At 42.5% G+C, this 248617-nt stretch overlaps 1 protein-coding gene across 1 annotated transcript; it reads right to left on the minus strand.

Moving 5' to 3' along the window:
- Positions 1-13867: 13867 nt before the first annotated feature.
- LOC124775338 (sodium-independent sulfate anion transporter-like) lies at positions 13868-229197 on the minus strand. Its single transcript, XM_047250170.1, has 12 exons — positions 228299-229197; positions 39130-39482; positions 35744-35939; positions 30109-30329; positions 28167-28344; positions 27817-27981; positions 25959-26120; positions 22666-22806; positions 22257-22402; positions 21921-22094; positions 21646-21799; positions 13868-14591 (listed from the first exon to the last, which is right to left on the minus strand). Exons 1-12 carry the CDS (start codon positions 228609-228611, stop codon positions 14539-14541), a joined length of 2256 nt encoding a protein of 751 aa, XP_047106126.1. The 5' UTR covers positions 228612-229197; the 3' UTR covers positions 13868-14538.
- Positions 229198-248617: the final 19420 nt, after the last annotated feature.

The following is a 248617-nucleotide window of genomic DNA, read 5'->3' on the forward strand; positions in this document are numbered from 1 at the left end:
CAAGACAGAAAGTGCATTGTATGTGGTAGGAGCACTGGTTGGGAAAAACAGACAGGTCAGAAAATGAAAAATGTGCAAAACAAAGAAAGTGAGAAAAGGAATAGCTGCTGTGAAGAAGTGCTGAGACCGAAGAAATTAATGTAAATGCTGTTGTTAGTATATTTAATGTGAACAGAAGTGTGTAGCTGACCAGTGAGTGTAGAGCAGCATCAAGCAAATTGGCATGAAATTTGGAATAGGACCATGTGAAATTTAATCAGGAGAATATATTTAGAGATTCCAAGATTTTTAACAGGTCAGCCACACTGAAGGTCAGCCGCATGCTTCAGTTCACATTAAACCTACTAACAAACAATAGAACTTACATTTTTACAGTTTCCGTCCTTGTTGAATTTTCCCTCCCATACAGGCTTGACATTTGAGGTAACTGTATTTGTTAAGATGCGGACTCTCTACATCAGTACACCATCATTTCACCTCAGCCTTCAATGGATGTAACTATTCCCAGCCTAGATCAAAAGCAGATCTCCCAGGCCATCACGTCCAGTCCTGGTACTACTGATCCATCCATAAAACAACTAAGGAGTACACCTCTTGTCACTGAGTGTTATCCAGATCTTTAATGTGTTAATCAGCTACTTCAACAAGGCTATGAATTCCTAAAATCATGCTCTAAAATGAGATTTATTTTGTCCAACATTTTCCCCATCACACCTAGAATAGCTTTCCGTTGCCCTCCCAATCTCTGCAATATCCTAGTCAGACCCTACGCTCCTTCTGCACCCATCTCCCTACCCTATGGCTCCTACTCCTGTGGCCATCCTCACTGTAAGACTGGCCCTATGCACCCCTCCTAGCACCATCTATACAAGTCCTGTAACTGAGAAAGCATATAAAAGCAAAGGAAGAGCCACCTGTGAAGCAACACATATCATATACCAGGTGCTACGTAAACAGTGTTTGGCCTTTTGCATCGGCATGACTACCACCAAGTTATCAGCTAGGATGAATGGGCATAGGCAGAGATTGTATACTGGCAACATACAACATCTTCTTGCAGAGCACACTATAACATGACAGTTGTGGCCTTGATGTCTGTTTTATCACATGTACCATCTGTGTTCTTACCACAGACATGTGTCTCAGAAATCCACCGGTGGGAATTGACATTACAATATGTCCTTGGTTTTCACCACCCACCTGACCTTAATTTATGTTAATTTCTTCAGTCTCAGCATTTCTTCATCGTAACTATTCCTTTCTTCACTCTCTTTTGTTTTTCTATATCTTTCATTTTCCGACCTGTCTATTTTGCCAACTCCCCATCCCACCTCTGTCACATACAATGTACTTTCTGTCTTATGTATTACCCTATCTTCCATCTCTAAGCTCTCATGTCTTCATATCTCATCTGGTGCACTCCCCAATAATCAGTCTTTCTTTCTCATCCTGTCCAGTAAATCTTCCCTGACCAAGGGTTCTGTGCACTTTTCCAAACTCTACCCTTTTGTCTATAACTCACCTGTCCTTTTCCCTATCTCTCTCCCTTCCTTTTCAACCCTTCTGCCAGAAGAAGCACCTATTGTCCCTGTACACTTGCAAGCTTTAACATCTTTATATGTGTGTTTTCCTGCCACTGCTTGGTGGGTGGATTTTTCATCCATCCTATTACTTTATAGAGCACATTTAGTCAGTTAAGTCTAGACCACACACTGTTCTTCATCTTATGTTCCTCTGCTTTGCCTGAAGGATGTATGATACCTTGAAGATTAATAATGGCTGAGTTCCATATTTAGCATCATTGTCCTTTGGTATTAAGATTAATCTGTTTACCTTGTATTTTTACTAGGTACTGGACTTTGCCAATTTGGAGGTTAGTTCCACGGATTACTTGTACGATTAACTGAAATAATGTGACACTAGTCATTTGTGGCTACAAGCTGACCATTTACATGATTTGATTTTTTTTTTTAATGGATGTAAATCAACAATTTCTTCTCATCACCTTTTACACATAAATAGAAATTCTCCTATGAAAAAGAACGAGTTGTCAAGGAGAATCTTTTTCTCTTTGTATTCACGTTTAACTTGCTGTCTGTCGGAAACTGGGTCAGTGATCAAAAATTTTGTTAGCAGCATGGTACATCCTTTTTTTGGGCTCAAGTCAACAGCAATATGGAGAAAATAATGTCATTTTTTCTGGTATTGTAATTACATAGATCACTATTCATTGTGAACTTAAGTGGGTTATTTACAATAAACTTCATGAGAGAATACATATATTGTGAAACAGTAGTCAAAATGCCTAATTCTTTAAACAGATTTCTGCAACACGATCATAGGTGAGCACAACACGCTTTCACAGTACAGTTCTCAGCAGTGAAAACTATCTTTCCCAAAGTTAAGTTACTCATAATTGTTATCCATAGTCATTCTTCAATGAAAATATGCAGAATTTATAACTTGCGGAATTGTCTCGCCGCAAGATTTGCAATGATCCAAAGTTCAGTAGTGCCTGAACTGAGTTCTTTTATGAGTTCATGAATGTGTTTTTTTTTTGTTTTTTTTTTTTCATTTTAAGTTCTCATCAATTTAGACACCTAACATTTTCAAGTTTCCATCCTAGTTATTGTCAGTACACCACAATCCCCGATTAAAAATTTAAGCTCCCAATGTGAAACAGCTTCAAACCTCTGATTACTTTTCAAATGAGTTAATCCATTAAATATTTGATGTTAGGCATTTAAGAAACACAAATTTTAGAAAAGGACTGAAATTTTGCTGAAAATTTGTTGGAGGTCACTAAAAGCTCTCCACCAAATGAGTATAGTTAGGGTAATTTGCACTCCATTTTAAGCGAAAGCTCACATCTAAGATACCATATTTCATGAACTGTGTGTCTTACAGTGATAACATGAATCATGCCTGCAAATTTCACTGTGGGTAGAGTTCGTAGTTAATAAGAAATACATTAAAACATCATGCCTGTGCTGAAGTTTCACTGCATGAACAGCAAAAATGTAGTACGTGATAAACATTTTTCCTCTCGTCATTTCGCATAGTGCAACAGCAAGAAAACTTTTTGTAAGTTTTGAAAGTATGTGCAAAGTTAGTTGGAAATCACTAATTGCTTTCATTATCAAATGTAGGAATGTAGTAGAACTAATTCTCTCTTTTGTGTATTAGGTGGATGGTCATTTATATGCACTGCCTTACAAAAAGAGTAAGGCACCCAGAAGGGGGAGAAGAAATAAAATGAAAAGTCATGGATAGAGAGGTTATTTGCTGTTACTTCAGTGATTATAAAATGTAATCAGTTTTTCAACGGACTTGGAAGTATTAGCCTATTTATCAGTATGACATTGCACCCACTCTGGCCTGGATGCACACACTGCTTCAGTTGGAAAGGGTGTCATAAGGCCACTGTTTCCCCTCCTGAGGCAAGCTGGCCCACAAATGTTTTAATTGGCGATTGATACCCAGCATACTGGCAATGGGACGGAGTTTATGTCCAAGTTAGTCCCACACTTGTTCTCTCGGGGACAGATCTAGGGATCCTGCTGGCCACAGGAGTACTTCAACATTACATATACATTTCACAGAGACACGTGCAATGGGTGGACAAGCAACATCCTGTCAAAAAATTGCACCTCAATACTGTTCCTTAAAAGGTAACACACGAGGACACAGGATGTCCACAATGTATGTACAGTTGTGGCATCAGAATTCCCTCAGTCACTACCAGCCATGACATGAAGGCACACGCAGGGGCTTCCCGCACCATGATACTGGGAGTAACACCACTGTGCCTTTCTAAAACACTGGAGGAATGTGGTCTGTTCTCTGGTCGCTGCCCTACTCACAGGCGATGGTCATACAGGGTAGTGCAGAACTACAGTTCATCAAAGAACAAAGTGCGAGATCATTATCACTAGTCCATGCTTCTCAGCCACAATACCAGTCCTAAATAAAGCTGTTTGTGTTATGGTGTTACTGGCATTCTACACAATGTACAATAATTTCCTATTTCAGCACTGGTAGTCTCCAACCAATGGTGCACACTGACACAGAAATGATGCAGGCAGCCCATTAGGTGGCTCTCAGATGGCAGGCACAGAAGTGAAGCAGTCACAATGTGCTTGGTCCACAGTGCAGCACAATGTGCTTCATCCACAGGTGTTGACGATACACACTAGGTCTACTTTGAGTCTTCAGGTCCGTTTCACAATGCGAAGTCTTGTAGGCGATGACATCTCGATCGGTGAAGGATTCAAGTCCAGGAAGGGAGGCATTTTCAAAACGAACAATGGCTAGATTAAACCAACCACTACCAGAATTTCCAGTAGCGACATCCAGAGTAAAATTAACCCTACAGCCTCGGAAGAATATAGGTCCATTTAAGATTACTGCTTGAGCTGTTCCATTGCCTCGAAGTTTATTTTCAAGGCTTATAATATGTATGTAGACAAGCCTATATTCTATGTTATGTTTGTAGACAGACCTATATTCTTCCAAGGCTGTAGGGTTAATTTTACTCTGGATGTCGCTACTGGAAATTCTGGTAGTGGTTGATTTACCCTAGCCATTGTTCGTTGTGAAAACGCCTCCCTTCCTGGACTGGAATCCTTCGCCTTGTAGAAAAGTTAGTAATGATGAAAAATACATGTATGGATGAAAGGACTTGGTGTACTTGCTGACAATGTAACAGTAACTGGAGATATTACTTTGTACTACAATTATTAATAAAGTGTGATCCTTGACCTCTGTAACCGCTAGATGTACATCGTGAACCAGGGGCTCAAGGATGTAACAGTTTGAAAAAATTCAAAAACATAGCGCCGCACTGCCCACTGAGTGCCTTGTGGTGGTCAAATGTGGTTGATCAGTACCTTGATGTAGAGTATGCCTGCCTTCACCTTCCTGTGCATTCCAACATCAAATCATTGTCGCATCTGAATGCCCCACAGATCTGGGTATTGCACGATTCGACCGGCTGTTAAAGCTGAAACCCACAAGGACCCACTCTGTCCGGTGCTGATCGAGCTTTCTCACATCAGAACGTGGCAGCTCCTTGTACCTCACACTGATTACTTAACACTTTTGGCTGATCGAGAAATTTACCTATATTACTAAATCGTACCAGTTGCAGGCTGTCTACGTGACAGCTTCCAGGGCAATAAAAATTTGATTTTCAATATTTTGTATAGTTATTGACTGAGTTACAAAATTTAAATTCTGTGAGAACCTACTCATCAAGAGGTATAAACTTATGATAAAAATTTAACCCAATAAGAGAAGCATTAGAGTTAGAAACTGTGTACTTGTCTTGAGGCAGTGTAACTAACTTCATTCATCCATTATTTGAAGATAAGAGCATTTAGAGACTTCCAACAAACTTAACACAAAATTTCAAAGCTTTATGAAACTTTTTCTCACTGACAGCCACCACAAAATGATTAGAGGAGAAAAGTTTACTGCTTACTAAATTTTTGCTGTTCATGCAGAAATACTTCAACATGAGACATGATGTTTTAATTTATTGCTTCTTTACTACTAACTCTATTTGCAACACATCTATACACTGAATGTTCCTGCCAAATTATATCATTGTATGACACATAGTTCAGGAGATGCAACATCATAGACATTTAGATGCATGAAAAACTAGCTTCTGCTTAAAATGGCTCACAGTAAAAGTTCAGCATCAGGCATGACATTTCAATTTCTTATTTCTTTACCACTAACTCTATTTGCAAGACAATGAATGACCTGCAAAATTGTGTCATTGTACGATACATAGTTCAGGAGATACGATGTCATTAACATTGAGATGCAAGAAAAACTTGATTTTGCTTAAAAAAGAATACATAGTACCCCTACTATTTTCATCCAGTATTTCATAATGAGAGTACTTAATGACTTCTAAAAACATTTTTCTTACCTACATATATCACATCAGATGTTTAATGCATTAACTCATTTGTAATCAGATGATTGTAGTTATTTTATACGTGGAAGTTTGATCACTGAAAATCAGGGGTTTACTGGTGTGCTCTACCAGGCCTAGTGAGAAGACTAAACATGAACAACTTTAACACACTTTGGTGGTCATTCTATCTTTCACAGAAAATTCCAGCCATAACCATTTCCATTCCAGCTTATGGTCTGTACATGTACAGTGTTACATTGACATCTGACTATGTCTTCTGTGTGTTTCACTTTAATAATCAGGCAGAGTATATGAGAAGCAATAGTGCACCTAAGACTGAGGCTTGTGGAATCCCCATAAATAATCTCTCCCCACTCAGAAGCATCTCCCATGCTTACCTTGATTGAATTATTAAGTACAACTTTCTGCATTCCTTCAGTTAGATAACAAATTTTCCATTGATGGCTCTATCACTGATTCCATAAAAATCTCAGTTTATTTGGGAGGATATTATGAGTTGCACAGCCAAAGGCCTTAGGTATGCTGTTTTGTTATTTAATGTGTGTAAAATTTGCTGAGTGAAGATGTAAATAGCAATCTCAGTTGCATAACTCTTCTGAAATCCTAACTGATTTACTAAGGATATTGTTCCTCATATAGAAAACTATTCTAGAATACATCTCATCCTGGAAAAAAAAAATTTGAAAAATGTTGTTATTGACATATCTTCTGTCACCAGTACCATAAAATGAGGTGAATCCAATCAAGTGGTGACAATCCGATCATTTACCGATTTTTACACTTTTGAATAACTGAGTGTAGCATTTTAACAATTACATTGCAGCTGATCATTGTCATGCATTCTTGACTAATCTACCAACAACAGTGGCGTGTTGGAATGCACATAACCAGCAAATTGCATTGTCAGTAGGTGTGTGATACTTGTGCTACACTTGTGTAGTCAACACAACAGTGTGAAAACTTCTGCTGGCGCCTGTTAGTTCCGAAGTGTAACTGGTAAGTTACAATATTATTGCTTGCATGTGAACATCTTAAGTGATACAGTTTCGTTGTTTTGGCCATTTCTAATACTGCTTAGTCACTATACAGGCCTAATTACAAAATTGCATTTTTGTAGACTGAATCCGATCATGGAAATCTAACTACAAACCAGAATGTCTTCTAAAGGTGGTGAAAGCTGTCAAATCAGGAAAATTAAGCATCCAGAAAGCTTCAGAGCAATACACAGTTCCATATACCACATTAAACGACAAACTCAAGGAAAGGTACAAGGTGTACAACTTTGCTTCCGCCATTTTTTCCCCAACATTTGAGGCTTTAATGAAACAAATTAGTTACACATGTATCATTCAAAGTATTTTCTGTCACTGACCACTACTTTCTCACATCTTTTGGGCAGTGTACAAATCCCGTGTCGAAAAAATGGTTCATCTTTGGAAGTGATCCATGAATCGATCCAATTTGTGACTTCTTCATGAGATAGGAAGTGTTGGTCAGCCAGGCCATGCGCCATTGATCTAAACAGGTGATAGAGGGAGCAATGGCTGGAGAACATGGCGGGTGGGGTAGGACCTCCAATTTTAACATTTACAAGTACGTTTTGACTTCTTTTGCAATGTGGGGCCGAGCGTTGTTGTACTGCAAAATCACTTTATCATGCCTCTCGCTGTATTGTGGCCATTTGTCTTTTAATGCTCTGCTCAAAGACATTAATTGTGTTCAATAACAAGCACCTGTGATTGTTTCACTTGGTTTTAACACCTCATAGTACACGACGTCAAACTGGTCTCACCGAATGCAGAGCATGATCTTGGAGCCGTGAATATTCGGTTTGGCCATCGATATGGAAGCATGGCCGGGAGCACTGAAACCACTCACGACATGTTCTTTCACTAATAACGTCCTTATCATACATACTTGAGAGCATTTGATGAGACTCAGCCTCTGTTTTCTTCATATTGAAACAAAACAGTAACACCTACCGCAAATAATGAGAATTAGGCTCATAAACTGACATTTTCAGTCAAGAACAGCTTTATGGTGCTGACACAAATCAACTAATGGTTGAATGAGGTTATGTTGACCAAGGTTCAAGCTAACTGCCTGACATCTGCGATCTGTTTCTTTCTTACCGTTGTCGCCACCTATCGGCAAACAGCGGATGCCAAGTTGTACACCTTTTACTAATGCAAAATAGGCAGCCAACCAGCGTTAACCAATAGTGAGAAGAAAAGCCTGGTTGAAGGATTATTGTGTTGTGTGAAATCGGGGTTTCCTTTGAGAAATAATGGTGTTAGGGACAATGTACAGGCATATATCAATTGAGCAGGGAGGAATGAAAAAATATTTCATGATAATTGACCTGATCATGAGTTGGTAAACTCTTTTCTGAAAAGAAATAAAGAACTAATGGTTAGAGTAAGTGAAAATGTGAAGAGGGTAAAGGCGCAGGTACACAGGAAACAATGACTGATTATTTTAAAACCCTTGAAGTGACGTTGAGTGGTGTCCCTTCATCCAACATTATAAACTACAGCGAGACAAGCATTTATGATGATCCTGTACAAGTGAAAGTAATAGTGAAGCAAGGCACAAGACGTCCTGAAAGGGCAGTGTAGGTCAAGTATCAGTGTAATGATAGCAGCAGCTGCCAACAGCTCATTCCTCTCAATGTACATTGTTTATAGGGCAAACTAACAGCAATTAGAGGGACCTATAGTGATCATAGGTGACAATCTCTCGAGTCATCTGTTATATAGCATGGTTAAACTGTGTCAGGAATAGGACATTAAATTTGTGCTTCTACCATCTAATTCTACTCATTTGTGTCAGCCACTTCATGTGGCCTTTTTTAGACCTTTAAAACTTGCTTGGAGAATGTGTTAGATGATTGGAAAAGGAAGAATAGAGGAGTGGTACCAAAATCTGAATTTCCTAGGTTGTTGAAGAAAAAACTTTGAAAATATAGCTATCACGTCCAAATCAAATGTAATATCCGGGTTCAGAAAGCAGGAATTTTTCCTTTCTGTCCCAATAACGTCATTTCATAGACTCCAGAAGCAACCGATAACAATGCACATGGCACCTTCTCATCAAAAGCTTCTTGAGCAGCAGCCTTCGAAATGCAATTGAAACAGGTTCGCTCTAGTGAAGCAAAAGGAAAGCAGTGCCAAGCAAAGCATTTAGCATTAACTCCAGGAAAAAGGACTGTTATCGGTGACTTCAATGAAAATGAAAGTGATGGGGCTGCAAGCAGGGAGTCCCTATCTGGAACAGCACAAGTCAAATGAAAATGAAGTAATGCACAAGGAGAAGGATAAAGATTGGCATGAATTTAAAGAAAATTATTTCACCATAGCTAAATTTCCTGCGAAAAAAAGGTTCGGGGTTCAGGTATTTTATTGGTAAAATTGAAAGCATCTCTAATGACACCTATGAAATGACATTTATGAGAAAGGAAGTTCTTGGTGGTAATGTGTATTTTGTCCTTCAAGAAACTGATGATGCAATTGAAGTAGAAAGAGCCCAAATTATTAAAAAAATTGTTCCAGAACATAGAGAATGAGGTAAATTAATTTTGAATGGATAGATGATTATGACAGTGAGTAAATACTTTTTATTTTGAATATGACATACAATAACTAAAAATTAATATCTGTTTGTGTGATTTCATGAATGCAAGTGTTTTATAGCAAAATCTCAAGTTTAATGCACTTGTAAAAATTTGTCTAGTCTAGAAATTGTAAAATTTTGTTGCAAATACTGCAGTATATTTTTTAAAAATCAAAATAGTGGTCAGATTCACTCCACTGGAAGTCTGATTCTGTTCCTGGATACAAAATACAATGGTGATCAGATTTGCCCCAATTGAGGAGGTGAAACACATCAACAATTAACTTAAAATAAGAACTGCAATTATAAACTAAAAATAACGTAACACATGAATATATAATTATCAAGGTTGTGAAATTAACATACTGAATTTTTATTCAGATATCACAACAGTAACTGGACAAAATTTTAAAAAAAACTGCTGTTTTTGATCAGATTCACCCCATTTTATGGTACTTATTTATGTGGAAACAGTTCTTTAGTGTGCTGTTGGAAACAATCAAATTCAACTGAGTGTTTATATTTGAGAAAATATATACTTTTCTTTATTGCAGAAGGAGAAATGGATGAGACACCCATATGACTGAATTCAATGAGAGTGGCTTTTTCAACATACTGCTTTGATTTTTCTATTGAACTAATTGTCTCTACTTTTTTCTACTACTTTTAAGAAATGGTTATTAAACTTGGCTGTTACCTGTGACTGATCATTTACAGCCCTTTCATTTTAATCAATAGTGGTTTTGTTCTGTTCATTGGGCTGTTTTCCTGTCTCTCATTCCACATATTTTATATAGACTTGAATCTGTTGTTAGAATTACCAGTTTTTAGTATACTGTGCATTATTAGTAATTTTGGGTATTTCTGTAGTGTGCAACTACTTGAGGACTTGTTCTTGCCAAAGATACAGTTCCCTTTTCCTTTCACAAGATACTTTAATCCCTGTAGTGATCCACAGTTTTTACATGACTGTTTACTTTCCATTCGGATTACTTTATGAAGAGATCTATTTTCAAATAATCATATGAATTTAATATGGAACAGATTAAATTTAATGTCAGCACTTGACCACTGCAAAATTTGTCCCAGACCATCTCTTGTGAACTGTTCTTAAAAAATTTTGTCTTGGATTCTTTAACTATTCTGATTTCCACTGAGGAAAAGTTATAATCTAAGATATTGGCTAATCTGCACTAACTAAATGTGAACAATGATCAGAGTTACCATTTGTTGCTGGGTATACTGGTATAGTGTTACTCTGAGATTCACCAAAGAAAACATCAACAGTCAGTGTTCTACTATCTTTATTTATGATTGTTGGAAATTTAATTACTGGTATCAAATTTTACGAGCCAAATAAAGTTACCAAATCATTTTCTATATTGTTCAATAAGTAATGCAAGACTTTTTTTCTGAAAGCAGAATGGTTTTATTGAGGTTTCCAATATACCGTATTATTCCCCTCTCTTTTGGTAACAAAACCCTATTTTTTATATAATCTCCTTTCAATGCAGTAGCCATATGCCACCTTACTGGGAGGTTATGCACATCCACATGGTTCCTCTCTACTGGTTGACACTGGAGCCAACATCTTGCTGTATCACTAACCTCACCATCATCCATGTACTGCTTCCCATGAATGTGTCCTCCATTAGGCTAAACAGATGGAAGTCAGAAGGTGTGAGATACGAACTGTTGGGTAGGTGGATGAGGAAGGACAATCCAATGAAGTTTTGCGAGCTCCTCTTTGGTTTGAAGATTTGTTTGAGGTCTTGCATTATGCACAAAGAGAATGTTGTTTGCATTTTTGTGGCGATGGACATGCTAAAGTTGTTTCTTCAGTTTCCTGAGGTTGTGTGCTGGTGACTGGCACACAGAAGATCAGACAGATTTGTACATATGGCATCACCATCTATCGGAACTTCATGAAACTGTAGGGGATGAAGTGGGAATATTTCCTGATGTCCTACAGAAAATTCTGCATTTTATCAACCAAAATTGGACAAGAAAAATATGTGCTGCATTACTTATTGAATGTTCCTCATGCAATTAAAAGTGAATTATTTTTATTGTTAATTCACACACTTCTGTATCCTGATCACTACAAATCTATTTATTTCAGTGTTTTCTATTTGTCTTCTGTCTTTATACACTACCTGACAAAAAAGTATATAACTTTGTACACAGATCATTGGGTAGTATATAAATGATTAGAGCTGCAATTCTCTGGAGCAGGTTCAATGGTCACCAGAGTGCATTAGGGTCATTCATGTTGACTGATGTTATCAGGCTTGATAGGGTACATAAGGAGCTTGACCAGGGTCAGATATTGACTGATCACTGAGAATGACACAGAGATGGCATGTTCTCTTGTGAGACAGCATTATCAGCATCTGACAGAGTTTGACAGGGGCCTCACTGTTGGTCCCCATTTGAGCAGGTGATCACATCATACAATATACAAAATTGTCAGTATGCAGATGCAACAGTTGCCTGATGTTGGACTCATGAGAATGTGAAGCAGACATACTTTTCATCAGAGTTCTGATTGACCATGTCTGACTGCCACAAGGTAGGAGTGCTGTATTGTTCACCAAGCACATGGTAACCATTCACATCTGTGCCTGCCATTCAAAAAAAAGTAGTGAGCTCCCTGCAACATTCTGTGCCATCCTGCACCACAGGTCAAAGATTAGCAGCAGCCAGCATAGGGAATTGCTGTTCCATGTGCAGGATGCCATTAACACCACAAAACAAACAGCTGAGTTTGGAGTGATACCACGGCTAGGAAGTGTGGGCTGCTGATGAATAGCATCACATTGTGTTTAGCGATGAATTGCAGTTCTGTCCTGCCCTGAATACCATTATCAGCATGTGGAGAGGTTCCGTTCTTTGAATATTTTGGAAAGTTATAACTGTGTTACTCCTGTCGTCATGGAGTGGGGAGTCATTGGGTATGACTTCAGGTCATGCCTGGTAGTGATTGAGAGAACTCTGGCAGCATAATCATATGTTGGTTGGTTGGTTTAAGAGGGAGGTGGAAAGGGACCAAACTGCATGGTCATCAGTCCCATAACTATGTGTCACAGACATCCTGTGACCTATTGTGTTACCTCTTACATTACAGTATTGTGGTTCCATTTTGCAACACAATAATGCTTGTTTACACGTGGCACCTGTCTGTATGGACTGTCTATGTGATGTTGAGAAAACTTCCATATCCAGCAAGATCCTCAGATCTGTATGTGGTAGAGCATGTTTGAGACCAGTGTTGTTGTCAACTCCATCCCAGTGACATTGTCCACTATATCAAGCACTAGTTATGACATTTGTGGCTAGCTCACCTCAGGAAAGGGACAATGGCTTTGTGACACTCTTCTCAAATGAGTTAGTGCATCCATCCATGCCGGAGTGAGTGCAACATCATACCACTAAGTGGTCTCATACTGCCAAGTTTTTTGTAAATTTGACTTCAGTTAGTAATCACTGATGTCATCGCATACCCTCTCAAACCTTGAAGTTCATCTCATTTCCTCCTTCCCTCATGGATGCTTAACTTTTTTATTGGGCACTATATATATGTAGCAACTTCTGCTATTCCCTTATTACTGATACATGATTAGTATTGTGGAGACATGTACAGTTCTGTTGTTGTTGTTGATCATTAGTTATAACACAGTGAACTCCCAATCCCACTCTACATTGGCAGCTCAGTTGGATGATATTTTGATCTTATAACTACTAGAAAAAGCATGTTTAGTATTTCAGCTTTATGCGTGTCATCCTGTGTTTCAATGCCATCATCATCCCGGAGTGTCTGGATATGCTGTTTCGAGCCACTTACTGATTTAACGTAAGACCAGAACTTCCTAGGATTTTCTGTCAAGTCGGTACATAGAATTTTGCAATGAAAAAGAATGTCAGAAATATTTCAGCATCTGGCCAAAGTCCTTCTTCCCTGTTTGAGTTTATTTACTGATTGAATATGACATTTTGTGGGCATTCAAGCAGTCTGCTTTTCTTTTTTAAACTTTGTTATAAATTAAATATAGTGTAGCATAAAGATGTATGTAAATGTTTAGTAAGTGAAGAGTAGTATAAGTATGTCATATTTTAATTCAATCCAGTCTACTTGATTCTCTCATGTAGCAACTTGTCATGGGCTAATGGTTAAAAGTCTTCTCCTTTAATTTATATTTGTTTCATATATGCTATGTTTCTCATCATTTTGCAAATTAATAATTTCATAATAATTCAGTCTGTGTATGTGCTTTATTAATGTCTGTACATTTGGCTTTTGTAATTGCAAAACAGAGTGATTATAACAAACAGTTATATCTGATACTTTGAAGCATCTGAGCTTCAGTTGGTGTGAAAATGGGACAGGAGACAAAAGGAATATAGGAATGGAAAGTTAAGTATAATAATGGCATCAACACAAAATGAAAATCTCGAATTTAATCTATATCTTTTCTCCAACTCTCTATAAAAAAGGAAAAAAGTTTCTTTGGTTGATGAGAGACATTTATAAATATGCTTATCTATATACACAATAGTGCAATATTGTTCTTTGTTTGACTTTTTATAAATTAATATTACACATTGATTGTACAACAATATTTTTACAATTATTACATCTCCATTTACAGGAATGCAGGAGATGTGTAGTATAAATTGTATGTATAATACTACAAATGGTCATGCACGCACACTTAGGTGCTCACACACACACACACACACACACACACAAATAGGAATTCAATACTGTTTTGTTGCATGAATATTCAAGCCAATCTGAAGCCACAGTTCATTCTTCAATAATAACGCTTATGTGTAGTTCACAGAACACACCAGCTTTAGCATCACTGAACCTTATGTTTCTGTAATTAATTCAAATATTTCTAGTTCTAGGACACTGAAGAAACATTGGGTTGATCACAAAATCCCAACTCTGACAAATGGTGAATACTGCGATTTCAAATCCTGAGAGTCATCTGCTGTTGGTGTCCTTGTGTTTGGTTTGCATATGCTGAAAGAAAAAAATGGTGTGATTTAAAAGCATACCATGGTTAATGAGAAGATGCTATTTGACTTCCACAAGCCATGCATCATTAGCATCCATAGTTAAGGCAAATAATGTCCCCTAACATAATATTCATTATTGAAGTATTTCACAGTGGCACTGCTGAACAAAATTTTCTCAGTATTCAAGCCACATCAAATAAGATATAATTCTTCAACAGCTGTCACCACAATAGGGTTTACCAGTTAGCAAATCTGACCCACCTGCAGAAGATTCTGGACTATGCTGCTTCATGCATATAACAAGGAAAGCAGTTCTTACCCCCTAAAGATGATGGCAGTGACAGTTGTGAGAAAATTATATCACTTAACTAACATGACTTGGAAACTGAGAGACATTATTCATAAAGTAAATTTGTTTTTCTTGACAAAATAAACAATTACCAAAATAGTGTGTGTGTGTGTTTCAGTAAGAGAGAGAGCTACTACCTTATCACTGTACCCATGTACTGTCACAGTACTAGTGCCAAACATGGGATTTATAATGCCTGTCAGGAGGTCAAGCATGGAGGAAAATTCTTACAGATACAAAAGGAAGTGATTTTCAAGGTTTCAGTGATGATGAACTAACAACTGCACAGATAATGAACTTGGCAATGGGTTTAAATGGTTTTGAAACTATTGATGAAGAAAACTTGAATGAGTGGCTGAAAAACGATGCATGTGAACCCAGCTCACAGTACACGAGTGACACAGAAATTGTGACCATCACTAACAACAAAATAAAAAGGACAGTGAATGTGAAAATGAAGACAGTGACCTTTCAGTCACTGTACCATGCTGCAATGTGTTGATACTCTTCTAGATTATATGGACCAGAGTTCGTTTCAGTACATTATCACTGCAAGAAAAATTTGAAATGCCATGTGTAAAAATATCAACTCATCAACTCCTTTTAGAATCAGACCAGCATCACAGACTATTTTTAGAAATAAACAGGCCTACAGTACCTATGCACAGAACTTGGATAAGCTTTTGAACAAAGAATACATGTTTGAAAATATCTTGATTATGCATGTTTTTCTATTATTCATGCACTTTCTCTTCCACATTACACAAAATAATCAGGAGTATTTTAAATTCAAATATATTATTTAGAAACTTTATTTCATTACAAAGACAATTATCACACATTCCAAAGAGAACAATTTGTATTGAAACTTCCTTTCACTCAGTACATTTCAAATGTCATTTGTTTTCAAAGAAAATGAAGTCAACACAATGATGAACTATTTACAGAATTGTAGGTTATGAATATAAACATAACCCTACATCATCGCCCCTTAGCATGTAAGTCAGTGACTTGTACTTTTAGGGGAATTCCACAACTCAGTCAAATCAGGATATCTTCCTTTGGCGAGACTCCTAGAGTAACTCATTCACAAGTGAAGTGCTCTATATATCATGTTGACAACTGGTGTGTGAGTTTATAAGGATGTCTGCTGGTTTTCGGCTGTTAAACAAGATGTTAGTTGCCACATCATTAACTTCATACAGGTCTTTGTAGGGAGGCACTAGTGTGACTTAATTTTATCATCCCTCAAAGATTCATGAGTCATATTATGCAGATCTTTACAAATGAATGATGTTTTATTTACCTTGTAGGAACAATTTGAAGGGCTTAGTTTATCCATATGATGGCGTAACTGAGAAGTAAATGCTGGCAGATCTACTTCTTGTTTCTTTTCCAACCTTACAATGAAAGCACCAGGCAATGTTAAAGTTTAGCCATACAGCATTTCACCAACTGTTCAGTTACTTCCTTTTCTCATATGGCAACAGAGTTCTAGGAAAATTGTAGACACGATGTCACTCTGTTTACTTTCACTATATGCTCTGATGGCTGCCTTCTATGTTTGACAGAATCTCTCTATTTTCCCATTTGGTTGTGAATAATATGCCATAGTTAGTGTTTATTTAGAACCACATATCTGAGCTAACACGTAGATCAGCTCTGATTGGAACTGTGCTCTTTCATCAGTCACTTTTTGGTTATGTGCTCCAAATCTAGTGATCAAGAAGTTATAAAATGCTTGTGCCACTGTTTCTGCTCAAACATCATATAGTTGGATGACTTCTGTTCAGTTATGGAACTGATTGATGGGCATTTAACAGCAAATGAATTCATTTGGGTTGATCAGATAAATATGTACCACCTTAAAGTGTCCATCTGTGCTTGGAAACTGGCCAATAGAAGATTTAGTATGTCAAGTCACTTTGTTCTTTTGGCTTGCTATGCATGATTTCACTCATTCTTGGATATCTTGTTGATGTTTAACCAAATAAATCTACACACAAGTAATTTCACAGAAGGCTTAATACCAGGTCATGTCATACTGTTGTAATGTTGAAAAACTGAATATCTGAATTCCTAAGGAATATAAGGATGAATTTTACTTATTGATACACTGTACCATAATAATCTCCCATAAGGTGTTTTATGCTGTTTAAACTTCAATGTGGTACAAGGACCAGACCAAAGTTTCTCAAGTTCTTCATCACTCCCTTGAGCATCTGTTACCTTCTCATAATCAGTTGGTACTATTTATTCCAATCTGGATAGGTTGTCAGCAACAGTATTGTCTTTTCCATAAATGTGTCCAATATCTGTCATAAATTGTAATATGAGTTGTAGGTGATGCTACTGCATAGGTGTTGCTTTATTGTTTTGTTGTTAAAAAGCATGTGTCAAAGGAGCAGTTTCAGTATGCACTGGAAATGAACATATTTCTTCAAGGAGGTATTTAAAATACCTTATTGCCATGTACATGCTGAGAAGGTCCCTATCATATGTTCAATATTTCTTCTGGGATTGCAATAACTTTTTGGAGCAGAAACCCATTGGTTTCCATATTCCTTCATCCATCTGTTGCAGCACTGCACTGGATGCCAAATTTGAAGAGTGCACAAATAATGCAAATTCATTGTTTACACTTGGGAATGTTAGAAGGGCTGCATTTGCAAGGTCCATTTCACACATCTTGTCCTGCCTTATTGAATCTTCTGTCCACTGAATGCTTCTTTTGTAATTTTTCTTTGAAATCCTCAAGTAATAATTTAGGATAGCTTTCTTTTTTGACATGTTCCAAATGCCTTCAGTGAAAATTCAGTATGCTTGGAAAAGGACATAATTCCAATGTTTTAAATTAGTTATCGCTTGTACTCATTTTGGGTCTGGTTTGGTATCTTCTGGAGTAATCACAAAACCTACAAAGTTAATTTCTTGAACTCTAAACGTAGATTTTTCAACACAAATTCTTGAACTAAAATCGTTCAACTGTTCAAATACGATAGTTAAATATTGAATGTGTTTTTCCGGAGAGCTAGAAGCTATTAGTATGTCATCTAAAGGTGCAAGCCAAAATTTAATCTCTCAAAACTTCATTAATTCTCTGTAAGGTACTGTGTGCATTCCTGAGGCCAAACGGTGTGAAACTGAATTCATAAAGTCAGAAGTGTGTGATCAGTGCACTCTTTTCTGTATCACTTTCAGCTATTGGGATTTGGCAATATGCTTTGAGGAGACTGGTTTAGAGAATATTTTCTTGCCAACAAGGATGGAATTTACATCATTTGTGTATGGGCCTGGATAGCAGCCGAGAAGGTCTAGCCATTAAGAAGTTGATAGTCTCCACAAAGAACCAGCCCACAGGTATTTAGAGCGGTGAATTATACAGAGTGTTTATAAATTAATATCGAGGTTTTAACACTTTATAATATTTACTACTTTAAACTTACATTTGTCACATTGGTTGAACTTCACTGTACCCAAAGCTGGGTAGCCCGCAAGCGGCCTAATGACAGGGCTTGCTTTGCATGACTTCCATGTTCTCCTGACCTAACACCATGCGATTTTTTCCTTTGGGGTTTCATCAAGGATCGTTTGTACATGCCTCTGCTACCAGCAGACCTTCCTGAATTAAGAAACTGGATTGACCCAGCTGTTGCTACACTTATCAATGTTTGGGAAGAACTCGGCTATAGACTTGATGTGTGCTGTGTGACAAATGGTGCTCACATTGACCATTTATAAGATTCTTCTTGGTAAAACTGTTTGGGTTGCTCTTTCATTTGACATATCATTTATAACTGTAAGTTACATATAATAAATATTATAAAGCGTTAAAACCCCGATATTCATTTATAAACTCACTGTATTATGATTCATTTGGAACTAGATTTTTTTGTTTAGACAGATTTAATTTATGTTGACCAGCCTGGTGGGCCACTGCTGACTGCACTATAATATTTAACATCATGCTTAATTTCTCCTTGCATAATGTGAGATTTGTTGTTTAGGACATTTCTTAAGTAGTCCAGAGTATTTACAGTTAGTGTGGAGTGAACTAACATAACTGCACAAATCAACTGTACTCTGGAGTGCAGCTACATGTAACCGAGTATGGCTGTCAACTAATAATTTTCTTTTCACTTCTGTTAATAAGTGAATTGATGAAGGAAGTCTGCACTGATCACATCTTATGCTGTGTTAGTTACAATGAAAGACCACTGAAAAGTTTTAAAAGTATTTGTATCTCAGATCAATTCACAGCACAAAGTTTGTAATCTGCCTCTTTAACCTTATCCTTGGGTCACACTGGTATAATGGAAATTTCAACATCGTTGTCAACCCCAAGTTTTATCCCTAATGAACAATCAATATTGGCAGCCTGATATGACTGCTGTAGCAGAACACTCAGCTGCTAGTGCATATGTCAGTTGGAGTTTCTCTCCCTTTTCCACTGGCAAGGCTGGACACACTTCTTATGTCTGCGATTCGAGCTATAACAAAAATGAAAGTAGCAGTACTTTCCCAAACTATTATATCACAGCTTGCTGCAGTCTGTGCTGTGAGTATGTCATCATGATTGATACTGTTGCTCCCTAGAACTGGATTTATGCACTCCACTTTCAATCTCTTTGATCCTTACCAGAATATCTTTCACATATACAGAAAAATCACATGTCACAGAGGACACTTCCTTTGAAACTGATTGAGGTTCATGATTGCTTTGCATTTCCATCATCTGATCATCAATTTGTGCTAGTATGACCACATTTTCTTTGGAAATTATTAATATATTTCAGATGCTACCAGGAAGTTATTTTAGCCAGAGAGTCTCCAAAATTTTATCTGAAATATTCATTTCTCTATAAACTTTCATTTCCCAAAGCAACAGACTGGGCTTCACATCACCAATTTCTAATTTTCTAACTAGTTTCTTAATCTGATGTCTTTCACTTTCCTTAAAAAGTTACTAACAGTCTTTCTTTAGCTAATTAATATTTGTTGTTTTCTTCACTCTTCATGAGATTCCATATATTTTTGATAAATCAGCACTCTAACTCCACTAACAAGTAACTCAATTTAGTTTCTTCAGCCTGTATTCCCACAGTTGTGAATTGTGCTTTGGCCTGACAAGCCATATATCAGCAGAACACACAGAACACATGCATAAAGACAGTTATAAGTAAGCAGGCTTTCGGAGCCAGAGGCTGCTGCTTCAGGAAGAAAAGTTGAAGGGGAAGGAAGAGCAGTGAAGGAAAAGCACTGGAGAGGTCTAGGAAAAGGGATGATTTTGGGAAAGTCACCTAGAACTGCGGGTCAGTGGAGACTTACCGGGTGGGATGAGAAGATGGGTGAGTAGATTTTTTATTTATCCAATTAAATTATTTTGTCAAAAATTAAATGTTTCCATTGTGATATTAAATCTTTTTTTTTCCAACCAGTCTTCTGACTGGTGTGATGTGGCCCACCACAAATTCCTCTCCTGTGCCAGTCTCTTCATCTCCAAGCAGCACTTGCAACCTACATCCTCAATTATTTGCTGGATGTATTCCAATCTCTGTCTTCCTCTACAGTTTTTGCCCTCTACTGCTTCCTCTAGTACCATGGAAGTCATTCCCTGATGTCTTAACAGATGTCCTATCATCCTGTACCTTCTCCTTGTCAGTGTTTGCCACATATTCCTTTCTCCTCCAATTCTGAGCAGAACCTCTTCATTTCTTGCCTTATCAGTCTACTTAATTTTCAGCATTCATCTGTAACACCACATCTCAAATGCTTTGATTCTCTTCTTTTCCCATTTTCCCACAGTCCATGTTTCACTACCATACAGTGCTGTACCACAATGTACATTATCAGAAATTTCTTCCTCATTGAAGGCCTATGTTTGATAATAATAGACTTCTCTTGGCCAGGAATGCCCTTTCTGCCAGGGCTAGTCTGCTTTTGATGTCCTCCTTCCTCCATCCATCACCAGTTACTTTACTGCAAAAGTAGTAGATTCCTTAACTCCATCTACTTCATGACCATCAATCCTGATGTTAAGTTTCTCACTGTTCTCATTTCTGCTACTTCTCATTACTTTCATCTTTCTTCGATTTACTGTCGATCCATAGCCTGTATTCATTCAGCAGATCATGTAATTCTTCTTCACTTTCACTCAGCATAGCAATGTCATTATTTAATCATATCTTTGGTATCCTTTCACCTTGAATTTTGATTCGACTCTTGAACCTGTCATTTATTCTGTAACTGCTTCTTCAATGTACAGGTTGAACAGTAGGAGTGAAAGACTACCTCCCTATTGTATACCCTTTTTAATCTGAGCACTTCATCTTAAGTCAACCACTCTTATTATTACCTCCTGGTTCTGTATGTTACCCATTTCTCCTTACAGCTCACTTCTATTTTTCTTGCACCATTTTATGTTTTTGAATGCTTTTTCCATCTATGTACTTCAGACTTTCATATCCTTTACAATCACGTGTTATTTGAAGGAACTTCATTATGTGTGCACGCGCGCACACACACATACACACACACACACACACACACACACACACACACACACACACACACACACACACACACACACAAACGGAGAGAGAGAGAGAGAGAGAGAGAAAAGTTGTGATAGTTACTTTCATATTGCCGCATAATTTATTCCAATAGTAAACTACATTTATAAGAAATATAAATATAAAAATTAAGATACCTTTCAGCATTTCATTCAACTCTGCTTCATTGCTACAATGCTTAAGATCTTTGGGTTGCACTCCCTGGAAAATTTCTACCACACTTGGTTTTAGGTTGTAAAAGAGTATTGGTTGATTTCGTTTGTAGAAGTCTTCAATCAAAGACTTGATACCCTGCAAGATATATGCACAGTATTACAATATTTGTAGGCTTCTGTGAATTATTAAAGTTTATTAAGTACACATGAAATACACATATGTCAAAATATATTTACTGCTCAAAAACTGCACATACCTTAGCTGCCGTAAAGTCAACAGCTTGAATATGTCGACTGTCAATAACAACTGGAATTGAGCTTGATCCCTGTTTAATGCCTGCTTTTGAAACCACATTTCGTACATATTCAACAGATGGGAATACTAAGCTTCTGTCAGGAGTAATTAGTAGATATTCACATCCTGATGAACTCTGGAAAATAGGAAGATAAGCATATGAGCAAACATTATTGTTACAAAGTGGAATAGTAGATGGAACAGGGCAAAAGGAAGGAAAAAATTCCCAGTTCTACATCACTGACCAAACTCAATGATTAATAACTACAAAGAAAGTTAGAGAAATTGAATTACTCACCACAAATTTTTCCACCTTGACTGATGGCCTTGCAGAGGCATATAATAGGAAAACAACATTAATTCCAATGCCAACTACAATGCCCAGTTCCAAGCGGTAGAAAAGGCATGACAAAAATGTTGCACATGCAGGGATCAGGTCTATTTCTGAAATAAAGTACTGACATGTTAAAATTGAAATTGGCAAAGATAATCTTAAAGTAATAACAAAAAATATGTATGTACCGGTACATGAAAAGCTATTTGGCTAGACAGTTAAACACCATATGATGATAATGTTAAGCAGTCTGATGATCAGTAAGGAAGAATTAGCTTTTAACATGAATTATGGCTGTAGTAGACATAGCAATGTTATTTCATGATCAAATAATATTATCTTCAAAAACAAAGTAATCTCATGTAATACTTACTTTTTGTTCTCCACATAGGCTTCACCACATGGAATTCTACCATGAACACAACAGCAGCAATAATAACTGCCGCAAGAGATGCTTTTGGGATGTACGCAAAGTATGGTGTGAATAAATGAAGAGAGAGTATCACAATAATTCCTGAAAAAAAGTGATGTTATTTATCACTGTTTATAATTAATTTAATGATTACAGACAAAATAAGTGTATCATGCTACTGCAAATAGTGCATAGATAAACAGGTTAAATGACAACACTTTTCTTTTGTGTTCAACAGATGTAAAGTAATTAATGAATGCTATTGACAAACTACAGTCAACATTTCCATTCAACTCTGATGTTATTTCTGAATCAATTTTCTGATATGTGTGGCAACATCAGTCAAGATATTTGCTTCCTTAATTTTCTACTGGCGTACATCTAGCCTGTGCCAGGTTGGGACTGGTGTGAGACTTCAATTTTATGAAGAACCAGCCATACCTGTATATAGGCTATTATTATGATGGCGTTGCCAGTCTCAAATGTGTTTTAAAGCTATTGCCCCCCCCCCCCTCTCTCTTCGCATTGTCCATCCATTTGTATGAGAAATTTGTGTACCCCTTCTGTAAAATCTAGTGTGCATTACACGATGAAATGTGACCAAGTTTTTCAAAGTATTTGCAGGCTGTGGGAACCAGGCTAGTATTTATCCGAAGGAAGTGGAAAACGGCTTAAAAACCATATCCAGAATGGAGAGCACTCTGTATCTCATTGTTAATCCATGAGACAGATTCAATCTGGGGCCAGTGCATCTCCCAGTGTCTGAGAAGAGTGGGCTTTAACCAGTTTGGCTATCCAGATGGATTCAGTACTTTTGCTAATTTGTAATTCTGTCTACTGGTGTATTTCCTACACACTGGAAAGTGGTAAATGTGAAGGCTTTATTCAAGGAAAAAGGTAAGACAGAGTCAACATTCACAGATAAATCTCTGAAATATTAGAAAAAGAAAGTATTTTACATACAACTGATAAATAAAAAAATGTTTTCAAGCACAATGTATGGTTTGTGAACATATAAGCACACAGAAAGTGTCGTCTTTGCACTGTTAAAGAATGTCAAGGTCTCAGTACTGGTAAAAAATAAAGATTACATTTCTGCCACATTTTTGGACCTCACAAAGACATTTCATTTCAGAAGTTGTACATTGCTACTCTGAGCACTGGAACAGGAAAGCAGACATAAGATAGGGCACCAATATATGCAGTCTTACCTAAAGAAAATACAGAGAATAAACTATCTAGAGAGAAGTATGCATCTATACCAATAAAAACAGAAAATAAAAGAGGAAATAAACAAAATAACACACATATAGTGGCTCATTGTTTAATTTTAGGCCCAGTCTTATTCCTGATATTCATTAACAGTTCAGAATCATGCATGCAATCTTAATAATGTATTAAATATCCAGATGATACTACTGTGTAAGGGTGGAATTGCTGTTGAATTGAAGCAAAATTTTTTCATGGGCAGGGATCGGGGGTCCTCTCACATACCATCAGGTGCTGCTTTATAGTCCAAAGATGAATAACAACACCAGTAGAAAAGGAAGCTTCCAAGAGGTAATGCATAGCATTTTTCAAGGTGGTTCAAGTTTTTCCTCTACCTTGTTTGGACATTTTGCAGGTTACATCTTTCATAAAGAAAATTACAGGAGTGTTTATTTATTTTTGTCCCAAGATCTTTGAGGTATGTATATTATACCCTAGCTGCTGGACAAAATTTTACATTGAATATTATTTGCTAGGGTCGTTTTTATTATGTAAGTGGAGGAGTACTTGTATGATGACATGACTGAGGAAGAAATGGGAGTCAACAGAGAAGATGTAGGGGGATCCAGCAATAAAGACAGTGTTTAATAGAGCTTTGGAAGACATGTGATCAAATCAAGCAGAAGGGATAGATAACAGTTCTTTGGAATTTCTGAAACCATTGTGGGAAATGGCAACTAAATGGCTCTTCAAATTGGTGTGTAGAATCTATGCATCTGGAGACACAGTATCCATATTTCTGACAAGAATAATTTGCAAAAGAATTGAAAAGAAAATTGAGGACCTGTTAGTTGATCATTTCCTTTGCTTTCAGAAAGATAAGGGCACCAGAGAAACAATTCTGGCACTGCAGTTTATAATGGAAGCACGACTTAAGAAAAATCAAGTCCACTACTAGGATTTGTTGACCTGAAAAAAAGTTTGACAATGTAAAATGACGCAAGATGTTCAAAATTCTGAGTCAAATAAGAGCAAGATGTAGGAAAACATGGATAACATAGAATATGTACAAAAAGCAAGAGGGAACAATAAGAATGGAACACCAAGAAAGATGTGTTTGGATTAAAAACAGTGAGAGACAAGGATGTAATTTTCCACATTTACTGTTCAATCTATGCATCAACTAAGCAACAATGAAAATAACAGAAAGTCCCAAGAATGATATTAAAATTCAGGGTGAAAGAATCTCAATTATAAGATTTGCTGATAACATTTTTACCCTCAGTGAAAGTGAAGCATTACAGGCCATGTTGAATGGAATGAACAGTCCAATGAGTACAGAATATGAATTAAGAGGAAACCACAGAAAGACAAAAGTAATGAGGAGTAGCAGAAATGATAACAGTGAAAGGCTAAACATCAAAACTGAGGAACACAAACTAGATGTAGTTAAGGAATTCTGCTGTCTTGAGAGCAAAATAACACATGAGTGATGAAGCTGAGAGGACACAAAAAGCAGGTTAGCACAAGCAAAGAGGGAATTACTGGCCAAGAGAAGTATCAAACATTGGCCTTAACCTGGGAAAGGAATTTCTGAGAATGTACATTCATAGAACAGCATTGTATGGTGAGGGAAAACCAGAAAAGAAGAGGAGTGAATCATTTACACTGTGGTACTTTAGAAGGACACTGAAAATTAGGTGGAATGATAAGATAAGGAATGAGAATGTTCTTCACAGAGGTGGTGAAGAAAGTAACATATGGAAAATACAGAGAAGAAGAAGAAGGGGCAGTATGATAAGACATGTGTCAGGAGATCAGGGAATAATTTCCATGGTACTATATGGAGCTGTAGAAGGTAAAAACTGTAGTGGAAGATCCAGATCAGAATACATCCAACAAATAATTGAGGACATATGGTGCAAGTGCTCTTCTGAGATTAAGAGGTTGGCTCAAGAGAAGAATTCCTGGCAGGCTGCTTTGAAGATGACTAAAAAAATTGTTAATTATGGTTGCTAGCTGGTAATATGTGTCACAGTAATTACCTGTGTAAATGCCACCAAACGTAGTGGCGACTCCACTTGCATGATTTACAGCTCCACGAGACAATGCTCCAGATACAGGCATAGAACCCACAAATGAAGACATGATGTTGCACACGCCCAGAGCAATCATTTCTTGTGTAGCATCTACTGGTTTACCTTCAGCTGCAAGTATTAAAATGTCATTTTTTAAATCTACACCAAAATTTATTTACTAAAAAGTCAAACAAGCAATTAAACAATGGTTATCAATATTAAAGCTATGATTAAATAAATCACTTCCATCTTTGGTGTAAATTACTATTTTTTCCTTTCATGTCAATGCTAGAATGATTTTATTGCTTTGTTGTAGACATTCATTTCCTTTATCATTCAACTAGTTATTCCTCCAGTATATCAATCTTACTGCATTCCATAGAATACACCATGAAAGTTCTTTTATTATGACCTATAATCTCTCACAATCAAATGCATGAACTTAATAAAAAGCTTTCTGTTGTTTGCATTTGATCACTTCAGTTGAGTATTTTTCCTTTCTTTACAGTATCAGATTTTTAGTTGTCTACAAACCCAATGAATATGTAAAGTGCAGGCAGTACCTTTAATTAACAATATATAGAAAATTGGGAAAAGCAACCACTCACTTGTGGCAGATTGATGCCTGGAGCACAGTAACATACAACAGAAAACAGCATTCACACTAGCTTTTGAGCACTAGCTCTTTTCCCAACATTAGTACACCCATTCACATACATAACCACACAGACATCCAAACGCACACTTCCAAGGCCAGGGCATGAATGCTGCCTTTGCAATGGGAGAGTGCACTCGGATATCTGTGTGGTTGAGTGCATAAATTTTTATTCTATAGCTGGAAAAAGAGCCACTACTCAAAAGCTAGTGTGGATGCTGTTTACTGTTATGTGTTATTGTGCTCCACAAATTGATCAACTATATGTGAAGGAGTCACCTTTCCCTAATATTATCTATTCCTCCATCCAGCAGTTTTCATTATTATTTAACAGTACACAGAAACTGACATAATTATAGCGGCTTACTGACACAGTTTTCAGGAACTGTTGCTGTCTGTTATTGTAATCCTTATTGTATTTTGTACTGTTGTGAAGGTTGTTCTTTATAATGGATCAACAGACCATGAAGTGGAGTGAATATATGACCATTACTACACTACAGTTCCTGGTATATATTATGTTCAAAACAGAATTTACTTTGGAGTTGAGAAATTAACTCTGATTCATTCCCCACAGCATAAATATTTGACTGTAGCTGTCATATAACTCTATTACCAACTATATTGTTATCATTGGTAATATAAGACTTCAAATACAATTCCTACTGCATGCGAAGCAAGTCACTCGTTGACAGCTGTGTCCTGCAGTATGTCAGTAGTTGCTAGACAATAACATTAAACTGATTCATAATCCCTCATAAAGTTCACATATTGAATGTGAGATACAAACAAGAAACAGTTTCATAAATGAACTATAAATGATATTGTGGCTTATGTGAATGAACATCCTCAGTGAAAGGATCCTAACCACATTTATGAATGAAAGTAACAAATGACGATGGGATGAGAACCTCCTTTACAATTAAAACTATGTGCTACACTGGTCACTCAAACCCAGACATTTACTTTTTACAGAAAATGTGATTAGCAAATTGATGGTCTAAGCTGCTTCCTGGTTGAACTCAGTGCTTCATACTTTCGATATATGTCTACTACTCTTCCAAAATGTGCATAAGCTCTCTTCAGTATATTACTGGACTACTGGGAGATGGATAGAGACAGGTTTTTGTGTTAATAAGTTTTCAAATTAATATACTAATTGAAACTCACAAAATACTTTAGCCAGAGCTATGTTTTCCAGAATGGCCAGCAATGGAACAACAAATGTAGCAGAACTTAGGTTAGAAACCATGTTCAAAAATGTGTATGTCTGGTTGTTCACTTCAGCAGAAAATGGTGGAAAAGTGAATTCTGGGAGGCCACCTTTGATTTCTCCTGGAAAAAAGAAAAATATTATATGAGAAAGATTTTTATTCCCCAAAAGAAAGTATAACATACTAAGAGATATAGTGAGAAATATTTTTCTACTGGATGATGCTTTCAGTTTATTCACTTAATTATGCCTAAAAGAATGATTTAAGTTCAAGATAAAATGCAATGCCACAAATCAAGTTATTTACCTGTAAGAATAAATGGCTCCTCCCCATGCTCTTTGAACATGTATGCCATTACAGCACATACGACAACAACAATAATATTTCTTGTAGTTGAAACAAACCAAAGGAGTTGACCAAGAATTTTCTGAATTTTTGTTTTTTCCTTTGGATCAGCAGGACCAACAGGAATGTCTTTCACTTTCTATAAAGAGTAAAGAAAAGAAATCATCAGTGGAGCCATTTAACTGCACAAAACCTACAGCAGATGTTGCAAAAGAAGATCCCTGACACTTGCAGTTCGTATGTGCAGCTGCTTCATGCATCTCCCTCAACCAATCACATAATGTGATTTTGTATAGGTTTCCATCACAACATCTCAATGCTGACACCGATCTATAGACAACTAATGTTTTCGCCTGCAGGCATTTGCAGTTCACAGTTGAAAACTGGCAACAGCAGTGACAGCAGGGATCTTCTTTTGCTGAGCTTGCTATAGAAAATAGAAAAGATGCAGATGATTAATGTTTAGTATGCTACAATTTCACTGCCATTTAACTAATAAAGCAAGTAAGAGCACTAAATAATTAATGTTGATCATGCAGCAATTGGACACAAATAATTTGCTTTTCCATGGTTTTCATGTGGCGCAAAATGCCACCACTATTTTTTTCTCTGGTTTAAAGTTCAGTTCTTTATTGGATACCTACAATACATAAAATTTCATTGGTTATTCTAATATGGACTCTATATGTATAAGATTAGGCATAGTTTATGTTTTAACATATTACTTTTTGCTATCATGACTGTAAGCAATTCAGCTGGATAAGTCGAAACCTGTCTTGGTGGTGATTTGAGCCCTGCTTTCTCACTGGATTTTGTTGCTCCTTCTTCACTAGGTTCTCACATTTAACAAAAGCTACATACATGTTTAAAAAACTCTATTTCACAGTGGCCCAACTAACTTTTGCATTGATGTTTGGTTTAGTTGCATTAGACGATCAAAAATTTTGACATGCATCGATGTCCTTTTAAAAACAGAAACCATGAAGGCCAAAGCATTTAGGGTCTCATTTTGCCACTATCACAGCATTTAATCTTTTGGAAAGTCTTCAACAAAGTTCTGATGATGGTGGAATTTTCTGAAGCAAAGTAATTATTTAATGCCAGATCTCTGAGTTTACTGAACTGCCAGATCTGTTCATATCTATGTATTGTGACCTATTAATGCCTAAAACTTCCTTAAAGTCCTTCACAAATGAGCAACAACAACATTTGCAGTATTTTCGCCAATATTACCCATTTGTGATGAAGGACTTCTAAGGGCAATACAGCTATTTAAGTTGTATCACGTCTTGATATATCACTTTGTCACTACCTTCTGTATCAAGACTGGAACACGTGTCCCCTACAATATTTGGCATAGAAGATTGATGATTGGTTTGTGAAGTACATCCAGTACATTCTTTGGTGTATCAAAGTGATTGTTGGTTTTATTGTTTCCCTGAGATTTACACTTCAAAACAGAGATGCTAACACTAGTCCTGGGATTTCTAGCATGACAACACAAAAAGTGCATTTTGTAAGGTTATCTAAACTTCTGATGTGCAGAGTACAATAGGTGCACAAAAAGATGCATAAAACTTTTCTAACAGCTATCATTCTATGTGTTTTCTCTTTCAGTTCTATCCATCTCTATTGTGAGCTTCAGGGCAACATAACTGTCACAGTGGTTGGTCCATTTATTTTGTCTTTTGTTACTTATCATTATGTGCAGCAAACTGTAAGAAATATAACTAAAACTAGTACTAGATACTGGGTTCTGATCTGCTGTCTGATATTGAGCCTCCACAGAATCTAATGAAATACAATCTAAATGAATGGGGAAAAAAACAGGATCAATTTAAAACAATATTAAAAATTTAGCCAATTTTTTCTATAACTGATCTTATATTTTACATCTACTTACTCGAAGAAGCAACAGGACAGCCATACAAGCAAATCCAAGTATAGCATCCCACTTTCTTGTTTCTGTTATATGCTCAAATAATTTGCGCCACACTTCAAGGAACTCACTTCCAGAGAACTTCAGGCCAAGTACATCCTTTACTTGTGTTGTAGCAATTATGATGGCCGCAGCTGATGTGAATCCAACTGACACAGGTCCAGATATGAAGTCAATAAGGAAACCTAAAAAGAGCAATGAAATTTTAATTTTTTGGTTGTATCATCCAGTACAGTACATACAGACACAAAACAAAACCTAAAGGATACAACAGAAGGACACAGGCACTACCCTTCTACTAATCTGTTAGCTACAAGCCAATGCTTAAAATGCATAGAGGGAATGCTTAAAATGCATAGAGGGCTACAAAACAATAATGTACTCCAGAGAAATATATATCAACCAATTACACAAAACAGCTTTTTAATAAAGAAGACTAATCAAAATATATTCATGTGTTCTTCATTCCAAAACATTTGAGTGGGCAACAGAGATATTTATCATCAAAACTTACTGGAAAGTTACTCACAAGCTGTAAGTTCCTGAGAGCATGAAAAATAAGGAATAGTATCACTTTATTAAATTTACAACTGAAATTTTATTATTATTAGTATCATCATAACTGTTACTACCAACGGTAGCTGTAAGACTGCAAATAACTGCACTGAAGATGTGAACTTGATGGTTACATAGTATTTTCAGTTATCTTTTGAAGTATTTCATCACTTCTGTTTCGTGTAAGGCTTGTGCAGTTTGGTGAAACACTAAGAGGATTAATTAATTTATTTAGAATTTTTATAGCTTTCCCTTTATCTTATAGCACACTATCATAACAGATAAGTTATGGAAATGTAAAACTGCATTAGGTATGAGAAAGAAAGGATGAATGCAAGCACTTTGATGGGAAAAGCAGCAAGCAAACATATAAACTTTTCTTCTTAATAGTAGGATTCTTCTATACTGACATGTTCTGGTGTCTGGAATTGTTTCCAGGTTCTAAGACTAGAGATTATCTTCTTATATTTTTATCTGCTTCTTGCCATTTTCATAGTGCAACTTTTTCTATCTTTCTGTCATACTTCATGTTCCATATCTCTACTTTCTGCTTGATTTTCTTTCATACTGTTTTTAACAGGCTTCATACAGTGCATTTAAAGCAGGATTCTGTTGTTATAGATGTGGCTTTTGTTGGAATAACTCTGGACTTTCAATACTAAGATTGTTACAATAACTGAAATTCTGTGATGGAAATAACAAACAAGACTGTGACTGGTTGTACTGAATGCATAGGACGCTATGTACTATCATTTATTTATTTTTTTTTCTGTGATGTGCGCAGTTTTAAATTTATGAAGATTTAAAGCAAGTTAACAATCCGTGCGACCCTTTTGAAATCTTATCAAAATCTGACTGAAGACTTTTGCAGCTACTTTTGAACTGTACTTCATTGTAAGTAATTGCACATCTACAAAAAGTAAGAAGTTGCTACTAATATTGTCTGCAACATATATACAACATGAACAGCAAAGGACCCAACACATGACTGCTGTGGTCCACGTTTTTCAGTACGTTATGTGAGAAAAGTGTGAGTTGGCTTTCACATGATTGCTTTTTTTGAAATCTGTGTTGGTTGTCATGGAAGGAGTCATTCTATTTGAGATTCTCATTATGCCTGAGCTCAGAATGTGTTCTCAGATACCACAGCAAATGGATGTCGAGGATAATGGATGGTAGTTTTGTGGCTATAAAAAGAGAGATGCTGAATGAAATGCATATAGCTGTCAAGAGAAAAATGCAAGAAGCCTTCAGTGTCTATCATAGCAGAATACTATCTGGAAATATTTCACAGAACCCAAATAAAATCTGGTAGTGTGTAAAAGTAGTGGCACTACAGTTCTCATCCAGTCACTCATGAATGAAACAGGAACTGAAATTTAGGACAGCAAAAGCAGAAATGCTAACTCTATTTTCAAAAGTTCCCTTAGAAAGGAAAATCCAATTAAATTCTCATAGATATTAGTGTCAGTGGCATTGAGAAAGAGCTGAATTTTTTAAAACTGAACAAAGCACAAAGTTTCAATGGTATCCCTACTGGATTCTATACTGAATTTGAGATTGAGTTAATCTCTCTTAAAAATAATGTACCACAGATCCCTTGAACAAAAAACCGTGCCCAGTAGTTGGAAGAAAGCACAGGTCACGCTATTTATAAGAAGGGCAGCAGAAGTGATCCACAAAACTACCACCCAATATCCTTAACATCCATTCATTGTAGAATCTTAGATCATAGTCTGAGCCCAAACACAATAAGGTATCTCAAACAGAAAGAGCTCCTCCATGTCAACCAGCACATATTTCAAAAACATCAGTCTGTGAAACCCCACTCTCATTTTTCACATGACACACTGGAAGCCACAGATCAAGCCTGAGCACTAGATGTAGTATTCCTTGAGTTCCAAAAGGCAACTGATGCAGTAACACACTTATGCTTATTACAAAAATTAGGATCATTTGGGATAATGGGATATCACGTAAAATTTGTGACTGGACTGAAGATTTACTGGTAGGAAGGATGCAGAAGGTTAGATGGAAAGTCATTGACAAATGTAGATGTAACAGCAGGTGTACCCCAACAAAGTGTGTTGGGTCCCTTGCTGTTCACTATGTATATTAATGACCTTGCAGGCAATATTAAAGTAACCTAATACTTTTCACAGATGGTGCAATTATTTACAATGAAGTAAAGCTACACAAATATTCAATGAGATCTTTTCAAGATTTCAAAGCAGTTTCCAGATTAGCAACTTGCTTCAAATATTCAGAAATGTAAAATTATGCACTTCACAGAACAAAAAAGTGTAATATCCGACATTACAGTATCACAGTTGGTATCAGTATGCTTATACAAATACCTGGGTGTAACACTCTGTAGGAATGTGAAATAGAATGACGACATGGGCTCAGTTGTGGGTAAAGCATAAAGCAAACTTCAGTTTATTGGTAGAATACTAGGAAAATGCAGTAAGTTTACAAAGGAGATTGCTTAAAAATCACTTGCATGATCCATCACAGAATATTGCTTAAATGTGTGAGGCACCTACCAAATAGGACTAACAGGGGATATTCAATGTATATAGAGAATAGCAGCACAAATGGTCATTGATTTGTTTGACTCGTGGAGGAGACTCACAGAAATGTTGATAAAACTGGCACTCTTTCCAAAATAGACAAATTATCCTCAGAAAGTCAATTTACAAAGTTTCAAGAAACAGATGTGGATGATGGCTCTAGGAATATAATACAACCCCCTACATATCACTCCTGTGATTAGATTAATTACAGCATGCACAGAGGCCTTTAAATAGTAATTCTCCCCACACTCCATACATAAAAGGAATGGGAAAAAGCCCTTGTAAATGGTACAATGGGACTTTACTGGGGGTTCCAAATTATAGATGTAGATGTAAATATGAATATAGAATGAAGAGCCACAACCTTTCACCTGCAGGCAGTGGGTGGCAAATACAAGAACATCTGAAAATATCCTAAAATATTACTAATATTTTGGGCTTTTGATCTTTATCTAGTAAGGAAATTGGTAAGCAAGGGTTTGGTAGAGCAGGGATGGACACAGAAATGAGAGGAGAAGAAATAATGATGGCAAGTAAATGGAAAGAGGGATCTGATGAAGAGGGCTAATTGTAAGTGAAGGTTTAGGCCAGAGGGATTTACAAGAATATATGCCAAAAGCACAGTTCCACATGTGTAATTCACAGGATCTGGTGTTTAGTGCCTGGGGGAGAGGAGGAAACTCAGAATGGCATGAGTCACTGAAGACATTGCTGCTGTGGTGTGCATCTGTTCAGCAACTTGTTGACCTGGTTTACAGTTAGCCACAGTCTAGTAGTGCTCATTAATTACCATTTACTTTTAAATTTAATAAGCTGAGTTGTCATGCCAACATAGAAGATTTCAGTGCAATTCTGACATTGGTGTAGCTCCTTTAACACATTGTTCTGTCTTTTAATAACTTAGTCAGATGTATTTGGGCTTCCTGCAGAAGGATGACCTGGGGGTTGTAGAAATGGGAGCAGGATTGACATAGGATAGACTAAGACACTCTGTGTTTGTGTAAATTATGTGGATCACAGAATACAACCTTGAGTTTTGGAGTAAGTATTCTGTGTAGGATCTCTCTCCTCACAGGGTGTAAAGAAAGTTATTGAAAGCCAGGGTAAAGAATATGATTACAAATTTGAAGACCTGGCTGATATTGGGGAAGTATTGGTCCGTGTTTGGTTCACAGTAGTAGTTGTTGCTGTCAAAATACCATAGGACATTTTGTGGTAAATTATTAAAGAGAACATTCTGCTCGAGGTAGTTATTTTGCCTGATAAAAGTGCAGGAAGCTCTCAGCATGGCTGTTTAACAATAGAGTTAATGCTTCCTGGCATTGAAATTATAACATTTTCTACACAATTACAAATTTTGTAACTGACTTATTTGCTTTGTGAAAGTCTTAGAGGCTATGTATCCACAGGAAAATATACAGTATATCCCAAAAGTAGGCCATATCTGAAATTGTTACACAGTTGCCTGCTCCTGTGTTACAACTATTACTCAGAAGTTTCTAACACATGACCTCATGAGTCCACAAATATGGCCACTTACCATTCTTCAATCTTTTCAGCCAACATAAAGAGATAGCAGTTCCGCTGACCATAGTACAGTTTCTATGGTGCACACTGTACTGGATATTAAAATCAGCCTACCATTTAATGTAACTTACCTACCAAAAACCCTACAATGTCCCACTTATTCAATCCACCCACATCTGAGGAGTTACATTCAAGCAGAGGAATACAAAGAGTATCAGTAGCTATTGTAATTTGTGTACATAGTTAATAATTTAAGTGTATTGTGAGCACATTTATTTTAACAGATTATACATATGGTAACACAAAACATATCTTTATCTGACACTCGATTATTGGGGGAGGGGAGGGGTTAAGAGAAGAACATGAATAGTAGGAGACCAAACTTCTACATCTTTAACTAAAGCATTTGACATGATGGAACTACTGTAAGTAGCTCCCTAACTATGCATTTCTCTCAAACATTTTTCTATACTGGGCAGTCAAATGAAAGTGAGTCAGAGAAAAAATATATGTAAACTGTTTATTATTTCAAAAGTATTTCCCATAACTGTCAATACATTTATTCCACTGTGAGACAAAAAGATGGTCAATGCTGTCATTGAAAAATGTTTATGATTGCCTATGGAACCATGACTGTACCCAGGCACACGTTTTCGTTCAAAGCAAATTGACAGCCATGAGTGTCTTTCTTCAGGCCACTAAAAATATAGAAATTGCATGAGAATTTATCAAGAATGCATGGAGGTTGTGTAAGTGCATCCCAGTGAAACTTTTGCAGTGTACTTGAAACAACCTTGGCAACATGTGGGCCCACCAACATTACTTTAGAAATAACTTACTATTTTCAATCTGCCTTGTTTTCATTTGACTGCTCCTCATACATGATTTGATGTTGAAGGTATGTTATTGCTGAAATCATCTCTGGAACATCCTGCACTTACCTAATTGCAGTATACCCATGAGTAACTCAACACAGCCACTGAGGAAACATAGGAGCACTGCAAATGGTGGTCCCAGGCCTTGCAGGTTTTCCCTGGTCAAGATAGCAGCTATTGCAGTAGGTCCAACAGGGCTGTCTTTGCAGCTACCAAAGATTGTGTAGATAAAGCATGCCATGAATGAAGAATACAGCCCATACTGTAAAAGGAAAGTAAGTAATTTTATCTCAGGTTTTGATGCAATGACTAAATATCTTAAAATGGGACACATATGCTGTTTCATCTGTTTCATAGTGACATAAAGTGTAAAACAGTCAACTGTATGCATCCTGTGCAGATTTACATGTACACAATACCAGTTGTATAAAATAATAATGGAACAAAATTTGAGGATATTATGAATCACGTGGGAGAGTATTCATCAATTAACAAGACCAACTTCCCCTTTAAAGAATGCAGTGTGGAATGAAATGTTAAAGTAATAATTACACGAATATTGTAAACAATGTACTGCACTGTAAACACACTGTAGATTAATTCTTATCAAGAGTGCTTTTGACATCCCACTTTAAGAATATGTGACTGACCTAGCTGGATGTTTTACATCATTCAATGTGGTTTTGTTAAGTGTCAGCCAAATGCTTTTGCAATAAATTTAGCACTGAAAAAGCTATAAGCACAAATATATTTCAAAGATCGTGTTTCAGTTAACACTACAAAAGCTTTCTCTAAATCTACAAGTGCTACAAATGTATGAAGAGTATTCAATATGTAATGCAACATTTTTGGTTTTTTGGCCAATTTTTGCTGAAAAAATTGGATTCATGGAATATTTCCACTTCAGTTGCCATAGTTTCATGAAGTTCTGATAGGTGGTGGTGCTATACATAGCCTTCAAAATGGTGTCTGTAACAGAGAGCCATTCCAAGCTGTCATTGAGTTTCTTTTGCCAGACAACCAGAGCATCACAGGTATTCATACGTGCTTTCAGGATGTCTACAGAGACCTGGCAGTGAACAAAAGCATGATCAGCCATTGGGAGAGGCTTCTGTCATCATTGCAACAAGGTCGCGCAAACCTGTCTGATCTCCCATGTGCTGGCTGGCCACACACAGCTGTGACTCCTGGAATGTTGAAACATGCAGACACTAATTCGCAGTGATCAATGGATCACAATCCAACACCTTGCTGCACAACTTGATGTCTCTGTTGGCAGTGCTGACACACTCGTCCAACAGCTGGTGTACTCAAAGGTGCGTGCCAGCTGGAATCCTTGCTATCTAACAGAAAGTGCAACAAAGGATCATCTGTGCAGAATTGCTTGTGCTTTATAAGGCTCTTCGTGACACTCTTTTATCGAACATTGTTACAGGTCATGAAACATGAGTTTATCACTTCAAACCAGAAACAAAATTGCAATCCATGGAGTGGTGCAACACAACCTCTCCTACGAAGAAAAAGATCAGAGTCACACCATGAGCTCGTAGAGTCATGGAACTCTAAATGGGTTATTGATGCAATACAACGTTGGCTCCAACATTGAGCAGTAGAGAGGTACAATGTGAGCATACAAGTCCTCCCTGTAAGGTGGCATAAGACCATTGCACTGAATGAAGATTATGGTGAAAAACATGGTTTTGTAGCCAAAAGTATGAGGAATAATACATGAGGTGACAAAAGTCATGGATAGCGATATGCACGTATGCAGATGGTGGTAGTATTGGTACATAAGTTAACAAAGGGCAGTGTATTGGCAGAGCCATCATTTGTACTCATATAATCCACGCAAAAAGGTTTCCTACATAATTAGGATGGCACTAAAGGAATTAACAGAATCTGAACATGGAATAGTAGTTGGAGCTAGACGCTTGAGACACTCCATTTCGAAAACAGTTGGAGAATTCAGTATTCCAAGGTCTACAGTGTCAAGAGTGAGCCGAGACCACCAAATTTCGGGCATTATCTCAGCAGTGGCTGATGGCCTTTGCTTAATGACTGAGAGCAGTGTCATTTGCGCAGAGTTGTCAATGCTAACAGACAAGCAACACTGCATGAAGTAACCACAGACATCAATGTGGGATGTACGATGAATGTATATTTAAGACAGTGTGAGGAAATTTGGCATTAATGGGCTAAGCAGCAGTGCCTTCCTGGGCTCGTGAAAATATCGGTTTGGCTCTAGATGACTGGAAAACCGTGCCAGGTCAGATGAGTTCTGATTTCGCACGAAGCCATGGGCCCAAGTTGTCAACAATGCACTGTACAAGTTAATGGTGGCTCCATAATGGCGTGGACTGTGTTTACATGGAATGAACTGGGTCCTCTGATCAAACTGAGCCGATCATTGACTGGAAATGGTTATGTCTGGCTTCTTGGAGATCATTTGCATTAATAGATTTCATGTACCCAAACAACAGTGTCGCTGGGGCGCAATTGCTTGCGAGTGGTTTGAATAACATTCTGGACAATTCGAGTAAATGATTTGGCCACCCAGATTGCCACCGAGCGAGGTGGCGCAGTGGTTAGCACACTGGACTCGCATTCGGAAGGGCGGTGGTTCAATCCTGCATCCAGCCATCCTGATTTAGGTTTTCCGTGATTTCCTTAAATCACCCCAGGCAAATGCCGGGATGGTTCCTTTCAAAGGGCACAGCCGACTTCCTTCCCCATCCTTCCCTAATCCGATGAGACCGATGACCTTGCTGTCTGGTCTCCTTCCCCCCAAAACAACCAACCAATCACCCAGATTGCCCGACATAAATCCCATAGAAGATTTATGGGACATAATCAAGAGGTCAGTACATGTAAAAACTCCTGCACCGGCAACACTTTCGCAGTTATGGACGTCTATAGAGGCAGCATGGGTGAATGTTTCTGCAGGGGACTTCAAATGACTAGTTGATTCCATGACACGTCGAATTGCTGCTCACTGTCAGGCAACAGGAGGTCCAGCAGGATATTAGCAGGTATCCAGTGACTTTTGTTATCTCAGGGTATGGCGTATTGGAATCTTGAATAAAACCACCATGCTTTAAGAAGAAGAACGTGTTGCATTACTTATTGAAGCTCCTTGTAGGTTGGCCTTCCTTCAGTCTATCTTCAGTTAAGTCCTATGGTCATTATGGCAAATTCGTACATTTCTCTGGAATGCAAAACGGAACTGAGGTCAGTTTCTACCATTTCTTTCCATTCTTCTGTAAACAATTCGCGTCAGTATTTTGCAATAAACCGCAGCAGTAGGATGTGTAAATAGCTATTGTAGTTATAAATTCAAAGCGAAGAAAATTTTCTCATAAGCTCAAGTTGAAGAAAATTTTCAAAGTCAGCTGCGAATATGGAATGAAACGTAAAGTGGCGAAGCTTTGGGCTTCGCGGGCGGCAGACGCTACCTGCGGCGGCAGGCCGGCGACGCTGGCGTAGGCGATGGCCTGCGGGATGACGGTGAGGCCGACGGTGAAGCCGGCCACCAGGTCGGCCACGCCCTTGGCCAGCGTGTACTGCGGCAGCCACGCCAGGATGGGCACCCGCCGCAGCAGCAGCTTGCGGGTGCAGCCGCGGCGCGCGCGCTGCGCCGCCCACCGCAGCACGGCGCGGCCTCGCCGCCTCCCACTGCCACCGCTGCCACCCCCGGGGGCAGCGCCGCCCCCGCCCGGGCCGGCCGGCGACGGAGGCCCTGCGGCGCCCTGCTTCGGAGGGAGCGTTTCATCCGCGATGGCCACGGACACGCTGCCGCCGTTGCTCACTGCAATACACATCACAGTATCGCATTTGTCACTTCGGTCGAAAAATAAATAAATAAATATGTGGAGCAATAGCGGAGCGCAGAATAATTTGAGAACACACTGCATGTCGAACACGGGAAAGTATTAATCCAGCGACGTCCTTCTTTTGCTTTATGCACCTTTTACAGAGCGGAAAATTACCATTTCGTGTAGGGATATGAGTTGTGTTCAAAAGTAACGAAATTATAGTTTTTTGGGAAAATTTTTATTTGATCGTGGGATGTTCAACCCGCGGCCCGCATGCGGCCCAAAGTATCAATGCGGCGCAAGTAGCGAGCATTCATCACACAATCGGTATATGAAGGGCTTATTTCAATAGTGGTACAAGTCCATTACCTCCAATTCTCTGTCTATAATACTTCTGAAATTAATGAGCCAAACAAACAGAAAGAAAGGTTCATCTCTAGCAAGAAGCCATATGCTTTAATATTTCTGGTATCTCAACTGCAGATTTTTCTGCGCTCATTTAACTTCAGGACTGTGTATCTCAATATGAACAAAAGTGGACTTGTACCACTATTGAAATAAGCCCTCCCTATGTTCCTTTTATGTAAGGTTATGATAAACTGAATTTTTTCAATTTGAAACTCCCATCAAACAATGATGCTATTTTCTCATTGGGCCATCAAGTTCCTAACACTGCTGTCGTTGGTATACCTGAAGTCCCAGAGTCTCGTTCTTATAACCGGCCAATCCGTCAGACGCGCTGGTCTGCTATCTTACGTTACTTCAGTTGCAAGTGCGAAACTATGGATAGACAGACGTATAATGACATTAATTTATAGAAATGCACATAAATTTTGTGTTATTTCTGAACATTTGTGATAAAGACCCTTTTTCAGCGTAGTTACGATCACTACAAGTCGGTGAAAGTTAGAAATCTTCATGCAGATTGCAGTTACTCTAATTTCTGCTATTAACAATACAGCAATTCTATTATAACAGGTTTAATGTGATACCACATCCATCGCTCCAAATAAGAACCATATTCGGACACGAACATCTCTGATAAGTAATGTAAACTGTACCAGTTATATGATGAACGTCTCTGTAATGGGCTTTCGCGAAATCTTTTTATTGTCGTGTGCAATTTTTACCACACAGATGCTCGGTGTAAAGAGAAGAGCTTTAATTCAATTTATTCATTGGGCAGTCCACGGACTAGCTTCATATGCCACTGATTATCATCAGTGCCAGGAATTCCTCAGAAGTTTGCATGCTGAGTATCGGTAGGGTTGTATATTTCACAGAAGTAAGGTGACTCAGTAGAGGGCAGATGTTAAAAAGATTTTATAGCACAGTTAATGAAACAAAATCGTTCATGACACCAAAAGCATAATCCGTGTCAGAACTTGACGATGCCAACTAGGTGGCAGATTTAGCATTTTTAGATTTGACTACTCATTTAGGTGACTTCAACATAGGCGTCTTGATGGTAGAAACCTGCTTATCAGAACACTGTTTGAAACAATAAACTGTTCCCAATGAAACTGAAATTACGGCAATCGCAAGTAAATGCAAACAATTTTTTTTTTCGTTTCAGCGCCTTGACAGAACAAAATCCTAAAGACGGTATGAAATGCGCAGGCATAGTTTTCAATTATCCAAGTATCTCATAATCGGTTTCAGGATTTCCGAAAAAAATAATCAAAATGTTCATATTTGCGCGACGCCCTCTACAAACAATGTAGATACGTTGCCAGAACATTTCCAGACCAAATGCATTGTGCTGCAGTGTGACAGCCAATTGACGGGAAAATCTGATTATGTATCTTTGCTGGACTTCAACAAATCATACCCGCCCAGAGACAAAGATCCCTTGCTACAGTCATGAATTACGTATGTGATCTTTGTTTGGAAGCGCGTAGGTTTGTGAACAGTTCTTTTCAAGAGTAAATCACACAATGAGCAAAAATAGAACCAAAATCTCAGATTAATACCTGGAGAACACCCTGAGAATTGCAACCACTTCGATCGAATGTGATACTGATAGATTAGTTTCCCTAATTCAAAGTCAAATGTCGCATGAAGTTTATGATTTGTAATTACTTACACATAAAATTATCAAATCTCACATCCGTCTTGCTTCTTTGTTATGAAAAATCATAAATTAATAAATTGTAAATTACTTAAATGTGTTAACTATATACCTCCGACAGTCCCTAATTTATTTTTTTCAATGGTTATTGTTAGTGTAAGCATGTTATGTGCGGCTCAAAAATACTCTTCTTCCAATGTGTCCAGGTAAGCTAAGAGGTTGAACACCCCTCCCCAAATAAGTGTTATTGGAGTTCCGGCTTCTGGCCAGCCGGGCCTGACCAACTGCCGTGTCATCCTCTGCCAACGTCGTCATCCGATGCAGCGTGCAGAGGCATGCGGTCGTTGTCGTTTTTCTTAACCTTGGAGCCGCTATCTAATCGCTAGAGTAACTTTTCAGTTGCCCTCACGAGTCCGAGTACACCCCGTCCCAGTCCTTCCTGGCAGTATCAGAAATGGAATCCCCGCACAGCAGCCAGGCGCGCTAACAATTTCAGCTACAGGCGGATCTGCATCAATATTACCCCTTTCAAAATAGTTCCCATTAGATGACATATGAGGTTTGTGCAAAAAATTCCGGAATTTTGTCCACAAAATTTTTCTACGCTTACCTTTTAGTTATTGTGCATGGTCTCCTTCGAAATACTCTCTTCCACAATTGATACACCGCTCCCAACGCCGTTTCCGCTTCTGAAAGCTGTGTTGGCACCTCTCTTGCTGGATCGCGCGAAGCGCCGTCTGCGAATTTTCTTTTATCTCGTCTGTCGTTGCAAATCTTCGTTTTTTCAATGGGTTTTTCATCTTCGGAAAAAAAAGTCCGCAGGGGCGAGGTCTGGAGAGTAGCCCACGTAGGATGAGGCAGCACAGTGATTTAGTTTTTTGTGCAATAGTCACGCACCAACAGGGTGCTGAGGGTGCGTTATCGTGATGCAAGAGCCATGAATTGTCTCACCACATTATAGACCGTTTCCTTCTCACATTTTCTCGCAGGCGTCGCAACACGTCCCAACAGTACCATCGATTAAGTTTGTCTCTGTCCCACAAATTCGTGATGAACTAATCCTTCAAAGTCAAAGAAAACTATCAGCGTGGCATAGACATTTGACCTGACCTGACGAGCTTTTTCCGTCTTGGTGAACCTTTCTCGAACCATTGTGAAGATTGAACCTTGGTCTCAACATCATAAACGCAGATCCAGGTCTCATCACCAGTTACGATTCTCTTCAAGAGCATCTCGTCCTCTTCATACATTGCGACGCGAAGTTCTTTCCTTTCTTGGGTAATGAGCCATGGGACGAAATTGGCGGCAACACGATGGAGTCCAAGATGATGTGTCAGGATTTTATGACATGATCAAGCTGAAATGTTACTGTCAGTCTTCGATTGGTAAGCATAATTTCGTTGACGTTCCTGACATGAGCGTAGTCGATAGAAGTCGGAGGGCGTCTTGGAACGAGGGTCATCTTTAACTTCCGTCCGACCATTTTTAAACCGTGTGAACCATTCGCAACACCGAGTACGGCTTAAGCACTCATCGTCGTACGCTTCCTGCATCATTTAGTGTGTCTCTTTAAGGATTTTCTTGAGCTCCTCGCAAAATTTAATGCAGACGCATTGTTCCTTTAAGTCTTCCATCTCAAAATTCGCAAACGGTGCGACACAATGTTCTACTCACTACAACACTGATCAAACAACAGACATACAACAATGAAACTTTCGGCAGTTACACTTTAAACACAGGCATGTGCAGGGATGCCAACTGCATTTCGCTTCAACACACCACTGGCGCGAAATTACGGATGTTCCGGAATTTTTTTAACAGACCTCAAACTATTAAGCCAGTATCTTTTCCAGTTGCCAAAGCATTTCCGGAACTCAGCTTAAATATCTATCATCTGTGCTTGTAGAACGACGACTCTTTACAATTTGCCTTTAATTTACGCAGCATAAAAAAGTCATTTGGGATCCTGTCGTGAATATGGAGACGATGACATCATTACTTCCTTACTTTTGACCAAAAATTCACGAACAAGCAACCTGTAAGTAGTACTTTCTATTGACTGTTTGACCTTGTAACAAGGACTCGTGGTGCACTAGGCCGTTCAAATCGAAGAACAAATCAGAACATAATCTTCAGGCGTGCCGCACATGACGAGCCATTTTAGGTCTTGGCGATCCGGAATGATTCCACTGTGACGACTGAACCTCAGCTTTGATGTCATATCCGTAAACAGACGTTTAATCACCTGTTATGACATGTTCAGTAGTTCTGCATCGTTATTGACAATCTAGCAATGCCTCAGCAACTGCTTTTGTTCAAAATTCTGCAATTTTGTAACAAATTTTTCTGCCACACGGAATGAGGCAGTTAATATGCAATTTCTCTGTGATTCGGCGATCGTCCATAACCATTTCTTTCGCTTTTTCCACGATTTTGGCGGCTGATGTTTTTCTGGGGCATCCATGGCGCTCGTCGTTATCAAAGTGTCACAGTTTTCTTCGAAAAGCGTACAGCACTCGTAAAATCTTGTTTTACTTGCAGCAGACTCGCCAAAAACAATATTTAACGTTTCTAAAACTTCGCTGCACTTTATTCCGTTCTTGTAGCAAACTTTAATACAAACTGATTCATCCATTTTTATAACAAATAAATAGTCGCCGATGCTACCAAAACACACGTAATCTTTTTGACAACAGACTAAATATCCAATAACACGCGGGTGCTTTTCAGACATGTTTACCAACACAAAAACGAAAAAAACTCACTCAGATCGTGCTAATACAACATTCGACATCACGGAATTCCCGTTGCATTTGGAACACAACTTCTACAGTGTGTCTCTCAAGTCTCCATCTACATCTAAATCTGTACCTACATACCTTTCTGCAAACACTGCGTAGTTACGGTTTGTTTCCGTTCGTACTGTAGAGCAGTGGGGGTAGAAAGACTGCGTAGATGCCTCTTAGTGCGCTGTAGTTAACCTAATCTTGTATTCGCGGTCCCTAGAGAGCCTGACCTAGGAAGATGAAGTTATGTCTCTAGGTTCTTCACTTAACGTTGGTTCCTGAAAAAATTGTTAAGTAGGTTTTCGTGGGAGAATCTACGTCTATCTTCAAGCGCCTGCCAATTCAGATTTTTCAACGTTTACGTGACGCTCCACCGTGAATCAAACAAACCTCTGACCATTCGTGCTGTCCTTCTTTGAATACGTTAGATATCCCGTTCGTCCTTTTTGGTGTGTATCCCCCACACTTGTACAATATTCTAAGGTGAGACTCACAAGTGTTTGTAAGTTGTCTCCTTTCCAGACTGACTGTATTTTCTCACTATCCCACCAATGAACTGACGTCTCCCACCCGCTTTACCTACAACTGAGCCTGTCTGGTCATTCTATTTCATATCTGCACGAATTTTAACACGCTGATAATTGTGTAAGTTCACTGATTCGGACTCATTGATACTGTAGTCGCAGGATGTTCCTTTCCTGGTTTTGTGGAGTGCACAATTTTGTACTTCTGTACATTTAAAGCAAATTACCAATCTCTCCATTACTTTTAACTCTTATCAACGTGTGACTGGATATTTGTGCATGTTTTTCTGATATTACTTCATCATAAATAACTGCATCAAAAATGTGTGAAGTTATTGAGTAACATCATCTGTGAGCGCCTGGGATAGATTGTTGAGAAGACAAGCCGTGTAAAAAATATTCTTCTGAACTTCATGTCCTATTGTGCCCTATCCGATTCTTCCGAGGCTTTTACACACCTACCCATCTAAAAATACTATCTTAACGCACACAAAATGGCCCCCACTACACAGTAAAAGGTGGTTAGCGCATTACGGATGTAGACGTAGAACGAAGCACTGTTCTTAAAGGCGATGTACTATAGTTTGCTAAGGTCAGGGAAGTCTGTGTCTTTGGTGGTTGTGATAACCAGTAGTGTCACCAATATAGAGAGATCTCGACGCAGGAGGCAGAACGTGTGTGTTTTAGGAAAGCTCGATCAAACATAATCCTAGGAAGAGAGTTCTTGTAAGATATAGTGGAGGCGACCGTCAAAGGGAGAGCTCTAGTAGAAGACGAACTGTCCAGAAGGCAACCCCGTTATACGAATAATCGTGGCTACCGGTTCCGTAACCGAAATCTAAGATTTGTGTTACTCTGATTCTTCACAAATTACGCCCGGACTGAAAATTACGAAACATATTTAAAAAAAACATTAAATATTTCTTGACAATGCCAAATAATTGAAGTTACATTGTTCGCTATGGAATGGTCGCTAACGGCCAGTGGAGTCTCCTGTAGCCATGCGGTTGACGTCAACCCTTAGTGGAAACCGCAGCTGGAATGTATATCTGTATATCAGTAGAAATAGAACTGTCGTTATATTAAGTAGCGATTTATGGGACTTTACCGCCAGCATACTAGCGTTTACAGTCGGTGGCATAGAATGGAAATATGAAAGCAGGAAAGGCATGTCTCTCTCCAAATCCATTACATATGTTTCATTCGACGTTGGTAACTGGAGGCAAAAATGCAATTCTGTGGTGTTATAAACGACACTCTACTGTTTGCAGATGATCAGATGGTAATTATCGTCAATGCTGAAGACGAGAAAGTTAGAATATAAGAACCGGGTCTTGAAATAAGCTATGCAAAGGAGAGGTAACTGGATATAGGATTTGATGGAGAAAACTTGGATGTTGATGAGAGGATTGTTAATGCTTCTGAAGAATTCAAATATCTTGGATCTTTGCTTGAATAACATCCAGACTATGTAAAGTACACTCCTGGAAATTGAAATAAGAACACCGTGAATTCATTGTCCCAGGAAGGGGAAACTTTATTGACACATTCCTGGGGTCAGATACATCACATGATCACACTGACAGAACCACAGGCACATAGACACAGGCAACAGAGCATGCACAATGTCGGCACTAGTACAGTGTATATCCACCTTTCGCAGCAATGCAGGCTGCTATTCTCCCATGGAGACGATCGTAGAGATGCTGGATGTAGTCCTGTGGAACGGCTTGCCATGCCATTTCCACCTGGCGCCTCAGTTGGACCAGCGTTCGTGCTGGACGTGCAGACCGCGTGAGACGACGCTTCATCCAGTCCCAAACATGCTCAATGGGGGACAGATCCGGAGATCTTGCTGGCCAGGGTAGTTGACTTACACCTTCTAGAGCACGTTGGGTGGCACGGGATACATGCGGACGTGCATTGTCCTGTTGGAACAGCAAGTTCCCTTGCCGGTCTAGGAATGGTAGAACGATGGGTTCGATGACGGTTTGGATGTACCGTGCACTATTCAGTGTCCCCTCGGCGATCACCAGTGGTGTACGGCCAGTGTAGGAGATCGCTCCCCACACCATGATGCCGGGTGTTGGCCCTGTGTGCCTCGGTCGTATGCAGTCCTGATTGTGGCGCTCACCTGCACGGCGCCAAACACGCATACGACCATCATTGGCACCAAGGCAGAAGCGACTCTCATCGCTGAAGACGACACGTCTCCATTCGTCCCTCCATTCACGCCTGTCGCGACACCACTGGAGGCGGGCTGCACGATGTTGGGGCGTGAGCGGAAGACGGCCTAACGGTGTGCGGGACCGTAGCCCAGCTTCATGGAGACGGTTGCGAATGGTCCTCGCCGATACCCCAGGAGCAACAGTGTCCCTAATTTGCTGGGAAGTGGCGGTGCGGTCCCCTACGGCACTGCGTAGGATCCTACGGTCTTGGCGTGCATCCGTGCGTCGCTGCGGTCCGGTCCCAGGTCGACGGGCACGTGCACCTTCCGCCGACCACTGGCGACAACATCGATGTACTGTGGAGACCTCACGCCCCACGTGTTGAGCAATTCGGCGGTATGTGCACCCGGCCTCCCGCATGCCCACTATACGCCCTCGCTCAAAGTCCGTCAACTGCACATACGGTTCACGTCCACGCTGTCGCGGCATGCTACCAGTGTTAAAGACTGCGATGGAGCTCCGTATGCCACGGCAAACTGGCTGACACTGACGGCGGCGGTGCACAAATGCTGCGCAGCTAGCGCCATTCGACGGCCAACACCGCGGTTCCTGGTGTGTCCGCTGTGCCGTGCGTGTGATCATTGCTTGTACAGCCCTCTCGCAGTGTCCGGAGCAAGTATGGTGGGTCTGACACACCGGTGTCAATGTGTTCTTTTTTCCATTTCCAGGAGTGTATATGACCATATAACAACCAAATGGTGTATCGTGGAGCAAAGCCACACGAAATGACATTAAGAAACGAACGTATTAGATAATTATTGAGGCGTGATTGTATATAACTCAAAATATTTGACTTTAATAATAACATCTACAACAAAATAGAGGAAATGACGAAGTCTAGAAGTGGGTGTAGTCAGAAGAAGCTACGGAATGTCGCGGTTGGAGCACTACTAATTATAACCATAAAAGGAAGAATAAAGATGACCGAAAATATTATAAACAGGCCATAAAGGAGTAGACTGCGGCGGCAGAGATAATTTAGAATGGAAGGCAAAGGCGACCTGTACAAATATGATATCCGATTGATTCTGAAAGGTGAAGACACTTTTAGGGTTTGAATATAGGAAAAGGTGGATGCTGTAAAACATGTGTAGAAAATTAATGTACCGGAATTCCAATAAAGGACAAGAGGAGCAGAGGACGGGCAAGGGCATCGCGAGGAGGTTTGGTTTCAGAAGTAACACCACACGCGCACACCAGCAGAAACCTCCAAGCTGGGAAGGCGGTTAATAACAGTTATTTCATGGACTTCCGGCGCAACTTTGAGAAAGCTGTGTAGAATCACAGTTCTCGCTGTGACGCATTTGCTTTGCGAAGCACTCGTCAAGTCTCCAAATGCTCTGACTCAGGAAGTGCTCGCTTCGCAGTAGTTGCTGTGAACATCTGGCTGTCAGCTTTTCACTAACGAGAACAAGGAACTTGAACAAGAGCGCCCACAGGCAATCAGAGCAACATCAGTTACGGACAGCGGTACCTACACCGATCTGACCAAGGGATCATTTAAATGTGGGGTAGAGGTTTCTTTTAGTTATTATCGCAACAAGATAACGACAGAGAAGACCAAATCGAGCCTGAACACTTTTATCGTCAATAGATTCAAAACGGAGGGATAAAAGAAGTGTGGGGCACGTAAAGTTTGCGGGCTAAAACACCCAATCACTCTGAAAAAAAGCTGATACAAAAGAAGTAAGTCAAGTGAGCGCTACAATTTCGACTACGGAAAAAAACCCGACCGGGAGATGTAGATGTGTTTCTTCCTGCCGTAAATAAAACATTTTGCGAACACACTCTGAAATCCAACAAGAAAGCGAAAAAAATAATATCTGCCAAATACGTGAACAATCTAAGGCCAAGTTCTGGTCTGAACAGCATCAGTTAAACTTGCGGCGAAGTCTATATAGGGGCAACTAAAACATTTAAGGAGATGTACTTCGATTTATATCCGCAAGTCACTCGTGACAGAACAGGCTTTTGAACAACGAGAACGCAGTGTTAGCCGTTACAACTTGTGTTGATTCTGGTTGGCTCAAAGAAGCCACAGAAATACAAAATTATAATTGCAATTTCTATAGAAACAAGAAAAGGATAGCGATGAAAACATAGACTCCAATATTGTGAAATAAGTTTTCGTAAGCAGCAGGGTAAAAACTACAGCCCATAGGAGGAAACAGAAAAGAAAAATTAAGGCGTATCCAAAAACTGGAGCAGTTACCAGTGTTCTACGAAGCGGAGACAAAATAGTGTGCTACAAAATAGAAATATTTTCCAAAGAAAAGTACGAAATGCAAGGAACAGTATATTTTTCTTGACTTGAGCCACAAAACTAGGCGAATATATATCATCTTCTTCAGAAATGTAACAGGAAGAAGTATATCTGTGTTAGACATTGTCTTTTTCATCCTTCAGGGCGATCTAAAAGCGTTGTGCTAAATAAAAAAGGAAGAGTGCTGACTGAGGAAGTATCTGAAATAAAAACCTCATTTCTGATAGTAATAAAGAACCTCGTCACATACACTGATGACTTGGAGTTTTGTACGAAACAGTTCTCGACATAAAACATAATGAAACTTCCTGACAAATTAAGTCTATGTCGGACGGGGGCTCGAACCAGAGACCTTTGCCATTCACAGGCAAGTGCTGTTGAAGCATGACACGCGACCTACTCTCTCAGCTTCACTTCCGCCAGTAGCCCTCTCACCTTCCAAACCCCATGGAAGTTCTGCATACCTTGTGAGACTAGGGCTCCTGGAAGAAAGGACATTGCGGAGAAATGGCTTAGCCATAACGTGAATATTAATTCTGGAAACAACCATTAGTCTCTCTCTCTCTCTCTCTCTTTCTCTCTCTCTCTCTCTCTCTCTCTCTCTCTCTCTTTCTCTCTCTACATGAGGTACGATTAGAAATTCGTAAGCATCTATGTGAAGGTTAGTGGTAGTCCTTGTCTGCACGCGTGTTCACATTAATAACAGTAATAATAAAATGATAGAAACGTGCATACGCCGAAGATTACTACCGTCCGGATAGCTATAAATTTAACGTTTCATGCAAAGTTCCTACATAACAGAAAGAAAAATAAAGGAGGTATACAGCTGCTTGCAAAAATTACAGTACCGAGAAGAAGCAACATTATTTAAAGAGGGGATTCATGTATGCACTAACGAATTAGTAGTAGTAATATGTTTCTGCCCGGAGGGGTAACTGAAACCGTGTTAGTACTATACAGTTTGGAAGCATCCGCTCAGAAACCATTATTTTCTACAGAGCACCGTAAAGTTGTGTGACAACAATTCGTATACCGGGCTCATTATTTCAGAACATTTGAGTCTTCACGAATATAGAAGGGTGTACAAACATTTATGAAACATGAATTAGTTCTGTCTGAGATTGAATAATGTTAACAAAATGGCTCTGAGCCCTATGGGACTTAACCTCTAAGGTCATCAGTCCCCCAGAACTAAGATCTACTTAAACCTAACTAACCTAAGGACATCACACACATCCATGCCCGAGGCAGGTTCGAAACTGCGACCGTAGAGGTCGCGCGGTTCCAGACTAAAGCGCATAGAACCGCTCGGCCACTTCTGCCGGCTTATAATTTAACAACTAAAGCGTGCTTTGCCTGGTGAGCTTCTATACGACTGCAAAGAGTGACTTGAGACAACAATAGTGTTTTATAAATGAAAATAGGTCTTTTTTTTTGTAATTCCTACGGCATAAGCCTTCGAAAGCGTTCTGCCATGACGGCTGCTGGTCAGCTGACGCGGTCCGAGTCGCTACGTGCTGGCCAGTGAGGACACGGAGCACTCGGCTTACCTTGCTGCAGCCTCGGAGTGTTCCCTAGCGAGGTGAACGTGCTGCTCTGTCGCACTTGTCTCCACCTGCCGTGTGCGTGTGTGAGAGTCAGTCCCTCCAGACGATACAAACGTGAAATACTGATATCTAATCTCAATGTCTCCCTTCTCCTAGCGACACGCTTGGTGTCCAGTACACTGTTAACTGTTTCTCATGTTTACAGGAACAGCGATGTTTAGGAAGAACTCAGTGTCAGCCAGTGGAAAGTCTGAGCACCACAGCCTGTAATCAGGGTTGCCAGGTGTCCTGGTTTCGGGGGGATTGTCCCAATTTCCTCGCTGGAAACCTGACGCTTAAACCTTGCCGGGACACGTACGAGTGCGTGATAAAAAGTAATTCCTCCGATTTTTCATGTGGAAACTTTAAAGCTATTTAGATGAAACAAACGATGTTAATGTTCTACATCTGTGTTATCCATGTCTGAATGTTTATTTCCCAACACAGCCAAACTATCTTCGAACAAATTTCTCCCAACAAGAGACCAGTTGGCTGATGCTGACACTGTACAATTTTTGGCTTTGTTGACGGAGCCATAAGCCCCTCACACCTGCTTCACCACCTCGTCACTGTTGAAGTAAAGTCCTGGAAGATATTCTTTAAGTTCTGGAAATAAATGAAAATCGTGTGCGGCCAACTTGGGACTGTACGGAGGATGGTCGATGACAGTGAACCCAGGGCATCGAAATGTCGCAGCGCTCTTGTGTGGTCTGGTATTGTCATGCTGAAAGAGAGGGTGCTCCATGTTTGCTCTAACCCTTCCAGTTCGAAATTTGATAACAGTGCGCTGTTTCTCACGCACCGAGATAGTGATTAAAAGTATCCGGACAAGCCTTAAAAAATATATTTTTCATATTAGGTGCATTGTGCTGCCACCTACTGCCAGGTACTCCATATCAGCGACCTCAGTAGTCATTAGACCTCATGAGAGAGCAGAGTGGGGCGCTCCGCGGAACTCATGGACTTCGAACGTGGTCAGGTGATTGGTTGTCACTTGTGTCATACCATTCCCACACTCCTAAACATCCTTAGGTCCACTGTTTCCGACGTGATTGTGAAGTGAAGGGACACGTGCAGCACAAAAGCGTACAGGCCGACCTCGTCTGTTGACTGACAGAGACCGCCGACAGTTGAAGAGGGTCGTAATGTGTAATAGGCAGACATCTATTAAGACCATCATACAGGAATTCCAAACTGCATCAGGATCCACTGCAAGTACTAAGACAGTTAGGCGGGAGGTGAGAAAACTTGGATTTCATGGTCGGGCGGCTGCTCTTAAGCCACACATCACGCCGGTAAATGCCGAACGACGCCTCGCTTGGTTTAAGGAGCGTAAACACTGGACGACTGAACAGTGGAAAAACGTTGTGTGGAGTGACGAAACACGGTACACAATGTAGCGAACCGATGGCAGGGTGTGGGTATGGCGAATGCCCGGTGAACGTCATCTGCCAGTGTGTATAGTGCCAACAGTAAAATTCAGAAGCGGTGGTGTTATGGTGTGGTAGTGTTTCTCAAGGAGGGGCTTTCACCCCTTGTTGTATTGCGTGGCACTATCACAGCAGAGGCCTACATTGATGTTTTAAGCACCTTCTTGCTTCCCACAGTTGAACAGCAATTCGGGGATGTAGATTGCATCTTTCAACATGATCGAGGACCTGCTCATAATGCACGGCCTATGGCGGAGTGGTTACACGACAATAACATCGCTGTAATGGACTGGCCTGCACAATGTCCTGACCTAAATCCTATAGAACACCTTTGGGATGTTTTGAAACGCCGACTTCGTGCCAGGCATGACCGACCGACATCAATAGCTCTCCTCAGTGCAGCACTCCGTGATGAATGGGCTGCCATTCCCCATGAAAACTTCCAGCACCTGACTGAACGTATACCTCAGAGAAGATGTAAGGCGCCATTACCTTGTATGTAATTGTTAGCCAGGTGTCCGGATAGTTTTGATCACATAGTGTATGTTCCACACCGCCACGTTACACGCTACGATTCAGAGCCCTCTAGCGGCAGAGGGCAGCAAATATGCAGATATGAAGAACAAAGAAGCAGAATGTTAACGTTTGCTTTGTTAGAAAAGCGTAAAGAGTTTTCTCATACAAAATTCGGAGGCATTACTTTTCAGCACACCCTCATAAATATCCTGTTACACTAGACAGGATACTATTTCATATAATATATTGAGTGTTTAAATTAAGAGGTAGTCTTACAAACATAATCGAAATTTAAAAAATTCAGCTTTTAGAGAGCTACGTTCGCAAACCTGTACTAAACAGCACTTACATCGAACTTACTCGCTTTCAGTTTTGATTCATAAGTCGATCGAAACAAGTGATTGATGGTGCTGTGTATTTTAGAATTGATGGGCACTGCTGGAAATCTATTCGTCGTCAGATAGAGGAGCTAGTGCCGAAAAAGAGACAAAAATTGAAACTGAAAGTCGAGGTCATTCACTATTAAACGAATGGTGCAAGAACCACTCCTAACTTGACAAAGGTAAAGATGATTATAATGCTCACAATACTGTGTGTCCCTCATGTTTTAGTACACCTCGCGGAGCAGAGAGTGACATTAAATAACGCGCAAGAATGACACAGAAGAAGGGAAGCTACTAAGGAAGTTAATTTCTTCAATTTACACTTTCTTCTAATGTGTCATTCGTGTCGTTGTTACACTTTAAGGACTGAAAATATTAAACCAATAACTGTAGGACACCTGTAGGTGTTAAATTAGCGAGCGAGATGGCAAACTACTTAGCACACAATGGACTCGCATTCGGGAGGTGACGATTCAAATCCGCGTCCGGTCATCCAGATTCAGTTTTCTATGATTTCCCCCCGCCGCTCCAGCAAATGCCGGGACTGTTCCTTTGAAACGGTGCGACCAATTTCCTCTCCCATCCTTGAAACAAACGGAGTTTGCGCTCCGTCTCTAATGACCTCGATGTCGACGGCCCGTTAAGCACCAATATTGTTCCCTTGTGTCAAATTAGCTTTAAAGTTATATGTTTCTGAACAGTCTCGAGTTTGTGCTATTTATGTGTCAGACTCGTAAAAACTGGCGACTTTATATACAAAAATTATGGCCACCTCTCCTGTAAACCTCCAATATGTTAATTGTATCGGAGCCAGTTGCAAGATGAAGAGTCTGAGTCGCTGTGATGAATAAAGTTCAATTATGCGAACTGCTAAAGCTGAGAAAGTAGAATTTTGAGCCAAACGAAGTCCACCATCTCAACACTTGCATGTGGTGCGTTGATCCTGATCTATTCGCCAATTCACATATACAGCGTGAATTCAACACATGAATTAATAAAAGATGGTGGAAGCATTCAGACGCAACTGAACTCTAACACAGAACAACTCGCACAGGATTCGATGCTATACTTTCACGAAGAGAGTGCGTCGCGTAATTATTTCACGACTGCACAGTAGCTGGGAGAAAGTGATGAATTAACGATTGGCTGGACTACTGTGAAAGTAAATGGCTTTAAAACTAGCTGTATGCCGAAGAATTTATATTAACTTCCTGACCACGCCATTCTGAAAGAAACAACATGTAATCAGATTATCATAACAGCAAACATTCGTGTTTTATGACAAGTATCACGGATACAACCACAGCTTAACGGAATAAAAATTGTGTGCGTTATTGAAGGGTTCCAAATAAATAATGTAAGGCGAGCTAATGTGTAAAAAAACATGGCGTTTATCTGTCCAAGTCTGTAATTCCGTGGTGTTAATGTAAGACGAACGAACTGGAAAGTGAACGACCGACGAAACCTGACACACAAACGATCAACAGGGCTGCACACACTGAGGCAGCGCGTTCACTCGTTGCTCACTGTGTTACTTGGGAGAAGGAGACAAAAACACGGAAAACGATTCTGCCAAAATTCGCGGTATCAGATTCGACCACCATCGATGAACCCATCTGGCTTGCCAGGAAATGATGAGGAATGACAAACTGAATATTTGGAAGGAGATCGACTTAACAGTAAAGAGAACAAATTGATTCTCCTATAACTTGTCACACATGAAATACATGAATTTATTGAGGTAAGAGTTAAAAAGAGAAAAACGTTAGCAAAATGGGGCACTCTTTAAAACCAGTCGGCGCTAACATCAAACATAATGCAACCTATACACAGATTACTCAATAAATAGGTTGTATATCTTTATCAGCAGCTTTAGCGTTCCTCCTTCGTCCAGGCATCTTGTTCTGTCGATAAGCGCAACCAAAGAGACCAATATTTGCGTGACAGCTTTTCTGACTTCAGACGAACAAAGCAAACTCCACAAACGAAAGGAACTTTTTTGTACAACAGCACAACTGAAATGATTGGAATAAGTGCGAAACTGAGAATTCCGTTTGGTTTAAGCAGCCTACAGAGAAGAAAATAAGAGAGGAGACTGTTATTAACAAGAAAACACTGAACGTAAGATAATGCTGAATGTTACATTTATCGGTGATTTATTTTCTTCCGAAAGACTAAACTATCACAGCTGATTCTGTCACAAATCTGGTGCAGTTACTTGCAGAATTTCCACTTCGTAAAACATAGTATTTGACAGGAATTAATGGTTTGTGAATAAATGATAATTAATGATATACAGTACCCAACGAAAAATGCTCCCGAGCGATTTTAAACAAAATAAGCCTGTCACGGTTTAATGGGAGCGTCAAAATATTTGCACTGCAATAGATAAGTTCCAAAATTATTTCAAGCCCCTGTCTCGATATGGCAGAATTTTAAGTCCGAATTCATTTCTGTCTCTCTCTCTCTCTCTCTCTCTCTCTCTCTCTCTCTCTCTCATGTGTGTGTGTTTGTCTGTCTGTCTGTCTTTCTTTCTGTCTGTCCGGGTGGGGACGGGGCAGACACAGGGCTATTGACCCTTTGTGAATAGCAGCTAAGCCGGTCTTTATTGTTTAAATGTAGATATGAAAATCAGGTGTTCTACTTTGTTACTAATAAATCTCGATATTTGCTTGAATTATGATCACACAGAGAGTTTGGGAAAAAGACTTCTTAATGTCACAGAGAGAGTATATGTCTCACTGCTCGTCCAGGGATCAAGTGTCACACGCACGAACGTAAGTCACGCTTTTATTTGTACAATAACGTTGCTAAAATCTGTGTGGTAGTGTCAATCGCCTCAGTAAGAATTCAAAATATTTGAGAACTGAACCCCGAAAAAAAAACACCCGTCTATGCTCCCTGTGACTAGTAAGAAACTACGATTCGCCGATATTGAGGATAAACATTACTGTTTTTACATTTAATTTATTTCGTTTTACATTGACGCTCCCCACAGGAAACTATCTGCTTAACAAATCTCTTAATAACAGTGTCGCGTATGGATGAATCCATTAGCTTCCAGTGTTGTGACGGATTAAAGTGATGAGTCTTAGGTAGCGTGTTAACAAACAAACACAGAGCCACGCGGTACTGCAATGTTCCGATTAACACGGTGCATTAAGTTAGTTTGCGTACACTGTGGGAAAGGTACTTGCAAATCTCACTGTAAGTGTACTGACAGGTACAACAGGTGTGTGTGTCTGCTGAGGAGCCAGCTCCCTGCCACACGCGTACGCAGAATCAGACTAAATGCTGCCAGCCTTGTCCCTGTAGCTTTCACCTTGGGACGTACGATTTCGGATGTTCCGCGAAACACTGAAAGTTCGCCACTACTGCCAATCGATTTCGTTTTGCTAATTATTTCGCTTTGATCTACTGGTGTTCACTCCGTTACACGAACAACGGAGGCCGTATTCAATTATTGCGAAATCCTGTTATTATTCTTCTCCTGTCTGATAGAAGAAGCTTAGCTTCTCTTGTCACGGGAAGAAATTGATATCCCTTCCAGCCATAACTGTTTCATTGTCCGTTAGCCACAAGGTCACTTGACTGTGTTCGAGACGTAGTACATTTCACATTTTCTTTCCCTGTGACGAAACTACACAGATGCACACAGTAGTTTTCCGATGCTTCCACTGAAATCTGTAGCGCTGGTAAACATTTATGTACGGCAAAATGATTACATGTGTATAACGAAGACGAGTCAAAAGAACCAGTTTCCGGCCGGGTTGGGGATTTTCTCTGCCCGGGGACTGGGTGTTTGTGTTGTCCTCATAATTTCATCATCATCCTCATCATTCGTGAAAGTGGCTAGATTGGACTGTGAAAAAAATTGGACTGTGAAAATATTGGGACTTTGCACGGGCGCTGATGACCACGCAGCTGAGCGCCCACAAACCTAACGTCATAAAAAAAAATATAAAACAACCACAGAAAATGCTTTATATCGTTAACAGGTATCGGCCACCACTGGCAATCATCGGAACAATTGAAATCTGCATCAGATGGCCACCTAGTATCGATTTGTCTGACAAGCATTAATTAGTATCCACGTGATGCTGCTTTTAACTGTTCTAACGATTAACTTTAAATGAGAACATTTTTAGGTTAGGCTTTACCGTGACTGTTACTGACATCAAATGAAAAACAAGTTTACTGTTAAAAAAAAAAAAAACGGTGACTGGTAACAGTAAACTTGTTGTTTCATTTGATGTTCTAACGATTGCCAATGGTGGCCGGTACCGTTTAACGATATAAAACATTTTCTGCGATTGCGTAGAATTAAATGTTAGGAATACAGTTAAAAAAGTCTCGCTATCTCCACGACAAAATGCCATTTTTTTCTGTAAAAGATTCCTGGATTTCCTAGTACATATAATTATCAGAGTGTCTACGATGTTTCGAAAAGGAAATTTCTTTGTAAGGGGTAGGTAATAAACGAGTGGTTTCATGAAATAAGAGTTAAACTGAATCGTGTAGCCAGCTCAGATATGTCAGCCCGGCACAGCCGAAGGTAGTAGTCGTAGTAGTAGTAGTAGTGGAAGTAGTAGCTTTATTCGTCCGTGGACCTCTTGTTACAAGGATATAGGACATGTCACAGTTTTTACAACTTTAGATCAATTTAAAATAAGCTAATTCGTATACACATATATTTACAGACTGTAGTTGCGGACAATCATTAGATTTACTCCTGGTATACAATACTTTTTTTTACAAATAACTTATTAAATAATGTAATGCCACACTGTTCACTCATATCTCACTATCAGTCACTACACACACTAAACACACATTGATTCATAACACTTCACTCACTCACTACACACACACACACACACACACACACAAACACACACACACACCGTAATGAACTGACAGCCGATATGAATTTCTTAGCGGAACCAATGTACTGAAACAATATCACATAAAGCGACCTCTGTGTAATACCTACACATCTTCAGCGCAACAATGAGATCTGTTTAACTAAATATTGTATTTCTTACCGTTATATATACATTCGCATGTTTATTACAGGATTCATATAGATTTGTAAATGAAAATTTGTTCTGTTCCTTTCTTTCGGATCTTTCAGCACTTAGTCTGTGTAGAAAGAACGTTAATATGTTAGTTACCTCGTAAATTTTCGTAATGTCTTTTGTTTTTCACTGTTTCACGTCCTCGAGGATCTCCTCGCTACGGATCTATGCAACGAAGAGTGTATGTAATCTAATTTATATCAACGCGGATTAAAATCTCCGAAGAACTGATCACAATCCCCATGATTGCACGCAGAAATTTATTCTTTAATGGGCTAGATTCTTAAGTTTTCATTTCTTATGCAATTGATTCAGTGAGGCTGAAGATGTCTCGTGAACTCAAAACTAAATTTGAGATAAAGTAAACAAACTTATTGCATCTCATAAATTTTTGGAAATTTGTGGTAAGGTCTTATGGGACTAAGCTGCTGAGGTCATCGGTCCCTAAGCCTACACACTACTTAATCTAACTTAATCTAACTTACGCTATGGACAACACACACACCCATGCCCGAGGGAGGATTCGAACCTCCGACGGGGGGAACCGCACGGACCGAGGCAAGGCGCTTACCGCGAGCCTAACACGCGTGGCTGCATCTCAGAAGATTGACAGGTATTTGTTCAACATATTTCTAAAGGTAGATTATTTTGAAGCTTAAAAAGTAGGCATATTTCATTAGCATGTGCACAATATATCATTTTGTGCTTGGGGATGGCAACGCTTTCGAGGTAATATTTTCTTGTCTTCTTTTCTTACCTTGACTCACAATTAAAGTTGAGGAAACGTGGCTTTAAGGCCAAATTTTTGGAGCTGCTTGCGTAAAGCGTCACGCATGCATGGCATTTGACTAGATGGACGTACGGAAAAAAGGCCAGGTGGAAGTAGGACTGGCGCACTGAGGTTTCTGTAGAAACTTTAATAGACAGTTCGTCCATTCCGGAAGCCGAGAACCTAGACGAGGTTTGCCCGTTATCGACTTTGATTCCGGCAAGATATCGTTCACAGGTATTACAAGACTTTGAGAATGTTTTAATTTCAAGTCTGAGGTCGAGTAACGAATGATTAAAAAATTTTTTTGTGTGATATAATTCCAAATTTACAATATTTTCTCCTATGATATAATTCCAAATTTATAATTTTCCGATATTTTTTCTTTACTTGCATTGTGAAACTTTGATTCTTGCCAAGTGTCATGATTCTATACTAATGGCAAGTTCCCTATACACTTTGATGAGTGAGTTTGCGAGCATCAAAATACGTCACATAAACTGCCACATCTTTTGATTGCATTGACGCAGAAGCTACAGCTTTTTACACCGTCGAGGGAATGTAGATCTTAATATGTGACACAAATTTCAATTTTATACGTCTTCCCGTCACTGAGAAAAAGGGCGCTTAAGAGACAGACAAAACAGACAGTCAAATATCAAATGACAAAAAAAAAAAAAAAAAAAAAAAAAAAAAAAAAAAAAAAAAAATAATTCGTGTGGTGTAATTAGAGATTAACAATTTTTAGATTTTTTCCTGTACTTGTACTGCGAAACCTTGCTACATGCGAAATGTCATGATTCTAGACCAACCGGAAATACGCTATACGTTTTCATGAGTGAGCTTGAGAGTATCAAAATCTATGTCACAAATTTTCGTATCTTTTGACTACATTGACGTAGAAGCTTCAATTTTGTATATCGGCAAGGGACTGTAGACCTTAGTATGTGACATGAATTTCAACTTGATACGACTACTCGTTCCCGTGAAAAAATGATTTTTAACAGGCACACGGACAACAAAGTCATACCTACAAGGTTTCCGTTTCTTACGGCTGAAATACAGAATCCTAAAAAAGGACCAAAATCAAGACGGTTCTGTCTCCCCATTATGACACGTTATTGTGCAGGTATGCTAACTGAACTGCAGAAGTTGTAACTTTATGACTGCACGCTGTGCTGTGTTGTACCCCGGAGAGATCAGGTATGGACTGTAGGAAGAAGCGACGTTTGGAACCGCAGGCGTGAGCAAGAGAAGTAGTGTGACAACGAAACAAACTTAAGTTACGTAGCAATTGTTGTAGCCACAGTACTTTTCGTTGCAGCAGTGCGAAATTAGTAGAACAGCAGGTGGTCATTTCTGGACAAGCGTAATGAATTTAAAGTCTGTGCGTCAGATTCCAAGCCCACCTTGCGGACGCCTGCAGGTGGACGTATGGACGTATCTACAGACATTCACTGCTAGTTCTAAAAGAGATGAGACAGCGGTGAAGAGCATAACTGCAGCTCTTGGTGGCAGTGCTGTGAACGACTCTAAACGCGCACAGGACAACTGCGCCGTCAGACATTACGTGATGCAGAAGCGGTGAGCTCGCAGCACCTGTTGCGGCCTGTGAGCAAGAGGAACCGAGTGACGGAGCCTCGCGAGACGCTTTTCCCCCCACACAGCTGGCCGCTCGGCCGCTTTCACCGGCGGCGCTGCCACAGCCGTCGCTCCTACCTCAGTAGCCCATCTCGTGTCAACTCGCCTCGCCTTTCGGCACGCTCTCGTCCACTGTTAGCGGTCGCCCTGGGCGACACACGATGGTCACATATTCGTGAGCGATTTAGGTATACGAAACAGCAGTGCCTGTGTTATTCAAAAGTACACTACAGGCCATTAAAATTGCTACACCAAGAAGAAATGCAGATGATAAACGGGTATTCATTGGACAGATATATTATACTAGAACTAACATGTGATTAAATTTTCACGCAATTTGGGTGCATAGATCGTGAGAAATCAGTACCCAGAACAACCACCTCTGGCCGAAATAACGGCCTTGACACGCCTAGGCATTGTGCCAAACAGAGCTTGGATGGCGTGTACAGGTACAGCTCCCCATGCAGCTTCAACACGATACCACAGTTCATCAAGAGTAGTGACTGGCGTATTGTGACGAGTCAGTTGCTAGGCCACTATTGACCAGACGCTTTCAATTGGTGAGAAATCTGGAGAATGTGCTGGCCAGGGCAGCAGTCGAACATTTTCTGTATCTAGAAAGGCCCGTACAGGACCTGCAACATTCGGTCGTGCATTGTCCTGCTGAAATGTAGGGTTTCGCAGGAATCGAATGAAGGGTAGACTCACGGGTTGGAACACATATGAAATGTTCAAAGTGACGTCAATGCGAACAAGAGGTGGCCGAGATGTGTAACCAGTGGCACCCCATACCATCACGCTGGGTAATACGCCAATATGGCGATGACGAATACACGCTTCCAACATGCATTCACCGCGATGTCGCCAAACACGGATGCGACCATCATGATGCTGTAAACAGAACCTGGATTCATACGAAAAAATGACGTTTTGCCATTCGTGCACCCAGGTTCGCCGTTGAGTACACCATCGCAGGAGCTCCTGTCTGCGATGCAGCGTCAAGGGTAACCGCAGCCACGGTCTCCGAGCCGATAGTCCATGCTGCTGCAAACGTCGTCGAACTGTTCGCGCAGATGGTTGTTGTCTTTCAAACGTCCCCATCTGTTGACTTATGGATCGAGACGTGGCTGCACGATCCGTTACAGCCATGCGGATAAGATGCCTGTCATCTCGACTGCTAGTGATACGAGGCCATTGGGATCCAGCACGGCGTTTCGTATTACCCTCCTGAACCTACCGATTCCATATTCTGCTAACAGTCATTGGATCTCGACTAACGCGAGCAGCAATGTCGCGATACGATAAACCGCAATCGCGATAGGCTACAATCCGACCTTTATCAAAGTCGGAAACGTTATGGTACCCATTTCTCCTCCTTACACGAGGCAGCACAGCAACGTTTCAGCAGGAAACGCTGGTCAAGTGCTGTTTGTGTATGAGAAATCGGTTGGAAACTTTCCTCGTGTCAGCACGTTTTAGGTTTCGCCACCGGCGCCAACCTTGTGTGAATGCTCTGAAAGCTAATCATTTGCATATCATAGCATCTTCTTCCTGTCGGTTAAATTTCGCGTCTGTAGCACGTCATCTTCGTGATGGCCCGCATCTCGTGGTCGTGCGGTAGCGTTCTCGCTTCGCACGCCCGGGTTCCCGGATTCGATTCCCGGCGGGGTCAGAGATTTTCTCTGCCTCGTGATGGCTGGGTGTTGTGTGCTGTCCTTAGGTTAGTTAGGTTTAAGTAGTTCTAAGTTCTAGGGGACTGATGACCATAGATGTTAAGTCCCATAGTGCTCAGAGCCATTTTTTTTTCTTCGTGATGTGCCAATTTTAATGGCCAGTAGTGTACAACGTAATATCCCTTCGCACATGCATGCATGTATTAGGTTGGTGCACAGCTTCGTAGCGTTCTTGTTTTGCATGTTGGTATTCCGGTTGCTATGTGTTTACTTATTTTATATGTAGTTCACAGTAGCTATTTGAGGTTATATATTGTCATTTTGTCATTTGTAGATAGTGACTGGAGCTGTGGACGGTAGAAAATGGACTGTCAAGTGGAAGCGTCGCAACATTTCCGATACGTTCTTCTGTTTGAGTTCGGTAGAGCGGTGACAGCAGCGGAGGCAGCCGGAAACATTTGGGCCGCGTATGACGATAATGCCTTCGGACACAGCAAGTAAAGAAAATGGTTTCCTTGTTTTAAGGAGGATTATTTTGACATTGGTGACTCCCCACGTTCAGGAAGACCTTCGGGATTTGATGAAGATCGTTTAAACGCATTAATCCACAGTGACCCAAGTCAGTATACTGGCAAATGTAAGGAAGTGTGATCATTCCACCATCGCCCGTCATTTGCATGCAATGGGAAAGGTTCAAAACTTTGGTGTATGAGTACCGCTTGCTCTAAGCGGAAACCACAAATATCAGTGGATGGCAGTATGTACACCTCTGCTGGCTCGTCGTCAACTGGCTCGTGAACAACATCGACCATTCCTATGCTGTTCGTTACTGGTGACGAGAAATGGAAAATTTGTAAATTTGTGGTAAGTTCTTGTGAGACAGAACTACTGAGGTCATCGGTCCCTAAGTTTACACACTACTTAATCTAACTTAAACTAACTTACGCTAAGGACAACAAACACAGCCATGCCCGAGGGAAGACTCGAACCTCCGACGCGGGGAGCCGCGCGGACAGTGACGAGAATTAGAGTCTTTATGCTAACGTAAAGAAAAGAATAGTTGAGTGCAAACAAAACAGCAGCTCCTCATACAAAAACCTGCGCATATCCACAAAAGATGTTATGCATCTGGTGGAACAGCGACGGTGTGGTATACTACGAATTGCTTCCCCGAGTCTGACCATCACTGCTGACATTTGTTGTCAGCAACTGAAATGTCTTGCAGACTCTGTCCAAGAACAACGACTAGGAAGACTGCGTGAAGTGAGGCTACTCCACGATAATGCCCGCTCGCATTCTGCTAGACTGATGATCTGAGGACGCAAGACAAGGCGAATAAGATAGGTGCGGAATGACTTCCCAACCCAGCTCTTGTACGAGGGTCACTCCAAAAGAAATGCACGCTATTATTTTTTTAAAATCCATCTTTTATTCTACATGTTTGAAAGTTTTAGATTGTGTAGATACATCCTTTAGGAAGCACGTTGCTTCTGACGAACGTCAAGTGTAGCAGCCATCTTGAAGACATACTGTGACGGCGCCACTCACGGCAACAGCTTGAACTAAGTTTAAAAACAAGCGGGAAGGATGTATCTACACACTGTAAAATTTTCACACGTGCAGACTGAAAATTGTATTTTTACAAAAATAGTATGCATTTCTTCTGGAGTGACTCTCGTACAAGAGCTGGGTTGGGAAGTCATTCCGCACCTACCTTATTCGCCTTGTCTTGCGTCCTCAGATTTTCACCTTTTCAGCTTTCTATCGAACAACCTACAAGGAAGTTCCTTTCCGGATGAGGATGCGCTCCGATCATGGTTCAACGAGTTCTTCGCTTCTAAACCACCTGATTTCTACAGTCCCGGACTCGAAAAGTTACCCCAACATTGGCAGACTTGTAAATAGTGAAGGAGGATATATTACGAATCACTAAATTCTCTGTTATGTATTTCTATTGTGTTTATCAAACGTACGGAAAAACGCTACGAACTTATGCACCAATCCGATATATGTCCTCGTAGGACGGGAATATACGTAACGTACCAGTGCAGGTTGTGACACGTGGATGACGACACACAGAAGTCTGGCCGCAACTTATGCACGGATAGCCGAAGCGGTTAAGGTGACGGCTCGCGTAAAGCGGAAACCCAGTTCGAGTCCCGGTACGGCACTTATTTTAACTGTCGTCATTCTAATATACAGCCGATGGTGGTTCACATCGTCAACTGCTAATAAATGTCCCGTAATTAGATATAGGTGCACTCCAATCGCTACGGTGAACAGATTAGTTCGGCGTGCCACGTACCGGAAATGTCCTCGGGCCTTTGTACTGTTCGTTGGCGCGACAGTCGAGCGCAAGAAGGGTAAGGTGCATGATATCATCGCGTTTTATCGCGGCCAGATCGTGGGAGAGCAACGTATGGGACGTTCCATCTCTGAGGTCGTGTCGGCACAGGGCTTTTCACGAGCCGTAGAGCCAAGAGCTTACACTGACAAGTGAGTTCTCCGATTCGGGAAAACCACCTGACGCCACCAACATTCCGTGATCTACATCCTCTTCACGGTAAAGGTCGCCATCGATTACCGCGGATTGCGACAGCGGCTAGGCTGACCACAGTGAAGCAAACCATTCACTACTCAACTGTTCGTGCTGTAAGGAACACTCTCGAAGTGTGGGAAAAGCCTGCCTGGTCTCAACAGGAGTACTGCACAGTTGCTGTATTGGTCACTAAATAGGAAACCAGCAGCTGATAACTAGTGAACTTATTTGACGCGTTTCGGGTAGACTCCATCCTCAGATAGTCATGATCTTGATGAGCATATATATAAAAAGCTGCGTGGCAGCTTTGTTTGCTACATATTATTTTTATATATCTGATCACCAAGATGTTCATGACAATCCGAGGAAAGGTTCTATCCGAAACGTGTCAAATGAAGACACTGTTTTATCAGCTGGTGGCTTCTTATTTGGTGACCAATACAGCAGTACTCCTACTGATTTACAATATGGTGGCATTCTTCCTGCGCAACTGTATGTCACAATTAACGACTCTCCTGGTATGACATGTCGCTCCAGTCTGTGCCGGATTAAGCCGCGAAGAGGCCCTTGGTTTGCTTTAACCCTCGAAAGTTTATGATATAAAATAAAACACCATTCTACTTTGGTCCCAAAATGATATGTATATTTTCTTGGATGGCTATTATCATATAAAAATTTGTAACATAAATTCTGTCCCACCACGAGAAAATATAAACAATCACACTTCTTAAACCAATTCACTTAATTAAATCTGTGCAAAATAATAAAGTTAATGCAGTGATTGAACAGAGGCACTCGAGAGTTAGAAATTACATTTAAGAAATGGTATTTAAATGGAAATTAAACGAATAACAACAAAGACCACAATCATTTCGATAAGAATTAAAAAACATTTATCGTTCTGGAAGAAGTGAATAGCGATTTTATCCACTATGCTACGGAGCTAATGGATCAGCTCACGTTATTTTTAATGGTTTAGTGTCTCACGAGAAATTATTTTCGTCACATTTTTACAAACGATGGGGCACCAGGGTGGACGGTTACATGGTGCGAGACCTGGCGCGCAATGGGTGCATGGGTGGATTCAAAAAGTCAGTCACCACCCCTGGTGTCTCAGTGGCATCTAATCTTTAGTATATTCGGATGTAAACGAGTTATAACGGCAACACTTTATCATCAGATTAAAGGCCTTGCGGAGTGGCCGCCCGTTTTTAGGCGCCATGTCACGGATTGACCCCCCCCCCCTCCCCCCCCGCCGGAGGTTTGAGTCCTCCGTCGGGGACCGAGCGAGGTGGCGCAGTGGTTAGATACTGGACTCGCATTCGGGAGGACGACGGTTCAATCCCGCGTCCGGCCATCCTGATTTAGGTTTTCCGTGATTTCCCTAAATCGCTCCAGGCAAATGCCGGGATGGTTCCTTTCAAAAGGGCACGGCCGACTTCCTTCCCCGTCCTTCCCTAATCCGATGAGACCGATGACCTCGCTGTCTGGTCTTCTTCCCCACAACAACCCCCGACCTCCCTCGGGCATGGGTGTGTGTTTTGTCCCTAGCGGAAGTTGGTTTAAGTAGTAAGTCTAGGGACCGATGACCACTGCAGTTTGGTCCCTTAGGAATTCACACACACAAACACTAATAACTAAAATCTATATCGTTACATGCGTTGCACATAGAACCTACTTGGCATTTTTTTTTAACTTGATAGCACATGTGAACAAAACAATAAGTTTACTTTATTCTTCAGTGCTTCTCGTTTTCCTGTCGGCAAATTTTGCAGTCACTAGATAAAATTTTATTGCATTCTCTTAATGTTTTCTACTGTTTTTAAAATCTAGTATAGTATCGTATTGGTCCACGGCGAACGGCAAGAAAACGAGACAAATGAAACTCAGGAACCGTGCAACTGCAACACATTATATAACAACAGTACGTCAATAAGAGAACGAAATTCACTCCAGAGAATCGTATCAAAGTATTGGAAGAACAGTAACTCCACTGTATTAATTACTTGCTTACTGGTAATCTATAAAACAGCATTCTAATTGATCGGGTTATTACTACTGCGGACAACATTAGGGAAGTCCCCCGTAATGTTCGCGGTGTTGTCAATGTACGACTCATAATGCATGATGTGGCCTGCGCGCATATTTAAAAATGAGCTAAAATTGTTACTACTCACCGTAGCTCTGACTGCCGCCGTCTTTCCATTCGACAATAGGTAAAATACCGTTCATATCTAACTTGGTAGTTTCTTTTACACTCAGGCGCGCGCACCAATAGCTCAGAGTCCGTAGCACTTGCTAACTCTTGCTACGTGGCTAACCCAGCACTGACTGAAGGACGCGATAGTACACGCCGATGCGATAGTATGAGTGAGTAGAGAACCAAGCGTGATAATGGGTTTCACTTGTAAAAAGGGCAGCATTCAGACACGTGGTGCACGTATTCTCGTGTGGGGGACATTTACCTAGGGAGATCAGCGTCCCTGATGTATCTGCTATTGTATAACAATTTATTACGTTACTGATCGCTTAGACACATAAAAAGTATTCGCACTGCCCGTTCCGGAAAATACTTGCTGTCTTCAGATATGCTTCACCCACAAAAAGCTTCCTACAGACAAACAAATATAGTTAGGCATTTTGAACATCATGGATCTATTTAACATTTTAATCAATGTACACATCGTCACATGAAATAAGACTGTCGTTTTATCTGTCATTTAACATTCTTGAAATGGACTGACCTACCAAGAGACCCGATCTGAACCCAATGAGACACCTTTGAGATAAATTGGAATGCCGACTTGGTTCCAGACCTCCGGTCCAATATCACTACTGTGTCTCGTATCGGCCCTTCAGAAAGAATGGGCTGCCATTTCTCCACAGATATTCAGACCCTTTATTGAACGTGTCTCCAGAAGACTTAAACCGTCAAGAAGGCGAAGGGTGGACACGCCATATTAACGTCCAGCAATAGCTGTCCGGAAACTTTTGATCAGCTAGTGTACTTTTGCAGTATTCAAAAAACGAAGAAGAAAATAGTTCACAGCCCCCAATTTCTTTCAGTTTTGGCGCCTGATTTACTACGTTTAAACTCATGTAAATGTTTAGCAGGTGTTTCTGTCCCTTTGTTGTCAGATACAGTGCGTGCATGTGTATTTAAGAGCAGACGGGAGTTATTTTCGGACTTAAATTAATTGTATCGCACGAATAATTGGAACAGTCAGGGGCCGTGGGGAAGGGGGGTGGGGGGAATCATGGGGATCATAACCTTACACTCCCAAAACAATTTCGTACAAGCATTCGTATTTTTACTTATATCACTTTCCATATTTCATTGGTACCCCCCGTAGAATGAAGTAGCATGACAGAATAAGAGTCGGGAAAATGGCAGGGAATTCTAGAACTTACAAGATATGTTTACGGAGGTAGTCCTCTTCGAAAATTTCAAAAAATTGATTTTTTTTGGTTAAAATGTGCTCTCTGATGTCTGCTTTATTGTACTATTCATCCCAAGTTCTCCAGAAACTCAGTTATCCAGTTATCAAGGCGATTTGTGAATAAGAGTCTGCGAATACTACTCACAGCGGAAGAAAATAATCTACATCACGGCCAATGTGACAGCATGTCATTTCAATGACGGCATAACAGGTAGAATGGAAATTATGAACTTGCTAAAACCTGAGATCGTCCAGGCTGTTAACACCTTCTGCACAAAAGCGAACAAAAAGCTTATCGAACGAACAGAGCTGTGCAGCGAATGACGGAAGTTGCCAAAAAGGTACGTAGGACCACCGTGATCACGAAAAAGTTGGAAGAGGACCACGTTTTGGATGTGGAAGGAGTGCTAACCACAGACATGTTTAATTTAACTACAAAGAATGTAACCTAAAACTTTAAACGCGTTACTCTCGAAACTGTAGTTTTCCAGTTGGCGGGAAACATAACCTGAGAACAGCTCATACGATTTCATCAGAATTTGATGCTGCCATTCTGAATTGAATTCTTTATTAGCTTACGTAGCCGTTTCGCGATGATTTTCGGTGCACGCTCTTATTTCGATTTTATAGGCGAAGAAATTGACATTTGTTTCAAGACGTTACCATTTTGTTATAACTTCATATTTTTCAACTATCCTATGTACGTGATAGAAAGTATATCGAAAATTACTTATACAGAACTATTTTGTTACAGGTTAACAACAGGGCGTTGGGGATTCCCGATGACGACCAATGTTTCGGCTGTAAGGTGCCTTTTGACCTGGTGAAGCGGTTGCAAGGAGTGTTCGATCTGGATACAAACGTGATTTCTTAAGGAGAAAGGTGTAAGGAATAAACCTATATCACCAATTTTAGCATTACTTTTTGTTTTATTTGAAAAAGTGTCACGAAAATCACCTATTTTTCATGCGTTCAAAGAGGGCTACACATGTAACAAGCGACGTTTTTCAGTTACCTGGGTGAGAGCCTGGTCACTGGGATGGGCTTGCAGTCCAACTGTTAACATTCCAGCCAGGTAAAGGCGCCACTTGACAGTTGACCGTACTTGTCAACGACCACCCCAGAGTGCTTCGTGATGAGGCCAGCGAGATATACCGGCCCCGAAACGAACTTGTGACGTCACACTAGTTGCCTCGGGGCCAGCGAGACATACGTGTTCTGTGGCATCACAGCATGTGACAATGAATCGCACGACCGTCTCCGACATGGAGAGAGATTCTGTTTCAGGTCAGTTTAATAATTCCGAATTGTGCGTTTAAATTCAAGCTCTCGATACCACAGGACAAAGTGAAGACCTTTTTTAGTAAGTACGTTTTTACTGGCACTTTGGAGCCCAGATGGAGTCGAGCGTTCGCGATATCTTCGAAAGTCTAGTGTGAGGTCACAAGTTCGTTGCGGAGTCCGCATTTCTCGTGGGCCTTGCACGATATACCTTGCGAACAGGGTGCACAGGAAACCGGTGTGTCGATAAAAAGGTACTCAGTAAGAGTCTTAACGTGGTCTTGTGTTATCAGAGGTTGCAGGAATTTAAATGCGCACTTAAGAATTATTAAGCTCGGAGACGGTCGTTGGAACTTTTAAGACCTCTACTTTCACGTGCTGTGAGGCACGCCACTGGGTCCGTAGAAATTGTTGTTGGCCTCAGTTTGTGAATTTCCAGATGAAACCGGCAAACCACGTAAGATGAGCAAGGGGGGACAGGAGGGGAAAGACTCTACACTAAGAAAGAATGAGTAACAGAAAGGTTACCTCCCCCAACATAGGTAGACAGTGCCGAAAGAATTAACGTTAGCCTCATTTATGCAATCTTATAACCATACTTTTGCAGGCGAACGTTCACAATCGTAGTGCTTAGTGAAATATTGATTATCGTGAGTGCACACTTCAATATTATGTTGCGTAAGTTATTGTGGTGTCACCGCCAGACACCACGCTTGCTAGGTGGTAGCGTTTAAATCGGCCGCGGTCCGTTAGTATACGTCGGACCCGCGTGTCGCCACTATCAGTGATTGCAGACCGAGCGCCGCCACACGACAGGTCTAGAGAGACTTCCTAGCACTCGCCCCAGTTGTACAATCGACTTTGCTAGCGATGGTTCACTGACAAAATACGCTCTCATTTGCCGAGACGATAGTTTAGAATAGCCTTCAGCTACGTCATTTGCTGCGACCTAGCAAGGCGCCATTATCAGTTACTATTGATATTGATTCATGTACCGTCAAGACCGACGTTCTTCATTAACGGATTAAAGTTCAGTATTCCACCAGCTACGTCCGTTTTTCTAAATTCTAATTTCCTTGCCCTGTTCCAGACCTCACGCCAGCCTGCGTGAGCTAAAACGCGTGCCTTTCGGCCTCCTTCTAGTAACACGGTGTTGGCTCTCCTGCCAACCACAACAGTTAAGACATTATCAAAGCTGTGAGAGTATTGCTACTGTAGATCTTAACTCAATTGCATGAGACAAGTACGTCTCAAATTTTCAGACATATGCTCTTCAAAGGCTATTTTTTTCTGAATTACTATTTCTTGAACGTTGTGCTAAAGCAGTATACTATTCACTGATGTAAACAAATTATTATTATTATTATTGCAGTAAACTATTTGATACACTTTAATCATTATTATATTAAAACATTGTACATGTTTTATTGTTGTTATTATTAAATTCGTACACATCTGTGGACGTTAAAAGTGTAGTGACGCAAGTTACGTTTGGTAGGGAGAAAATGACAGTAACCCCCCACCCTCCTCCCTCCCCAGAACCGCTCTCCAGTCCAGATCCGCGTCTGGAAACCGTTAGCTATAGTACGAGTGGTGTCCAATAAGTAATGTAACGTATTATTTTCTGAAGTCGTGTTGGATTTATTCAGGAGTCCAATACACTTCAATATTCCTCACTCTTTGGGCCACAAACTCCTACTTTTCAATATAATCTCCATTAAATGCGACGGCCTTACCTCACCTTATTGGTAGTCCTGTATGGCGCATGGTACCACTCTACTGCTCGACGTCGCAACCAACGTACTACTGCATCATCCACGTACTGCTTCTTGCGGAGTGCATTGGGCCAAGTAAGGAAGTCGGAAGTTGTGAGATCTGAGCTGTAGGATGGATGGGGAAGAACAGTTTTGTGAGTACCTCTTGGGTGCGCAGACTTCTGTCAGTCCTTCGGTTGTCATGAAGAAGGAGAATTTTTTTTCCATGTCTGTGGCGACGAACACGCTGAAATCCAACTTTGCAGGAATCATAGCTGTGTGCGACCGATCAGTACGCGGCGGATCGGCCAAGCCTGTGCGACCTTGCGAAGATGACAGACAGCTCGCCCAACGACTCACCGTGTTTTTGTTCACTATCAAGCCTCCGTAGACTTTCTGCAAGCGCCTGTAAATATCTACAATGCTCTGGTTTTCCGTCAAAGATACTCACTGACAGTTCTCTGTTCGGAACGCACCTTCATTACACACACCATTTTGAAGGGTACATATGGCGCCGCCACTAGTAGGAACTTCATGAAACTATAGGGGCTGAAGCGGGAATATTCCACGATGTCCCACAACAAACTGCGCATTTTTCAACCGATACTGGCCGAGAAAAATATATGTTGCACTGAACGCCTCTCGCATATTCTTTTGCAACGGTCGAGCGAAGTGAACATGCTGCGTTCTGTTGAACATTTCTTGTGGGTGGGAGGTGGGTTACAGCAACAGGATAAGTCGCAGTGTCGGTACTTCATACGGAAAACAATCAATGATGCGCAACGAACAGACGTATTGGAATACTCGTAACGTAGCGCTTAACGAAATAAAAATTCTGGTACGTCCATCCTCATTCGGTGTAGACGATGAATAAGGCATAAGCCGCCGAGAGAGCGCCATACCTAAGCGGGGCCACGTCAAGGGGTTACTGTCACAGCAGCATTGAAGACGACGAGACATGCTGCCGACCAATGTCTGCACTGCGAACAAAAGTACGTCATCATTCGTAATACTGACTCACTGTGCGTCGGCGTGTCCTCCAACTCAAACGACTACACTACGGGTTTTGGTTACCACAAAGCCCTTAACACGATCGGTTTTCTGGCCAAAATCGACTACTCATTGTGGGTGTGCTTAATATGTTTGTATTTAAATCAACCGCCAACGACGTCGCGAGTGTGTAAGCGAAATCAGCGCTCAGCTTGCTGTGCCGAGTGTGGAGTTCCAAAATCTTGAGTAAGTTGCAGACGGCTAAGATATTAAGCTAACCTACACCTCCGAATTCACTACTGTAGTAATGGATTTAGTGTGATATTAATCTGTATTTTGTTGCTTGCTTTATTTTTTTTGTGACAAAATTGTTCAAATGGCTCTGAGCACTATGGGACTTAACATCTATGGTCATCAGTCCCCTAGAACTTAGAACTACTCAAACCTAACTAACCTAAGGACATCACACAACACCCAGGCATCACGAGGCAGAGAAAATCCCTGACCCCGCCGGGAATCGAACGCGGGAACCCGGGCGCGGGAAGCGAGAACGCTACCGCACGACCACGAGCTGCGGACTTTTCGTGACACATTGCGAAGTTTGCTCAATGGCCTGGTAGTGGCCTGGTGTTTGTCTTCCTAATGTTCCTCCAGAAGAGAGACGAAATACCTAAATGTAAGAAGATATTTGCGTTTTACGTCACCAGGACAAAAAATGCTTACTCTTTGCGTAAATAAGAACGTAAATGGACAAACATTTCAATGAAAATTGCTTTATCAGTGAAAAAGTTAGATCTATTTAACTAGAAAAATAATTTTCGATTTTATTTGACGCTCACAAAAGAAAACAAGATACAAACGCTAAAGTAATAAGACGCTATTTTCGTTTGATGTCGACCAGAATATGACTGCACCTGAGAGTCGGGGCGCTTCCGAAGGTTTATCGTCAGTCAGAGCGGAAACAGCGTTGCGGAGGGAAGAAACGATGGTACAACTACAGGGACCCGGTGAAAACTGATTACAGTCATGAAGCGGATGATCCATCACACAGAGGGCAGACGCGAGGTTCTTCATCTGCTATATCTGATACGGCGGATGAAATTCGAACAGATTCAAGTGAACCAGTTTCCGTATCCTGTCGTCGTTATACGCGGTTGGTTTGGTAAGTCTGGTAAATTTCCGTGATAAAACGGAACATATTTGTTGGCCTTCATGGTTGGTAAGCTTGATTGTTCCAAGGAATGCATAAAGAATTTCAACGTACAGCGTGCAGTTCATTCATTGTTGACAGTCGTCTGAATTGGAGATTGTGTCGACTGCGATTGAAAATGGAGAAAACCGAGTTTCGTGGTGTTATTAAACATTTCCATGCGAATGGTTGGACTGCCTCACAAATCAAAATAGAACTGAATGAATTACACGCGGACTCTGCGCTATCACTGAAGACCAATTACTGTTGTGTTAATTAATTTAAACGTTTTCGGACAATCACCGAGGACAAAGCTCGCTCCAGCCGTCCAATTGAGGGCACCGCAAACTGACGAAATCCATGACATGGTAATGCAAGACCGCCGTATAAAAATTGCTGAGACTGTAGGCATTTCAGTTCAGCAAGTTCATAATACGCAGCACGGAGAATTGACTATGAAGAAACCGTGTGCGAGGTAAGTGCCGCGGTTGCTCACATTCGACCAAAAGCGCATACGGCAGAACTTTTCAACACAATGTCTGGCAATGTTTAATCACGATCAGTACGACTTTTTGCGCCGATTCGTGACTGTTGGTGAAACGAGGATCCATCATTACACACCAGAGTCAAAACGGCGGTCAAAGCAATGGACGAGGTTTGGTGTAAGTGTGCCGATGAAGCCTACGAACATTTTGTCATGTGGTAAAATGAGTCCACCGTTTTTTGGGGTTCCCAAGGAATAACCCTTATAGATTACTTGCAAAAATGCAGAAAAATAACTCTATCCTATTGTGCTTTATTGTTGGATCGTCTGAAACATGTGATGCCTGATAAAAGACGCACGCAAAGTGTGCTCTTTCACCAGGATAACACACCATGGCGAAGCTGTTGGAACTGGGCTTTGAATTGATTCCTCATCCATCATGTTCATCAGACTAAGCCCCAAGTGACTTCCTCCCGTTCCGTGTGTTTTAAGTTAACTTTGGCTTCTGGGGAGGAAATTTTCATAAAATGAGGAAGCGATAGTAGTAGTCAACGAGTATTTTGAAGAGTTTGACAGAACCTATATTTCTGATGAGATGAAAAAGCTGGAAGATCGCTGGACCAAGCTTATATCCCTCTAAGGAGATTGCGTCGAGAACTAAGTTGAATTGTTTACGAAACAAATATTTTTTCTTTCTTTTTTACCAGTCTTATCAAACTACCCACCTGTGCTGCGTATTGATCTTTACTTTCCAGACCAACACTGATGATTATATTCTCTACTGCTTCTTCCGTTAACCCGTCTCCAGTTTGGAATTCCTGTGCGATGATCTTGATAGATGTCTGCCTATTACACATCAGGATCCTCTTCAATTGTCGGCGGTCTGTGTCAGTCAACAAACGAGGTCGGCCTGAAGTCTTTCGTGCTGTACGTGTCCCTTCACGTTTCCACTTCACTATCACATCGGAAACAGTGGACCTAGGGATGTTTAGGAGTGTGGAAATCTTGCGTACAGACGTATGACATGAGTGACACCCAATCACCTGACCACCATTTCTTGGAAAAATTCAAAGGCGATTTTGCCGGGTATTTTTGAGAGTTGCTTTGGGGGCTCATGTTTGAGTTCTGAACTTCACGTACCGTAAATATACGAGGGGCTCTCAGGAAGTAATGAAACACGTTTTTTCCCGAAAGTAGATTAGTTTTATTCAGAATTCCAGTACACCGTATCATTCCTCACTCTTTTGGCTACAAAACACTTATTTTCAATATAATCACGATCAGCCTCGTAACGCGCAAGCAATTCCGCAGATAGTCCTTCGTTGCTCTTTATGGTGTTCTGTTAGGCGGTGAGGAATCCAGCGGGCACACGCCTTCCAGTACCCCAACAGGTGAACGAGTGTGTCAGTACCGCCAACAGAGACGTTCAGTTGAGCGGGGAGGTGACTGATTGTGATTTGCCGATCACCTCGAAAAAGAGTGTCAGCAGGTTCCAACATTGCAGAAGTCACAGATGTGAGCGACCTTGTTGCGATGATGACAGACGCTTCGCCCAACGACTCACCGTGCTTTTGTTCACTGCCAGGTCTCCGTGAAATTCTGCGCGCAATTACGAATATGTACGATGCTCTGTCTTTACGCCAAATGGGACTTAATGATGGCTTGGAACGCGCCGCCGTTACGGACGCCATTCTGTAGGCAACATACAGCGCTGCCACCTATGGCAACTTTATGAAATTATAGGGACTGGAACGGGAATATTCCACGATGTCCCACAACAAACTCCGCATTTTTTCAACCGAAATCGGCCGAGTAAAAATGTGTTGGATTGCTTATTAAACAGCTCTCGTAAAACAAATAACAAAAATCCGAGTGCCCGGGGGTCTCCTTGTGAGATAAGGCGGCTTTACGAGATGTCGTCAAGTTGGCGAACAGACAGACAGAGGCAGCCGGCGTGGCGCTGGCGCTGACGCTGATCGGCCCGAATGTGCCACGCCGCGGCTTTCACCGCTTCCTGGCAGTCCACCAGCGGCGCGGCGCGCGGGGCAGGTCACGACTGCAGCAGCAGCCAGCAGGCGTTATCCTTGAGACGGCGCAGTCAGCTGAGCGGCGGGCCGCCGCCAAAGCCGCCGTCACCGCTCGCGCGTCCACTGCTCCACAGTGCGCACACCCGTGCCATTCGGCATTCAGAGTCTCACCCGTCACCGACAGGTTAATGGGTCACTTCGGACAAGGGCGCGACGACTTTATCAAAAAGTCAATTTGACATTTCGATGAAGACCGATCGGTATTATACGATTGTCCACTGTACATTTTATGGTGAAAGGTTGGCACGTTCCGTAACGCATCGGTCAAACATATCTAAAGATGGCCAGCATAGGTTCAAACTACTCGTACTGTCAACAGTTCAGGGTTGTACAGAAATCTATAGTAACACCTACCTAATATAGTGCCGGATGATTTCACTTTCGAACCGTGTGGTTACAATTAAAGTGCAGCTACTCACAGAGGTCCGCTTTGGGCTGTAACTATCGTATGGCAGGGAAACTTGGTAGATATTCTTTGCATTAATGCGAAACCGATTTACTCTCCCAAAAAAAAAAAAAAAAAAAAAAAAAAAAGTTCCAGTTTTTGTCATCAGTTACAAAACTGGCGCTGTACAGCGTTCCGGCGATGTCTCCCGAGCTCGTAAGTAGCGGTTAATAATAAAATAGCAACATTATATCTTTCTCACTTGTCTGAGCTTTTCTGTTCTTGTACCATTACTAACTTATTATATATGGAAACATTTCTTCAGGTCTTTCTTGCATTCACAGCGCCATATTTGCGCCTAGTGGCCAAAATTGGAACTATTTTTTTTCCAGCGTACATCGCTTCCGTATTAAAGCATTAGACAATCTATCAAGTTTTGCTGCCATATGATAATTACATCCCACACTGGAACTCTATCAGTAGCTGCACTTTAATTGTAGCCACCCAGTATTTTACATCATACAGTGCATTGAAGAGGATTCGTAAATATTTACATTCGTCTACTTACTCAAATGGTTCAGTTTGGACATTCAAGTTATCATTATTTGAGAAATTTTTCTTTTTCAAGGACCGATCGCTGGCGAAATTAAGGCACGGCCGGCCGGTGTGACCGTGCGGTTCTAGGCGCTTCAGTCCGGAACCGCGTCACCGCTACGGTCGCAGGTTCGAATCCTGCCTCGGGCATGGATGTGTGTGATGTCCTTAGGTTATTTAGGTTTAAGTAGTTCTAAGTTCTAGGGGACTGATGAAAAAAATGGCTCTGAGCACTATGCGACTTAACTTCTGAGGTCATCAGTCGCCTAGAACTTAGAACTAATTAAACCTAACTAACCTAAGGACATCACACACATCCATGCCCGAGGCAGTATTCGAATCTGCGACCGTAGCGGTCACTAGGTTCCAGACTGTAGCGCCTAGAACCGCACGCCACTAAGCCGGCGGGACTGATGACTTAAGATGTTAAGTCCCGTAATGCTCAGAGCCATTTGAACCATTTTTGAAGCCACGCCATGTCGCATTTTCCGTGTATGAGCGCACAGTGAGCATTTGAGGATGCCTAGAACAACGAAGTCTCGTATCAAGTGTGAACTGCGTGCTGTCACCCGTTTTTTCACGCTCGGGGTTTCCGACTGATTTCACGCACCTCATACAACGTAAATGACACGTGTGACAGCAAGGTGCAGCAGTGGTGCAGGAACTTTGAAGCAGGACAGAGATGTTAAGATGCAGGCGGTCAGAGGAGGAAGCGAGATTCAACATATAATCTTGTTCACCGAGTGGATCAGACGATCCGAGAAAATAGTCTACGAAGGCCAATCCAGAACAAGCGAAGAGCAATGTTGTCATCAGCTATTGTCTTTATTTGTAACAGCCCCACAGTGCCAATGCTACAAAGACTGTCCTACAAAGTTTTCGATGATAAGTATTTCATCATCCACCACACAGCCGGTCTTCACTCCCTCTCTTTTTCATCATTTTGCTCAAATGAAACGCTAGCTATATTACGTGATCAAAAGTATTCGGACACCTGGCTGAAAATTACTGACAACTTCTTGGTGCCCTCCATCGGTAATGCTGGAATTCAATATGGTGTTGGCCCACCCTTAGCCTTGATGACAGCTTCCACTCTCTCAAGCATACGTTCAATCAGGTGGTGGATGTTTTCTTGGGGAATGGCAGCCCATTGCTGCACTGAGGAGAGGTATCGATGTCAGTCGGTGAGGGCATGGCACGAAGTCGGCAATCCAAATCATCCGCCGGCCGCGGTGGCCGTGCGGTTCTAGGCGCCCCAGTTCGGAACCGCGCTGCTGCTACGGTCGCAGGTTCGAATCCTGCCTCGGGCATGGATGTGTGTGATGTCCTTAGGTTTAAGTAGTTATAAGTCTAGGGGACTAATGACCTCAGATGTTGAGTCCCATAGTGCTCGGGGCCATTTGAACCATTTGAACCAAAACATCCAAAAGGTGTTCTATACGACTCAGGTCAGGACTCTGTACTGGCCACGCCATTACAGGGATGTTATTGTCGTGTAACCACTCCGCCACAGGCCGTGCATTATGAACAGGTGCTCGATCGTGTTGAAAGGTGCAATCGCCATCCCCGAATAGCTCTTCAACAGTGGGAAACAAGAAGGTGCTTAAAACATCAGTATAGACCTGTGCTGTGATAGTGCCACGCAAAACAACAAGGGGTGCACGCCCCTCCCTGAAAATCACAACCACACCGTAACACCACCGCCTCCGAATTTTACTTTTGGCACTACACTTGCTGGCAGATGACGTTCACCGGGCATTTGCCATACCCACAAACTGCCATCGGATTGCCACATTGTGTACCGTGATTCGTCTCTCCACACAACGTTTTCCCACTATTCAGTCGTCCATTGTTTACGCTCCTTATACCACGCGAGGCGTCGTTTGGCATTTACTCGCGTGATGTGTGGCTTAAGAGCAGCCGCTCGACCATGAAATCCAAGTTTTCTCACCTCCCGCCTAACTGTCATAGTACTTGCAGTGGATCCTGATGCAGTTTGGAAGTCCTGTGCGATGATCTTGATAGATGTCTGCCTATTACACATCAGGATCCTCTTCAACTGTCGGCGGTCTGTGTCAGTCAACAAACGAGGTCGGCCTGAAGTCTTTCGTGCTGTACGTGTCCCTTCACGTTTCCACTTCACTATCACATCGGAAACAGTGGACCTAGGGATGTTTAGAAGTGTGGAAATCTTGCGTACAGACGTATGACATGAGTGACACCCAGTCACCTGACCACGTTCGAGGTCCGTGAGTTCCGCGGAGCGCGCCATTCGGCTCTCTCACGATGTCTAATGACTACTGAGGTTGCTGATATGAAGTACCTGGCAGTACGTGGCAGCACAACGCACCTACTATGAAATACGTATGTTTTTTGGGGTGTTCGGATACTTTCGATCACATAGTGTATGAGGACAGCGTTTTGACACAAACAACGAGCTGCATAAGAGCATAGAGAATTGACGGAAACCACAGACGGCTGAGGGTACTGGAAAGTTGGTACAATGCTACGACAAATGTCTGAGTCACAGCGGCCATTATGTAGGGAAGTAGTTGGAAGTTGTAGCTAAATGCGGCTAATTCCGGAGGAGGTTCGAGTCCTCCCTCGGTCATGGGCGTGTGTTTGTCCTTAGGATAATTTAGGTTAAGTCGTGTGTACGCTTAGGGACTGATGACCTTGGCAGTTAAGTCTCATAAGATTTCACACACATTTGAACATTTTCGCAGCTAAATGCTGCAAATATAACATTTTTTATTTTCACTGTGGCTTACATTTCGCTATGTACTGGACCTCGGGAAAAAAACCTCATATTACGGAGTACGGATGAACACAAATTATTTCATTTTGTTGATTTTTTTATTGTAAATGATTTCCTCTAGGTTTTAATAGAATAACTATAATTTCTTGTTCATTGACTCCTAAAATAACTATATCATCAGTCTAACGTAATAATCGAAATTTATCTTTTAATTTTGTGCCCTCGCTTAGGTATCTGATGTGATGTATCACCTTTTATATTTCAAGGTTGCAGAGAACTTGTAACGGTGTGTCTATCTGTTTGACACCGAAGCCACCTATAGTGATATTTTTAATTCTTGTACTGAATGTGGCATATTTTAGTTAGGTGTATTAGATTTTGTGGGATGCTGAATTTCTCAAAGTCTGCCACAAAATGGTTAACATTAATATTGTCAAAGCTGTGCAACTATGCACAAAACTTCTCGCTCAGGATATGTTTCATGCTGATATCATTTAATCATGTATGGAGACCATTGTATCTTTCATTGGTTTATGTCCCCATCTCATATTTACCATGTAGTGTTGAAAGTCGTTTCCACGAATGCGAAGTGACTGAAATTAGATCTAGTGAATAGTAGTAAACTTTCTCATTATGCTGAAATAATCAAATCTTTTGACTGAACAATACACAGTGATTAACTAAGTCCGTGTAAATAGTGTGTTCCGTGACAAGTGTGTACGTAAGTGTTATGTATTCTGGAAAAAAAAGAAACAATTTAAAGATTAAGAAACTTCTTCCGAGTCTTATGTGAGACATGACGTAAATCATATGGACATTTATGCCCAATGGTGTAAGGCTAAGAAACAAGTTTTCTGCAGCACAAGTCTTGTTATCTTATCACATTTTACGTATTTCATCAGAGGTAAAAGGAACTTTAAGTTAATGAATGTCCCTTGAAACAGCCAGCACGATAAGTGTAGTTACGTTTACGTAATAAGTTCAGGTGGACAGATACAGGCATACTGCGATGAATGTTAAAGCACGTTCTGTGAAAATCACCTACTTTTACAGTGTTTATTGCTATATTTTCACGTTTGAAAAAGTAGTGTCTTCAGTAGACCGCATGTATATCATCATTAAAATTTTAAAAAAAGTAAGGGGCAGAAGGGAATTCAAACCATGCGAGTTTTTGCCGAATCCACTGTTATATCATTATTATCCGAACAACATAACGGAGAGGTAAGAACGTTTGTCTTTTAGAATCACATTGTTATTTTCACTTCGAGTCCCTGTCTGGTTTATCTCCAATTATCTCTTCATTCGCATTTTACAGATGACAATAATTTTATTTGCACTTTTATTGCAAAGTTTACTCCAGAGTGAGGATATTTAAATTATTTTAACTTAAAAGTGACTGTCATTTGTGAAAATTACATAAATTTTCGTAATTTATACTGGGAATTTAATAAAAATGTCAAGTTTGATCGGTACCTCTTGCTCAAACTTTGTCTTCTATTGATAAATCACATTTGCAACACCAGACTGACATGGTAGATAAATAACGTTAAGAGGTAAATAGAAAGCGTAAGAACTGGCCCCGCGAGATTACCAATCTTTCAGAAATGACATTTATTCAACGAAATCCTTCAGTTGAGTCGATATTTACCGTAACAGTAACGAAAATATATTGTAAATTTAGGTTTTAGTGATGTATCACACGTGGAGGTACTATCAGTAAACATACATAATTGCTTGACAATTCATAAGTACAACCAATGCTTAAGTACTGGTATTAAAATATAAAACTGAATAAAAGTCAAATACTCCGCTGCAGCTGGATTTATTTAGGTCCATTAGAGACCCACACAACAGGTTTCGCACTTTTTAAGTTGCATCTTCCGGTGTACATAAAGGCTAGGCGTCGTTCTGTAGCAACCCCTTATACCATACGACACAACATTTGGATACATCAGAAGATGCAACGTACAAGTTGCGAAACCGTTTGCGTGGGTCACTAATCGACTTAAATAAACACAGCTACAGCTAAGTATTACACTTTCTTTCAGTTTTATATTTAATAGTTTTAACACCTGCATTTAACCATCTCTTGTACTGTATGAACTGTTAAGCAATAATGTATAACTATTTTAGCTGAGGTTGTACGAGTTTTAAAAGTAACTATCAGTAAGCCGGCCGATGTGACCGAGCGGTTCTAGGCACTTCAGTCCGGAACCGCGCTGCTGCTACGGTCGCAGGTTCGAATCCTGCCTCGGGCATGGATGTGTGTGATGTCCTTAGGTTAGTTAGGTTTAAGCAGTTCTAGGTCTAGGGGACTGATGACCTCAGATGTTAAGTCCCATAGTGCTTAGAGCCAGCTATCAGTAAACATTTTGATATTCGAAAAGCTGTGCTGAATATTTATGTTTAGAGATTAGCAGAGTCAGGACTGAACGTCATTCAAACGGCTCTCAATGTAGGTATCTTCTGGAAATCTGACCTCCGCACTGGAATGTTACGCAGAGCTGGTGGAGAACAGATTGTTCAGTCCGCAAAACAGAGGAGAAGGGGAGTTAAAGGCAAACAGAAGGCCGAAGGAAGTGCAGAAGGTTGTAGATGATAGCAGTGTTCATATCAATTACAGGAAAGCAGATTACAGAGGCTCTGGAGTAAGCAAAATATATTGTTGGTGATATTCGTATGCAGTGAGGGTCTGTTGCTCTACAGATTATCGGGGACAAATATAAGGCAAGTGTGCCTCAGAGAAACACTGTGAGCCGTTATTACTGACAATATACATAGAAGTTTAATATGAGCAGCGCTATGAGACTGCCGGGTAAAAAGAGACGTTAGCATTTAAAGACACTTCGAGTACGTGGTAATTAGAGAGAGTACCGGCCCAGGCGGACAAGGATAGTGACAAAAGTAGGTCACGGCCTTTGCCAAGAACCCATCTCAGAGCAGTTTAAGAAAACCACGGGAAATCTAAATTAGGATGGGTGTACGATAAATTGAAACTCCCTCCTTTCGGATATGAGTCCATTCTCTAATCCAAAGCGCTACCTTGTTTGATATTTGCCAAGTATTTGTCGCTTATAAAACATAGATCCCGAGAAAATCGCTACAAAATTCAGAAAAATCTGAAGACCAAATAAGCGTTGCAGCGTCGAATGTCACCCAAAATGCAGTGTACACAAATTAAATATGGTAGAAACAAAGATTGTGCAACGTTTCACACCGATATTGGTGACGGTTACGACACTAAAAAATATCTAAAATTAACTTTTCCGTGCAGCCCAGCGAATATTTTGACGTGAAAAGTTTAATGCGAGGTTGCAGTTCGCTAGCTTCTTTTGGGAATATGTCGATTACAAATCACTCGTCCCAGGATTTCTTTGCTTGTCTGGCATTCCGAGACCTATGTGCCACTATCATTATCATCATCCATTCTTCCTCCTCTGCTGAATAACGGCTTCCTGTAGATTTCTCATACGTTGCGGTTTTCAACTATGCTCGATTCTGAAAGTTTTCTAATTTAGTCTACCCTCCTTCCACTACGGTGTCATCTCCAACTTTTCGTATTTCTTGTAAATCAGCAAAGAATTTGCTTGGTCCACCTATCATCCATTCGCCTTGTTATAGGTCAGCCCCAACTAAATTCATAGCTGTCGTAATTTCGTCTTTAGCCTCAGGCCATTCCGCGATCCACTTGCTTATTTTCCTGTCTGTCCCAGTAATTTCCAGCAGCTATGTACATTCTCCACATCGTCCTTTACGGACTCTCTTCCTACCCCCTAAGAGACATACGTTCAGCATCATGGAAATATGCAGATTGAAGTGATAGCACGGGATACCTTAGGACACGACTTTCCTCAATCCCTCACTGACGCCTCAGTCCACTTGGTTTTCCCCAAAACTCGAACAGCATCGCAGAGGCTCTCCAATTGTATTGGAATAGTACCTCAGCATCATTTAACCACTTGATTAAAGCATCTATGCCTGGGTTTCAGGCAGGATCCTCCGTTATATTCGATGCTCAGGCGCTATTACAGTACAGCTAGGTAACCTGTGCAGTGCTGTTCGGGATTAGAGGAAATACCAGGTGGACTGCGGCATGAATGGGAATCTGAATTGGGGACAGAGGCGTGCTAGGGTATTTAGTGCAGTTGTGCGAAGCCACTGTGCTAGGATGGTGAAGTTGCAAAACGACTTAGAAAAAATATCTGAATGGTGCGAAAAGTGACAGTTGACCCTAAATAACGAAAAGAGTGAGGTCATCCACATGAGTGCTAAAAGGAACTCAAACTTCGGTTACACGATAAATCAGTCTAATTTAAAAGCTGTAAATTCGACTAAATACCTAGGTATTACAATTACGGACAACTTAAATTGGAAAGAACACATAGAAAATGTTGTGGGGAAGGCTAACCAAAGGCTGCTTTTTATTGGCAGGACACTTAGAAAATGTAACAGACGTACTAAGGAGACTGCTTACAGTATGCTTGTCCGTCCTCTTTTAGAATACTGCTGCGCGGTGTGGGATCCTCACCAGGTAGGACTGACGGAGTACATCGAAAAATATCAAAGAAAGGCAGCACGTTCTGTATAATGGCGAAATATGGGAGAGAGTGTCATAGAAATGATACAGGATTTGGGCTGGAAATCATTAAAAGAAAGGAGTTTTTCGTTGGGACGGAATCTTCTCACGAAGCTCCAATCACCAACTTTCTCCTCCGAATGCGAAAATATTTTGTTGACACCGACCTACATAGGGCGGAACGATCACCACGATAAAATAAGGCACTTAAATGTGATTTGCAGAGTAAAAAAAAAAATTAAAAAAAATATAAAAAAAGTTGATAAAAAAATCTGCCTAGTGAGCAGAAGACCAGTTTTCGAGTCACGGCTTTGGTACAAATTTTCATTAGCTGCTTCAGTCTGCACATATACATCACAGATGTATGACACTTCAAGAGGACTCTGCTCCCATATATAGTTTCGTTTGACGTTCAGTATCACTCTGAAGAAATAAGAACATGTAGCGGATAGTGGCTAGAATCAAGTTTATCCAGAGCCATTTGTCATGAAATGTCAAACGTTTTTTCGTCATTCACTGCTAAAGTAACTTGAGTTCGAGAGTTTTTTTTCAGTTATTGGCTTTCGGGCAGTGCTCATTGAGCCATCTCAATACTAATGTCAATTATGACGATACGAAAGTAAGGACAACACAACGCCCTGTCCCTGGGCAGAGAAAATCCGAGACCCGGCCCGGAATCGAAAATGGGACCCTTCACTAAGCAATTCGCTGCGCTCACCGCGCAGCTACCGATGTGGATCAAAGAGTCCCAGAGTTCGAAACCTATCGTAGGAACATTCGGTGAATGACAATGAGGACAATGGAAGCTATGCAAAAAAATGTTCAAATGTGTGTGAAATCTTATGGGACAACTGCTAAAGTAATCAGTCCCTAAGCTTACACACTACTTAATCTAAATTATCCTAAGGACAAACATACACATCCATGCCCGAGGGAGGACTCGAACCTCCGCCGGGAGGAAACTTTGCAAAAAAAAAAAAAAAAAAAAAAAAAAAAAATGGTTCAAATGGCTCTAAGCACTATGGGGCTTAACTTCTAAGGTCATCAGTCCCCTAGAACTTAGAACTACGTAAACCTAACTAACCTAAGGACATTACACACATCCCTGCCCGAGGCAGGATTCGAACCTGCGACCGTAGCGGTCGCGCGGTTCCAGACTGTAGCGCCTAGAACCGCTCGGCCACCCAGGCCTGCGAAACTTTGCGGGAATGAATTGAAACAAGATAGAAAATCATAGCAAACGCTGAAGGTAAAAGTAGTGAGTGGTACGCAAATTAGGAACACAAAAACTGTGTTATCGCTGATCTTAATCCAAAAGAGCAGTTGTCAGATTTTCGCAGAATTCTGTTTCGCTTAGCGGTCGACGTCTTAAATATAAAGCAAAGATTTTTCTCTGAGCAACTTTCTGCTCCAATTTCGTAACAATGAGTAGTGTACCAGAGTTGAACAGAACATGTAAACGAAGATCATGTACCAATTCGTTATCCGTGAAAAGTAATGTAATAAAGTATCGGTAGCAAAGTGACGAATGTATTTTAGAAGGGCATGACCAAAGTATTTTTTAAAGCACTGGGAATAATAGGTCACTGTCGTAAGATTTCCAGCTTTTAAGCCATGGGCTTGTTACCCTAAATTTTCAATTTCAGCTGCTAGCGGTTAATTTTTTTCCCTCGAAAGATGAACTGTGGCTACGGGGCCTCAGCTAGCGAGGAGTCCGTAGTTTGTGATAATATGGATAAACCGCCCCTATAAGATTCTGCAGTCCAAGGTAACAGGTGGGAAGCAGAAAAATCCTTGCAGGCGCCAAACGGTGCCTGGCCGGGAGACACGACGTGCAGCACCAGCTGGAGGCGCTGCTGACGTCACGGTCAGCTGGCCGGCGCGGCGCGGCGAGGTGAAGGCCGGACGGCGATGCGTGCGCTCGGCGCCGGTGCGTGCCTCGCCACGCTGCGTGGCGTTGCGTAAGGCAGCGCCCTTCCCGACCCATCTGGTCCCGCGTCCCGCGCACTGCGACGTGCGTTGAGCGCGCGCGGGCGTCCTACGGCGCATGCGCGACTCGTTGTCTGCCGCCGCAGCCAGCGGGTCGCCACTCGCCAGCTGCCGGCTGCTGCGGCGCTAACGCGATGGCGCAATGTTTCAACAGGTACTGTGCAGCACCACTTAACGCTTCACTTGCCTTAAACTTTCTGCAATCGCGTAACGTACGCGTTCTGTGACTGTGAGCACGCTTAAATCAATCTAAAGGAACAGTGGCAATTTGTACGTCATTATGGCTAGAGATCGACGTGTGTCCGGACCGCTCCAAATACCGGGTGATAACAGTTTGAATACAGCTACTCACGGAGGCTCAGTGTGGGCTGTAATTGTTGTATGCAGCGAGTAAAATATGCCAATGAGTTAGTACGGTACCGATTTATAGTGAAAAAAAAAAGTTCCAATTCAAGTCACCACGTGCAAATTTGGGGCTGTGAGTGCAAGAGAGACGTACAGAAATATTTTAAAAAATGGTTCGAATGGCTCTGAGCACTGTGGGACTTAAATTCTGAGGTAGCCCGCCTGGTTGGCCGTGCGGTCTAACACACGGCTTTCCGGGAGGGAAGGAGCGCCTGGACCTCGACACTAATCCGCTTCTTGAAGACTGGGACTACCTGTGCTCTTTTCCAATCATTTGGAACCTTCCGTTTACCTAGAGACTTGCGGTACACGGCTGTTGAAAGGGGGCAAGTTCTTTCGTGTACTCTGTGTAGAATATTAGTATTATGGTTAGTTAAGGTAAAGTATCACGTTCTGACTCTAGACGGGCCTACTAGGCCCGACTGATCGCCGTGTCAACCTCTGTCAATGGCGTCATTGGATGCGGTATGGAGTGGCGCGTGGTCAGCACACTGTTTTTACAGTCGTTGTTAGGTTACTTGAGCTTGGAACCGCTACTAAGCTCCTCCACCGGTCAGCTACGGAGGTGGCCATAAATGTTACTATTTTCGTAGTTGCTTCACATGCTACCTAGAGTAAAATTTATTCGTATTATTGTTGTAAGTCACTATTACGAACCATTTTGTTCGTCGAGCCATTATAGTGGATTCGATGCGCAGCCTCCTTGGAAGGCTACATGCATGGCTAGCATCTGCAAGATCCTTCTTCCTGGCTCTCCGTGCAATTACAAGGCTACCCGGTTTCCGCTGTACCAATAGCTACCTTACGTCAGAATCATTCTGGTTTCGTTAACAGTAACAGAGGTCGCTTATGCAATTGCCAAGAGCTGTCATAAAGCGAAATGAAGGCTCGTCTAGAATACTTATTACATTGGAATATTCACTTTATTGTAAAGTCCTGTTTGTGAAGCACACAATGTCAAAAATAATGTGCGGTACAAAATAAGTAAATCTATCAACTTTACGTAGATATACAGGGTGTTTCAAATTACGTCGACAAGTTTCGAGGGCATGTAGAAGGTTTCTTGAGGAACGAAATGAGGGTAGGGACCCGTGTCCGGAAATGTCATCCAACGACGGTACAGAGTGTCGAAGTTACAGGCACCGGCGCCTGTATTTGTGTGTACATACAGTCTGATTCCATTATGATGTTACAAATTTTCAGGGATGATGGAGGAGGCTAAATGTATCAATTTGAGCTGCATTTGAGGTACATTAGGTTAGCTGAGGCCGAGCGGTTCTTGCCATACAAGCCGGCCGCTGTGGTCGAGCGGTTCTAGGTGCTTCAGTCCGGAACCACGCGGCTGCTACGGTCGCAGGTTCGAATCCTGCCTCGAGCATGGATGTGTATGATGTCCTTAGGTTAGTAAGGTTTAAGTCGTTATAAGTCTAGGGGACTGATGACCTCAGCCCATAGTGCTTAGAGCCGTTTCTTGTCATATATAAAACTGACAAAACAAGAATTATCCCAAGCCATGGCTTTAGATAGCAGCCACATTACATTTAGCGTGCTTCAGAATCGGTGCTCACAGTTAAATTCCAACAGGTAAAGGCTGTTATCAACAAACTGTAATAGGAGTCACAGTTGGCTTTAGTCTCTGGCATGACGTACACGTGACTTATGTAAATATTTTATCCTATGTCTCCTGTTCCAATTTTCTGTTGACAAGAGCCTGTACCTGTACACATTTACTACTGAGCATTCACTCTGAAGTAAGCTAAATGTAATCGGGCTGATATCTAAATCCATGGCACGGGATAATTGTTGTTTTGTCAATTTTATATATAACAAGAGCCGCTTGGCCTCAGTTAACCTAATGTACCATCATGCGATGTAACAAGGCCCACTCCTTCTGAAGAAGATATTTTTAGAAATACGAAACCTAGGTCAAGGGCTAATAAACCTCCGTTTTACAACTGGTCGGCTGATTTTTTCAACCTCTTCAGATTTACGCAGTTGCTGTTTCGCAGCCATGTTTAAGATTTTCTTTTATCAGATGATTGGAACGTCAACTCGACGTAATTTGACCAAAATGACAATAACTGAGAAAGTCGTCGAAAGCTTGACTCTCTGTTTAAACGTAATGTGCCAATAAAACATGTGAATTTTATCCAAGAACGTTGTCGCAAAAACCTACGTTCTCATAAATCAAATGATTTGTTAAAGAGTGGCTCGGTGATCATGAAAAATATATAAGTAAATAAATGGCTGATGTGAGTAGACTCGACCACTGAAGCTTCCGTACAAACTAATTATGTGTACAGACAGTTCATCCATTCCGGGTCGAGGATCTTGACGATTTTCGCCTGCTATCGACATTGATACTAGCAAAATATCAGTCCCAGGGATACCAAGACTTCCTACAAAGTTTTAAATACAAGTTAGAAGTTGGATAACAAATAACCAAACAAATATTTTTTCGTGCGATATAATCAAAAATTAAGAACTGTCTGATTCTTTTCATTTACTTGTACTCCGAAATGTTTCTTCTTGCAAAATTTCGTGTTTTATAGAAACGGTAAATACCCTTTAGATTTTTATGAGTTTGCGAGTATCAAAATATGTAACATAAATGGCCGTGTCGTTTGACTGCATTGACTTGTAGCTAATGTTTACTATGTGAGGTAACGGGCGACTTGTGGCGCTCTGAAAATATACTAAGTTGAGAGATGGCGGGCCGTAGGGCAAGCCGCGGCTCGTTAGAAACCGCGTGATGACGCACAATGGCCGTACCACATGGTCCAGCCGACCGTGTGGCTCGGAATTCCATTGTGATGATGTATCGACGAAGGAGACATGCAGGGAGTGCCAAAGATGGCGGACTTTGTGAGACGTTAATGGCGGACATTTCACAGTTGATATAGAAATTGATAGTAGCCAGAGAAATCATGATACCTCAAAAAGAAACATGTACATTACCATTATTTGCACGACGATTCTGATGGTGTAAACAGATTTTCAATATCTTTATTAGTTTAAGGTTTAGTATCTGACGATAAATTATACAAGTAACACCCAGAAACGAATTTCCAAAATCTAAACGGTTCATCCGATTTTGTCGATCGACGTGTCTTTCGAAAGCTATTACTGTAAAACTAAATTGGTGCAAATTACAGGCATGTAACTTGTACAGTACATGAGTTATTGCAGGTCAAAGTGGCCGATTACTATCGATCGTGTCAGGCCGGAAGTACTCCACAGTTACACGAAAAAACGGTAGCAGCACGCTTATAAATATATTTATTCATCTATATCTTTGTTTATATCCGATATATACTATTCAAGAAGAAATTTGTTAAATATTTACTGTGTTTTAGAAAGCACAGACACATTAGGCTACAGATCTACCTTTTGTGTCTATTCCTTTGAGATATGTTTATTCGATTTGTTTAAGCATTTAATAATGTGTGTTGGAGCGTATTTATGGTCCATCCATAGGGATATTTATTCAATTTCAAGTTATTTAAATGTAAATTTACTATTTCGTATGTGTTTCGATACGCTTGTTAGCGTGCGTTTGCTTGAAAAAAAAAATGGTTCTAAACACTATAGGACTTAACATCTGAGGTCATCAGTCCCCTAGACTTAGAACTACCTAAACCTAACTAACCTAAGCACATCACACACATCCATGCCCAAGACAGGATTCGAACCTGCGATCGTAGCGGTCGCGCGGTTACGGACTAAAGCGCCTAGACCCGTTCGGCCACAGCAGCTGGCCCTTGACTTGAAGACACGGCGGGAGCACTACAGCCAATCACAGCGTTCGTTACTACAGCAGGCGACTACCGAAGAGGGGGAGGAGCATCGGGTTGCAGAGGAGTACGGGAGAGGACATGAGAGAGTCCTGGACAGTACGGCGCGACGGACGCACAGTCGCGGGAAAGACTTGAGAGTGGAGCAGTTTGCGCGTGGTCGCGGGAGGGAAATATTTCGTAGTGCCGACATTTGCACTTGTGAGACTTCCTTGACTTCTGCAGTGAAGACAAAGTATGCGTTTAGAAGTGAATATCTCGCGAGCTATGTTGTTGTTCATAACTAATTACGTGAAGTAGGAATCTATTGTTTCCTAGTTATTCAACTTATATTTTATTTAATTGCTGGATCACCGACACCAATAAGTGTTTTACAATACTAAAGGGCATTCTTAAAGGTACTTCTGCTATCGTACTCATCATTTAAAGTCGTTAAGATAGTACCTGCAGAATTTATTTAATTGCAATCTTTCATTTATAAATGTCTATATTACGTTCAAGCCGGCCGGAGTGGCCGAGAGGTTCTAGGCGCTACAGTCCGGAACCGCGCGACCGCTACGGTCGCAGGTTCGAATCCTGCCTCAAACATGGATGTGTGTGATGTCCTTAGGTTAGTTAGGTTTAAGTAGTTCTAAGTTCTAGGGGACTGATGACCTCAGAAGTTAAGTCCCATAGTGCTCAGAGCCATTTGAACCATTACGTTCAAAATTAGCAATTGCCGAGTGATAGGAACCTTTGACCATTCGATTCATCTGTATATTCAAATTGTATACTGTAGACTCAGCAGTATTTGGCATGTAATCCGGTAACTACGTATCCCAGCCCCTAGACAACGAAACCAGCCAATACTTATAATATTTCAACTCTGAGTCTGAGGGTACGTGGTTGAGGGCCGCACCACATCATTTTATGTGAAATCCCGCAATTACACCTCCAAGGGCCTATAGACCTTAGTGTGTGACATAACTTTCAACTTGATACATCTACCCGTTCGTGAGACAAAAGGGTCGTAGCAGACGGACTGACAGTCAGTCAACACGATAACAAATTTTTTTTCGTGTAATATAATTACAGACTAACAATTTTAGGAATTTTTTCCTTTGGTTGTAGTGTGACACCTTGCTTGTTGTCAAATTTCATGATTATAGGTGAACGGGAAGTGCCCTGTAGGTTTTGATGAGTGAGTTTGATAGTATCAAAATATGTGCCTTATAAAACCGAATCTTTTGATTGCATTGTTTTAGAAGCTATACGTTTTCACATCTCCAAGGAACCGTAACCTAGACATGCGATGTAAATTTGAAGTTGATACGTCTGTCCGTTCCAAAGAAAACGGGTTCTGAACAGTCGGACAGACAGACAGGCGAACAACAGACTGATTCTGTTCTTACCGACTGAGGTGCGGAACACTACAGGATTGAACTGTACGGTATATCTTACTGTTACTCTGTACTCTTGGTCGACAGAACGTACCTAAACGTGCGCACTACAGCGCACAGCTATCGACAGATCCGTACGTGACTGGTATGAATCAAGGCGTGACACTTATATTCAAACATTGTGAAAAGCCTGTAGAGCATTTCTAGCTACCAGTATTAAACCGCCGCGCAAAATAGTATCCGACAAAGTGAGATTTCTGATTTGCATTAAAGAGAGAGTTAGTTGCATGCGTGGACACAAGCCAGCTTTTCGAAGCGAACAACGAACTCACTTCATCTTGCTCTCTCACGTACAGGAGAACGCACAGAGGTAGCACGTGTGTAGGTTAACATATGACTGTAGTTTACAGTGTGGTGGAAAATATAAGATATTCGAATAAACTCTTCTGTGGTAATACGCTACAGCGCAACTGTACGGCTGCTTATGAAGTTCACTGATGAGATACCATGTCTCGTGAACCATACAACACGTTTACGGACGCCATATGTTCCTCAAATCCCCACGAAGCCTTCCTATAGACCGTCGAAGTTGCTGCCAACACACGAAGTACCCTCGTCGCCGTTAAATGATATTTTTATTGGCAACTGAATAGCCTTCATGTCACGTTGCTATAGAGTTTCAGCTTAGTACAGTCCGCATCTGTGATTCAGAAACACAGTCTGAAAGTTTACGTAACGTTCAGGTCGTCGTAGAACTACTCTGAACCCGAGCCGCTTCCTGGCCAATTATCTGACACCGTCACAGTGTTTGTACCGTCCGAGACGCTGTCGTAAGGCGAATTGCATAAACGTGTATAACCAAGCTTTCCTTGTGCAAGCGATGTACGAACCTATCGAAGAGCAAAAATATTTCGTAGCAGAAGCGTAATATGTGCTGTATATGCGCTCGGTTTTCTTTACCGGCGAAAATGTTTACTACCGAATTACATTCTACGAATAAAAAAAGAAAAATATTGCACCATGGAGGAATTATCCAAATGGAACGGAAATCGGTAGATGTGATGTATAGACAAACAGATGTTTACAATTTCAGCGAAGTTGCATGATTTACTGAAAAGAAACAGCTTCAGAAATTGGGCAAGTCAATAACGCGATGGTCCATCTATGGCGCTTATGTAAGCAGTTATTCGGCTTAGCATTGGTTGATGTAGTTGTTAGACGTCCTTCTGAGGCATGTAGTGCCACTTTGCGTCCGACTGGCGAGTTAGTGCAACAAATTCTGCGCTGCTTGGAGGGCCCTGTCTTTAAAGCTCCAAACGTTCTCAACTGGAGATATGTCCGGTGACCTTGTTGGTCAAGGTAGGTGTTGACAAGCAGGAAGACAAGCAGTACAAACTTCGCTGTGTGCATTTGGGCATTATCTTGCTGAAATGTAAGCTCAAGATGTCTTCCCACGAAGGGTAACAAAACGGGGCGTAGCATATCGTCGACGTACCGATATGCTCCAAGGATGCCGAGGATGTCAACAAGAGAAGTCCTGCTATGAAAATACATGGCACCCCATACCACCTGATTCTCAGGTCGTATGAAGGGCGACAGTGAGGTTTACATTCCGTCGCTGTCCAGGGCTTCTCCAGTCACGTCTTCACTGTCCATCGGGGCTCAGTTCGAAGCGGGACTCATCACTGAAGAGAATTCTTTTCCAGTCAATGAGATTCCAGGTCGAAGGCGTGTCTGGCGACGACCTGGACAGCGCTGAGGTACCAACCTGGCTGTTGCCCGCCATACGCTCCGTTTGGTTTGGAGTGCCGTTCTTTTTCGTCGCAGGAGCCCTTTGGTTGTAATCCGTGACACTCTCACAGCACAGAGATATGTCTGTGACATTCTACGCTGCGTTTTTTTGTCTTTCATGGCAAGCCATCCTGGGTTTACATTTCAGCAAGATAACATCCGTCTGCACACAGCAAGAGTTTCTACTGGTTGTCTTCCTACTTGCCGACACCTGCCTTGGCCAGCAAGGCCACCGATATTTTTCCAGTTGGTAATGTTTGGAGCATTAAGGGCAGGGCTCTCAAAGCAGCCCAGAATTTGACGATCTGACGCTCCAATTGGAATTTGGCACGACATCCCTCAGGAGGACATCCAACAACTCTATCAACCGATGCCAAGCTGAATAACTGCTTGAATAAGGCCCAGAGGTGGACCAACGCGTTATCGACTTGCTCGATTTGTGAAGCTCTTTCTCCTGAGCAAATCATCTAATTTTTCTGAAATTGTAGTCATTTATTTGTAATCATTTATTTGGCCGTACATGTACATCATATCTACCGATTCCCGTGCCATTGGGATAGTTCCTTCGTGTTGCGTCGATCTTTTTTCTTTTTTTGGATTAGAGTGTATTTTTTCCTATGATAAAGAAGAGGGAAAGTTTGTTCTTCATGTCCCCTCGGCGACGAGATGATACGAAACTGAGTATAAGGGATTGACAACGAAATCGGCGGTATCGTTTGCAAAGGGTGTATTCTGGCATTGGTCTCTGATTTGTAGAAAGACGAATAAAACCTCAGCGAAAACGGGTTTGAAACCCATTCGAATGTTACCAGTGCCGTGACCACTGATCCTTAAGGGCATTGCACTTGATTACATTTGATAAAGTTAGAAGAGAGACATCACACAGCTCGTCATCCAAAGAAGTGCACTGTCCGGAGTTATACCAACATTTTGTTCTTCTGAACTAGGTGCTGTTGGAGCAAACGGGGGAGGGCTATTTGTCTCATCGCCAGACGCTGTCTGAAATGTCTTCAGCAATCTGGGTTTCTTCGTACATCCATATTTAAACTGGATGATCGTGGGACACAGCTAGTATAATTTTTATTAAAAATGAAACTCCTCCAGCTGTACTTAAGATTTTATATTTATTTGGCTACTAGTTCCGACGTTGCGTCAACGCCATCTTCAGGCCCTATATAATAAAACCATACATAAAACAAACAATGTGTGACGTCAGTAGTCTGTGAGCCAGTGTACAAAATAAATATATTATAAACATATTACATAAAGGATGAATTCATTGAAAGTAGTTACATTTAGTTGATTTTCACTAAGATGCAATTTACCTTGACATTTATAATTTATAAGGTGGAAACAAGTACAAATGATGTTAAATATACACGGTTATTTCCGATATAGATCAATACCAGACGTTTGAATAAAAATGGGGGTATATATAAGTCTAGGTGACATGATATTACCCTCAGAGATAATAATATCGGCATAAAACAGTACTAAAATTGTGTTGAAAGCAAATAATAATACCCTAAACCCTTCTTTGTTTGCGCAGTTTAACTAACAGGACGGAAAATGTGCATTGCCAATCAGACATATGTAAGGTATGATTCCATTGTTTATAAATAGCGAAAGGTGGGAAAGGTGGAAAGGAGTTACGCTTGCACAACACTGTATCGTCATCACTATAAAGTAACAAAGTGAAATAGGTTACTGAAAGAACATCATTCATAACGATACGAAACACAAATGAGGAGTAACTGGAAGAATGGAGGAGGAGATTAGTGTTTAACGTCCCGTCGACAACGAGGTCATTAGAGACGGAGCGCAAGCTCGGGTGAGGGAAGGATGGGGAAGGAAATCGGCCGTGCCCTTTCAAAGGAACCATCCCGGCATTTGCCTGAAGCGATTTAGGGAAATCACGGAAAACCTAAATCAGGATGGCCGGAGACGGGATTGAACCGTCGTCCTCCCGAATGCGAGTCCAGTGTGCTAACCACTGCGCCACCTCGCTCGGTAACTGGAAGAATGGTATGGAACCTAGTTAATATATTAAAAGGTAGTCAGCGGTGTAAAATAAATACATATGTGTCAATTCATTAATCTACTCATTCCAACAAGAGAACTGGGTTTCTTGTGAAGTTCTTGCTATGAGCCTGAATTTCAAAGCGCCTTACATCACTCAAAAAAGAAAGAGGGAAAATAGGAGGCGTTCTCAATACTAGAAACAAAGTTAGTCACAAAATTCAGTTTCTTGAATCACCATGAGTCACTATATTACTGAATAATATTACGCGTGTGATTTATTGTAAATATACGTATATGTAAAATGCAATGCTGCATGTGGTTCGGGCCAATTGAAACTGTAAGTCTCCTATAACTGTTTTCCCAGTCAGTTTAAAGGTCGGAGACGGACAAGGGCGTACCATCTCCAGTAAGACGAAGCCTAATAAAGTCCTGCCGGAAGTCAAACCAGCCTTCGGGTTGAGGATTGCTTTAGTTAGCGAAAAAGAACACGTGGAAAAAATAAATGGCATTTATCTGCAGCACCTAAATATAAGGAGTGTTCAAATTAAAAGGTACGGAACGTCGTAACAACCAAGTCGGTTGAAATTTGCATATGCCGCTTTGGAATAACGTAATGAGGTATGTAGGCAATGGAAGCATGCGTCCGTCACTTCTTAAAATATTCAAATCTGTGCCCTCATGAGGCACGTCCGAGCTCCCATACTAATCGAATTTCTCGAGCACGGAAAAACGAGTTAGACTGTATGCAAGCAACAAACCAAAATGAAAAAAAAAGAACAACAGTCGCAAAAGTACATCCTGATAGAAGCATAACTGGAGATCTCTGTATCACGTGTGGCTGCTTTTGTAAGTCACTGTACTTCTGATTCCTGAGATATGTTTGTATAACACTAACACTGAAATCATAGACTCAGAACGGGTCGGATGTGTTCCGTGCAGAAAAGAAATGGAAAATTTGATACTTTTCTGGACTATCACTTCTTTTCCAGGAATGATATTTTCGCGAGATATGCAGGAACGTGGAGAAGAAATAAAAACTTTGAGGTTCGCCGATGACATTGTAATTCTGTCAGAGACAGCAAAGGACTTGGAAGAGCAGTTGAATGGAATGGACAGTGTCTTGAAAGGAGGATATAAGATGAACATCAACAAAAGCAAAACAAGGATAATGGAATGTAGTCTAATTAAGTCGGGTGATGCTGAGGGAATTAGATTAGGAAATGAGGCACTTAAAGTAGTAAAGGAGTTTTGCTATTTGGGGAGCAAAATAACTGATGATGGTCGAAGTAGAGAGGATATAAAATGTAGGCTGGCAATGGCAAGGAAAGCGTTTCTGAAGAAGAGAAATTTGTTAACATCCAGTATTGATTTAAGTGTCAGGAAGTCATTTCTGAAAGTATTCGTATGGAGTGTAGCCATGTATGGAAGTGAAACATGGACGGTAAATAGTTTGGACAAGAAGAGAATAGAAGCTTTCGAAATGTGGTGCTACAGAAGAATGCTGAAGATTAGATGGGTAGATCACATAACTAATGAGGAAGTATTGAATAGGATTGGGGAGAAGAGAAGTTTGTGGCACAACTTGACCAGAAGAAGGGATCGGTTGGTAGGACATGTTCTGAGGCATCAAGGGATCACCAATTTAGTATTGGAGGGCAGCGTGGAGGGTAAAAATCGTAGAGGGAGACCAAGAGATGAATACACTAAGCAGATTCAAAAGGATGTAGGTTGCAGTAGGTACTGGGAGATGAAAAAGCTTGCACAGGATAGAGTAGCATGGAGAGCTGCATCAAACCAGTCTCAGGACTGAAGACCACAACAACAACAACAACAACATGCAGGAACGCTTCTTAGAAGATTACGAGACCATGGATGCGATTAAGTGAACGCTTTTGACAGGTTATAACCGCTAACTACTGGGAAGCTATGGCATCTGCAGATAAGATGGTCGCCTAGTCATTTACCCGAAACCGAATTTTGCGATCTCGTTTCATAGAAATTCTTGGGAGCAACGTAATACCGATGTATAATAGCCCCCGCCCCCCCCCCCCCCCCCACTTCTTGTCAAGCTGACGTGTATATGGTGTTGCTGAACGTGATTATCGCTTATGTGGTATGTTGCTTTTCTGTCGATAGGGGTTATAAGAAGAGAACGAAGGGAGACGGTGCCAGTCCAATGCTGGCTGGATGGAGGAGTGCATCGAAGGTGCTACATACCTACTGAGAACCCCAAGTACTGGGCGGATCACCATCAATAGTATCACAAGTTTTCAATCCACAAGGCGCTGCAGTGTGATTCCAAATTTAAATGAAGAACAGTAGCAAACAGTATAGTGACTGCAAGGTGTACGTCACCACTTTTCAATTACTACTACGTATGAACCCCGTAAGCCAGCTGATGATGTCTCGTGGATGGAAATTTGTGTACCACTTTTCCTGTTCCAATCGCGAACGGTGCGATGAAAGACGATAGTTGGTAAGCCTCTGTGTGAGCTCGAAGCAGTCTGGTTTGACCTTCATGGTCATTTCGTGAGGTACACCTGTAGGTATCAATAGGGAGGTTGACTCTTTTGTCGACGTACACTCTCGAAATTTAATCTCCGTTATGCACCATCTGCCACTGGAGTTGGATGAAGATCCCTGTGACGGGTTCGCTCGTACCAAACGGACCTGATACGAAAGACGCTGATGTTCCTTTAGACCTTTTCTACTTCATCTGTCAGTTCTCGGATGGACAATTAGTCATGAACATGTCTTCAAGCACCAAGATTCGAAGATGAAACTTCCACTGCGGGAGACGGTGCACTTGTGTGCGTCAGCGACCTCGACTTCGGATGTGGGTTGAGGTAGGTTAATCGTCGATAATGCAGGGGCTGGCGTTGCGAGGGGGAGCAAAGAATGGAAGATTCCTGCGCGCGTGCGCAGTCCGCTAGTCACGTCGGGTAACGGTCTGTGAGCGGCGGGCGGTTTGCGCGCCAGCACACGTCCCTATTCCTCGTCACCCGCGGGCACCAACCGCCTCGCACGTGTTTTTCCTGCTGTACGTGTCGACAAAACAAGCCCACCAACAGCCCTCTGCCCTGTTATTCCTCTCCGTGGTCGAAGCTACCGATTCACAATAATATGGTGGGGCCCATTTACAGAATCGTCCTGGTAAGAGAAAAGCCAGTGCTGGTGTATAGCACACCAAACCCGCCTGTGTAGCCGAGTAGGGCATGATGGTACAGTGGCGCCCGACTCGGAGGTAATCCGGTTTGAATTCTGATGTGGATGAAATTTTCACTGTGGGTATTTGGCTGGCAAGTAGAGGAGAGGTGGCGGCGTAAGATTTCTGATTACCACGTGTTGAGCAGAGGTCCTGTGCTAATTTCCAAACTTGCCCGCAGTGTCTCATGAAGTGAGAACACGTGACGCTGTTGATGGTAATCCGTCAGTCGGATGGGGACGTTGAGCTCGGCGGCGCCCTTGGTGCTTTTGGAGAGGGGAGGAGGAGACTATGAGCCGGCATCGGGTTGCACCCTCTCCCTTCTCCCATCATCTCCAACGAGGACATACGCACACATACACGTTACAGTCGCCTACACTTAACAGATACTAGGCGGCTGAAACTGCCCTTTGGCGTCTTCCAGCCATTCATGCCATACGACACCTCGACGGTACTACATGGGACTGTACAGGGCAATAGCTGTACGGAAAGTCAGAGATTGGAATTCGTCCAACAAATAATCCAATAAGTTTGGGGTAAGTGATATTCTGATATGAATAGGATGATAGAGGGGACGAAGTTGTGGCGAGACACATCAAACCATTCAAAAGGAAAACAGTATCCAATGATCTGATTTCAAATCCAGGCTTCTCTGTAGAGTTTTATCGAACAAGAGAGTAAACCGTTGGTTCCTACGTCAGTCGAAGACGTCCATTTTAACGACTATCAGGGTCTTCTTCGCGAATAGTAACGTGTTCACTTGGTTTCGCTTGGTTCACAGGTTAATTACATGCCTTCGTAACAGGAGTCGCTGCTGTTCACCAGTGTAAGAGGCGTCCAGCTGGAGGTAGTTGGATTTTTAATCCAAGGGTGAAAGAAACTTTCACCCCCAGAATTTGGAAGCATGTAACTAGTGATCAGCATGCTCTGCGACAAACACTCAGTTTATATTGTAAGTCTGTCCGTTGTTCTTCATAGCATGAAACATGCAAAACATTCGATGGTGATCCGTCGGCTGGATATGGCTGTCGTTATTCAGTTTCAGCCCCATCGTGGCTTTCATTACATACTCATCCACACCATCACACCACAACAATACGGCAAACATTCACCACGACTATCCACATGAGACACATATTAGCTTGACACAGAATAATAGAAAGAGGGCGGCAGTGGCATTAGTCAACGGCATTCGGATATTGTTCTGAATATAAGAGCGCCCATGTTCTTATCCTATTTCACTGACTACTATTATCTTCTCATTAGAAATTAGTATTATTGTGTTATCGTTAGAGTGTACAACTTCAGTCATTCACACAATACAGCTACACATTTGCACATAATTCTGGTTGAATGAAGGCAATGATAACAGCCAAAATCCCAGAAGCCAAACGGGGTTACTGGGTCTTCTCAGTCTTAGGACCTTCTCGCCTCTCTCTGTAACAATATGTTGGAATACTTTACGAAAAATAGTAGCAGGCGACAGAAAAACAATAAAATATGAAATTTTTTTTCAGCGTGATAGTGCACCAAGTGGTACCATGAAATGAGAACGTGTGAAAACAATTACGTTTTGCTCACTTTCAAGCGACTGAAATCTCATCGGCTGCAAGGCGACTAGAGCAATACCGACAGCTCAGATAAATCACTTTAGGGATCAGCAGAAGAAATTTTGAAAGTACCACGATAGCTGCTTAGGGACTAATTGACACTCTCCCCAAATAGGACTCCCTTGTCTTTCATGTTGGCCCTGCTTTATAGCACGGGGGGAGAGCATGGGGGGGGGGGGGGGCAGGAGGGGGGGTTAATTTCCTCCATCATGTGTCTTACCTCATCCTTTTGGCACACAGGCGAAATTTACATTGAAGGAAGCAGAATTACTTTATAGCGTATCTGAAACAGCAAGGGGTGTTCCACGAGACCAACAGCTCCCTTACTTTCGAGATTAACATTTTGCTTGTCTATGCATCCACGTGGCACTTTCATGTGGGTAAAAACTGATCGGGATGTGAAACCCCATCAACAGGCAATAAGTGAAACGAAATGAACTTCTTAAAGTATGTGTACAGCCTGAATAACAATACACTAAAGCGTCCCAAAAATATCTCCACCGATGGAAATCTGATGGTTTACATGCAATAACAGCCCATCTCACGTAAGATTTGATCAGAATCAGCAGCACGATAACTTGTATTGCTGCCCATCGCGAGACACCTTGGGGGTCTGACGAGGTTCCTTATTAATTTTTGACAAGTGTCTCAATTTCCAACAGCTGTATGGTGACAATAGAAAAGTCTAAGCCACGACCTTTCCTGTTCCACCCAGTCACCCCTCTCTCCCTCAGTGAATATGTATGTATGTATGTGTGTGTGTGTGTGTCTGTGAGAGAGAGAGAGAGAAGGGGGGGGGGGAGGGAGGGAGAGAGAGAGAGAGAGAGAGAGAGAGAGAGAGAGAGAGAGAGATATCATTTAAGTGTTCTCCGTGGCAGATTCCATTATACACGCGGCCGGAACCTTGACATACTGCAGCGGGCGGCCGATGAGTCAGGTATTACGCAGAAGGGGTCTGCCACCTGTTCCCCATTCAGGACTGCCGCAATACGTATAGCGTTACACAGATCGTTTTAACCTCTTATACAATACGCGATATGATCTGTCGAATTCACGGTCCCCGCGATTTCACTCTCTGGTCGGCGTGTGGAAGCAGAATTACACTCACTTGTTTCGAATGTCACATCGGAACTTGCGCTGCATCTTTAATGACCTCGTCTTCTATGGCAGGTAGAGCCCTCATCTTTCTTTCCTCTTTGTTTCCCTGTTCTAGATATCATTATCGACAGAAAAAGTCAAGGTCTTTACGCAGATGCCGCAAGATTCCTACACGAAGAAAGGTAACTTTAGGCTATTCGAGGGTGGTGTTGGTGCCCTTGTTGACCATGTTGTATAAAAACTACTTGATAGACCATTTTAATAGTGATCTACAACTTTTCACAGATGTAGGATGTAACAAAAAGGTGTGACCAAACTTTCGGAAAACATACCTTACATCTAGACGAAGAAAACACGCCGGTCAAAATAAATGTTGCATATTGCATTATTGTTAATACTGCACATAATAGGAACCAAATATGATTTTGTTCTGTTAGGTAAAGCCATAAGAAAACAAAAATAAAGAAGAGAAACACATTTATACTTGAAAACCAAACAAAAAAAACATACAAAGATACCACTACAAACACTATAGTTTCTACTCACTGTCACCGAATGAACCAATTGACCCTCCTCGTAACTGAAGGCATATTCCGTAGCAAACTGTCCAGATAGCCTGTGGGATACTGTCCCATTCCTCCACGGCGGCCTATATGGTGCCCTATAAGGTCTCCATTGGCTCAGGATGATTACAAACCACTCTTTTTACCATGGCCCCTGCATTCTCAGTATTGTTGAGATCTGGATAATATGGAGGTCATTCCATCCTACTGATTGTATGCTCCACTAGGAAGGTGTTCACAAGATGGCGCCGTACATAGTCGTACATCAGCGTGAATCCCGCTCCAATATGATCACCAAATGGAGCCACAAGGCGTATTCCATCCGAAAACATGCATGAACCGCCTTGAAAAGGTTGGCGATCTACTATACAGTAAGGGTGTAAACATTGAAACATTGTCCTCATTACCTCCACACACGAATATCAGTATTGTCAATGTGGGGACCGAGACGTGTCACATCATAAAATACCGTTGTGTCCCACTGCTGCCTTATCCACAAAGAGTGGTTTCGTGTTCTTGTGCCGCTGACTCCCCCTCTGGAACCGATTTAGAGAAGGAGCTTTAACAGGTCTTCTGGCACATTATTCGTTCTAAATGGTTCAAATGGCTCAAAGCACTATGGGACTTAACATCTGAGGTCATCACTCGCCTAGACTTAGAACTACGTAAACCTAACTAACCTAAGAACATCACACACATCCATGCCCGACGCAGGATTCGAACCTGCGACCGTAGCAGCCGCGTGGTTTCGGACTGAAGCGCGTAGAACCGTTCGGTCACATCGGCCGGCAATTCGTGCTCCGTATGGTTGGTATGATGAGATAATACAAATTATTCAGGTACTGAAGGGAGACGAAAATTTAACAGTCATGGGTGACTGAATTCGAGAATAGGAAAAGGGAGAGAAGGAAACATAGTGAATATGGATTGGGGCTAAGAAATGAAAGAGGAAGCCACCTGGTAGAATTTTGCGCAGAGCATAACTTAATCATAGCTAACACATGGTTCAAGAATCATGAAAAAAGGTTGTATACATGGAAGAACCCTGGAAGGTATCAGATAGATTATATAATGGTAAGACAGAGATTTAGGAACCAAGTTTTAAATTGTAAGACATTTCCAGGGGCAGATGTGGACTCTGACCACAATCTATTGGTTATGAACTGTAGATTAAAACTGAAGAAATTGCGAAAAGGTGGGAATTTAAGGAGATGGGACCTGGATAAACTGAAAGAACCAGAGGTTGTACAGAGTTTCAGGGAGAGAATAAGGGAATAATTGACAGGAATGGGGGAAAGAAATACAGTAGAAGAAGAATGGGTAGCTCTGAGGGATGAAATAGTGAAGGCAGCAGAGGATCAAATAGGTAAAAAGACGAGAGCTAGTTGAAACTCCTGGGTAACAGAAGAAATATTGAATTTAACTGATGAAAGGGGAAAATATAAAAATGCAGTAAATGAAGCAGGCAAAAAGGAATACAAACGTCTCAAAAATGAGATCGACAGGAAGTGGAAAATGGTTAAGCAGGGATGGCTATAGGACAAATGTAAGGATGTAGAGGCTTATCTCACTAGGGGTAAGATAGATACCGCCTACAAGAAAGTTAAAGAGACCTTTGGAGAGACGAGAGCCACTTGTATGAATATCAAGAGCTCCGATGGAAACCCAGTTCTAAGCAAAGAAGGGAAAGCAGAAAGGTGGAAGGAGTGTATAGACGGTCTATACAAGGGCGATGTACTTAAGGACAATATTATGGAAATGGAAGAGGATGTAGATGAAGATGAAATGGGAGATATGATACCGCGTGAAGAGTTTGACAGAGCACTGAAAGACCTGAGTCGAAACAAGGCCCCGCGAGTGGACAACATCCCATTAGAACTACTGACTGCCTTGGGAGAGCCAGTCCTGACAAAACTCTACCAGCTGGTGAGCAAGATGTATGAGACTTCAAGAAGAATATAATAATTCCCATCCCAAAGAAAGCAGGTGTTGACAGATGTGAAAATTACCGAACTATCAGTTTAATAAGTCACAGCTGCAAAATACTAACGCGAATTCTTTACAGACGAACGGAAAAACTGATAGAAGCCGACCTCGGGGAAGATCAGTTTGGATTCCGTAGAAATGTTGGCACACGTGAGGCAATACTGACCCTACGACTTATCTTAGAAGAAAGATTAAGGAAAGGCAAACCTACGTTTCTAGCATTTGTAGACTTAGAGAAAGCTTTTGACAATGTTGACTGGAATACCCTCTTTCAAATTCTGAAGGTGGCACGGGTAAAATACAGGGAGCGAAAAGCTATTTATAATTTGTACAGAAAGCAGGTGGCAGTTATAAGAGTCGAGGGGCATGAAAGGGAAGCAGTGGATGAGAATGGAGTGAGACAGGGTTGTAGCCTCTCCCCGATGTTATTCAATCTGTATATTGAGCAAGCAATAAAGGAAACAAAAGAAAAGTTCGGAGTAGGTATTAAAATCCATGGAGAATAAATAAAAACTTTGAGGTTCGCCAATGACATTGTAATTCTGTCAGAGACAGCAAAGGACTTGGAAGAGCAGTTGAACGGAATTGACAGTATCTTGAAAGGAGGATATAAGATGAACATAAACAAAAGCAAAACGAGGATAATGAAATGTGGTCAAATTAAGTCGGGTGATGCTGAGGGAATTAGATTAGGAAATGAGGCACTTAAAGTAGTAAAGGAGTTTTGCTATTTGGGGAGCAAAATAACAGATGATGGTCGAAGTCGAGGGGATATAAAATGTAGACTGGCAATAGCAAGGAAAGCGTTTCTGAAGAAGAAAAATTTGTTAACACCGAGTATAGATTTAAATGTCAGGAAGTCGTTTCTGAAAGTATTTGTATGGAGTGTAGCCATGTACGGAAGTGAAACGTGGACGATAAATAGTTTAGACAAAAAGAGAATAGAAGTTTTCGAAATGTGGTGCTACAGAAGAATGCTGAAGATTAGATGGGTAGATCACATAACTAATGAGGAGGTATTGAATAGAATTGGGGAGAAGAGGAGCTTGTGGCACAACTTCACTAGAAGAAGGGATCAGTTGGTAGGACATGTTCTGAGACATCGAGGGATCACCAATTTAGTATTGGAGGGCAGCGTGTAGGTTAAAAATCGTAGAGGGAGACCAAGAGATGAATACACTAAGCAGATTCAGAAGGATGTGGGTTGCAGTAGGTACTGGGAGATGATGAAGTTTGCACAGGATAGAGTAGCATGGAGAGCTGCATCAAACCAGTCTCAAGACTGAAGACCACAACAACAACAACATGGTTGGTATTGATACCTGCACTCCTGCAGCTGTTTGGAACTGCCTCCGTAGACGTGTAGTATTGTGTTGAGGGTTTCTTCTTGCTGTTACACACAGATGTCGGTGTTGCACACTTCTTCTTTTTCTTCCGCGGCAACTTCTGAGACGATCCTCAGCTGATCGTGTCGGTAGAAACTCGTTCCAGAGTCCAGAGCCGACTCATTGCACATTCGCTGCGACGTCCACCTGTATTTAATGTATAGTGACTTCATTAGAGTCACTATACGAGCCTCTGATCGTACGCTATTGTAGTCCGAACCGTCCTGAAGCAAAACGACACTCGTAATGACAAAGCGCCAGCAGTGCAATGTTTACAAATGACACGGTCGCCATCGACTGCTCATACTGCCTCTCACGTAGTACAAAGATGGACTGTTTCTGCTAGAATTACGTCACAACCAAACCAATGTATTGATATCATAACGTATTTCCGGCTCACAACATTTAGTATTAAAGTTTCCGCTATGTGCAACATTTATTTTGACCACTGTATGTTACATGTACAAAGGTCCGGAAATGTTTTATTTCCATGTGTGAGTTCATATTCTACTTCAGTTAATGGAAACACTAGACAATGAACGTATCAGCACAGCATGAAACACTTTCTTAAATTATATATTCAAATGCCCTTCACTAGCAAGGATACACGCATGAACCCGCCGTCGCATTGAATCCCGGATGAGCTGATGTATCGCTGGAAAAGAGCGTATTGTTTCACAGCTTTCCAGAATACGACACAAGGCCTTTGTACATCCTGTATCGCAGTTCAGTATACAAGAGTGGTTCAAATGGCTCTGAGCACTATGGGACTTAACATCTGAGGTCATCAGTCCCCTAGAACTTAGAACTACTTAAACCTAACTAACCTAAGGACATCACACACATCCGTGCCCGAGGCAGAATTCGAAGCTGCGACGGTAGCGGTCGCACGTTTCGAGAGTGACGCGCCTAGAACCGCTCAGCGACACCGGCCGGCTTTTTCTAAACGCTTGGCCATATGAAACTCCCAATTCTCTCTCTTTCATTTGTGGTCAAGTTCTGGATTTACCTTAAATCTGGACGAAATCGGTTGTGACGAGTATGCGTGGCTCCCTCGTAAGTGGGGATATTGATTGAATAGAAAGAACGGTCACAAGGTTGCCCGACCCATGGGAGAGCACCACGGAGATGCTGAAAAACTTGAACTAACAGACCGAGCGAGGTGGCGCAGTGGTTAGCACACTGGACTCGCATTCGAGAGGGCGACGGTTCAATCCCGTCTCAGGCCATCCTGCCGGCGGGGTCAGGGATTTTCTCTGCCTCGTGATGGCTGGGTGTTGTGTGATGTCCTTAGGTTAGTTAGGTTTAAGTAGTTCTAAGTTCTAGGGGACTGATGACCATAGATGTTAAGTCCCGTAGTGCTCAGAGCCATTTGACCCAGCCAAGCCATCCTGATTTAGGTTTTCCGTGATTTCCCTAAATCGCTTCAGGCAAATGTCGGGATGGTTCCTTTGAAAGGGCACGGCCGATTTCCTTCCCCATCCTTCCCTCACCCGAGCTTGCGCTCCGTCTCTAATGACCTCGTTGTCGACGGGACGTTAAACACTAATCTCCTTCTCCTCCTCTTTGAACTAACAGGCGCCTGAGGATAGACACCAGCTATCCCGCGTACGCCTCCTTGAAAAGTTTCGAGAAACACCACAGGAGAATCTAGGGATGTATTACAACCACTTACTTAACGCTTCCGTAGGGACCGCAAAGGCAAGATTACTTCAGCTGCAGCGGGAACAGTGGCATTTTAGCAGCCGTTCTTCCCGCGCTCGAAACGCGGATGGATCAGAAAGAAGCCGTAATAAGTGCTAGGATGGAAAGTACCCTCTGCCGTGCACCCCACAGTGGTTTGATAGCACAGATGTAGATGATTCGCAGTACCAATGGTGATCCTCACTATGTAAAGTTACTTTATTAGACGAAAGGGACTGACGGAGTGAGAGCTCAACAGAAAGAAGAGATAGTCATGCAACAACCTTGACCACATGCGTCTATCGACCACGGCGTGGTGGTATAACACCTGTTTTCTGCAAACAAGTGCTACATATTGGGTTCCGAGTGCATCAGAGTATTGCAGTATTCGCGTGTTTGGTAAGGGGTGCCTGCATATGCGAGTCACACCCCGCGGCGGCTGGTAGTTCTGCAAAGCCTTGCACCGGACAGCTGACGCCGTTTGACCCAAATCGCGATCACATTGTACGGTAGTGGGTCGAGTGTGAGCGGGGCCCAGCGCCCACTGACTGACGACATGGCCGAGTGACTGGTAGTGGGGGCTTCCTCCACTTGCATAACTCCGCAATTAACGGGCGTTAGAGATTATGCAAGGCGGCGGCGCCGGCCGGCTCCATGCTCGCGGGCGCCCGGACAACAAGGCCCCCGCGGGCCGCGACAAAGGGGTACCTGTCGCGCCAGCACAGCGGATCAGTAGGCAGCGCCCCGCGGCCGGAGAAATCGACCCGTGCCTCGCATAGATCAACGACCAAAGATTGGCGCTTTGTTGGCTTTGCTCTGTTCCCCGAGAGCGTATTCAATTAACTGCTTTGCAAATGTCAATACTTGCACCAGCTCTCGTGGTCGAGAAGGAGTGAACTTGCAAAAAAGCAAAGCAAGCGCTGTTTTTTACGCCATTTTCGACCTCGTTCGGACTCCGTCAGTCTGATGTTTTCTACCGCGTACATGACGACACTCCTCGCATTCGAGAAGTGCCGATCTCGATTTACGTTTTCCCTAAATAACTTCAAATCCAGTTCCTTACCTAAGTGGTCAGCGTGTCTGCTACGTGGAGAGCCCAGGCTCCATTCCCGATACTCCTTGGTAGGAGTAATGTTAACTGAGGAGCTACTGAATGAGTAGAAGCGGCTAAAAGTTCTGGAAAGCTGACGACGGCCACCATGCCTCTCGATACTGCATTCGAATGACGCATTGCCAGAGTACCATACGGCGGCCGGTCGGTACTGAATGGTACGGGAAGACAAATGGATGGAGCTTCAGCTGTAGCAAAATAATTTCAGGCGAATGACTGGATGTTTTCTTCAAGAAGACTGTAGCAAAATCCTTCACAAGTCCTCTAACACACCTAGTAACGACCAACGGGTCATCAAAATGTAATCTGCTTTCCCTCCTGCTTTCCTCACAACGTGTTAGCCCAAAATTGTAATATACTGCCAATAATTATCGGGAAAAGCTTGTAAATTGTAATCCGGAACTATTAATCCTTCAGAATTGGACAGATCTGTCCTTGGACGCCACTTTGGGCTGTATGCCAAAGGAAACACTTTCTACCAACGTGTGGTAGACGGCAGTACAATGGGTATTGTCTACCACGCCTCCTACGACGCAGCGACAGTTCTTTTAGTCGTCTTGCGGCGATTTTATCCGGCTATTAACAGCATTTGTAACTCACGTCGCGGATGGTCAACTGGCTTGAGATAAGAGCGCTTAGTAGGATATACGGTGACGTTAACTGCTGTTACCTCAAACGTCTCCTTTATGCGTTTTTTTTAATGTTCTATTATACTGGGAATTACAAAGGACTCTTTTCCATAATTTTAAAGCTAATATTGTGACTGGCATCGATATACTGAATTACATAACTTAATTTAGCTCTGCAATGGTTTCAGTTGGCTTCAGGTGAAAGCCAGCGCAATCCCCTTCTCTACGGTGTTCTTATGCAGTTGAAATAATCTTTTCTCGATGAGTTCCATGAGCCAGCAAACGACGAGATACGAAGCAATTACTCAGGGTGATTCAGCTGCCCCTGCTACTGGGTTTTATGCAAGCTGCAACGCCTTCAAAAACTATATTTTTATATTCCCTCGCGCAAATTGTTAGTCCTAGAGAAAAAATTAACAGGATCTATTTGTTTGAAATTTAATGTGGTTAAATTTTGTACTGGGACACGTTTTCGATGAAGCCCATGGTTTTCGAGTTTTCCAAGAAAAAAACCCACTTAAAGCTCATTTTTGTATGTTTTTCTTCAATAATTCGAAAACTATAACCTCTTGCAAAAATGTATCCCAGCACAAAATTTAGTTACGATACATTTCCTACAAAAAGGCCCTGTTCACGTTCTCTGAAGGACTAATACAGGGTGTACATAATGTCTCGGAACACTTTCAATTATTTATTGCACAAGAACCAAACGTTGTACAGATTTCATGCACACCGTCTTCAGGCCACAAGTGGCCCATCGGGACCATCCGACCGCCGTGTCATCCTGAGCTGAGGATACAAATTGGAGGGGCGTGTTGTCAGCACACCGCTCTCCCGGTCGTTATGATGGTTTTCTTTGACCGGAGCCGCTACTGTTCGGTCGAGTAGCTCCTCAATTGGCATCACGAGGCTGAGTGCACCCGAAAAATGGCACCAGCTCATGGCGGCCTGGATGGTCACCCATCCAAGTGCCGGCCCCGCCCGACAGCGCTTAACTTTGGTGATCTCACGGGAACCGGTGTATCCACTGCGGCAAGGCCGTTGCCTGTACAGATTTCATACGCATGCCATTTTGAACAGAAATCATGAAAGTTTTTTTTCATGTATACCGCCGCAGTGTAGTTTGGTAATTTGACGATAGTCAGCGCTACTCCCAAACATGGCCAGTTCAGGTTCTAGAGTACTTTGCTGAGAGCACTGTCACTGGATATTCCTACTTTTACATGTTGCAGCAATGACTGATGCCTCAAATGCAATGGCATTCTCCGTTCATCATTCAGCAGGACGGGGCTCCACCCCATTTTCATCGTGAAGTTCGTGGGTACCTGAACACGGAGGTGCCGCATCGGTGGATCGGCCCTGCTACAAAAGAGGACAGCAGTTTCATGAAATGGCCTCCCCGATCACCAGCTCTCACTCCGCGTGACTTTTTTCTGTGCGGACACATTAAAGATCTGGTGTGTGTACCGCCTCCACCACGTGATGTAACAGAGCTCCGGGAGAGAATACGGGAAGCGACTGCCACAGACGACGTTGCCATGCTGGGACGGGTATGGCTAGAATTCGATTACCGTATTGACGTCTACCGAGTCACTCGTGGTTCGCATATTGGATGTTTGTAAAAAAAAATCAGTGTTTCTCTTCAAAATGCAGTATGTATGATATCTTTACAATGTTTAGTTCTTGTGAAATTAATCATTGAAAGTGTTCCCGGACTTTATGCCGGCAGAGGAGGCTGAGCAGTTCTATGTGCTACAGTCTGGAACCGCGCGACCGCTACGGTCGTAGGTTCGAATCCTGCCTCGGGCATGAATGTGTGTGATGTCCTTAGGTTAGTTAGGTTTAAGTAGTTCTACGTTCTAGGGGACTGATGACCTTAGAAGTTGGTCCCGTAGTGCTCAGAGCCATTTGAACCATTTCGGGTCTTTATATACACCCTGTATTTTGCATGCAGCGAGCGAAGGAATACGAAATTCTTGTGTCCTGTATTTGAAGGTGTTGCGGATTGCATAAAAACCACCAGCAGGGGCAGAAGAATCACCTTCTATAAAAGATCTTGATGGCTTTCAAGACATACAAGGTGAATCCAAATTTACTAGACAAAATTTTGGCGGTTGTTCAGGGATATTTCCGGAGAATTTTGGTGATCTCTGGTGTCTTGTTCCAGAGTAATAATGTGATAACGATTTATTCGGTTTGTTACCACAATTATCTTTGAACCTATGAACATACATTCAAAACAGTGGAAGAATCTGTAAGATGCGATTGCCAAAAAATACCACACATAACACTGGATATGGTCTCTCTTCGCCGCCTTTGTAGGTATGGAAAAGTACTGTGAAGTGACTATCGTCCCTGGGGGGAGAGCTTGGTAGCATTGCTGTGCTATTCTTTCATCATATTCAGTGATCTCATAGAAGACGTGCATATCGACCAATTCTTCATCAATCGACCTATCCATAAAGCTGTATACCTCTGTTGACACACACTGTTGTCAGCAGCGGCACCGTAATGGAATGGAACAAGCTTGTTTCCACACAAGACACAGCACATGCCGTCGACGTTGGAACTGTTGTACAAATAATTTCAGTGGAACAGAGATAAATGGCGGTAAGCAATAAAACAAAATGCAACTATTCAGTAACGAGACACCAGAAACCTCGAATTTGTTACATCAAAATAATCAGAACCTATCTCTCAAAAACTTTCGAAATATTGTCGGTGGAGTTCGGAGTTACCCCGCGTTTGTGCGTACCTGCTGTGGAATTCCAGAAGCGACAAGGTAAGGCATGTGGCTTTACAGTTCGACAGCAACTGTTTCCATAAGAAGCGTGGTACAACTTCCAAGGTTCTTCTTCTGAGGCCCTTTAGCGCTTGTTGTCAGACCCATCTCGTCGGAGGAAACAGTGAGAAAAATTAACTCGCAGGTCTTCTTCGCACCGAATGTACTTGACGCATTTTTGTCACGATGAAGTGAAAATGCATCTCGCAAGATCTTCATAAAGAAGCGGTCATAAGTCCAGAAGATAGTAAAATTTACTTTGATTTCAAATAAAAACTGTACTGTCATTAGGCAAGGCGGACCGTGTCAAGTCCTTCGTGGATCTGGGATCGAGCAAAAATGGTTCAAATGGCTCTAAGCACTATGGGACTTAACATCTGAGGCAGTCCCCTAGACTTAGAACTACTTAAACCTAACTAACCTAATGACATCCCAGACATCCATGCCCGAGGGAAGATTCAAACCTCTGACCGTAGCAGAAGCGCGGTTCCGGACTGAAGCGCCTAGAACCGCTCGGCCACAGTGGCTGTCTAGGATCGAGCCTTCGAGTGTCAACTAATCATGCTGATTGCTAGTTCTCGGATGCTGTAACTTCCATTACTCTACGACATGTTTCCACAACGTGATAAATTACATGTTCCACTCATTGCGTCTCCAAAAACTATCTGCAGCTTCAGCTTTTTTTTTTTTTTTAATCTTATGGGACTGAACTGCTAAGGTCATCAGTCCCTAAGTTTACACACTACTTAACCTACATTATCCTAAGGACAAACACACACACCCATGCCCGAGCTTCAGCTTTCTTATATCTCTGTAATAACAACGGAGATGAGTATCAGTAATAGACCGTTGGAAAAAATATCGAGGAGATGAACTGGCTTCACATGGGGAACCAGTTAAGGATTTGCCTGGCACGCTGTTTGTAACCACTGTGACATTTTTAACAAATAAAAGCTGTTCTTGGAACAACACCAGGGTTATGAAAACTAAATACCTTTCTATTTTTATACACGATATTTCGACAGTAGTGGTATTGTGCGTACAGGTGTATTTTGTTTTCCAATGTTTCCAAATGGTGTTCGGTACCATCCAACAGCGTCAGAAATAGGGAAAATGTGATCACGGCGATTTTAATAGAAAGTAGACAGCAAATAATTATCGAAGGCGGGTGGTCGTAATACATAAAATGAATATCGGGAGTGTGTGAGGAAAGTGTGATAGAGCCACTCATATTTTCATTGGAGGTAGGCGCCGTGTTCCGGGTTTTTCCATAACGATTAAAATGTTCCTGTGGTAGGGCGTTCCGTTCCTCCAAAGGCACGAATGGCACATTCTGGGTGGCCGTTGGTGCCCGTGGCCGTGCTACGATACGCTCTCCTCCACATATCCCACAGGTGCTCTATGGAATTTAAGCCCATTCGCCGATTATACCTCGTTCGCAGAGCTACTCCGCCTGCGCTGTTGGACGCGGTCACACATTATCATGCACAAAATAACGTCAGGACCGAATGGACCCCTAAAAAACTGCACGTGGCAAAGGGGTGCAGTTTCACAGTGGCGTTGACCGGCGAAATTTGGAGGTCACCACGACCATGCGATATTATGCCTCCCCACACCATAAAACCTGGACCATCAAAACAATCATGTTCGATAATGTTCCTGGAAGCATCACGTGTTCCCACGTCTTCGATGTCTCAGAGAGGAAGGGCGTGTGACAGTGCCGCAGTGTGAGTTCTAGTACTCATTTTAGCCCGTTTCCATATGATCGTCAATAAGCAAACACGGTCGTCCATTACAAACGCATTCAGTCATAATTTAAGACTCAATACCCTCACATGTTGCGAAGAAAAGATGCAAATGTGAGTGGTAATCAATCCAAATAGACAGCTCGTCCAACCTTACCAGACTTTCAAAGCCAGTACCTTGTACTGGACGTGAATATTGCACAGAATCGAAAATAAAATTGGGTTTGTCGCAATAAAGCGTAATAGGGTCTTTAATGTTCTGAATATACATAAACGATCTATTATATAAGATTAGCAAAACCATAAGAATGTTTGGTGATGCTATCGTGAACAGGAGAGTAGCGTCGTTGGACGACAGAAAACTGCGGGAGGACTTGGACAAAAGTTTCACTTGCTGTGACAAATGGCTCCTACGAGCACAGGGTGCCCTCCGAAGGAGTCCCTGATTTCAAGATTAAATACCTCGAAAACTAAGATCGCCCCGGTGAAACAAACGCTATGTGCGTTGTGGGAGCTGTATGAATTTATACAGAAGTTTCGAAATAGTTCGAAAAGCTGCTAACAGATGGCGCTGTAATCGCTATACATAGTGCCTATAAATAGTGTGCCGCAGCTCGGGGTGACCATTTCTACTATTGAAATTTGAAAAGAGGATAGCGCGCCGAAGGAATACCTTGAAACAATGTATTCCGTTGAACAACGTGTTAGGTTGGAACACACAGTCCTACGGTAACAAGGCGCAGTTTTCAAACAGACTCAATTTTTCCAGAAGTACCCGATGAAAAAACAGTTCACAATCCCTTCACTAAATTGCATCGGACAGGCAGCGTGGCTGATAATCTGGGGGAGAAATAAATGGTTCAAATGGCTCTGAGCACTATAGGACTTAACTACTGTGGTCATCAGTCCCCTAGAACTTAGAACTACTTAAACCTAACTAACCTAAGGACATCACACACATCCATGCCCGAGGCAGGATTCGAACCTGAGACCGTAGCAGTCGCGCGGTTTCGGACTGTGCGCCTAGAACCGCTAGACTACCGCGGCCAGCCAATCTGGGGGAGAATGATAGCCACAGATGAACAGTAGTTACTCCTGAAACTGTCGCCACGGTTTCTGGACTTATTCAACAAAATCCAAGGAGACCTGTCCGAAGAATTGGACCTGAAACTGGTCCTGCAAATGTTTCCGTTGCAAGTCCAAAGCCACCAGGTCACACCTCTACGAGCTGCGCGACAGAGGACTGACTTTGCGAACCAGATGCTCACGTTATTGAATATGAAGGATTTGATGAAGGGTGCATCTGGTTCACAGGTGAAACACTGGCCCATCTGAATGAAGTCATGAATAGATTGGTTGTTCTGTGGTTCCGAAAATCGCCACTCGTGTAAAGTTAAACCATTGTATTGTCCCACAAGCTACTGTCTGGGCTACAGTATGCAGTTGAGGCATTATTGGCCCTTTTTTCCTGGGAGAAACGACCTCTCGTGAACGTTACGTTGCACTTTTGCAACAATTATCGCCACGCAGCTAGCGTTGGAGCGTCGACCAGTCACCGAGTGGTTCATGCAAGATGGGGCCAGACCACATCACACCGAACAGGTGTTTCGCTTTCTGGATGAATACTTGGGGAATAGAGCCATTGTGTCGGATTACCGCAAATTTACTGGGCAGGGATGGAATGACCTCCATATTCACCCGATCTGACTCCTTGTGACTACTTTTTGTAGTGCACGTTGAAGGAACTGTTTACCAGTACCTTCCCACCACGCTGAAAAAAATATGTGTGATATCTTATGGGAGTTAACTGCTAAGCTTACACACTACTTACCCTAAATTATCCTAAGGACAAACAGACACACCCATGCCCGAGGGAGGACTCGAACCTCCGCCAGGACCAGCCGCACAATCCATGGCTGCAGCGCCTGAGACCGCTCGGCTAATCCCGCGCGGCCACCACGCTGACAATCTTGAATCGGTGGTCTGTGCGGCATCTCAATCCATTTGCGTTGTGACAGTACAGGTTGTGGCGGTAAAACTGATTGTTCATTTGGCCCTCCTCTGTACTGTGAGTGGTGGACATTTCGAAAAGTCTGAGATATCATTGCGCAAAGACCGCATGTAAAGGGGGAGTACAATAACGTAAGGGCTGACGCTGTACGAGCTGTACAGCGTACAGCGCCATCTGTTAGCAGCTTTTCGAACTATTTCGAAACTACTGTATAAAATTCTTACAGCTCTCACAGTAAAAATATCTTTTGTTGCACTCGTCTGTCGATCTTAGTTTCCCAGATATTTAACTGCAAAATTTAGAGCTAATTCGCTGGACACCCTACATCTCTGAATGAGGATTAACGTTATGTTTCCTATAGAAGAAAGAGAAATAATCCGACAGTAACTGATTACAAGACTAGTGTTCAACATTTTGAGCTTGTTACTTCGTATAAGTTTTTAAAGGTAGCATCAAAAAGCGGTATGAAATAAGACGATCACGTAAAGATAAGTATTAGGGATGGGTATGAAATATATTACCTGATGTTCTGCAATACCTTAGGAGATCCCCAGGTAACATTAGCCGAAAGCCGCTTGGTGCGCTGTCAAGCACCAACGCAAAATTCAGTTAACAAATGAAAGATATATGTTGGAAGGGTTCTGGGAAAGAGCTGTGCACCTGTAAAGGAAATCGAACACAAGACCCTATAATATTGTTCCACTATTCGGAGTCCTTATCAAGCAAGCATGACAAAAGACATCTAAGTAATTCAGAGACGCTATCAGGTTCGTAGCAGGCCGGCATAGGCCATACGAAAGGGCAACAGAAATGATAATCGAACTTCGGTGGGGATACCTTCGAAGAAAGACTGCGTGGTTCTTGTGAAATCGTTCTGGGTAATTTAGATAACTTGTATTCGAATATGTGTCTGCGATAATTATGCTGCCCCCACCATGTATCTCACGCAGGAATAACGAAAATAAGAGAGATTAGGGCAAGTACAGGGGCACACAGAAAGTCATCTTTCTCTCAGTCGATACTATTGGTGCGATACACTCTTTGCCAGTGACTGTACAGTCATTTGTGGGCTAGACAGGATGTTAACTCATGTATGGGAAACCTCTGCAGAAGTGAGAGAGGGCTTCAAAGAGAAGCAATGCAGTTAGTACATGCAAAGTGTCAATTTTTTTATTGTGTTAGTTACAGATACTTTTTGTGATTACACGTTTGCTTCGTTTCTGTCTTTTCGTTTTCAAATTTCCAGCTTGGGTCTATAGCTATGTTTTTCTCCGAATGTTGTTTTCTGAAGGCTAAATGAAAGGCTCGAGTTGTATACCACCATGGATTATTTTACTCGCTCATTTATTCCAAAGTCTGCTGCATGTGCTGAAATTCTTCTTGAACATGCTGGCGAAGAACATCAACATTCGCAAAAGTTCAATTAAAAATTCACTATATGATGCTCCAGTCAGTGTGATCCATATGAAAGGTTCAGCTAATCTATCTCCAACTTTGCCAAACCATACATCAGTGCTAAACTTCTTTTCAAACCTACAAAATGTTTCTGATTGCACATACATGAGAGTTGTTAAAAATTCTGCACAGCATTCCTGCTTCATTAGTGAACAGTATGTTAGATAGAAAGTGTTGGTGCTCGGTACAGATCACCAGTAACCAACCACAAAAGTGTTTTCTGGACTGAAATCTGTTTCAGTGAGACCTTGCACTCTCTGAAGAAGGTACGGATAAAAGAGTTGCTCTCTTAACGCTTTCCATACTGTCACATGACTCACATTGTCAGTTTCTGCTGTTTCTCTGATTCTACTACCATACTGCCCTGAATATGACGATAAACTCGATTTTCTGAATCAGGTGTCCTAACAGCTTTTGGTCTACCACAATGAAACGACCTTTTTTTCAAAAACAGCCTGTCTGCACAAGAAGTTCATATCTTCTTTGAGAGGTTTTATTGTTCTATTAGGCAATTTTTCATCATACTGACGTCTGGCTTCAAACGCATTGCAGATGCGTGTGCTGATTAGAACACAGTTTAGCCAGAAATACAGAGTACACTATTCGAATAAGAATTCAGCCGAGCAGGCGTCACGCCCACGACTGGAAGTCAGACATAACACGTCGCTTTCGAGCTGTTCGCTTGTTCGATTGCGTACCTCTCGGAGGTGGCCGATTCGGTTCCTGATAAAGGACGAATGTTCAGTACACGCTAAACACAATTCCAATAAGAACTGTAAGGTAAGCTTAGGCTATTGATTCTGTTCTCAACACTAAACGCATCCGCTTGTTTATTAGTACTATAGCAAATAAGATAAACATAATAAGGCTTGGATGATATTCATATCGGGTCTCCAGCTGGAACATGACGTCGCCTTGACACAGTATTTCGGTGGTTCATTTGGCAGCTATCTTCAGGTGAGTAAGCCGTCGAACAATCTTGAAGGAAACCGGCTTTGACTTAAAAATTCCCAAATCAAGCAACGTTTGGAAAGAAAAAATTCGTGTAAAACCAAACTCGAATTTTGAAAGTAGAAAGACAGAAAAGAAGCAAACATGTAACAACAAAAATATGTCTGTAATTAAGAAAAAAAAAATATTGGTGAATCTTATATATGAACTTCTTTGCTTTTTTTGTAATTCCTTATTCATTCTTCAGAGGTTCCTATACATTAGTTAACAAGTTATATGTTGCTATAGATACAATATGGGCGAAATGTGTGTCTGTGACAGGTGTGTTGTCTACCGTTAGTTGACGCGACAAGGTTTCGGCATGACGACCTCGGGAATGCTGTACGTTGGTGGTGGTGTGTCGCAAGAGCATTAGGATCCGTGCGACGGGGACGAAGCGCCATTCAGCAGGTGTCGGCGGCGCGGGCGCCAGCCAGCACGGGTTCGCTACCCGCCTGCGGGGACAGCGGGACGCAAGGTGCCGAGGTCGTTAAGCCTTGCCGCACACCCATTGCGCAGCGCTGCCTGGCACTCGCACGGTGAGGTCTGACGCACAGCCAGCGCATTACTATGTTGTGGGATTGCCCAGATCGTATGCGACGCGCAGTAATAGTTTAAAACACGGGTCCACAATAGATCGATACAATGTGAGCTCAGTGTACAAAACACTAAGCACTCACTCATGGGGCTCTGAACTAGCTGAAATCTTGTAATTTTCAATTTTCATCTTTCAAGAATTGTCGGAAAGCACAGATGGCTGTGTTATATGACGAGGGTATTAGAAATTTCGTACCAAATTATGACAGATATCTCGGGGACTAGGCAGAACAGTAGTTGGAACGTGTAGCTAAATATTATATATTTGTTGATGTATCAATGTGGTATGTCCAACGTGTCTACAAGGAATGCTATACTATTCGTAGCCATGAAATAGTATTCGTAAAAAGTGTCACATCTCGGCAGTGGGAATCGGTTTCAAACCCACCATTTATCGCTGCAGGTACATCTCAACCAGTTTCCGAGCGAACATTGCGAGGGTTACTTCACACAAGATTATGGTGTCGAATACCTCACATAATGGCATTGCTCACAGTTGTACATAAGGCTGCAGGTCTTCAATGGGGCAAACGACGCAGAAACTGGACAGAAGCAGAATAAAGGTATTTAGTGTGCTCCGACGAGTTGCAAATTTCGATCCTTTCAAACGACTCAAGGCGTCGGTTGCACGGATCGCAACTGAGGTGTTTACCCTGCAGTCTGTATATCTATAGCTACATACTCCGCAAAGCAACTAATGGTTCGTGTCGGAGGGTACTTCTGATACCACAAACGGATCTTCCCTACCCTGTTCCACTTATAAATGGCACGTGGGAAGAAGATTGTCGGCAAGCAGTCATATTGGTTCATATTTCTCTAATTTTTTCGTCGTAGTCATTACGCGAGATGTATGTGGGAGAAATTAATCTGTTGCCCCACGCTTTCTGGAAAGAGCTCTCTCGGAATTTCAATAGCAAACCTCTCCGTGATGCATAGTCTCTCTGGTAACGTCTTCCACTGGAGTTTGTTGAGCATCTCTGTAACGCTCTCGCCCCGCCTCAACGATCCCGTGACGAAACGCGTCCCTTTTCGTTGGATCTTATCTCTCCTATCAAACCTTCCTTCGGTGGATCCCATATTGATCAATTTAAGGATCGATCGAACAAGCGCCTTATAATCTCTTTCTTCGTGGATGAGTTACATTCTATGAATCTCAGTCTGACATCTGCTTTTCCAACTATAGTTTTCTGTGGTCATTCACTCTGGATAGTTACTCCTTGACATTTTACGTTAGATACTGTTAGCAGCAGTGTCTTCTTTTCCCTGTTTATTAACGTCCAGGATCAACAACGAGAAACTGCATCATTCATCAATCCTCGGCAGGTCATTGTGCAAATCGATATTGTCTTCTAGCGTTGCTACGTTGTTATAGACAACCGCATCATCCGCGAACACTCTTAAACAGCCTCGGATGCTTTCTACTAGATCAGGCTGGAGGTGCTTCCGTGGTGTTTTTCTGGGGTTGCCATTCGTATCACGGATTTTCCGTGCTCATGAACATGAAGCAGGAGGTTTATTTCAGTATAATTGGTGCCCAAGTTTTACCATTTTTTCTACATAATTATGATGTGTATACTGTGGACATTCGCGTCTTTCAAGCCGTGCTGCATGCATACGTCCGTAGTTGGAATAACACCCCCCTGTCGAAATTCGAGTGTCCTGCTAAACCAGCCGAACTTTATCACATAGAAAATATGTGCGACCATTTGGAACATCATCTCCATAATTTGGTAGCTATACAGAATCTAACCACAACGAGTGACTTCAGATGGGTACGGCATACCTGAAGAAACTTGCAGAATTCCTTCCTCGCCGAAATGAAGCGATTATCAGGGCTAGAGGTTCACCCGCCGGGATGGCTGAGGGTGTTAAAACGCCGCTTCCAGGCTGGGGAGGTGGGAACACCCCGAATCGAATGGGGTCGGTGTGTCAGCCAGTCTGAGTGTGAATTTCAGGTGAGTCTCATATCCCACTGCGTGAACACCGCATTGGTAACCAAGTACCCCCTAAGTTACACGATACGTAAACATTTAGAAAACTTTCGCTCGCTTTCATCTGAATAACGCTACGCGCAGACAGTTGGAGTACACATATTTTATCCCAAAGGGTAACGGAGTGGCGACAGAAATGACATCCGGCCACATCTTAATTAACCATGCCAAATCCGACCCTTAACCATGCAGACCCTGCGCCGATGTGGGACAAAGGTACAAGAAAAAGATCAACTCTAGCGGGGATGGCGTTACACGGTAACAGTGTTATATCTCCTGGAGAAGACTGACTTTTGGTCCGATATGCTTATGATTCCTTGTGAACCTCGCGCCCCATAGAATGAGTAACATTACACTACTACTTGGGTGTACGATTCTCAGTTGTTCACATTTTTGCATGGAGTCAGGAAATAGACGATAATTTACAGAGAGCAGCATATAGATTGAGCCAAAACGCGATACATTTCAACCTAACTATATCAGTAAATAAGACAAAGATAATGGCTTTCAAAGGGAACAATCCAGTTATATCAAAAATAATAATAAATGACAAAATATTAGAATAATTATCCCACTTCAGTTATCTGAGATATATTAGATTTGACTATGAGAAAGACAACGAGAAGAAGGTTAAAAAATATCGAGCCATCTGCGGAACAGCTGGCAAAACTTTGGGAAGAAAAACATGAAAGGGAACACGTAGATGAAATTCTACAAAACTGTTGTTGAACCTACTCTTATATGGTTCCGAATCACGGATAGTAAAGAAGAAAAAGAAAAACCACGTATACAGGCAGTAGTTCATGGGATACGTAGGTGGATGTAATAAATTGGATAAAGTAAGGAATGAAACAGATCAGATTTAGAGAGTCTTTTCAGTGAATCACAAGATAGGACAGAATGAAATGGATCATGTTGATAGAACGACTGAAAATAAATTGCCAAAAATGAATATATTATTACCCGACTGGGAAGAGAGAAGTACATAGACCTCGTAAAAGATGGATGGATGTCACAGGATGATGCTGTAATATACAGAGAAGTTGCAGCATTAGAAAATTGCAGCGAAATGCAGGAAGATCTGCAGCGGATAGGCACTTGGTGCAGGGTGTGGCAACTGACCCTTAACAAAGACAAATGTAATGTATTGCGAATACATAAAAAGAAGGATCCTTTATTGTATGATTGTATGATAGCGGAACAAACACTGGTAGTAGTTATTTCTGTAAAATATCTGGGAGTATGCCTGCGGAACGATTTGAAGTGGAATGATCATATAAAATTAATTGTTGGTAAGGAGGGTGCCATGTTGAGATTCATTGGGAGAGTCCTTAGAAAATGTAGTCCATCAACAAAGGAGGTGGCTTACAAAACACTCGTTCGACCTGTACTTGAGTATTGCTCATCAGTGTGGGATCCGTATAGGTCGGGTTGACAGAGGAGATAGAGAAGATCCAAAGAAGAGCGGCGCGTTTCGTCACAGGGTTATTTGGTAAGCGTGACAGGGTTACAGAGATGTTTAGCAAACTCAAATGGCAGACTCTGGAAGAGAGGCGCTCTGCATCGCGGTGTAGCTTGCTGTCCAGGTTTCGAGAGGGTGCGTTTCTGGATGAGGTATCGAATACATACCTTCCTCTACTTATACCTCCCGAGGAGATCACGAAAGTAAAATTAGAGAGATTCGAGCGCGCACAGATGCTTTCCGGCAGTCGTTCTTCCCGCGAATCATACGCGAGTGGAACAGGAAAGGGAGATAATGACAGTGGCACGTAAAGTACCCTCCGCCACACGCCGTTGGGTGGCTTGCGGAGTAGTAAATGTAAATGTAAATGAATGAGATTATGATGAATTTTTTTTTTCCTGAAGGTTGCCGTCCATACGATAAACACGGCACGCAGGGAGCCCACAGAAAAGTATGAGCGGGCGTTGTATAGACACGATGGAGCAGACAGGCGTAGCGTATGGGACTCTTGGGGAAGCCCTTCTCCAATTGGACCCCCCAAGGACAAGCGCTGGCATGCGAAAGCGTCGTCTTAATGGAATGTGTAATTGCCGTTAGGTATTTCGGGCACGTCGGCTCACTTACGACATGCGGCGTGGCGGTCGGCGGCAGAAGTGCGCCTCGTGCCGCACCAGACACTGGTATGCCGCTGCGACGCCTCCGGCCGATAAGAAGTCCTAAACAACGGCGACGAGGCAACGCCGTGACACTGCTGTGCGGCGGGCCTCGTACAGTACGGGTTTCGCAGTTTAACTATGCTGTGTTGGGCGTCTGGCAGTTCAAACGATCCGTTATAAAGGAAAACTCAGGAGTATTGCCCCAATTTAGCTCTCGTACCACTGTAAAAATGAGTAAAACAAATCTTAGTTTCAGTCACATCGACAAACAACTGAAAACGTTAAAACTGAACGAACCACAGGGCCCCATGGAATCCCTACCAGATTCTACACCACGCTGAGTTAGTCCCTCTGTTAAATACACTGTATCGTAGATTCCTTGAACAAAAATCCGTGCCGGCCGAAGTGGCCGAGCTGTTAAAGGCGCTGCAGTCTGGAACCGCACGACCGCGACGGTCGCAGTTTCGAATCCTGTCTCGGGCATGGATGTGTGTGATGTCCTTAGGTTAGTTAGGTTTAAGTAGTTCTAAGTTCTAGGGGACTTATGACCACAGCAGTTGAGTCCCATAGTGCTCAGAGCCATTTGAACCATCCAGCTGTCGTAGACTATTAGAATATTTACTGAGATGACAAAAGTCACGGGATGCCTCCTAATATCGTGCTCGGACCTGCTTTTTCTCGGTGTAGTGTAGCAACTCGACGTGACATGGACTCAACAAGTCATTGGAGGCCCCTGCAGAAATAGTGAGCCGTGCTGCCTCTGTACCAGTCTATAATTGCGAAAATGTTGCCAGTACAGGATATTTGTGTACGAACTGACCTCTCGATTATGTCTCATAAATGTTCGATGGGTGGCAAAATGTTGACTCGAATTATCCAGAATGTTCTGCCAAACAGTCGCGAACAATTGTGTCCCGGTGACATGGCTCATTCTAACCCCTTAAAGTCCATCGTTGCTGGCCGCTGTGGCCGAGCGGTTCTAGGCGCTTCAGTCCGGACCCGCGCTGCTGCTAACGTCGCAGGTTCAAATCCTGCCTTGGGCATGGATGTGTGTACTGCCCTTAGGTTAGTTAGGTTTAAGTAGTTCTAAGTCTAGGGGACTGATGACCTCAGATGTTAAGTCCCATAGTGCTTGGAGCCATTTGAATTTAACTCCGTCGTTGTTTCGGAACATGAATTCCATGAATGGCTGCAAATGGTCTCCAAGTAGCTGAACCTAACTGTCTCCAGTCAGTTATAAGTTGGATCAGAGGACTCGGCACATACCATGTAAACACGACCCACACCATTATGGAGCCACTATCAACTTGCACAGTAATTTATGTACAACTTGGGTCCATGGCTTAGTGAGGTCTGCGCCACACTCGGATCCTACCATCAGCGCTTACCTACTGAAATCAAGACTCATCTGGCTAAGTCATGCTTTTCCAGTCGTCTGGATCCAACCCATATGGTCACGAGCCCAGGAGAGGTAGTATCATTGCCACAGGTACTACTACAACGCCGCGCCAACACAAGGTTGGCAGCCCGTCGTCTGCCGGGCACAGCGCACTCTAGCGGGCTGTGCAGGTCAACGGAACTGGAGTGTGCCTCGTTCACTTCTTAGCTAGATTTCAACCTAGGCAGACGCACTTTCATAATCGGCCCTCAGCCAGTTCTGTAATGCTTGCATTGATTCTCTGAGGAGGGCCCACCAGGCTTAGTCCCTGAGAATATGTTGTATTAGTTCATGGTATTCCAGTTCACAGCCGCAGTTGCAGTCCTACAAACTACTGAAGTAATTTCATTGTACTATGTGTTTCTTGAATAATAATCCTTCTCTCCAACAGTGTGCCGCACCGCATATTATTGCAACCTGGACTCCTTCAGCTCGTATCAACTCGGCCTCCTACTTATTTGCATTTAATAACGAGCCGAAAACACCCACGCGTTTTGTGCCTCTAAACAGTGAGACACAATACAGACGATTTCGTGCTGTTAGCAAAAGGCACTGTCGTCGGTCGTCTGCCTCCATAGCCCATTAACGTCAAATTTCACCTAATGGAAACGTTCGTCGTACGCCCCACATTGACTTCTGCGGTTGTTTCACGCAGTGTTGCTTATCTGTTAGCAGTGAAAACTCTATGCAAACGCCGCTGCTCTCGATCGTTAAGTGGACATCGGCCTCTGCGTTGTCCGTGGTGAGAGCTAATGCCTTGACGCTGTGGACCTCAGAATATTGAATTCCCTATCGATTTCCGAAATCGAATTCCACATGCGTCTAGCTCGAACCACCGTGCCATGTTCAAAGTCTGTTAATTTCCGTTGTGCGGGCTTAATCACGTCGGAAACCTTTTCACATGAATCACCTGAGTACAAGTGACGGCTCCGCTAATGTACCGCCTTTTATACCATGTGTATGCGATACAACTGCCACCTATATATATCCACATCGTTATCCCATGACTTCTGTCTCCTCAGTGTACAGCTCAAACATAATGAGTTTTCTCGAACAGAATGGCCTCCTCCTTGCCACCCAGCATAGATAATGAGAAATCCAACTTTCACTTCCATTACATCCTAAAACCCATGGATCAATGCAGCCAAGTAGATGCAGTATTTCTCGATTTCCGAAAAGCATTCGACTCAGTAACATATTTACGATTATTGTCAAAAGTATGATCATATGGAGTATCAGACAAAATAAGTGACTGGACTGAGGATTTCTTGGTAAGGAGGACGAAGCATGTTGTCTTGGGTGGAGAGTCATTCACAGGCGTACAAGCAACTTCTGGTGCGGCTCTGGGAAGTGCATTGGGTCGCTTGCTGTTCATTCTGTGTATTAATGATTCGATGGACAATATTTATAGTAACCTCAAAATTTTCTCAGATGATGCAATTACCAACCACGAAGTATACTCTGAACGAAGCTCTACAAATATTCAGTCACACCTTGATAAGATTTCAAAGTGGTGCAATGACTTGCTTTAAATGTTCAGAAATGTAAAACTGTGCGCTCCACAAAACGAAAAAACAATATCAGCGAGTCACAGTTGGAATCGGTAAACTCATACAAATACTTGGTTGTAATGCTTAGTAGCTATATGAAATGGAACAATCACATAGGCTCATGGGTACACAGGTAGCACACTTCGGTTTACTGTTAAAATACTACAGGAATGCATTCAGTCTACAAAGGAAATTGCTCACAAATCACTAGCGTGACCTATCCTAGAATACTTTTCAAGTGTGTGGGACCCGTGCCGAACAGGTCTAACAGGGGATATTGAACGTATACAAAGAAGGGCAGCAATAATTCTCACAGGTTTGTTTGAGCTGCGAGGGAGTGTTACTGAGATGTTGAAATGAACTAGCACTCTTGAAGACAGACGGAAACTATCCAGAGAAAGTTAACCAACAAAATGCTACGAACCGGCTTTAAATGGATATACTACGATCACCTCACATAAGGATCGTGGCGATAACATTAGATTACTTACAGCAGGCACAGAGGCATTTAAACAATAATTTGTCCGCGTTCCATACGTGAATGGAACGGGAAAAATCCCTAATAACTGGCACAATTCCACGCACCCTCTGCCCTGTGATTCTCAGAGTGTCTTAGCTCGTCAGAATTCAAGCCATTCGCCATAAACAGGGTCCGGATTTTAGTAATAAGACATATTTTTTCCTCAACTGTAGGATGAATATTTAGTAATCACTGCACGAATCAATGTATTGTAGTGTATAAAATGTATTTTTACTGTATATTTACATCTTTTTTAGTAGTAGGTAATATTTCGTCCAACATTTGCCAAAGTAGATCATATTTCTACCAACTTTTACCAAAAATCATATTTTTGTCGCATCTTTAAGGACACAAGAATAAAAACATGAAAATGTTGCTCACTTGACCATGTTTCAGGTGGTCACAAATAAACGCAAAAATACTACAAAGTTTTATATATCAGGATTATACCAAACGAGTAGTGTAACACTAAACGGTTCGCTAACGTAAGACAAGGTTGAGCAGTGTCGACAAAACGCTCTCGAAGCCAACAAAGGCGGCTTCCAACGTAATGAACATCGCGTACGTAGTCATATTATTCGGTTTGAATACAAACAGTCTGATTTAAAATACGAAAATAAAGTGCTCCAACAGCTTGAAGTTGTTACGTTTTTTTGTGATTCTGCAGAGAAGTTCTTCAGCACTGACGGGGAGCTACTATTGCGTAAAATATGTGACGCTAAAGTAACTGCAGAAAAACGCTTTAATGTGCAACAACACTTTAATGCCGCAAACACTGCAGCTGTGTGAAGTGCTGAAAATGACAGTCGAGCAAAGTTGTTATTTAGGCAGACAGGTTCATCTTCAACCGGGCAACATTTTTCAAGGTCTTGTGTGAGATAATGATGTCTTGCAACATCCCATTGGAGAATCTGAAGAATCCACGCTTCAGACAGTTCTTGGCGAAGTACACAACACATCCAGTTCCAGATAAATTTGCACTGAGAAAGAACTATTTCTTCCTGCGCTACAAGGAGGTGCTCAACAAAATACGAATTAGTGTTGCTGACCAAAAGGAAGGGTGTCCACGGATGAAGCTACCGACACGGTGGGCGTTATGCTATAAATGTTGTTGGTGGCATTGTAAAAGATGACGGGCCTGGAGAAATGTTGTTCCTAACGTGTGAAGCTCTCGAAAGAGTAAACAACTGGACAACTGCTATTTAGTTCGACAACTCTATGAAGCTACTGTGGCTGAACGGCTCAAACAGAGACAACGTTTTGCTGCTAGCAAATGGTTCAAATGGTTCAAATGGCTCTGAGCACTATGGGACTTAACTGCTGTGGTCATCAGTCCCCTAGAACTTAGAACTACTTAAACCTAACTAACCTAAGGACATCACACACATCCATGCCCGAGGCAGGATTCGAACCTGCGACCGTAGCGGTCGTGCGGTTCCAGACTGTAGCGCCTTTAACCGCTCGGCCACTCCGGCCGGCTGCTGCTAGCAACGGACTGCGCCTCATCCATGGCTAAAGCAGTCAAGGGACTGCAGATTCTCCGTTCCAGTATGGTGTACAGCACTCCCTGTGCACACGTGTTACTCAGAGTTGCAGAAGAGGTGCGATCAAATTACTCTGATGCGAACAAATTAACTTCCTGTTGTATGAAATTCTATGTTCGCTTCGGGTACAGAAATTCAACGAACAAGCAGCTTCACTGTCCCTCTCCACTGAACCAGCTTTTATACGATGGGGTTCGTGCTTAATTCTGCTTAGTTTTATTGCAACAACTACAGCAAAATAAAGACAGTCTTTTGTGAGGTTGTTAGCGACGAATCAGTTGCAATCAAAATTATGAAAGAGGTCTTCACCTTGTATGGAAACTTATCATACATCAACTACAGCTTTTCAATGGTATCAAAAGCCATTACACGACAGGAAGCTGCTGGTACTCAATTGTGTGACGCCCTGGATATTGTGCAACAATGGCACAGTGAGTTGGGTTGAGGTCATGATCATGTGGCTGATGAAGTGAACAACAACTTGCAAAGCGTTCCCCAGCGGAATCCTAGATATTTACAATGTGCAAAATAAGTAACAGTCTTTCTGGGAAAGTCACAACAATTGAAGACAACGAACCAAAGCTGGCTCGTAGCTCCTGTGACGTCCTGTAATGTGGAGGAGAGCTTTTCCAGGTACAAAACTATCCTTAGCGACAGACGCAGATCTTTGAAAATGGAAAACATGAAAATGAAGCTTGTGATACAGTGCAAAACTACAGAAACTAAAGATTGATTGGACGTGTTAACTAATCTGGAATACTTTGAACAGGTGGTGTGTTATAGTTAAAACATGGTTTTATTTAACTGTCCGTTATACTTCGCGTTATTTTCAGACACATGCAGACATTTCAAAAATAAGTGCTACTTAGTTTCAAACACTGCAAAAGGTAAGTACTATACTTACAATTTGTTCAGAAGTGAATTTTGTATTACATGACATAAAAAATCAACGTGCAAAAATGTTTTAAATGAATTTAATAAATTTTTGTTTTTTAAGGACATGTTTACATACGATTTACGTCGTAAACGCTTGCATAATTCGCTGTTTTTTATCCCAATAAAGTCCGGGTCCTATCATGAACAATCAGTACTGTCTCTTTAGCCCGTCTTACACGGCCGATTACTGTCTGAGCGGCCGACTGGATCGCAGCTACGTTAAGAACTCGTGTTTCTCATGGTCTGGTGTAAGACTTTTTTGAATGGCGCCACTTGGTCGACTTGCATGCCAATTGTCTTAAGTGTAACTGTCCCTGTACGTGACTGCAATGCAGTGGTTCCCGACCTTTCTCAGACCATTACACATACAAAATCAGACGTCATCCAATACACCAAACACAGTTTGGTTCAAATTCAAATGGCTCTGAGCACTATGGGACTTAACTTCAGAGGTCATCAGTCCCCTAGAACTTAGAACTACTTAAACCTAACTAACCCAAGGACATCACACACATCCATGCCCGAGGCAGGATTCGAACTGTAGGGCCTAGAACCGCTCGGCCTCACCGCCAGCAAACACAGTTTGGGACCCTATTAAACATTACGCTGCAAAAAAATTAACATTTTCATTTTTAAAGTAATAAATAATTTATAATGTTTGCGTAATGTTCGAACAAGCGAAACTCATGCGTTTTGTACGGTTGTCTCTGAACCAAGAAATAATGAGCCAATGGGGTGTCTGGTCCTGATTATTTCGTTTATATTTGGTTTCGTGTCCGCTATTGTACACCTTGTCGCGCTCCGGGTTAATTCAATTCTCCACTCTTATCATTGCTACCATACTCGAATGTTTACTTGGCCGGCCGGTGTGGCCGAGCGGTTCTAGGCGCTTCAGTCTGGAACCGCACGACCGCTACGGTCGCAGGTTCGAATCCTGCCTCAGGAATGGATGTGCGTGATGTCCTTAGGTTAGTTAGGTTTAAGTAGTTCTAAGTTCTAGGGGACTCAGCTGTTAAGTCCCATAGTGCTCAGAGCCATTTGAACCATTCGAATGTTTACTAGAATATCTGTAAGTTGCGACGAACGGAATCTGTGTTCTTATGAGTTCTTCCAGCAATAATAATAGCTACTACCATTTCGTTAAATGAATGCCAGTTCTGTTTCGTGAAAATCTTTTTATAGCGTGCTGACTTCTTTTCCGGTCCAAAAAAAAAGGTACCTCTTCTCGAATTTAACTATTTGAAAATATTTCTTCGTTCACAGAAGCTTGTCTCGGATGTCAATTTCCAGATCGGAAAAATGATTGTTGCTGTTGTGCTCTTGAGTCCAGAGACTGGTCTGATGCCGCTCCCCATGCTACTCTATCCTCTTCATCTCCGAGTGACTACTGCCGCCTACATCCTTCTGAATCTGCTTAATGTATTCATCTCTTGGTCTCCCTCTATGATTTTTACCCTCCACACAACGAAAGTTCAATCTACACTTGTTACCTGTTGATTTCGACAGACATTCCAACAAAATATACGCCATTTGAAATAAAACTAACGGCATGGCGGTAAAGTGTCATGCGACGTACTTGCAGACACTGCTGTGACTCTGGTACGGCCTCTTTGTTTGGCAGGTCTAAGTGGCTCATACCGACAATGGACAGAGACGTGATAAGATCGGGTATTTCGTACAGGCACGATTTACTGAGTCAGCTGGAATCTGCACCTTTCTGGGAAGAAAAAGCAGGCCAGTCAGGCAATAACGATAGCGTTCCTGATATCTGCCACGTGAAAATCTGCACTGTATTCTGTGGAGGTGGAGGTGATTTTTCTGTTTTACTTGTAACAAGAGTAACTAAATTCTTCTTGAATTCAGTAATTTAAATAACAAATGGGCAACGGAAGTTTTAGAGACTAATAAAGTTTTTCCGTTGTTTTCAAAGGAATACCGTAAGTTTTTACATCATTTAGTGCATATACTCGATACACGTTTTATGTTCTAAGTGCATAACATTATTTGATATCATTCCCCTCCTCCTGAAACCGACCATGACTGGAACACGGTGTCTCCAACGTAAGAAACACAAGATTGCTGCACTTTGGAAAACATTGTCACTGGGCGGATGGATTCCAAGAGTGCTGTGTTGTGTTTGTTGTCGGCATTATCGATATCGGCAATTATCGATACTCGCGTGCCATGGCTTGCCAACAGAAACGGAGTCGGTAAATATAGTTTACCGAAGTTACGAAGCAGTGAACCTAAAATGTATTTGCACGTAAATATTTATGTCACCAGCCGTATTCTACAGCTTGCCAGATCAAAGCTTATTATCAAGAAGGGAAATACGCCGCCTATCGGGACCAGAAATTTTATAATTTCGTGCGAGCAATAATTTTGGTAAGTAGCATGAAAAACCACGAAGTGCCATTCACACATTGTAGTAACAACAGGAGACAGAACGTGATGGAGTTGTGGCACTGCCATTGGTTCGGTCGGCTTCGAACTTCTGCTTTCCAGGTATTGACTGGACTATGATGCCTGGTGTAATAGCGCTCCGTTGAGTGCTTACCTTTCTACACGAGGAAGTTAATATCTTGCCCCATTAAAGTGGAGGCAGCTGCGGTTATTAACATTAATTAAATTTCGCACAAGTTTTATCTGGACCAATAGATCTATTACGCAGACCATGATTAATGTATTACGTTCTATAGATAAGCCTTGGTTGTATAGCTGCAGAAGGAGTGACTGTAGGAATTTCAAGGTTGTCATGTTTTCGCCGTATATACGTTCACTAGCCAATGAAAATTCCACAGTTCTGCTGCAGAAACTGAAGAACAGAAAGATCTTGTTAAGGCGAAAACGCTTCTTTTAAAGAAGGAGAAGAGGTAGACTCGTTCTCTTTCATCTTGGGGTTGAAGCTCTTTTTTCCGTGTTTGCTTTAACAACACATATGTTTTTGGATAGGGTCCGCCTTTACAAAAGTCTGGTAAACGGTGAAACAGTGACAGTGGCAGCTCAATACATAGTGTTTGACAGTGATGAAGATGAGGAAAAAGAAAACGGAAGTGAAACATAATGTAAATAGACACACATACATAGAATTAATTAATTTCAGACATAGAAATAACAATTTTCTCATGGTAATTTTGGCTTAAACAATTTATCTACTTTAAGGTGTAAGTGGTTGCAGATAACAAACTGTGGGACAAAACAGTCGCTGTAGAAACACAATACCACAGAAAAACCGCACCATCTGGTAAAACGGTATGAATACATAATTTTATGTGTTTTTCAAATACCTGTAATTACGATTTAAAAAGTAATAGCGTCATGTATACAAACACCAAAGAACATTCTTTATCTTTAACAGCCATAAAATAAAAGCCCACTGAAGATGCTGCAACTGCAGTGAAACATGTTTGGGTTAAAATCCAAAACTGTGTTTTGCTAAAGGCGGACTCTATCCAAAAACATTTGTATCATTCTCTTTCGTTACGTTCGAGGTAAATGCAGTCAGTAAAGACTTAGCAGCTCAGTTTGGTTATAATTACCTTCTAGCTTCTGAAATCATTCCAGATTTTCCTTAAAGCGAAAACAGGATGGCCGATACGAGATATTCTCTCCAACATGATCCCGTTTTCTTAACAATGAAGATACCTTGCTCAGTGTGACCGCCATCTCAGAATAAGAGTAGAATGTTGACGGATTACTGTATAATATTGCTCCGGCTGACAATATACACTGCCGGAAGAAAATTAGTACACCCTTTCAGAGGTTTCCAATTCACTCAAGATTTACTGTCGCAACAATGCATATCGAGTACATGAAATCATTACATTTACAAATGAATATCACAACCGGCTCGGAGGTACCACTTATCGAGCCACGCTGAAATACCCCTATAAGCACATGGTATAGCCTCTAGGGCTGCAGTGCGGGCGCTGACTCTTGCATCCAGTCGGTCGTACGGACGGCGAATAGTGTCCTGGGATACGTTATGCCACATCTGCTACACTTTTTGACGTAGTTCTATTAAGAGTCGCTCGGTGCCGAGGCGCACGAGTCACTTCTCGTCCCATCGTATCCCACATGTGCTCGATTGCAGACAAGTCCGCAGATCGCACTGGCCGGGAAAGTTGCTGCACGTCGTGCAGAGCTTGTGTGTGGGCGAGCACTATCCTGTTGGAACAACACATCACCTTCCTGTTGCAAGAAAAGCAAAATAATGGGCCTAACAACATTCAGTACGTATCAAGCGCTGGTTTGCGTTCCCTCGAGAAAACCAAAGGTGAACGAAAGTTGTAGCTTATCGCACCCCAGGCCAATTGGACGAATGCACTCTACACGACAGCATTCACCAGGTCTACATCGTATGCGCAGATGATGATCATACGCGTGCGGGCAGAATCTGCTTTCATTGCCGAACACCATGGTGCGCCATTCCATCTCCCAGGTGATCCTCTGACGGCACCACCCTTGCACGTCTATCTGTGGGCTGAGTGGAAGACGGGTTAGAGGTGTACATGTCCGTAGTCCCACTGCTAATAACTGGTTCGCAACAGTTCCTGTTGACACGTCTGGGCTCACAAGCCCTCTTATCTTCGCCGTGGCATCAAGGCCAAAGAAAAATCAATACACGTTGATAGGATTTGTCGGCCTAGAAAAAGCGTTCGACAACGAAGTCCTCGGATTAAAAAGGGTGTAAGACAGGGTTGTAGTCTTTCGCCCCTACCGTTCAATCTGTACACCGAAGAAGCAATGATGGAAATAAAAAGAAAGGTTCAGGACTGGAATTAAAATTCAATATGAAAGGATAGCAGTGATGCGATTCGCTGATGACATTGCTATCCTCAGTGAAAGTGAAGAAGAATTATATGATCTTCTGAATGGAATGAACAGTCTAATGAGTACAGAATATGGATTGAGAGTAAATCGAAGGAAGACGAAAGTAATCAGAACTAGCAGAAATGACAACAGCGAGAAACTTAACATCAGGATTGATGGTCACGAAGTAGATGAATTTAAGGAATTTTGCTGCCTAGGCAGCAAAATAACCAATGACGGGCGGAGCAACGACATCAAAAGAAGACCGGCACTAGCAAAAAGGGCATTCCTGGCCAAGAGAAGTCTACTAATATTGAACATAGCCCTTAATTTTACGAAGAAATTTCTAATAACGTACGTTTGGAGCGCAGCATTGTATGAAGTGTTTTAAGTGTTATACATTGCAATACGACAGTATCCAATCTTAGACAATGTTTAACACTTAATACACTTGACAATGGCACTTTGAAACCGAAATCATGATTGTGTAATTGTAAATGTAACACCGTAAATAAACAACAGTCTAATGGCGGTACTGACTTTAAAGAAATGTAAATTATGTATTGGTAAGCTTGCAAGGCACTAGAAAGCGTAAACACTGTCGTACTCGAAAGCATAAAACGAGTTCGAACTCGTCCATGGAATGTTTTGTTTAATTAGGCTGATTTGACAATTCTCTGCGAAAAGCTGTTGTATGCACACGTACGATGAAACTGAAGATACTGAACGCCGAAGTTTAATGTTCCACCGAGAGCGAGACATTGCGAAACGGAGCACTAACGTACTTGGAAAAGAGTGAAGGGAGATGTCAGCTGTGGCCTTTACTTGGAAACCACTTCATCATTCTCCTTAAAACCACATGAAACCTAAATATCGCCGCTCAGACGGGGATATGAACATTGCTTTTACATCTGCAAGACCATTCAGGCACTACATCACTTAGTTCGGTACTAAATGGCAGAAACCATAGTAAAGGCACCCGCAATTCCTTCCATTTGTACATGCTGCTGCAGTATTGTTTATTGTCAGAATTTTTCTGCCTGGAAATGAACTACAAGTTTACTTTACTGGAGCACTTCTATAAGTAGAGCAGTCATGCCCCCAATTTTAGCCTCTGGAAACCAACACAATACGACTTTCACAGTAGGTATATAATTTTTCCTTGACACGTAAATGTGTGGCGAACTGCGATACTCGTCTTGTGTGAACTGCAGTTCGACAGCTACTGCAGTAAGTTTTTTTGTCGCCATAAATGTCAGCGCCTTAAGAATCAGACACTGGCGGAACGTAATGGGGGCGCTTGCATATCACACCAGACACTGCACCATTCGGAGACTGTACACCATTGTTTTCCGTGAAGCTGATACCACCTAGCTAGAAGGACGTCACGCTTGGATAATTACATTTTTTTAGCAGCTAGATAGCATTAAGTAACTTCGATGCGCTGTTCTTTTTTTACTGTTTTCTCTTTCGTGTATTTAACGGTTCTCAACACTGCCTTCCAGGTACCCTGTCTCTGCCCTTCTGTTGCAAAACGAGTTCCACTTGCGGTTCTGTAGACTGCTGCTTTAGATACAACGGGTCGACGATCACCAGCTCCGGCATAGTCTCTTCTTCTTCTTTTCTCTCTCTCTCTCTCGTTTCGTCATAAACTTGAAGAAAGAAGGCATTGTAATCGAAATCACAGGTATCGGAATGGAATGTATGCACACTGAAGGTAATCTGGCGCCACTTTGTTCTGTAGGAAATAATGTTTCCATGGGTGTCCGCAAGGAAATCTGGCGTGAAGAGCTTTTTATTCATTGTAAAATTCTCATACGCTATAGCCAACTATCAGTCCTCTGGGATATAATACGTTTTTTTGTGTCACCTACAAAATGTTTTTCTCTTGGCTTAACACATCTCTAAACCAGCCATTGTCATAAAAAATTGCACTTTTTGGATTGCACCCCTGTCACCCGCCCCCCTCTGTTGCTAAATTTCTGCGGACGCCCACGATTGCTTCCGCTAATAAAACACATGGTCTCCTGTTACCACTCTGCATAGATGGAGAGCTTACACCCTCTCTTACAGGAGAGCCTTTTGTACATGAAAAAATGTCCATATGATCCAACAACCGAATGTGAGCTCCGGATGCCACCCACATCACAGATTTTTCTCTGTTTTATTTTCTAGGAAATAACATCTGTGTGCTTCTTGCTCGTATTACGCGCCTCGGAGGAGACTACCAACAACCCAGTTGACTGCTTAAATTCAAGAGCCGTTCAAAAAATCTCTGAAGGCAGAAGCCAGGATGGTTCCTTCGAAAGGGCACGGCCGCTTTCCTTTTCCATCATCACCTAATCCGAGCTGGTGTTCCGTCTCTAATGACTTCGCTGTCGACGGGATTTTAAACATAAATCTCCTCCTCTTCCTCCAACCTCACAACACATATTAACACTTATTCTTAGTAAAATGTGTCGCAGGCTGCATCACACTGAGCTACAACGCTAGACAGGAAACGAATTCTTAGTAAGTCTTTGTGGTACCTGTTAAAAGCCGCTTTTCCCAGGAGTAGCCCCAGACTCCGCACAAAAGTCTCTCCGCAAGCGCTTCAACCACGTGTATATAGCTGTGGGTCGGCTTACTTTTTCCCAGTAATAGAAATGAGGCTGTAAGTCACGGAATTTGAAGATGGATTCTTCACTTTATCTCTCGCAGGAACGCGAGATCTCCTTCGTTCTTTGAAACCGTTTACGAACTTAGTCTGAAATCCTGGTAACCAGTCCTTACGAGTTCACTAGACTGGCGAAGAAAGTCTGTAACTTTGTAACTTCAAAGAAAAATACGCAAGAAAATTCCAAAAATGCTCGAATGACCTGAAACAAGTTGGTATCTCAAAAACACAGTTGGGAACAGTCATAAATTCTGAAAGATTGCACGTAACTAGTACGGATTCGGAATGGAACAAGAATGCAGCCTCTGTCGAGGAAAAGAATGAAGGCTTCAGGCTGGGGGTCTGAAGAGTAAGTGAGAGCCAATAGCAAAAGTAGGTCAAAACATCAAGAATTTTTTGATTATTAACATCTAGTTCAATTGACATGTATAAAAAAAAGTGGCTAACCCTCTTCATATTCTAAGAATAGGAGAGGAAATACAACTAAGAATGATGAGAGCATCTTGGGTGGGACACTCCATGGGAAGAAATTGCCTGAGACAGAGAGAAGAGTCAACGAAGGGAAGAATGCAGGGAAGAGAGGGCGCGGAGAAAGAACGCTTGGAACGCTGGATTAAATCATTGTACGGCATACAGCAAATAATTGAGGACTTAGGTTGCAGATGCTCTTGTGAGATGAAAAGGTTGGCACAGCAAAGGAATTGGTGGTGGACGCCAAACCAGTCAGACGACTGAGGGGAGAAAACCGGCGTTATAGCCCTGAAGACCCACGCTTGGGATTGTAAGCCTCCCTGATGGAAGTCTTTCTATTTGGCGCCACTTCGGGGGCTTGCGCATCTTTGTGCTGCAAACGTAATTAAATAATTAGGACAACACAACGAAAAAAAAAATCTCCATCTGGGCCGGGTATTGAACGCGGGATCACGCCATCTAGAGGAAGTGAAGAAGTGATGCTGACCACTTATTCTTTTGCTTCCTCTTTTTGTTAATCAATTTCTTTTTCGTTTTTCTTCGGTACTCCTGCCCGGATGTAGAATGACATATCTTAAATTCCAGCTATGAAAACTTGATTCAACCTTTTTTTATTTTTATTTATTTATTTTTGATACGATGGGTGGACAGTCCCCTGACCGAAAACACTGAGCCGTCATTTCACCACGAGCTGTGGGCGAAATGCTGGATGATGGCGCCGAACGGGTGAAGATGGATAGCGTTCAGTCTTCACCTGTCGCATGTCAGACATAACAAATACAATGATGACAAAAGTCATGGGATGCCTCCTAATATCGGGTCGTACTGCACATCCAAGTGGCATGGACTCAACAAGTCGTTGGAATTCCCATGCAGAAATAATGAGCCATGCAAACTCTATAGTCGCCCATAACTGCGGAAGTGTTGCCGGTGTAGGATGTTGTGCACGAACTGACCTTTCGATTACGTCCCATATGTGTTCGACGGGATTCATGTCGGGCGATGGGTGGCCAAATAATTCGCTCGACGGATCCAGGATGTCCTTTAAACCAATCGCGAACAATTTTGGCCCGGTACATGTGGCGCATCGTCATCCATAAAAATTCCATTGTTGTTTCAAAACATAAAGTCCATGGAAGGCTGCAAATGATCTCCAAGTAACCAAATATAAACATTTCCAGGCAATGACCGGTTCCGTTGGACCAGAGGACCCAGTCCATTCCATGTAAACACAGCCCACACCATTATGGAACCATCACCAGCTTGAACAATACCTTGTTGACAACTTGGGTCCATGGATGCGCGGGGTCTGTGCCACATTCAAACCCAATCATCAGTTTTTACCAACTGAAACCGCGACTCATCTGACCCGGTCACGGTTTTCCAGTCGTCAGTGGTCACGAGCCTAGAAGAGACGCTGCAAGCGATGACGTGCTGTTAGCAAAGGCGTTCGTGTCGCTCGTCTGCCGCCGTAGCCCATTAACGCCAAATTTCGCCGCACTGTCCTGACGGATACGATCGTCGTACGTCCCACATTGATTTCTGCTGTTATTTCACGCAGTGTCACTTGTCTGTTAGCACTGAAAAGCCTACGCAAACGCTGCCGGTCGTTAAGTGAAGGCCGTCAGCCACTGTGTTGTCCGTAGTGAGAGGTAATGCCAGAAATTTGGTATTCTTGGCACATTCTTGACACCATGGATCTCGGAATACTGAATTACCCAACGATTTCCGAAATGGAATGTACCATGCATCTAGCTGCAACTACCGTCCCGCGTTCAAAGTCCCAACGTGCGGTCATAATCACGTTGAAAACCTTTTCACATGAATCATCTGAGTTCAAATGACAGCCCCGCCAATGCATTACCCTTTTGTATCTTGTGTACGCGATACTACATCATCTGTATGTGTGCTTAACACCTCAGTGTAATACACTAAGACCAAAAGACGACGCACCATAAAGTAATTATCCGAATCGGACGGATATGGGTAGATGTGAAGTATATTTACAAACAAGCAAATGATTACGATTTCAGAATAACTGGATTATTTATTCAGCGAAGGAGCTTCTGAAATTGAGCAAGTCAGTAATGTGTTGATCCACGTCTGCCCCCTATAAAAGCAGTGATTCGGGTTGGCGTTGACCTCCTGGGGTGGGGTTATCGTTACAAATTCTGTCCAATTGGAGCGTTAGACCGTCAAAATCTCGATCTGGCCCAGCCCATACTGCTCCAAACGTTCTCAGCTGGGAAGAGATCCGGCAAGCACGAAGACAAGCAGTAGAAATTCCCGCCGTATACGAGCGGTCGTTACCTTGCTGAAATGTAAGCCAAGGTTGCCCTCCGTGAAGGGTAACACAACGCGCCGTAGAATATCGTCGACGTACCGCTTCCTGTAAGGGTGGTGTAGCGTGGATGACAACGAGACGGTTTCTGGTATGAAATGAAATGGTACCAGAGACCATCACTCCTGGATGTTGGGCCAAATGGCGGGCGACAGTTACGTTGGTTTCCCACTTCTGTGAGGAGCATCTCCAGACACGCCTTCGCTGGTCATCAGTACTCAGTTTGAAGCGGAACTCATCACTGAAGACAATTCCACTCCAGACAATGAGGTTCCCGGCCGAATATGTGTCTGGAGACATTCAAAACCCGACTCTAAAGTCATGAGCTTTCCATAGCTTTACACTAATGGTATGGGTTGTCCCTACTGGATGCTACAGAACGTGGTGCCTGCGGCCAGGTTCGTGAGACACGACGATGAACACATTTTTATCGATGTTGTACCAAAGAGAGATGTTGGCAGGAATTATTCTGCACGACGATATAAATCTGCTATGTAGTCGCAGAAAATCGAAGGAACGCGAGTGCTAATGGCCTTTGCATCTGCTGTGTTTCATATTATACGCATGTCTAATAACACCAGGTTTTACAGACCTTCTCATCTCCGCCACGTGCCGAGATCCGAGCGTGGGCGGCCGCACAAGGCCACAAACAAAGAACGAATGAAGCAGGAATTAATAAGCAATTGTACATTCCGTTCCCCTTTGCAATGGACAACCCACTGGTGTATCCATAATTTCCCCGTCAATTTTATTTCGAGTTACTTGAAAATGCAACCACGTAAACCATTAACGATATCTCCGAGAGAAAAGAAGCTCCATGATAACGATTCCTAACATACTGTGGAACAAAAATCTGGGAACAGATTTCGGTTGCTTCATTTTGCAAGGAGTTTATAATTTACTCAAAATGGCTGCTTCTTCCTCATGCGAATCGTAGTGATAGAGTGCCGTTCCGACGGCTGAGACTAAGCCAGTATAGAAAATCTCAGCCTATAAGAAGGACGTGGTCAGTTCGGGCGCTTGGACTTCTAAGAAGTTGGCAACGGCTCTATTTTTTTAGCTCGGAAGACAACTGGTATATGGCATCAAATATTCAAATGTGTGTGAAACCTTATGGACACTACTTAACCTAAATTATCCTAATGACAAACACACCCATGCCCGAGGGAGGACTCGAACCTCCGCCGGGACCAGCCGCACAGTCCATGACTGCAGCGCCTTAGACCGCTCGGCTAATCCCGCGCGGCCGTGTGGCTTCAGTCAGCCCATAAAATGTCAGGCCGTCGTCACGTCTGGCACCATCTAGTTTGAGGTTCGAGGCAGACCGGCATCTGCCGCCTCGTCGCTGTTCGCGTTCGCGTCTTGTTGTAGGCATTTACCGCCTTGCAGTAGTAGCACTTTATTTGTTCATTACTCTGAACAGAAGACAGCAATGTTGATCTAATACTCACGGCGTTTCGCTCTCCTGGTGAGTACGGGTATGTCGTACTACGACTTCAAACCAACGGTGCCAGCTAATTGGTAAGATTCACCGATATCTCCCACTTCGTCACCTAGATCTGCTTCTTACTGCTCAGCATTCTCTCTCTGAGTTCATCGTAGTCCTGTGTATCCAACAATTATTTTTAAGAGTATATATGTTCTCTGTGTTGTTTGGCACTTTGTAACGTCAGTGAATCCTACCTTCGGCTTAATGTTGTATTTTGCAACATTCTGATATGAGCCAGTCAAATGAAAAGCGAACACCTGCCACAACGAGAGCATACAATGGTTCCATTCAAAAGTAATCACCGCACGCATTGAGACATTTATCCCACTTGGAGACAAGGCGACCAGTTCCTGTTTAGTGAACGCGAAAGGCCGCAACGGTGTCGCAACCACACCCGCTCTTGCGCTTCTTCGTGCAACTGAAACAGACGTCTACGTATGTCTTTCTTCGGATCGCCAAAGATGTGTAAAGGATCCGGGCTGTAAGGAGGATGTTGCAGTGTTTTCCATCCAAGCGTAGCCTTCATTCGATTGCCAGTGAGTGTATGGGGTGGGGGAGGGGGGAAGGGGGAGGAGGGGTGGTGGTGTTATCGTCCAAGAGGATGATTCCGTCCGACAGCATTACTGGACGTTTTGACTTTATGGTGCGCCGCAGGTTCTGCAAAATGAGTTCGTAGCGCTGCGCCGTGATTGTATTTCCACGCTCGAGGTACTCGACAAGCAGGTGGCCCCTGCAGTCGAAGAAGAAGGTCATCACGACTTAACCGTAGCTTGTGTGAACGGCTTTGGATTTCTTTAGCGGGGGAGATGTGGGTTGTGAGCACTGTTGGCTTTACCGTTTGTCGGAATGCTGACGGACGGAATCAAATGGTTCAAATGGCTCTGAGCACTATGGGACTTAACATCGGAGGTCATCAGTCTCCTAGAACTTGGAACTACTTAAACATAACAAACCTAAGGACATCACACACACCCATGCCCGAGGCAGGATTCGGACTGATTCACCCCGTTGCACAATAAAGACCCCCCACACTGCCAAACTGATTTAAAGGATCCGGGCTGTAAGGAGGATGTTGTAGTGTTTTCCAGCCAAGCGTAGCCTTCATCCGATTGTCAGTGAGTGTGTGGGGTGGGGGTGGAAGTGGAGGGGAAGGAGGGGCTACAATTCAGCAATTTGTTTCGGAAACGCTGCAACATTCTCCGCACAACCCGGATCCTTCACAGTGTGATTTTCACAACTTCGGTAACCCTAAAAAGCCATGCTTGGACATTGGTTTTAGTCGGACGAGAAAGCGCAAGTGGGGCTGCGGTTACTGATCTGTCAGTGGCTAACAAGGTACTACGAATAAGGAACTGATCGTCTTCTCTTCCAGTGGGAAAATATCTTAACGGGTGTGGCGATTACTTTCGAAAGAAACCACTCCATGTTCCCGTTGTGGCGGGTGTTCAGTATTCGTTCATCTCTACTTTTATTACCTCTTTATTTCTTTCTTATTAGTGCTGTTTTATCCTCCCACCTTTCCCAGTATACACGTGAGTCAGGGACTTCGACAAGTAGGGAAGTTGACGAAGCCTTACACTGTCACATACTAGATAGGAAATCCATTTGAAATCCTGCGGTCTGTTAATACATAGCGTGCCCACAAACGGAGGTTAACTCTTTCAATTTTCGCCGCCTGGGATTGCAAGAGCTGTCTACGACAGCTCGGTGAGGTATTCCAACCTCACAAACAATTACTCAGCAGGCGATCTACCGTTGTTCCTTCTTTTTCACTTTTCACTGCTTTTCAACTTACAATATGCACTCTGGCGGAATAAATGGAAGTTATCAGTGTGAACTTTCTTTTTGTATATGTATTGTTAAATTACTTTGTAGAAATTAATATTTCACTATTGAATTATCAATATAAGGAATTAAAATCTTACAATTACGTGGAGATGGTAGTTTATAACATTTCGAGAAATACATGAAAATGTCGTACGGGCACAGGGAATTTCGAGGGACCCCGTTGAAACAATTTACTATGGGCACAAATAACAGTTGCTAAGGTAGTTGCTGAAAACTGATTCAGTTACGAACTAGAATTTACGGTTGAGGTATTTTTAGGTCAAAATGCAATTTGCTGAAAATTATTCTCAGTGAAAATATTTCGCATTTATATTAGGTATAGCATTTCTACAGAGATACCAGACTATGGTATTGCATTTGCAACAGGTTAAGGGGGCAACATTCATGAAACTGACCGAAAATGTAAATTTTCAGTTTAACTTTTTCTGGTCAGTAGAACTCATGGACAACCGAAGTGCCTGAAATATAATTAAATGTCTGACGCTACCTTCCTGCCACGCCCACTATATGCAAAGAGGTTAAAAAGAGAAATTTTTGTAGAAATCTCTTGAACAGTTTCTGAGAAAATGTACATATATTATTTTTCTAAATAAAATTTGTATAACTGTATAAAAATTTTAATACATATAATCCAAGGAACATAACAGTAAATGTGTTAATTTGACGTAAAGCATGAAACAAAATGCCATAGCCGTTTATTCAAAAATGTGGATTTGGTGCATCTTTGAAACAGTGTGTGTGTATTTCATGACGGTAGCAGGGTCGTATGTTTGAAGACCTTCTGGTAACGCAAGTAGCCTACTTGAGCACAGCATCATGAGACAGCAGTGAGGATGTCAGCTGGAAGGCCTCCAGGTAAGTGGTCGTGGCAGTAACTGCTGGCACTGAGCCAGTCATAAAAAAAGAAGGTTACCTACTCTTGTCGTTTCGACGTGTTTCTTCCCACTTCTCCCAAAAGAAGAAGACGTGACGGGTGTTCAACGACGTGTATCTCTGAGAGACCCAGGACATATGCCTGTGAAACAGATAGTTGACTCCTGACACTGGCGATGCTCGTCACTGTATTCTGCGATATGCTAACAACACACCTTGCTGCAACGTATGACGATACAACTACATACATCCCATAGTTTAAGCGACGGGAGATCGCTCTCCTATGTCTACTGACTCTCGCTCTCTCTCTCTCTCTCTCTCTCTCTCTCTCTCTCTCTCTGTGTGTGTGTGTGTGTGTGTGTGATAGAGTGCCTCAATTTTTGTTACTGCTTGTACCTGAACAGACGTATTTAATTAATTACTTAGTTTTGGCGGTTGGGGGAGGGGGTTGAGGTTCCATGTTAATGAGTGTACCTGGACAGACGTATTTAATTAACTACTTAGTTTTGGCGGTAAGGGGGAGGGGCGCGGTTAAGCATCCTACTACCTCGACATCTCATCTGTCTATTAGTATTTAATGTGGATTTTTACCTTAGCTTTGGGAATCTCCAGAAGGCCAAATCTAAGCTTGTCGATTTAACGCATGAATAGCGACGAATACTTTTAAATTCGTTTACCTTCGGCACGAGACTCAGCAGCGTTCTGGGAAGAGTTTGCTCCTTTGGAGACCCATTAGTACGACGGTCGCCTGTAACTTTTATTATTCCTTTCCTACCTAACTCTCTCTTTGATTGAGCATACGTTTACATTAATTCACAATATTTTTCATTTCATTCTCAAAATCTTCGCAAAAAGCTAATTACGGACAACAATGAATTTATTCTAGCTACTTATGGATTCTTCTCCATTGTGAATGTAGCCAGTGGTTTATCTCCAGGTATCATTCAACTATTTCTTCTCAGGTTTATGAATATTGAAAATGCAGTCTTTTCGAAAACCAAATACCCGAATAAACATCAATGAGCGGACACGAAATATGCAACGATTCTAGAGGGTGGGGCAAATAAAAGTGGGCCGGAGAACAGTGTTCCAGGATGTATGGAAACACGTATTAACCTGACAATACCAGGTGTTAAAAGTGACTACCATTCTTCTCTTGGCACTTTAGGGTCCTGGTCAGAAAGTTGCTGAAGGCGGGTTGAAGATGGGCCGCTGGAAGCGCTACAATCTCATCCGAAATGTCCTCCTGCAGTTCTTGATGATTTTGTGACACACCTTAGACCTTAGGGCTCTCCACACAAAGTAATCACACACTGTCAGATCAGGTGACCCGGCAGGCCATCTTGCGCCGCGACCAGACTGATCCCTGGTAATAACTACGCCACGCGTGAAGATTGTGTAAATGTACTCCACGGTTCGGCCGGCCGTACGGGCAGTTACTCCATCCTGCTGTGATGTGGTTGCATGCATACATTCACTTCCAATCGTATCCACTCGTAGGGGACTCTTTCATTTGCCCCACCTTATAATGATATTTGACCGTGTTACACTATGACTTTACCAGTTTTATTTCGCACTTGAAACAAACTGAATGATACATAGGCTCCAAGCAAACACGGCTGCAATTGTTCCTGGATTTAACAATGGGAAATACGTGCGTCCCACTCTCTATAGACTGAACTCGCCTCCTGCCCCGTCACATACAACGCATAGACAGACGTATCCATTCAGTAACAGCCTGAAGATAGGTGGAACTTGTAATGCATACTGGCTAGCTGTAAGTATATCCTGAACCATATGTCGTGATACCTCAACACTATTTCGCTATTCACCGCAAAACTTCGTTGCCTATCCTCTCCCCCACCCACCTTCCGTTGTATATTGTTACTGCTCCCGTCAAATAGCCCTAGAGGGTCCCCCGAATTAGCGATCCCCAAAAATGTGGTTTGCCTAGCAATAGGGTGCTTACCATTAGATTTAACAACATTTCGGTGGCTTGCAGTACAATGCTGCTGCTCATGTGCACAAGGAGCTACTGGTATAATCTTTCTATCCCGAAAAAAAAGCCGATGCATCAGCCAGAAATGAAATCGGGGTGCTGCTCTTCAACAACGGTCGTCGCCAACCATTTTAACACGAGAGCAACATAGGCAACTACAGTGGAAGGTATCAGTTATTTCAAAGTTGAATGCGCTTACCTTGCTTTCACCCGGAAATAATTTAAGACCGGTTTACAACAGCCACTTTATGGTCAAAATCGCCTACTCGTTGTGGGTGTGGATCATTTCATTGTATGTAAATTAGTAGACAATCATGTCGCGAGTGGGAAATTAAAGTCAATGTTCAGTCGACTGAGCCATGAGTGGAGTTTTAAAAACTTGAGTCACTGAACGCGCAGAAACAGGGAATTGTCAGCGTCGGGAGTTAAACCTATTCTCGCAGGGCTTAATCCTATTATACATGTGTGTGCAGAAAGTAAGGACGAAAGTAATTTTCCCATAATATGTCACTGCTATGTAACACAGCTCAAGTGGACCGTTCTTAGAAAGAAATGCTGCAGAAGGGTACAAAATGGAAATGAGCGATTGGCGTCATTGGCCGGCTGGCCCCTTGCGGGGAAGGTCCGGCGGCCTTGGTGCAGGTCTTATTACATTCGACGCCACATTGGGCGACCTGCGCGCCGGATGGGGATGAAACGGTGATGAAGACAACACAACACCCAGTCCCAGAACGGAGAAAATGTCCGACGCAGCCGTGAATCGAACCCGGGCCCGTAGGAAGGCACTCTGTCACGCTGACCATTCAGCTGTCGGGGCGGACAGTAGGGTATAGAAAGTAACTGAAAGAAATACGCGATGAGCCGAACAGAAATGCCACTTTTATTCAGAGACAGTAATTTCACTGGAGTCCCCGCGACTCATGATTGTCCCCTGCACATTAAAAAAGGTGGGACATAATCCTTAACTGGGTGTGTGATCAACACGGACAGCAGTGCAGGCTCTGCAATGTACTCCCACGCTGCCCACAAGCTGGCTGAGGAATTCTTGTGGTAGGGCGTTGCATTCCTCCACGAGGGCGATTGGCTACTGCAGGATGCTCTTTGGTGCAATATGTCTCTCAAACGCATCCCACGGAGAATGAGCAGGTCAGTCCGTTCGCAGAATATCCTCTCGTTCAAAGTGCTCCCCCAACTGCGCATTTCGATGAGGTCCCTTTTTACTATGCAAACAACGAGCTCAAAGGCGAGTGCAGCCCCGGAAGAGACAAACGCAGAGGAGTAGAGTGTCACAATAACGTTGACCGGCGAATGTACTTTGTTCAATTATTTGGAGGTCAGTACGCCCATACAACCATTCCACCCGGCCCACCAAACCGGTCATGTTGGAGCATTATGTATTCACACCTCTCCCCATACATCTAGCATTGTCGAACATGATCGTTTTGGTGGTCCAAGAGCTTTGGTGTGAACGTTACATGGGCGCGTGCTGACCAACAAATCTTTGAACATGGTACAATCTCCGGTCAACGTCATTGCGACACTGTACACGTCCGCCACGTGCGTCTTTTCAGTGGTGCATTCGGCCCTGACTTCAGTTTTACGAATGACAATCCGTGACCGCCTCGGACTGCGCCGTCGGACGTACTCTTGAAACGAGAGGCTAACCGACGAATGGACTGGCCCCCTCGTTCCCCCAACTTAAATTCCATTGAGCATATAGGGATGCGTTGGGGAGACGAACTGAATCACATCCACATGCGCCAGCAATTGTCAACCGCTCTGTTGGAAGAATGGAAGGCCCCAGCACAAGAACTCCTCACGAACTCGTGACTAGCATGGCAGCACGTTGCAGAGCATGCACTGCTGCCCGTGGTAACCACACCCCCTATTAAGAACCATGTCCCGCATTTTGCAATGTCTAGGGGGCCATCATAAAACGCGGTGACTTCAGTGTAATCATTATATTTGAATAAAAATGTCATTTCTGTTCAACTCATTGTACAGGGTGTTTATAAACGAATATCAGGATTTTAATGCTTTATAATATTTATTACATTAAACTTACAGTTATAATTGATATGTCAAATGAAAGAGCAACTCAAACAGTTTTATCAAGAACCTTATAAATGTTCAACGCGGGCACCATTTATCACACGTATCAGGGCGGAAAGTTTATGGGCCTTTCTTTTTTGGTGAATTTACTGTAACTGGCACTTCTTACTTTGATACACTAGAGCAATGGCTCTTCCCCCCAGTTGGAAGAAGATGAGCCAGAGAACTTCATTTTCCAACAAGTTGGTGCGCCACCTCAGTGGCATAGCGAAGTACGCAATTGGTTGAACTTCACTGTACCCAAGCGCTGGATAGGCCACAAGGGGCCTAATGAGGGCTTGCTTTGCATGGCCTCCAAGTTCACCCGACCTAAAGCCATGCGATTTTTTCCTTTGGGTTGGTTCAAATGGCTCTGAGCACTATGGGACTTAACTTCTGAGGTCATCAGTCACCTAGAACTTAGAACAACTTAAACCTAACTAACCTAAGGACATCACACAAATTCATGCCCGAGGCAGGATTCGAACCTGCGACCGTAGCAGCAGCGCGGTTCCGGACTGAAGCGCGTAGAACCGTTTCCTTTCGGGCTTCATCACGGATCGTGTGTACGTGCCTCCGCTACCAGCAGACCTCCCTGAATTAAGAAACTGGATTGAAGCAGCTGTTGCTACAATCACTGAAGACACACTTATCGACGTTTGGGAAGAACTCGGCTATAGACTTGATGTGAGCCGTGTGACAAATGATGCTCACATTGAAAATTTATAAGCTTCTTGGTAAAACTGTTTGAGTTGCTCTTTCATTTGACATATCATTTATAACTGTAAGTTTAATATAATAAATATTATAAAGCGTAAAACCCCGATATTCATATATAAACGCCCTGTGTATTGCTTTCAGTTACCTTCTGTACTACGCTGTAACAGATCTTTCTATGTACGGTCCAAGTTTAATTGAGCTATGTTACTTGGCGGAAACACAACATGCGACAGTTGCTTTCGTCCTAAATTTTGCACACAAATACAATAATGGGTTTTGTGTTTTTCGTCTTCTTAATCTTTAAGTTACTTGTTTCCGTCACATACCGCAAAAGCTGCACGAGGGCGTGGTATTTTATCTTCTAGTGTTTTACCACAAGAGATACGAAATATCTCAAAGTAAAAAAGAGAGGGCCTACACTACTCATCAATACGAGATCTGATAGATAAACGTTTTTAATGAAGATTGATTAAGCAATGAAAAGTCAGATGTATTTTACGAGAAAAGATGTTCGACTTAGTTTGGCACTTAGAAAAAAATACGATACAAATGACGAAGAGGAGCTATTTCAACCCTTCTAAATATTGTTCGGTTTGTTTGGAAGTATGCATTTTCCCGAACAGATACATGCAGATATTTTGAAATATTTGGGCAACACGTTTTCTGTTTAGTTAGTTCTCAGGAGTGTGGTGAGTTTATTATACGACGTTTGCAAACATTCACCACGAATAATAAATGGAAAGCACCAGTTTGCTTTTGTTCTACAATATTACTTTTATTGTTAACCGGTTTTCGGCTTACAAGGCCATCTTCAGACATTTACTATTATCACCAAAGAAGTTCAATGTTTGCAAGCAACACTGGAAGAGACTGAAGTAGAAACATACTGGTTAACAATAACAGTAATATTGCAGAAAAAAAGCAAACTGCCGGCCGTTGTGGCCGAGGGCTTCTAGGGGCTTCAGCCTGTAGCCGCGCGACCGCTACGGTCGCAGGTTGGAATCCTGCCTCGGGCATGGATGTGTGTGATGTCCTTAGGTTAGTTAGGTTTAAGTAGTTCTAAGTTCTAGGGGACTGATTACCTCATCTACATCTACATCTACATCTACATCCATACTCCGCAAGCCACCTGACAGCGTGTGGCGGAGGGTACCTTGAGCACCTGTATCGGTTCTCCCTTCTATTCCAGTCTCGTATTGTTCGTGGAAAGGATTGTCGGTATGCCTCTGTGTGGGCTCTAATCTCTCTGATTTTATCCTCATGGTCTCTTCGCGAGATATACGTAGGAGGGTGCAATATACTGCTTGACTCCTCGATGAAGGTAAGTTCTCGTAACTTCAACAAAAGCCCGTACCGAGCTACTGAGCGTCTCTCCTGCAGAGTCTTCCACTGGAGTTTATCATCTCCATAACGCTTTCGCGATTACTAAATGATCCTGCAACGAAGTTCGCTACTCTCCGTTGGATCTTCTCTATCTCTTCTATCAACCCTATCTGGTAAAGATCCCACACTGCTGAGCAGTATTCAAGCAGTCGGCGAACAAGTTAACAGATTTAAGTCCCATAGTGCTCAGAGCCATTTGAATCATTTGAACCAAAAGCAAACAGGTGCTTTTCATTTATTATAATGTTGTTCTAAGAACCAGAGGAAGATTCTGTTAACATCCACTACGAAGTTCACTGTTGTCATTACTAACCTCTATCCTCGTTGCTCGTTCCTGCATTCCGTTAATACATTTCGGCGTTTCACTTAAGGGATGCATACTTACTTGCGACGGATGGTCGACAGACAATGAGACAAAGAATTTGTTAGTGTAAATGTGATTTTAGGGAAGCCACGCAAGTTCGGAACGCGTATGTCCGCAACGTGACTTGGACTACGTCTCTTCGCGAATACAGTATCGCCGTCTGCACCACCTCACAGGGGTTACAATGAAATTGTGCCATTTGTCTGTCGCAGCCTAGCGCGACGGGACACACACTCCACAGACAACCGACCGCTGGCAGTACGCTCCGCATAGTCGACAGCGAATGCGGGTCAGCGCGCCGCCGAGTGCAAAGTGTTATGGCAAGCACGGGACTTCCCCTGATCGGCGCGATGAAGACGACTGACGCACCACCGCCTGCGGCTGGCGGGCGGGGCCGCAGTAACCTGCAGAGCAGCGGCGGCGCCGGCGCCCGGCGTCAGCGCGTGCCAGGCGGTGAAGCAGCTGAGCTGCAGCTGGAGCTGGAGCTGGAGCAAGGGCAGCCACGCCCCGAGGTCAGGCGGAGCGCTGCCAAGGCGGCCGGCAGCGGCGCGGCCAGCGTCGCGGAAACCTGCCCTGCGGTCACAGGTGTACTAACTCACTTTCTAAGCTGTCTTCTCACGAGACGTGAGAATGGGCAGAGGAAGGGATGGATGGCTGTTCGTGACTTCCAGCCACACAGAGCACTGTTTTGTTGTAATCCAATGGCGAAAGTTGAAAATTCTTGCCGGGCCGGGACACGAACCCGGATTTCCCGCTTCTCATTGGTGACTGCCATAACTGCTTCAGCCACTCTGACACGGTATTTGACCGACTTATATTTCCAGCTTACTGTACGCTGCAATGCAGCGTCCCTCTACCACCAACTTCCTACTCGCAACTTATTGATTTCTGTACGATTTCGGACGATATTAATGTAGCCACATTCAAATACACATCAACGAGCAGTCGCGCTCTTATATATACACTTAAGAGCCAAAGAAACTGGTACACCTGCCTAATATCGTGAAGGACCACCGCGAGCACGCAGAAGTGCCGCAACACGATGTGGCATGGACTCGACTAATGTCTGAAGTAGTGCTAGAGGCCAGTGACACAATGAATTCTGCAGGGCTGTCCATAAATATGTAAGAGTACGAGGGTTGGAAATCTGTTCTGAACAGTATGGTGCAAGTCATCCCAGATATAGTCAATAGTATTCATGTCTGGGGAGTGTGGTGGCCAGCGCAACTGCTTAGACTCTTAAGAGTATTCCTGGAGCTACTCTATAGCAATTCTGGACGTGTGGGGTGTCGCACTGGCCTGCTGGAATTGCCCTAGTCCGTCAGAATGCACAATGGACATGAATGATGCAGGTGAGCATACAGGACGCTTACGTACGTGTGACCTGTCAGAGCCATGTCTAGACCGATAAGAGGTCCCGTATCACTCCAACTGCTCACGCCCCACACTATTACAGAGCCTTCACCAGCTCGAACAGTCCCCTGCTGACATGCAGAGTCCTTGGATTCATGAGGTTGTCTTCACACTCGTATGTCCATCCGCTCGATACAATTTGAAACGAGACTCGTCCCACCAGGTAACATGTTTCCAGTTGTCAAAAGTACAATGTCTGTGTTGACGGGCCCAGGCGAGGCGTAAAGCTTTGTGTGGGGCTGCCAGCAAGGTTACATGAGTGGGTCTTCGGCTCCGAAAGCCCATATCGACGATTCTCTTCGGTCGTCATTGGTCCCGTTCTTGCAGGATCCTTTTCCGGCCGCCGCGATGTCAAAGAATTGATATCAGAGAATTCCTGATATTCACGGTACACTCGTGGAATGGTCGTACGGGAAAATCCCCACTTCATCCCTACCTCGGAGTTGCTGTGTCCCATCGCTCGTGCACCGACTATAACACCAAATTTTGATAACCTGCCATTGTAGCAACAGTAACTGATCTAATAACTGTGCCAGGCACTTATAGAGGCGCTGCCGACCTCAGTGCCGCATTCTGTCCGTTTACATATCTCTGTATTTTAATATATATTTAAGTGACCTGTTAAGTTGAGGAGACAATAGCTGTGGAGAGCCAATGCGGGATGGTAGGTGTACTGATAATGAAATTCTTAAACATGACTGCGAAACATATATGACAAGAGCTGCTCGGCTTAAGCTAATGTAATGTACCATCATGTGAGGTAACAAGGCCCTTCCTTCTCAAGAAGATATTTTTGGAAATATTGAAACTTAGGTCAAGGGATAATAAACCTTTGTTTTCCAAGTGGTTGGTCGATTTTTTCAACCTCTTCGTACTGATAATGGTTTCAACGTCGTCCGTCAACAGAAAGCGTGGAGCTGTAGCTATCAGAATGCTAACTGTGTTTACCCTTTAATAGCGAATGCTCGCAGCCAGAAGGCTCAGTGTGGTTCAAACGTGTGAAAGATAGACGAGCTGCGTCAGTTGTGCATCCGTGCTGGTATCACTGGTCGCGTGTACATTCTTACACAAGCAGACGAGGCTCTCGACGTTCACGCAACGCAGACGCTGCCAGGATCATCGCACGGTTAAGGTGAGCAGTGGCAGATCGTACAGCTACCACAACACGGATAAGAGGGCTTGTGAGCCAGATGTGTCAACACGGAACTGTTGCAAACCAGTTATTAGCAGTGGGACAATAGGCAAACAGACATATAGCCAGTGTCCCACTTACGCCACAGCATCACTGCGGACGGCTCGACTGGTGCCGTCAGTCGATCATTTGGAAGATGCAGTGGCGCGCCGTGGTCTTCAGCGATGAAATCGGATTCTGTATGCACGCAAGTGATGGTCGTTTGCATATACGACGTGGATGTAGTGAGTGCTTTCTCGTAAGGTGCATTCGTCCAACGCTCTTTGGTCCCACCTCAGGCCTCATGGTCTGCAGTGCGATGCGCTACAAATCTCGTTCACACTCGGTGTTTCTGGATGGGACGCTAACAAGCACTCGGTACGCGCAAACTGTATGTTCTTTTGCCGTCCTTGCAACAGGAAGGTGACGTGTTGTTCCAACAGGATAATGCCTGCCCACACGTCGCTCTTGAAACTCGACATGCTCTTCAGGACGTGCAGCAACTTCCTTGACCACACTACCTCCGGTCTTGCCTCCAATCGGGTGCGCGTGGGATATGATTGGACGAGAAGTGACTCGTGCGACTCGTCAACCAACAGCTCCTACAAAACTACGTGGACAGGTCGAGCAGGAACTGCATGACGTATCCCATGAAGTATTCGTCATCTGTACTATCAATTGGATGCCAAAATTAGCACTTGCATAGCCGCGCCGGCCGCTGTAGCCGAGCGGTTCTAGGCGCTTCAGTACAGAACCACGCTGCTACAACGGTAAGATTACTGGCTAATGGGAAAACATTCCGTTCGTTGGCCTATTCAACAAGAATTGCAGGAAATACATTACATATAATAAGTAACATCGACTTTTAGAGATAATACTGCTATTAAATTAATAAGAGTATGACGAATTGTACCAGGAACGACAAGCCGGCCGTTGTGACCGAGCGGTTCTAGGCGCTTTAGTCCGGAACCGCTCTGTGCTACGGTCGCATGTTCGAAACCTGCCTCGGGCATGGATGTGTGTGATGTCCTTAGGTTAGCTAGGTTTAAGTAGTTCTAAGTCTAGGGGACTGATGACCTTAGAAGTTAAGTCCCATAGTGCTCAGAGCCATTTGAACCATTTTGAACCAGGAACGACACCCTTTTGAAAGATTTACGTCGTGCCTTAGCATTGAAACGGTATACTTTCATGGCACACAAGTTGTACCTCTAAAAGTATCAAATATGGGAAGCCTTTAATTATCAGTATGTGGTTTCCTGTTATTCTGTTATTAAAAGTCATACCTAAAATGACGCGTTTTCGAGAGATGCTGAATTTGCTGATGCTTTGACACGTATTCATATCACGCATCAAATAATTATATATATATATATATATAAAAAAACACGTAAACACCAAGTGAAAACCATCTTCCGTCCTCCAAGCAAAACCAAGCGCCTTCTTGGTAGTGTCAAGGACAACCTTGGTCTACGTAAATCAGGGGTTTATCAGATACCTTGCCAATGCCGTAGAGTATATATAGATCAGACCATTCGTACCATTGAGGACCGATGCCGGGAACATCAACGGCACACCAGACTGCTACAGCCTAGTAAGTCGGCAATCGTTGAGCACTGCCTATCGGAACTCCACAGCATGGATTACGACCAAACCAAAGTCCTGACACAGACTTCCAAATACCGGGACTGTGTCATCAAAGAAGCCATAGAGATCAGAATAAGGGAGCCACAACTAAGTCGTGACAGCGGTTACATCCTTAGCAAGGCGTGGGAACCCGCGATCACCCAGATTAAGAAGAAAAAGGATATTTACCAGAGTGTACCGACTTCGGGGGAGGAGGGAAGAATAACGAGAGCGGTGCCGGCAGACCCTCCTGAACGAGAAGACCTAGGACGCAGCGCCCAGGCGGCGGGAGAACGGACGCTGTACCTGGACCGCGCGCGGGGAACGGACCGCACCGACACCTAGGAAGCGTCTGAGGGAGAAGCGGGAGGGGGATTGTCCTATATATATCTGGCGCCGGCCCACCTGATGATGGCACCGTGGCCAACTGCCGAAATATTGTGTCCTATGCACACTCATACCCGGCTGTTCACCCGAGATTTATTTCGTCTGTAGTAAATTTGTCACACTGTACAGTATACGTCCAAATCTCCAAAAACTTATACATATATACTTCCTTGTAAACTGTGTACGCAGAATAAGTGAAATTCCTTTATCTGGTATTTTTCCTGGGCTTTCAATTCAAATTGTGTATAAAATTTACTTAGCTAATTTGAATGTGACAATTTTCTCTGACGAGTAATGGAAATCGATAAACCTCACGCCTTATCCTCGTCTCCAGTTTAATTTATGCTGATAGGAGATACAATACAATTTATTCCAAGATATATTCGACAAATGCTAGGTACTGAGGCTGCAAACAGCTAATATCATATGCCAAGTGGCTACAACGAAAATATCTGTAAAAAATTCTCGACAATCCTTCGCAAAGTGCTTATCATATAATAGTGCAATAGGTACAAAAAAAGTGAAGCACCCAGAAGGGGAGGAGGAAACGAAATGACATTTCATGGACTGAGAGTGCACGGTACGTTATCTCAGTGATTACAAAAGTGGAACGGAGTTGACGTTCGAGATGGTCCCACATATCCTCAATCTGGGACAGATCTGCGGTTTTTTCCTGCCACAGGAGTACCTTAAAATCATACAGAAAGTTCACAGATACACGTGCCCTGTGTGAATGAGCGTTGTTTTGCTGAAATGTGGCACTACGATACTGTTGCATCAGAGGTGGCACATGAGGACGCAGAGTGTCCGTGACGTAATGTTATGTCGTCAGAATTCCCTCAATCGCTACCAGCCGTGACCTGAGGTCATACCCAATGGCTCCACACACCATGACTACTGCAGTAACACTGCTGTGCATCTTCAGAATACAGTAACAATGTTACTTCTCCCCAGGTCGCCACCATACTCGCCCTCTATGTTCATGCAAGGTACTGCAGATCCATCACTGAAAACAGTGCGACGCCCTCCACCAGCAGTCCATCCTCCCTGGTCACGGCACCTCCGTAAACGCAGACCTAATGTCGCGGTGTTAATGGCACCCTACGCGTGGAACGGTAATTCCGTAGTCCACCAACGGTGCGGGGTGACACAGATTGCTGCAAAGGTGCGTCATCTGTTCCCAGATGGCGGGCGCAGACTTGAAGAGGTTACGACAACAACGTTTATAAACACCGCCGCCATATTTGAACTAATTGAAAACATTTTACAACGTCATACTGAATGACAGCTGTCTGATAGCACGGAGTCATATAATTTTGTTTGTTTTACAACAAAATTTATTGCTGCCAGTCACGATTTTTCTTCATCTATTTCCCGCATGAAGCATATGGGAGATATTTCCAATTATAAAGTGCGTTCCTCGTGCACTATGGCATCGTCAGCGTGATGTTTCGCATTGTGCAAGATGCTGAATTACTGTAATGTTCACACTTAGTGTTGTAGTGATAGACATAACTCTCCCTAGAAATAGTGGCGAATTATTTATAACGTATACTAACGGTTATCGTACGTCTAACTCGAATGACGTTTCCCACGTATGACGTTAGCTGGTGCTGTCTTACGTATGTATCGAAGAGGTATACTTATATAGATCATTCGATTTATGGAGAAAGCAAATAATAGAAGACGTAAATTAAAATTGTAAGATGTGATTCGAAGGCTTAACTGTCATTGCTTTTGAGGAGAATTCTAGATATGAAGCCAGATTTATATGTTGTACTGTTGCGTTGTTTTTGTATGGTTCTAAGCAGTTCCAATGGCATATACGATTTTACTTCTCCGGAATATTGAGAAGTGGAGCATTTTCCTTGCAATGAAACAAATTGTTCAAAATTTCGCTAGATTTAATCTTGAAGTCTCCTACATAGATCTGAAGCCAATGTAGCGTTACGTTACAATTTGTTTCTTCTTTCTTGAGATACACTGTTTCGCATGCATCACCTACTTTTTCAGTTTCTCATGTCTTATCGTAATATTACTCTCAACGAACAAATGTATTGTCGCTGATGATACATTGGACATGATTTGTGATCAACAACAAAAAATTAACTAATATTTTGATCACAGAAAGATATAATTTTCTAGCATCTGTTTTATCCATCTGACTTACATGTTCGGTGTGATCGACATTACAAAATACGGCGGCCAGTGTTGTTTGTTACTGCCACCTAGAGCGCTGTAGTGCATACCTCTTTGTTTTACGATGTCTTTTGTGCACTACAGGTGTGATGGTCAGACATGGAACCTGCCCTTCCATTCCCATGCAGTTCAACATCTGATTATGCTGTCTCACACGAATGCCCCACAAATCTCGATACTGCACGACTCGACCGACCGGCCAAATTGAGGCCTAAAATGATGACATTCATACTCTATCAGATGCTGATAACGCTGTCTCACACGTATACGTAGCATCTAGGTATCCTTCACAGTGATCTCTCAACACCTGTCGCAGCTCACGCCTCTTATATACTCCACCTGGCCTGGTAATAACACTAAACATGAGCAACACTAATGCAGTCTGGTAGCCGCTTTACCTGTGACGGAGAACTGCAACTTGAATCATTTACATACCCGCCGACGACACTCGATCACGTTTTCTGGGCTTCACTTTTTTGTCAGGTAGTGTAATCAGTAACGCATTATTAACAATAAGCAGTCGCTTTCACATATCTGTCTACTACTCGTCCCGGATGATTCGTCATAGCAAACATCCTAGGTTTGTCTTCCAATCATCTGTGAGTTCGGAGTTGGCTGCATAGTACAGTGCGAGAGGAAGACTGTCACAGTGATGACTCATGGTCCCAGGTGCTAGGTATAGACCACTAGGCGACTTAAAAAACGACTTTTTCTGGGTAAGCGGTGACACTCTGCCCGCAAAGGGCAAAAGCAAGCTATATAAGTAAATGGGTCCATAGTTCTGTGGAAGATTTGATTGTATAGGTGAGCAGTAAAACACGTAAATTATAGAGGCCGGTTAGAGTTACTTGTGTATTTCAACTGATATTCCTAGCAATCGCAGTTAGGCCTAACATAAGACATTCGAATTGGAGGGTAATAAGAACAAAAGAAAAATGACAACGTTTAAAAACAAAGGGCGCAGGATATCGTGAGTTACAATTTGTGAATTATGTTCTTTTTGTATTTTTTTAAGTTAGAGTAAGTCACAAAACTTTGTTTTGGAGATGTGATACTGTGTTACGTGAGAAGAACTGACAGCCAGTTTATTCGCTAAATGCAGAGTGATTCAAACAGAAAAAAAAACATATTTCAGTTGTTTATTACATACGAACTACGAAAGATAGAAACACATCACTCATGTCAGTGGACAAAGGAAGGTTCAGAGCTTTATGATCGCACAGACGCTATACTATTCACTCAAAACGAGCATCGTGCGTTGCTCGAGAAACATTCATTCCATGCACGAATCAACATCTCCCTGTTTACTGAATAGACAACTTTAACAATCCGAATTCTCAGCTCTTGAAGAGTAGTGCAACAGGAGGGGCAAAGACTCTGTCTTCCACAATGCCCCACAGAAAAATAACGCAGGATGTGAGGTCTGCTGATCTGGGATGCCAAAAAGCAATTAATATCATCTTGTTGTCCATCTTTTCCGATCCAAGGTAGCGGGATGGTGTTGTTAAGATAACGACGCATCTCTAGGTGCAAGTGAGGCGGCGGGCCGTCATGCATGAAAATGAAATCACTGGTATCTTCGTGAAGTTTAGGAAACAACCAGTTCAGCAAGACCAGGTATGATATTTCAGTCACAGTTCCCTCCGCAAAAGAGAAGGGCCCTTAACTTTGTCAAAAGAAACGGCAAAAACACATTCAGTTTCGGTTAGTTTCTTTCGTGTTCGATCGCTATGCCAGGATTTTGTGATTCCCAAATTTTTACATAATGGTGGTTTACTTTACCCGATGTATGAAACGTCGATTCGTCCGAAAAGATGAATAATTCGGAAAAAGTGTCCTCGGCCATATGCTGCAGAACTGAAATGTATAATTCGTACCTTCTGTTATGGTCGCTGGGACGCAGCTGTTGCAGTAACTGCAGCGTGCAAGGCTTCACATGTAGGCGTCGTTTCAGAATATGCCACGGCGTTGCTTGAGGAAGTTGAAGTTTCCGGCCTGCCCGTCTTGTGGACCTGCGAGGTTTCCGTGTGAACGCATCTCGAGTACGCTCGACATTTTCATCAGACGTGCGAGGCCGACCAGTGCTCTTCCTTTTGCATATGCAACCAACGTCCAAGAATTTTTTATGTCGGTCATCAGTCTACTAGCGCAGAGGCGGCTTCTTTCTGAATCGACGGCGAAATGCACGCTGCACTTACGAGTAAGCAACGAACTGACGTGCAAATTTCAACATACAAAATGATTTCTCTCGTGGTGCAGTCGCCACGTCGCTACGAACAAACAGCGCATATCTGTCATAACTGAAAGTTCCTGTATCCAGTGGCATCCGCAATGGATTTCCACCTTTTATAGTTTCTCTGTGATAAACAACTGAGATCTGTTCTCTCTTTTTGAATCACCCGATTTACGTTTATTACATTTTTTAAATGTCTGTACATGCTAAAATGTTAGACGCCGTTGTCGCATTACCAGACTTCACAGGGAAAAGCAGCTCTGTGATGAAATTACTCCAACTTAAAAAAAAAAAAGAATGAGGAAAATTACGTTGCTACTGATATTTATAGTTGAGGTCAACGCCTGCAGAAGCCAGTTTAGTGCTCAAAATGGTTCAAATGGCTCTGAGCACTATGGGACTTAACATCTGAGGTCATCAGTCCCCTAGAACTTAGTACTACGTAAACCTGACCAACCTAAGGACATCACACACATCAATGCCCCAGGCAGGATTCGAACCTGCGACCGTAGCGGTTGCGCGGTTTCAGACTGAAGCGCCTAGAACCGCTCGGTCACAACGGCCGGCCCCTGTATAGTGCACATGAATATTTGCGTTGTAACTTAGGTCTGTTATTAAATATTTACAAGGTTAACATGTTACAGCCATTCAGTCTGCAAATGTGTCTGAACCAAACGAAAAAAAATACGGTCATCGGAAATTAATGGTCCAGTTTTGCCGCAATAGCCTCTGGTCGAATAGGAAGTAAGTCTGATAGAGTAGAAATTGTACAGGGGGCGGCGACTGCTTCTTTCGTGTAACAAAATTATAAGCTTTTCTCGGTAGTTCCAGAGTTTTCTACGAGGAGTTGTGTTGCCTTGTGGGCCTGTTCGCTAAAGGTTGCGGTTTCAATACCGGTGGCCGGCAGTGATTGTTCAGAGCAAGAAATGGAGAAAGTGAACGCTTTCCGGCGTGACAAGCCTGTGCTGTGATCAGTCGTTTCATGGGCGTTGATTACAGACTCCAAGAAAGACAGTACTGACCCTGCCAATCAGTATTCGCAATCTGGAGAAATTTACGCATTTAATCTTGCATAACGGAGCAAATAGAGAAGTTCTTTCTCCACTTTCAGCAGAGGCTTTAGTGGTCGTGATTCTTTAGAATCTCTACTGTATATAAAATTGTTTATCTGTTGTCGATACGTGTAGGTTCACTATTCACAACAATTGTAACTTGTGTTCATCCACAAAAATGTTTAGCTGCTGCCATATCTCTGCATGACGATCTTACCTTATCTGTAAGTGGATTATTGATTTTTCACGAAAAATGAAAACCGCGAACTTCTAAATGAAACATTATTCTTTTAAATGCAGATTCAATCATCTTTACAACAAATGAATTCCTATTTTCCAAGAAAATGAATGTTCGCTTGAGAAGAAATTAATAGCCACGATGTTTTTATAAACAGGTTGATTTTGTTTGTACAAGTCATGCACAGTGTCGGGCTGCACTGCCGACACCCATTTAGGAGTTAAATCCGCAGTGTGTGGAGGTTCCAGTTGGGTCTGCAGGTGGTTCTGCGATATTTTTGGGTTATTTTTCGTGCCAAAATTTGAGACCACTCATTCAAGCTGCTGAGACAATCGACCAGGATGAGAGCTTGCAGGATTACGTGAATGTTGCCACTGATAATAAAATCTGAGTCGCTCCGTCGCAGAAATTTTTTCGGATGGCAGCAATATTGTTAAACTGCCATGTTTTATATAAATGAAGTCGTCAGGGAGACATGTCATGACGCAAGAACTATATTTTATAGGTGACACTGAAAACTTAAGATGTCCCAGAGAATTGATGGTTATCTACTCAATATATGAATAAAAGTTTTGCACTCCAGATTCCAGTGGGACAGTGACTGGGGGGGGGGGAGAGAACAAGTGCCACTATTTGCCCTCCTTGCGCACGCCACGTTCCTCTTCAAACTTCTCCAATGCTCGACTGGGTAAAAATCTTCATGAAAACGTTGATGGACCGTCGTCATTGGATAAATACCGAAAGCAAATACTGAAGGAGAGGGAGAATCCAAAATATTATTATTGCTGGGGCGCCTCAGTTGTTTCTAGTATCTACATGTACATGGATATTCCGCAAACCATGTTTAAGAGCCTGGCGGAGGGTTCATCGAACCACCTTCACAATAATTCGCTATTATTCCAAGCTCGTAAAGCACCGGAAAAAATGAACACCTATATCTTTCCGTACAGGCTCTGATTCCCCTTATTTTATTAAATGATCTTTTCGCCCTATGTAGGTCGGCGTCAATAAAATATTTTCGCATTCGGAGGAGAAAGTTTGAAATTTCGTGAGAAGATCACACCGCAACGAAAACACCTTTGTTTTAATTATGTCCACCCCAAATCCTGCATCATGTCCGTGACACACTGTACCCTATTTCTCGATAAGAGAAAACGTGCTGCTCTTCAATGAACTTTCTCGATGTACTGCGTCAATCCTATCTGGTAGGGATCCCACACCGCGCCGCAGTATTGCAAAAGAGGGCGCACAAGCGTAGTCTAAGCGGTCTCTTTTGTAGATCTGTCACATTTTCTAGGTGTTCTGCCAATAAAACGCAGTCTTTGGTTAGTTGTTGATCTTCCTCAGTCGCCGTGGTTTTGTGTGTGTTTCCGTGGGACGAGTAACCAAGAAGATTGAAGCCTGTTGAAATTATACTCGTTCTTCGATACTTGAATTTGAAGAGCAATGTGACACGGCGTAGAGAGTGAGAATATTTCTGGCTGGTATCACAGCGCGAGCTTGTGGGTTCATTATGGGTTCTCTCCTTTGGAATTCTGCTGCACAGATAACGGCTGTTTTGCATAGGGTGCCCTTGGCGCGTTCGCGGGAAGCAGGAAAAGGCTTGCCGCCGCAGCGGCAAAGCGGGGGGTGGCACGGCTGGGCGGCGGTCCGGCTCGCCTCGCCGGTGACGTCACACTCCGAGGCCGCGGGATCGAGCCTAGGCGCGGCCTTGGGTGCGCCGCTCGCCAACCCGCTGCGGACCCACTGAACTGGAGATTTCCCGATCTTTCGGCGCAGCGCCCGTGGCACATCCCTCCCGCACGGGGTGTCGTTACATAAGTCAACAAGACGGAGAACTTCCCGCAAGCGACGACGGTCACAAGCAGTAAGCACGGATACGGTTCATCAAACGACGTCACCGCTTCCTTCTTGTAACTATGTCAGATTGGTATTATCAGTAAGAGTACTCGAAATCTGTCGACGGGACACATTGCTATCGGCATTCACAAAAGCTGAAACAACGTAGAATATGAAAATCACTGTCTTTGCCGTCTGATGGTAGACAAACAGCTTTTGAGATCCACAAGAAGGATAACGGCACAATTTGATGCATCACTGCAACAACAGGGTGCAATCGCACGTCGCTTATGAGCGGTGCCAGGGCTTCGTTGGTGCACCTGTTGCACGTTTTAGTTGCCTGGATCCCGTTACATACCGTTAACATCAAAGGGAGCACATTAATAATAGTCTGTTAAGTAAGATCGTGGTCGGGTTAATCCGAAGAAAAATTTATCTGACAACAAACTAACATATACAAATGATAGCCGGCCGCTGTGACCGAGCAGTTCTAGGCGCTTCAGCCCGGAACCGCGGGCCTGCTACGGTCGCAGGTTCGAATCCTGCCTCGGTCGTGGATGTGTGTGTTGTCCTTAGGTCAGTTAGGTTTAAGTAGTTTTAAGTCTAGGGGACCGATGACCTCAGATGTTAAGTCCCATATTGCTTAGAGCCACTTGAACCATTTATAGATGATAATTGTGCCAAAGAAAAATGCAGATACAATTAATAATACATTCAGTCACCGGTAGTGTCGGTAATTGTTTGGCATCTCCGAGGCATGGTTGAAACTAAGTTTCCGCATATTCAAGTGCGTCGAATTTGAGTTGACAGTTGTTTCAAATTGAAGATCTTTTTTAGCTTACAATTTCTTTTTTATATAAGACCACACATTTTCAATAGGATCAGCGTCAGATGACTGTGAGTGTCATTCCATTACGTGTGCTGCTTTTTCCCATTTTCATTCGCTGCAAAGCCTGCTGCGGTGCTTCTGATCATTGCCCTCCTGCAGTACCCAATCTTCATTTTTGTCGATGAATCAACGTTTGCTATTCGACATCACACATCTCTGATAAATCTGTAATACGTTCTGTGCATTCAAATTGTCGGTAAACACGTACAAATCTCAGTCAAGAATTCAAAATAAACTAATGATTTATGGACATTCCATGTATGACAAACTTTTCCTTTAGTGGGCTGTGAAAGAACAAATTCGATATCCTTTACTATCTGTGTGTGATGCCGACCACGCTCTTACTAAATGAATCTACAAGAATTATGAATTTTTGCGAATGACGCCGTCTAGATCGTTTAATATAATTTCATTTAACGCGATTTGTCAGCTACTGCAATATCTGTTCAAGAAATATCATTTGTGAAGTTCAGTCTCAGTTGACACGCAAATGAGTCATAGGTTATATTTCAACTGACAATGAAAATTGTTTTACAAATTCTGCGCTTTGATCCTATTATGGTAAGAAAAGAAAAGTCGTAATAAATGAAAATATGCACTGACTGACCAATAAAAAAAAATAAAAAAGTAAAAAAGCGAAGCACTCAGAATACATAGTCGGATGTCGCCGTAACTTCTTGTGAGTACACGCGATCGGTGGATGTATAAATGACTAAAAAATTTCAGTTTTATGTGATAGATAGAACGGCTATCTGAGTGCATTCACTCGGTCTCATATTTACCCTAATGCTCCTCACCGAAAGCCATGTCTCCAACATCATCTGCAAAAGTCGTACTTCTGTAAAAGAGTGAAGTACGGTAGTTGACAAGTGTTTCAGGTTACAATGAGGAATTTTCATATGAACAGAATTCCGACGGAGCTCGATACAAAATTCTTTCACTTTCAAAGATAGCATGGATGAGCGGTGGTGATAATACCACATCATAAGTCACACGCAATGCAGTGGCTGTATCGCCGCGTTATTGTCTTCATGACTGGATCGCGACACAGCCTGTTGTGCAAAGTCTTCCACAGAACACCGATAATAATATTTCACGTTTTAATTACATGGACTGTGTCAGAAACTACCTTCTAATTACAGAACGAGTGACGGAGGCGGTAAGGCAGTGAAAGGTATTTCCGTGCTTTGAGACGGAAATCTACGAGGCATTCCGTACATCGACGTTGCAAACTAGATTTTTACTGTTAGCAGTTAAAGCCCACGCACGTATTTCATGTCGCTATAAGAATAATTCTACACACTGGTCTAGTTTCATAAACCCAAAGTGTTCTAGAGTCAAGTATGTTCAATTGCAGTTCACTCGTTACAATATATTCTGACTTCATGTTGTTTCTTCTTTTGAAATTCATAATTTGTCTGTTTAATGGTTTCTGTATTGACTGTTGTCTGACCGAGTGTAAAGCTACCCACATTGATGCATTGTAAAAGAATGCAGACGATTAGATTCAAATGGTTCAAATGGATCTGAGCACTATGGGACTTAACATCTGAGGTCATCAGTCCCCTAGACTTAGAACTACTTAAACGTAACTAACCTAAGGACATCACACACATCCATGCCCGAGGCAGGATTCGAACCTACGACCGTAGCAGCAGCGCGGTTCCGGACTGAAGCGCCTAGAACCGCTCGGTCACAACGGCCGGCGCAGACGATTAGATCGTTCGTCAAAATACTGTACAGAAACATCCTGGAAAGTTTCTGGAAACTTGTAATACATATTTTAAATTAAGCATCCCATATTGTCGTTGGCCCCTACAGTTGTGTTATGAAACGCTAACTAGAAATTAAAATTTCAGCTTATATAGCTGATGGTTGGCAATATTCGCAAGTGCGAATACACGTACATTTCAGTAAGACTGTTAAGTCTTTGTTTGATTAATATTTATGTAAATATACCGCTTAGGTCTTAGTCATGACGACGTGTCCGCTCGAAGAAAGTCGCTACTTTTTGGAAGTATAAGAGAGTCACAAATAATTTTTGGTTGAACAAACAGTATGGAAGTAGTTGCATGAACAGTATGAATTCATAGAATGGGGTGCAAAGTTTTAAAATGGCCGCAGAAGAATCACCTACAAGGGCCGTTGTGACCTTCCGATAGCAGTGTCGACATCGGCGTTGCAAGCGTGTAGTGTTTAACTTATACAAGAACACCAATGAATTCAGTCGAACAAGTTGCTCAAGAACGTCAAATAAATGTTGGCACTACTCACTCCATCATTCACAACAATATGAATTACCGTAGGCGTAGAGTAAGGTGAGTTTTCCACGAGCTTAGGGCAACCTCCATCATAAACAGCAGACATTTAGCGTTTGTACCAAACTCAAAAATCGTTTCAGTAGCGAAGGTGAGGCGTTTCTGGACAGGATTTTAAGATGCGATGGAAGTGGGATACATGATTTTGAGCCACAGTCCAAGTGTCAAAACATTCAGAGGAATCGCTCTGCATAGCCTGTCCGTAAGGAATTGAAAACGTAACCATCGCGTGATAAGGTCTTGTTAAGAATCTTTTACAGTGCTTATGGTCCAATTTCCTGTGACTTTTTGGTGGAGCAACGCACTATCAACACCCTATACCAATTAAGTATGGTTGAAACGAAATCAAGCCCTCGCTGGTCCTTTTATAAGACAACGCTCGATCTCACGTTGCACAACTGACGCTGGACAGTATAGGCAACGTGGGTTGGGATCTGCTACCTTATCCTCCTTACCGCCTGGCCTTGCCCCTTCGGGATTTTATTTATTTGATCCGATGAAATGTTTTTGGCTGTTCTACATCTACATCTATATTTATACTCCGCAAGCCACCCAGCGGTGTGTGGCGCAGGGCACTTTACGTGCCACTGTCATTACCTCCCTTTCCTGTTCCAGTCTCGTATGGTTCGCGGGAAGAACGACTGCCGGAAAGCCTCCGTGCGCGCTCGAATCTCTCTAATTTTGCTCTCGTGATCTCCTCGGGAGGTATAAGTAGGGGGAAGCAATATATTCGATACATCCAGAAACGCACCCTCTCGAAACCTGGACAGCAAGCTACACCGCGATGCAGAGCGCCTCTCTTGCAGAGTCTGCCACTTGAGTTTGCTAAACATCTCCGTAACGCTATCACGCTTACCAAATAAGCCTGTGACGAAACGCGCCGCTCTTCTTTGGATCTTTTCTATCTCCTCTGTCAACCCGACCCGGTACGGATCCCAAACTGATGAGCAATACTCAAGTATAGGTCGAACGAGTGTTTTATAAGCCACCTCCTTTGTTGATGGACTACATTTTCTAAGGACTCTCCCAATGAATCTCAACCTGGTACCCGCCTTACCAACAATTAATTTTATATCATCACTCCACTTCAAATCGTTCCGCACGCATACTCCCAGATATTTTACAGAAGTAACTGCTACCAGTGTTTGTTCGCTATCATATAATCATACAATAAAGGATCCTTCTTTTTATGTATTCGCAATACATTACATTTGTCTATGTTAAGGGTCAGTTGCCACTCCCTGCACCAAATGCTTATCCGCTGCAGATCTCCCTGCATTTCGCTACAATTTTCTAATGCTGCAACTTCTCTGTATACTACAGCATCATCCGCGAAAAGCCGGATGGAACTCCCGGCACTATCTACTAGGCCATTTATATATATTGTGAAAAGCAATGGTCCCATGACACTCCCCTGTGGCACTCCAGAGGTTACTTTAACGTCTGTAGACGTCTCTCCATTGAGAACAACATGCTGTGTTCTGTTTGCTAAAAACTCTTCAATACAGTCACACAGCTGGTCTGATATTCCGTAGGCTCTTACTTTGTTTATCAGGCGACAGTGCGGAACCGTATCGAACGCCTTCAGGAAGTCAAGGAAAATAGCATCTACCTGGGAGCCTGTATCTAATATTTTCTGGGTCTCATGAACAAATAAAGCGAGATGGATCTCACACGATCGCTGTTTCCGGAATCCACATTGATTCCTACAGAGAAGACTGTCCAGAAACGACATGATACGCGAGCAAAAAACATGTTCTAAAATTCTACAACAGATCGACGTCAGAGATATAGGTCTATAGTTTTGCGCATCTGCTCGACGACGCTTATTGTAGACTGGGACTACCTGCGATCTTTTCCAATCATTTGGAACCTTCCGTTCCTCTAGAGACTGGCGGTACACGGCTGTTAGAAGGGGGGCAAGTTCTTTCGCGTACTCTGTGTAGAATCGAATTGGTATCCCGTCAGGTCCAGTGGACTTTCCTCTGTTGAGTGATTCCAGTTGCTTTTCTATTCCTTGGACACTTATTTCGATGTCAGCCATTTTTTCGTTTGTGCGAGGATTTAGAGAAGGAACTGCAGTGCGGTCTTCCTCTGTGAAACAGCTTTGGAAAAAGGTGTTTAGTATTTCAGCTTTACGCGTGTCATCCTCTGTTTCAATGCCATCATCGTCCCGGAGTGTCTGGATATGCTGTTTCGAGCCACTTACTGATTTAACGTAAGACCAGAACTTCCTAGGATTTTCTGTCAAGTCGGTACATAGAATTTTACTTTCGAATTCACTGAACGCTTCACGCATAGCCCTCCTTACGCTAACTTTGCCATCGTTGAGCTTCTGTTTGTCTGAGAGGTTTTGACTGCGTTTAAACTTGCAGTGAAGCTCTCTTTGCTTTCGCAGTAGTTTCCTATCTTTGTTTTTGAACCACGGTGGGTTTTTCCCGTCCCTCACAGTTTTACTCGGCACGTACCTGTCTGAAACGCATTTTACAGTTGCCTTGAACTTTTTCCATAAACACTCAACATTGTCAGTGTCGAAACAGAAATTTTCGTTTTGATCTGTTGGGTAGTCTGAAATATGCCTTCTATTACTCTTTCTAAACAGATAAACCTTCCTCCCTGTTAAGTTAGTCCCATAAAATTTCCCATATAAATACAAAAAACAGAACTACAGATTACACCTCTCAAACAAAAATTGTTCTCACGGTTAGTCAAAAATCTGCGGAGAGCCATGGAAGAGTTTAACGCACCATCGACGACGAATTCAACCTCGGAGCAAGGAAGATTCCGAAAGGAAACTGGCCATGTCCTTTCAAAGGAACTATCTAGACGTTTGTCTGTAGGCTTCTTTATTCTGGCCTTTATGTCGTATCTACGTGAGGTCGGCATGCTGATGTGAATTTGGCAAAGTTAGTAGTGTACGATGGCCAAAAACCCCATACCCCCCCCCCCCCCACCTGCTCCAGCCGGAGGGACGCAAATTGTGTACCCTACCTGTTTGTGTCCATGTGAAAACGTGAAAACTTCTGCGAAATTTTTACGAATCGTGTAAATGAAGTGGGACGCGAGTACCAGGCCGGTATGCACGTAATTGGATGTGGAAAACCGCCTAAACCCACGTCCAGGCTAACTAGCACACCGGCCTTCGTCGATAATCCACCGGACGGATGATCCGGGGCCTGCCCGAATTCGGGAAGCGGGGTTGGGGGAGGGGGGGGTTGGCACTTGCCTTAAGTTCTTTAGAGAAATCACGAAAAACCTAAACTTGGATGTCTGGACTTCCGAGGAATAGTTCAGTGCTTTATACTACTACTCCACCTTGCTCAGTGCGGAAGACCACGGTAACTTACGTCAACAATCAATTAGCGCGACGCGCTTAACAAATTTTGAAGAAGACGAAATTTAAGACGATTGAGTTGGGACATAAATGTGAATCAATTAACTTTGCGCGGGCAGCAGTAGCGAGCTGCAGATGAGCAATTTCGTAGTCAGAATACTGACAGTGATTTTAAAGTTGTTTACGGCTTACCCAGTTGCCAAGCCGAGGCCGATGAGGCTAAGTGATGTGGTAGGGTTCGGCCTGGATGTAGCTGGTTCGAGTATCGGTAGTGCAATAAATTTACTTCATTAGAAACATCATGGAATGTCTTGGGTTGTAATTCAAACCTTTCTGCGGTGTCTTGTGGATTCATAAGACTCGGCAGGTTAATTGATCCCACTGGGGAATTTAAGTAATGTGGTCTTATTGGTGTATGTGCTGATACCGGGTCTCATGTTTTAACGTTTCCTATTGACTTGAGCAACATTAAACAAAACCTCTGTTCACTATGGGTATTTGCTACGATCATCTTTACTCACAATTTCCAAATACAGGCACCATTTATACTTCACAAAGGAAGTGTGCCAATAAGCACAAACATCTGTCCATGTGGATGAGGGGAATTAGCGCTCGATATCATTGTACCAACAACACTACGTTATTATTCACTAATATCTGAAGGTCTGTTCATCTTCAAGCTTATCTTGCAATATCTTGAAGCATGCTTTGTTCGACGTTATTTTTAGTTGTAGACAATTATTTTCTTTCATGCGTTACTAAGATTTTGAATCATGTCGAGTGTGTCTTGCATACATAGAATAAAACAACCTGGAAAAAAGGAAGCATATGATTTAACGTTTTTCGATGGTGTCATCCAAGACGGAAAACAACTGGCGAAAGATGGAGAAGGAAATTGGCTGCGACCTTTGCAAAGGAATCATCTGGGCATTTACCTCACGTGATTTGGAGAAACAACGGAAAATCTAAATCTGTTCTTTGCATAGGGGTTTGAACGCCACTGTGCCACCTCACTCGGTTAAAATACACTGCGGAATAACAGACGGTTTCGGTTTTTTGTGAAGAGACATTTCAAATTTGCAGACTCATATTAATGTTAGATAGTACAACTGACATCCCGAGTGAATGTCGTCTCTGTCTACAGACCGAAAGCTAGAAACTATTGAACGCGCAGCTCTACGACACAACGTTTGCTTGTCTCCAGGGGGGGTGCTCGATTGCAATTTTGTTTCATGACTGCAACTACTGTAAATTTCACGCACTGCAACCAGTAACGGTGCCAGTTTTACCAGTTGTGCACCGCGCTGAACCTGAAGCTTCCCGAAGGCCGCCGACTAAGTGAATCCCGTGTTCTCTTCCGGGCGGTTAGCAGGTGGTTCTAGGAACAGGAAATGGGACGCTTGCCTTCTGTTTCTTCTTCTGCCAGTCCAGGATTTTTCCTTATGAACTGTTCCAGCCTCACCATCTCTTCCTCGACCTTCCTACACTGCTTGTAGAGGGGTTATCTGAGGTGACGTAGACAACACATGTTCTTTTAATCGTTCTTTCGTTGGCTTATTTTTTCGGTTAATGGCTGTATCCCCAGTTCTTTCTTTATATCTTCATTTCTTATTCTGTCTTCACTGATCTAAGGAACTTCGTTTTTGATGTTTCATGGTGCCTTAGGTCTTTTGATCCTAATGTCCAACTTTCTGGTTGATATAGTACTACGGATTGTGCCATAATTTTACAAAAAAATGGCTCTGAGCACTATGCGACTTAACTTCGGAGGTCATCAGTCGCCTAGAACTTAGAACTAATTAAACCTAACTAACCTAAGGACATAACACACATCCATGCCCGAGACAGGATTAGAACCTGCGACCGTAGCGGTCGCTCGGCTCCATACTGTAGCGCCTAGAACCGCACGGCCACTCCGGCCGGCCATAATTTTACAAATTTTAATTAGAGTTTCTGTTCTAGTTTTACCCTTCAGTGTTGTTTTTTATCGTGCCATATATGTGTTGATACATTTTTGTCTTTCTCTTCTTCAAAAGTTATGTCACATTCTAGATACTGGAAATGAGACATCTGTTCTATTATTATGTTATTGATGACTATCTTAATCATTATAAGGTACTTCCCTAAAAACGCCATTGTTTTCGTTCTTATTGTAGGTATCTGCAGATATAAATTAGGCTTATATTGTTTAATCTGTGTACCGCTGCTTGTAATTTCTGATACAACTCTTTGCCAGTATCTACTCTTACTTTAGTGTTTTCTAATAACCTTGGGCATACTTTTGCTACTTATCTGGAGAAACCTCTTTTCTCCATTACTGAACCTGAGTTTTTTTCTGTGGACGCTGTTAAATGCCTTCTCAACGTCGATAAATGCTAACTGTGTTTCCAAACCGAATTCTCGTCTTTTTTTATATAATTTCTTTCAGAGTAAATACATACTCGACACACTACTTCCCTTTCGGATGCCTGCTTGCTGTTCTAATTAAATTGAGTCCGAGATGTTCCGAAGCATTTTATTAATTGCTGTTGATTTTATAAGAAGCATTCAGAAGACTGATTCACCTGTAATTAGATGTTTTACTTACGTCTCTTTTTTTTAAACAGTGAAATAACGTTAGCGCACCTCCATTCTTCTGGTATTTCACCATTATACCAACACATGTTATACACAGGGTGACAATTGTTGAACCATATGAAAAAGAACGTAAATTAGTTACAAACTACGGTGTCCACACACTTTATTCAATACGTAAACGTTACTACAGACATTCGGATTTTGTTTATGCCACGTTCGATATGCCTGCCATCATTGGCGATGATGTGACGCAGACGAATAGCGAAATTCTGCATGACCCACTGAAGTGTCGGAACATAGATGCTGTCGATGACCTCCAGAATGGCTGTTTTCAGCTCAGTAGTGGTTTTGGGGTTATTGCTATGCACAATGTCTTTAATGTAGTCCCACAAAAAGGAGTCGCATGTGTTCAGATCGGGAGAATATGTCGGCCAATCGAGGCCTATGTCAGTGGCCTCTTGGTATCCCAGAGCCAGAATGCGGTCCCCAAAGTATTCCTTCAGGACATCAAACACACTCCTGCTTCGAAGGGGTCGATCTGCATCTTGCGTGAATCACATCTTGTCGAACTCAGCATCACTTTGGATAATGGGGATGAAACCATCTTCCAAGACCTTCACGTACCATTCGGAAGTCACCGTACCATCAAGAAATATCACACTGATTATTCCTTACTGGACATTGCACACCACACAGTCACCCGTTGAGGGTGAAGAGACTTCTCGAACGCGAGATGTGGATTCTCAGCCCCCGAAATGCGTCGATTTTCCTTACTGATGAATCCATCCAAATGAAAGTGGGATTCGTCGCTAAAGCAAACCATACTAATTCCCATCATGACCCACGGACAACCGTGCAGTTTGAACGTCCTAACGCAAACACCTCAGAAGTTGTGACGATTTTATTTCAAGCAGATTAAAACTGTGTGCCGGACCGAGACTCGAACTCGGGACCTTTGCCTTTCGCGGGCAAGTGCTCTACCAACTGAGCTACCCAAGCACGACTCACGCCCCGTCCTCACAGCTTTACTTCTGCCAGTACCTCGTCTCCTACCTTCCAAACTTTACAGAAGCTCTCCTGCGAACCTTGCAAAACTAGCACTCCTGAAAAAAAGGATATTGCGGAGACATGGCTTAGCCACAGCCTGGGGGATGCTTCTAGAATGAAATTTTCACTCTACAGCGGAGTGTGCGCTGATATGAAACTTCCTGGCAGATTAAAACTGTGTGCCGGACCGAGATTCGAACTCGGGTCTCGGTCCGGCACACAGTTTTCATCTGCCAGGAAGTTTCATATCAGCGCACACTCGGCTGTAGAGTGAAAATTTCATTCTAGATTTTATTTCACCTAGTCCAATAATTGTCACCTGTACATGGAGCATTCTGAATTACAGAAATGTTCCACTGTAATTTATCAGCTCTGAGTTAATTCCATCGAATCCAGATGCTTTTTTATTTGTTTGTTTTATTTTGAATGCCTGTTTTAATCCTGTCAAATATATTAGATGCGTACGTCCCTGTGCTTTCTCTTTCGTTAGCTCTTCTGCATTCGGATTGTACCATAATTTCATACAGCGATTTATCCCGTCTTTTTAGGAAATGGCACTTACATTTACACTTTCCTTGTCTGTTCCGTTTAGCTGTCTGATCAGTTTATATTCTGCTTTCTGTTCACCGTATATGTAATGCTGAATTCCGCTTATAAATGTATAAAATGAAAAACTATGCGCCTGTCTTTTGTTTTTAACTTCTGATTTCATTACATTTTTCTTGGACTTCATCAGTCTTTTTCTGTAAGAACTCTCTATATGCTTTATTTTTAATTTCTATGGCTTCTTCTATCTCTTCGTTCCAAATCCTAAGAGTACTAATAAGAGATTTAACCAAAACATGAGAATGTATGCAGAAAAAAGTTTGGCCCAAGTGGAACGTGACCAGAAGTCTGAGTCTACTCCCATTCACCGTAAGTCTGGCTAACGGTCAGGAATTTCCGTCACATCACTTCATTACGATGGGATCAACGACAATGGCGGGCAGGAGTGTGTTTCAAAAAGAATTACTGGCTCAAGTGGGGACTGAACAAATGACTACGAGGGTTAATCGCTGGCAAACAATTTGGTTATAATGTAAGATATGATTTTACGTAGTAAGCCAGTCTTGGAGAAGGGATCGGTCTTACTAGCGACGGGAAGCCATACGGAGTGTTCGAAAGAGCTTGGTGGAAGACAAATGCTCGGTGGCTCCGACAGTCTGTCGTTGCACCCGAAGGAGCGAGACACGGAAACGAGAGGTCTTGTGGGTCAGAGAACTTTAACGCGAACTTTGCGGATAATCGGCGGGCGTTGGGAAAGAGTCCCGAGTGCTTTGATCAAATGGTGTTAGCTGAGAGTAAAGGAAATCGCCGAACATATTTTCCGGAGAGACGTACCACAAGCGGTGATAATTCTTTCCCAGAGGGCGGTCTAAGGGCGAGAACGCATAAAACAGAAACATAACTCACCGCGAAGGAGAAACAAATCTATTTACGTATTATCTAATTTACATATTGACTTTTCTCACAGTATAAGTAAAGCGCATGAGCACAAAATATAAAATAGCTTTCTAGAAGGTGGGACAAGCTACAGAAACCATGGAAGGACAGGAAACACGTTAAGTGTTGTTAGTAAAAGAGTTTTGAACGTGAAATATTAAACGACGCGATGCACCAGATCATCTCGCTACTTCTGTGGTAAAGAATCTTACTGTTGTTATTATTCACCAGATTACTCTTGTTGCACGCACCTCAGAAACGAACTCTTTCTGTCAGATTTTGTGTTTGAAATCATTGATGTCACAGCTAATTTACATTGGAAGGGTAACAAGCGTATCTCGAGATGGGTACCTTCTCGAACGAGCGTATTGACCAGAGACGTTGAGCGATTCTGTATTGACGCTCTTGAAGGGATCTGCTTAAACGATTTCCGATGACCACCGTGTTTATGTAAGGCCCAACCCCGTGGAATTCCTCCCTCGCTCGGAGCGGCGTACCGCTAGCAGCGTGCAAACAAAGAAAGTCAGCACGCCGTTCCGTTGTTACGTAACGGCTTGTGGCAATGCCAGATAGGTGCAAAGTGAAATTCGCGGGACAGCTGCTGAAATGTAATAGAGAGCAGTCGCAGACTCTTCGCACTTTCCCCTCCGGGATTGATACAAATCGCACTCGTTCTAAGAGCCGCTGGATACAAAAATCTGACCTTCAAGCAATTCGAAATTGAATCAACCTCGCCTCTACATGTGTACACACGTTGGGCTGTGTATTTGAACATTCTCCAGCAGTAACAGGTTGAAAAACTTTTCTGGCAGATTAAAACCGTGTGACTGACGAGTACTCGAACCACGGACCTTGCGTAGGGAAACGCTCTGACATACTGAACTGCTCGCGAGAGACTTTCGATTCATAGGCCGTCAGTTGTACCTAGATAGCTCAGTACGTAAAACCTTACCCGTAAAAGACAAGCTCCTAGGCTCGAGTCGCGCTATGGGTAGGCCTACACACACCGTTCTGCGAAGGCATGCGAAGATGCTCATAGTACATGGAACCACTAAAATCTGACGGAAAGTGAAGTAAAACTAACTCCACTGTGCTGTGTAATACTAAATGCAAAGAGAAAATGGCTATACGGCAAACAGAAAAGTGGAGGAATGCAGCGAAGACTTTGTTTAGTTCTACGTCAGTCCATTTGCTTGACCACATATAACACCGACCTGGACTTCATTTTATTTACTGTCGTAATTACGTCTACCAATAATACTCTTTACTGATCCACTTGCTGTTTTCCTGTTTCGTAAAAGTTCATGTCTGACCGCCGTAGCACAAACATTGTAACAGACAACGAATGTAAACGTTTCATAGTTTTAGAAAGTTTGATTTAGTTTATCAAAAGCGTTCCAAACCATTTTACTGTACTATTTATTTTTCTTCCTGTCCGTACTGTAGTCGTCTACAATTGCCCTAAATATAAAAAAAACACACTACTGGTTCTATTACTATAGTATTTGTTCAAAAGCATCCGGACACCTATTAGTGGTGTGGCCATCCTTCATCTTTATGATTGTGTGAACTCTGCTGCTGACATTTACAGTAATGTGTCTCAATGTCTGTGGAGGGATGAAGTCTATTCTTTCTCAAACGTCCGCAGCTCGTGGTCTAGTGGCTAGCGTTGCTACCTCTGGATCACGGGGGTCCCGGGTTCGATTCCTGGCTGGGTTGTGGATTTTCTCCGCCCGGGGACTGGGTGTTTGTGTTGTCCTCATCATTTCACCATCATTCATGAAACTGGCGAGATTGGACTGAGTAAAGATTGGGAATTAGTAAGAACTGAAGAAGGTAGTGATATTGGACGGTGGCGTTTGGAGCGAAGTCGATGCTCAAACCTACACCAAAAGTGTTCTGATGGCTTCATGTCGGGACTCTGACTAGGCCAGTCTACTCCAGAAATGTTATTGTTCTCAAGCCACTGCCTCACAGATGCTGGTTTATGACGCGGTACATTGCAGTGCTGATACGAGCTATCATCGTCTCCGAATTGCAAAGTTTTAAACATGGCTGTTTGGTTCAGTGACCGTTTCTAAATTAAAATTGAAACAAATGAGCCCTCGGTCACAATTATTTTTAATCTTATTGAACAGCTTTCAACACTTCTAAGAGTGCCTTCATCAGAATTAAAAAAATTAAAATTGGCTCCGAATTGTTCTTTTACTGTACACAGTACACAATGCTGTACAATTTGTTCATACCCTTTCCCATTTAGCATTTTATTGAATTAAATGGGGGAATCACACAGCAACCACGAACCAACACTCCCATACCGTACCACGACCTCCTATGGCTCCACACATGATAGCAGGTAACGTTCTCCAGGCATTCGTCAAACCCAAGCCCTGCCATCGGTTTGGTACAGGATACAGCAGGATTCATCGCTCAAAATCATTCGTTTCCATTTATCGTCTGTCCAGGCGTATAGTTCTTTACACGTCCTCAAGCGTCGCTTAGCATCAACTACAGATATTCCGTTTACTTCCCTACGTGCAATCACTGTGCTAGGTGGATTTCTGGCAGCGCTTTGGAACTCACGAGTGATTCCTTCCGCTGATTTCAGGCGATTTCTAACAGCCACTCTCCGCAGTGCTCGACGATTCCTGCTTGTCAGTACAAGAGGTCTTTCTGGTCTTGGCTTAGCTTTGATTCTTCCTTCACGCTACCACTTCACTCACAATCACGTCACCAACGGTCGAGATGGGCAGCTTTAGAAGGGTGGAATTATCCCTCATGGATTTGTCACTCAAGTGACATCCACTGAGCACGTTCTAAGTCACTGAGCTGTCCTGAGAGATCCAGCCTGTTGTCGTTACAGCAACTCCCCAAACACTTCTACAGTTGCGTGTCCGCCTCTAGTTCAAAAATGGTTCAAATGGCTCTAAGCACTATGGGACTGAACATCTGAGGTCATCAGTCACCTAGACTTAGAACTACTTAAACCTAACTAACCTAAGGACATCACTCACATCCATGCCCGAGGCAGCATTCGAATCTGCGACCGTAGCAGCAGCGCGGTTCCGGACTGAAGCGCCTAGAACCGCTCGGCCACAGCAGCCGGGCCGCTTCTAGTTATTTAGTGGTTAATTCCGCATTACATAGGTTTGCTCGAATAGTTTTTCTACGGGCAGTGTACGTTGCTGTAACTGCTTCCCCGTCCTATTTTCATCTTTCTTCTTGCATCTGACTTCCATTGGTTAAGTTTATTGGCACAAGAAGCAAACATCACATTATCATTAGAAATATGATTATCGAATATATTTTATTAAGCGAGAGGTGCTCAGGCTTATACCGAAGGAAAAACGCAATATACGATTCGGAGTAGATCCTTACTGTGAATTCGTGAATCTAGCACCTGGTAGTTCGGATGCTCGTCCTGATGCCAAACGCTTTCTTGATTACAAGGGCGTCATATGGTTGTTAACTGAGTAACCTCTCTACCTCTACATCTACAGTTACATGGATACTTTGAAAATCACACTTAAGTACCTGGAAGAGGGTTCGTCGAACCACCTTCACAATTATTCTCTATCATTCCACTCTCGAACAGCGCGCGGAGTAAACGGACACATACATCTTACCGTGCGACATCTAATTTCCTTTAATTTATTATGATTATCTTTTCTCCCTATGTCGATCGGCGTGGACCAAATATTTTCGCATGCGGAGGAGAGAGTTGGTGATTGAAATTTCGTGAGAAGGTCCCGCCGCAGCGAGAAACGCCTTTGTTTTAATGATGTCCATCCCAAATCCTATATCGTGACCGTAATACTCTCTCCCCAATTTCTCGATAATACAAAACTGAACTTTCTCGATGTATTCCGTTAAACCTATCTGGTAAGGATCCCACACCGCGCAGCAGTACTCCAAAAGAGGACGGACAAGCGTAGTACGGGCCGTCTCTCTAGCAGCTCTGTGATCGTTTGTCAGTGTGCGTGTATCAGTCCCATATTCGGATGCTAGGAATTACTCTACGGGCGGTAAATAAAAAAAATACAGACAAATTATTACCATTTCTGAAAAACTGCATGAATTAATCAGGAGAAAAAACACAAATTGAGCTAGTTAATAACGCTTTTGTCCACCTCTGGACCTAATCCAGGCCGTTATTCGGATTTGTACTGATTGAAAAAGTTGTGGGCTGTCCTCCTAAGAAATATAGTGCCAGATGCTGTCCTATTGGCGCGTCAGATCGTCAAAATCCCTAGCAGTTCGAAGACCCTGTCCATATTGCTCCAAGCGTTCTCAGTTGGGGAGAGATCCGGTGACCTTGCTGGGCAATTTGGTAAGCACGACGACAAGAAGTAGAAGCTCTCGACGTGTCCGGGTGGGATTTGTCTCGTTTAAATGTGAGCCCAGCGTCGCTTGCCACGAACGGCAAGAAACGGCTGTACTGTAAGGTTGGCCGTGGATGACAACCAGCGGAGTCCTCGTTTGAAACAAAATGGCATTCCTAGTTGTCTAGCCGTATGGCAAAGAAGTGGGATACGGAAGTAATAAGGAATGACGAGATACGTTTGAAGTTCTCTAACGCTATAGATACAGCAATAAGGAATAGCGCAGTAGGCAGTACAGTTGAAGAGGAATGGACATCTCTACAAAGGGCCATCACAGAAGTTGGGAAGGAAAACATAGGTACAAAGAAGGTAGCTGCGAAGAAACCATGGGTAACAGAAGAAATACTTCAGTTGATTGATGAAAGGAGGAAGTACAAACATGTTCCGGGAAAATCAGGAATACAGAAATACAAGTCGCTGAGGAATGAGATAAATGGGAAGTGCAGGGAAGCTAAGACGAAATGGCTGCAGGAAAAATGTGAAGACATCGAAAAAGATATGATTGTCGGTAGGACAGACTCAGCATACAGGAAAGTCAAAACAACCTTTGGTGACATTAAAAGCAGATAGGTGGAAAGAATACATTGAAAGCCTCTATGAGGGAAGATTTGTCTGATGTGACAGAAGAAGAAACAGGATTTAGAAGAGATAGGGGATCCAGTATTCGAATCGGAATTTAAAAGAGCTTTGGAGGACTTACGGTCAAATAAGGCAGAATGGATAGATAACATTCCATCAGAATTTCTAAAATCATTGGGGGAAGTGGCAACAAAACGACTATTCACGTTAGTCTGTAGAATATATGAGTCTGGCGACATACCATCTGACTTTCGGAAAAGCATCATCCACACAATTCCGAAGACGGCAAGAGCTGACAAGTGCGAGAATTATCGCACAATCAGCTTAACAGCTCATGCATCGTAGCTGCTTACAAGAATAATATACAGAAGAATGGAAAAGAAAACTGAGAATGCGCTAGGTGACGATCAGTTTGGCTTTAGGAAAAGTAAAGGGACGAGAGAGGCAATTCTGACGTTACGGCTAATAATGGAAGCAAGGCTAAAGAAAAATCAAGACACTTTCATAGGATTTGTCGACCTGGAAAAAGCGTTCGACAATATAAAATGGTGCAAGCTGTTCGAGATTCTGAAAAAAGTAGGGGTACGCTATAGGGAGAGACGGGTCATATACAATATGTACAACATCCAAGAGGGAATAATAAGAGTGGACGATCAAGAACGAAGTGCTCGTATTAAGAAGGGTGTAAGACAAGGCTGTAGCCTTTCGCCCCTACTCTTCAATCTGTACATCGAGGAAGCAATGATGGAAATAAAAGAAAGGTTCAAGAGTGGAATTAAAATACAAGGTGAAAGGATATCAATGATACGATTCGCTGATGACATTGCTATTCTGAGTGAAAGTGAAGAAGAATTAAATGATCTGCTGAACGGAATGAACAGTCTAATGAGTACACAGTATGGTTTGAGTGTAAATCGGAGAAAGACGAAGGTAATGAGAAGTAGTAGAAATGAGAACAGCGAGAAACTTAACATCTGGATTGATGGTCACGAAGTCAATGAAGTTAAGGAATTCTGCTACCTAGACAGTAAAATAACCAATGACGGAAGGAGCAAGGTGGACATCAAAAGCAGACTCGCTATGGCAAAAAAGGCATTTCTGGCCAAGAGAAGTCTACTAATATCAAATACCGGCCTTAATTTGAGGAAGAAATTTCTGAGGATATACGTCTGGAGTACAGCATTGTATGGTAGTGAAACATGGACTGTGGGAAAACCGGAACAGAAGAGAATCGAAGCATTTGAGATGTGGTGCTATAGACGAATGTTGAAAATTAGGTGGACTAATAAGGTAAGGAATGAGGAGGTTCTACGCAGAATCGGAGAGGAAAGGAATATATGGAAAACACTGATAAGGAGAAGGGACAGGATGATAGGACATCTGCTAAGACATGAGGGAATGACTTCCATGGTACTAGAGGGAGCTGTAGAGGGCAAAAACTGTAGAGGAAGACAGAGATTGGAATACGTCAAGCAAATAATTGAGGACGTAGGTTGCAAGTGCTACTCTGAGATGAAGAGGAAAGGAATTCGTGGCGGGCCGCATCAAATCAGTCAGCAGACTGATGACAAAAAAAAAATGGCGGGCGACAGTTAGGCTAGTAACCCACCGCTGTACCAGGCGTCTTCAGACACTTCTTGATTGGTCATCGGGGCTCGTTTCCAAGCGGGGCGCATTACTGAAGACAATTCTACTCCAATCAATGATATTCTAGGCCGAAGACGTCTCTAGAGGTATCGCGGCCAGCGGAGAGGTACCAACCTGATTGTTGGCCGCCATACAGCCCAACAGTGGCGAGTGATGGTCTAGTGCGCCATTTCTTTTCAAAGCACAAATCCTTTGGTTGTCACCCAAGGCACCGCTACAGCACAGCAGTAAGTCGACGATATTCTACGCCCTCTTTTGTTGCCCTTCACGACAAGTCATACAGGGCGGACATTTCAGCAAGACAATGGCCGCCTGTACACGCCGAAAGTTTCCATTACCTTTTTTTTCCAAGCTGCATTATGACTACTAGGGCCTGCCATCTTATTGCTTTCTGCAGGCCGTAGTGCTCCACACAGACCTCTTCGCCAGTACGGCGCAGTAAAACTGTGCTGCACAGTTGAGGCCACGGGCACTGTTGCCTATGCAGCACCACGTGCAGGTGGGCCTGCGTGGAGTTCTTTGTCTACACTTTGATCTTATACTTACTTACAGCAATTGCACTTATTTATTAGAGAAAAATACAGGAGTCTGGAAGTAGGAAATTATAAATTTATAGTATAATTGAAGAAGAGAATAAAAGAAGACAGGAAAGAGTGGATATAGATAACTTTACCAACTTGGAATTGAAGTTCAAGTCCAACGTCCACATGTGGTGCTATTCATTTCAGTAATTATCTACGTGCACGTCTCTCTTCGGAAAAAACTCGATTTTTTCAGTCCATACGGATCTAATATATGTCGTGCGTTGTTTGTTAGAGTGCTGTGTGAGTTGATGTTTGTAAAGTTCCATAACAGTTACTACTAATTCTGCATGGCTTTGGAACAATATCCAGCCTCGATGCAATCAAGTTATATACTGTTCCTATATAGCTGTAGGAGGAACAACAGGCCACCACTAAGACATTATTAACCTTGTAAAAGCATTTTTGTAGAATAAAAGTAGATCTTTTTTAAGCAGTGGACCAATTAATTTTATATAAATGCGTAATATGCGTGATCTGTTTGTGTTGTGTATTTACACTGTTTGATTTTGCTTGCCTTCTTTACATTAAATTTATATTACATTCATATTATTACATCTACAATGATGTGTCGATTTACGTAACCACTTAGCAATATTGGGTACCGGTTTAACGTAAATTCTAGAACAATATCTATCCACAGACTTCTCTAATTACTCCTATATTTAATTAGATTCGAGCCGGCCCGGGTGGCCGAGCGGTTCTAGGCGCCTCAGTCCGGAACCGCGCGACTGCTACGGTCGCAGGTTCGAATCATGCCTCAGGCATGGGTGTGTGTGATGTCCTTAGGTTAGATAGGTTTAAGTAGTTCTAAGTTCTAGGGGACTGATGACCTCAGATGTTAAGTCCCATTGTGCTCAGAGCCATTTGAACCATTTAATTAGATTCATCCATAATGAAATATAAACTGCAATCCTTGATCAATATTCACGTGAAAAGTTTTGCATGTTTTACGTGTTTTGTGTTATCTATATGTCAGTGTTGTCACTGTCACTCGTATCATTGTCAGTACAGGTGCTGCTTGACCAATATTGCTGACCTGTCTCTTTCTTCTGCGCCTTGTGTATTGGTGAGTCTGTCTGTTGTGCAAGCGACATGGGTTTCGAGTCACATCTACCGATTTTCGTCCCACTGGGATAATTCCTTCTTGGTGCGTCGTTTTTTTTTCTCTTAGAGTGTATACTAAAGCAACACTCTTAATGACTCACGTGGCTGAATTCTGCTTCACTTCATTGTCCCGCAAAATCAGTGGGAAACGCGGAAGGCTAGAGTAGGTCGTAAGTTGCATCATTTTGAACTTACTCGGAGTCAAAAAGCTAATCGGACAACATATCAATCACAGCCTTAAGAAAGGAAATTGGTTGGGTTGGAGTGCTGTAAATGGTGTAGACATGGTTCTAGGCTGTCATATGACTCTCATTTGCTGACGTAGTAATGAAATACTTTGTGTATTCGAGTCGGTCGTATGGAATGAACCGAGTAAGATGGGTCGACGTGGAGATGTTGCAGAATGGCAGATAGGACCCTGTTTCAACGTGTCTATGATCACAGCAGGAATGACGTTGACTCATTTGATGGTGTACAGTCGAAGACTGTCCAAATTGTCCATAAGTAATGGTGTCCTACTCGCAGCCATTAACAAGGCGTTACAATAGACGTCGCAATGGTTCCTAACCTGAGAAGAGTGTCACGTTTTGTACTGACAATCAGCTTTTAACGGGACAGGAAACAATGCTGTCAGTGAATACAGGTCCATCTCAAACAGTGACCTATCGAACATTGCGAAGGGAACAGCAAGCATCCGGCATGTAAGAGTCGGGTGCCCCGCAAAAGTGCATTGCTCTCAACAGTACATGAAGCTGCACATCTGTTGGCGAAACACGTCACAAGTTGTACAGTAGCTGACTAGAAGTTTGAAGTGTAGTCTGAGAAGTTGTAGTTTTGTCTCTACATCTATACTCAGCAAGACATCTTGCGGTGTGTAGCGGAGGGCGCTTTCTGAACCTCAGTCACTTCTCCCCTTTCCTGTTCGAGTCGCCAACAGTTCGCGGGAAGAACGACTGCCAGTAAGTCCCAGTGTGTGGGCTCGAAACTCACTAATGTTATCTTTTCGAATGATACAAGATGTCGAGTTATATCGACTGCGGCCCAGTGGCAGGACGCACTGTTGTCTCCAGCGGCTGTCTGGGCTTGATGGTCCGCCTAAGCCATACCCGCTTTTCTTCCCCTTCCTCGCGTATTGTGTTCAACTTGGTGCTCTTCCTCTGGTTTCCTGCGCTTCTCTCACTTAGTCCGTGTCGCTGTTTTCTCGATATTGTTGGGTGGTGTGCCTCTGATAAATGGCGGGGGTATGTCCCCATCGCACTTTCTGTTTTTAGTGACCACCAACTACTCCCTGGACGGGCACCTCGGCCGCCTTTCTTCCTTTCCGTCCTTTTCTTCTCCCTTATTCCTTTCTCTAGATATTGTAGACCTTCGGGAGACCCGGATTTTTTTCCCTTGGGTTTCGCGCATTAGGCCCTTCTTTAGCGTGTAGTTTTGCTGACTTGCCTGTTCCAGGTAGGAGGGACTGATGACCTCGTAGTCTGGTCCGTAAATCATTAAACCAACGAACCCAATGATACATTTAATCCAAAAAGTATGTGGAGGATGTAGTTCAGGTTAGAGACGGCTCTCTGATGTTCCGGTCCTGTTTCTCATACTATGATTTGCGCCTTCACTTTCAGCTACCACCAACACTAGCCGTCATGTCCATTTAAACATTCTCAGTGACCAAGCGTTGCCCTTTTTTTAGGATGAGTATGCTGTAGACCAGGGATTCCCAGACTTTCCGTCACTCTGTACCACTTCATATTTTTAGCAATTTGTGCGCACCAGTATAGCTTGCTCACTTTTTAAAGAACTGTGAGGTGGGCGTGTGAGGTTTTCCTTTCTTTGGATTTCCAAAACTAGCCAGGTATCTGGCTTTAATCAATTTAGTTTCGACGACATTTGTAGTAACATTCAACAAAGCGACAATAACAGGAATAAACCGTTGATGTGTAATGACTACTGTAGCGCCACACGTTGGTGTATCTCGTAACGTGGCAGTAATTGCAAAGCGACAAAAAAAGTTAGACTAACCGGCGACAAGACCTGATCAAAATATCGCCAACGTCAAGATTAATCATTCTCGGCCAATGCACCGACCACTAATGAAGTAAGGGGTGAGGATGATACAGTCCGACTTTCCTGTGTCCTGCTTACAAAAAAAAAATGTTCAAATGCGTGTGAAATCTTATGGGACTTAACTGCTAAGGTCATCAGTCCCTAAGCTTACACACTACTTAACCTAAATTATCCCATGGACAAACACACACCCATGCCCGAGGAAGGACTCGAACCTCCGCCGGGACCAGCCGCACAGTCCATGACTGCAGCGCCTCAGACCGCTCGGCTAGTCCCGCGCGGCGTCCTTCTTACAGTCCGAGCCAAACAGTCTGCGGTAAATCCAATTTCTGTCACATTTTACAGATAAAACTTTTATTAAGCAGTTTTCTCGCTATAATGTTACTTTAAAAATAAAGTAACGTCACCACCAGTGATACTGTCACCACCAATGATACGCATACCACCATCTGGTAACCCCCTGCAGTAGACTTTCCTGTCTTCCAAGATGACAACTATGTTCACAGGGCTACCGATGTACGTTGCTGGTTGGATGATCTCTCACCGTTTCACGCCTTGACCTGCCCGCTAAATCACCCCATATCAGTTCTGCACAATACCTCTGGATCTGTTTGAAACTGTCGGTGAAGCGTATAAATCAACATTAACGCATTTTAAAACGTCGAATCCAAACACCTTCAGCCGTCTAAATTTCCAGTTGCGATTTCATTTGAGCAACCAGTTCCAGCGCTACATTATGTCATCTCCACGCCTCCTGACCGATGTGTAGGAAGAATTTCAAACCTTGTCCAGTCAAAATAGAGGCAAGCATTCTGTGACTGGTATCCCCAATCACTGAATGCTGGCCCCCATTTTGGCTGGACTAGAGGTGAGATTCTTCTCAGCGGGCCTGAAGATTGCGTAATGTAGCGCTTAGACTGGTTGCTTAAATAAAATAATAACTGGAAATTTAGACGGCTGACGGTGTTTTGATTTGACATTTTATACCGAATAGCGAAGGTCAGGCAACCGTCTGTATAGAAATAGACTTAAAGTTCCCGCAGTTTGGTAGCTCTATGGTCTAATCACCAACAATGGCTTCAGTTGGATACAGCATCCGCGAAGAAAGTGGTAGAGTTTCTTCTTCGTCGAGCTTATGCCATTATCAGGTCTGGAGGCGGTGTTAAACACTATTGTGGTGATATACCTTGAGGGCGATTAATTTCTTGTACGGTATGTTCACTGACGGCACTATATTGCTTAATCAGTCTAACTCATTTTGAGATTAGTCACAGTCAAAATAATCTACTGTTCCTGTTGGGAATGGTACGGTTTTAAGGAACGAAGAGAGCGAGCAACATCCAGCACACGATTTACCCTCACAGCAGCGCTAAGCCCTCCCTATTCGCAGCACTAACTCCTGAATTTTTTTTATTTCCCCCTGCCTCCTGTGGGTACAAAGCCGCGCCTTTCAACAAAGGCAGTGACCGTGAAAATTCGCAACACGGCGTTCCAAGGCCTCTCATTCTGCCGCTCCTGCGGTTTCTGAGGCCTCTTTAGCCGCGACGGCGGGTAACAGCCTTGTCTCCTGCCCTCACCACATTCCTATTCGCCCATTGTTCCTGGTTATTCATTGCGTAAGACTATCGCCGTTCTTACATGACCGTTAGAGCTATTGTGGGAGAAAAGTGGATGTCATTCAGTATTACACATTTGTCACAAGTTGACTTTTCTTGCTTCCTTTCTTCTCAGATTTTGTTGTTGTTTCGCTGGAATATCCTCGTCGCTACAAAAACAATGTATCACCAGTCAAACGCAAAAAATTATAATGGAATGACCTAAATTAGTTGTTTTGTCATATTTGCTTTCCTTATGGAGGCAAAAATGGGGAAAAGCAATTAAGAATCTGTAAGCAGGTACAAATGGATGTGAGTTGCAATAATTATTCGAAGATGAAAACGCTTGCACAGGATAGAGCATCGTGAAGAACTTCATTAAACCAGTCTTCGGATTGGGGACCACAACAACAATAACAACAAGAGCTAAACAACGTAGGAATTCGTAGCATTAACAGTTTGCGCGCGTGTGCGCACGCGCGCGCTTTCATGTGTGTGTGTGTGTGTGTGTGTGTGTGTGTTGGTGCGTGTGCGTGAGGAGAGAGAGAGAGAGAGAGAGAGAGAGAGAGACTGCACCGATCTCTGGCACTGAGGCGAGTTATGTGAATAATTACGTTTTTACGTTGGTAGAGCACTTGTCCGCGAAAGGCAAAGGTCCCGAGTTCGAATCTCGGTCCGGCACACAGTTTTAATCTGCCAGGAAGTTTCAATTACGTTTTTATTTTTTAAAGGAGAGATTAACTGATTACTGTTTCCTATCTCCATTCGTAAGAGAAAGAAAACCTCTACGACAAAACATTTCACATTTTGTGGAATCGTCTCACCTTGCAGCTTTACTCATACGAGCGTTGATTTTCAAGAGTCACAATGCCACAGCCGTTACTATCACGCCTCGTAATAAAGAACATTATATCAGAAATAAAAGTGTCATTTCATTCATTACAGAGAAACATTTTTCAGTCAACTGATGTCCCTCAAATTCGGCACCAGAAGTCATCCATCTCTTCATAATCTCAAAGCACAGATCATTATGAGAAGGGAATTATTTCCTGATAACACGAGAAGAGATGGAAAGGTGTCGTGTATCTTTTTAATTAATCTCATAGTGTCCCTGTTCACCGATATGGAACAACATAAACCGAAAATAATGCCGCCTAAGCGAAAGGATTCTGAATCAAAATAGTAGACAGCGTGGTTACGGAAGTGAGGTAGTTCTTTGGTGGTTAATATACTAGTAGAACTGATAGATCAGGTTTTTACGTCATAGGTTAAACCATTGGAAGACTCTGACGAAAACCTGTAAAGCTAACCATGCGACACAACTCAACGTCGCTCCCGTATTTTAACTCCGCCAGACTATAGCAAAGGTAGCAAAAGAACGCACTAGGGTAGTGGTGATGGAGGGTGGTGACGTGGAACAACATGCCGTTGAACAATGGAGGTCTGTCTTATGCTGGTCGCCTTCTTGGTGAACTGTGGTTCGAGTCTGGCCCATCTAGCTGCCGAGCCGTCACCACGCGAGCGGTCAAATACTGCAGCTAGGCGTAGTCTCGTGTGAGCATTTGGGATGAAGTCAAGAACAGGGGAAATTTTGTGCACAATAAATAACACAAGTTTAGGTTGATTTCATACTGGAGTCAGTGTAAGACAAACGGCGCACCCTTTGAATATGCTCTGTTTAGCTCACTGCTATACGCTAGTCACCTCGAAAGACTATTGGTATTTTACTGTTTGTACTGTGAATTTTCTGGAAATTGATTTTCCAACTCTGAAAAACGTTTTTCAATAGTATGAATGTCGGCGTAATAATAGTAATTAATCCCTCTTTTTTGTGGAAATTATTAAGGTTTACAGTATTTTAATCTTCACTTCTTCCTGGTCATACACTGATCAAAAGAAATGGAAAATTAGAGAATGCTATAACCAAAATGAAATTATATTGTCCGATGTATGACGTCAGAGTGAATTAATAACTTACGTTCAGATTTAAATAATATGTAGTTCCTTGTATGATACCTTAAATGCTTGTACCGGTACGGCGTCCATGCTCGAATTGTTTTTCATGTGAAAATTAAAGCTTCCCTAAACGAAAACGTATAAGCATTCCATCGTCCAAAAGCGCGGTATCAATAGCGTTCTGCTGCTTTTAGTATTTTCTTCCCTGGCTCAAATGTTGAATGTTCTCAGTGTGCAAGAGGTTGTTGGCAGCAACCGGAAGAAGTCAGCCCGAGACAGCTGAACTGCGTCGTTCGCACGTCCTCGAGTAAACGTTTTTTTCCCAAGTCTGAGGAAGAGGCTTCAAGGGCGTTTATTGTAATCTCGCGCCGCCAAGGAAAATACAGCAGCTTCAAGAAGAGAAACAACAGACTGAACAGGTACGAATTTAGCAGAGTACCAGTAAACACCCAAGTTCAATTCTTGAAGAATCGAACTCTCATACATAAAACGTCATATCTCCTGAAATGTGTGTCGTACAAAGAATAATTTTACAGGTGTATTCAGTGGTATATGTGGATAGTATCTGCAGAATATGTTGCAAATAGAGATAGTACTAAAGAAATAACAAATTAATACGTCAAGACTGATGCTGCAGTATTACCGCACAAACAGCGACGATGTAGTAAGAAACAAACTTTTTTCATCATTTCACAGGAGGGGGGTTACTTTTTTTAGGAGGGAGGTGGGGTGGTATCAGCCAGAAAAACTTTCGTAAAGATCTGAAATTACGTGTAAAGTTTGTTAGATGTCGCTAAGTGCTTTCATTCTGAAATATTGGATGAATATAGTCTGGGTAATTTCGGCGGCGTAGAGTTACGCTGCCTTCAGACATATACACAGTTTCTGTTTGTAATACTTGTCGTAATGCATCAAATTTTTAAGATTAGATTATAGGCCTTAATGAGTAGATTATGACAGATTTTAAAGCTTTAAATTCGGTCAGTAACTGTTTGAAATACTGAAAATCAAATTTGTGTTGCCCCAGGAAGACAATAGATAGGCACCCAGCAACTGGGACCGTGCCCCCCAGTTAGACGTATACGGAGTGAGTCAAAATGGACTTTTACAACTTCGTAATGTTATAAAGGGAACTTACAGGACCGGCACATGTGTCATTTTGTAGCAAACTGCCTCAAGTTTGATTCACGTAGTGCAACAGTAACCTATTCCGCCACCGGGAGCACCGCCGTAGTGCGCAGTTAAAGTGACAACTGTTCGGGATAAACTTCGCATCGGATTCGCTAAAGAACCTTCAAGCAGGTCTACAATGTACTCTTAGCACAAGAATCTTGTTGAGACGGGTTGTTCACTGCGACTTGATAAATCGCCAAGTCGCCGGCGTCTTGTTGATTATGTCGAAGAGGGGGAGAGCTTTGACCGCAGTCCACAAAAACCAACGCGACGCGCGTAGGGTGATACAGGCACTCCACAAAAGACATCAATTAAAACTTTAGGGCTAAGAGGCCGTGGTCGAACAGTAGAAATTCTTCCTCCTGACGTTTCGTTGCCAACTGCGCACGACATCTTCCGAGGTGAGTCCATGTCTGGCTGCTGGTCCTTTTTTTTTTGCGGAATGTTGTGTCCAAAGAGTGATCGCCTTTGGCGATTTGTTCTTCAGGAGTGGCAAAGTGTGAGAAATAGTTTCACTTTATTGTGTATTCGCTTGCAAAAAGACTTGGGCTCTATGTGGGTCCTTGAGTCCTTTGAGGGTGTTGGTTAGGTAGTTGTACGGGCAACTGACAGTAACTATTTACACGTAAAATACCAAATAACTGAAGACTACATCATCTTTGATGGTCCTGTTGGGGTGCAATAATTGCTCGAGGCACCTTGTATTTGTGCCAATGTCGTGGTAGGGCCTCGCCTACATCCGCAAGTTGGCGGGCATTTCCCCGATACTCGTCTAATTTGTGAAAAAGACGAGTTGCCTGGTCTTTTATCTTCTCAGCGACGTATTTTTCTCAAGTCATTTCGTGTATTTCCATCGTCCTGGCCCACCTTGGGGCGCTTAGGCTCCACTTCAAACACCTGTTTTGTGATGGTTGCAAACTGCGTACATTAGAGTCACACGTTGTTCCCCAAGACGTCGTCGAGCCGTGCAGCAGGGACGGTTGTACCGTTGCTCTGGCTGCTGGGCCGTGGAAGTCCCGTTTATGTAGAGCATAGAGGGCGCCACCACTCGTCACGTGCTGTAGACAGTGAAACTATCTCTGACTAACGTCATTACCCTCGATCAAAAGTAATCGATTGTCACATCGTTGGCACAAAGCCAACCGCCGTCTTCTTTTCTGTGAAAATTATTGTGGTATTTATAAATCTCTATGGCTTCTCTGTACATACGTATATAATAATGCGATGTCTTAGCTAGCGCGCTTTTCTCACTAAATTTTATTTCATGATCACCGTCTTCAAAAACATGTCCTTCTACAGCTGATTTGTCGATGTGTTCCAGGCGACAGTTCCTATTGTGTTCGGTTAGGCGGAAGAATTTCTACTGTTTGAGCGCGGCCTCTTAGCCCGGAAGTTTTAATACATTTACACATGAAATCATGAAGATTCACAAGGACACAGCATGGTAGTGATACAGATATAGTTGCTCGTGGGGAATTCTGTGCGGAAATGTTGCATCGGATAGTGGACGATGAGGCATTCCTGAACACAGTAATCTTCAGCAATAAGTCGACATTTCATATCAATGGCATGGCGACCACCCACAGCTGCAGAATATGGGACAGCGAAAATCCACATGCAACCCTGTAACACGGTCGTGACAGCCCCGAAGTTAATGTGTTTTGTGTCCTTAGCAAATTGAAAGTGCACGGCCCCTTCTTCTTCCTGGAGAAAACTGATTTTATGTATCTGAATACTTGAAAACTTTTTAATTACAAAAAATGGTTCAAATGGCTCTGAGCACAATGGGACTTAACGTCTGAGGTCATCAGTCCCCTAGAACTTAGAACTACTTAAACCTACCTAACCTAAGGACATCACACACATTCATGCCCGAGGCAGGATTCGAACCTGCGACCGTAGAGGTCGCGCGGTTCCAGACTGTAGTGCCTAGAACCGCTCGACCACTCCGGCCGGCCTTTTTAGTTACATATTTCAATGAAGATCACCGAGACGGTACGGTTTACTACCAACAACACGGTGCACCACATCATTTCCTCACGGAAGTTCGAGGTTTCCTCGATAATCCCTTCCCTGGTCGGTGGGTTATCTCTGAAGGGCCAATCGCATGGCCTCCAGACTTGACACCACTGGATTCCTTTCTCTGAGATTTCAGAGTGTATGTTACTCTCGTACCAAGCAATTTAGTCGACCTGAAAAATCGAGTATTACTTGCCGTTGCGCAAGCTACGACCGATTTGCTGCAAAGAGTGTGGGAAGAAACTGAATACCGGTGGGATGTTTGCCGCATCACAAATGGTAGCCATATCGAACCAAAATGACAGACGACACTTTTGTGTGAAACTTGAGGCTGTTTACTATAAAATGACACATATACCGATTCTGTAAGTTATCTCAATGAATTTCTACATATCTTTCCAAAGTCGTGAAATCCTTTTTGACTCACCCTATGAATTTCGTTTTCAGTATGTGAAATCACTCATAACGCGTTCGCAATACATTCTTCACGCGTTTGCAAATATTCTTCATCAGTCGTTCTCAGCAGCAATAGAAACGTAACAAATAGGTTAGTCTATTTTTTTCCTACAATTTAATTCCCAAATTTTCCTGCGGGTATGTGGGATAGCACCGCTAAACTGTGCCTCTGGATCGCAAGAGCTTTTTTTGCATTCCTAACAATCCTTCTTGTATGAAAAGCTGGTGGATGTAGCATGTTTTTTTTGTCGTTCTTCTAAACATTGTTACCACTCTTCAAGTGTCTGCTGTCTGTTGCTATAGGAGATTCAGCAATGTGCAGCATGTGAAGCAGTTCTTCTTTAGCATGATACTATTGTACAGATATCGGTGGTCCTGATTAATAGACTTTAGGCTCGCATTAATGAAGAGGCATAATTTTAAAAGATTTTTGTGCAGAAGGTAAATTCACATTAGTATGTATTCCTGGTCGCACATTTACAAACAAGGAGGTGAAGGCAAAGTGTAAGGAAGCCACTGTTCTTCTTTTCTGCAATATCTTTAAAGGGGACAATATCAAAAGTGCATTATGGTACGATTGCCCTTCTACCTTTTACTAAATATCACATTCGGCGCCCACTTAGATTTACAGATACACCACGTTGTCAGTAGTGATTCGTAGACAAGTACGTCATCCCGTAACCGTTATAAATCACACACACAGACTTTCGCAATGTATGGGCCACGTTCAACTGGCTTTGATCATTTTGTGGGATGTTCGTGGTAAATGAGATACGACAGAAGTTACTGTGACGCACATGGCATGGTTATTTGTTGAAATCTCTCTGTATTTGTTTATCATTATAAAGAAAGACATTTATTAACCCCGCAGGTAACTCGGCTTCAGATATTGCTTCTACCTATTCATCTCCGCGCGCCTTCTGATTTAAAATATGGAGGAGGTAGAGCACGACGAGCTAAACCGAAAAACATTATTTCCAATAAAACTGACAGATGTGGAGGTGAAATCAATGGAATTGTAGCTGCATATAAGGTGTCCGAGGCACACAGAAGCGAAAGGAAAATACCAGGAGACTCTACATTCCTCGCCCCGAGTTACTGGAGCTAGTGACGTAAAGGAAGGAATACTTTTAGCCTGTCACCAAGTTATCTAACGTTGCTCGTACTTCTTCTACAGGCAGTAACAGCTCAGAGTCGTCAGAAATTGCTTGTGGTTGTCTCCTCGGTGAACATTATTTCCAACCAGATCTCTCGCTTCAGTGGCTCCTAAAACTTGGCAACCTGTTTGCTATGACCTTACTCTATCTGAAGTGAAGTCTGCAATGGCTTGCTCAATTAAAATGGTGCATGTTGCACCAGTCAGCCCTTTGCAATATTAAATTTGTTTACAATTTGGGTTGTTTTGAAAATCCACCATATGCACACACCGGACATGACACTTAGGTGTCGAAACATGTCTGGGTGAATAAAAAGAAATAAATAGTGTTTGCATAATGCAGATTTTCAAAGCAACGCAAAATTTAAATCGCAAACACGGAAAAACGTCAAGAGGAATTTCAAACTGTAGTAAGGTGATTCTCTCAAAGTCGTTCCAAACGTTCGGTCATGCATTTCACCTTTCCGATTTCTGCAAGTAGAAGGTTCAAAAAGTAGGTAATCGTCCGCAGAATTCTAAATACTCGTGGGAGGAAAACTGATTAATAAATATTCATTTTTATTTTGTACGAAATATCCAGCTGTATTAACTAACCACTGCAAAGGTACGTCCTTATTCCCAGTCAAGTATATACAGAGAACGGCAGATTTCGGAGTGTATTCCACGTAAAGATTCATTCTAATTCAGTAAGATTAATGCATCCGAAATCCGTTCAGTACAAACAATACTAACAAATACTGCACATATTGTCTCCTGTAAACATAATTGTTGTGTCGGTTTACAAGTCTGGGAAGGCCAGGGCATAAGCCATAAATGCGTATGCAGAAATACAAAGTCTCGCTCAGGCTCCTTTTAGGCTCATTTTTTGTTAGACATGATGATGAAAATGGTAATAGTATACGAAATGTTCTTGTTTTCGACGCAGGAAACTCATCAATCCATTCCTGCCCAAAATTCAAAGAGTCATTTCGTACTAAACCACCTTTTGATTTTGTTACTTGTCATGAAGTCTATAAGTCTTCTTTTTCGGCAGTTCAGAGATCTTTGGTACTATTTCCGCGTGCTAAACAGTACCTGTAAGACAGAGAGCTACAGAGGGCCATCAGTTCTCGTTTCGTCAGTGTAGCGGATTGACGTTACGAAACAGCAATAACTTTACTTATTCTTGGTAGGTTGTAAAGTTTGTATCTTTAGCGTCAAAATCAATTATATGTTATAACCGTATGAGGAAAGGGAGCGGTAACGGGGGGCGGGGGGTGGGGGTGGGGGATGAAATTATGTCCGGAAAGTTGGTCGCGAATACTGAAAGGTTGGGAAATGCAGCTACGACATTTGTTCAGCTTCGATACCGTGAAACAAATCTGTCTTATTAAAAGCTCATTGCTTGCCATATTTTGAGAAACAACTCGTTTGTCTTGGCACGGAATCCAGATAATGTTGGATCGCTGTATACGATTCTGTTCACTGCACGAGAAAGCGGTTGTGGATGGCAAGTTATGCTTGGGATCTGAAGATGGCACCATTTGGTGCCGAAAATGGTATCATGTGTTAAAAAGAATAAGCAACGTAGATACAAATACGGCCGCTGGTTTTGTTATCATTATTCAAGTACTTCGTGTCGGATTCACTCTCACTTTCCTTGATGGAATACCAGAGAATTCAGTGCAAAAAATTAAACACACTCTACACCTCAGCATTTTATGTATCTTCTGTAATTTATTTGTAAGAGTACTATCTGTGTAAGTCGAACATCATTTTGTCTGTAGTTTCAGCATTCAGTTGGCACCTGATGATGGTCTAACGTGCCGAAATACCGATCGTGATCAAACAAATAATATTATACAGAATACAAGGAAAGTGTTTCCCATTAAATATTTTTTTCATCTTCTGTCAACCAACGACAAAAAATAGTGTTAAAATCATATTTACATTACACTCTGTAATCAGCCACCGGTCCCTTATACAAAGTGTTTAGAAAATACCCCCGAATGTTCAAATTCCTAAGGGACCAAACTGCTTAGGTCATTGGTCCCTAGACTTACACACTAGTAAACTAACTTAAACTAGCTTATGCTAAGAACAACCACACATCCATGCCCGAGGGAGGACTCGAACCTCCGGCGGGAAGGGCAGCGCATTCCATGACATGATGCCTCAAACCGTGCGGCCACTCCGTGCGGCAAAATATCCCCGAACAACCTCTGTGATTCCGTTTGTGGAGATCGCGTGTACCCTGCGTATTCTTCATCACGTGCTCCTGCGAAAAATAGTTGCTGCATGTCGGTCAAGCATAGTTACTTAAAACCTTTTTCTTACATATGTACTTTGTAACTGTCTCTGGCCAAATGTATAAGCACTGTCCTCAATGGCATAACAGGAAAACTGACAATCTAAATTATATGTATTTGTAAGGAAACGTAAAATCTTTCCGAAATCACTGGCAAAATTCCCACATTTCCTTCATTATCTGAAATATGATATAAAGGAATTTTTGGGCCCAACAATGACAATAAACAAGAGTCTTTGTATTTTGCTGTCTTACTAATTCAGTTTTCTGTAGATCTGAAATACAAGCACGCTGTCTGGAAGTTTCTGCTGACTACAGCCTTGGGGCCCGGCATCTGCGTGGCAATTGTGTTTCTGCTCCCACGGACAAGAATTCTTTTTGTAGCTGTTGGTTTGCCTCGCGAGTTCATAACGGGCGAGTCTCTTTCATTACCACAGCGGAAGCTACATTTACAACCGCGTGATATATGGCACTACAGAACATCAATGCGAGAAAAAGAAAACACTCTTGCTAATAAGAATCAAGCAGCAGTAGGACACATCAAAAAGGAGGTAAATCCTCAGTGCGTCCTCTATCAGCACTGCTGGTCATAAAAAATGACGTCTTCCATTAATACCAGGTATTGTGGTTGAATCTGAGACATCGCGATGGTGTTTTCCATGTACGCTTTCGATTATAATATAGCAGAATATGACCAGTTACAGTGCGAAGGAAAAAATTCGAATCGAAAGGAGACGGTACTTGTCGTAACCTTAAAACAGCTTAACCAGGAAGTAGTACGTTGACCATAATGAATACCAAATAAGCAAACGGAAAACTATCCTGTGTAGTAACGTAGCATAACGAACTAAGACATAACTGGATGGAACTTAAATTTGTATTATGACATTGATGGACAAGGAAAATCCTTACTGACGTAATATTCAGAGGTCTCCGTTCGGGGAAGCCAGACCCATGGCTTGTAGCCAGGTATTGTGCTTGGCGTGACGCAAGAAAACAGCTGTCCACATCCACATCTTGCTATGTGCACAAGCATAGGCGGAGCAACGCTATTATGTCGTCCTAGTTTTACATGGACAATTAATTTTATGCATTGAGAATAGTTGGCTGTCAGTACAGCACGACGTTGATGAATCTTAGGGAGCAAATAATTCGTTCTGACCCATAGGTCAGAAGCAGAAAGGTAGAAAGGGGCGACGGTAACAAATCGCAATGCGAGTGTTAACGAAGATGAAAAATGCTGTCTGTATTATAGTTCAAGATAGGGTCTAGTACACTAAGTCACATCCCTGAATTAGTTACTTAAGACATCGCTCGAAATAATGAATCATAGAAGGGACAGCTCTCTGCTGTTCTCACTGTCTGACTGCGGATATGAAAATGCTTAGGTTGTCTCCGCGTAGCTCGCTAAAGTGCTTAGACACCTCAATTTGTGGAATCTGTGCAGTGTATGTCTTTCTGTCGGGTTTCTGATTTCTTCAAGTCATCGCGAAGATGTGCTGGGAAATCCGTGCCTAAAACTACGTCAGTCAGACGACAAGTATGTAGCCCGAACAACTCGCATCGCTCTTTTGTTTAATTACCATTTAATGAAATGCCAAAAAATGTGCATTTAATTTACGAGTACACTGTCAACACAGGAATCGTTCAGTTGCAGTCGTTGCAGATATAGAGTCATCTACACGTTCTGAGAAAGTAATAATTTAGTCTCCTAACATTCAGAGAGTTTAAGCTGATATAACGATTCGCAGTCCGTAAGAAAATTTGGTCCGCTATACTTCATCTTAGGCTGATCGTCACAGACTTATGAAAAGAAAAGATAAATTGTCTATAAAAACTAGAATGGGACAACGGGAAACTGAAAAAAGAGTAGTGTAACAAGTTGTCCATGTTTATGATGTGGAATTGTATTCATATATTATAGTACATCCCTAATCAAGTGAGACGGCCGGTGTAGCCGAGCGGTTCTAGGCGCTTCAGTCTGGAACCGGGCGACCGTTAGGGTCACAGGTTCGAATCCTGCCTCGGGCATGGATGTGTGTGATGTCCTTAGGTTAGTTAGGTTTAAGTAGTTCTAAATTCTAGGGGACTGATGACCTCAGTTGTTAAGTCCCATAGTGATCAGAGGCATTTGAACCTAATCAAGTGAGCAACAAGTTCTACACTCATGTCCGAGAAAAGAGAACACCTTAAACGACCTTCATATTTACAAGACATGTACATGAGTATGTCCTGCAGAAATGGTTAGCATTTGAACCACGCCGGCCTGCGGGTTCAAGTCAACACCCATCTACCGGTAAAATGTGCATGCAACTCTCGTTGCTGCTATAAACCGAAGCCAATGGAAGAGTGTGACTTGAGTAGACGAGCAGGATGCCTCGCAGACGTATGCACGAACCGTACCGTCAAATCAGTGAGATTGAAAGAGAGCGCGTTATTGGCATGAGAGAATGTAACGTATCCATCTGGGAAATTGCTACTCGTGTGGGACGAAGTGTTTCCGCAGTGCAACGGGTGTGTGCCGCACGGTTCACGGAAGACCGTAGAACAAGACGAGATGGTCGCACCACTCAGACCACCTTCCAAGAAGATCCACGCCTCATCCGAATGGCATTGCAGGACAGATTTGCATCCTCCTCGGTTCTGGCGCAACTGTGGAACAATGAAGCACACAGTACACCACCATGGGTGGCGGTCTGTCCACGTTTATTATGGCATGGGTTACTTGCTCATCGTCCACTTCTTCGCCTACTTTTGACGAATGTATAGAAACCACAGTTCCGTTTGTTTCTAAATGATGGCAGCATTTTTGTACGCCACAGACAGGGAGAGCGGCATCACAGTGACTGCTTTTGGACAAGACATACAGCGCCAACTCAAGGCCTTATTGTGTAAGTTCCTATTGAGTATAGCCACAAAGCATATTTGGGTGCGATTCTGGGCACAGTGTGACCGACGTGAAAGATGTCCTGCGACCCACAGTCATACCCTTTCTGCACAACAGCCCATACGCCATTTTTTCAGCAAGACAATGCACGACCACATGTTTCTGCACGAATACGTGCCTTCTTGGTGTCACAGGATGCCAGCCTCTGTCCTAGTCCGCCAGACGACCAGACTTGTCACGAAACGAAAACGTGTAGGATATGGTGAAACGATGGGTGCAGCACTGTGATCCAGTGCCAACCACCGTAGATGAACTTCGGAACCACGTGAATGCAGCATGGATGACTATACCGCAGGACGCCTTTCGCGCATTATACTCGTCGACACCATCACGCGTGGAACAAGTTATCAGGCCCATGGCGGACTCTGTGTCTACTAGGCAACAGGACACATACTGAACCGAGGTGACTGAAATGCTAATCATTTCTGCTGGAACATATGAATGTACCTGTGAATATGAGCGTCCTATCTCTAGTTGTTCAAGGTGTTCTGTTTTTTTCCGAACGTGAGTGTACATCCAGAGATATTTGAGTAGCGTGTTTCTTTAAAATCTGTAATGCTGCTCCAAAATTAGCAGAGAAGTGTAGGAATGGACGGTAGGTGTGATAAATCTGCTGAATTGCCCTGTGTATTTTCAGATATTTATTACAGCATGTCGCCTTATGTGGAAACACTAAGATTTATCTGAGACGAGCAAAGCAAGATTGTTAGGTAAAACACTGTGTTAAAAGAATATCGTACATAATAAAGCAATCAAATTTCAAAATTTCTCACATTTAAGGCAGTTAATACGAGGAATGAACTTTAATAGTGGCAAATATTTATTTACAGCTCGTACAAAATAGATACGTGTTTCAAAGTTTTACTGACCTTCAGAGCAGTCACCATCATTGTGTATAACCCGTTGACAGCGGTGTGGAAGTCGTAGGATACTCTTAGCAGTGCCAGCTGTGTTGACAGTTCGAGTGGCGCGGTCTATTGCCCGACGAATTTGTAGCAGTTCTGAAGCGAATGCCGTGAAGTGTTTCTTTCAGTTTAGAATTCGAGTTGAACTCACGAGCGCTTAAGTCAGGGGAATGCAAAAGGTGGTATAGCACAGCTCTATCAGCTTGCACTGTACGTTCTTGAGTATTGTCCTGCAAAATTATGGTCAGGTCCTGCAGATTGTGTCATCACTTCTGCCTCTAAGCTGGTCGTAGGATGTGTTCCAAAAATGGTACAATGTGTCATACATATACTGAAGATATAAATAATAAAGGAGAGAATGAAGATATTAGTTTTTTGCACAGCTGTGTGAGTGAAATCCTTGATCCAAAAGTAAGTTCTTGTGATATTCTGTGATTCATGCTCAGGACAGAATAAGAACAATAAAGTGTTCTCGTTCATACCATTAAGAGTTTAAATAGTGCCAAAATAGTGATTCCAAAAAGAGGGCACTCTTACATGGAATGTGATAAAACGGTTTGATAAAAAGAAACTTATTGCAGATTTACCAAAATACTGGTTTAATGCTTTCGAAACCGCAACACTGAATCCAAGCCTTTAAAGAGTCATTCCAGTTCAATGCGAAATTGTACGAGTTTGGACGACGTTCTTAAAAGCATATTACAAACTGAAGTCTGACTTCAAGATACCACGGCTCAGAGAACCTCTGGTAATGTTAGCTGTTCGAAAGCATGATAACTTACAATGAACGCTGGACACCAGTAGAGGAACGTCCCAGGGGTATGACAGATTCTTATGGCCTCATCGAGCAGGTAATGGTAAATGTTTTGTTATTTTTTTGTACTGCAAATGCGACTGTTTTGCAAATAGCTAATTCAAGAGGTGCATATTCAGAGGTTCTACCAAACTTTTTGTAAAATATGAAGAAATTCAAGAATTTTAACCACGTTCTTTTCGTGGAAAGGTTGTACTTTCTTGTTATCATATACTTCTTTTTTATCATATAATTTCAACTGTTATTCCTTTTGAAGTGTATTCCCCACAGTCACTACATACGCCACCATAATTATACTGGTCACACTCGACTGGAGTGTTTTATGAAATTTTTTTGTAATCTTGAAACATCAAACGGACTCTCCTGAGAGATGTGCAAAACGTTATTTATCCCGTTTCTTCTGTGGGCTCTTCACATGAATACATTTCGTTGGCGGATCTTTTTTATTTTCGCGAGGAATTTGAGGTTAAAGCGCTGCTCGATTTTTAATTTCACCACGCTTGCGGCACTACTACAGAACAATGTCGTTTACAACGAAGGGTCAAAAGCAAACTAAGGCAGACAGAAAAACGAAGCGAACGGTGGCTGCTGTTGAAAGCTAAAGGTCCAGTGCATTCCAATACCAATTCCCTCTCCCCCCCTCCCCCCTCGATGCTGTTGCGATGAGAGTTGCGCAGTTTTGTTATTTAGTTCCCACACCTTGTACAGTATTTAGTTGCCACACCTCGTACTGTTATGTAAGTAATTTTTTTTTCTGGTACACGTCTGTCGCACAAATTTAAATCCCCTTCGCCCCCTCTCCCAGTACCGTAGCAAGCCGCTAGAGGAACAAAAACCAAATACCGTACCCCATTCATCAAGCCGCGTACGTACGATGGATAGTCAGAAAGTTTTAATATCACTTCGAAAAAATAAAGTTACGTAATTACTTTTGTATTTCCTTGTACCGCGCCACAGTACTGTAGCACTCAATTAGAGGAGGCAAATAAAATGACATTGCCCATATCCACTTTATAAATGGGCTGCGTTAATTTTTTTGCCTTCACTAGAGGAGTGTCACGGTGCTGGGGAGGGGGATTTAAATGTATGCCAGGACTGCAAACATCTATCTGGAAACAAACGAAGAACGAATTACATAACCTAATTTTTTTGCTGTGATGATTAAAACCAAGCATCTTACGAGGATGCATATGTGAGCTACACGAGGAAGTCACGGTGCAGAGCATCGAACTTTTGTTTTGCTTTCTTCCATAACAGTTATTTTTTCTGTCTGAATTGATCTGCTATGGATCTCGAACCAGCTGCGGCTTCATCTTCGTGATGGACATGGCATTTTACATGAAACTGCCACAACAAGGATACCAGGGTGCATTAACAGGATGTGCTTACGGTGGTACTTCACGTCGATTACAGATGACGCTGTAGTTGCTTTGAAACTGATATCAGGTAAAACAACAAACATAGCTGAGTAGAGGAAAAGTAGAGTATAGCCTCTAGTCTCCATAACAAAAGCTTCTATCCACGAAACCATGGATGAAGGGCAAAAGGTGGATTCTGTATTCCTAGATTTCCAGGAAGCATTCGACAGGGGGCCACAGTGCAGACTGTCAACAAAAGTCTGAGCGTACGGAATAGGTAATCACATATGCGAGGGGCACGAAGACTTTTTTATGTAATAAAACCCTGTACGTTGTCTTACACGGTGAGTTCCAAAGGAGACAAAGGTATCGTCAGGAGTGTCCAGGGACGTGTGGCAGGATCGCTTCATGAGTGCTACTCAATGCCGGATTAAAGGGCGTCGAAGAAATTCAGAGGCGTGTTGATTCAGAGGCGTGTTGCTGTATTAATTATCGGTAAGTTCGATCAACAGACGAGTGTTTCAGATATACTGCACAATTCAAATAAGATTTCCTGGAGGGAGGAAGGCGTTCTTTCGCGAAACATTATTGGCAAAGTTCAAAGAATTGAGATTCGCTACAGACTGCAGAACAGTCCTACTGCTACCAACACATATCCCGAGTCAGGACCCGGGAGACAATAGAACAGAAATTTGAACTCGTTCGGAAGCATATAGACAGTCGTTTTCCACTCGCTCCATTAGCAAGCTGAACAGCAAAGACAGTGACTAGTAGTGGTACAAGATACCCTCCGCCATGCACCATATGGTGGCTAGCGGATTATGAACAAAACTGACGCCCCCCTTCTTGCATTGCTATAGAAGCAACTTACATTGTTGAAAAGAACTAGGAGAACACGTGAATCAACGTCCGGTATGTTGAATCTATTTTGATACAGGCGGTACCTGCGGCCTTCTCGCATGGCTTGACAGCTTCGCTTTCAATGTAGGCAAGAGTTAAAATCATTCGCCACCTACTGTTTGTGTTATGTATTACAGTGTCAGGTGACCCCTCAGAAGGAAGCGAGTATCGGTGTCCTAGTGAGGCACACAGATGGCAGTTGTAATTTGTGGACGTTATATTCAACCAAGCACATACAATACGATATATCTTAATGCAGTGCAAGTTGCAAGGGCGGTCTGTCTGACGCAAAAAGGACGCCTTTCGTTCGTGTTGCTGCAGATGCCGTTGGCTCTCCATGAGTCATCCACGGGGGGGGGGGGGAGGGGGTGAGGGGGAAGGGGGAGGGGGTGAGGACACGCTACAGGGAGACAGATCTGTACACAAGGCGAAATGGAGGAGATGCCGACGCAGTACAACTCTACGTGTAGACCGGTCTCTGGCTATCTCTGCGCAGCGGCGTCGTACGGATACCGACAGAACACCGCAAGCCGATCTCAGAAGAGCCACTGGAACCTCTGTGTCCGAACAGTCTGTAGTGAACAGGTTACGAGAAAGGACGTTACGTCCTGTTCGAGAACCCCGCTCGACACGACAACATCTCGGTGCTCGCCTTCAGTTCTGCTGTTCCCATGCCAACTGGCATCTCCGTCATTGGAAAACGTGTTATTCACAAACGGGTCCAGATATCCTCTGACGCAAGGTGATGGCCGCGTTCTCATACGCCGAGACCTGTGGTGAGCCGTACCTGCCAAATGTTGTCCAGGAAATCGACAGATTTCCAAAGTTCTGTGATGTTATAGGGAGACTACAGTGTTGACAGGCATACGGATCTTGTTGTTGTTCATGGTCGCCACACTTTTCGACCATGTGATGGATGCTGAATACGGTGGTGGCCCTGAACTTCTTCTAATGCCATGGCCCATATGATGGGTGTCCGCAGGGATGTATTGCGAAGCCCGGACATTGAAGTAATGGGATGGCTAGCGGTGTTTCCCGACCGAAACCCCGTCGTGCACATTTGGTGCATGCTGTTCGACCACAGACTCTCCAAGAACTCTCATGGGCTCTAATTGAAGAACGGGGACGATTACCAGAAGGTGGACTCCAAAGACTTACACAGAGCCTGCCACGTAGTGTTCAGGCAGTTATGAACGCTCGCGGAGGACATACACGTTATTGAAGCTCTCACACTACAAAGAAAAGCACCGAGGGTGACGGGATGATTGTGTCCACTTTTTTTCGACAGCTGTTGGACATTTCAGTTCTTTTTGCATGAACAGTGGAGGATGCAATGACGTTTCGTCGTGAACTTAATTTTTTAAAGATGAAGATATATTAACGGGGGTAGGATTCGTTATGAATAGGAAGGTAGGGCAGAGAAAGAGTGTTTCTGTGAACAGTTCAGTGATAAGATTGCTGTTATCAGAATCGACAGCAAACCAACACCGACAACGATAGTTCAGGTATACATGCCGACGTCGCAAGCTGAAGATGAAGAGATAGAGAAAGTATCTGAGGATATTGAAAGGGTAATCTAGTACGTAGAGGGAGATAACAATCTAAAAGTCATGGGGGACTGGAATGCAGTTGTACGGGAAGGAGTAGAAGAAAAGGGTACAGGAGAATATGGGCATGGGAGAAGGAATGAGTTAGGAGAAAGACTAATTGAGTTATGCAACGAATTTCAGCTAATAATAGCGAATACTCTGGTCAAGAATCTCAAGGGGAGGAGGTATACCTGGAAAAGGCCGAGTGATACATTACATCATGGTGAGACAGAGATTCCGAAATAAAATACTGTATTGCAAGGCGTACCCAGGAGCAGATATAGACTCAGATCACAATATAGTAGTGATGAAGAGTAGGCTCAAGTTTAAGACATTAGTCAGGAAGAATCAATACGCGAAGATGTGCAATATGGAAGTACTAGGGAATGACGAGATACGCTTGAATTTTTCTAAGGCTATAGATACAGCAATAAGGAATAGACCAGTAGGCAGTACAGTTGAAGAGGAATGGACATCTCTAAAAAGGGCCATCACAGAAGTTAGAAAGAAAATCATAGGTACTAGAAGGTAACAGCGAAGAAACCATGGGTAACAGAAGAAATACTTCACTTGATTGCTGAAAGGATGAAGCACAAAAATATTCGGGGAAACTCAGGAATACAGAAAGACAAATCGCTGAGGAATAAAATAAATAGGAAGTGCAGGAAAGGTAAGGCGAAATGGTTGCATGAAAAATATGAAGAAATAAAAAAAAAAAATGACTGTCGGCAGGACACACTCAGGATACAGGAAACTCAAAACGACCTTCGGTGAAATTAAAAGCAAGAATGGTAACATTAAGAGTGCAACTGGAATTCCACTGCTAAATGCAGAAGAGAGAGCGGACAGATGGAAAGAATACACTGAAAGTCTTTAGGAGGGTGAAGATCTGTCTGATGTGATAGAAGAAGAAGTAGGAGTCGATTTAGAAGAAATAGGGGTCCAGTATTAGAGTCAGAATTTAAGAGATCTTTGGAAGACTTAAGAGCAAATAAGGCAGAAGGGAAAGATAATATTCCCTCAGAATTTCTAAAATCATTGGGGGAAGGGGCAACAAAACGACTATCCACGTTGGTGTGTAGAATGTATTAGTCTGGCGACATACCATCTGACTTTCGGAAAAGCATCATCCACACAATTTCGAAGACTGCAAAAACTGATAAGTGCGAGAATCATCGGACCACCAGCTTAACAGCTCATGCATCCAAGTTGCTGAGGAGATTAATATACAGAGGAATGGAAAAGAAAATTGAGAATGTGTTAGATGACGATCAGTTTGGCTTTAGAAAGGGAAAAGACACCAGAGATGGAATTCTGGCGTTGCAGTCGATAACGGAAGCAAGACTAAAGAAAAATCCAGACACGTTCATAGGATTTGTCGAATTGGAAAAGGCGTTCGACAATGTAAAATGGTGCAAGATGTTCGAAATTCTGAGAAAAATAGGGGTAAGTTGTAGGGAGGGACGGGTAATATACAACATGTAGAAGAGCCGTAAGGGAATAATAAGAGTGAACGACCAAGAACGAAGAGCTTGGATTAAAAAGGGCGTAAGACAGCGATGTAGTCTTCGCCCCCCCACCCCCCTCCCCATTCTGTTCAATCTGTACGTCGAAGAAGCAATGATGGAAATAAAAGAAAGGTTCAGGAGTGGAATTAGCCGGCCGGGGTGGCCGAGCTATTCTAGGCGCTTGAGTCTGGAACCGCGCGACCGCTGTGTGTGATGTCCTTAGGTTAGTTATGTCTAAGTAGTTCTAAGTTCTAGGGGACTGATGACCTCAGATGTTAAGCCCCATAGTGCTCAGAGCCATTTGAGTGGAATTAAAATTCAAGGTGAAAGGGTATCAATGATACGATTCGCTGATGACATTGCTGTCCTGAGAGAAAGTGAAGAAGAATTAGATGATTTACTGAATGGAATGAACAATCTAATGAGTACAGAATATGGACTGAGAATATATCGAAGAGAAACGAAAGTAATGAGAAGTAGCACAAATGAGAACAGCGAGAAACTTAACATCAGAATTGATGGTCACGAAGTGGATGAAGTTAAAGAATTCTGATACCTAGGCGGTAAAATAACCAATGATGGACGGAGCAAGGAGGACATCAAAAGCAGACTAGCAATGGCAAAAACGGCATTCCTGGCCAAGAGAAGTCTACTAGTATCAAACATAGGCCTTAATTTCAGGAAGAAATTTCTGAGAATGTACGTCTGGAGTACAGCATTGTATGGTAGTGAAACATGGACTCTGGGAAAACCGGAATAGAGGAGAATCGAAGCATTTGAGATGTGGTGGTACTGACGAATGTTGAAAATTGGATGAACTAATAAGGTAAGGAATGGGGAGGTTCTGCGCAGAATCTGAGAGGAAAGGAATACGTGGAAAACACTGACAAGGTGAAGGGACAGGATGATAGGACGTATGTTAAGACATAAGGGTATGACTTCCATGGTACTAGAGGGAGCTTTAGGGGGCAAAAACTGCAGAGAAAGACAGAGATTGGAATACATCCAGCAAATAATTGAGGACATAGGTTGCAAGTGCTACTCTGAGATTATCACAGGAGAGGAATTCGTGGCGGGCCGCATCAAACCAGTCAGGAGAGTGATGAAGCAAAAGAAAAAAAAGGTATAATTTGATAACAAACACAGTCGTCAGTTATTGCTCAGTGGAGTACGGTGGCAAACGCCCAAAGTCACGTCTAATTCTTTTGAACAGTGTAGATTTTAAGTTGTTGACCTGGTAGTTGGCCTATCAAATGACACGTCGAAAAAGACGATACGGAGCAGTGACGGTACGCGTTGTTTTCTCGCGTGTTTAATGACAAGTTAACCCTCCGCGCCCGCGTGCTGCAACGGCAGCAAGAAACGCCTTGCGTAGGGACGGCGCGCCGAGACGGGTAGCAGCAGGCGACTCGCTGAATTACAGGCAGCCTTGCGACGCGTCACGGCTGAGGCTACTGGGTGCAGCGGGCGAGCGATTCCGCAGGCCGGAGATAAGAGGCGCCGTAAAGCGCAGCTCTCGCGCTCGCCGCTCAGTCAAGCCATGTAGGTCAGTGCCGCTCGGGTCGCGCACCTGTCCGCCGGCCGGCTGCAGACAGCGGCCAGTCGCAGAAACGCGCCAGCGCTCTAGCGGGCTGCCGCGGCCAGGCGCCACAGCCGCGTAGACTCACCGCACGTCTGCATCTACCATCTACACCCGTGGTCCGCGAACCACCTCAAACTCTGTGGCAGAGGGTACTTCGTGTACCAGTGTCCCTCCCCCATTTCCTGTTCCTGTCGAGAATGGTTTGCGGGTAGAACGATCGCTAGTAACCCTCTATGTGGCCTGATATTTCTCTAATGTTATTTTCGCGAGCTGTAGTGGGTATCTCAAACCTTATGAGCCAAATTTAAACATGTGATATTCACCGGCCGGTGTGGCCGTGCGGTTAAAGGCGCTTCAGTCTTGAACCGCGTGACCGCTACGGTCGCAGGTTCGAATCCTGCCTCGGGCATGGATGTGTGTGATGTCCTTAGGTTAGTTAGGCTTAAGTAGTTCTAAGTTCTAGGGGACTTATGACCACAGATGTTGAGTCCCATAGTGCTCAGAGCCATTTGAACCATTTTTTGTGATATTCGGGTGTAGAAAAATATCCGCTACCAGTCACAATAAAAGGTTATTTGTTTGTCACACGACCGGTCTCGGGCTTGCGCCCATCCTCAGGTGTTTATACATTCGTTTACATGTTTATACTGTAGGAGATCACTGTATAAGTACAAAAAATTATTTGCTGGTGACTACACAGATACAAGTGGGACAATTGTAAGCATTTGGCGAAAATATATCTGTACTTACACAAACATGAAGCACCATTATTACAGTTATGCTGTGGTGACAGTTTTGCCACTTAGTTACACACGTAACTGTAATAATGGTGCTTCATCTTTATGTAAGTACAGATTTATTTGCGTCAAATGCTTACAATTGTCCCACTTGTATCTGTGTAGTCACCAGCAAATAATTTTTTGTATTTGTACAGTGATCTCCAACAGTATAAACATGTAAACGAACGTATAAACACTTGAGGACGGGCGCAAGCCCGAGACAGGTCGTGTGACAAATAAATAACCTTTTATTGTGACTGGTAGCGGATATTTTTCTACACCCGATAGAGGAACAGTCACGGATTTCGACAGCATCCACTATGGATAAAATTCATGTGATCTTCGGTCCATAACCGATTATATTGGAATAGGGAACCAGTGGCGTGAAGTGCATATTTATTGTGTTATGGACATACACAGCGTATACCGAATAACATCAAAGTAGCTCACAATAACTGTTCAAAGTGACGGCCGCCAGTCTCAGTGCATTCATGGCCACGCCGCATCAAGTTCTGCGGCACTCTTTCAGAGATCCCTGTTGTCTGTTGTACACAGGCAGCTTGGACCCTAGCAAGCAGATCTTCATCCTTTCTACAGGGGATCCATAGCCCGACATCTTGACGTAACCACATAGGAAAAAGTCCAGAGGGTTGACCATCACGCTGGCCGTGGGACAGGACCTCCGTTTCCAATCCAATGATGAGCATGTCTGTCGTTCAGTTGCTCACGGACATTAACATCGAAGTGGGCTGGTGCACCATCGTGTAGAAACCACATCCTTTTGCAGATAATTAGGGTTTACAGTCTCCAAGAACTGTTTCAGCACGTGTCACAGCAACCAGTCAAAAGGGTAGGCAACAAGTTAGGTCCTATTAGATGAATTTGGACGATGCCCGTCAATACACTGACAAAGAATTGTTGCTGGTTGGCCACCGATATGGGTAGCGTGGCGACTGTGTGGGGATTGTCCTCACTCCAGACATTAAATACATGCATTGATACTCGAGGTCGTCGCTTTGATCAATTACTATGAGCTACGTTGTTGTTATGTAGTGTACACCGTGTATGTTGATACCATAATAAATATGCATTTCCGACCATTGGTTACCTATCTCAACATAATCGGTTGTGGACCCACTATCACCTACTTCTATTTGACCTTAAAGATTTGAGACACCCTGTATATAGAAGGAAGCAATATATTTGTTGACTGTTCTACGAACGTACGCTCTTGGAACTTTAACAATAAACCACATCGTGATGCACAACACCTTACTTGTAGCGTCTGCCAATGGAGATGGCTGATCATTCCCGTGAAGTTTCTGTGCTTACTAAATACATGCGTAACAAAATGCTCTCCTCTTCTTTGGATCTTCTCTATTTCATCTGCCAATACTAACCCTTACAGATCCCAGACTGACGAGCAATATTCAAGTATTGGTCGAAAGAGGGTTTTGTAAGCTACCTCGATTGTGAGTGGATCAGACTTCCCGAGGATTCTTTCAACGAATCTAAGTCTGGGATCTGTCTTACCAACTATTAGTTTTAAGAGATCGTTCCACTTTAAATAGCTCCGTACGCATACTCCAAGAATCGTGTAATCATACAGTGGGTCTTTGTGCCTATTTATGTGCAATACGTTACATTTGTTTATGTTGAGAGTCATTGCCTCTCCCTACACCAAGCGTCGATTCTCTGAAGATCTTCCTGTATTTTGCTACAGTTTTCTAGCGTTGCAGCTTCTCTGTTTAAAACGGCGTCATCCTCGAAAAGCCTCATGAAACTTCTGACATTATCTAGTAGGACACTTATACACAGGTTGCAAAAGGTATAAGTGCAGACATTTGTATATATGGTACCTTAATATTGACGCACATCCGTGCTTCTGTTTGTTTTTTTCTCTCTGCGTCCAACAGTCTTCGAGTAAACACGTCACATAATTTGGTATCTGATGTTCCACGCACCACGAAGTGTACTAGACCTGCCAGTATAGACTAAACGCTTAGCGTCCACACTTCAACAGCTGCCACCTGCTGCCCAGGAGAAAATAAGTATCATTGGTTTGCTCTTGCTACACATAACTGAAAGTGCTAACCAACCTGAAAATATACTACTCATGAAAGCTATACTTATTAATCTGAATATAAAGTACATACTGATTTAATGTTGTTCAGTATGCTGTCCTCAGTCACCAATAGAAATATCTGCATTTATATCCATTACACCCTCCATGCTGTGAAAAGTAATGGTCCTGTAACAATTTCTTGCTTTACTCCCAAAGTTACTTCTGTGTCTGAAGACTTATCTCTATTCAGAATGACAATGTTTCCTAGAAACTCTAAGGCGCTGTAGTCATGAACTGTGCGGCTGGTCCCGGCGGAGGTTCGAGTCCTCCTTCGGGCATGAGTGTGTGTGTTTGTCCTTAGGATAATTTAGGTTAAGTAGTGTGTCAGCTTAGGGACTGATGACCTTAGCAGTTAAGTCCCATAAGAATACACACACATTTGAACATTTGCCTAGAAACTCTACAATTTAGTCACACACCTGATAGTATTTTGTTCATCAGGGGACAGTGCAGAACTGTATCGAACGCGTTCCAGAAGTCAAAGACAGGGCACCTACCTGTGCGCCTGTAGCTACTGCTTTCTGAGTCTCGTGAATGAACAGAGTGAACTGGGTTCCACAGCATTGTTGTTTTCAAAACCCATGCTGATTTCGACAGAGGAGTTTTCGGTTTCCAGAAATGTCATAATACAAGAACGTAAATTGTTTTCGAGGATTTTACAACGGACTGACATCAAACATACAGGCCCACAGTTCTGCGCGCCTCTTTGACAACTTCAACGATGGCTCGTACACCTAATTACGGACAGCAGAGCCAAGCGTTCTGTCATAATTACTAAAGAACGCAACAGTTCAGAGTTTGGCTTGTACACCACAGTACTTCATAACGGATGTCTGTCGATTTTACTGTGGGTGGAGCTCGCGGAAAACACTGTAACGTAGTATCCCGCGCAGAGACGCACTCTCACCCTGAGAGCTGGGTGACTCCACCCTTCTCTTCCAGAGGGGCGGTCGCCTTCGTTAACTGTCGCCTGCCGACCTGAGCGCTTGGTGTGTTCTCGTTGCTCTGTCTTCACTGTACAGCGCGACACCCCAGACTTCGCGCACTGTAGCTCCTGGTACGCTCTTCATAATAAGGCTGCTGTGATTAAATGCAGTGCAACTAAACTGATGTCGGAAGAGGCAAACGACGAAGCAAATATCTCATTCTTTAAATTGCACTTAAGAATTTGCTGGAACTGGTAGAAATTTCAGTAGTACAATAAACAGAATAAAGAAGAAGCGCAGAAAAACAGCTGCTAATATTTCGCAACGGTTCACTACTTCGGGAAACACGAAGAATAAGGAGACGCCGCGTGGGGTAGCCAAGCGGTCTAGGGCGCCTACCGGCGGAGGTTCGAGTCCTCCCTCGGACATGTGTGTGTGTGTTGCCCTTAGCAAAAGTTAGATTAAGTGGGGTGTAAGCCTAGGGACCGATGACCTCAGCAGTTTGTTCCCATAGGAACTTACCCACAAATTTCCAATAGGGAGAAGAAAATTTCATATTTGAGTAATATTGATCAATATTGAGTCGTGCTTCGGTAGCTCAAATGCTAGAGCACTTGCCCGCGAAAGGCAAAGGTCCCGAGTTCGAGTCTCGGTCGGGAACACAGTTTTGATCTGCCAGGAAGTTTCATTGATCAATAGTTTTTCACGCAAGGTATACATAATATAAATCTGACACGGTTCTTAATTTCACAATGTCAGTATCGTAGTAAGCAATGCTGACTGCTACGCTAAATTTTTTGTACCTTCTTTGTTTGACGACACTTCCTTCTGGCAAATGTAGTCGAACGTGTTTTACTTCGGTAGCGCCTTTTTTACGCGACTATTTATTTGTCGATACTGTAACGAGAAACTATTGAAAATGAACGTCTACATTTTTCAAATTATTTGTTGTATTTTGTATTAATATAACCTGTCAATATGATCGTCTGAGGACTCGCTAGCAGTCATTTACAATTCGTGTGAGATATGCGTTTGCGCGGAAGATTCTGTCTTCGAACTGCACCTCCCCTACTGTGCCATGATCGCTCACAATTTAGCCCCCACCGCTACCACTTTCCCCTCTCCGACTGCGCTATCGGCACTCGAGTGCACGGCCTACCTGGTGAAACATTATACACGGAAAAAAACCAAACTTTTTGTCATTTGTTTCACTAATAACTTATTTCTGCGACCCATTGTCCAATATAATGCTGTGAGCAGGAATATGGAATTTACAATCATCAGAGAAATTAACTGCCTATAGCAATAATCAAAATAATACATTCGAGATCGTATAAAACTAAAATAAATAGCGGGTAAATAGGTTTTACAAAACTTCATTGGGTAATCAGCAGGTTTTGCAGTATCAAGAAGTGAAGAATAGCTGAATGCTGGTTGTTTATTCAATAGCTGTTCAGGATGGCTGTTGTAGTGTCTCTTGGTCTTAAATATTTCAAGCAGTGATGGCTTCTGCCCATTCCACCTACACTGCAGTATTCTACGTCTACCATACAACTGGGCCTGGTTCCCACAAAATACTGTACTGTAGGGAGAATTGACACAACATGTCACTGCCTGAAATACTCGAGGCCAAGAGGTTCTCCTATATTTGAACCCAATGGCTGTGATAAAACACGACTTTCTGCTATGACCATTCCTCCTGAAGATTCTAGCCCCGCAGTGTCAACGGTATCTCTTTGGAGTTTGGAACGGATCAGTGCCACTGGAAAATCAAAACTTCAAGCCTGTAACTGTGGCTCGGCCATGTGACCGAACCGCGCGAGGCTTGAAGAAGGCAGGTCACTGTGTTCGAAACTCATTGGACGCACCTAATTTGTCACTTTAATAATTATCTATTATTATCTTAAATATCATTTAACTCTTTCACAAACCAGTTTTTTTTTCAGAAGCTCAGCTACAGCAGTAAAGAATGTACGATATTTCACTGAAAACCAGTTTTCGAAAAATTGCCAAAATAGCCTGAGAACAACTGCTCGAATAGACATATTATCACAATCTATTTCCAGCTCCGCGTTCCTTCTCCGACGAGCCATTGGCTACCGACCGGCCGCCGTGTCGTCCTCTGCCAATGCCGTCATTCGAATGCGGCATTGGAGATATGAGACCAGTACAACGACATCCCTGCCGTTATCACTTTCCCAGACCTCGCAGCTACCACTTCCTCGATTGGTGTGACGAAGCTTAGCATCACGTACCAATCCTTCCAACGAGGAAACATACCTTGCAGTACCGGGAACTGAACCGCGGGCTTCCGCATGGTCATCACATTCACTGAGCACTCAGCTAAGATACGGGTACGGTCAGTCTACGCTCATTTAAAAATAGCGTAGGAAGCGAAAGCTTACTCAGTGTGAATACTTTGAACTTGCACTCACTGAGCGTGCTCACCACTTGGAGGAAGAAAAACGTTTCCACGGTAATTAGCTCTTCTTCTTAGCATTAATACCCTCTAGCACAGGGTCCACTGTACTGAAGAATTGGCAAATTTATTTTAATTAACTTTGCGGTCAGATGGTCTTCCTGTTCCGCAGTCGTCAGTTATCTAAGAGAGAAGAGTCGTGTGCGTCTCCTGTCTATGATTTGCATAAACTTAGTTCTGTGTGAGATCATATTTTAACTATGAGTGTATCGTATCTTCTGAAGCGGATATTGCGGACGAGCCCGGAATTTGCCTAGACGAGCGTGGAGGTCCGTCTGAAAACCAAAGGCACGCCGGTGAACTAGCCATGGTCGTTAATGCTCCGTGTTCATTCAATATGGGTCTGGCTTACCTTCTCGCCTCACTAACTGGAGCGCTGCACGTTACGCTGTACGAATAGCTCTTTGAAGGTAATTAGATAAAGCGCAACAATCTCCCTATACACAGGGTGTCCCAGGAGGAAGGATCAATATTCAGTGATATGACAGAAACGATCATTTGAAGCAAAACTTGGATCTATGCCTTGTTCCGAATCGTTTCCAAGATAGAAAACACTTAATGTACAATATCATTTATTTTCTGTAGTATTCAGCACATGAAAGAAATATGCTGATGCTCTGGAACGGAGACTGGAAGCAAGGAGAATGTGTCTGCAGAAGACAGATCTGGTGTAGTACAAAGCACAATTTGAGGACGTTCGAAGAGCTACCCAAGCAGCTCTCAGGAAACCAAAGACAAAGTATGTTAAGGACACCATCGCTGAGACGGAAGCAGGCTTTAGAGGAAACAAGACCAGGGAAATGTTCCAAAAGGTGAAGCGTTTTAGTAAAGGACACCATATCAGACTGAGGTTTGGCAAAGACTCAGATGATAGAATCCCGACCAGCGATAGTGAACCAGCCGAAAGATGGAAAAAGTACTTCAACCACCTTCAAAAAATGGTTCAAATGGCTCTGAGCACTATGGGACTTAACTTTTTAGGTCATCAGTCCCCTAGAACTTAGAACTAATTAAGCCTAACTAACCTAAGGACATCACACACATCCATGCCCGAGGCAGGATTCGAACCTGCAACCACCTTCTCAACTATAATGAACCCGAAGTATGGTTCTAGTTTCGGTCTATAATCACAGCCGTCCCAGAATGCTCCCCATCCACATTGTATGAGATCAAATTGCAAATAGAATCGGTAAGAAGAACAAGAGCCAGCCGAAGACTGAATACGGCTGAGATGATTCAGGCAGGAGGCGAGACACTTGAAGAAAGATTACACCGGCTGATATAAATACTCTGGACCTTAGAAGAACTACCAACATATTGCAAAAGTCTCTGATCTATCCAGTCCATCAGAAAGGTGAAAAACTGAAATGTGACAGCTATCGAGAAATATCATTTCGAACATAACTGTACTCAGTTGAAGCACTCATCATACCTTGGTTCAAAATGGTTCAAATGGCTCTGAGCACTATGCGACTTAACTTCTGAGGTCATCAGTCGCCTAGAACTTAGAACTAATTAAACCTAACTAACCTAAGCACATCACACACATCCATGCCCGAGGCAGGATTCGAACCTGCGACCGTAGCGGTCGCTCGGTTTCAGACTGTAGCGCCTAGAACTGCACGGCCACTCCGGTCGACTCATCATAGCTATCCGCATTGCTTATCACACAAAGATCCAGAAAGGGAAGACACCCAGTCTCAGTATTTGAGCATATCGCAAAAAAAGAAACCACGCAGAACTAGCCTGGTAGCCCGCATAAAAGTTTTGCCGAAACCGCAGAACTGGCTTGCAGTCGTTACTGTTCGTAATTACGAAGCGATACTGCAGACAGTGTGAGAACAGTAAAAGTTCATGCAGTCGTATTACCACATCTGGCAGGCCAGAAGATAATGGAGGTGAATTGTGCCGTGATAGCTACGGGTCCCTGTACGTAATGCTGAACACAGTAATTATGTAATAACGATAAGAAATCTAAATGGGAAATATCCACACATTGTTTAAATCGCATGAGGTTTTCAACATTACATAGAACACTGCAATGAGCACTCAAGGCCATATGTGAACAATGAAAATGCTACAAGTTGTGACAACAAAAAAGTTTCCAGCGATCCAGGAAAATACTTGCTCTATTATAATTCCTGCCTTGCGTCATAATATTTATTTTTAATTGGGTAATTAATTTCGGTCGGTAATGACCATCTTCATACCTGAGTATAAAAGTTTTGCATTGTACATATTACGCCATGCAAAACGTTTCAACTCAGGTCTGATGATGGTCATTACCGACCGCAATTCATTACCTGATTACAAATAAACATTGTGATGCAAGACTGGAATTGCAATAAAGGAAATAAAAATGCTCACATCGCCCGTAAGATGGTATCAGTTCGACTTGATCGTAATGAAAATTTATGACCATTAAAAAGGCTTGTCCCGACGTTTTTTCGGTCTCTGGACAAAATGTACAATATTCATTCTCCAGAGATTCAAGATGATATGATACAAATGGTCTGTTATATGATACAAATGGTCTGTTAAGTTGGACAAAGTGAAAGCAAAACACTATAAAGCTAACAAAAGATTCAGTCAAGTGGCACCTTCTGTGTGAATAAGGCGTTAAACGACTTAAAATGACTTATAGCGACCACAATTCTCTAGTTCACCCTCGTCTCTAGTCAGTACGCATTAAAATCACATTGTAGGGATCAATAGTCACCACCTGATTTACTAAGAAAGACGGGATCTCCCACCACAGGAGGCTAGAATATCTCACCTCGAACTTTTAGCCTTCCAGATGGTAGCCTAGCGTGTTATCGCTGGCCTTATCTATTCGATTTCTTCTTGCTGTCATTTTAGACCATTCCAGACGTTTGTTGCCACTTTCGCTACACTGTGAGCCTGCGATATACATCTTAAATGCATTCTTTGTCGTGCTCCAGATAGACAGCAAGAAAGAGCAAACTGCACGCTTCAAGGTTCCGTCAGTCAAGCGCGTCAAAACATTCATAATACAGCCATCCAACGAAAACAATAACGTGATCATGTGCCTTCATTCACGCCTTTCATTTATCCTTCTAGAGCATGTCCTTGAGACGACCGATCAGATTACGGAATGGTGTGCACGCGTTTAAGAGTATCGTGTTCAGCGTACTACCTTCACGTTTTATTTCTCTCTTCATAACGTCTTACACAATATGCATAAGAAAATAAAATAAAGAGTAAACGTCAGCACACAAATTCAGATACAAAAATTATATACCAAAACCGATTAAACAGGGCAAAAGAAAACACTGGTGGATCATTAAAAACACATGTTCTGACTTATTTCCTTCTTCAGCTAATCGTAGTATGTACTATACAACTGCTGCAGTAAGCAATCGATCTGCATTAAAATCACTCCACATTAATTATCCATTTTTGGTGGATGATACAATAAATATATTTATGTGCAAGGAATTCGAATTTGTTGTTCCATGTTATGATGCGTCTTGCCCCTGAACGTTTGTGTGCAAGCGCACGCGCACATATGTGTGTGTGTGTATGTGTGTGTGTGTGTGTGTGTGTGTGTGTGTGTGTGTATGAGAGAGAGAGACAGGGGGGGAGAAAGAATGTGGGGGATGAAATATATATTTTCATCGCCTCATTATCGACAGTTACCTCTGGAGATGTCACTGTAATGTCAAGAATGTACACTGTCTGATTTAAGCATCACCAAAAGACGCTAACTGGTCAGTAATATCAAGAATCACATTGCAGTCACCGTTCAAAGCGGCACACGATGCGCTGATTAGATGGAGAATGATGAGAAGACATATTCACTCTATGACAGAAGTAATATACAGGACACCACTCTGACACAACCTGTTCAGAATCAGGCCGAAAAGACCAAATAAACTGAACGATTTTAAGGAGTAGCACCGCGACTCTTGATGGTCAATATTACTGTGAGACAGAGGTAACCAGCAAACCGCCAACGATTCCTGCATCGCATAACCGTTTGGTTCGGAAACTGTTTTACTAATCACTGTAAATGTCGACTAAGCACCTACCTTAGTGTTTTCAGTCCCATTAGTATACCCACATCACATTAGTGATTATTGAGCAAAACAGTAGGCTAAACAGGGTGCCCCAAGATTTGAGGGTCAAAATTATACGGACAATGCAGGACGCTAAACTGAATATTTTGAGAGAAGGAAACGATGGTTGGACATGAATATTCCGGGTGGCGCGAGGACTTGAAGGATCAACGCAGGTACGCACACATTTACAGACAGCGTATGTTTCATGACAAAGAAATGCTTGTCGCATCCACACTGACGGTCCTATTAAAACAACACACAATCGCTTTTGATGTGACCACGGTGTTTTTTATTGTTAACAGATCACGTCTGGATGCCGAAGACGGATCACAACTCGTCACACGAATTAGGAAAAATGCCTTACACAAATAATGCAGCAGTTAATAGTGCCCAGAAACCGAACGAATGCACAAGTGTCGCCCTAGCAGGAAGAAATTTATCGGCATGGATAGAAATTGGGCCGGTCTCAGAGAGCTGGAAAAGGTTCTCAACAAGAAAACTATTCGCACAGCAGTTGTTGAGGGAATTCTTTAGATTTTTTCGGCGATGTGTTGACATCTTCAGGTTTCAGGTGTTCTGCTGGTTATGAGTGCCCGTGCACAATATTTTGACATCGTGACCCTTGTCTTAATCAGTTTCAGGTAGCACCTGAAGAAGGCAACGAATCACGTTGTCGAAATACTGTGCATGGACGACACTGGTATTCGGCAGAATACCCGGCACTTCAAGATGTTATATTTTGAGGAGATGGTGTGGGAACGATGGAATGAAGATTCATCAATAAGTACCAGCCAGCGATGTGTACACTTTGAGGAATACAGTGGCAAGAGTGCTGGTGGAGCAGAAATTGCATCCCTGTCACTAACAACGTAAGCAAGCAACGGGAACAAATGATTTCGAAACCAGAGTTCAGTTAAGTCAATAGACTATCGAGCACAGAACTGCATTTATAGTGTTTGCATTGAAACTAGCGGTCATCATTTCCAACTATTAGTTCCTCATTTCGGTGTACTCAGTTTAAGATTTGCAACCAGTTTATAATTTTAGATCTTAATGTTTGGAGCGACTTGGCAGCTTGACAGCGGCAGTGATGCCTTGAAACGACTACTACATCCTTCAAATGCTACCCGTGCTTAGGTTCAGAAATACAAACCATAAGCTCGTCTGCACAGTGGAGACTGTGCAGGTAACCTTTTGCGGCGTCACATGGAGGTAATTAAGAGTTACAACGATAAGAATGCTATGTGAAGGGCCACGTTACAGCGGTAACTCGTAAAATGGTTAATCTTTTCAACTTATTCATGAAACTAAATTCGATGGAAAATACATGTTCCGCATTCAATCCAATTCGAAATGAGTTTCTGACACGATATCGTGACGTGACCCGATAGGAGGAGGTAGTAAAATATTATCTGGAAGAGCACAATGAGTACGAAAAAACGAACCTTAGTGGGAAGTGTTCACAGATACTGGTTCACTGGTAAAAATCAGGGTTTATGTCAAAATAATTCAGATATGAGTAGAAAGAGCCTGAGCCGGCCGGAGTGGCCGTGCGGTTCTAGGCGCTGCAGTCTTGAACCGCGAGACCGCTACGGTCGCAGGTTCGAATCCTGCCTTGGGCATGGATGTGTGTGATGTCCTTAGGAAAGTTAGGTTTAACTCGTTCTAAGTTCTAGGGGACTAATGACCTCAGAAGTTGAGTCCCATAGTGCTCAGAGCCATTTGAACCATTTTTTTTAGAAAGAGCCTGTTTACCAGTGTTTAGGTTTTATGGGAGTCGTATACGCAATGATGAGACTATTTCTTCGCATGACGCCCACGAGTGCCTTCAGCACTGTAGTGTTAACTAATGTAACGATAACATATTATCCAGCTAGCACAGAAAGTAAAAAATTGGAACTGCTGCCTCAGCACTACTTTGACATCTGGGGCAGATAACTAAAAGCACCGCTACTTAGCTCGCCAAGTCATCGTTTCGCATGGAAAACAGTGACTGTATCTTGGGCAACCAGTTAATAAAGTCCGTAACGTAATCACCGTGACAGCGATCACGAGGATGAATGAGCCGCACTACATCTCATGACGTTATAGGGAAAAAAGGATTTTAGTTGGGACAAAAGCTTACCACCAGACGTGGAGGTCTTCATTCGCTGGAATTTTAACGCACTGTTAGCTTCCGGAGGGAGCCAATTACAGAATGGAGACGGAGTACAAACATGCCATGAAGGATGTCAGGCACGTCCTTTCCAAAGAAAACATCCTGTCATTTGAGTTGAAAGATACAGCGAAACTACGGAGAACCTAAATGTGATCTGAAGTTTGGCACTCCGAATGCAGAAGCATTGTCTTAGCCACTGAACCATCTCCCTGGGAGGTAATTCATAAGACCACGAGGCAGTATTTTCTAAGAATCTTTTGTGTGGACAGGCTACCAAAATTTTAAGAGCAGTCTTGCACATTGCATGGGATGCCTTTCGTGCAGGGTACCCTGACTGAGTTTACACTGTTTCTTGATGACGTTCAATAACCTGAAAACATAACAATGACAAATCACAATGCACTTCTTTGAATTTTTCATTTGCTATAATTGTCCAGATTTAATACAAAATCATGTAGAATTCTAACTGAGGGTAGGTTGGCGAGTATCTCGTAAGCTACTTGCCTGAAATAGAAATTGCACTATCGAGTACAGTCTACGCAGATTCGCCTTCTCCACTGTAAGATTCGTGTGATTTCTCACCTAACTGTGGAAGACTAAAAAAGCATGAAAATTAAGTCTGTGCATTCAGGACCAATGATGTATAATAAGAAGCATTTTCAGGATTTTGTTTTAGCTTCACTTTATGCCTACATTATGTAATTCTCTCAGAATGGGCTCCCAGACCAAGCCATTCCAGTCCTCTTGGGTTTTTCTCCCAGACCAACTGCCCAGTCGTAATTTCTGCCTAATTTCTGTCTTGTATGTCAAGTTGTGTTATTACTCTAATATATAATTATTCCTTATTCTTACGATGAAAATATCCTATTTATTTCATCTTTACTATGATCCTAGGCATACACAAGGGTGACGGCAAGCAAGTTGAGTGGGGAGGGAGTGAGAGGTAATAACTTATGATGCTTCCAGAAGCGGTATTTGAATTTGCACTTGTTACTACTGTACTTATATTTTCGGCAGTGAGACTGGATTAGAATGCAAAAACCACGTGGAGTGCTCATCTAACTGTGGAAATATTCATGGTGGGATTTACTTCGAGGGACAGGAAAACAAACAACTGCATCAGGAAAGAGACTGTAGTTGTAATGAGAATGAGACGGCGGTAGGGACGTGCAGACGTGCGATTACATGATCGATGGCCGCGGAAGATCTTTGCTGGATTCTATGCGGTAGGAAGACCGTACTGCATGGGAGGGTTCTCGAGTAGGTCTTTATTCATCAGTGAATGTCGAACTGCTGATGACGAAGCTTAAGTGACAGAGTATTTCCGTCAGTCAAGCAATTGACTCAAGAAAGAAATCACTGTGGTCATAACTCACACAGCTGCGTTCTTAATCCTGAAGACCAAACCTTTTAATCTTCAGAATGTCGTCAAAGAACACCAGAAAAATTGTCGTCAGATACGACATGCACAAATGGCTTTGAGCAGTATGGGACTTAACTTCTGAGGTCATCAGTCTCATAGAACTTAGAACTACTTAAATCTAAATAACCTAAGGACATCACACACATCCATGCCCGAGGCAGGATTCGAACCTGCGACCGTAGCTGTCGCGCGGTCCCAGACTGTAGCGCCTAGAACCGCTCGGCCACTTCGGCCGGCCGATATGTACAGAGAGGGAGGAAACGCCAGTTGCCATGTAGTTAACCACTTCGTCGCACAGACGTGTACTGAATTACGAATATCACCCACCAACTTCTCTAATGTCCAGACTACCCTCTCCGAACGTCGACAGGGGCAAAGGAGTAATATTGTCATACTATGGCCAACGGAATCTTTCATTCGAGTATTTCGAGCACGCCTCATGATCCCACTCGAAGCTTCGGTTTGGCAGTGTTCCTCATGTATCTGCTTGCATGTCTGGGTGAACAGACATTGTTGACGAAAGGCAGCCACTCGAAATTACTTCGAACTAAATTCACTGAACACAAATAGCTCGGTTTCAGCTGTGTTAAGTATAGATGTACTACTGGCAGGTGATGTATGAAAATTTATGCCTGACTCGAACTCGGATTTCCCGCTTATCGCATGCGGTCGCCTTAACTTTTAGGCTCTCCGGGCACGACTCCCGCACGGACATAAACTTCCATATGGCACACTGTCTATATCCCCCCCCCCCCACCGGTCTCTCTATACCACAGTCTCATACATACATACATACATACATACGGCACCAACAGGTGCTGACGCCAAGCTATTCGCATTCAGCGAATAACGAATTTATGTCGAAGTTTTTCATCTACATTTACACCTTGTGAGTTGAGTACAGTTCACCAATCCCTTCTTGCTCCGGCGCGACAGCAGAGATCCAGGACCGAACACAGCCCCCGTTCAGAAAAAAATAATGCATATCACGTGGAATGGTGCTTCGGAAATTATTCCTGCGGCCAAATGAAGTTTAGGTACAGTCTCGCAGATGCAACCGCATTCTCTTCACTACATTATTTAGTCACTTAATAAAAGAAAAAATGCGAAATTTTCGCTCGCCAAAGCATGTCTCGCAAATGCTGCTTGCAACAGCAGCGAAAGAATTAAGCGTGCAGCAGTTCTGTGGAACACAGAACGCTAGGTATGTGGAGCGGTTTCTCCCCCGCGGTATGCAAATTGAGCAAGGTCAGCATACAAGGAGATCAACATTGGCAGAAAAGTTCTCTGCAGCGAGGCGGTTTATGAGAGCGATTGGTATTTGCACCTACAGGTGGACAAAGAGTTCGCTGCGCCACGGAGAAGGCAACAGAGTTGCTGGAAACTTTCACCGAGAATCGACTGTTTGCACCGTGTCCTCCCCCTGCGGTACACGTCGTGCGTCAGTTTCCCTTCGATCAGTGTTCACTACGTCAACAGAACAAGAGCGTTCGTCATTCCGCCGCTGTCATTGCTGGCGGCGTGTCGCAAAATACTTGTTTTCTGGATTTTTGCAATACTGAATAATCTGTAAGTTTCCACTTCCAGGTGTGGTCTAACGCAGCATTACTGTACAACGAAACAGAATGAAAACAAAACATTGTGTATACAGTAACACATTAAGGATTGTTGAGGGAGAAAGCATCCAGTCGCTAATACTTCTGTGAAGCTAGCTTTATTTTACAGTGATGACCGGTTTCGGACCATTTTACTTATATTCAGATGACTACACCTGTTTTACAGGCGATTCTGATACAATGGTTGATATCTGAAGATGAGCATAATGGTTCCAAACCAGTCGTAGCAGTAAAATAATGCTTCTTAAAAGTATTTGTTCCTGATTGCAGCCTTTCTCAATAATCTTCAACTAAATAACAGAAATGGAGTTCGACAAGATCCAGCGTGGCCAAAATAAAACAAGAACGGTGTACATGTAAAGTCTTATATGAGGTGTTTTAAGGTGAAAAAACTTACTGTGAGGCACACAGCTCTTACATCTTCAGTTTTGTTTCTTGTGTAAGCGATCTTATATCGCAGTTTAGGCGCTTACTGCTACATTTACAAAAAGTAAATACCCGAACTATCGCCGTGATTATGGGCTAGATGTATTTCATATAAAACTTAAAAACAGAGTGCGATATTATATAGATACCTATTGTTTAATTAATGTTTCGCAATTTTATCGCTTTCCACCACAACAGCATCACTGAAACACTTGACAAACTTAGAACAGACGCCTTCTTCATGATACTATCATCTGATTTTTTGCCACGGTGCATGGCCATATAATAACTGTTGAGTTAGTATGTTTAATAATTACACATCTGGTCACGCTCGTTGAAGTGCGAGATGTTGTTATGAAACAGGTACCTGAAGATCATCTTTTAAGGTTTGGACTTCGTAAGAACTAATATACTGCGGTGTACGAACTACGTGGCTGAGTCAATTTCGGTCCTACAGTCATTTTGAAAAGCCCGTGAGATGAGACTTGTCCCCCACCCTATTCCTTTCCCGAGTGGGGCGAAAGAAAAATGCTCCTCTGTATGCGCTCTAATTTCTTGTTACATTTCTAATATTATTCATATGTGACAGGTACGATGGCAGCGGAAAGACTATTACACAGCCTATCTCTAATATTTTCGAAATTTATCCAGAAAAGTTATAACTATCGAAGCCGATCGGTAATTACAGCTACCACATATAGCAAAACCGCTGTTCGCCAAAAATCAGTTTTTTTTTCTACTGTCGTGAGATATGAAGTGTAGATACGTAAGTAAATTATTCTCATAATGATATAGAAAAGAGAGTATACAGTTGATTAATGATTCTAAGTGTGAAATACAAATTAATACGACGGCGCCTAGCATTTGTTCACAGATGTCACGGTCTGCGACGTTTTCAATGCCGAACGGTGCATAGGAAGCCTCGTGAAAGTGCATCTCACCATTTTCTACTTCGGTTTCAACTTTACAGGCGGTCTGTCGACAACATGCCTAACTGTGGAAGTGAAATTTTTAGTCATATTTACCTGCACCTAGACAAATTCTGGGTGACTTGGACTTCTTTTTCACATCTCTATCTGCAGATAGAAGCGGTACAGACGTTTACATGCCAACATGCGTTCAGTACACAGAAATTACCTTCATTCTTTCGTTTCGTTATATCTCACACAAAAAGCTGATATCGCTTCGTCGCGTAGCCAGCGAGTGAATCGACGAAGCGTATTTTTTGTACATGCGAGAAGCAACGCAAATAGAGAATAAATTATGTCGAAGAATATCAAATGTAGATGTGCCCTTTAGAAACTATAGAAAAAATTATGCCAGTTAGAAGTTGATTAGTTAGATACTACGAAGCCCATGTGTACCTTCTTCGCAAATTAGTTTCTGTTCGCACTGCATCAAGAGAGATATAGTGACTGATATACTGTCAACACTAAATAGATAAACATCTGAAACTGGAAGAGAGGTCTATTAGCACGATGCCAAACAGTTGACTTCGCAAATCATGTGGCTAAAATTCCGCTCATGGGCGACAGACGCTATTCTATAAAGTTTAATAACGATTTCTTCCTGCTTAGTAAATTCCGAACTATTTGACCTCAGTCACAGAACTTCAATTACAATATAATTAATAACTTTATCATTCATTTATAAATATAAATTTGCAGATAATCACTGTAAATAATTCATCTGGGAATTGCCACGACGCATCTCTGTATAGTGTTCGTTCTAGTACTTTTAGTCCGGGGCGGTAGGTTCAGAGACTTCAAGCGGAAGATCAGCAGTGCAGATGACCGCGTACTGCATTTCTACGTAACTGCTGACCTCTTGACACTCTTTGAAAGACTAAATCGGTGTAAGTAATTACGAGGTAACATAGTTTGTAAGCGAGGTGTTCTGTTTTGCCAGAGTAGGCAAAACGCAATGCAGCAGCTGGTTTGTCGCGCTGACCTTCACTATTCGACACATGCAGGTTGCTGCAGTGAGGAGGAGACACGAGTTAGTAAATGATAGTATGGACCATTCAAAAGGAGAAACAGCAATTAATAGAAATGTGAAACTTCCTGGCAGATTAAAACTGTGTGCCGGACCGAGACTCAAACTCGGGATCTTTGCCTTTCGCGGGCAAGTGCCAGGAAGTTTCATATCAGCGCACACTCCGCTGCAGAGTGAAAATCTCATTCTGGAAACACCCCCCAGGCTGTGGCTAAGCCATGTCTCCGCAATATCCTTTCTTGCAAGAGTGCTAGTCCTGCAAGGTTCGCAGGAGAGCTTCTGCAAAGTTTGGAAGGTAGGAGACGAGATACTGGCAGAAGTAAAGCTGTGAGGACGGGGCGTGAGTCGTGCTTGGGTAGCTCAGTTGGTCAACTCGGAGGGTGTCCGGTTCGTAGCCGGCATGGTAGCTCAGCGTGTTCGGTCAGAGGGTTAGCTGCCCTCTGTAATAAAAAAACTGAGTTAATCGATCAACGACGAACTTAAACGGGTGTCTTACGACGTCCGCCCCGAGCAGAGACAACGAACGAAAACGAACAAAAATGAGATAAAAAAGTTGGTAGAGCACTTGCCCGCGAAAGGCAAAGGTCCCAAGTTCGAGTCTCGGCCCAGCACACAGTTTTAATCTGCCAGGAAGTTTCATATCAGCGCACACTCCGCTGCAGAGTGAAAATCTCATTCTGGAATAGAAATGTGTATTTTACTACCAACGGTTTTCTAGTTACAGCAGCTTGCTGCTAACGGAAACGAAATATTTGTTTTGTGGTAAATTAACAGATAGTGCCCGCCTCCATAGCAGTGCGGTGGGGTTCCACTCGGCGGGAGGCCGATTCGAATCCTGGTGGTGGGTGAAATTTTGATTGCCAGTATTTGGTCGGTATGGAGAGGAGACCGATCACCAGTCTTTGCGCCAGTGTCATGGGCTAAATTTCAGCCCTGTCCGCAGTCTTTTATGAAGAGAGGACATGTGACACCGCTGATGGAGATCCGTCCGTCGGGCGGGAACGTTAAACTCGGCCGCCCCTTACTGCCATTGGAGAGTAGTAGTCTGTTAATTGCTATACGACCGCGACCTGCAATAAAGCACGTAACGATTTGGTTGGAAAGAAGGAATTCCGATCTCTGCCGTGCTTGAGCAATGAAAGAATTGAATTTGTACGAAAGTCGGGACTCGAACTCAGGTCTCCTGCTTACTAGGCAGATGCATAAGCCATCTACGCCATCCTGGCACAGTGGTTTGACACAATTGCAAGGAATACCCATGCACGCCTTCCACATCAGTCCAAATTCCTATTATTTGTTGCAAACTACCAAAGTAGCGTACCCTAGCCCTTTTTCCTCTTTTTTTGATCGTCGCATCAAGCGAAGCCGCGCACGAGGTTTCTGCCAATAGTGCTCTGCACTGAATGAGCATCTTAACCTCCACGGCGCATATACAGGGTGGTCCATTGATCCTGACCGGGCGAAATATCTCACGAAATAAGTGTCAAACGAAAAAACTACAAATAACGAAACTTGCTTAGTTTGAAGGGGGAAACCAGATGGCGCTATGGTTGGCCCGCTAGATGGCGCTGCCATAGGTCAAACGGATATCAACTGCGTTTTTTTAAATAGTAAACCCCATTTCTTATTACATGTTCGTGTAGTACGTAAAGAAATATGAATGTTTTAGTTGAACCACTTTTTTCGCTTTGTGATGGATGGTGCTGTAATACTCGCAAACATATGGTTCTCAATTTTAGACGAACAGTTGGTAACAGGTAGGTTTTTTAAATTAAAATACAGAACGTAGGTACGTTTGAACATTTTATTTCGGTTGTTCCAATGTGAGACATGTGCCTTTGTGAACCTATCATTCCAGAGAACGCATGCTGTTACAGCGTGATTACCTTTAAATACCACATTAATGCAATAAATGCTCAAAATGATGTCCGCCAACCTCAATGCATTTGGCGATACGTGTAACGACATTCCTCTCAACAGCGAGTAGTTCGCCTTCCGTAATGTTCGCACATGTATTGAAAATGCGCTGACGCATGTTATCAGGTGTTGTCGGTGGATCACGATAGCAAATATCCTTCAACTTTCCCACGGAAAGAAATCCGGAGACGTCAGATCCGGTGAACGAGCGGGCCATGGTATGGTGTTTCGATGAACAATCCACCTGTCATGAAATATGCTATTCAATACCGCTTCAACCGCACGCGAGCTATGTGCCGGACATCCATCACGTTGGAAGTACATCGCCATTCTGTCATGCAGTGAAACATCTTGTAGTAACATCGGTAGAACTTTATGTAGGAAATCAGCACACATTGCACCATTTACATTGCCATCGATAAAATAGGGGCCAATTATCATCCCTCCCATAATGCCGCACCATACATTAACCCGCCAAGGTCGCTGATGTTCCACTTATGGCAGCCATCGTGGATTTTTCGTTACCCACTAGTGCATATTATGCCGGTTTACGTTACCGCTGTTGGTGAATGACGCTTCGTCGCTAAATAGAACGTCTACAAAAAATCTGTCATCGTCACGTAATTTCTCTTGTGCCCAGTGGCACAACTGTACACGACGTTCAAAGTCGTCGCCATGCAATTCCTGGTGCATAGAAATATGGTACGGGTGCAATCGATGTTGATGTAGCATTCTCAACACCAACGTTTCTGAGATTTCCGATTCTTGAATAATTTGTCTGCTACTGATGTGCGGATTAGCCGCGACAACAGCTAAAACACCTACTTGGGCATCATCATTTGTTGCAGGTGGCTGAACGCTTCCTGTTTCCTTAAATAACGTAACTATCCGGCGAACGGTCCGGACACTTGGATGATGTCGTCCAGGATACCGAGCAGCATACATAGCACACGACCGTTGGGCATTTTGATCACAATAGCCATACATCAACACGATATCGACCTTTTCCACAATTGGTAAACTGGCCATTTTAACGCGGGTAATGTAAACGAAGCAAATACCGTCCGCACTGGCGGAATGTTACGTGATACCACGTACTTATACGTTTATGACTATTACAGCGCCATCTATCACAAAGCGAAAAAAATGGAACTAAAACATTCATATTTCTTTACGTTCTACACGAAATGTAACAAAAAAATGGGGGTTCCTATTTAAAAAAAACGCAGTTGATATCCGTTTGACCTATGACAGCGCCATCTAGCGGGCCAAACATAGCGCCATCTGGTTTCCCCCTTCATGCTAGATGAGTTTCGTTCTTTGTAGTATTTTCGTTTGATGCTAATTTCGTGAGATATTTGGCCCGGTCACTATAAATGAACCGCCCTGTTTATCTACATGAGTGGTATCTGTTCTTTCGGTCAGGTCCGAAAGAACAGACGTATAGATGTAAGATTTGTTTATTTACTGAAAACTACACATCTGCAGTAATGAGATCTTCGAAAAATATCGGAACTGGATGGGGGATGGTGTATGCCTTTCCGTTTTCCATCCATACTAGTCTCTTTTATCACCGCCCAAAAAAATACGAGATATCTTGCTTGTGAATGACGTATTACTTCTTACACCGGCTATTTAGGTCGTTGAGTATTCTACACTCTTCCAAATGACGTGGTAACTTGGAACAGGTCTGAAGATTGTTGTAAAAGGCCGAAAGCAGTTATTGCAATGAAAAAAAGTTGACTTTACGTACTTGTCAAAACACCCTGTGGAAGTAGGAGGCTAGACACTGAGTTAACGGTATATCGTTTGACAACTAATCCAAAGTTGCAACTCGTTGCCTTCGACCTACAGGCAACTACACTTGTGGAAAACTTTTTGTTTACTCGGCTGACAGCCCAGCCGATAGGGCCACCCCGTTCACAAAATCCCGACCACCTCAGGCATGCACATCAGAAACCACCACCATAATGAGAATACGGAAGCCTTCGACAAGAACTCGCCCGCAGGCCTCTTGTGCATGCAGTGTACAGCGTCGGCCGCTACGCGCGTGCGCTGGAGAAATGCGTGGGGTACTTACGGCTGAGCGCACCCGTCCACGCAGGACCGTTGTAGAGGTTGTTGAGCTGCACGTTGTTGTTGTTGTTGCTGATGCTGTTATTGTTGTTTACGAGGTTGTTGTTGTTGTTAAAGGTGCTGCAGGTGAGCGGCGGCGGCGACAGGTCGGCGAGCCGCACGGCGTCGGGCGTTGCAGTCCGCGAGGGTAGAGGTTCGTCGCCGCCGTCCGCCGATAGGAAAGACGTCAGAGTCACCTGGCTGCCCACGGCGGCCGGGTCGTCGTCGGTGCAGCGGCCGAAAGGGGCCGCACCAGTCCGGATCTTGTACTTAGTCATGCCGCTTCTGAGCGCGGTAGGAACTTGGAAGAACCAAACAAAATCCCGCACGGGAATGTCTCTATCCAGTTTCTCTATCCTCCTCAGATAACAGTCCGCGATACGTCAACGCAGTGCAGCCGAAATAAACTGTCTCTGCGCTCTACGCCTGGGGATAAAAGACACTTCCCCTCGCTAGCAACAAAATACTGGAAGAACTGGCTCTGAGTCCGGAACTATTCAAAGTGGCAGCTTCCGTTGTTTCATTTTTGCCCGAAAATGATTAACAAAACACAAAAAAATATAAATGGCTGCCTTTTCGCCTGAGGAGCAACAGCGACAACAAAACGGCTCGTTACGTGAAGGCCCGCAGAGATATGCCGCGACAAGAAGGCTCTCCGATGTCAGCAGAATTCACGAGAGTCCCTTCCGAGCTGCGAGGACCATGTCATTTTCCACGGCAGCTGCTGGGCGCTACGGGCTGCGAGCGGAGGAAGGACGCCGGCCGTCACCGGGGTCTCCTGGCCGTATCTGCAACAAGAGCGACGCAGCGTTAGGTGAAGACCTGCTGTCCCGGCTCGGCGCTTGCACCCTACTGGCGGCTGGCAGCTGCGCTGCACTGGACACAGCCGCGCCGGCACCCGCCGGCCTCGCGGGTCGCCGATCCGCGCATGCGCACTCGCTCCCGCCCTACCCCTACCCTCTGCACAGTGGCTCCTATGCAACAATCCGCGCGCTCTCGCAGTAGCGGTGGGAGAAAGTCGCCTGCTTTGTGAAGCAGCCCACACGCGAGCCACGTTTCCCAGTTGCTGCACCGGTGTGCTGGCAGTTCTCGGATGGACAGGTAAGGTGGCACAGTCACGTCGATCATCCCATAAGTGTCCCTCCCATGACGATATTTGTCTGCGCCACGTCTTCCAGGAACTTCTGAAATATTGTCTTGCAGGCACATGCCTTTCTCACGAGCCCGAACTTTTCAGTGTAAATAAACTTATCTTCCTTTGTTTCGTATTACTTCTTCGTTGCCTCTACATATGTCTTACAAGGACTGCTGACTACCAACACAGAGAATATTTACAGATTGTAAAAATGTAATGTTCACCGATGCAGAGCGGCTCAACCAATATGAAAAAGTAAACAAGACTGTACACAGTGAGTATGGAGTTCTAACCCCAACCAGTTTCGCGGTGAATGACGAAATGGTTTCATTTCACAACAAATAACTTCACGTTCGCTTGCTACCAGTCAGTGTCCACTGTATGTTCTGCCTTTCTTCAAACAGGCGGGGCAGAAAGTGAGATCTGCCTGCAAAGTGTTTTATTTTCTTTTTAGAGAGGACTTCGAGGCATGTGTCCTCCCGTGCACCTCACTATGTCCTTGAATAAACGTATGAACTCTTTAGAACCCAAGTAGTGCAACTCCATCTTTTCTTTTTTTTTTTGTGACACGCTCGGGATCTTGTTCAACAAGTGGCATTCTATTAACTGCGCAAATGGTAGAGTTCATAACATGCATAGCAACTGTTTAGGTTTCTGCTGTAAGTGGAGACACCTGTCTGTTGCGAGCTGAAGTAGTGTAATTGGGAGTTACACCATTGTGCCTGTTTTTTTTTTAGTTTTTTTTCAGTTTGCTGTGGATGTTCGATCTTCTGATTGTCCCAGTCATAGGGTTTTACTTATCTTATTGTTTGAATTATGTTCAGTGTAATTCACCATTAGTTACAGTGAAAAAAAAACAGCATAGCGAAACCAGTTATTTGGGATGATAAGGAATCCAGCTACGAACGATTTTCATCACATTTCTGTGCACAAAATGAATTGTTACGTGGCCTGATGAAACAGAAAACGCCATGTCATTCACCAACAAAACATTTTCGATGTGACCATTGGTCGAAGAAGTGAAATACGGTAGAATGCAAAAAATATGTCTTGGAAACATTCAAACTCTCTGCTGATAGAATGACCCGAGCCGTAAGAAACAGAGCCTCTAGTTGAAGATAAAAGAGATGAGAAATTTCCTGGTAACAAAACTCCAGAAGCAATAGTACTAATACTAGATGATCACATAGCATCATTCTCCTCCCATCAGTCACAACCCAAACAGAAGATTTTTACCAGAAAATCTGAATATTCGACTGCTCTATGATTTGTAGAAAGAACACGTCAAAGACCAGGAAAAGAGCCTATTAAAGAAAATGTTTATTGTAGAACTTACTACGAGTTCAACTTGCATTTCCAAATTAATGAGTTAGCTAGTTGGTTGGTTTCATGTTCCATGGGTCATTTGCACGATAAATCATAATGCTGTCGAACGAGTCACTTTACATTCACATCACAAATTAATTTTTTAATATTACAACATGCTGAACATTTATAATTTTTCAATTTATTATGACTAAATATGCTTATGTGAGTCAGTAATTCCTACCCGCCACCTTTTACACGTCACAATGATAGAATATGTTGTCAAGGAGGAACTTTTTCAATTTGTTTTCAAATTTTACTTAGTTGTTCTTCAGCAGTTTTATGTCACTGGGTAAGTTAAAACTTTTAGTTGCAACACTGTGCACCCCTTTTGTGCTAAATACGATCGTAATGTGGAGTAATAAATGTCATTTTTCCTTCTGGTTGTGTAATTATGAACATCATTTTTCCTTTTTGAACTGTAATGGCTTAGGCTCATATACAACAGACCTCATAAGGACACTGGTGTATAATGTGACACTTTTGGTAATAAATACAAGCATTCAACAGATGAACAAGAAAAAGCACAGCTTCAACAAAAGCACGAATTGCATCTACGTAAGGCTGAAAAAGCTCGGGAGTGCATGAGAATGGACACTCAAAAATCAGTTTGATAGCGCCTAATATGCCTTTCTGTTTGATTTAAAAATATCTATTCTTTCCTACACTGGCATGTCAAGTAGCTTATTACAAACATAATTTACATGTTTACGTAAGATTCATGTACTGCTGGGATGAACTGACTGGATGTCGAGATTTCCAAGAAAGTGGTGCCTGTTTGGTGAAACGAGTCAAGAGAGCCGTCCGCAAAACAAATTCTAGTAACGGACACTTTCAAACTACATACTACACAACAGAACTTCCATACTACAGAATAGGAACTGGGAAACAGCCACAATATTAATGAAACTAACTGTAAGTGAAAATAATGACACTGTAATCAGAGGCCAAAAGTTCTTGAAAAGTATCCATCTACCCAATGATGGTGAGGGAGAACCGTTGGGAGACATTACAAATATTTTGTCCCAGTGACTGGTACAACATCATTGCCAAGTCGAGGGAAAACAATCCGCTTCATGTCCCTGTAATGACAAACAATGACTTCGTGTCTGTGGAAAACTTGCCGAAGTCAATCACCAAAAGGAAGACGCCATTGAAAAACATCCACTGTTATAACTAATTATCCAATGGATACAGTAACAAAGGAACTATTTACACACACTTTTTTAAAGAAAGCTTTGTGCAGAGTCATGGACCCTTACAAAAAAGAAGGGCATGGAAGAACTTTTGCCCTTCATTCCAACTGTTCATCGCTGCTACTTTCATAGTGTTCCTTCTGACAATGCTGAAGACACTGATCTCTGAATGGAAGTGATGTCTGCTATGTACATTTTTATAGTACATAAAATTCTTTACCTGTTTGCTTCACAAGTAGTGTAACCATTTGGGTTCTTATTTTCAAATTTATAACTGGACAAGATTTATTGAAATTGTTAATGTGAGTTAGAATAACAAGCATGAAAACAGTAATACAAAAAGTAATGCTTAATTTTGTTAACAATCCTCGGAAACCGTTGAATATCTCCAAGCAAGAATAATGTGAGTTACACCACTCGCGCTAAGGGGCTTATACAATGATCGGAGACGATACATTATTATGTAAACTTGAACCTAGAAGCAACAATCACAGGGCAGCCACAGACATTGAAAACTTCGTTAATATTCATGGTCTAATTATTTTTATTTATATGAAAACCCCTCTGAATTGTGAGAGTATTTCTTGTCTTGAAAGCCTCGTTACATCGCATTACTTCAATGTGTTTATGCATGACACTTCCCATCACAAACAGCTATTCCAGTATACTGCATGTCGATGAAACCAAATGCAGAGGAGCGTAAGGCTGACACCCAGGTGATACCGCCAGATATAGGTAAGTAATTTCGTCGTCTTTAGTAAATTTGACTACTTCACTGAAAGCAAAAACAAATATCCATCAACTGGAAACCAAAAACTAATGGTACATGACGAATGGAAAGAACTAAAAAAACAGTACCCGTATTTTAGGAAAATACAGTAGTTGTATTTTAATAGAGACAAATAACACTGCTTGCTCAATATACAGATCGAATAGCATCGGGGAGAGGCTACAACCCTGTCTCACTCCCTTCCCAACCACTGCTTCCCTTTCATGTCCCTCAACTCTTATAACTGCCACCTACAGAAAGCAGATGGCAGTTATAAGAGTCGAGGGACATGAAAGGGAAGCAGTGATTGGGAAGGGAGTGAGACAAGGTTGTAGCCTCTCCCCGATGCTATTCAATCTGTATATCGAGCAAGCAATAAAGGAAACAAAAGAAAAGTTCGGAATAGGCATTAAAATACATGGAGAAGAAATAAAAACGTTGAGGTTCGCCGATGACATTGTAATTCTGTCAGAGACAGCAAAGGACTTGGAAGAGCAGCTGAACGGAATGGACAGTGTCTTGAAAGGAGGGTATAAGATGAACATCAACAAAAGCAAAACGAGGATAATGGAATGTAATCGAATTAAGTCGGGTGATGCTGAGGGAATTAGATTAGGGAATGAGACACTTAAAGTAGTAAAGGAGTTTTGCTATTTGGGGAGTAAAATAACTGATGATGGTCGAAGTAGAGAGGATATAAAATGTAGGCTGGCAATGGCACGGAAAGCGTTTCTGAAGAAGAGAAATTTGTTAACATCGAGTATAGATTTAAGTGTCAGGAAGTCAAAATGGTTCAAATGGCTCTGAGCACTATGCGACTTAGCTTCTGAGGTCATCAGTCGCCTAGAGCTTAGAACTAATTAAACCTAACTAACCTAAGGACATCACACACATCCATGCCCGAGGCAGGATTCGAACCTGCGACCGTAGCGGTCATGCGGTTCCAGACTGAAACGCCTAGAACCGCACGGCCACACCGGCCGGCCGTCAGGAAGTCGTTTCTGAGAGTATTTGTATGGAGTGTGGCCATGTATGGAAGTGAAACGTGGTCGATAAATGGTTTAAACAAGAAGAGAATAGAAGCTTTCGAAATGTGGTGCTACAGAAGAATGCTGAAGATTAGATGGGTAGATCACATAACTAATGAGGAGGTATTGAATAAAATTGGGGAGAGAAGAAGAGTTTGTGGCACAACTTGACTAGAAGAAGGGATCGGTTGGTAGGACATGTTCTGAGGCATCAAGGGATCACCAATTTAGTACTGGAGGGCAGCGTGGAGGGTAAAAATCGTAGAGGGAGACGAAGAGATGAATACACAAAGCAGATTCAGAAGGATGTAGGCTGCAGTAGGTATTGGGAGATGAAGAAGCTTGCACAGGATAGAGTAGCATGGAGAGCTGCATCAAACCAGTCTCAGGACTGAAGACCACAACAACAACAATGATATTTCACAAAAAGGCAGTCCTATATACGCTACATTCCGACAAAAAGCTTGATAAATAAGGGTTGATAATGAACGTTACAATTTCACAAGTAATCTTAATTTAGTGAACATCTTGTTTCTTAACCTTGTTATAAGAACAAACAAACGCCACCCGAACAGGCCTTGAAGGTGTAACGGCACCGACCGGCCGCCCTGTCACCCTCAGCCCTGAGGCGTCACCGGATGCGGATACGAATGTGGTCAGCACACGTCTCTCCTGACCTTTGTCAATTTTCGTGTGTGGTACCGTTATTTCTCAATCAGGTAGCACTTCATTTGGCCTCACAAATGCTGAGTGCACCCGTCTTTCCAACAGCACTCTGCAGACCCCGACGGTGACCTAGCCAAGCCCGACAGCGTTTAACATCGGTATTCTAACAGGAACCGCTTTTACCACTGCGCCAAGGCCGCTGACTAACTTTTTTGTGGGTCTTATAAATTTATTTTAATGTACTATGACTTTTCGAGAAAACTTTGAATAATGTGAAAACAGTTATATTTGTATTATTGTGGTGCAGTAATCTAGAAACAAGGAGATGTAATATAATGTCTTCATTTGTAATTCATGACTTGCAAGTTTCAAGCAACAGAAAAATTTCTCCATTACCGTGAGCGAACTCAGGACTGTCGGGTACGATAGCAAAGCTAACCACTCCACTATGGACACAACACCGATATATGTTGCGTTTAAATAGTATTTGACAATTTAGATATTCTGGCATTCTTTCGTAGAAGCAAACAAGTAAGAATTTGAGGTACTGTAGTGTTTATTGTCTTTCCATAGCGAAGACAATTAAAAATACAGCATTAACTACGTTACTTAAACGAAAATCACATATAATCTTCCGTTATCGGTGAGTAAAAAGCTGTTTGTTTCTCAGACTTTGAATGCTGCATTATAAGAAGATACACTGCGACCATAAAAATGGAGTTACATAGCAGCGAAGAAATTTATAAGAAACGAATTTCTTAAGAATTGTGGGGAGTTAATCCCTGAGCAACGTTAGGAATTATAATTCCTGTAATATAAGGTCACAAACAGTCTTAAACAGCAATAACAAAAGCATGAGCGTACTGGTAACAAATATCTTCTACACAACCTTTTCAAGAATTTTCTTACTGTATACGATTATGCCAGTCTCAGACAGGACGAAAGGTAAAATTGCAATCGATGACGAGGTCACTAGAGGGAAAGTAGTAGCTCAGTTAGGACAAACGGAAAGTAAGTGGCCATGTGCTTGTCATAGGGAACATCCCCCAATTGTTTCATATGATGGGAAACCAGGGAAAATCTAAACATGGTTCGAGTCCACTCCTCTCGAATGCGAGTTGCAGTGTCTTAAACACGTCTTTCGCTGAATGAGATTTTCACTCTGCAGCGGAGTGTGAGCTGATCTGAAACTTTCTGGCAGATTAAAACCGTGTGCCGGACCGAGACTCGAACTCGGGACCTTTGCCTTTCGCAGGCAAGTGCTCTACCATCTGAGCTACCCAAGGACGACTGGCGACCCGTCCTCACAGCTTCAATTCAGCCAGTACCTCGTCTCCTACCTTGCTACCGTGCTCCTAGAGCACTTGCCCGCGAAAGGCAAAGGTCCCGACTTCGAGTCTCGGTCCGGCACACAGTTTTAATCTGCTAGGAAGTTTCACGTCTTTCGCTGCCAGGCTACCAACGACTAAGCTGTAAACGTAAGTAGCAATGCTGCATTTCTAGCCACAAAGGTGCATTTGTAGGCACATTTTAAAGATATGTTTACACGATAACATACGGAGAAGTGAAGGTCACACATACCGGCTATAGCTGGATAGTGGGCTGTGGCATAGGTCTGCGCTTACACTGTCTGCACGAAGTTTGTCCTCCCTTTTGTGGAGTATTGCTGTGCGGTTTGGGATCCTTAACAGATAGGATTGACGAAGGGCATCGGGAGTTTTGCTTTATCTCGAAATAGGGGAGCTAGTATCACGGATAAGCCGGCCGGCGTGGCCACGCGGTTAAAGGCGCTTCAGTCTGGAACCGCGCGACCGCTACGGTCGCAGGTTCGAATCCTGCCTCGGGCATGGATGTGTGTGATGTCCTTAGGTTAGTTAGGTTTAAGTAGTTTAGGGGACTGATGACCTAAGATGTTAAGTCCCATAGTGCTCAGAGCCATTTGAACCATTTGAACCATCACGGATATGATACACAGATTAGGGTGGCAATTGTCAAAACAAAAGCGTTTTTCTTTGCAGCGAAATCTTCTTCCTCTTTCTTTCGAAGTTGGGCTTTTGACCCGTTCCGGCCTCCTTCCATCTTTTCCTCGGTTGACCGACGTTTCTCGTGCCGCTTAATTCGTAGGATCTAGCCAGTCTGGGTGGTCGATTTTCCTCCATCCTACAGAGATCACTTCTCCATTTTTTCCCCTCTAGCCGGTGATAACTGTCATTCAGGGCAATGATGTTTAGCTTCTGACAAGATCTTTCCACGAAATGTCAGTCACCAACTTTCTCTACCGAATGCGGAAATATTTTGTTGACTCCCACCTACATAGGGAGAAACGACCATAGTAACAAAACGAGAGATATGAGGCTTCGCTACAAGGTTTTAGGTGTTTTTGTTTCGCAAGTGAAACGGTATAAAAAGGTCGTGAAAGTGGTTTTATGGACACTCTGCCGTATACTTAACTGTGAATTACTGTGTAGTCGTGTAGATGTACAGATAGTATAAGCGCAAATGAGGCTGCGTGAGCATTTCTCGGCCTCTGCCTGATGTATCCATATGCAAGTTCTGAATTCTGAGTTCTGAATTTGCCATTCTGCCGACGCGCCCCAAGAGTTTTATGTTTCGTGTTGAGCAATGGTCCGTGAAAACACAAAGCGAGCTTGTGCCTCGAATGTTGGACAGAGGAACAAACTAATGTAAGTCTTATGTTTCATTACGTTCATTTCGAATCCCTTCTTTTTTCATGACGATCTCAAAGCAGAAAATTTAGGAAACAAAGTCTATAGATTATGATGTGATGCCTCAAAATAAGAGGATTTGATGGTGTTAATGGAATGCTATCTTACCGAGAATTTACAGTTAAAGACAGTGCTGCGTGAAAACAGATTTCTTATCGAAAATACGAACAGCAGCTTGCTCCTGTTCATTATTATCCACATGGGTTGCTCTCTGCTAGTGAATCTGTCGGTTTAAAACCGGCAACAATTTCTACTCTCTTCCGTAGTCTAATTTTCAGCAATAAATCAACTGCACAATTACGAAACTATCTTCCGGAATTCTACTGTTGTACTTACTGAACACTTGGTAACGATAAATAAGAATAAATGCTGAAGACTAGAAAATCAGAATGAATTAAATTCGTCTTATTACAACCCCGTCTCCAATAGCCGATTGATGTAGGATTTTTAAACAATCTCCCAGTTCAGAAGTACAGGTTGGAAGAACCCAATTAGGACTAACGAAGATCCTCGATACCCACTGTAAGTGGAGGCTTATTACATTTGCCTCCAGTCTGTATCGTAAAGTCCCTCGCAGCTGTGGGTGCAAGTTATCAATTATATGGACAGAGTATATGATGGTCGACGTAAGAGGATTTAGTGAATCTGCGCAGCACAATTTTGTAGGAACTGAACGTCGAACTAGTTACACTTCTGCAAATGTGTGCTAGCAAACATATTGAAACACTAACTACCATATCTCAATGCCTACCGTAATTATACTGACTCTCAGTTCGATACGGCAGATCATACGTAAGATACCGAAACGGTTCTGCTCCATTCAATAATTTCTGTTTGTTAGTGTTCCGTATCTCAGTCGGTAAAAACTAAACCTCATAGGATCGCACTCTTGTCCATCTGTCCGTCTGTCTGTTTGCCCTTACGTTAAAAACACTTTTTCTCAGGAACACGACGACGTATCAAGTTGAAAATTATGTCACATACTGAGGTCTATGGTCCCTTGGCGGTGCAACGAATTGGATCTTGTAAGCCAATGCGGTCAAAAGAAACGGCCATATATGTCACGTATTTTGATACTCGGAAACTCTGTCATCAGACAACTTTAAACATAGCTGTGTGCAGCAACCGTGAAAATATTTTTTGTAGTAAAGACAGCTCACTGGTTGCAATGATTTTATAGTCGAAACCATGGTCAGTTCGACTATAAAATCCATTGCAACCAGTGGGCTGTCTTTACTACAAAAAAAAAAAAAAATAAATAAATAAATAAAATTAAAAAAAATAAAAAAATAAAAAAAAAATCTCTCATCAGAATTTTTCTCATATTGCAGCCCGGTCAGCAACAGTGATAGACTAATATATTGAAAAATCCGCCTCAGTTGAAAAAATTTTCTTGTCTTTACCCAGGTTTCGGCTAGATTAATCTAGCCTCCTTCAGAAGCATAAAATTACTATAACATGCCAGAATAAGGCACAGTCAACATTAAAAATTAAAACTTACAGAATTTTTAATGTTGACTGTGCCTTACTCTGGCAAGATCGTTTAGTCAGCACGAGATTGTTATAGAGATACTCAATAAACTAGAGAGGTAGACGCGACAAGAGAAGCGTTGTGCATCACGGAGAGGATTACTGCCGAAATTGTAAGAGAGCACCTTCCGGGGAGAGTCGGATAACATATTACTTCCTTTCACATACACCTCGCGAAATGGACAAGGCGAGAAAATTCGATAAATTAGAGCTAATACAGACGCTTACCGACAATCATTCTCCCAACGCGCCATCCGCGAGTGGAACAGTGAAGGAAGTATCAGTTAGTGGTACCAGAAGTGCCCGCTGCCACACACCGTTACATGGCTTGCGGAGTATCATGTAGATGTAGATGTAGCACTATGCGGCTACTTGTTTGTACCAGGTCGCGCCGACTGGACTCATTGTGTGAAGTGTGTTTCCCGTTGGAGTTCCCGCTTTATTTGTCACGCACCACCTGCGTCTCATCCCCTGCTTCCAAACTCTTACGAGGAGTTGACCGTTGCTGGGCCTTCCACACACAGAAAGGGGAAAACCAGAAAGCTCATTGTGACGTGGTGCTAGTCTGAACCTCCACACCCTCGTCCGTCTCGAGGAATTCCCGTTTACCCTCTATTCAACTGTTTTTTAAAAAAAAAAAAAAAAAAAAAAAAAAAAAAAAAAAAAAAAAGGAGCTGTATACGCCCTACCCCGAAAATCAGCAGAATGCAGTTGGCTTTCTCACACAATTTTAATTATGCACATATTTACCGACATTCTGGCCACAGCTAATAGAATATCCTTAAACCAAGAGATACTGTGAACACAGCAAAATATCGACCGGACCGGCATCGTCTGTCTTTAAATTCAACTACTTCACCTGTTGCGAGGAGACCTCTAAAATTTTTACTCAGACAGAAAACCACAGTGCTTATTTTGCCCACAGCAAGTCTCATGTCGAGACACTGATAAAATCTAAGTCTCGCTGTTCTCTAACCAAACGTCTCAGAGACTGCAGCCACAAGACTGCTACCAGATACAGTACTAGATTTCGCTGCTTTGGCAGCGACACAAGTGTGTGAAAGATGTAAGTTATTACTTGGTTTAATTTGTTTACTGTGAAAATACACCCAGGTAGGTTCACGTTAAAAAGATAATAAAAATAAAAAGTTAGATTTTAATATAATAGCTTTCTGCGAGCAAAGTGGGAGTATTTATCGCGGAGGTCGGCATCCACGACTGAAATCATTACTGTGTGCTGCATAAAAACGTTGTTCGTAATGAAGTCTTAGATTACTGTGGTTAGGTGTAGTTAAATGCTGGATCACCGTACAATTTTTGAAGGTTTCCTAGGAAGAAATAAATTTCTGATACTTCGGTAACACGTGCATCACAAGCTAAGCTCCTTAGGAAAAGAGGTATGGCATTTCGTTTGGAAAAATTTGTCACTAGTAAAGAACAAGTCGTTTCTACATATCGTTCCTGTCGAACTGAAACAGGAGCAACACATAAGTCAACAAAAATCAAAAGATCAAGAAAAATCAATGGTTACTTTAAGAAATATTTGAATGCTACTGAAATGTTTGGATCAATAGCCAAGTTCCTTATAAGTCTATACAGGTTAATTCGGCATTACCGCCCATTTTATCAAAATTAGTATTAATAAAAAAAATGTAGGGTACAGTACTGGCTGTATTAAATAAACTCTCAGATATACAGCCCAACATTGAATCGAGAATATGTTCGTGATCAAAAGTAACTACTTCTAAGAAAACAATGAACGATACGTGATCACTGAAACGTTAAGTGAATAAACCACTTCATAAGAAAAATATCATTTGCTTAATATAAATTCAAGTTTTTAGTGGGTACAAGCTGATTTGTGAAACCCAAACGTTTCTAGCAGGACCACGTGATCGCAACTGGAAAGAATATTACTCGCCTAATTTGAGAACACTATGATGCGCATGCCAGGTTCTGTCTTACACTCTTAAAACTTTTGTATTATTTATGCTTCATTCAATTCACGAAGACATTTCTCGTTCTATTTCGACTTGTTCTAGCTAATGTAATCGTGATTAGATGTGCTGAGCAATTTAGAGCAAACCCTATAAAATTCCACGAAGGTAATCACTTTCTTGCAGCTGTGTAGGTACATTTCTGCTAGTCCGTCTTCGAGCATTTGTTGTTTCAGACGACTGAAGTATTCAGTAATTTCTTCACATAAACTCACCCAACCGACGTGCATTCGTGGTGCACTTCCCAGTGCGAGTTCGATGTATTACAGTATATTGGTCCATTGCAATGTTCAGTATGCGGACTTCGGTTCTATTCGAGAAGGAATAATAGGGGAATTTTATTAGGGACAGTTTCCAGCGCAGTACGAGTCCTCAGTGCGTGCCAGAGGCTCTACATTCAACGAAGGTAACAAGATCTGCCTCATTCGCAAATTTCATCTTAGCCTTTCCAGATATCTCTCTGATGTTAGTTGTGTCGATTGTGAAAATTGTCCTGTTGTTACATACTTGAACTTTTTTACTGTTGTAACATTGCACGACTTTGTAATTTGAAGGTTTCAGACTCTAAACCGAGGTGAAATTTCGTCATTGTGGAAACAATATATTCCCCCAGGGGTCTGACACTACTTTGATACCTCATCTGCACGAAATACAAGTTTAGACTCAAGGTTACGTGGCACATGGTTAGTACAGAGCTCAACAACAGTGGTCCTACCGCTTGTCCACGATGATTGAGCAGTCATAACCGGTATGCGCGTCAGCGCTTTCGTTACCATCAGACTCGGCGCTGACACAATTGCGAGGAAGTGTAGCATAAGGTCAGTCAGACGACAGTTTTGCTAGTGTCTGTGTACCAAGTCATCCCCACCCTGTCTCAAAGTGTAACACTGTCGTCCAATACGGGCGTGTCCTCGTGTGCCGGTTAGCCTTGATGCGTAGAAAGACACGTTAATGCCAACCTACCGAACAAGGTCTTTTAATCGAGAACGTTGCCATGAGTATTCAGTCGAAGAAATAAATGACGATTTATCGAAGACGTGATAGCATGTAAGAGGAAACTACAGTTCCAGGTGATACGAAACGAAGGTCAGAGTATCTCTGTCGTGAAGATGATACGACAACGAGACACTGGAAAAGGGGTGTGGAAGTATGCAAAACAGCGGTGCGTTGTTGATAAAACTGCGGCGACAGATAAAGGCCATAACGTTCACGTGTGACGCTGGAGGTTCGCGCGTAGCGATAACATTGGCACAATGGTGACTGGAACCTCAGGTGTAGCCAAAACCAGTAGGTACATTCAGTGACCATATAAAGTTGTCGTTTCTGGAAGAGTGAAACTGCGCACGAAAATGTTTGTCATTCGGGTGTGATGCTGCAAAGAAAGAGAAGGAACACGTGTTAAAGAAGAAATTGGCAGTGGTTTTCTTGAATGGGGAGAAGATAAAGTATGAAGAATCATTCATCGATAATGATTGAAGAGAATCTAAACTTGGATAACAGAGCAAACATTTCAGCTTAGTTCGTCCCTCCACTGACTGCATCATCCAGTTCACTATATTAGCTATAAATTAGCTATCTAAATACATGTCACGGATCACCTTCAATTACAAGGTTGTGGTCATTTGTGTTCACAGATAGAACACTCACAGAGGGGTTTTCGACTAACACGTACATTAGATAGGTGCACTTCGGTATATGTAGAGCATTTCAATGATTATACATTTCGATACACAAAAACTTCTCACACGAACACATATCACGTATGCAAAAGTTTGATTCGTGCAGGGTTGCCACAAACATACATTTCAATTCACTATTTCTTGATTGCCGAAAGGCACTTGACTCAGTACCATCCAAACGTTTATTATCGAAAGTAGGATCATACAGAGTATCAAGCGAAATTTTTAACAAGATTTAGGAATTTCTGCTGAGAAAGACACAGGAACTTTCCTGGAACGACGAGTCACCGATAGATGTAACAATAACTTCAGGTATGCCCATGAAAGTATGATGGGACCCTTGCTGTTCATGTTGTATATTAAGACGTTTTAGACAATATTAACAGTAGCCCAAGACTTTTCATAGATGACGCAGTTATTTATAAATAAATACTGCCTGAAAAAAGATGCAAAAATATTCAGTCAGATTTAAGATTTCAAAGTGATTCAAAGATTGGCAGCTTGTATCAAAGGTCCGAGGGGTAAAAATGTACACCTCACAAAATCACAAAATGTAGTATCTCTGACTAAGTATAACATTAATAAGTCACAATTGAATCAGTCAACTACTACAAATATCTGGTTCAGTAATTTGCAGGGGTATGAAACGCCAAATCACAAAGGCTCAGTCGTAGGTAAATCAGTTGGCAGACTGCGCTTCATTGGTACGTAGAATACTGAGGAAACGTAATCAGTCTACAAAGGAGATTGTTTACAAATCAATCTTGCGACCCTATTCTAGAACAGTGCTCAGGCATGTCTGACTCGCATCACATAAGACTAACAGGTGGTATCGAATGCTTACACAGAAAGACAGTGCGACTGGTCAGGTTTGTTTGATCCATGGGAGAGTGTCAAGCAGATGCCGAACGAACTAAACTGACCGATACTTGAAGATAGGGACAGACTATCCCATGAATGCCTATTTTCGAAGTTTCTAGAACCAACTTTTAGGGATGATTCTAGGAAGATACTACAGCCCTCTACGCATCTTTCCCAAAGGGATCACGAAGACAAGATTAGAATAATTACAACGCGCGCAGAGACGTTTAAACAATCCTCCTTCCCGTGCTCCATACGTAAACGGAACGAGAAAAAAACCCTGTTTACGGGTACAAATCGACGTACCCTGTGCAATGAGTTTCATAGTGGTTTGTGGAGTACGCATGTATCTGCAGAACACCAGTCTCACAGATCCGACACCGCTTTCTAAGATGTTTTCCTTAGTTGTAACACAAATACTAGAACTCGAGAAACTCTCCCCAATACTGGCAACTGGTTACTCTTCCGCTTCAAACCCAGTTCGCTGGTATCTGGCTAAAATTGGACTTGATTATAGACTGGTAAAAAATACCCCATACTTACGGAAGGCAAAAATCACGATTTCATTCTCTATACATAAAAAAGTTTTACTCTCACAAAGGATTAGCTAAGCTACTGGATTACAGATTTAATTCACCATACTACAAACATTTTTCTCACTTCGATCTGAAACTTTGTGGTTACATTGACTATTATCGCCGTAAATGTTACTATAAGCGATTAAACAAAAAAAAGTAGACACTTAGTCATCACCAGAGTCTCGTTTAGAACTACGATGAGAGTAATTCAGTGCTATATTTCAACAAATACGTTGAAACTGAACGGTAATCACAATTTATATTTCATTCGTAGAGCCTTTAGGCTTCGCAACGTAGATGGCTTCATACTTTACGACTGCAAACTCACAAATCTACATCTTCGGGGATTATTTGCTTCACGTACCGTTAGCTATCTTTCATAGACTCGTCGTTCCAAGAAGACTGCGTGCTAAGCGGAATAATGGTTCGTAATGTAGTAAACAGCATTAATTAGCCTGTATGTGCTCAGCATTTAAATACTTCATGTTTGTAATACCTGACACCAAGTTTATTACATACTGCAAACTGTTTTCTTTGTGTTGGAAATTCCGAACTACACTCCGGAATGATTCAAACATTGCGAAGCATAGATTTACTCCTCGTATCAGCAACAGATTTACGTTGCTGTGACATCCATAAAATGGAAGAAAGACTAGACTTTAACATCTCGTCGATGTTGAGATCATTAGATTCGTAATAGCAACTTACCTGGACAATGAAGGAAAAGGAATTCGGCTGCAGCCTTTCTGAAGGAGTCAGTTTAGTATTCTCCTGACGCGAAACAGAGAAACCACGGAAAAATCGACTGTGGACGTATGATAGTGAATATGAAGCAAGCTTCTCAACACCTTATCGCTCGGTTTTATACAATGGCTATGCATGTGTTAAACTTAATCTTTGAAAGAGAGAAATTCGAATGATACAGAATTTCAGAACACGATCAATTTTTTCTCAGATACGGCTTATACCGAGTGTAAAAGCAGTAATATACAGAACTTGCATGTTAGAAGTCGGTTTTTAGCAAACACACGTATTAATTTGACGGAAGAAGGCAGTAATGATCTACATAAGACTAGACAAACCATGAGTAGCTGATACTATGACGTTTATAAAATGTTCAGTGTAATTGAATGGATTCTATGATGCGGCAAAGCATTCTTCAGTTAAGTGCAAGATCTGACAAAGAGATCGTAAACGCACTAATAACTTGTATAGACTCAAACTCACTTTGTATTTCCATTTATTTGCTGAAAATAATTTATTATGTTTTAGGTAACTCTTTTTCACTGAGTCTCTCAGATACCTCTTTTATTTCCTACTTTACCTGGGTGATATACTTTCCGATTATGTGTTTCACATCTCCGTATGTATACAGTTAGTTACAGTCCCACTGCCTGAGCTAGTGTTACAGGAACATATGGTAAGCTTCGGAAAGTTCTCTTCGGTAACATTGTAATCAAATTTGCTCATTCGTTTTGGCAACATGCGTGGGTGAATAGCAAATTTTATGTGGAATCAGGGCTGAAGAGGGCTTTTTTCACAGCTTTATGATATCCTCTTGATGAAGTTCAACCGATGGTATTGTAATGCCGATAAAGCTAGAAAAATGTGGGAAGTAAGGTTAGGGATGCATGTTTCATCGAACGTCGATTAGCTAGAGACGAAGTTCTGGCTCATTTGGGGTACGACAGGTGACTGGAACAACCGTGCCTTATATAGGAAACATCTAACATTTGACCAGGTTGACTTAGTCAAGGAAAACCTTAGTCACCATGATACGGTGATTTGAACTGTACTCCTCCCAAATACCCGCAGAAGCCCACTATCTTATCCTTAGCTCTTCTCACCCAAAGATGTTTACCTACAAGTTATCACGCATGCAACAGCGTAATTTCATCAAGTATTTCAAATCAGTCCTTCCAGCTACTACAAATGGGTGTTTATATTACCATATGCATTTCGTTTTATTGCAAGGAACTGCTTTATGATCTAGAACCAAACCAAAATTATGTTTTATTCGAGACCACAGACGATGTTTTCAATGAGCAAAGGAAAGAATATTTTACATCAATGCACTTCTCTCCACATCAGAGCTTAATGGCATTTGTTGACTGGAAAAGGGCATTGCCTGTGTGTCTTTGTGCAGCGGCAACAGTATTATGCGTAGCATAATGTGACCTACCAGTGTTTATATTCAGTTGTTACAGTATTTGAATACTATGTTAAGGAAATACACGCATAGATTCGGTCCTGTAGCAGAAATAAGAGTGACACTGCTTGGAGAGGTACCAGTTCTATAGAGAAAGATGTGTGCTTCACAGTATACAAACTCACCAACTCCTTTGCTACTCCAGTCCTCACAGATCCACTTCAAATTCTCCGAGTGTAGACCGAAGAGCTTTTCGTGCACTGTAGTAAAGCGCTGCTTTCTCAGTATAACTTTTTTTAAAGATAAGAAACATTTTCTAACAGCAGTAATTTACAACCATCCTGAAGCAGTGAAAAATGGTTGTATACTCTGATGAGTAACAATGCGTTATCTTCCTGAATTTTGAGCTCAGATTTTATGAAAACAAAGTTTCTTTTCGTGGTCAATGCATTGTTCTGGGACAAAATAAGACGAGAATATCAAACCTAAAAAAAAAAAAAAAAAAAAAAAAACTGATGTGATTCACAAACTTTTAGGACATGTTCAAGGTGAAAACTATTTATGTTATAAAATAACTGGAATATACGCAATACTTAAAATTAAAACTCAAAAGTCATGAATACAATGCCAATGGAATGTGAAAAAAGTAAGTTGGTGCCGAACGTAGATCCTGCGCTACATCGAGAATAATACACCGATCGTCACAAAAAAAAGAGATCCACACATAAGTATCTGATCGATCCACTGCAAACTGGGTGGGTACGTTGAACACCGTAAGCTAGAAAAATGGTTGAAATGGCTCTGAGCACTATGCGACTTAACTTCTGAGGTCATCAGTCGCCTAGAACTTAGAACTAATTAAACCTAACTAACCTAAGGACATCACACACATCCATGCCAGAGGCAGGATTCGAACCTGTGACCGTAGCGGTCGCCCGGTTCCAGACTGTAGCGCCTAGAACCGCACGGCCACTCCGGCGTAAGCTACACCCATGATATTCTGCACATAATATTGATGCCGCCACGCAATGACACACAGGAAACGCCATTTTACAGTCAATAGGTCCCATTAAGCAGCTGATGTGGAGAGAATGCATTGATGTTAAACCTATTTTCGTTCTTTTATTTAAAACATCATTTGCAGTCTGGAATAATACATAATTTTGGTTTGGTTCTAGATCAAAAAGCAGTTCGTTGCAGTCTTGGAGCGTGAGTGGATCGTAACGTCGTGCCCATCGGTTGAAGGAAGTAAGGAGGGAAAGATTCGATTTTAACATCCTGTCAACATTATGTCATTAGAGACTGCCTACAGGAAAATTAAAGAGACCTTTGGAGACAAGAGAACCACTTGTATGAACATCAAGAGCTCAGATGGAAACCCAGTTCTAAGCAAAGAAGGGAAAGCAGAAAGGTGGAAGGAGTATATAGAGGATCTATACAAGGGCGATGTACTTGAGGACAATATTATGCAAATGGAAGAGGATGTAGATGAAGATGAAATGGGAGAAACGATACTGCGTGAAGAGTTTGACAGAGCACTGAAAGACCTGAGTCGAAACAAGGCCCCCGGAGTAGACAACATTCCATTAGAACTTCTGACGGCCTTGGGAGAGCCAATCTTGACAAAACTCTACCATCTGGTGAGGAAGATGTATGAAACACGCGAAATACCCTCAGACTTCAAGAAGAATATAATAATTCCAATCCCAAAGAAAGCAGGTGTTGACAGATGTGAAAATTACCGAACAATCAGTTTAATTAGCCACAGCTGCAAAATACTAACACGAATTCTTTACAGACGAATGGAAAAACTAGTAGAAGCCGACCTCGGGGAAGATCAGTTTGGATTTCGTAGAAATACTGGAACACGTGAGGCAATACTGACCTTACGACTTATCTTAGAAGAAAGATTAAGGAAAGGCAAACCTACGTTTCTAGCATTTGTAGACTTAGAGAAAGCTTTTGACAATGTTGACTGGAATACTCTCTTTCAAATTCTAAAGGTGGCAGGGGTCAAATACAGGGAGCGAAAGGCTATTTACAATTTGTACAGAAACCAGATAGCAGTTATAAGAGTCGAGGGGCATGAAAGGGAAGCAGTGGTTGGGAAGGGTGTAAGACAGGGTTGTAGCCTCTCCCCGATGTTATTCATTCTGTATACTGAGCAAGCAGTAAAGGAAACTAAAGAAAAATTCGGAGTAGGTATTAAAATCAATGGAGAAGAAATAAAAACTTTGAGGTTCGCCGATGACACTGTAATTCTGTCGGAGACAGCAAAGGACTTGGAAGAGCAGTTGAATGGAATGGACAGTGTCTTGAAAGGAGTATATAAGATGAACATCAACAAAAGCAAAACGAGGATAATGGAATGTGGTAGAATTAAGTCGGGTGATGCTGAGGGAATTAGATTAGGAAATGAGACACTTAAAGTAGTAAAGGAGTTTTGCTATTTGGGGAGCAAAATAACTGATGATGGTCGAAGTAGAGAGGATATAAAATGTAGACTGGCAATGGCAAGGAAAGCGTTTCTGAAAAAGAGAAATTTGTTAACATCGAGTATAGATTTAAGTGTCAGGAAGTCTTTTCTGAAAGTATTTGTATGGAG

This window comes from Schistocerca piceifrons, chromosome 2 (assembly GCF_021461385.2).
Source record: "Schistocerca piceifrons isolate TAMUIC-IGC-003096 chromosome 2, iqSchPice1.1, whole genome shotgun sequence".
Taxonomy (NCBI): Eukaryota; Metazoa; Arthropoda; class Insecta; order Orthoptera; family Acrididae; genus Schistocerca; species Schistocerca piceifrons.

What these genes read in the sequence shown, in the direction of transcription:
- LOC124775338 (XM_047250170.1), bottom strand. Translation starts at nt 228,611, where the DNA reads ATGACTAAGTACAAGATCCGGACTGGTGCGGCCCCTTTCGGCCGCTGC. An exon ending in AGCTCTGGCTAAAGTATTTT is followed by an intron (nt 26,121 to 27,816) that starts GTGAGTTTCAAT and finishes TAATACTTGCAG; the next exon opens with CTGAAGGTAAACCAGTAGAT. An exon ending in GTTTGGTGGCATTTACACAG is followed by an intron (nt 22,807 to 25,958) that starts GTAATTACTGTG and finishes ACTTTTTTTCAG; the next exon opens with GAATTATTGTGATACTCTCT.